We start from the raw sequence: 288358 nt of genomic DNA, 5'->3' as shown, positions 1-288358 counted from the left end.
AGCTATTGTAATACTGCTGCAATGCAGATATGCCTGCCTGTGTCTTTCCAATTCTGTCTTCTTAGGTTATAGGTCCAAGAATGGGCCTGCTGGATCATGAGGTAGCTCAATGTTTACCTTTTCAAAGCATCTCCACTGTGTTTCTATTAGTGGGTCTTACCACATCGGACTCAGCACCGAGGGTACGCATTTCTCCACATCCCCTTGAACATTTTATGTTTACAAAATTTTTCCACATGTCCATTCTGCCTGGTGTGAGCTGATAGGCCTTTGTGATTCTGATTTACATGTCTTTAATAATTCTTAATGTTCAGCATTTTTCCACGAGTTTTTCCTTTCTGTTAAAACAAAAAAGAAAAAATGTATGAGTACAATATACCTCCTGAAATTGTCTTCTTGGAAGGTTGCCCTCTTTTGAATTTTTTGGTCAATTTTTGACCCCCAGATATTCTTTGAGGGCAGGTGTCATTTACAGGCCTGCAATGATTGTGAATATTTAGTGGCTTTTAGCACTCGGTTTAAATCTGCTGTTGTAGGAAACGGCCACAAGGCGGCAGCATTTGTCCATTTACCAAATCTGGTTACTAAGGCAGCAGAGCCTTTCTGGAAGTCGTATACCGAGGTTGCAAATTAGAATGGAATGTGCCAGGAAAAAGCCCCTTGAGTTTATGGCTCATTACTTCTTGTTCGTTTTTTAAATTAAATTTTTATTTTTTATCAGAGCAATTTGATTACACTATTCTCTTTGTTCGAGGTGAGCAAGATGTGGTTCTTTTACACAAATACATATATGTATTCTTCTTCGGATCCTTTTCCCATGTAGGTTAGGACACAATGTTGAGTAGTCTTCTCTTGGTATTCCGTAGGTCTTTGGTGATTACGTATTTCACCTGTGTTTGTACATCTCTATTAACCTCAATATCGTAATGTAGCCAATCCTCACACTTTTCCATTTGGTGAACCATAGTTTGTGTAATGAATCTGTGTTTGCCTTTCTCTGTGGAAATATCTTCATTGGTATCAATTGTTAGGTAACACCTATAAGTGATATCATAGGATAGGTGTCTTTCGCTTTCTGACTCACTACAAGTTGCGTGATTACTTCTAGACTCATCTATGGTGCTGCAAATGGCATTGTTTCATTTTTTTCCCCAAGCAAATATTCTATCTGTACAGGTACCAGTTCTTCTTTGTCCACCCATCTGTTGATGGACGTTTTCGTTGCTTCCATATCTTGGCTATTGTAATACTGCTGCAATGCAGATATGCCTGCCTGTGTCTTGCCATTTCTGTCTTCTTAGGTTATAAGTCCAGGAATGGGCCTGCTGGATCATATGGTAGCTCAATATATACCTTTTAAAGGCGCCTCCATTCTGTTCTCATTAGTGGCTCTTTCCAGGTTTTGTCCCAGTTAATGTTGAGGGTATGCATTTCTCCACAACACCTTCAGCATTTCGTGTTTGTAGTTTTCTTGCTGATGGTTATTCTGACTGGTGTGAGCTGATACCTCTTTGTGGTTGGATATGCATGCGTATAATAATCCGTTGAAATTGTGCCTTAAGGCATATCCTTTTTAATTTTTTTCAAACTGTGATTCCAGCTTACTTCTTCAAATTGTTTTCTTAAAATATGTGCCACATTTTGAAATTTTTTGGCCATTACCACCCTCAAGACTTTTTGAGGGCACGTTTCATTTACAGCCCTGCAGTACTTTTCCATATGAAGTGACCATTAGCGCAGGTTTTAAAGCTGCTGTTGCAGGTAACGGCCAGAGGGTGGCAGCATTTCTACATTCCCCATGCTGGTACTAGGGAAACGGACCTTCCTGCCAGTGGTGTTCCTCGGTTATAAGTTAGAGTGGACGGTGCCCGGATAAACCCACAGAAGGAGATGTCTCCTTACTTATGTTTGTTTTTAAATTTTAATTTCTATTTTTTAGTGGAGGAATATTCTATTGTGTACATGGGCACCTTCTTCTTTGTGCATTCCTCTGTAGAAGGACATTTTCGTTGCTTCCAAGTGTTGGCTATGGTAAATATTGCTGGAGTACAGGTTTGCCAGCCTGTGACTTTTTGATTCTCATTTTCTCAGGTGATAGGCAAAGCAGTGGGTATGCTTGATTGACTGGTAGCTCAATGTTTACCTTTTCAAGGCACCTCCATTGTGTTTCCATTAGTGTCTCTTCCCTCGTCCCACTTAGCACCGGGCGTACGCATTTCTCCACATCCCCTTGAACTTTTTTTCTTTACAGAATTTTTGCACATGGCCATTCTGACTGGTGTGAGCTGATAGGTTTTTGTAATTTGGATTTGCATGTCCTTAACAATTCCTAATGTTCAGCATTTTTCCACACCAGTTTCTTTTCTATAAAAAAAAGAAAAAAGTGTGAGTACAATATACTTCTTGAAATTTTCTTATTGGAAGATTGACCTTTTTTGAATTTTTGGTCGATTTTTGACCTCAGAATTGTTTTCAAGGCATGTGTCATTTACAGGCCTGCAATGATTGTGAATATGTAATGACCTTTAGCACTGGGTTTAAAGCTGCTGTTGTGGGAAACGACCACAAGGCGGCAGCATTTGTCCATTACCAAATCTGGTTACTAAGGCAGCAGAGCCTTTCTGGAAGTCGTATACCAAGGTTGTAAATTAGAATGGAATGTGCCAGGAAAAAGTCCCTTGAGTTTATGGCTCATTACTTCTTGTTCAATTTTTAAATTAAATTTTTATTTTTTATCAGAGCAAATTTGATTACACTATTCTGTTTGTTCTAGGTGAGCAAGATGTGATTCTTTTACACAAATACATACAGGTATTCTCCTTTGGATCCTTTTCCCATGTAGGTTAGGACACAATGTTGAGTAGTCTTCTCTTGGTATTCAGTAGGTCTTTGGTGATTACGTCTTTCACCTGTGTTTGTATGTCTCTGTTAGCCCAAATACCGTAATGTATCCAATCCTCACACGTTTCCATTTGGTGAACCATAAGTTTGTTTAATGGATCTGTGATTGCCTTTCTCTGTGGAAATATCTTCATTGGGATCAATTTTTAGGTAACACTTATAAGTGATATCATAGGATAGGTGCCTTTTGCTCTCTTACTTACTACAATTAGCGTGATTACTTCTAAATTTTTCTATGCTGTTGCAAATGGCATTGTTTCATTTTTCTTCCCTAGCAAATATTCCATCTCTACATGTACCAGTTCTTCTTTATCCACCCATCTGTTGGTGGCCTTTTTGGTTCCTTCCATATCTTGCCTATTGTAATACTGCTGCAGTGCAGATTTGCCTGCCTGTGTCTTTCCAATTCTGTCTTCTTAGGTTATAGGTCTAAGAATGGGCCTGCTGGATCATGAGGTAGCTCAATGTTAACCTTTTCAAAGCACGTCCATTGTGTTTCCATTAGTGGCTCTTACCACATCCCACTTAACACCGAGGGTACGCATTTCTCCACATCCCCTGTAACATTTATTGTTTACAGAATTTTTGCACATGGCCATTCTGACTGGTGTGAGCTGATAGGTTTTTGTAATTTGGATTTGCATGTCCTTAACAATTCCTAATGCTCACCATTTTTCCACGCCTTTTAATTTTCTATTTAAAAAAATATAAAATGTGAATACAATATACCTCTTGAAATTTTCTTCTTGGAAGGTGGCCCTTTTTGAATTTTTTGGTCGATGTTCGACCTCAGGATTTTTTTTGAAGGCAGGTGTCATTTCCAGGCCAGCAACGATTGTGAAAATTTAGTGACCTTTAGCACTGGGTTTAAAGCTGCTGTTGTGGGAAACGGCCACAAGGGGGCAGCATTTTTCCATTAAGAAATCTGGTTACTAAGGCAGCAGAGCCTTTCTGGAAGTCGTGTTCCAAGCTTGTAAATTACAGTGGAAGTGCCAAGAAAAAGCCCCTTCAGTTTATGTCTCATTACTTCTTGTTCGTGTTTTTATTTTAAATTTTATTTTTTATCACAGCAAATTTGATTACACTATTCTGTTTGTTCTAGGTGAGCAAGATGTGCTTCTTTTACACAAATACATATATATTTTCTTCTTCGGATCCATTTCCCATGGAGGTTATGACACAATGTTGAGTAGTCTTCTCTTGGTATTCCGTAGGTCTTTGGTGATTAGGTATGTCACCTGTGTTTGTACATCTCTATTAACCTCAATATCGTAATGTAGCCAATCCTCACACCTTTCCATTTGGTGAACCATAGTTTGTTTAATGAATCTATTATTGCCTTTCTCTGTGGAAATATCTTCATTGGTATCAATTTTTAGGTAACACCTTTAAGTGATTTCATAGGATCGGTGGCTTTCGCTTTCTGACTCACTACAAGTTGCGTGATTACTTCTAGACTCATGTATGGTGTTGCAAATGACATTGTTTCATTTTTTTTCCCTAGCAAATATTCCATCTCTACTTGTACCAGTTCTTCTTTGTCCACCCATCTGTTGGTGGACTTTTTGGTTCCTTCCATATCTTAGCTATTGTAATACTGCTGCAATGCAGATATGCCTGCCTGTGTCTTTCCAATTCTGACTTCTTAGGTTATAGGTTCAAGAATGGGCCAGCTGGATCATATGGTAGCTCAATGTTTACCTTTTCAAAGCACCTCCACTGTGTTTCTATTAGTGGGTCTTACCACATCGGACCTAGCACCGAGGGTACGCATTTCTCCACATCCCCTTGAACATTTTATGTTTACAAAATTTTTCCACATGTCCATTCTGACTGGTGTGAGCTGATAGGCCTTTGTGATTCTGAGTTACATGTCTTTAATAATTCTTAATGTTCAGCATTTTTCCACGAGTTTTTCCTTTCTGTTAAAACAAAAAAGAAAAAATGTATGAGTACAATATACCTCCTGAAATTGTCTTCTTGGAAGGTTGCCCTCTTTTGAAATTTTTTGTCAATTTTTGACCCCCGGATATTCTTTGAGGGCAGGCGTCATTTACAGGCCTGCAATGATTGTGAATATTTAGTGGCTTTTAGCACTCGGTTTAAATCTGCTGTTGTAGGAAACGGCCACAAGGCGGCAGCATTTGTCCATTTACCAAATCTGGTTACTAAGGCAGCAGAGCCTTTCTGGAAGTCGTATACCGAGGTTGTAAATTAGAATGGAATGTGCCAGGAAAAAGCCCCTTGAGTTTATGGCTCATTACTTCTTGTTCGTTTTCTAAATTAAATTTTTATTTTTTATCAGAGCAAATTTGATTACACTATTCTCTTTGTTCTAGGTGAGCAAGATGTGGTTCTTTTACACAAATACATATATGTATTCTTCTTCGGATCCTTTTCCCATGTAGGTTAGGACACAATGTTGAGTAGTCTTCTCTTGGTATTCCGTAGGTCTTTGGTGATTACGTATTTCACCTGTGTTTGTACATCTCTATTAACCTCAATATCGTAATGTAGCCAATCCTCACACTTTTCCATTTGGTGAACCATAGTTTGTGTAATGAATCTGTGTTTGCCTTTCTCTGTGGAAATATCTTCATTGGTATCAATTGTTAGGTAACACCTATAAGTGATATCATAGGATAGGTGTCTTTCGCTTTCTGACTCACTACAAGTTGCGTGATTACTTCTAGACTCATCTATGGTGCTGCAAATGGCATTGTTTCATTTTTTTCCCCAAGCAAATATTCTATCTGTACAGGTACCAGTTCTTCTTTGTCCACCCATCTGTTGATGGACGTTTTCGTTGCTTCCATATCTTGGCTATTGTAATACTGCTGCAATGCAGATATGCCTGCCTGTGTCTTGCCATTTCTGTCTTCTTAGGTTATAAGTCCAGGAATGGGCCTGCTGGATCATATGGTAGCTCAATATATACCTTTTAAAGGCGCCTCCATTCTGTTCTCATTAGTGGCTCTTTCCAGGTTTCGTCCCAGTTAATGTTGAGGGTATGCATTTCTCCACAACACCTTCAGCATTTCGTGTTTGTAGTTTTCTTGCTGATGGTTATTCTGACTGGTGTGAGCTGATACCTCTTTGTGGTTGGATATGCATGCGTATAATAATCCGTTGAAATTGTGCCTTAAGGCATATCCTTTTTAATTTTTTTCAAACTGTGATTCCAGCTTACTTCTTCAAATTGTTTTCTTAAAATATGTGCCACATTTTGAAATTTTTTGGCCATTACCACCCTCAAGACTTTTTGAGGGCACGTTTCATTTACAGCCCTGCAGTACTTTTCCATATGAAGTGACCATTAGCTCAGGTTTTAAAGCTGCTGTTGCAGGTAACGGCCAGAGGGTGGCAGCATTTCTACATTCCCCATGCTGGTACTAGGGAAACGGACCTTCCTGCCAGTGGTGTTCCTCGGTTATAAGTTAGAGTGGACGGTGCCCGGATAAACCCACAGAAGGAGATGTCTCCTTACTTATGTTTGTTTTTAAATTTTAATTTCTATTTTTTAGTGGAGGAATATTCTATTGTGTACATGGGCACCTTCTTCTTTGTGCATTCCTCTGTAGAAGGACATTTTCGTTGCTTCCAAGTGTTGGCTATGGTAAATATTGCTGGAGTACAGGTTTGCCAGCCTGTGACTTTTTGATTCTCATTTTCTCAGGTGATAGGCAAAGCAGTGGGTATGCTTGATTGACTGGTAGCTCAATGTTTACCTTTTCAAGGCACCTCCATTGTGTTTCCATTAGTGTCTCTTCCCTCGTCCCACTTAGCACCGGGCGTACGCATTTCTCCACATCCCCTTGAACTTTTTTTCTTTACAGAATTTTTGCACATGGCCATTCTGACTGGTGTGAGCTGATAGGTTTTTGTAATTTGGATTTGCATGTCCTTAACAATTCCTAATGTTCAGCATTTTTCCACACCAGTTTCTTTTCTATAAAAAAAAGAAAAAAGTGTGAGTACAATATACTTCTTGAAATTTTCTTATTGGAAGTTTGCCCTTTTTTGAATTTTTGGTCGATTTTTGACCTCAGAATTTTTTTCCGGGCATGTGTCATTTACAGGCCTGCAATGATTGTGAATATGTAATGACCTTTAGCACTGGGTTTAAAGCTGCTGTTGTGGGAAACGACCACAAGGCGGCAGCATTTGTCCATTACCAAATCTGGTTACTAAGGCAGCAGAGCCTTTCTGGAAGTCGTATACCAAGGTTGTAAATTAGAATGGAATGTGCCAGGAAAAAGCCCCTTGAGTTTATGGCTCATTACTTCTTGTTCGATTTTTAAATTAAATTTTTATTTTTTATCAGAGCAAATTTGATTACACTATTCTGTTTGTTCTAGGTGAGCAAGATGTGATTCTTTTACACAAATACATATAGGTATTCTCCTTTGGATCCTTTTCCCATGTAGGTTAGGACACAATGTTGAGTAGTCTTCTCTTGGTATTCAGTAGGTCTTTGGTGATTACGTCTTTCACCTGTGTTTGTATGTCTCTGTTAGCCCAAATACCGTAATGTATCCAATCCTCACACGTTTCCATTTGGTGAACCATAAGTTTGTTTAATGGATCTGTGATTGCCTTTCTCTGTGGAAATATCTTCATTGGGATCAATTTTTAGGTAACACTTATAAGTGATATCATAGGATAGGTGCCTTTTGCTCTCTTACTTACTACAATTAGCGTGATTACTTCTAAATTTTTCTATGCTGTTGCAAATGGCATTGTTTCATTTTTCTTCCCTAGCAAATATTCCATCTCTACATGTACCAGTTCTTCTTTATCCACCCATCTGTTGGTGGCCTTTTTGGTTCCTTCCATATCTTGCCTATTGTAATACTGCTGCAGTGCAGATTTGCCTGCCTGTGTCTTTCCAATTCTGTCTTCTTAGGTTATAGGTCTAAGAATGGGCCTGCTGGATCATGAGGTAGCTCAATGTTAACCTTTTCAAAGCACGTCCATTGTGTTTCCATTAGTGGCTCTTACCACATCCCACTTAACACCGAGGGTACGCATTTCTCCACATCCCCTGTAACATTTATTGTTTACAGAATTTTTGCACATGGCCATTCTGACTGGTGTGAGCTGATAGGTTTTTGTAATTTGGATTTGCATGTCCTTAACAATTCCTAATGCTCACCATTTTTCCACGCCTTTTAATTTTCTATTTAAAAAAATATAAAATGTGAATACAATATACCTCTTGAAATTTTCTTCTTGGAAGGTGGCCCTTTTTGAATTTTTTGGTCGATGTTCGACCTCAGGATTTTTTTTGAAGGCAGGTGTCATTTCCAGGCCAGCAACGATTGTGAAAATTTAGTGACCTTTAGCACTGGGTTTAAAGCTGCTGTTGTGGGAAACGGCCACAAGGGGGCAGCATTTTTCCATTAAGAAATCTGGTTACTAAGGCAGCAGAGCCTTTCTGGAAGTCGTGTTCCAAGCTTGTAAATTACAGTGGAAGTGCCAAGAAAAAGCCCCTTCAGTTTATGTCTCATTACTTCTTGTTCGTGTTTTTATTTTAAATTTTATTTTTTATCACAGCAAATTTGATTACACTATTCTGTTTGTTCTAGGTGAGCAAGATGTGCTTCTTTTACACAAATACATATATATTTTCTTCTTCGGATCCATTTCCCATGGAGGTTATGACACAATGTTGAGTAGTCTTCTCTTGGTATTCCGTAGGTCTTTGGTGATTAGGTATGTCACCTGTGTTTGTACATCTCTATTAACCTCAATATCGTAATGTAGCCAATCCTCACACCTTTCCATTTGGTGAACCATAGTTTGTTTAATGAATCTATTATTGCCTTTCTCTGTGGAAATATCTTCATTGGTATCAATTTTTAGGTAACACCTTTAAGTGATTTCATAGGATCGGTGGCTTTCGCTTTCTGACTCACTACAAGTTGCGTGATTACTTCTAGACTCATGTATGGTGTTGCAAATGACATTGTTTCATTTTTTTTCCCTAGTAAATATTCCATCTCTACTTGTACCAGTTCTTCTTTGTCCACCCATCTGTTGGTGGACTTTTTGGTTCCTTCCCTATCTTAGCTATTGTAATACTGCTGCAATGCAGATATGCCTGCCTGTGTCTTTCCAATTCTGTCTTCTTAGGTTATAGGTCCAAGAATGGGCCTGCTGGATCATGAGGTAGCTCAATGTTTACCTTTTCAAAGCACCTCCACTGTGTTTCTATTAGTGGGTCTTACCACATCGGACTCAGCACCGAGGGTACGCATTTCTCCACATCCCCTTGAACATTTTATGTTTACAAAATTTTTCCACATGTCCATTCTGACTGGTGTGAGCTGATAGGCCTTTGTGATTCTGATTTACATGTCTTTAATAATTCTTAATGTTCAGCATTTTTCCACGAGTTTTTCCTTTCTGTTAAAACAAAAAAGAAAAAATGTATGAGTACAATATACCTCCTGAAATTGTCTTCTTGGAAGGTTGCCCTCTTTTGAATTTTTTGGTCAATTTTTGACCCCCGGATATTCTTTGAGGGCAGGTGTCATTTACAGGCCTGCAATGATTGTGAATATTTAGTGGCTTTTAGCACTCGGTTTAAATCTGCTGTTGTAGGAAACGGCCACAAGGCAGCAGCATTTGTCCATTTACCAAATCTGGTTACTAAGGCAGCAGAGCCTTTCTGGAAGTCGTATACCGAGGTTGCAAATTAGAATGGAATGTGCCAGGAAAAAGCCCCTTGAGTTTATGGCTCATTACTTCTTGTTCGTTTTTTAAATTAAATTTTTATTTTTTATCAGAGCAATTTGATTACACTATTCTCTTTGTTCGAGGTGAGCAAGATGTGGTTCTTTTACACAAATACATATATGTATTCTTCTTCGGATCCTTTTCCCATGTAGGTTAGGACACAATGTTGAGTAGTCTTCTCTTGGTATTCCGTAGGTCTTTGGTGATTACGTATTTCACCTGTGTTTGTACATCTCTATTAACCTCAATATCGTAATGTAGCCAATCCTCACACTTTTCCATTTGGTGAACCATAGTTTGTGTAATGAATCTGTGTTTGCCTTTCTCTGTGGAAATATCTTCATTGGTATCAATTGTTAGGTAACACCTATAAGTGATATCATAGGATAGGTGTCTTTCGCTTTCTGACTCACTACAAGTTGCGTGATTACTTCTAGACTCATCTATGGTGCTGCAAATGGCATTGTTTCATTTTTTTCCCCAAGCAAATATTCTATCTGTACAGGTACCAGTTCTTCTTTGTCCACCCATCTGTTGATGGACGTTTTCGTTGCTTCCATATCTTGGCTATTGTAATACTGCTGCAATGCAGATATGCCTGCCTGTGTCTTGCCATTTCTGTCTTCTTAGGTTATAAGTCCAGGAATGGGCCTGCTGGATCATATGGTAGCTCAATATATACCTTTTAAAGGCGCCTCCATTCTGTTCTCATTAGTGGCTCTTTCCAGGTTTCGTCCCAGTTAATGTTGAGGGTATGCATTTCTCCACAACACCTTCAGCATTTCGTGTTTGTAGTTTTCTTGCTGATGGTTATTCTGACTGGTGTGAGCTGATACCTCTTTGTGGTTGGATATGCATGCGTATAATAATCCGTTGAAATTGTGCCTTAAGGCATATCCTTTTTAATTTTTTTCAAACTGTGATTCCAGCTTACTTCTTCAAATTGTTTTCTTAAAATATGTGCCACATTTTGAAATTTTTTGGCCATTACCACCCTCAAGACTTTTTGAGGGCACGTTTCATTTACAGCCCTGCAGTACTTTTCCATATGAAGTGACCATTAGCTCAGGTTTTAAAGCTGCTGTTGCAGGTAACGGCCAGAGGGTGGCAGCATTTCTACATTCCCCATGCTGGTACTAGGGAAACGGACCTTCCTGCCAGTGGTGTTCCTCGGTTATAAGTTAGAGTGGACGGTGCCCGGATAAACCCACAGAAGGAGATGTCTCCTTACTTATGTTTGTTTTTAAATTTTAATTTCTATTTTTTAGTGGAGGAATATTCTATTGTGTACATGGGCACCTTCTTCTTTGTGCATTCCTCTGTAGAAGGACATTTTCGTTGCTTCCAAGTGTTGGCTATGGTAAATATTGCTGGAGTACAGGTTTGCCAGCCTGTGACTTTTTGATTCTCATTTTCTCAGGTGATAGGCAAAGCAGTGGGTATGCTTGATTGACTGGTAGCTCAATGTTTACCTTTTCAAGGCACCTCCATTGTGTTTCCATTAGTGTCTCTTCCCTCGTCCCACTTAGCACCGGGCGTACGCATTTCTCCACATCCCCTTGAACTTTTTTTCTTTACAGAATTTTTGCACATGGCCATTCTGACTGGTGTGAGCTGATAGGTTTTTGTAATTTGGATTTGCATGTCCTTAACAATTCCTAATGTTCAGCATTTTTCCACACCAGTTTCTTTTCTATAAAAAAAAGAAAAAAGTGTGAGTACAATATACTTCTTGAAATTTTCTTATTGGAAGTTTGCCCTTTTTTGAATTTTTGGTCGATTTTTGACCTCAGAATTTTTTTCCGGGCATGTGTCATTTACAGGCCTGCAATGATTGTGAATATGTAATGACCTTTAGCACTGGGTTTAAAGCTGCTGTTGTGGGAAACGACCACAAGGCGGCAGCATTTGTCCATTACCAAATCTGGTTACTAAGGCAGCAGAGCCTTTCTGGAAGTCGTATACCAAGGTTGTAAATTAGAATGGAATGTGCCAGGAAAAAGCCCCTTGAGTTTATGGCTCATTACTTCTTGTTCGATTTTTAAATTAAATTTTTATTTTTTATCAGAGCAAATTTGATTACACTATTCTGTTTGTTCTAGGTGAGCAAGATGTGATTCTTTTACACAAATACATATAGGTATTCTCCTTTGGATCCTTTTCCCATGTAGGTTAGGACACAATGTTGAGTAGTCTTCTCTTGGTATTCAGTAGGTCTTTGGTGATTACGTCTTTCACCTGTGTTTGTATGTCTCTGTTAGCCCAAATACCGTAATGTATCCAATCCTCACACGTTTCCATTTGGTGAACCATAAGTTTGTTTAATGGATCTGTGATTGCCTTTCTCTGTGGAAATATCTTCATTGGGATCAATTTTTAGGTAACACTTATAAGTGATATCATAGGATAGGTGCCTTTTGCTCTCTTACTTACTACAATTAGCGTGATTACTTCTAAATTTTTCTACGCTGTTGCAAATGGCATTGTTTCATTTTTCTTCCCTAGCAAATATTCCATCTCTACATGTACCAGTTCTTCTTTATCCACCCATCTGTTGGTGGCCTTTTTGGTTCCTTCCATATCTTGCCTATTGTAATACTGCTGCAGTGCAGATTTGCCTGCCTGTGTCTTTCCAATTCTGTCTTCTTAGGTTATAGGTCTAAGAATGGGCCTGCTGGATCATGAGGTAGCTCAATGTTAACCTTTTCAAAGCACGTCCATTGTGTTTCCATTAGTGGCTCTTACCACATCCCACTTAACACCGAGGGTACGCATTTCTCCACATCCCCTGTAACATTTATTGTTTACAGAATTTTTGCACATGGCCATTCTGACTGGTGTGAGCTGATAGGTTTTTGTAATTTGGATTTGCATGTCCTTAACAATTCCTAATGCTCACCATTTTTCCACGCCTTTTAATTTTCTATTTAAAAAAATATAAAATGTGAATACAATATACCTCTTGAAATTTTCTTCTTGGAAGGTGGCCCTTTTTGAATTTTTTGGTCGATGTTCGACCTCAGGATTTTTTTTGAAGGCAGGTGTCATTTCCAGGCCAGCAACGATTGTGAAAATTTAGTGACCTTTAGCACTGGGTTTAAAGCTGCTGTTGTGGGAAACGGCCACAAGGGGGCAGCATTTTTCCATTAAGAAATCTGGTTACTAAGGCAGCAGAGCCTTTCTGGAAGTCGTGTTCCAAGCTTGTAAATTACAGTGGAAGTGCCAAGAAAAAGCCCCTTCAGTTTATGTCTCATTACTTCTTGTTCGTGTTTTTATTTTAAATTTTATTTTTTATCACAGCAAATTTGATTACACTATTCTGTTTGTTCTAGGTGAGCAAGATGTGCTTCTTTTACACAAATACATATATATTTTCTTCTTCGGATCCATTTCCCATGGAGGTTATGACACAATGTTGAGTAGTCTTCTCTTGGTATTCCGTAGGTCTTTGGTGATTAGGTATGTCACCTGTGTTTGTACATCTCTATTAACCTCAATATCGTAATGTAGCCAATCCTCACACCTTTCCATTTGGTGAACCATAGTTTGTTTAATGAATCTATTATTGCCTTTCTCTGTGGAAATATCTTCATTGGTATCAATTTTTAGGTAACACCTTTAAGTGATTTCATAGGATCGGTGGCTTTCGCTTTCTGACTCACTACAAGTTGCGTGATTACTTCTAGACTCATGTATGGTGTTGCAAATGACATTGTTTCATTTTTTTTCCCTAGTAAATATTCCATCTCTACTTGTACCAGTTCTTCTTTGTCCACCCATCTGTTGGTGGACTTTTTGGTTCCTTCCCTATCTTAGCTATTGTAATACTGCTGCAATGCAGATATGCCTGCCTGTGTCTTTCCAATTCTGTCTTCTTAGGTTATAGGTCCAAGAATGGGCCTGCTGGATCATGAGGTAGCTCAATGTTTACCTTTTCAAAGCACCTCCACTGTGTTTCTATTAGTGGGTCTTACCACATCGGACTCAGCACCGAGGGTACGCATTTCTCCACATCCCCTTGAACATTTTATGTTTACAAAATTTTTCCACATGTCCATTCTGACTGGTGTGAGCTGATAGGCCTTTGTGATTCTGATTTACATGTCTTTAATAATTCTTAATGTTCAGCATTTTTCCACGAGTTTTTCCTTTCTGTTAAAACAAAAAAGAAAAAATGTATGAGTACAATATACCTCCTGAAATTGTCTTCTTGGAAGGTTGCCCTCTTTTGAATTTTTTGGTCAATTTTTGACCCCCGGATATTCTTTGAGGGCAGGTGTCATTTACAGGCCTGCAATGATTGTGAATATTTAGTGGCTTTTAGCACTCGGTTTAAATCTGCTGTTGTAGGAAACGGCCACAAGGCAGCAGCATTTGTCCATTTACCAAATCTGGTTACTAAGGCAGCAGAGCCTTTCTGGAAGTCGTATACCGAGGTTGCAAATTAGAATGGAATGTGCCAGGAAAAAGCCCCTTGAGTTTATGGCTCATTACTTCTTGTTCGTTTTTTAAATTAAATTTTTATTTTTTATCAGAGCAATTTGATTACACTATTCTCTTTGTTCGAGGTGAGCAAGATGTGGTTCTTTTACACAAATACATATATGTATTCTTCTTCGGATCCTTTTCCCATGTAGGTTAGGACACAATGTTGAGTAGTCTTCTCTTGGTATTCCGTAGGTCTTTGGTGATTACGTATTTCACCTGTGTTTGTACATCTCTATTAACCTCAATATCGTAATGTAGCCAATCCTCACACTTTTCCATTTGGTGAACCATAGTTTGTGTAATGAATCTGTGTTTGCCTTTCTCTGTGGAAATATCTTCATTGGTATCAATTGTTAGGTAACACCTATAAGTGATATCATAGGATAGGTGTCTTTCGCTTTCTGACTCACTACAAGTTGCGTGATTACTTCTAGACTCATCTATGGTGCTGCAAATGGCATTGTTTCATTTTTTTCCCCAAGCAAATATTCTATCTGTACAGGTACCAGTTCTTCTTTGTCCACCCATCTGTTGATGGACGTTTTCGTTGCTTCCATATCTTGGCTATTGTAATACTGCTGCAATGCAGATATGCCTGCCTGTGTCTTGCCATTTCTGTCTTCTTAGGTTATAAGTCCAGGAATGGGCCTGCTGGATCATATGGTAGCTCAATATATACCTTTTAAAGGCGCCTCCATTCTGTTCTCATTAGTGGCTCTTTCCAGGTTTCGTCCCAGTTAATGTTGAGGGTATGCATTTCTCCACAACACCTTCAGCATTTCGTGTTTGTAGTTTTCTTGCTGATGGTTATTCTGACTGGTGTGAGCTGATACCTCTTTGTGGTTGGATATGCATGCGTATAATAATCCGTTGAAATTGTGCCTTAAGGCATATCCTTTTTAATTTTTTTCAAACTGTGATTCCAGCTTACTTCTTCAAATTGTTTTCTTAAAATATGTGCCACATTTTGAAATTTTTTGGCCATTACCACCCTCAAGACTTTTTGAGGGCACGTTTCATTTACAGCCCTGCAGTACTTTTCCATATGAAGTGACCATTAGCGCAGGTTTTAAAGCTGCTGTTGCAGGTAACGGCCAGAGGGTGGCAGCATTTCTACATTCCCCATGCTGGTACTAGGGAAACGGACCTTCCTGCCAGTGGTGTTCCTCGGTTATAAGTTAGAGTGGACGGTGCCCGGATAAACCCACAGAAGGAGATGTCTCCTTACTTATGTTTGTTTTTAAATTTTAATTTCTATTTTTTAGTGGAGGAATATTCTATTGTGTACATGGGCACCTTCTTCTTTGTGCATTCCTCTGTAGAAGGACATTTTCGTTGCTTCCAAGTGTTGGCTATGGTAAATATTGCTGGAGTACAGGTTTGCCAGCCTGTGACTTTTTGATTCTCATTTTCTCAGGTGATAGGCAAAGCAGTGGGTATGCTTGATTGACTGGTAGCTCAATGTTTACCTTTTCAAGGCACCTCCATTGTGTTTCCATTAGTGTCTCTTCCCTCGTCCCACTTAGCACCGGGCGTACGCATTTCTCCACATCCCCTTGAACTTTTTTTCTTTACAGAATTTTTGCACATGGCCATTCTGACTGGTGTGAGCTGATAGGTTTTTGTAATTTGGATTTGCATGTCCTTAACAATTCCTAATGTTCAGCATTTTTCCACACCAGTTTCTTTTCTATAAAAAAAAGAAAAAAGTGTGAGTACAATATACTTCTTGAAATTTTCTTATTGGAAGTTTGCCCTTTTTTGAATTTTTGGTCGATTTTTGACCTCAATTGTTTTCAAGGCATGTGTCATTTACAGGCCTGCAATGATTGTGAATATGTAATGACCTTTAGCACTGGGTTTAAAGCTGCTGTTGTGGGAAACGACCACAAGGCGGCAGCATTTGTCCATTACCAAATCTGGTTACTAAGGCAGCAGAGCCTTTCTGGAAGTCGTATACCAAGGTTGTAAATTAGAATGGAATGTGCCAGGAAAAAGCCCCTTGAGTTTATGGCTCATTACTTCTTGTTCGATTTTTAAATTAAATTTTTATTTTTTATCAGAGCAAATTTGATTACACTATTCTGTTTGTTCTAGGTGAGCAAGATGTGATTCTTTTACACAAATACATACAGGTATTCTCCTTTGGATCCTTTTCCCATGTAGGTTAGGACACAATGTTGAGTAGTCTTCTCTTGGTATTCAGTAGGTCTTTGGTGATTACGTCTTTCACCTGTGTTTGTATGTCTCTGTTAGCCCAAATACCGTAATGTATCCAATCCTCACACGTTTCCATTTGGTGAACCATAAGTTTGTTTAATGGATCTGTGATTGCCTTTCTCTGTGGAAATATCTTCATTGGGATCAATTTTTAGGTAACACTTATAAGTGATATCATAGGATAGGTGCCTTTTGCTCTCTTACTTACTACAATTAGCGTGATTACTTCTAAATTTTTCTATGCTGTTGCAAATGGCATTGTTTCATTTTTCTTCCCTAGCAAATATTCCATCTCTACATGTACCAGTTCTTCTTTATCCACCCATCTGTTGGTGGCCTTTTTGGTTCCTTCCATATCTTGCCTATTGTAATACTGCTGCAGTGCAGATTTGCCTGCCTGTGTCTTTCCAATTCTGTCTTCTTAGGTTATAGGTCTAAGAATGGGCCTGCTGGATCATGAGGTAGCTCAATGTTAACCTTTTCAAAGCACGTCCATTGTGTTTCCATTAGTGGCTCTTACCACATCCCACTTAACACCGAGGGTACGCATTTCTCCACATCCCCTGTAACATTTATTGTTTACAGAATTTTTGCACATGGCCATTCTGACTGGTGTGAGCTGATAGGTTTTTGTAATTTGGATTTGCATGTCCTTAACAATTCCTAATGCTCACCATTTTTCCACGCCTTTTAATTTTCTATTTAAAAAAATATAAAATGTGAATACAATATACCTCTTGCAATTTTCTTCTTGGAAGGTGGCCCTTTTTGAATTTTGTGGTCGATGTTCGACCTCAGGATTTTTTTTGAAGGCAGGTGTCATTTCCAGGCCAGCAACGATTGTGAAAATTTAGTGACCTTTAGCACTGGGTTTAAAGCTGCTGTTGTGGGAAACGGCCACAAGGGGGCAGCATTTTTCCATTAAGAAATCTGGTTACTAAGGCAGCAGAGCCTTTCTGGAAGTCGTGTTCCAAGCTTGTAAATTACAGTGGAAGTGCCAAGAAAAAGCCCCTTCAGTTTATGTCTCATTACTTCTTGTTCGTGTTTTTATTTTAAATTTTATTTTTTATCACAGCAAATTTGATTACACTATTCTGTTTGTTCTAGGTGAGCAAGATGTGCTTCTTTTACACAAATACATATATATTTTCTTCTTCGGATCCATTTCCCATGGAGGTTATGACACAATGTTGAGTAGTCTTCTCTTGGTATTCCGTAGGTCTTTGGTGATTAGGTATGTCACCTGTGTTTGTACATCTCTATTAACCTCAATATCGTAATGTAGCCAATCCTCACACCTTTCCATTTGGTGAACCATAGTTTGTTTAATGAATCTATTATTGCCTTTCTCTGTGGAAATATCTTCATTGGTATCAATTTTTAGGTAACACCTTTAAGTGATTTCATAGGATCGGTGGCTTTCGCTTTCTGACTCACTACAAGTTGCGTGATTACTTCTAGACTCATGTATGGTGTTGCAAATGACATTGTTTCATTTTTTTTCCCTAGCAAATATTCCATCTCTACTTGTACCAGTTCTTCTTTGTCCACCCATCTGTTGGTGGACTTTTTGGTTCCTTCCATATCTTAGCTATTGTAATACTGCTGCAATGCAGATATGCCTGCCTGTGTCTTTCCAATTCTGACTTCTTAGGTTATAGGTTCAAGAATGGGCCAGCTGGATCATATGGTAGCTCAATGTTTACCTTTTCAAAGCACCTCCACTGTGTTTCTATTAGTGGGTCTTACCACATCGGACCTAGCACCGAGGGTACGCATTTCTCCACATCCCCTTGAACATTTTATGTTTACAAAATTTTTCCACATGTCCATTCTGACTGGTGTGAGCTGATAGGCCTTTGTGATTCTGAGTTACATGTCTTTAATAATTCTTAATGTTCAGCATTTTTCCACGAGTTTTTCCTTTCTGTTAAAACAAAAAAGAAAAAATGTATGAGTACAATATACCTCCTGAAATTGTCTTCTTGGAAGGTTGCCCTCTTTTGAAATTTTTTGTCAATTTTTGACCCCCGGATATTCTTTGAGGGCAGGCGTCATTTACAGGCCTGCAATGATTGTGAATATTTAGTGGCTTTTAGCACTCGGTTTAAATCTGCTGTTGTAGGAAACGGCCACAAGGCGGCAGCATTTGTCCATTTACCAAATCTGGTTACTAAGGCAGCAGAGCCTTTCTGGAAGTCGTATACCGAGGTTGTAAATTAGAATGGAATGTGCCAGGAAAAAGCCCCTTGAGTTTATGGCTCATTACTTCTTGTTCGTTTTCTAAATTAAATTTTTATTTTTTATCAGAGCAAATTTGATTACACTATTCTCTTTGTTCTAGGTGAGCAAGATGTGGTTCTTTTACACAAATACATATATGTATTCTTCTTCGGATCCTTTTCCCATGTAGGTTAGGACACAATGTTGAGTAGTCTTCTCTTGGTATTCCGTAGGTCTTTGGTGATTACGTATTTCACCTGTGTTTGTACATCTCTATTAACCTCAATATCGTAATGTAGCCAATCCTCACACTTTTCCATTTGGTGAACCATAGTTTGTGTAATGAATCTGTGTTTGCCTTTCTCTGTGGAAATATCTTCATTGGTATCAATTGTTAGGTAACACCTATAAGTGATATCATAGGATAGGTGTCTTTCGCTTTCTGACTCACTACAAGTTGCGTGATTACTTCTAGACTCATCTATGGTGCTGCAAATGGCATTGTTTCATTTTTTTCCCCAAGCAAATATTCTATCTGTACAGGTACCAGTTCTTCTTTGTCCACCCATCTGTTGATGGACGTTTTCGTTGCTTCCATATCTTGGCTATTGTAATACTGCTGCAATGCAGATATGCCTGCCTGTGTCTTGCCATTTCTGTCTTCTTAGGTTATAAGTCCAGGAATGGGCCTGCTGGATCATATGGTAGCTCAATATATACCTTTTAAAGGCGCCTCCATTCTGTTCTCATTAGTGGCTCTTTCCAGGTTTCGTCCCAGTTAATGTTGAGGGTATGCATTTCTCCACAACACCTTCAGCATTTCGTGTTTGTAGTTTTCTTGCTGATGGTTATTCTGACTGGTGTGAGCTGATACCTCTTTGTGGTTGGATATGCATGCGTATAATAATCCGTTGAAATTGTGCCTTAAGGCATATCCTTTTTAATTTTTTTCAAACTGTGATTCCAGCTTACTTCTTCAAATTGTTTTCTTAAAATATGTGCCACATTTTGAAATTTTTTGGCCATTACCACCCTCAAGACTTTTTGAGGGCACGTTTCATTTACAGCCCTGCAGTACTTTTCCATATGAAGTGACCATTAGCTCAGGTTTTAAAGCTGCTGTTGCAGGTAACGGCCAGAGGGTGGCAGCATTTCTACATTCCCCATGCTGGTACTAGGGAAACGGACCTTCCTGCCAGTGGTGTTCCTCGGTTATAAGTTAGAGTGGACGGTGCCCGGATAAACCCACAGAAGGAGATGTCTCCTTACTTATGTTTGTTTTTAAATTTTAATTTCTATTTTTTAGTGGAGGAATATTCTATTGTGTACATGGGCACCTTCTTCTTTGTGCATTCCTCTGTAGAAGGACATTTTCGTTGCTTCCAAGTGTTGGCTATGGTAAATATTGCTGGAGTACAGGTTTGCCAGCCTGTGACTTTTTGATTCTCATTTTCTCAGGTGATAGGCAAAGCAGTGGGTATGCTTGATTGACTGGTAGCTCAATGTTTACCTTTTCAAGGCACCTCCATTGTGTTTCCATTAGTGTCTCTTCCCTCGTCCCACTTAGCACCGGGCGTACGCATTTCTCCACATCCCCTTGAACTTTTTTTCTTTACAGAATTTTTGCACATGGCCATTCTGACTGGTGTGAGCTGATAGGTTTTTGTAATTTGGATTTGCATGTCCTTAACAATTCCTAATGTTCAGCATTTTTCCACACCAGTTTCTTTTCTATAAAAAAAAGAAAAAAGTGTGAGTACAATATACTTCTTGAAATTTTCTTATTGGAAGTTTGCCCTTTTTTGAATTTTTGGTCGATTTTTGACCTCAGAATTTTTTTCCGGGCATGTGTCATTTACAGGCCTGCAATGATTGTGAATATGTAATGACCTTTAGCACTGGGTTTAAAGCTGCTGTTGTGGGAAACGACCACAAGGCGGCAGCATTTGTCCATTACCAAATCTGGTTACTAAGGCAGCAGAGCCTTTCTGGAAGTCGTATACCAAGGTTGTAAATTAGAATGGAATGTGCCAGGAAAAAGCCCCTTGAGTTTATGGCTCATTACTTCTTGTTCGATTTTTAAATTAAATTTTTATTTTTTATCAGAGCAAATTTGATTACACTATTCTGTTTGTTCTAGGTGAGCAAGATGTGATTCTTTTACACAAATACATATAGGTATTCTCCTTTGGATCCTTTTCCCATGTAGGTTAGGACACAATGTTGAGTAGTCTTCTCTTGGTATTCAGTAGGTCTTTGGTGATTACGTCTTTCACCTGTGTTTGTATGTCTCTGTTAGCCCAAATACCGTAATGTATCCAATCCTCACACGTTTCCATTTGGTGAACCATAAGTTTGTTTAATGGATCTGTGATTGCCTTTCTCTGTGGAAATATCTTCATTGGGATCAATTTTTAGGTAACACTTATAAGTGATATCATAGGATAGGTGCCTTTTGCTCTCTTACTTACTACAATTAGCGTGATTACTTCTAAATTTTTCTATGCTGTTGCAAATGGCATTGTTTCATTTTTCTTCCCTAGCAAATATTCCATCTCTACATGTACCAGTTCTTCTTTATCCACCCATCTGTTGGTGGCCTTTTTGGTTCCTTCCATATCTTGCCTATTGTAATACTGCTGCAGTGCAGATTTGCCTGCCTGTGTCTTTCCAATTCTGTCTTCTTAGGTTATAGGTCTAAGAATGGGCCTGCTGGATCATGAGGTAGCTCAATGTTAACCTTTTCAAAGCACGTCCATTGTGTTTCCATTAGTGGCTCTTACCACATCCCACTTAACACCGAGGGTACGCATTTCTCCACATCCCCTGTAACATTTATTGTTTACAGAATTTTTGCACATGGCCATTCTGACTGGTGTGAGCTGATAGGTTTTTGTAATTTGGATTTGCATGTCCTTAACAATTCCTAATGCTCACCATTTTTCCACGCCTTTTAATTTTCTATTTAAAAAAATATAAAATGTGAATACAATATACCTCTTGAAATTTTCTTCTTGGAAGGTGGCCCTTTTTGAATTTTTTGGTCGATGTTCGACCTCAGGATTTTTTTTGAAGGCAGGTGTCATTTCCAGGCCAGCAACGATTGTGAAAATTTAGTGACCTTTAGCACTGGGTTTAAAGCTGCTGTTGTGGGAAACGGCCACAAGGGGGCAGCATTTTTCCATTAAGAAATCTGGTTACTAAGGCAGCAGAGCCTTTCTGGAAGTCGTGTTCCAAGCTTGTAAATTACAGTGGAAGTGCCAAGAAAAAGCCCCTTCAGTTTATGTCTCATTACTTCTTGTTCGTGTTTTTATTTTAAATTTTATTTTTTATCACAGCAAATTTGATTACACTATTCTGTTTGTTCTAGGTGAGCAAGATGTGCTTCTTTTACACAAATACATATATATTTTCTTCTTCGGATCCATTTCCCATGGAGGTTATGACACAATGTTGAGTAGTCTTCTCTTGGTATTCCGTAGGTCTTTGGTGATTAGGTATGTCACCTGTGTTTGTACATCTCTATTAACCTCAATATCGTAATGTAGCCAATCCTCACACCTTTCCATTTGGTGAACCATAGTTTGTTTAATGAATCTATTATTGCCTTTCTCTGTGGAAATATCTTCATTGGTATCAATTTTTAGGTAACACCTTTAAGTGATTTCATAGGATCGGTGGCTTTCGCTTTCTGACTCACTACAAGTTGCGTGATTACTTCTAGACTCATGTATGGTGTTGCAAATGACATTGTTTCATTTTTTTTCCCTAGTAAATATTCCATCTCTACTTGTACCAGTTCTTCTTTGTCCACCCATCTGTTGGTGGACTTTTTGGTTCCTTCCCTATCTTAGCTATTGTAATACTGCTGCAATGCAGATATGCCTGCCTGTGTCTTTCCAATTCTGTCTTCTTAGGTTATAGGTCCAAGAATGGGCCTGCTGGATCATGAGGTAGCTCAATGTTTACCTTTTCAAAGCACCTCCACTGTGTTTCTATTAGTGGGTCTTACCACATCGGACTCAGCACCGAGGGTACGCATTTCTCCACATCCCCTTGAACATTTTATGTTTACAAAATTTTTCCACATGTCCATTCTGACTGGTGTGAGCTGATAGGCCTTTGTGATTCTGATTTACATGTCTTTAATAATTCTTAATGTTCAGCATTTTTCCACGAGTTTTTCCTTTCTGTTAAAACAAAAAAGAAAAAATGTATGAGTACAATATACCTCCTGAAATTGTCTTCTTGGAAGGTTGCCCTCTTTTGAATTTTTTGGTCAATTTTTGACCCCCGGATATTCTTTGAGGGCAGGTGTCATTTACAGGCCTGCAATGATTGTGAATATTTAGTGGCTTTTAGCACTCGGTTTAAATCTGCTGTTGTAGGAAACGGCCACAAGGCAGCAGCATTTGTCCATTTACCAAATCTGGTTACTAAGGCAGCAGAGCCTTTCTGGAAGTCGTATACCGAGGTTGCAAATTAGAATGGAATGTGCCAGGAAAAAGCCCCTTGAGTTTATGGCTCATTACTTCTTGTTCGTTTTTTAAATTAAATTTTTATTTTTTATCAGAGCAATTTGATTACACTATTCTCTTTGTTCGAGGTGAGCAAGATGTGGTTCTTTTACACAAATACATATATGTATTCTTCTTCGGATCCTTTTCCCATGTAGGTTAGGACACAATGTTGAGTAGTCTTCTCTTGGTATTCCGTAGGTCTTTGGTGATTACGTATTTCACCTGTGTTTGTACATCTCTATTAACCTCAATATCGTAATGTAGCCAATCCTCACACTTTTCCATTTGGTGAACCATAGTTTGTGTAATGAATCTGTGTTTGCCTTTCTCTGTGGAAATATCTTCATTGGTATCAATTGTTAGGTAACACCTATAAGTGATATCATAGGATAGGTGTCTTTCGCTTTCTGACTCACTACAAGTTGCGTGATTACTTCTAGACTCATCTATGGTGCTGCAAATGGCATTGTTTCATTTTTTTCCCCAAGCAAATATTCTATCTGTACAGGTACCAGTTCTTCTTTGTCCACCCATCTGTTGATGGACGTTTTCGTTGCTTCCATATCTTGGCTATTGTAATACTGCTGCAATGCAGATATGCCTGCCTGTGTCTTGCCATTTCTGTCTTCTTAGGTTATAAGTCCAGGAATGGGCCTGCTGGATCATATGGTAGCTCAATATATACCTTTTAAAGGCGCCTCCATTCTGTTCTCATTAGTGGCTCTTTCCAGGTTTCGTCCCAGTTAATGTTGAGGGTATGCATTTCTCCACAACACCTTCAGCATTTCGTGTTTGTAGTTTTCTTGCTGATGGTTATTCTGACTGGTGTGAGCTGATACCTCTTTGTGGTTGGATATGCATGCGTATAATAATCCGTTGAAATTGTGCCTTAAGGCATATCCTTTTTAATTTTTTTCAAACTGTGATTCCAGCTTACTTCTTCAAATTGTTTTCTTAAAATATGTGCCACATTTTGAAATTTTTTGGCCATTACCACCCTCAAGACTTTTTGAGGGCACGTTTCATTTACAGCCCTGCAGTACTTTTCCATATGAAGTGACCATTAGCGCAGGTTTTAAAGCTGCTGTTGCAGGTAACGGCCAGAGGGTGGCAGCATTTCTACATTCCCCATGCTGGTACTAGGGAAACGGACCTTCCTGCCAGTGGTGTTCCTCGGTTATAAGTTAGAGTGGACGGTGCCCGGATAAACCCACAGAAGGAGATGTCTCCTTACTTATGTTTGTTTTTAAATTTTAATTTCTATTTTTTAGTGGAGGAATATTCTATTGTGTACATGGGCACCTTCTTCTTTGTGCATTCCTCTGTAGAAGGACATTTTCGTTGCTTCCAAGTGTTGGCTATGGTAAATATTGCTGGAGTACAGGTTTGCCAGCCTGTGACTTTTTGATTCTCATTTTCTCAGGTGATAGGCAAAGCAGTGGGTATGCTTGATTGACTGGTAGCTCAATGTTTACCTTTTCAAGGCACCTCCATTGTGTTTCCATTAGTGTCTCTTCCCTCGTCCCACTTAGCACCGGGCGTACGCATTTCTCCACATCCCCTTGAACTTTTTTTCTTTACAGAATTTTTGCACATGGCCATTCTGACTGGTGTGAGCTGATAGGTTTTTGTAATTTGGATTTGCATGTCCTTAACAATTCCTAATGTTCAGCATTTTTCCACACCAGTTTCTTTTCTATAAAAAAAAGAAAAAAGTGTGAGTACAATATACTTCTTGAAATTTTCTTATTGGAAGTTTGCCCTTTTTTGAATTTTTGGTCGATTTTTGACCTCAATTGTTTTCAAGGCATGTGTCATTTACAGGCCTGCAATGATTGTGAATATGTAATGACCTTTAGCACTGGGTTTAAAGCTGCTGTTGTGGGAAACGACCACAAGGCGGCAGCATTTGTCCATTACCAAATGTGGTTACTAAGGCAGCAGAGCCTTTCTGGAAGTCGTATACCAAGGTTGTAAATTAGAATGGAATGTGCCAGGAAAAAGCCCCTTGAGTTTATGGCTCATTACTTCTTGTTCGATTTTTAAATTAAATTTTTATTTTTTATCAGAGCAAATTTGATTACACTATTCTGTTTGTTCTAGGTGAGCAAGATGTGATTCTTTTACACAAATACATACAGGTATTCTCCTTTGGATCCTTTTCCCATGTAGGTTAGGACACAATGTTGAGTAGTCTTCTCTTGGTATTCAGTAGGTCTTTGGTGATTACGTCTTTCACCTGTGTTTGTATGTCTCTGTTAGCCCAAATACCGTAATGTATCCAATCCTCACACGTTTCCATTTGGTGAACCATAAGTTTGTTTAATGGATCTGTGATTGCCTTTCTCTGTGGAAATATCTTCATTGGGATCAATTTTTAGGTAACACTTATAAGTGATATCATAGGATAGGTGCCTTTTGCTCTCTTACTTACTACAATTAGCGTGATTACTTCTAAATTTTTCTATGCTGTTGCAAATGGCATTGTTTCATTTTTCTTCCCTAGCAAATATTCCATCTCTACATGTACCAGTTCTTCTTTATCCACCCATCTGTTGGTGGCCTTTTTGGTTCCTTCCATATCTTGCCTATTGTAATACTGCTGCAGTGCAGATTTGCCTGCCTGTGTCTTTCCAATTCTGTCTTCTTAGGTTATAGGTCTAAGAATGGGCCTGCTGGATCATGAGGTAGCTCAATGTTAACCTTTTCAAAGCACGTCCATTGTGTTTCCATTAGTGGCTCTTACCACATCCCACTTAACACCGAGGGTACGCATTTCTCCACATCCCCTGTAACATTTATTGTTTACAGAATTTTTGCACATGGCCATTCTGACTGGTGTGAGCTGATAGGTTTTTGTAATTTGGATTTGCATGTCCTTAACAATTCCTAATGCTCACCATTTTTCCACGCCTTTTAATTTTCTATTTAAAAAAATATAAAATGTGAATACAATATACCTCTTGAAATTTTCTTCTTGGAAGGTGGCCCTTTTTGAATTTTTTGGTCGATGTTCGACCTCAGGATTTTTTTTGAAGGCAGGTGTCATTTCCAGGCCAGCAACGATTGTGAAAATTTAGTGACCTTTAGCACTGGGTTTAAAGCTGCTGTTGTGGGAAACGGCCACAAGGGGGCAGCATTTTTCCATTAAGAAATCTGGTTACTAAGGCAGCAGAGCCTTTCTGGAAGTCGTGTTCCAAGCTTGTAAATTACAGTGGAAGTGCCAAGAAAAAGCCCCTTCAGTTTATGTCTCATTACTTCTTGTTCGTGTTTTTATTTTAAATTTTATTTTTTATCACAGCAAATTTGATTACACTATTCTGTTTGTTCTAGGTGAGCAAGATGTGCTTCTTTTACACAAATACATATATATTTTCTTCTTCGGATCCATTTCCCATGGAGGTTATGACACAATGTTGAGTAGTCTTCTCTTGGTATTCCGTAGGTCTTTGGTGATTAGGTATGTCACCTGTGTTTGTACATCTCTATTAACCTCAATATCGTAATGTAGCCAATCCTCACACCTTTCCATTTGGTGAACCATAGTTTGTTTAATGAATCTATTATTGCCTTTCTCTGTGGAAATATCTTCATTGGTATCAATTTTTAGGTAACACCTTTAAGTGATTTCATAGGATCGGTGGCTTTCGCTTTCTGACTCACTACAAGTTGCGTGATTACTTCTAGACTCATGTATGGTGTTGCAAATGACATTGTTTCATTTTTTTTCCCTAGCAAATATTCCATCTCTACTTGTACCAGTTCTTCTTTGTCCACCCATCTGTTGGTGGACTTTTTGGTTCCTTCCATATCTTAGCTATTGTAATACTGCTGCAATGCAGATATGCCTGCCTGTGTCTTTCCAATTCTGTCTTCTTAGGTTATAGGTTCAAGAATGGGCCAGCTGGATCATATGGTAGCTCAATGTTTACCTTTTCAAAGCACCTCCACTGTGTTTCTATTAGTGGGTCTTACCACATCGGACCTAGCACCGAGGGTACGCATTTCTCCACATCCCCTTGAACATTTTATGTTTACAAAATTTTTCCACATGTCCATTCTGACTGGTGTGAGCTGATAGGCCTTTGTGATTCTGAGTTACATGTCTTTAATAATTCTTAATGTTCAGCATTTTTCCACGAGTTTTTCCTTTCTGTTAAAACAAAAAAGAAAAAATGTATGAGTACAATATACCTCCTGAAATTGTCTTCTTGGAAGGTTGCCCTCTTTTGAAATTTTTTGTCAATTTTTGACCCCCGGATATTCTTTGAGGGCAGGTGTCATTTACAGGCCTGCAATGATTGTGAATATTTAGTGGCTTTTAGCACTCGGTTTAAATCTGCTGTTGTAGGAAACGGCCACAAGGCGGCAGCATTTGTCCATTTACCAAATCTGGTTACTAAGGCAGCAGAGCCTTTCTGGAAGTCGTATACCGAGGTTGTAAATTAGAATGGAATGTGCCAGGAAAAAGCCCCTTGAGTTTATGGCTCATTACTTCTTGTTCGTTTTCTAAATTAAATTTTTATTTTTTATCAGAGCAAATTTGATTACACTATTCTCTTTGTTCTAGGTGAGCAAGATGTGGTTCTTTTACACAAATACATATATGTATTCTTCTTCGGATCCTTTTCCCATGTAGGTTAGGACACAATGTTGAGTAGTCTTCTCTTGGTATTCCGTAGGTCTTTGGTGATTACGTATTTCACCTGTGTTTGTACATCTCTATTAACCTCAATATCGTAATGTAGCCAATCCTCACACTTTTCCATTTGGTGAACCATAGTTTGTGTAATGAATCTGTGTTTGCCTTTCTCTGTGGAAATATCTTCATTGGTATCAATTGTTAGGTAACACCTATAAGTGATATCATAGGATAGGTGTCTTTCGCTTTCTGACTCACTACAAGTTGCGTGATTACTTCTAGACTCATCTATGTTGCTGCAAATGGCATTGTTTCATTTTTTTCCCCAAGCAAATATTCTATCTGTACAGGTACCAGTTCTTCTTTGTCCACCCATCTGTTGATGGACTTTTTGGTTGCTTCCATATCTTGGCTATTGTAATACTGCTGCAATGCAGATTTGCCTGCCTGTGTCTTGCCGTTTCTGTCTTCTTAGGTTATAAGTCCAGGAATGGGCCTGCTGGATCATATGGTAGCTCAATATATACCTTTCAAAGGCGCCTCCATTCTGTTCTCATTAGTGGCTCTTTATCCAGATTTCGTCCCAGTTAATGTTGAGGGTATGCATTTCTCCACAACACCTTCAGCATTTCGTGTTTGTAGTTTTCTTGCTGATGGTTATTCTGACTGGTGTGAGCTGATACCTCTTTGTGGTTGGATATGCATGCGTATAATAATCCATTGAAATTGTGCCTTAAGGCATATCCTTTTTAATTTTTTTCAAACTGTGATTCCAGCTTACTTCTTCAAATTGTTTTCTTAAAATATGTGCCACATTTTGAAATTTTTTGGCCATTACCACCCTCAAGACTTTTTGAGGGCACGTTTCATTTACAGCCCTGCAGTACTTTTCCATATGAAGTGACCATTAGCGCAGGTTTTAAAGCTGCTGTTGCAGGTAACGGCCAGAGGGTGGCAGCATTTCTACATTCCCCATGCTGGTACTAGGGAAACGGACCTTCCTGCCAGTGGTGTTCCTCGGTTATAAGTTAGAGTGGACGGTGCCCGGATAAACCCACAGAAGGAGATGTCTCCTTACTTATGTTTGTTTTTAAATTTTAATTTCTATTTTTTAGTGGAGGAATATTCTATTGTGTACATGGGCACCTTCTTCTTTGTGCATTCCTCTGTAGAAGGACATTTTCGTTGCTTCCAAGTGTTGGCTATGGTAAATATTGCTGGAGTACAGGTTTGCCAGCCTGTGACTTTTTGATTCTCATTTTCTCAGGTGATAGGCAAAGCAGTGGGTATGCTTGATTGACTGGTAGCTCAATGTTTACCTTTTCAAGGCACCTCCATTGTGTTTCCATTAGTGTCTCTTCCCTCGTCCCACTTAGCACCGGGCGTACGCATTTCTCCACATCCCCTTGAACTTTTTTTCTTTACAGAATTTTTGCACATGGCCATTCTGACTGGTGTGAGCTGATAGGTTTTTGTAATTTGGATTTGCATGTCCTTAACAATTCCTAATGTTCAGCATTTTTCCACACCAGTTTCTTTTCTATAAAAAAAAGAAAAAAGTGTGAGTACAATATACTTCTTGAAATTTTCTTATTGGAAGTTTGCCCTTTTTTGAATTTTTGGTCGATTTTTGACCTCAATTGTTTTCAAGGCATGTGTCATTTACAGGCCTGCAATGATTGTGAATATGTAATGACCTTTAGCACTGGGTTTAAAGCTGCTGTTGTGGGAAACGACCACAAGGCGGCAGCATTTGTCCATTACCAAATCTGGTTACTAAGGCAGCAGAGCCTTTCTGGAAGTCGTATACCAAGGTTGTAAATTAGAATGGAATGTGCCAGGAAAAAGCCCCTTCAGTTTATGGCTCATTACTTCTTGTTCGATTTTTAAATTAAATTTTTATTTTTTATCAGAGCAAATTTGATTACACTATTCTGTTTGTTCTAGGTGAGCAAGATGTGATTCTTTTACACAAATACATACAGGTATTCTCCTTTGGATCCTTTTCCCATGTAGGTTAGGACACAATGTTGAGTAGTCTTCTCTTGGTATTCAGTAGGTCTTTGGTGATTACGTCTTTCACCTGTGTTTGTATGTCTCTGTTAGCCCAAATACCGTAATGTATCCAATCCTCACACGTTTCCATTTGGTGAACCATAAGTTTGTTTAATGGATCTGTGATTGCCTTTCTCTGTGGAAATATCTTCATTGGGATCAATTTTTAGGTAACACTTATAAGTGATATCATAGGATAGGTGCCTTTTGCTCTCTTACTTACTACAATTAGCGTGATTACTTCTAAATTTTTCTATGCTGTTGCAAATGGCATTGTTTCATTTTTCTTCCCTAGCAAATATTCCATCTCTACATGTACCAGTTCTTCTTTATCCACCCATCTGTTGGTGGCCTTTTTGGTTCCTTCCATATCTTGCCTATTGTAATACTGCTGCAGTGCAGATTTGCCTGCCTGTGTCTTTCCAATTCTGTCTTCTTAGGTTATAGGTCTAAGAATGGGCCTGCTGGATCATGAGGTAGCTCAATGTTAACCTTTTCAAAGCACGTCCATTGTGTTTCCATTAGTGGCTCTTACCACATCCCACTTAACACCGAGGGTACGCATTTCTCCACATCCCCTGTAACATTTATTGTTTACAGAATTTTTGCACATGGCCATTCTGACTGGTGTGAGCTGATAGGTTTTTGTAATTTGGATTTGCATGTCCTTAACAATTCCTAATGCTCACCATTTTTCCACGCCTTTTAATTTTCTATTTAAAAAAATATAAAATGTGAATACAATATACCTCTTGAAATTTTCTTCTTGGAAGGTGGCCCTTTTTGAATTTTTTGGTCGATGTTCGACCTCAGGATTTTTTTTGAAGGCAGGTGTCATTTCCAGGCCAGCAACGATTGTGAAAATTTAGTGACCTTTAGCACTGGGTTTAAAGCTGCTGTTGTGGGAAACGGCCACAAGGGGGCAGCATTTTTCCATTAAGAAATCTGGTTACTAAGGCAGCAGAGCCTTTCTGGAAGTCGTGTTCCAAGCTTGTAAATTACAGTGGAAGTGCCAAGAAAAAGCCCCTTCAGTTTATGTCTCATTACTTCTTGTTCGTGTTTTTATTTTAAATTTTATTTTTTATCACAGCAAATTTGATTACACTATTCTGTTTGTTCTAGGTGAGCAAGATGTGCTTCTTTTACACAAATACATATATATTTTCTTCTTCGGATCCATTTCCCATGGAGGTTATGACACAATGTTGAGTAGTCTTCTCTTGGTATTCCGTAGGTCTTTGGTGATTAGGTATGTCACCTGTGTTTGTACATCTCTATTAACCTCAATATCGTAATGTAGCCAATCCTCACACCTTTCCATTTGGTGAACCATAGTTTGTTTAATGAATCTATTATTGCCTTTCTCTGTGGAAATATCTTCATTGGTATCAATTTTTAGGTAACACCTTTAAGTGATTTCATAGGATCGGTGGCTTTCGCTTTCTGACTCACTACAAGTTGCGTGATTACTTCTAGACTCATGTATGGTGTTGCAAATGACATTGTTTCATTTTTTTCCCAGGAAATATTCCATCTCTACTTGTACCAGTTCTTTTTGTTGACCCATCTGTTGGTGGACTTTTTGGTTCCTTCCATATCTTAGCTATTGTAATACTGCTGCAATGCAGATATGCCTGCCTGTGTCTTTCCAATTCTGTCTCCTTAAGTTATAGGTGTAAGAATGGGCCTGCTGGATCATATGGTAGCTCAATGTTTACCTTTTCAAAGCACCTCCACTGTGTTTCTATTAGTGGGTCTTACCACATCGGACTTAGCACCGAGGGTACGCATTTCTCCACATCCCCTTGAACATTTTATGTTTACAAAATTTTTCCACATGTCCATTCTGACTGGTGTGAGCTGATAGGCCTTTGTGATTCTGATTTACATGTCTTTAATAATTCTTAATGTTCAGCATTTTTCCACGAGTTTTTCCTTCTGTTAAAACAAAAAAGAAAAAATGTATGCGTACAATATACCTCCTGAAATTGTCTTCTTGGAAGGTTGCCCTCTTTTGAATTTTTTGGTCAATTTTTGACCCCCGGATTTTCTTTGAGGGCAGGTGTCATTTACAGGCCTGCAATGATTGTGAATATTTAGTGGCTTTTAGCACTCGGTTTAAATCTGCTGTTGTAGGAAACGGCCACAAGGCGGCAGCATTTGTCCATTTACCAAATCTGGTTACTAAGGCAGCAGAGCCTTTCTGGAAGTCGTATACCGAGGTTGTACATTAGAATGGAATGTGCCAGGAAAAAGCCCCTTGAGTTTATGGCTCATTACTTCTTGTTCGTTTTTTAAATTAAATTTTTATTTTTTATCAGAGCAAATTTGATTACACTATTCTGTTTGTTCTAGGTGAGCAAGATGTGGTTCTTTTACACAAATACATATATGTATTCTTCTTCGGATCCTTTTCTCATGTAGGTTAGGACACAATGTTGAGTAGTCTTCTCTTGGTATTCCGTAGGTCTTTGGTGATTACGTATTTCACCTTGTTTGTACATCTCTATTAACCTCAATATCGTAATGTAGCCAATCCTCACACTTTTCCATTTGGTGAACCATAGTTTGTGTAATGAATCTGTGTTTGCCTTTCTCTGTGGAAATATCTTCATTGGTATCAATTGTTAGGTAACACCTATAAGTGATATCATAGGATAGGTGTCTTTCGCTTTCTGACTCACTACAAGTTGCGTGATTACTTCTAGACTCATCTATGGTGCTGCAAATGGCATTGTTTCATTTTTTTCCCCAAGCAAATATTCTATCTGTACAGGTACCAGTTCTTCTTTGTCCACCCATCTGTTGATGGACGTTTTCGTTGCTTCCATATCTTGGCTATTGTAATACTGCTGCAATGCAGATATGCCTGCCTGTGTCTTGCCATTTCTGTCTTCTTAGGTTATAAGTCCAGGAATGGGCCTGCTGGATCATATGGTAGCTCAATATATACCTTTTAAAGGCGCCTCCATTCTGTTCTCATTAGTGGCTCTTTCCAGGTTTCGTCCCAGTTAATGTTGAGGGTATGCATTTCTCCACAACACCTTCAGCATTTCGTGTTTGTAGTTTTCTTGCTGATGGTTATTCTGACTGGTGTGAGCTGATACCTCTTTGTGGTTGGATATGCATGCGTATAATAATCCGTTGAAATTGTGCCTTAAGGCATATCCTTTTTAATTTTTTTCAAACTGTGATTCCAGCTTACTTCTTCAAATTGTTTTCTTAAAATATGTGCCACATTTTGAAATTTTTTGGCCATTACCACCCTCAAGACTTTTTGAGGGCACGTTTCATTTACAGCCCTGCAGTACTTTTCCATATGAAGTGACCATTAGCTCAGGTTTTAAAGCTGCTGTTGCAGGTAACGGCCAGAGGGTGGCAGCATTTCTACATTCCCCATGCTGGTACTAGGGAAACGGACCTTCCTGCCAGTGGTGTTCCTCGGTTATAAGTTAGAGTGGACGGTGCCCGGATAAACCCACAGAAGGAGATGTCTCCTTACTTATGTTTGTTTTTAAATTTTAATTTCTATTTTTTAGTGGAGGAATATTCTATTGTGTACATGGGCACCTTCTTCTTTGTGCATTCCTCTGTAGAAGGACATTTTCGTTGCTTCCAAGTGTTGGCTATGGTAAATATTGCTGGAGTACAGGTTTGCCAGCCTGTGACTTTTTGATTCTCATTTTCTCAGGTGATAGGCAAGGCAGTGGGTATGCTTGATTGACTGGTAGCTCAATGTTTACCTTTTCAAGGCACCTCCATTGTGTTTCCATTAGTGTCTCTTCCCTCGTCCCACTTAGCACCGGGCGTACGCATTTCTCCACATCCCCTTGAACTTTTTTTCTTTACAGAATTTTTGCACATGGCCATTCTGACTGGTGTGAGCTGATAGGTTTTTGTAATTTGGATTTGCATGTCCTTAACAATTCCTAATGTTCAGCATTTTTCCACACCAGTTTCTTTTCTATAAAAAAAAGAAAAAAGTGTGAGTACAATATACTTCTTGAAATTTTCTTATTGGAAGTTTGCCCTTTTTTGAATTTTTGGTCGATTTTTGACCTCAATTGTTTTCAAGGCATGTGTCATTTACAGGCCTGCAATGATTGTGAATATGTAATGACCTTTAGCACTGGGTTTAAAGCTGCTGTTGTGGGAAACGACCACAAGGCGGCAGCATTTGTCCATTACCAAATGTGGTTACTAAGGCAGCAGAGCCTTTCTGGAAGTCGTATACCAAGGTTGTAAATTAGAATGGAATGTGCCAGGAAAAAGCCCCTTGAGTTTATGGCTCATTACTTCTTGTTCGATTTTTAAATTAAATTTTTATTTTTTATCAGAGCAAATTTGATTACACTATTCTGTTTGTTCTAGGTGAGCAAGATGTGATTCTTTTACACAAATACATACAGGTATTCTCCTTTGGATCCTTTTCCCATGTAGGTTAGGACACAATGTTGAGTAGTCTTCTCTTGGTATTCAGTAGGTCTTTGGTGATTACGTCTTTCACCTGTGTTTGTATGTCTCTGTTAGCCCAAATACCGTAATGTATCCAATCCTCACACGTTTCCATTTGGTGAACCATAAGTTTGTTTAATGGATCTGTGATTGCCTTTCTCTGTGGAAATATCTTCATTGGGATCAATTTTTAGGTAACACTTATAAGTGATATCATAGGATAGGTGCCTTTTGCTCTCTTACTTACTACAATTAGCGTGATTACTTCTAAATTTTTCTATGCTGTTGCAAATGGCATTGTTTCATTTTTCTTCCCTAGCAAATATTCCATCTCTACATGTACCAGTTCTTCTTTATCCACCCATCTGTTGGTGGCCTTTTTGGTTCCTTCCATATCTTGCCTATTGTAATACTGCTGCAGTGCAGATTTGCCTGCCTGTGTCTTTCCAATTCTGTCTTCTTAGGTTATAGGTCTAAGAATGGGCCTGCTGGATCATGAGGTAGCTCAATGTTAACCTTTTCAAAGCACGTCCATTGTGTTTCCATTAGTGGCTCTTACCACATCCCACTTAACACCGAGGGTACGCATTTCTCCACATCCCCTGTAACATTTATTGTTTACAGAATTTTTGCACATGGCCATTCTGACTGGTGTGAGCTGATAGGTTTTTGTAATTTGGATTTGCATGTCCTTAAGAATTCCTAATGCTCACCATTTTTCCACGCCTTTTAATTTTCTATTTAAAAAAATATAAAATGTGAATACAATATACCTCTTGAAATTTTCTTCTTGGAAGGTGGCCCTTTTTGAATTTTTTGGTCGATGTTCGACCTCAGGATTTTTTTTGAAGGCAGGTGTCATTTCCAGGCCAGCAACGATTGTGAAAATTTAGTGACCTTTAGCACTGGGTTTAAAGCTGCTGTTGTGGGAAACGGCCACAAGGGGGCAGCATTTTTCCATTAAGAAATCTGGTTACTAAGGCAGCAGAGCCTTTCTGGAAGTCGTGTTCCAAGCTTGTAAATTACAGTGGAAGTGCCAAGAAAAAGCCCCTTCAGTTTATGTCTCATTACTTCTTGTTCGTGTTTTTATTTTAAATTTTATTGTTTATCACAGCAAATTTGATTACACTATTCTGTTTGTTCTAGGTGAGCAAGATGTGCTTCTTTTACACAAATACATATATATTTTCTTCTTCGGATCCATTTCCCATGGAGGTTATGACACAATGTTGAGTAGTCTTCTCTTGGTATTCCGTAGGTCTTTGGTGATTAGGTATGTCACCTGTGTTTGTACATCTCTATTAACCTCAATATCGTAATGTAGCCAATCCTCACACCTTTCCATTTGGTGAACCATAGTTTGTTTAATGAATCTATTATTGCCTTTCTCTGTGGAAATATCTTCATTGGTATCAATTTTTAGGTAACACCTTTAAGTGATTTCATAGGATCGGTGGCTTTCGCTTTCTGACTCACTACAAGTTGCGTGATTACTTCTAGACTCATGTATGGTGTTGCAAATGACATTGTTTCATTTTTTTCCCAGGAAATATTCCATCTCTACTTGTACCAGTTCTTTTTGTCGACCCATCTGTTGGTGGACTTTTTGGTTCCTTCCATATCTTAGCTATTGTAATACTGCTGCAATGCAGATATGCCTGCCTGTGTCTTTCCAATTCTGTCTCCTTAAGTTATAGGTGTAAGAATGGGCCTGCTGGATCATATGGTAGCTCAATGTTTACCTTTTCAAAGCACCTCCACTGTGTTTCTATTAGTGGGTCTTACCACATCAGACTTAGCACCGAGGGTACGCATTTCTCCACATCCCCTTGAACATTTTATGTTTACAAAATTTTTCCACATGTCCATTCTGACTGGTGTGAGCTGATAGGCCTTTGTGATTCTGATTTACATGTCTTTAATAATTCTTAATGTTCAGCATTTTTCCACAAGTTTTTCCTTCTGTTAAAACAAAAAAGAAAAAATCTATGCGTACAATATACCTCCTGAAATTGTCTTCTTGGAAGGTTGCCCTCTTTTGAATTTTTTGGTCAATTTTTGACCCCCGGATATTCTTTGAGGGCAGGTGTCATTTACAGGCCTGCAATGATTGTGAATATTTAGTGGCTTTTAGCACTCGGTTTAAATCTGCTGTTGTAGGAAACGGCCACAAGGCGGCAGCATTTGTCCATTTACCAAATCTGGTTACTAAGGCAGCAGAGCCTTTCTGGAAGTCGTATACCGAGGTTGTACATTAGAATGGAATGTGCCAGGAAAAAGCCCCTTGAGTTTATGGCTCATTACTTCTTGTTCGTTTTTTAAATTAAATTTTTATTTTTTATCAGAGCAATTTGATTACACTATTCTCTTTGTTCGAGGTGAGCAAGATGTGGTTCTTTTACACAAATACATATATGTATTCTTCTTCGGATCCTTTTCCCATGTAGGTTAGGACACAATGTTGAGTAGTCTTCTCTTGGTATTCCGTAGGTCTTTGGTGATTACGTATTTCACCTGTGTTTGTACATCTCTATTAACCTCAATATCGTAATGTAGCCAATCCTCACACTTTTCCATTTGGTGAACCATAGTTTGTGTAATGAATCTGTGTTTGCCTTTCTCTGTGGAAATATCTTCATTGGTATCAATTGTTAGGTAACACCTATAAGTGATATCATAGGATAGGTGTCTTTCGCTTTCTGACTCACTACAAGTTGCGTGATTACTTCTAGACTCATCTATGGTGCTGCAAATGGCATTGTTTCATTTTTTTCCCCAAGCAAATATTCTATCTGTACAGGTACCAGTTCTTCTTTGTCCACCCATCTGTTGATGGACGTTTTCGTTGCTTCCATATCTTGGCTATTGTAATACTGCTGCAATGCAGATATGCCTGCCTGTGTCTTGCCATTTCTGTCTTCTTAGGTTATAAGTCCAGGAATGGGCCTGCTGGATCATATGGTAGCTCAATATATACCTTTTAAAGGCGCCTCCATTCTGTTCTCATTAGTGGCTCTTTCCAGGTTTCGTCCCAGTTAATGTTGAGGGTATGCATTTCTCCACAACACCTTCAGCATTTCGTGTTTGTAGTTTTCTTGCTGATGGTTATTCTGACTGGTGTGAGCTGATACCTCTTTGTGGTTGGATATGCATGCGTATAATAATCCGTTGAAATTGTGCCTTAAGGCATATCCTTTTTAATTTTTTTCAAACTGTGATTCCAGCTTACTTCTTCAAATTGTTTTCTTAAAATATGTGCCACATTTTGAAATTTTTTGGCCATTACCACCCTCAAGACTTTTTGAGGGCACGTTTCATTTACAGCCCTGCAGTACTTTTCCATATGAAGTGACCATTAGCTCAGGTTTTAAAGCTGCTGTTGCAGGTAACGGCCAGAGGGTGGCAGCATTTCTACATTCCCCATGCTGGTACTAGGGAAACGGACCTTCCTGCCAGTGGTGTTCCTCGGTTATAAGTTAGAGTGGACGGTGCCCGGATAAACCCACAGAAGGAGATGTCTCCTTACTTATGTTTGTTTTTAAATTTTAATTTCTATTTTTTAGTGGAGGAATATTCTATTGTGTACATGGGCACCTTCTTCTTTGTGCATTCCTCTGTAGAAGGACATTTTCGTTGCTTCCAAGTGTTGGCTATGGTAAATATTGCTGGAGTACAGGTTTGCCAGCCTGTGACTTTTTGATTCTCATTTTCTCAGGTGATAGGCAAAGCAGTGGGTATGCTTGATTGACTGGTAGCTCAATGTTTACCTTTTCAAGGCACCTCCATTGTGTTTCCATTAGTGTCTCTTCCCTCGTCCCACTTAGCACCGGGCGTACGCATTTCTCCACATCCCCTTGAACTTTTTTTCTTTACAGAATTTTTGCACATGGCCATTCTGACTGGTGTGAGCTGATAGGTTTTTGTAATTTGGATTTGCATGTCCTTAACAATTCCTAATGTTCAGCATTTTTCCACACCAGTTTCTTTTCTATAAAAAAAAGAAAAAAGTGTGAGTACAATATACTTCTTGAAATTTTCTTATTGGAAGTTTGCCCTTTTTTGAATTTTTGGTCGATTTTTGACCTCAATTGTTTTCAAGGCATGTGTCATTTACAGGCCTGCAATGATTGTGAATATGTAATGACCTTTAGCACTGGGTTTAAAGCTGCTGTTGTGGGAAACGACCACAAGGCGGCAGCATTTGTCCATTACCAAATCTGGTTACTAAGGCAGCAGAGCCTTTCTGGAAGTCGTATACCAAGGTTGTAAATTAGAATGGAATGTGCCAGGAAAAAGCCCCTTGAGTTTATGGCTCATTACTTCTTGTTCGATTTTTAAATTAAATTTTTATTTTTTATCAGAGCAAATTTGATTACACTATTCTGTTTGTTCTAGGTGAGCAAGATGTGATTCTTTTACACAAATACATACAGGTATTCTCCTTTGGATCCTTTTCCCATGTAGGTTAGGACACAATGTTGAGTAGTCTTCTCTTGGTATTCAGTAGGTCTTTGGTGATTACGTCTTTCACCTGTGTTTGTATGTCTCTGTTAGCCCAAATACCGTAATGTATCCAATCCTCACACGTTTCCATTTGGTGAACCATAAGTTTGTTTAATGGATCTGTGATTGCCTTTCTCTGTGGAAATATCTTCATTGGGATCAATTTTTAGGTAACACTTATAAGTGATATCATAGGATAGGTGCCTTTTGCTCTCTTACTTACTACAATTAGCGTGATTACTTCTAAATTTTTCTATGCTGTTGCAAATGGCATTGTTTCATTTTTCTTCCCTAGCAAATATTCCATCTCTACATGTACCAGTTCTTCTTTATCCACCCATCTGTTGGTGGCCTTTTTGGTTCCTTCCATATCTTGCCTATTGTAATACTGCTGCAGTGCAGATTTGCCTGCCTGTGTCTTTCCAATTCTGTCTTCTTAGGTTATAGGTCTAAGAATGGGCCTGCTGGATCATGAGGTAGCTCAATGTTAACCTTTTCAAAGCACGTCCATTGTGTTTCCATTAGTGGCTCTTACCACATCCCACTTAACACCGAGGGTACGCATTTCTCCACATCCCCTGTAACATTTATTGTTTACAGAATTTTTGCACATGGCCATTCTGACTGGTGTGAGCTGATAGGTTTTTGTAATTTGGATTTGCATGTCCTTAAGAATTCCTAATGCTCACCATTTTTCCACGCCTTTTAATTTTCTATTTAAAAAAATATAAAATGTGAATACAATATACCTCTTGAAATTTTCTTCTTGGAAGGTGGCCCTTTTTGAATTTTTTGGTCGATGTTCGACCTCAGGATTTTTTTTGAAGGCAGGTGTCATTTCCAGGCCAGCAACGATTGTGAAAATTTAGTGACCTTTAGCACTGGGTTTAAAGCTGCTGTTGTGGGAAACGGCCACAAGGGGGCAGCATTTTTCCATTAAGAAATCTGGTTACTAAGGCAGCAGAGCCTTTCTGGAAGTCGTGTTCCAAGCTTGTAAATTACAGTGGAAGTGCCAAGAAAAAGCCCCTTCAGTTTATGTCTCATTACTTCTTGTTCGTGTTTTTATTTTAAATTTTATTTTTTATCACAGCAAATTTGATTACACTATTCTGTTTGTTCTAGGTGAGCAAGATGTGCTTCTTTTACACAAATACATATATATTTTCTTCTTCGGATCCATTTCCCATGGAGGTTATGACACAATGTTGAGTAGTCTTCTCTTGGTATTCCGTAGGTCTTTGGTGATTAGGTATGTCACCTGTGTTTGTACATCTCTATTAACCTCAATATCGTAATGTAGCCAATCCTCACACCTTTCCATTTGGTGAACCATAGTTTGTTTAATGAATCTATTATTGCCTTTCTCTGTGGAAATATCTTCATTGGTATCAATTTTTAGGTAACACCTTTAAGTGATTTCATAGGATCGGTGGCTTTCGCTTTCTGACTCACTACAAGTTGCGTGATTACTTCTAGACTCATGTATGGTGTTGCAAATGACATTGTTTCATTTTTTTCCCAGGAAATATTCCATCTCTACTTGTACCAGTTCTTTTTGTCGACCCATCTGTTGGTGGACTTTTTGGTTCCTTCCATATCTTAGCTATTGTAATACTGCTGCAATGCAGATATGCCTGCCTGTGTCTTTCCAATTCTGTCTCCTTAAGTTATAGGTGTAAGAATGGGCCTGCTGGATCATATGGTAGCTCAATGTTTACCTTTTCAAAGCACCTCCACTGTGTTTCTATTAGTGGGTCTTACCACATCAGACTTAGCACCGAGGGTACGCATTTCTCCACATCCCCTTGAACATTTTATGTTTACAAAATTTTTCCACATGTCCATTCTGACTGGTGTGAGCTGATAGGCCTTTGTGATTCTGATTTACATGTCTTTAATAATTCTTAATGTTCAGCATTTTTCCACAAGTTTTTCCTTCTGTTAAAACAAAAAAGAAAAAATCTATGCGTACAATATACCTCCTGAAATTGTCTTCTTGGAAGGTTGCCCTCTTTTGAATTTTTTGGTCAATTTTTGACCCCCGGATATTCTTTGAGGGCAGGTGTCATTTACAGGCCTGCAATGATTGTGAATATTTAGTGGCTTTTAGCACTCGGTTTAAATCTGCTGTTGTAGGAAACGGCCACAAGGCGGCAGCATTTGTCCATTTACCAAATCTGGTTACTAAGGCAGCAGAGCCTTTCTGGAAGTCGTATACCGAGGTTGTACATTAGAATGGAATGTGCCAGGAAAAAGCCCCTTGAGTTTATGGCTCATTACTTCTTGTTCGTTTTTTAAATTAAATTTTTATTTTTTATCAGAGCAATTTGATTACACTATTCTCTTTGTTCGAGGTGAGCAAGATGTGGTTCTTTTACACAAATACATATATGTATTCTTCTTCGGATCCTTTTCCCATGTAGGTTAGGACACAATGTTGAGTAGTCTTCTCTTGGTATTCCGTAGGTCTTTGGTGATTACGTATTTCACCTGTGTTTGTACATCTCTATTAACCTCAATATCGTAATGTAGCCAATCCTCACACTTTTCCATTTGGTGAACCATAGTTTGTGTAATGAATCTGTGTTTGCCTTTCTCTGTGGAAATATCTTCATTGGTATCAATTGTTAGGTAACACCTATAAGTGATATCATAGGATAGGTGTCTTTCGCTTTCTGACTCACTACAAGTTGCGTGATTACTTCTAGACTCATCTATGGTGCTGCAAATGGCATTGTTTCATTTTTTTCCCCAAGCAAATATTCTATCTGTACAGGTACCAGTTCTTCTTTGTCCACCCATCTGTTGATGGACGTTTTCGTTGCTTCCATATCTTGGCTATTGTAATACTGCTGCAATGCAGATATGCCTGCCTGTGTCTTGCCATTTCTGTCTTCTTAGGTTATAAGTCCAGGAATGGGCCTGCTGGATCATATGGTAGCTCAATATATACCTTTTAAAGGCGCCTCCATTCTGTTCTCATTAGTGGCTCTTTCCAGGTTTCGTCCCAGTTAATGTTGAGGGTATGCATTTCTCCACAACACCTTCAGCATTTCGTGTTTGTAGTTTTCTTGCTGATGGTTATTCTGACTGGTGTGAGCTGATACCTCTTTGTGGTTGGATATGCATGCGTATAATAATCCGTTGAAATTGTGCCTTAAGGCATATCCTTTTTAATTTTTTTCAAACTGTGATTCCAGCTTACTTCTTCAAATTGTTTTCTTAAAATATGTGCCACATTTTGAAATTTTTTGGCCATTACCACCCTCAAGACTTTTTGAGGGCACGTTTCATTTACAGCCCTGCAGTACTTTTCCATATGAAGTGACCATTAGCTCAGGTTTTAAAGCTGCTGTTGCAGGTAACGGCCAGAGGGTGGCAGCATTTCTACATTCCCCATGCTGGTACTAGGGAAACGGACCTTCCTGCCAGTGGTGTTCCTCGGTTATAAGTTAGAGTGGACGGTGCCCGGATAAACCCACAGAAGGAGATGTCTCCTTACTTATGTTTGTTTTTAAATTTTAATTTCTATTTTTTAGTGGAGGAATATTCTATTGTGTACATGGGCACCTTCTTCTTTGTGCATTCCTCTGTAGAAGGACATTTTCGTTGCTTCCAAGTGTTGGCTATGGTAAATATTGCTGGAGTACAGGTTTGCCAGCCTGTGACTTTTTGATTCTCATTTTCTCAGGTGATAGGCAAAGCAGTGGGTATGCTTGATTGACTGGTAGCTCAATGTTTACCTTTTCAAGGCACCTCCATTGTGTTTCCATTAGTGTCTCTTCCCTCGTCCCACTTAGCACCGGGCGTACGCATTTCTCCACATCCCCTTGAACTTTTTTTCTTTACAGAATTTTTGCACATGGCCATTCTGACTGGTGTGAGCTGATAGGTTTTTGTAATTTGGATTTGCATGTCCTTAACAATTCCTAATGTTCAGCATTTTTCCACACCAGTTTCTTTTCTATAAAAAAAAGAAAAAAGTGTGAGTACAATATACTTCTTGAAATTTTCTTATTGGAAGTTTGCCCTTTTTTGAATTTTTGGTCGATTTTTGACCTCAATTGTTTTCAAGGCATGTGTCATTTACAGGCCTGCAATGATTGTGAATATGTAATGACCTTTAGCACTGGGTTTAAAGCTGCTGTTGTGGGAAACGACCACAAGGCGGCAGCATTTGTCCATTACCAAATCTGGTTACTAAGGCAGCAGAGCCTTTCTGGAAGTCGTATACCAAGGTTGTAAATTAGAATGGAATGTGCCAGGAAAAAGCCCCTTGAGTTTATGGCTCATTACTTCTTGTTCGATTTTTAAATTAAATTTTTATTTTTTATCAGAGCAAATTTGATTACACTATTCTGTTTGTTCTAGGTGAGCAAGATGTGATTCTTTTACACAAATACATACAGGTATTCTCCTTTGGATCCTTTTCCCATGTAGGTTAGGACACAATGTTGAGTAGTCTTCTCTTGGTATTCAGTAGGTCTTTGGTGATTACGTCTTTCACCTGTGTTTGTATGTCTCTGTTAGCCCAAATACCGTAATGTATCCAATCCTCACACGTTTCCATTTGGTGAACCATAAGTTTGTTTAATGGATCTGTGATTGCCTTTCTCTGTGGAAATATCTTCATTGGGATCAATTTTTAGGTAACACTTATAAGTGATATCATAGGATAGGTGCCTTTTGCTCTCTTACTTACTACAATTAGCGTGATTACTTCTAAATTTTTCTATGCTGTTGCAAATGGCATTGTTTCATTTTTCTTCCCTAGCAAATATTCCATCTCTACATGTACCAGTTCTTCTTTATCCACCCATCTGTTGGTGGCCTTTTTGGTTCCTTCCATATCTTGCCTATTGTAATACTGCTGCAGTGCAGATTTGCCTGCCTGTGTCTTTCCAATTCTGTCTTCTTAGGTTATAGGTCTAAGAATGGGCCTGCTGGATCATGAGGTAGCTCAATGTTAACCTTTTCAAAGCACGTCCATTGTGTTTCCATTAGTGGCTCTTACCACATCCCACTTAACACCGAGGGTACGCATTTCTCCACATCCCCTGTAACATTTATTGTTTACAGAATTTTTGCACATGGCCATTCTGACTGGTGTGAGCTGATAGGTTTTTGTAATTTGGATTTGCATGTCCTTAACAATTCCTAATGCTCACCATTTTTCCACGCCTTTTAATTTTCTATTTAAAAAAATATAAAATGTGAATACAATATACCTCTTGAAATTTTCTTCTTGGAAGGTGGCCCTTTTTGAATTTTTTGGTCGATGTTCGACCTCAGGATTTTTTTTGAAGGCAGGTGTCATTTCCAGGCCAGCAACGATTGTGAAAATTTAGTGACCTTTAGCACTGGGTTTAAAGCTGCTGTTGTGGGAAACGGCCACAAGGGGGCAGCATTTTTCCATTAAGAAATCTGGTTACTAAGGCAGCAGAGCCTTTCTGGAAGTCGTGTTCCAAGCTTGTAAATTACAGTGGAAGTGCCAAGAAAAAGCCCCTTCAGTTTATGTCTCATTACTTCTTGTTCGTGTTTTTATTTTAAATTTTATTGTTTATCACAGCAAATTTGATTACACTATTCTGTTTGTTCTAGGTGAGCAAGATGTGCTTCTTTTACACAAATACATATATATTTTCTTCTTCGGATCCATTTCCCATGGAGGTTATGACACAATGTTGAGTAGTCTTCTCTTGGTATTCCGTAGGTCTTTGGTGATTAGGTATGTCACCTGTGTTTGTACATCTCTATTAACCTCAATATCGTAATGTAGCCAATCCTCACACCTTTCCATTTGGTGAACCATAGTTTGTTTAATGAATCTATTATTGCCTTTCTCTGTGGAAATATCTTCATTGGTATCAATTTTTAGGTAACACCTTTAAGTGATTTCATAGGATCGGTGGCTTTCGCTTTCTGACTCACTACAAGTTGCGTGATTACTTCTAGACTCATGTATGGTGTTGCAAATGACATTGTTTCATTTTTTTCCCAGGAAATATTCCATCTCTACTTGTACCAGTTCTTTTTGTTGACCCATCTGTTGGTGGACTTTTTGGTTCCTTCCATATCTTAGCTATTGTAATACTGCTGCAATGCAGATATGCCTGCCTGTGTCTTTCCAATTCTGTCTCCTTAAGTTATAGGTGTAAGAATGGGCCTGCTGGATCATATGGTAGCTCAATGTTTACCTTTTCAAAGCACCTCCACTGTGTTTCTATTAGTGGGTCTTACCACATCGGACTTAGCACCGAGGGTACGCATTTCTCCACATCCCCTTGAACATTTTATGTTTACAAAATTTTTCCACATGTCCATTCTGACTGGTGTGAGCTGATAGGCCTTTGTGATTCTGATTTACATGTCTTTAATAATTCTTAATGTTCAGCATTTTTCCACGAGTTTTTCCTTCTGTTAAAACAAAAAAGAAAAAATGTATGCGTACAATATACCTCCTGAAATTGTCTTCTTGGAAGGTTGCCCTCTTTTGAATTTTTTGGTCAATTTTTGACCCCCGGATTTTCTTTGAGGGCAGGTGTCATTTACAGGCCTGCAATGATTGTGAATATTTAGTGGCTTTTAGCACTCGGTTTAAATCTGCTGTTGTAGGAAACGGCCACAAGGCGGCAGCATTTGTCCATTTACCAAATCTGGTTACTAAGGCAGCAGAGCCTTTCTGGAAGTCGTATACCGAGGTTGTACATTAGAATGGAATGTGCCAGGAAAAAGCCCCTTGAGTTTATGGCTCATTAATTCTTGTTCGTTTTTTAAATTAAATTTTTATTTTTTATCAGAGCAAATTTGATTACACTATTCTGTTTGTTCTAGGTGAGCAAGATGTGGTTCTTTTACACAAATACATATATGTATTCTTCTTCGGATCCTTTTCTCATGTAGGTTAGGACACAATGTTGAGTAGTCTTCTCTTGGTATTCCGTAGGTCTTTGGTGATTACGTATTTCACCTTGTTTGTACATCTCTATTAACCTCAATATCGTAATGTAGCCAATCCTCACACTTTTCCATTTGGTGAACCATAGTTTGTGTAATGAATCTGTGTTTGCCTTTCTCTGTGGAAATATCTTCATTGGTATCAATTGTTAGGTAACACCTATAAGTGATATCATAGGATAGGTGTCTTTCGCTTTCTGACTCACTACAAGTTGCGTGATTACTTCTAGACTCATCTATGGTGCTGCAAATGGCATTGTTTCATTTTTTTCCCCAAGCAAATATTCTATCTGTACAGGTACCAGTTCTTCTTTGTCCACCCATCTGTTGATGGACGTTTTCGTTGCTTCCATATCTTGGCTATTGTAATACTGCTGCAATGCAGATATGCCTGCCTGTGTCTTGCCATTTCTGTCTTCTTAGGTTATAAGTCCAGGAATGGGCCTGCTGGATCATATGGTAGCTCAATATATACCTTTTAAAGGCGCCTCCATTCTGTTCTCATTAGTGGCTCTTTCCAGGTTTCGTCCCAGTTAATGTTGAGGGTATGCATTTCTCCACAACACCTTCAGCATTTCGTGTTTGTAGTTTTCTTGCTGATGGTTATTCTGACTGGTGTGAGCTGATACCTCTTTGTGGTTGGATATGCATGCGTATAATAATCCGTTGAAATTGTGCCTTAAGGCATATCCTTTTTAATTTTTTTCAAACTGTGATTCCAGCTTACTTCTTCAAATTGTTTTCTTAAAATATGTGCCACATTTTGAAATTTTTTGGCCATTACCACCCTCAAGACTTTTTGAGGGCACGTTTCATTTACAGCCCTGCAGTACTTTTCCATATGAAGTGACCATTAGCGCAGGTTTTAAAGCTGCTGTTGCAGGTAACGGCCAGAGGGTGGCAGCATTTCTACATTCCCCATGCTGGTACTAGGGAAACGGACCTTCCTGCCAGTGGTGTTCCTCGGTTATAAGTTAGAGTGGACGGTGCCCGGATAAACCCACAGAAGGAGATGTCTCCTTACTTATGTTTGTTTTTAAATTTTAATTTCTATTTTTTAGTGGAGGAATATTCTATTGTGTACATGGGCACCTTCTTCTTTGTGCATTCCTCTGTAGAAGGACATTTTCGTTGCTTCCAAGTGTTGGCTATGGTAAATATTGCTGGAGTACAGGTTTGCCAGCCTGTGACTTTTTGATTCTCATTTTCTCAGGTGATAGGCAAAGCAGTGGGTATGCTTGATTGACTGGTAGCTCAATGTTTACCTTTTCAAGGCACCTCCATTGTGTTTCCATTAGTGTCTCTTCCCTCGTCCCACTTAGCACCGGGCGTACGCATTTCTCCACATCCCCTTGAACTTTTTTTCTTTACAGAATTTTTGCACATGGCCATTCTGACTGGTGTGAGCTGATAGGTTTTTGTAATTTGGATTTGCATGTCCTTAACAATTCCTAATGTTCAGCATTTTTCCACACCAGTTTCTTTTCTATAAAAAAAAGAAAAAAGTGTGAGTACAATATACTTCTTGAAATTTTCTTATTGGAAGTTTGCCCTTTTTTGAATTTTTGGTCGATTTTTGACCTCAATTGTTTTCAAGGCATGTGTCATTTACAGGCCTGCAATGATTGTGAATATGTAATGACCTTTAGCACTGGGTTTAAAGCTGCTGTTGTGGGAAACGACCACAAGGCGGCAGCATTTGTCCATTACCAAATCTGGTTACTAAGGCAGCAGAGCCTTTCTGGAAGTCGTATACCAAGGTTGTAAATTAGAATGGAATGTGCCAGGAAAAAGCCCCTTGAGTTTATGGCTCATTACTTCTTGTTCGATTTTTAAATTAAATTTTTATTTTTTATCAGAGCAAATTTGATTACACTATTCTGTTTGTTCTAGGTGAGCAAGATGTGATTCTTTTACACAAATACATACAGGTATTCTCCTTTGGATCCTTTTCCCATGTAGGTTAGGACACAATGTTGAGTAGTCTTCTCTTGGTATTCAGTAGGTCTTTGGTGATTACGTCTTTCACCTGTGTTTGTATGTCTCTGTTAGCCCAAATACCGTAATGTATCCAATCCTCACACGTTTCCATTTGGTGAACCATAAGTTTGTTTAATGGATCTGTGATTGCCTTTCTCTGTGGAAATATCTTCATTGGGATCAATTTTTAGGTAACACTTATAAGTGATATCATAGGATAGGTGCCTTTTGCTCTCTTACTTACTACAATTAGCGTGATTACTTCTAAATTTTTCTATGCTGTTGCAAATGGCATTGTTTCATTTTTCTTCCCTAGCAAATATTCCATCTCTACATGTACCAGTTCTTCTTTATCCACCCATCTGTTGGTGGCCTTTTTGGTTCCTTCCATATCTTGCCTATTGTAATACTGCTGCAGTGCAGATTTGCCTGCCTGTGTCTTTCCAATTCTGTCTTCTTAGGTTATAGGTCTAAGAATGGGCCTGCTGGATCATGAGGTAGCTCAATGTTAACCTTTTCAAAGCACGTCCATTGTGTTTCCATTAGTGGCTCTTACCACATCCCACTTAACACCGAGGGTACGCATTTCTCCACATCCCCTGTAACATTTATTGTTTACAGAATTTTTGCACATGGCCATTCTGACTGGTGTGAGCTGATAGGTTTTTGTAATTTGGATTTGCATGTCCTTAACAATTCCTAATGCTCACCATTTTTCCACGCCTTTTAATTTTCTATTTAAAAAAATATAAAATGTGAATACAATATACCTCTTGAAATTTTCTTCTTGGAAGGTGGCCCTTTTTGAATTTTTTGGTCGATGTTCGACCTCAGGATTTTTTTTGAAGGCAGGTGTCATTTCCAGGCCAGCAACGATTGTGAAAATTTAGTGACCTTTAGCACTGGGTTTAAAGCTGCTGTTGTGGGAAACGGCCACAAGGGGGCAGCATTTTTCCATTAAGAAATCTGGTTACTAAGGCAGCAGAGCCTTTCTGGAAGTCGTGTTCCAAGCTTGTAAATTACAGTGGAAGTGCCAAGAAAAAGCCCCTTCAGTTTATGTCTCATTACTTCTTGTTCGTGTTTTTATTTTAAATTTTATTGTTTATCACAGCAAATTTGATTACACTATTCTGTTTGTTCTAGGTGAGCAAGATGTGCTTCTTTTACACAAATACATATATATTTTCTTCTTCGGATCCATTTCCCATGGAGGTTATGACACAATGTTGAGTAGTCTTCTCTTGGTATTCCGTAGGTCTTTGGTGATTAGGTATGTCACCTGTGTTTGTACATCTCTATTAACCTCAATATCGTAATGTAGCCAATCCTCACACCTTTCCATTTGGTGAACCATAGTTTGTTTAATGAATCTATTATTGCCTTTCTCTGTGGAAATATCTTCATTGGTATCAATTTTTAGGTAACACCTTTAAGTGATTTCATAGGATCGGTGGCTTTCGCTTTCTGACTCACTACAAGTTGCGTGATTACTTCTAGACTCATGTATGGTGTTGCAAATGACATTGTTTCATTTTTTTTCCCTAGCAAATATTCCATCTCTACTTGTACCAGTTCTTCTTTGTCCACCCATCTGTTGGTGGACTTTTTGGTTCCTTCCATATCTTAGCTATTGTAATACTGCTGCAATGCAGATATGCCTGCCTGTGTCTTTCCAATTCTGTCTTCTTAGGTTATAGGTTCAAGAATGGGCCAGCTGGATCATATGGTAGCTCAATGTTTACCTTTTCAAAGCACCTCCACTGTGTTTCTATTAGTGGGTCTTACCACATCGGACCTAGCACCGAGGGTACGCATTTCTCCACATCCCCTTGAACATTTTATGTTTACAAAATTTTTCCACATGTCCATTCTGACTGGTGTGAGCTGATAGGCCTTTGTGATTCTGATTTACATGTCTTTAATAATTCTTAATGTTCAGCATTTTTCCACGAGTTTTTCCTTTCTGTTAAAACAAAAAAGAAAAAATGTATGAGTACAATATACCTCCTGAAATTGTCTTCTTGGAAGGTTGCCCTCTTTTGAAATTTTTTGTCAATTTTTGACCCCCGGATATTCTTTGAGGGCAGGTGTCATTTACAGGCCTGCAATGATTGTGAATATTTAGTGGCTTTTAGCACTCGGTTTAAATCTGCTGTTGTAGGAAACGGCCACAAGGCGGCAGCATTTGTCCATTTACCAAATCTGGTTACTAAGGCAGCAGAGCCTTTCTGGAAGTCGTATACCGAGGTTGTAAATTAGAATGGAATGTGCCAGGAAAAAGCCCCTTGAGTTTATGGCTCATTACTTCTTGTTCGTTTTCTAAATTAAATTTTTATTTTTTATCAGAGCAAATTTGATTACACTATTCTCTTTGTTCTAGGTGAGCAAGATGTGGTTCTTTTACACAAATACATATATGTATTCTTCTTCGGATCCTTTTCCCATGTAGGTTAGGACACAATGTTGAGTAGTCTTCTCTTGGTATTCCGTAGGTCTTTGGTGATTACGTATTTCACCTGTGTTTGTACATCTCTATTAACTTCAATATCGTAATGTAGCCAATCCTCACACTTTTCCATTTGGTGAACCATAGTTTGTGTAATGAATCTGTGTTTGCCTTTCTCTGTGGAAATATCTTCATTGGTATCAATTGTTAGGTAACACCTATAAGTGATATCATAGGATAGGTGTCTTTCGCTTTCTGACTCACTACAAGTTGCGTGATTACTTCTAGACTCATCTATGGTGCTGCAAATGGCATTGTTTCATTTTTTTCCCCAAGCAAATATTCTATCTGTACAGGTACCAGTTCTTCTTTGTCCACCCATCTGTTGATGGACTTTTTGGTTGCTTCCATATCTTGGCTATTGTAATACTGCTGCAATGCAGATTTGCCTGCCTGTGTCTTGCCGTTTCTGTCTTCTTAGGTTATAAGTCCAGGAATGGGCCTGCTGGATCATATGGTAGCTCAATATATACCTTTCAAAGGCGCCTCCATTCTGTTCTCATTAGTGGCTCTTTATCCAGATTTCGTCCCAGTTAATGTTGAGGGTATGCATTTCTCCACAACACCTTCAGCATTTCGTGTTTGTAGTTTTCTTGCTGATGGTTATTCTGACTGGTGTGAGCTGATACCTCTTTGTGGTTGGATATGCATGCGTATAATAATCCGTTGAAATTGTGCCTTAAGGCATATCCTTTTTAATTTTTTTCAAACTGTGATTCCAGCTTACTTCTTCAAATTGTTTTCTTAAAATATGTGCCACATTTTGAAATTTTTTGGCCATTACCACCCTCAAGACTTTTTGAGGGCACGTTTCATTTACAGCCCTGCAGTACTTTTCCATATGAAGTGACCATTAGCTCAGGTTTTAAAGCTGCTGTTGCAGGTAACGGCCAGAGGGTGGCAGCATTTCTACATTCCCCATGCTGGTACTAGGGAAACGGACCTTCCTGCCAGTGGTGTTCCTCGGTTATAAGTTAGAGTGGACGGTGCCCGGATAAACCCACAGAAGGAGATGTCTCCTTACTTATGTTTGTTTTTAAATTTTAATTTCTATTTTTTAGTGGAGGAATATTCTATTGTGTACATGGGCACCTTCTTCTTTGTGCATTCCTCTGTAGAAGGACATTTTCGTTGCTTCCAAGTGTTGGCTATGGTAAATATTGCTGGAGTACAGGTTTGCCAGCCTGTGACTTTTTGATTCTCATTTTCTCAGGTGATAGGCAAAGCAGTGGGTATGCTTGATTGACTGGTAGCTCAATGTTTACCTTTTCAAGGCACCTCCATTGTGTTTCCATTAGTGTCTCTTCCCTCGTCCCACTTAGCACCGGGCGTACGCATTTCTCCACATCCCCTTGAACTTTTTTTCTTTACAGAATTTTTGCACATGGCCATTCTGACTGGTGTGAGCTGATAGGTTTTTGTAATTTGGATTTGCATGTCCTTAACAATTCCTAATGTTCAGCATTTTTCCACACCAGTTTCTTTTCTATAAAAAAAAGAAAAAAGTGTGAGTACAATATACTTCTTGAAATTTTCTTATTGGAAGTTTGCCCTTTTTTGAATTTTTGGTCGATTTTTGACCTCAATTGTTTTCAAGGCATGTGTCATTTACAGGCCTGCAATGATTGTGAATATGTAATGACCTTTAGCACTGGGTTTAAAGCTGCTGTTGTGGGAAACGACCACAAGGCGGCAGCATTTGTCCATTACCAAATCTGGTTACTAAGGCAGCAGAGCCTTTCTGGAAGTCGTATACCAAGGTTGTAAATTAGAATGGAATGTGCCAGGAAAAAGCCCCTTGAGTTTATGGCTCATTACTTCTTGTTCGATTTTTAAATTAAATTTTTATTTTTTATCAGAGCAAATTTGATTACACTATTCTGTTTGTTCTAGGTGAGCAAGATGTGATTCTTTTACACAAATACATACAGGTATTCTCCTTTGGATCCTTTTCCCATGTAGGTTAGGACACAATGTTGAGTAGTCTTCTCTTGGTATTCAGTAGGTCTTTGGTGATTACGTCTTTCACCTGTGTTTGTATGTCTCTGTTAGCCCAAATACCGTAATGTATCCAATCCTCACACGTTTCCATTTGGTGAACCATAAGTTTGTTTAATGGATCTGTGATTGCCTTTCTCTGTGGAAATATCTTCATTGGGATCAATTTTTAGGTAACACTTATAAGTGATATCATAGGATAGGTGCCTTTTGCTCTCTTACTTACTACAATTAGCGTGATTACTTCTAAATTTTTCTATGCTGTTGCAAATGGCATTGTTTCATTTTTCTTCCCTAGCAAATATTCCATCTCTACATGTACCAGTTCTTCTTTATCCACCCATCTGTTGGTGGCCTTTTTGGTTCCTTCCATATCTTGCCTATTGTAATACTGCTGCAGTGCAGATTTGCCTGCCTGTGTCTTTCCAATTCTGTCTTCTTAGGTTATAGGTCTAAGAATGGGCCTGCTGGATCATGAGGTAGCTCAATGTTAACCTTTTCAAAGCACGTCCATTGTGTTTCCATTAGTGGCTCTTACCACATCCCACTTAACACCGAGGGTACGCATTTCTCCACATCCCCTGTAACATTTATTGTTTACAGAATTTTTGCACATGGCCATTCTGACTGGTGTGAGCTGATAGGTTTTTGTAATTTGGATTTGCATGTCCTTAACAATTCCTAATGCTCACCATTTTTCCACGCCTTTTAATTTTCTATTTAAAAAAATATAAAATGTGAATACAATATACCTCTTGAAATTTTCTTCTTGGAAGGTGGCCCTTTTTGAATTTTTTGGTCGATGTTCGACCTCAGGATTTTTTTTGAAGGCAGGTGTCATTTCCAGGCCAGCAACGATTGTGAAAATTTAGTGACCTTTAGCACTGGGTTTAAAGCTGCTGTTGTGGGAAACGGCCACAAGGGGGCAGCATTTTTCCATTAAGAAATCTGGTTACTAAGGCAGCAGAGCCTTTCTGGAAGTCGTGTTCCAAGCTTGTAAATTACAGTGGAAGTGCCAAGAAAAAGCCCCTTCAGTTTATGTCTCATTACTTCTTGTTCGTGTTTTTATTTTAAATTTTATTGTTTATCACAGCAAATTTGATTACACTATTCTGTTTGTTCTAGGTGAGCAAGATGTGCTTCTTTTACACAAATACATATATATTTTCTTCTTCGGATCCATTTCCCATGGAGGTTATGACACAATGTTGAGTAGTCTTCTCTTGGTATTCCGTAGGTCTTTGGTGATTAGGTATGTCACCTGTGTTTGTACATCTCTATTAACCTCAATATCGTAATGTAGCCAATCCTCACACCTTTCCATTTGGTGAACCATAGTTTGTTTAATGAATCTATTATTGCCTTTCTCTGTGGAAATATCTTCATTGGTATCAATTTTTAGGTAACACCTTTAAGTGATTTCATAGGATCGGTGGCTTTCGCTTTCTGACTCACTACAAGTTGCGTGATTACTTCTAGACTCATGTATGGTGTTGCAAATGACATTGTTTCATTTTTTTTCCCTAGCAAATATTCCATCTCTACTTGTACCAGTTCTTCTTTGTCCACCCATCTGTTGGTGGACTTTTTGGTTCCTTCCATATCTTAGCTATTGTAATACTGCTGCAATGCAGATATGCCTGCCTGTGTCTTTCCAATTCTGTCTTCTTAGGTTATAGGTTCAAGAATGGGCCAGCTGGATCATATGGTAGCTCAATGTTTACCTTTTCAAAGCACCTCCACTGTGTTTCTATTAGTGGGTCTTACCACATCGGACCTAGCACCGAGGGTACGCATTTCTCCACATCCCCTTGAACATTTTATGTTTACAAAATTTTTCCACATGTCCATTCTGACTGGTGTGAGCTGATAGGCCTTTGTGATTCTGATTTACATGTCTTTAATAATTCTTAATGTTCAGCATTTTTCCACGAGTTTTTCCTTTCTGTTAAAACAAAAAAGAAAAAATGTATGAGTACAATATACCTCCTGAAATTGTCTTCTTGGAAGGTTGCCCTCTTTTGAAATTTTTTGTCAATTTTTGACCCCCGGATATTCTTTGAGGGCAGGTGTCATTTACAGGCCTGCAATGATTGTGAATATTTAGTGGCTTTTAGCACTCGGTTTAAATCTGCTGTTGTAGGAAACGGCCACAAGGCGGCAGCATTTGTCCATTTACCAAATCTGGTTACTAAGGCAGCAGAGCCTTTCTGGAAGTCGTATACCGAGGTTGTAAATTAGAATGGAATGTGCCAGGAAAAAGCCCCTTGAGTTTATGGCTCATTACTTCTTGTTCGTTTTCTAAATTAAATTTTTATTTTTTATCAGAGCAAATTTGATTACACTATTCTCTTTGTTCTAGGTGAGCAAGATGTGGTTCTTTTACACAAATACATATATGTATTCTTCTTCGGATCCTTTTCCCATGTAGGTTAGGACACAATGTTGAGTAGTCTTCTCTTGGTATTCCGTAGGTCTTTGGTGATTACGTATTTCACCTGTGTTTGTACATCTCTATTAACTTCAATATCGTAATGTAGCCAATCCTCACACTTTTCCATTTGGTGAACCATAGTTTGTGTAATGAATCTGTGTTTGCCTTTCTCTGTGGAAATATCTTCATTGGTATCAATTGTTAGGTAACACCTATAAGTGATATCATAGGATAGGTGTCTTTCGCTTTCTGACTCACTACAAGTTGCGTGATTACTTCTAGACTCATCTATGGTGCTGCAAATGGCATTGTTTCATTTTTTTCCCCAAGCAAATATTCTATCTGTACAGGTACCAGTTCTTCTTTGTCCACCCATCTGTTGATGGACTTTTTGGTTGCTTCCATATCTTGGCTATTGTAATACTGCTGCAATGCAGATTTGCCTGCCTGTGTCTTGCCGTTTCTGTCTTCTTAGGTTATAAGTCCAGGAATGGGCCTGCTGGATCATATGGTAGCTCAATATATACCTTTCAAAGGCGCCTCCATTCTGTTCTCATTAGTGGCTCTTTATCCAGATTTCGTCCCAGTTAATGTTGAGGGTATGCATTTCTCCACAACACCTTCAGCATTTCGTGTTTGTAGTTTTCTTGCTGATGGTTATTCTGACTGGTGTGAGCTGATACCTCTTTGTGGTTGGATATGCATGCGTATAATAATCCGTTGAAATTGTGCCTTAAGGCATATCCTTTTTAATTTTTTTCAAACTGTGATTCCAGCTTACTTCTTCAAATTGTTTTCTTAAAATATGTGCCACATTTTGAAATTTTTTGGCCATTACCACCCTCAAGACTTTTTGAGGGCACGTTTCATTTACAGCCCTGCAGTACTTTTCCATATGAAGTGACCATTAGCTCAGGTTTTAAAGCTGCTGTTGCAGGTAACGGCCAGAGGGTGGCAGCATTTCTACATTCCCCATGCTGGTACTAGGGAAACGGACCTTCCTGCCAGTGGTGTTCCTCGGTTATAAGTTAGAGTGGACGGTGCCCGGATAAACCCACAGAAGGAGATGTCTCCTTACTTATGTTTGTTTTTAAATTTTAATTTCTATTTTTTAGTGGAGGAATATTCTATTGTGTACATGGGCACCTTCTTCTTTGTGCATTCCTCTGTAGAAGGACATTTTCGTTGCTTCCAAGTGTTGGCTATGGTAAATATTGCTGGAGTACAGGTTTGCCAGCCTGTGACTTTTTGATTCTCATTTTCTCAGGTGATAGGCAAAGCAGTGGGTATGCTTGATTGACTGGTAGCTCAATGTTTACCTTTTCAAGGCACCTCCATTGTGTTTCCATTAGTGTCTCTTCCCTCGTCCCACTTAGCACCGGGCGTACGCATTTCTCCACATCCCCTTGAACTTTTTTTCTTTACAGAATTTTTGCACATGGCCATTCTGACTGGTGTGAGCTGATAGGTTTTTGTAATTTGGATTTGCATGTCCTTAACAATTCCTAATGTTCAGCATTTTTCCACACCAGTTTCTTTTCTATAAAAAAAAGAAAAAAGTGTGAGTACAATATACTTCTTGAAATTTTCTTATTGGAAGTTTGCCCTTTTTTGAATTTTTGGTCGATTTTTGACCTCAATTGTTTTCAAGGCATGTGTCATTTACAGGCCTGCAATGATTGTGAATATGTAATGACCTTTAGCACTGGGTTTAAAGCTGCTGTTGTGGGAAACGACCACAAGGCGGCAGCATTTGTCCATTACCAAATCTGGTTACTAAGGCAGCAGAGCCTTTCTGGAAGTCGTATACCAAGGTTGTAAATTAGAATGGAATGTGCCAGGAAAAAGCCCCTTGAGTTTATGGCTCATTACTTCTTGTTCGATTTTTAAATTAAATTTTTATTTTTTATCAGAGCAAATTTGATTACACTATTCTGTTTGTTCTAGGTGAGCAAGATGTGATTCTTTTACACAAATACATACAGGTATTCTCCTTTGGATCCTTTTCCCATGTAGGTTAGGACACAATGTTGAGTAGTCTTCTCTTGGTATTCAGTAGGTCTTTGGTGATTACGTCTTTCACCTGTGTTTGTATGTCTCTGTTAGCCCAAATACCGTAATGTATCCAATCCTCACACGTTTCCATTTGGTGAACCATAAGTTTGTTTAATGGATCTGTGATTGCCTTTCTCTGTGGAAATATCTTCATTGGGATCAATTTTTAGGTAACACTTATAAGTGATATCATAGGATAGGTGCCTTTTGCTCTCTTACTTACTACAATTAGCGTGATTACTTCTAAATTTTTCTATGCTGTTGCAAATGGCATTGTTTCATTTTTCTTCCCTAGCAAATATTCCATCTCTACATGTACCAGTTCTTCTTTATCCACCCATCTGTTGGTGGCCTTTTTGGTTCCTTCCATATCTTGCCTATTGTAATACTGCTGCAGTGCAGATTTGCCTGCCTGTGTCTTTCCAATTCTGTCTTCTTAGGTTATAGGTCTAAGAATGGGCCTGCTGGATCATGAGGTAGCTCAATGTTAACCTTTTCAAAGCACGTCCATTGTGTTTCCATTAGTGGCTCTTACCACATCCCACTTAACACCGAGGGTACGCATTTCTCCACATCCCCTGTAACATTTATTGTTTACAGAATTTTTGCACATGGCCATTCTGACTGGTGTGAGCTGATAGGTTTTTGTAATTTGGATTTGCATGTCCTTAACAATTCCTAATGCTCACCATTTTTCCACGCCTTTTAATTTTCTATTTAAAAAAATATAAAATGTGAATACAATATACCTCTTGAAATTTTCTTCTTGGAAGGTGGCCCTTTTTGAATTTTTTGGTCGATGTTCGACCTCAGGATTTTTTTTGAAGGCAGGTGTCATTTCCAGGCCAGCAACGATTGTGAAAATTTAGTGACCTTTAGCACTGGGTTTAAAGCTGCTGTTGTGGGAAACGGCCACAAGGGGGCAGCATTTTTCCATTAAGAAATCTGGTTACTAAGGCAGCAGAGCCTTTCTGGAAGTCGTGTTCCAAGCTTGTAAATTACAGTGGAAGTGCCAAGAAAAAGCCCCTTCAGTTTATGTCTCATTACTTCTTGTTCGTGTTTTTATTTTAAATTTTATTGTTTATCACAGCAAATTTGATTACACTATTCTGTTTGTTCTAGGTGAGCAAGATGTGCTTCTTTTACACAAATACATATATATTTTCTTCTTCGGATCCATTTCCCATGGAGGTTATGACACAATGTTGAGTAGTCTTCTCTTGGTATTCCGTAGGTCTTTGGTGATTAGGTATGTCACCTGTGTTTGTACATCTCTATTAACCTCAATATCGTAATGTAGCCAATCCTCACACCTTTCCATTTGGTGAACCATAGTTTGTTTAATGAATCTATTATTGCCTTTCTCTGTGGAAATATCTTCATTGGTATCAATTTTTAGGTAACACCTTTAAGTGATTTCATAGGATCGGTGGCTTTCGCTTTCTGACTCACTACAAGTTGCGTGATTACTTCTAGACTCATGTATGGTGTTGCAAATGACATTGTTTCATTTTTTTTCCCTAGCAAATATTCCATCTCTACTTGTACCAGTTCTTCTTTGTCCACCCATCTGTTGGTGGACTTTTTGGTTCCTTCCATATCTTAGCTATTGTAATACTGCTGCAATGCAGATATGCCTGCCTGTGTCTTTCCAATTCTGTCTTCTTAGGTTATAGGTTCAAGAATGGGCCAGCTGGATCATATGGTAGCTCAATGTTTACCTTTTCAAAGCACCTCCACTGTGTTTCTATTAGTGGGTCTTACCACATCGGACCTAGCACCGAGGGTACGCATTTCTCCACATCCCCTTGAACATTTTATGTTTACAAAATTTTTCCACATGTCCATTCTGACTGGTGTGAGCTGATAGGCCTTTGTGATTCTGATTTACATGTCTTTAATAATTCTTAATGTTCAGCATTTTTCCACGAGTTTTTCCTTTCTGTTAAAACAAAAAAGAAAAAATGTATGAGTACAATATACCTCCTGAAATTGTCTTCTTGGAAGGTTGCCCTCTTTTGAAATTTTTTGTCAATTTTTGACCCCCGGATATTCTTTGAGGGCAGGTGTCATTTACAGGCCTGCAATGATTGTGAATATTTAGTGGCTTTTAGCACTCGGTTTAAATCTGCTGTTGTAGGAAACGGCCACAAGGCGGCAGCATTTGTCCATTTACCAAATCTGGTTACTAAGGCAGCAGAGCCTTTCTGGAAGTCGTATACCGAGGTTGTAAATTAGAATGGAATGTGCCAGGAAAAAGCCCCTTGAGTTTATGGCTCATTACTTCTTGTTCGTTTTCTAAATTAAATTTTTATTTTTTATCAGAGCAAATTTGATTACACTATTCTCTTTGTTCTAGGTGAGCAAGATGTGGTTCTTTTACACAAATACATATATGTATTCTTCTTCGGATCCTTTTCCCATGTAGGTTAGGACACAATGTTGAGTAGTCTTCTCTTGGTATTCCGTAGGTCTTTGGTGATTACGTATTTCACCTGTGTTTGTACATCTCTATTAACTTCAATATCGTAATGTAGCCAATCCTCACACTTTTCCATTTGGTGAACCATAGTTTGTGTAATGAATCTGTGTTTGCCTTTCTCTGTGGAAATATCTTCATTGGTATCAATTGTTAGGTAACACCTATAAGTGATATCATAGGATAGGTGTCTTTCGCTTTCTGACTCACTACAAGTTGCGTGATTACTTCTAGACTCATCTATGGTGCTGCAAATGGCATTGTTTCATTTTTTTCCCCAAGCAAATATTCTATCTGTACAGGTACCAGTTCTTCTTTGTCCACCCATCTGTTGATGGACTTTTTGGTTGCTTCCATATCTTGGCTATTGTAATACTGCTGCAATGCAGATTTGCCTGCCTGTGTCTTGCCGTTTCTGTCTTCTTAGGTTATAAGTCCAGGAATGGGCCTGCTGGATCATATGGTAGCTCAATATATACCTTTCAAAGGCGCCTCCATTCTGTTCTCATTAGTGGCTCTTTATCCAGATTTCGTCCCAGTTAATGTTGAGGGTATGCATTTCTCCACAACACCTTCAGCATTTCGTGTTTGTAGTTTTCTTGCTGATGGTTATTCTGACTGGTGTGAGCTGATACCTCTTTGTGGTTGGATATGCATGCGTATAATAATCCGTTGAAATTGTGCCTTAAGGCATATCCTTTTTAATTTTTTTCAAACTGTGATTCCAGCTTACTTCTTCAAATTGTTTTCTTAAAATATGTGCCACATTTTGAAATTTTTTGGCCATTACCACCCTCAAGACTTTTTGAGGGCACGTTTCATTTACAGCCCTGCAGTACTTTTCCATATGAAGTGACCATTAGCTCAGGTTTTAAAGCTGCTGTTGCAGGTAACGGCCAGAGGGTGGCAGCATTTCTACATTCCCCATGCTGGTACTAGGGAAACGGACCTTCCTGCCAGTGGTGTTCCTCGGTTATAAGTTAGAGTGGACGGTGCCCGGATAAACCCACAGAAGGAGATGTCTCCTTACTTATGTTTGTTTTTAAATTTTAATTTCTATTTTTTAGTGGAGGAATATTCTATTGTGTACATGGGCACCTTCTTCTTTGTGCATTCCTCTGTAGAAGGACATTTTCGTTGCTTCCAAGTGTTGGCTATGGTAAATATTGCTGGAGTACAGGTTTGCCAGCCTGTGACTTTTTGATTCTCATTTTCTCAGGTGATAGGCAAAGCAGTGGGTATGCTTGATTGACTGGTAGCTCAATGTTTACCTTTTCAAGGCACCTCCATTGTGTTTCCATTAGTGTCTCTTCCCTCGTCCCACTTAGCACCGGGCGTACGCATTTCTCCACATCCCCTTGAACTTTTTTTCTTTACAGAATTTTTGCACATGGCCATTCTGACTGGTGTGAGCTGATAGGTTTTTGTAATTTGGATTTGCATGTCCTTAACAATTCCTAATGTTCAGCATTTTTCCACACCAGTTTCTTTTCTATAAAAAAAAGAAAAAAGTGTGAGTACAATATACTTCTTGAAATTTTCTTATTGGAAGTTTGCCCTTTTTTGAATTTTTGGTCGATTTTTGACCTCAATTGTTTTCAAGGCATGTGTCATTTACAGGCCTGCAATGATTGTGAATATGTAATGACCTTTAGCACTGGGTTTAAAGCTGCTGTTGTGGGAAACGACCACAAGGCGGCAGCATTTGTCCATTACCAAATCTGGTTACTAAGGCAGCAGAGCCTTTCTGGAAGTCGTATACCAAGGTTGTAAATTAGAATGGAATGTGCCAGGAAAAAGCCCCTTGAGTTTATGGCTCATTACTTCTTGTTCGATTTTTAAATTAAATTTTTATTTTTTATCAGAGCAAATTTGATTACACTATTCTGTTTGTTCTAGGTGAGCAAGATGTGATTCTTTTACACAAATACATACAGGTATTCTCCTTTGGATCCTTTTCCCATGTAGGTTAGGACACAATGTTGAGTAGTCTTCTCTTGGTATTCAGTAGGTCTTTGGTGATTACGTCTTTCACCTGTGTTTGTATGTCTCTGTTAGCCCAAATACCGTAATGTATCCAATCCTCACACGTTTCCATTTGGTGAACCATAAGTTTGTTTAATGGATCTGTGATTGCCTTTCTCTGTGGAAATATCTTCATTGGGATCAATTTTTAGGTAACACTTATAAGTGATATCATAGGATAGGTGCCTTTTGCTCTCTTACTTACTACAATTAGCGTGATTACTTCTAAATTTTTCTATGCTGTTGCAAATGGCATTGTTTCATTTTTCTTCCCTAGCAAATATTCCATCTCTACATGTACCAGTTCTTCTTTATCCACCCATCTGTTGGTGGCCTTTTTGGTTCCTTCCATATCTTGCCTATTGTAATACTGCTGCAGTGCAGATTTGCCTGCCTGTGTCTTTCCAATTCTGTCTTCTTAGGTTATAGGTCTAAGAATGGGCCTGCTGGATCATGAGGTAGCTCAATGTTAACCTTTTCAAAGCACGTCCATTGTGTTTCCATTAGTGGCTCTTACCACATCCCACTTAACACCGAGGGTACGCATTTCTCCACATCCCCTGTAACATTTATTGTTTACAGAATTTTTGCACATGGCCATTCTGACTGGTGTGAGCTGATAGGTTTTTGTAATTTGGATTTGCATGTCCTTAACAATTCCTAATGCTCACCATTTTTCCACGCCTTTTAATTTTCTATTTAAAAAAATATAAAATGTGAATACAATATACCTCTTGAAATTTTCTTCTTGGAAGGTGGCCCTTTTTGAATTTTTTGGTCGATGTTCGACCTCAGGATTTTTTTTGAAGGCAGGTGTCATTTCCAGGCCAGCAACGATTGTGAAAATTTAGTGACCTTTAGCACTGGGTTTAAAGCTGCTGTTGTGGGAAACGGCCACAAGGGGGCAGCATTTTTCCATTAAGAAATCTGGTTACTAAGGCAGCAGAGCCTTTCTGGAAGTCGTGTTCCAAGCTTGTAAATTACAGTGGAAGTGCCAAGAAAAAGCCCCTTCAGTTTATGTCTCATTACTTCTTGTTCGTGTTTTTATTTTAAATTTTATTGTTTATCACAGCAAATTTGATTACACTATTCTGTTTGTTCTAGGTGAGCAAGATGTGCTTCTTTTACACAAATACATATATATTTTCTTCTTCGGATCCATTTCCCATGGAGGTTATGACACAATGTTGAGTAGTCTTCTCTTGGTATTCCGTAGGTCTTTGGTGATTAGGTATGTCACCTGTGTTTGTACATCTCTATTAACCTCAATATCGTAATGTAGCCAATCCTCACACCTTTCCATTTGGTGAACCATAGTTTGTTTAATGAATCTATTATTGCCTTTCTCTGTGGAAATATCTTCATTGGTATCAATTTTTAGGTAACACCTTTAAGTGATTTCATAGGATCGGTGGCTTTCGCTTTCTGACTCACTACAAGTTGCGTGATTACTTCTAGACTCATGTATGGTGTTGCAAATGACATTGTTTCATTTTTTTTCCCTAGCAAATATTCCATCTCTACTTGTACCAGTTCTTCTTTGTCCACCCATCTGTTGGTGGACTTTTTGGTTCCTTCCATATCTTAGCTATTGTAATACTGCTGCAATGCAGATATGCCTGCCTGTGTCTTTCCAATTCTGTCTTCTTAGGTTATAGGTTCAAGAATGGGCCAGCTGGATCATATGGTAGCTCAATGTTTACCTTTTCAAAGCACCTCCACTGTGTTTCTATTAGTGGGTCTTACCACATCGGACCTAGCACCGAGGGTACGCATTTCTCCACATCCCCTTGAACATTTTATGTTTACAAAATTTTTCCACATGTCCATTCTGACTCGTGTGAGCTGATAGGCCTTTGTGATTCTGAGTTACATGTCTTTAATAATTCTTAATGTTCAGCATTTTTCCACGAGTTTTTCCTTTCTGTTAAAACAAAAAAGAAAAAATGTATGAGTACAATATACCTCCTGAAATTGTCTTCTTGGAAGGTTGTCCTCTTTTGAAATTTTTTGTCAATTTTTGACCCCCGGATATTCTTTGAGGGCAGGTGTCATTTACAGACCTGCAATGATTGTGAATATTTAGTGGCTTTTAGCACTCGGTTTAAATCTGCTGTTGTAGGAAACGGCCACAAGGCGGCAGCATTTGTCCATTTACCAAATCTGGTTACTAAGGCAGCAGAGCCTTTCTGGAAGTCGTATACCGAGGTTGTAAATTAGAATGGAATGTGCCAGGAAAAAGCCCCTTGAGTTTATGGCTCATTACTTCTTGTTCGTTTTCTAAATTAAATTTTTATTTTTTATCAGAGCAAATTTGATTACACTATTCTCTTTGTTCGAGGTGAGCAAGATGTGGTTCTTTTACACAAATACATATATGTATTCTTCTTCGGATCCTTTTCCCATGTAGGTTAGGACACAATGTTGAGTAGTCTTCTCTTGGTATTCCGTAGGTCTTTGGTGATTACGTATTTCACCTGTGTTTGTACATCTCTATTAACCTCAATATCGTAATGTAGCCAATCCTCACACTTTTCCATTTGGTGAACCATAGTTTGTGTAATGAATCTGTGTTTGCCTTTCTCTGTGGAAATATCTTCATTGGTATCAATTGTTAGGTAACACCTATAAGTGATATCATAGGATAGGTGTCTTTCGCTTTCTGACTCACTACAAGTTGCGTGATTACTTCTAGACTCATCTATGGTGCTGCAAATGGCATTGTTTCATTTTTTTCCCCAAGCAAATATTCTATCTGTACAGGTACCAGTTCTTCTTTGTCCACCCATCTGTTGATGGACGTTTTCGTTGCTTCCATATCTTGGCTATTGTAATACTGCTGCAATGCAGATATGCCTGCCTGTGTCTTGCCATTTCTGTCTTCTTAGGTTATAAGTCCAGGAATGGGCCTGCTGGATCATATGGTAGCTCAATATATACCTTTTAAAGGCGCCTCCATTCTGTTCTCATTAGTGGCTCTTTCCAGGTTTCGTCCCAGTTAATGTTGAGGGTATGCATTTCTCCACAACACCTTCAGCATTTCGTGTTTGTAGTTTTCTTGCTGATGGTTATTCTGACTGGTGTGAGCTGATACCTCTTTGTGGTTGGATATGCATGCGTATAATAATCCGTTGAAATTGTGCCTTAAGGCATATCCTTTTTAATTTTTTTCAAACTGTGATTCCAGCTTACTTCTTCAAATTGTTTTCTTAAAATATGTGCCACATTTTGAAATTTTTTGGCCATTACCACCCTCAAGACTTTTTGAGGGCACGTTTCATTTACAGCCCTGCAGTACTTTTCCATATGAAGTGACCATTAGCTCAGGTTTTAAAGCTGCTGTTGCAGGTAACGGCCAGAGGGTGGCAGCATTTCTACATTCCCCATGCTGGTACTAGGGAAACGGACCTTCCTGCCAGTGGTGTTCCTCGGTTATAAGTTAGAGTGGACGGTGCCCGGATAAACCCACAGAAGGAGATGTCTCCTTACTTATGTTTGTTTTTAAATTTTAATTTCTATTTTTTAGTGGAGGAATATTCTATTGTGTACATGGGCACCTTCTTCTTTGTGCATTCCTCTGTAGAAGGACATTTTCGTTGCTTCCAAGTGTTGGCTATGGTAAATATTGCTGGAGTACAGGTTTGCCAGCCTGTGACTTTTTGATTCTCATTTTCTCAGGTGATAGGCAAAGCAGTGGGTATGCTTGATTGACTGGTAGCTCAATGTTTACCTTTTCAAGGCACCTCCATTGTGTTTCCATTAGTGTCTCTTCCCTCGTCCCACTTAGCACCGGGCGTACGCATTTCTCCACATCCCCTTGAACTTTTTTTCTTTACAGAATTTTTGCACATGGCCATTCTGACTGGTGTGAGCTGATAGGTTTTTGTAATTTGGATTTGCATGTCCTTAACAATTCCTAATGTTCAGCATTTTTCCACACCAGTTTCTTTTCTATAAAAAAAAGAAAAAAGTGTGAGTACAATATACTTCTTGAAATTTTCTTATTGGAAGTTTGCCCTTTTTTGAATTTTTGGTCGATTTTTGACCTCAATTGTTTTCAAGGCATGTGTCATTTACAGGCCTGCAATGATTGTGAATATGTAATGACCTTTAGCACTGGGTTTAAAGCTGCTGTTGTGGGAAACGACCACAAGGCGGCAGCATTTGTCCATTACCAAATCTGGTTACTAAGGCAGCAGAGCCTTTCTGGAAGTCGTATACCAAGGTTGTAAATTAGAATGGAATGTGCCAGGAAAAAGCCCCTTGAGTTTATGGCTCATTACTTCTTGTTCGATTTTTAAATTAAATTTTTATTTTTTATCAGAGCAAATTTGATTACACTATTCTGTTTGTTCTAGGTGAGCAAGATGTGATTCTTTTACACAAATACATACAGGTATTCTCCTTTGGATCCTTTTCCCATGTAGGTTAGGACACAATGTTGAGTAGTCTTCTCTTGGTATTCAGTAGGTCTTTGGTGATTACGTCTTTCACCTGTGTTTGTATGTCTCTGTTAGCCCAAATACCGTAATGTATCCAATCCTCACACGTTTCCATTTGGTGAACCATAAGTTTGTTTAATGGATCTGTGATTGCCTTTCTCTGTGGAAATATCTTCATTGGGATCAATTTTTAGGTAACACTTATAAGTGATATCATAGGATAGGTGCCTTTTGCTCTCTTACTTACTACAATTAGCGTGATTACTTCTAAATTTTTCTATGCTGTTGCAAATGGCATTGTTTCATTTTTCTTCCCTAGCAAATATTCCATCTCTACATGTACCAGTTCTTCTTTATCCACCCATCTGTTGGTGGCCTTTTTGGTTCCTTCCATATCTTGCCTATTGTAATACTGCTGCAGTGCAGATTTGCCTGCCTGTGTCTTTCCAATTCTGTCTTCTTAGGTTATAGGTCTAAGAATGGGCCTGCTGGATCATGAGGTAGCTCAATGTTAACCTTTTCAAAGCACGTCCATTGTGTTTCCATTAGTGGCTCTTACCACATCCCACTTAACACCGAGGGTACGCATTTCTCCACATCCCCTGTAACATTTATTGTTTACAGAATTTTTGCACATGGCCATTCTGACTGGTGTGAGCTGATAGGTTTTTGTAATTTGGATTTGCATGTCCTTAACAATTCCTAATGCTCACCATTTTTCCACGCCTTTTAATTTTCTATTTAAAAAAATATAAAATGTGAATACAATATACCTCTTGAAATTTTCTTCTTGGAAGGTGGCCCTTTTTGAATTTTTTGGTCGATGTTCGACCTCAGGATTTTTTTTGAAGGCAGGTGTCATTTCCAGGCCAGCAACGATTGTGAAAATTTAGTGACCTTTAGCACTGGGTTTAAAGCTGCTGTTGTGGGAAACGGCCACAAGGGGGCAGCATTTTTCCATTAAGAAATCTGGTTACTAAGGCAGCAGAGCCTTTCTGGAAGTCGTGTTCCAAGCTTGTAAATTACAGTGGAAGTGCCAAGAAAAAGCCCCTTCAGTTTATGTCTCATTACTTCTTGTTCGTGTTTTTATTTTAAATTTTATTTTTTATCACAGCAAATTTGATTACACTATTCTGTTTGTTCTAGGTGAGCAAGATGTGCTTCTTTTACACAAATACATATATATTTTCTTCTTCGGATCCATTTCCCATGGAGGTTATGACACAATGTTGAGTAGTCTTCTCTTGGTATTCCGTAGGTCTTTGGTGATTAGGTATGTCACCTGTGTTTGTACATCTCTATTAACCTCAATATCGTAATGTAGCCAATCCTCACACCTTTCCATTTGGTGAACCATAGTTTGTTTAATGAATCTATTATTGCCTTTCTCTGTGGAAATATCTTCATTGGTATCAATTTTTAGGTAACACCTTTAAGTGATTTCATAGGATCGGTGGCTTTCGCTTTCTGACTCACTACAAGTTGCGTGATTACTTCTAGACTCATGTATGGTGTTGCAAATGACATTGTTTCATTTTTTTTCCCTAGCAAATATTCCATCTCTACTTGTACCAGTTCTTCTTTGTCCACCCATCTGTTGGTGGACTTTTTGGTTCCTTCCATATCTTAGCTATTGTAATACTGCTGCAATGCAGATATGCCTGCCTGTGTCTTTCCAATTCTGTCTTCTTAGGTTATAGGTTCAAGAATGGGCCAGCTGGATCATATGGTAGCTCAATGTTTACCTTTTCAAAGCACCTCCACTGTGTTTCTATTAGTGGGTCTTACCACATCGGACCTAGCACCGAGGGTACGCATTTCTCCACATCCCCTTGAACATTTTATGTTTACAAAATTTTTCCACATGTCCATTCTGACTCGTGTGAGCTGATAGGCCTTTGTGATTCTGAGTTACATGTCTTTAATAATTCTTAATGTTCAGCATTTTTCCACGAGTTTTTCCTTTCTGTTAAAACAAAAAAGAAAAAATGTATGAGTACAATATACCTCCTGAAATTGTCTTCTTGGAAGGTTGCCCTCTTTTGAAATTTTTTGTCAATTTTTGACCCCCGGATATTCTTTGAGGGCAGGTGTCATTTACAGGCCTGCAATGATTGTGAATATTTAGTGGCTTTTAGCACTCGGTTTAAATCTGCTGTTGTAGGAAACGGCCACAAGGCGGCAGCATTTGTCCATTTACCAAATCTGGTTACTAAGGCAGCAGAGCCTTTCTGGAAGTCGTATACCGAGGTTGTAAATTAGAATGGAATGTGCCAGGAAAAAGCCCCTTGAGTTTATGGCTCATTACTTCTTGTTCGTTTTCTAAATTAAATTTTTATTTTTTATCAGAGCAAATTTGATTACACTATTCTCTTTGTTCTAGGTGAGCAAGATGTGGTTCTTTTACACAAATACATATATGTATTCTTCTTCGGATCCTTTTCCCATGTAGGTTAGGACACAATGTTGAGTAGTCTTCTCTTGGTATTCCGTAGGTCTTTGGTGATTACGTATTTCACCTGTGTTTGTACATCTCTATTAACCTCAATATCGTAATGTAGCCAATCCTCACACTTTTCCATTTGGTGAACCATAGTTTGTGTAATGAATCTGTGTTTGCCTTTCTCTGTGGAAATATCTTCATTGGTATCAATTGTTAGGTAACACCTATAAGTGATATCATAGGATAGGTGTCTTTCGCTTTCTGACTCACTACAAGTTGCGTGATTACTTCTAGACTCATCTATGGTGCTGCAAATGGCATTGTTTCATTTTTTTCCCCAAGCAAATATTCTATCTGTACAGGTACCAGTTCTTCTTTGTCCACCCATCTGTTGATGGACTTTTTGGTTGCTTCCATATCTTGGCTATTGTAATACTGCTGCAATGCAGATTTGCCTGCCTGTGTCTTGCCGTTTCTGTCTTCTTAGGTTATAAGTCCAGGAATGGGCCTGCTGGATCATATGGTAGCTCAATATATACCTTTCAAAGGCGCCTCCATTCTGTTCTCATTAGTGGCTCTTTCCAGGTTTCGTCCCAGTTAATGTTGAGGGTATGCATTTCTCCACAACACCTTCAGCATTTCGTGTTTGTAGTTTTCTTGCTGATGGTTATTCTGACTGGTGTGAGCTGATACCTCTTTGTGGTTGGATATGCATGCGTATAATAATCCGTTGAAATTGTGCCTTAAGGCATATCCTTTTTAATTTTTTTCAAACTGTGATTCCAGCTTACTTCTTCAAATTGTTTTCTTAAAATATGTGCCACATTTTGAAATTTTTTGGCCATTACCACCCTCAAGACTTTTTGAGGGCACGTTTCATTTACAGCCCTGCAGTACTTTTCCATATGAAGTGACCATTAGCGCAGGTTTTAAAGCTGCTGTTGCAGGTAATGGCCAGAGGGTGGCAGCATTTCTACATTCCCCATGCTGGTACTAGGGAAACGGACCTTCCTGCCAGTGGTGTTCCTCGGTTATAAGTTAGAGTGGACGGTGCCCGGATAAACCCACAGAAGGAGATGTCTCCTTACTTATGTTTGTTTTTAAATTTTAATTTCTATTTTTTAGTGGAGGAATATTCTATTGTGTACATGGGCACCTTCTTCTTTGTGCATTCCTCTGTAGAAGGACATTTTCGTTGCTTCCAAGTGTTGGCTATGGTAAATATTGCTGGAGTACAGGTTTGCCAGCCTGTGACTTTTTGATTCTCATTTTCTCAGGTGATAGGCAAAGCAGTGGGTATGCTTGATTGACTGGTAGCTCAATGTTTACCTTTTCAAGGCACCTCCATTGTGTTTCCATTAGTGTCTCTTCCCTCGTCCCACTTAGCACCGGGCTTACGCATTTCTCCACATCCCCTTGAACTTTTTTTCTTTACAGAATTTTTGAATATGGCCATTCTGACTGGTGTGAGCTGATAGGTTTTTGTAATTTGGATTTGCATGTCCATAACAATTCCTAATGTTCAGCATGTTTCCACACCAGTTTCTTTTCTATAAAAAAAAAAGAAAAAAGTGTGAGTACAATATACTTCTTGAAATTTTCTTATTGGAAGTTTGCCCTTTTTTGAATTTTTGGTCGATTTTTGACCTCAATTGTTTTCAAGGCATGTGTCATTTACAGGCCTGCAATGATTGTGAATATGTAATGACCTTTAGCACTGGGTTTAAAGCTGCTGTTGTGGGAAACGACCACAAGGCGGCAGCATTTGTCCATTACCAAATCTGGTTACTAAGGCAGCAGAGCCTTTCTGGAAGTCGTATACCAAGGTTGTAAATTAGAATGGAATGTGCCAGGAAAAAGCCCCTTGAGTTTATGGCTCATTACTTCTTGTTCGATTTTTAAATTAAATTTTTATTTTTTATCAGAGCAAATTTGATTACACTATTCTGTTTGTTCTAGGTGAGCAAGATGTGATTCTTTTACACAAATACATACAGGTATTCTCCTTTGGATCCTTTTCCCATGTAGGTTAGGACACAATGTTGAGTAGTCTTCTCTTGGTATTCAGTAGGTCTTTGGTGATTACGTCTTTCACCTGTGTTTGTATGTCTCTGTTAGCCCAAATACCGTAATGTATCCAATCCTCACACGTTTCCATTTGGTGAACCATAAGTTTGTTTAATGGATCTGTGATTGCCTTTCTCTGTGGAAATATCTTCATTGGGATCAATTTTTAGGTAACACTTATAAGTGATATCATAGGATAGGTGCCTTTTGCTCTCTTACTTACTACAATTAGCGTGATTACTTCTAAATTTTTCTATGCTGTTGCAAATGGCATTGTTTCATTTTTCTTCCCTAGCAAATATTCCATCTCTACATGTACCAGTTCTTCTTTATCCACCCATCTGTTGGTGGCCTTTTTGGTTCCTTCCATATCTTGCCTATTGTAATACTGCTGCAGTGCAGATTTGCCTGCCTGTGTCTTTCCAATTCTGTCTTCTTAGGTTATAGGTCTAAGAATGGGCCTGCTGGATCATGAGGTAGCTCAATGTTAACCTTTTCAAAGCACGTCCATTGTGTTTCCATTAGTGGCTCTTACCACATCCCACTTAACACCGAGGGTACGCATTTCTCCACATCCCCTGTAACATTTATTGTTTACAGAATTTTTGCACATGGCCATTCTGACTGGTGTGAGCTGATAGGTTTTTGTAATTTGGATTTGCATGTCCTTAACAATTCCTAATGCTCACCATTTTTCCACGCCTTTTAATTTTCTATTTAAAAAAATATAAAATGTGAATACAATATACCTCTTGAAATTTTCTTCTTGGAAGGTGGCCCTTTTTGAATTTTGTGGTCGATGTTCGACCTCAGGATTTTTTTTGAAGGCAGGTGTCATTTCCAGGCCAGCAACGATTGTGAAAATTTAGTGACCTTTAGCACTGGGTTTAAAGCTGCTGTTGTGGGAAACGGCCACAAGGGGGCAGCATTTTTCCATTAAGAAATCTGGTTACTAAGGCAGCAGAGCCTTTCTGGAAGTCGTGTTCCAAGCTTGTAAATTACAGTGGAAGTGCCAAGAAAAAGCCCCTTCAGTTTATGTCTCATTACTTCTTGTTCGTGTTTTTATTTTAAATTTTATTTTTTATCACAGCAAATTTGATTACACTATTCTGTTTGTTCTAGGTGAGCAAGATGTGCTTCTTTTACACAAATACATATATATTTTCTTCTTCGGATCCATTTCCCATGGAGGTTATGACACAATGTTGAGTAGTCTTCTCTTGGTATTCCGTAGGTCTTTGGTGATTAGGTATGTCACCTGTGTTTGTACATCTCTATTAACCTCAATATCGTAATGTAGCCAATCCTCACACCTTTCCATTTGGTGAACCATAGTTTGTTTAATGAATCTATTATTGCCTTTCTCTGTGGAAATATCTTCATTGGTATCAATTTTTAGGTAACACCTTTAAGTGATTTCATAGGATCGGTGGCTTTCGCTTTCTGACTCACTACAAGTTGCGTGATTACTTCTAGACTCATGTATGGTGTTGCAAATGACATTGTTTGATTTTTTTCCCAGGAAATATTCCATCTCTACTTGTACCAGTTCTTTTTGTTGACCCATCTGTTGGTGGACTTTTTGGTTCCTTCCATATCTTAGCTATTGTAATACTGCTGCAATGCAGATATGCCTGCCTGTGTCTTTCCAATTCTGTCTCCTTAAGTTATAGGTGTAAGAATGGGCCTGCTGGATCATATGGTAGCTCAATGTTTACCTTTTCAAAGCACCTCCACTGTGTTTCTATTAGTGGGTCTTACCACATCGGACTTAGCACCGAGGGTACGCATTTCTCCACATCCCCTTGAACATTTTATGTTTACAAAATTTTTCCACATGTCCATTCTGACTGGTGTGAGCTGATAGGCCTTTGTGATTCTGATTTACATGTCTTTAATAATTCTTAATGTTCAGCATTTTTCCACGAGTTTTTCCTTCTGTTAAAACAAAAAAGAAAAAATGTATGCGTACAATATACCTCCTGAAATTGTCTTCTTGGAAGGTTGCCCTCTTTTGAATTTTTTGGTCAATTTTTGACCCCCGGATATTCTTTGAGGGCAGGTGTCATTTACAGGCCTGCAATGATTGTGAATATTTAGTGGCTTTTAGCACTCGGTTTAAATCTGCTGTTGTAGGAAATGGCCACAAGGCGGCAGCATTTGTCCATTTACCAAATCTGGTTACTAAGGCAGCAGAGCCTTTCTGGAAGTCGTATACCGAGGTTGTACATTAGAATGGAATGTGCCAGGAAAAAGCCCCTTGAGTTTATGGCTCATTACTTCTTGTTCGTTTTTTAAATTAAATTTTTATTTTTTATCAGAGCAAATTTGATTACACTATTCTCTTTGTTCTAGGTGAGCAAGATGTGGTTCTTTTACACAAATACATATATGTATTCTTCTTCGGATCCTTTTCTCATGTAGGTTAGGACACAATGTTGAGTAGTCTTCTCTTGGTATTCCGTAGGTCTTTGGTGATTACGTATTTCACCTTGTTTGTACATCTCTATTAACCTCAATATCGTAATGTAGCCAATCCTCACACTTTTCCATTTGGTGAACCATAGTTTGTGTAATGAATCTGTGTTTGCCTTTCTCTGTGGAAATATCTTCATTGGTATCAATTGTTAGGTAACACCTATAAGTGATATCATAGGATAGGTGTCTTTCGCTTTCTGACTCACTACAAGTTGCGTGATTACTTCTAGACTCATCTATGGTGCTGCAAATGGCATTGTTTCATTTTTTTCCCCAAGCAAATATTCTATCTGTACAGGTACCAGTTCTTCTTTGTCCACCCATCTGTTGATGGACGTTTTCGTTGCTTCCATATCTTGGCTATTGTAATACTGCTGCAATGCAGATATGCCTGCCTGTGTCTTGCCATTTCTGTCTTCTTAGGTTATAAGTCCAGGAATGGGCCTGCTGGATCATATGGTAGCTCAATATATACCTTTTAAAGGCGCCTCCATTCTGTTCTCATTAGTGGCTCTTTCCAGGTTTCGTCCCAGTTAATGTTGAGGGTATGCATTTCTCCACAACACCTTCAGCATTTCGTGTTTGTAGTTTTCTTGCTGATGGTTATTCTGACTGGTGTGAGCTGATACCTCTTTGTGGTTGGATATGCATGCGTATAATAATCCGTTGAAATTGTGCCTTAAGGCATATCCTTTTTAATTTTTTTCAAACTGTGATTCCAGCTTACTTCTTCAAATTGTTTTCTTAAAATATGTGCCACATTTTGAAATTTTTTGGCCATTACCACCCTCAAGACTTTTTGAGGGCACGTTTCATTTACAGCCCTGCAGTACTTTTCCATATGAAGTGACCATTAGCGCAGGTTTTAAAGCTGCTGTTGCAGGTAACGGCCAGAGGGTGGCAGCATTTCTACATTCCCCATGCTGGTACTAGGGAAACGGACCTTCCTGCCAGTGGTGTTCCTCGGTTATAAGTTAGAGTGGACGGTGCCCGGATAAACCCACAGAAGGAGATGTCTCCTTACTTATGTTTGTTTTTAAATTTTAATTTCTATTTTTTAGTGGAGGAATATTCTATTGTGTACATGGGCACCTTCTTCTTTGCGTATTCCTCTGTAGAAGGACATTTTCGTTGCTTCCAAGTGTTGGCTATGGTAAATATTGCTGGAGTACAGGTTTGCCAGCCTGTGACTTTTTGATTCTCATTTTCTCAGGTGATAGGCAAAGCAGTGGGTATGCTTGATTGACTGGTAGCTCAATGTTTACCTTTTCAAGGCACCTCCATTGTGTTTCCATTAGTGTCTCTTCCCTCGTCCCACTTAGCACCGGGCTTACGCATTTCTCCACATCCCCTTGAACTTTTTTTCTTTACAGAATTTTTGCACATGGCCATTCTGACTAGTGTGAGCTGATAGGTTTTTGTAATTTGGATTTGCATGTCCTTAACAATTCCTAATGTTCAGCATTTTTCCACACCAGTTTCTTTTCTATAAAAAAAAGAAAAAAGTGTGAGCACAATATACTTCTTGAAATTTTCTTATTGGAAGATTGACCTTTTTTGAATTTTTGGTCGATTTTTGACCTCAGAATTATTTTCAAGGCATGTGTCATTTACAGGCCTGCAATGATTGTGAATATGTAATGACCTTTAGCACTGGGTTTAAAGCTGCTGTTGTGGGAAACGACCACAAGGCGGCAGCATTTGTCCATTACCAAATGTGGTTACTAAGGCAGCAGAGCCTTTCTGGAAGTCGTATACCAAGGTTGTAAATTAGAATGGAATGTGCCAGGAAAAAGCCCCTTGAGTTTATGGCTCATTACTTCTTGTTCGATTTTTAAATTAAATTTTTATTTTTTATCAGAGCAAATTTGATTACACTATTCTGTTTGTTCTAGGTGAGCAAGATGTGATTCTTTTACACAAATACATATAGGTATTCTCCTTTGGATCCTTTTCCCATGTAGGTTAGGACACAATGTTGAGTAGTCTTCTCTTGGTATTCAGTAGGTCTTTGGTGATTACGTCTTTCACCTGTGTTTGTATGTCTCTGTTAGCCCAAATACCGTAATGTATCCAATCCTCACACGTTTCCATTTGGTGAACCATAAGTTTGTTTAATGGATCTGTGATTGCCTTTCTCTGTGGAAATATCTTCATTGGGATCAATTTTTAGGTAACACTTATAAGTGATATCATAGGATAGGTGCCTTTTGCTCTCTTACTTACTACAATTAGCGTGATTACTTCTAAATTTTTCTATGCTGTTGCAAATGGCATTGTTTCAGTTTTCTTCCCTAGCAAATATTCCATCTCTACATGTACCAGTTCTTCTTTATCCACCCATCTGTTGGTGGCCTTTTTGGTTCCTTCCATATCTTGCCTATTGTAATACTGCTGCAGTGCAGATTTGCCTGCCTGTGTCTTTCCAATTCTGTCTTCTTAGGTTATAGGTCTAAGAATGGGCCTGCTGGATCATGAGGTAGCTCAATGTTAACCTTTTCAAAGCACGTCCATTGTGTTTCCATTAGTGGCTCTTACCACATCCCACTTAACACCGAGGGTACGCATTTCTCCACATCCCCTGTAACATTTATTGTTTACAGAATTTTTGCACATGGCCATTCTGACTGGTGTGAGCTGATAGGTTTTTGTAATTTGGATTTGCATGTCCTTAACAATTCCTAATGCTCACCATTTTTCCACGCCTTTTAATTTTCTATTTAAAAAAATATAAAATGTGAATACAATATACCTCTTGCAAATTTCTTCTTGGAAGGTGGCCCTTTTTGAATTTTGTGGTCGATGTTCGACCTCAGGATTTTTTTTGAAGGCAGGTGTCATTTCCAGGCCAGCAACGATTGTGAAAATTTAGTGACCTTTAGCACTGGGTTTAAAGCTGCTGTTGTGGGAAACGGCCACAAGGGGGCAGCATTTTTCCATTACGAAATCTGGTTACTAAGGCAGCAGAGCCTTTCTGGAAGTCGTGTTCCAAGCTTGTAAATTACAGTGGAAGTGCCAAGAAAAAGCCCCTTCAGTTTATGTCTCATTACTTCTTGTTCGTGTTTTTATTTTAAATTTTATTTTTTATCACAGCAAATTTGATTACACTATTCTGTTTGTTCTAGGTGAGCAAGATGTGCTTCTTTTACACAAATACATATATATTTTCTTCTTCGGATCCATTTCCCATGGAGGTTATGACACAATGTTGAGTAGTCTTCTCTTGGTATTCCGTAGGTCTTTGGTGATTAGGTATGTCACCTGTGTTTGTACATCTCTATTAACCTCAATATCGTAATGTAGCCAATCCTCACACCTTTCCATTTGGTGAACCATAGTTTGTTTAATGAATCTATTATTGCCTTTCTCTGTGGAAATATCTTCATTGGTATCAATTTTTAGGTAACACCTTTAAGTGATTTCATAGGATCGGTGGCTTTCGCTTTCTGACTCACTACAAGTTGCGTGATTACTTCTAGACTCATGTATGGTGTTGCAAATGACATTGTTTCATTTTTTTCCCAGGAAATATTCCATCTCTACTTGTACCAGTTCTTTTTGTCGACCCATCTGTTGGTGGACTTTTTGGTTCCTTCCATATCTTAGCTATTGTAATACTGCTGCAATGCAGATATGCCTGCCTGTGTCTTTCCAATTCTGTCTCCTTAAGTTATAGGTGTAAGAATGGGCCTGCTGGATCATATGGTAGCTCAATGTTTACCTTTTCAAAGCACCTCCACTGTGTTTCTATTAGTGGGTCTTACCACATCAGACTTAGCACCGAGGGTACGCATTTCTCCACATCCCCTTGAACATTTTATGTTTACAAAATTTTTCCACATGTCCATTCTGACTGGTGTGAGCTGATAGGCCTTTGTGATTCTGATTTACATGTCTTTAATAATTCTTAATGTTCAGCATTTTTCCACAAGTTTTTCCTTCTGTTAAAACAAAAAAGAAAAAATCTATGCGTACAATATACCTCCTGAAATTGTCTTCTTGGAAGGTTGCCCTCTTTTGAATTTTTTGGTCAATTTTTGACCCCCGGATATTCTTTGAGGGCAGGTGTCATTTACAGGCCTGCAATGATTGTGAATATTTAGTGGCTTTTAGCACTCGGTTTAAATCTGCTGTTGTAGGAAACGGCCACAAGGCGGCAGCATTTGTCCATTTACCAAATCTGGTTACTAAGGCAGCAGAGCCTTTCTGGAAGTCGTATACCGAGGTTGTACATTAGAATGGAATGTGCCAGGAAAAAGCCCCTTGAGTTTATGGCTCATTACTTCTTGTTCGTTTTTTAAATTAAATTTTTATTTTTTATCAGAGCAAATTTGATTACACTATTCTCTTTGTTCTAGGTGAGCAAGATGTGGTTCTTTTACACAAATACATATATGTATTCTTCTTCGGATCCTTTTCTCATGTAGGTTAGGACACAATGTTGAGTAGTCTTCTCTTGGTATTCCGTAGGTCTTTGGTGATTACGTATTTCACCTTGTTTGTACATCTCTATTAACCTCAATATCGTAATGTAGCCAATCCTCACACTTTTCCATTTGGTGAACCATAGTTTGTGTAATGAATCTGTGTTTGCCTTTCTCTGTGGAAATATCTTCATTGGTATCAATTGTTAGGTAACACCTATAAGTGATATCATAGGATAGGTGTCTTTCGCTTTCTGACTCACTACAAGTTGCGTGATTACTTCTAGACTCATCTATGGTGCTGCAAATGGCATTGTTTCATTTTTTTCCCCAAGCAAATATTCTATCTGTACAGGTACCAGTTCTTCTTTGTCCACCCATCTGTTGATGGACGTTTTCGTTGCTTCCATATCTTGGCTATTGTAATACTGCTGCAATGCAGATATGCCTGCCTGTGTCTTGCCATTTCTGTCTTCTTAGGTTATAAGTCCAGGAATGGGCCTGCTGGATCATATGGTAGCTCAATATATACCTTTTAAAGGCGCCTCCATTCTGTTCTCATTAGTGGCTCTTTCCAGGTTTCGTCCCAGTTAATGTTGAGGGTATGCATTTCTCCACAACACCTTCAGCATTTCGTGTTTGTAGTTTTCTTGCTGATGGTTATTCTGACTGGTGTGAGCTGATACCTCTTTGTGGTTGGATATGCATGCGTATAATAATCCGTTGAAATTGTGCCTTAAGGCATATCCTTTTTAATTTTTTTCAAACTGTGATTCCAGCTTACTTCTTCAAATTGTTTTCTTAAAATATGTGCCACATTTTGAAATTTTTTGGCCATTACCACCCTCAAGACTTTTTGAGGGCACGTTTCATTTACAGCCCTGCAGTACTTTTCCATATGAAGTGACCATTAGCTCAGGTTTTAAAGCTGCTGTTGCAGGTAACGGCCAGAGGGTGGCAGCATTTCTACATTCCCCATGCTGGTACTAGGGAAACGGACCTTCCTGCCAGTGGTGTTCCTCGGTTATAAGTTAGAGTGGACGGTGCCCGGATAAACCCACAGAAGGAGATGTCTCCTTACTTATGTTTGTTTTTAAATTTTAATTTCTATTTTTTAGTGGAGGAATATTCTATTGTGTACATGGGCACCTTCTTTGTGCATTCCTCTGTAGAAGGACATTTTCGTTGCTGCCAAGTGTTGGCTATGGTAAATATTGCTGGAGTACAGGTTTGCCAGCCTGTGACTTTTTGATTCTCATTTTCTCAGGTGATAGGCAAAGCAGTGGGTATGCTTGATTGACTGGTAGCTCAATGTTTACCTTTTCAAGGCACCTCCATTGTGTTTCCATTAGTGTCTCTTCCCTCGTCCCACTTAGCACCGGGCGTACGCATTTCTCCACATCCCCTTGAACTTTTTTTCTTTACAGAATTTTTGCACATGGCCATTCTGACTGGTGTGAGCTGATAGGTTTTTGTAATTTGGATTTGCATGTCCTTAACAATTCCTAATGTTCAGCATTTTTCCACACCAGTTTCTTTTCTATAAAAAAAAAGAAAAAAGTGTGAGTACAATATACTTCTTGAAATTTTCTTATTGGAAGTTTGCCCTTTTTTGAATTTTTGGTCGATTTTTGACCTCAATTGTTTTCAAGGCATGTGTCATTTACAGGCCTGCAATGATTGTGAATATGTAATGACCTTTAGCACTGGGTTTAAAGCTGCTGTTGTGGGAAACGACCACAAGGTGGCAGCATTTGTCCATTACCAAATCTGGTTACTAAGGCAGCAGAGCCTTTCTGGAAGTCGTATACCAAGGTTGTAAATTAGAATGGAATGTGCCAGGAAAAAGCCCCTTGAGTTTATGGCTCATTACTTCTTGTTCGATTTTTAAATTAAATTTTTATTTTCTATCAGAGCAATTTGATTACACTATTCTCTTTGTTCTAGGTGAGCAAGATGTGGTTCTTTTACACAAATACATATATGTATTCTTCTTCGGATCCTTTTCCCATGTAGGTTAGGACACAATGTTGAGTAGTCTTCTCTTGGTATTCCGTAGGTCTTTGGTGATTACGTATTTCACCTGTGTTTGTACATCTCTATTAACCTCAATATCGTAATGTAGCCAATCCTCACACTTTTCCATTTGGTGAACCATAGTTTGTTTAATGAATCTATTATTGCGTTTCTCTGTGGAAATATCTTCATTGGTATCAATTTTTAGGTAACACCTTTAAGTGATTTCATAGGATCGGTGGCTTTCGCTTTCTGACTCACTACAAGTTGCGTGATTACTTCTAGACTCATGTATGGTGTTGCAAATGACATTGTTTCATTTTTTTTTCCTAGCAAATATTCCATCTCTACTTGTACCAGTTCTTCTTTGTCCACCCATCTGTTGGTGGACTTTTTGGTTCCTTCCATATCTTAGCTATTGTAATACTGCTGCAATGCAGATATGCCTGCCTGTGTCTTTCCAATTCTGTCTCCTTAAGTTATAGGTGCAAGAATGGGCCTGCTGGATCATATGGTACCTCAATGTTTACCTTTTCAAAGCACCTCCACTGTGTTTCTATTAGTGGGTCTTACCACATCAGACTTAGAACCGAGGGTACGCATTTTTCCAAATCCACTTGAACATTTTATGTTTACAAAATTTTTCCACATGTCCATTCTGACTGGTGTGAGCTGATAGGCCTTTGTGATTCTGATTTACATGTCTTTAATAATTCTTAATGTTCAGCATTTTTCCACAAGTTTTTCCTTCTGTTAAAACAAAAAAGAAAAAATGTATGAGTACAATATACCTCTTGAAATTGTCTTCTTGGAAGGTTGCCCTCTTTTGAATTTTTTGGTCAATTTTTGACCCCCGGATATTCTTTGAGGGCAGGTGTCATTTACAGGCCTGCAATGATTGTGAATATTTAGTGGCTTTTAGCACTCGGTTTAAATCTGCTGTTGTAGGAAACGGCCACAAGGCGGCAGCATTTGTCCATTTACCAAATCTGGTTACTAAGGCAGCAGAGCCTTTCTGGAAGTCGTATACCGAGGTTGTAAATTAGAATGGAATGTGCCAGCAAAAACCCCCTTGAGTTTATGGCTCATTACTTCTTGTTCGTTTTTTAAATTAAATTTTTATTTTTTATCAGAGCAAATTTGATTACACTATTCTCTTTGTTCTAGGTGAGCAAGATGTGGTTCTTTTACACAAATACATATATGTATTCTTCTTCGGATACTTTTCCCATGTAGGTTAGGACACAATGTTGAGTAGTCTTCTCTTTGTATTCCGTAGGTCTTTGGTGATTACGTATTTCACCTGTGTTTGTACATCTCTATTAACCTCAATATCGTAATGTAGCCAATCCTCACACTTTTCCATTTGGTGAACCATAGTTTGTGTAATGAATCTGTGTTTGCCTTTCTCTGTGGAAATATCTTCATTGGTATCAATTGTTAGGTAACACCTATAAGTGATATCATAGGATAGGTGTCTTTCGCTTTCTGACTCACTACAAGTTGCGTGATTACTTCTAGACTCATCTATGGTGCTGCAAATGGCATTGTTTCATTTTTTTCCCCAAGCAAATATTCTATCTGTACAGGTACCAGTTCTTCTTTGTCCACCCATCTGTTGGTGGCCTTTTTGGTTGCTTCCATATCTTGGCTATTTTAATACTGCTGCAATGCAGATTTGCCTGCCTGTGTCTTGCCATTTCTGTCTTCTTAGGTTATAAGTCCAGGAATGGGCCTGCTGGATCATATGGTAGCTCAATATATACCTTTTAAAGGCGCCTCCATTCTGTTCTCATTAGTGGCTCTTTCCAGGTTTCGTCCCAGTTAATGTTGAGGGTATGCATTTCTCCACAACACCTTCAGCATTTCGTGTTTGTAGTTTTCTTGCTGATGGTTATTCTGACTGGTGTGAGCTGATACCTCTTTGTGGTTGGATATGCATGCGTATAATAATCCGTTGAAATTGTGCCTTAAGGCATATCCTTTTTAATTTTTTTCAAACTGTGATTCCAGCTTACTTCTTCAAATTGTTTTCTTAAAATATGTGCCACATTTTGAAATTTTTTGGCCATTACCACCCTCAAGACTTTTTGGGGGCACGTTTCATTTACAGCCCTGCAGTACTTTTCCATATGAAGTGACCATTAGCGCAGGTTTTAAAGCTGCTGTTGCAGGTAACGGCCAGAGGGTGGCAGCATTTCTACATTCCCCATGCTGGTACTAGGGAAACGGACCTTCCTGCCAGTGGTGTTCCTCGGTTATAAGTTAGAGTGGACGGTGCCCGGATAAACCCACAGAAGGAGATGTCTCCTTACTTATGTTTGTTTTTAAATTTTAATTTCTATGTTTTAGTGGAGGAATATTCTATTGTGTACATGGGCACCTTCTTCTTTGTGCATTCCTCTGTAGAAGGACATTTTCGTTGCTTCCAAGTGTTGGCTATGGTAAATATTGCTGGAGTACAGGTTTGCCAGCCTGTGACTTTTTGATTCTCATTTTCTCAGGTGATAGGCAAAGCAGTGGGTATGCTTGATTGACTGGTAGCTCAATGTTTACCTTTTCAAGGCACCTCCATTGTGTTTCCATTAGTGTCTCTTCCCTCGTCCCACTTAGCACCGGGCTTACGCATTTCTCCACATCCCCTTGAACTTTTTTTCTTTACAGAATTTTTGCACATGGCCATTCTGACTGGTGTGAGCTGATAGGTTTTTGTAATTTGGATTTGCATGTCCTTAACAATTCCTAATGTTCAGCATTTTTCCACACCATTTTCTTTTCTATAAAAAAAAAAGTGTGAGCACAATATACTTCTTGAAATTTTCTTATTGGAAGATTGCCCTTTTTTGAGTTTTTGGTCGATTTTTGACCTCAGAATTGTTTTCAAGGCATGTGTCATTTACAGGCCTGCAATGATTGTGAATATGTAATGACCTTTAGCACTGGGTTTAAAGCTGCTGTTGTGGGAAACGACCACAAGGCGGCAGCATTTGTCTATTTACCAAATCTGGTTACTAAGGCAGCAGAGCCTTTCTGGAAGTCGTATACCAAGGTTGAAAATTAGAATGGAATGTGCCAGGAAAAAGCCCCTTGAGTTTATGGCTCATTACTTCTTGTTCGATTTTTAAATTAAATTTTTATTTTTTATCAGAGCAAATTTGATTACACTATTCTCTTTGTTCTAGGTGAGCAAGATGTGGTTCTTTTACACAAATACATATATGTATTCTTCTTCGGATCCTTTTCCCATGTAGGTTAGGACACAATGTTGAGTAGTCTTCTCTTTGTATTCCGTAGGTCTTTGGTGATTACGTATTTCACCTGTGTTTGTACATCTCTATTAACTTCAATATCGTAATGTAGCCAATCCTCACACTTTTCCATTTGGTGAACCATAGTTTGTGTAATGAATCTGTGTTTGCCTTTCTCTGTGGAAATATCTTCATTGGTATCAATTGTTAGGTTACACCTATAAGTGATATCATAGGATAGGTGTCTTTCGCTTTCAGACTCACTACAAGTTGCGTGATTACTTCTAGACTCATCTATGGTGCTGCAAATGGCATTGTTTCATTTTTTTCCCCAAGCAAATATTCTATCTGTACAGGTACCAGTTCTTCTTTGTCCACCCATCTGTGGTGGCCTTTTTGGTTGCTTCCATATCTTGGCTATTGTAATACTGCTGCAATGCAGATTTGCCTGCCTGTGTCTTGCCATTTCTGTCTTCTTAGGTTATAAGTCCAGGAATGGGCCTGCTGGATCATATGGTAGCTCAATATATACCTTTTAAGGCGCCTCCATTCTGTTCTCATTAGTGGCTCTTTCCAGGTTTCGTCCCAGTTAATGTTGAGGGTATGCATTTCTCCACAACACCTTCAGCATTTCGTGTTTGTAGTTTTCTTGCTGATGGTTATTCTGACTGGTGTGAGCTGATACCTCTTTGTGGTTGGATATGCATGCGTATAATAATCCGTTGAAATTGTGCCTTAAGGCATATCCTTTTTAATTTTTTTCAAACTGTGATTCCAGCTTACTTCTTCAAATTGTTTTCTTAAAATATGTGCCACATTTTGAAATTTTTTGGCCATTACCACCCTCAAGACTTTTTGAGGGCACGTTTCATTTACAGCCCTGCAGTACTTTTCCATATGAAGTGACCATTAGCACAGGTTTTAAAGCTGCTGTTGCAGGTAACGGCCAGAGGGTGGCAGCATTTCTACATTCCCCATGCTGGTACTAGGGAAACGGACCTTCCTGCCAGTGGTGTTCCTCGGTTATAAGTTAGAGTGGACGGTGCCCGGATAAACCCACAGAAGGAGATGTCTCCTTACTTATGTTTGTTTTTAAATTTTAATTTCTATTTTTTAGTGGAGGAATATTCTATTGTGTACATGGGCACCTTCTTCTTTGTGCATTCCTCTGTAGAAGGACATTTTCGTTGCTTCCAAGTGTTGGCTATGGTAAATATTGCTGGAGTACAGGTTTGCCAGCCTGTGACTTTTTGATTCTCATTTTCTCAGGTGATAGGCAAAGCAGTGGGTATGCTTGATTGACTGGTAGCTCAATGTTTACCTTTTCAAGGCACCTCCATTGTGTTTCCATTAGTGTCTCTTCCCTCGTCCCACTTAGCACCGGGCTTACGCATTTCTCCACATCCCCTTGAACTTTTTTTCTTTACAGAATTTTTGCACATGGCCATTCTGACTGGTGTGAGCTGATAGGTTTTTGTAATTTGGATTTGCATGTCCTTAACAATTCCTAATGTTCAGCATTTTTCCACACCAGTTTCTTTTCTATAAAAAAAAAAGTGTGAGCACAATATACTTCTTGAAATTTTCTTATTGGAAGATTGCCCTTTTTTGAATTTTTGGTCGATTTTTGACCTCAGAATTTTTTTTCAGGGCATGTGTCATTTACTGGCCTGCAATGATTGTGAATATGTAATGACCTTTAGCACTGGGTTTAAAGCTGCTGTTGTGGGAAACGACCACAAGGCGGCAGCATTTGTCCATTACCAAATCTGGTTACTAAGGCAGCAGAGCCTTTCTGGAAGTCGTATACCAAGGTTGTAAATTAGAATGGAATGTGCCAGGAAAAAGCCCCTTGAGTTTATGGCTCATTACTTCTTGTTCGATTTTTAAATTAAATTTTTATTTTTTATCAGAGCAAATTTGATTACACTATTCTGTTTGTTCTAGGTGAGCAAGATGTGATTCTTTTACACAAATACATACAGGTATTCTCCTTTGGATCCTTTTCCCATGTAGGTTAGGACACAATGTTGAGTAGTCTTCTCTTGGTATTCAGTAGGTCTTTGGTGATTACGTCTTTCACCTGTGTTTGTATGTCTCTGTTAGCCCAAATACCGTAATGTATCCAATCCTCACACGTTTCCATTTGGTGAACCATAAGTTTGTTTAATGGATCTGTGATTGCCTTTCTCTGTGGAAATATCTTCATTGGGATCAATTTTTAGGTAACACTTATAAGTGATATCATAGGATAGGTGCCTTTTGCTCTCTTACTTACTACAATTAGCGTGATTACTTCTAAATTTTTCTATGCTGTTGCAAATGGCATTGTTTCATTTTTCTTCCCTAGCAAATATTCCATCTCTACATGTACCAGTTCTTCTTTATCCACCCATCTGTTGGTGGCCTTTTTGGTTCCTTCCATATCTTGCCTATTGTAATACTGCTGCAGTGCAGATTTGCCTGCCTGTGTCTTTCCAATTCTGTCTTCTTAGGTTATAGGTCTAAGAATGGGCCTGCTGGATCATGAGGTAGCTCAATGTTAACCTTTTCAAAGCACGTCCATTGTGTTTCCATTAGTGGCTCTTACCACATCCCACTTAACACCGAGGGTACGCATTTCTCCACATCCCCTGTAACATTTATTGTTTACAGAATTTTTGCACATGGCCATTCTGACTGGTGTGAGCTGATAGGTTTTTGTAATTTGGATTTGCATGTCCTTAACAATTCCTAATGCTCACCATTTTTCCACGCCTTTTAATTTTCTATTTAAAAAAATATAAAATGTGAATACAATATACCTCTTGAAATTTTCTTCTTGGAAGGTGGCCCTTTTTGAATTTTTTGGTCGATGTTCGACCTCAGGATTTTTTTTGAAGGCAGGTGTCATTTCCAGGCCAGCAACGATTGTGAAAATTTAGTGACCTTTAGCACTGGGTTTAAAGCTGCTGTTGTGGGAAACGGCCACAAGGGGGCAGCATTTTTCCATTAAGAAATCTGGTTACTAAGGCAGCAGAGCCTTTCTGGAAGTCGTGTTCCAAGCTTGTAAATTACAGTGGAAGTGCCAAGAAAAAGCCCCTTCAGTTTATGTCTCATTACTTCTTGTTCGTGTTTTTATTTTAAATTTTATTGTTTATCACAGCAAATTTGATTACACTATTCTGTTTGTTCTAGGTGAGCAAGATGTGCTTCTTTTACACAAATACATATATATTTTCTTCTTCGGATCCATTTCCCATGGAGGTTATGACACAATGTTGAGTAGTCTTCTCTTGGTATTCCGTAGGTCTTTGGTGATTAGGTATGTCACCTGTGTTTGTACATCTCTATTAACCTCAATATCGTAATGTAGCCAATCCTCACACCTTTCCATTTGGTGAACCATAGTTTGTTTAATGAATCTATTATTGCCTTTCTCTGTGGAAATATCTTCATTGGTATCAATTTTTAGGTAACACCTTTAAGTGATTTCATAGGATCGGTGGCTTTCGCTTTCTGACTCACTACAAGTTGCGTGATTACTTCTAGACTCATGTATGGTGTTGCAAATGACATTGTTTCATTTTTTTCCCAGGAAATATTCCATCTCTACTTGTACCAGTTCTTTTTGTTGACCCATCTGTTGGTGGACTTTTTGGTTCCTTCCATATCTTAGCTATTGTAATACTGCTGCAATGCAGATATGCCTGCCTGTGTCTTTCCAATTCTGTCTCCTTAAGTTATAGGTGTAAGAATGGGCCTGCTGGATCATATGGTAGCTCAATGTTTACCTTTTCAAAGCACCTCCACTGTGTTTCTATTAGTGGGTCTTACCACATCGGACTTAGCACCGAGGGTACGCATTTCTCCACATCCCCTTGAACATTTTATGTTTACAAAATTTTTCCACATGTCCATTCTGACTGGTGTGAGCTGATAGGCCTTTGTGATTCTGATTTACATGTCTTTAATAATTCTTAATGTTCAGCATTTTTCCACGAGTTTTTCCTTCTGTTAAAACAAAAAAGAAAAAATGTATGCGTACAATATACCTCCTGAAATTGTCTTCTTGGAAGGTTGCCCTCTTTTGAATTTTTTGGTCAATTTTTGACCCCCGGATTTTCTTTGAGGGCAGGTGTCATTTACAGGCCTGCAATGATTGTGAATATTTAGTGGCTTTTAGCACTCGGTTTAAATCTGCTGTTGTAGGAAACGGCCACAAGGCGGCAGCATTTGTCCATTTACCAAATCTGGTTACTAAGGCAGCAGAGCCTTTCTGGAAGTCGTATACCGAGGTTGTACATTAGAATGGAATGTGCCAGGAAAAAGCCCCTTGAGTTTATGGCTCATTAATTCTTGTTCGTTTTTTAAATTAAATTTTTATTTTTTATCAGAGCAAATTTGATTACACTATTCTGTTTGTTCTAGGTGAGCAAGATGTGGTTCTTTTACACAAATACATATATGTATTCTTCTTCGGATCCTTTTCTCATGTAGGTTAGGACACAATGTTGAGTAGTCTTCTCTTGGTATTCCGTAGGTCTTTGGTGATTACGTATTTCACCTTGTTTGTACATCTCTATTAACCTCAATATCGTAATGTAGCCAATCCTCACACTTTTCCATTTGGTGAACCATAGTTTGTGTAATGAATCTGTGTTTGCCTTTCTCTGTGGAAATATCTTCATTGGTATCAATTGTTAGGTAACACCTCTAAGTGATATCATAGGATAGGTGCCTTTTGCTCTCTTACTTACTACAATTTGCGTGATTACTTCTAAATTTTTCTATGCTGTTGCAAATGGCATTGTTTCATTTTTCTTCCCTAGCAAATATTCCATCTCTACATGTACCAGTTCTTCTTTATCCACCCATCTGTTGGTGGCCTTTTTGGTTACTTCCATATCTTGGCTACTGTAATACTGCTGCAGTGCAGATTTGCCTGCCTGTGTCTTTCCAATTCTGTCTTCTTAGGTTATAGGTCTAAGAATGGGCCTGCTGGATCATGAGGTAGCTCAATGTTTACCTTTTCAAAGCACGTCCATTGTGTTTCCATTAGTGGCTCTTACCACATCGCACTTAGCACCGAGGGTACGCATTTCTCCACATCCCCTGTAACATTTATTGTTTACAGAATTTTTGCACATGGCCATTCTTACTGGTGTGAGCTGATAGGTTTTTGTAATTTGGATTTGCATGTCCTTAAGAATTCCTAATGCTCACCATTTTTCCACGCCTTATAATTTTCTATTTAAAAAAATATAAAGTGTGAATACAATATACCTCTTGAAATTTTCTTCTTGGAAGGTGGCCCTTTTTGAATTTTTTGGTCGATGTTCGACCTCAGGATTTTTTTTGAAGGCAGGTGTCATTTACAGGCCAGCAACGATTGTGAATATTTAGTGACCTTTAGCACTGGGTTTAAAGCTGCTGTTGTTGGAAACGGCCACAAGGGGGCAGCATTTTTCCATTACGAAATCTGGTTACTAAGGCAGCAGAGCCTTTCTGGAAGTCGTGTTTCAAGCTTGTAAATTACAGTGGAAGTGCCAAGAAAAAGCCCCTTCAGTTTATGTCTCATTACTTCTTGTTCGTGTTTTTATTTTAAATTTTATTTTTTATCACAGCAAATTTGATTACACTATTCTGTTTGTTCTAGGTGAGCAAGATGTGCTTCTTTTACACAAATACATATATATTTTCTTCTTCAGATCCATTTCCCATGGAGGTTACGACACAATATTGAGTAGTCTTCTCTTGGTATTCCGTAGGTCTTTGGTGATTACGTATTTCACCTGTGTTTGTACATCTCTATTAACCTCAATATCGTAATGTAGCCAATCCTCACACTTTTCCATTTGGTGAACCATAGTTTGTGTAATGAATCTGTGTTTTCCTTTCTCTGTGGAAATATCTTCATTGGTATCAATTGTTAGGTTACACCTATAAGTGATATCATAGGATAGGTGTCTTTCGCTTTCTGACTCACTACAAGTTGCGTGATTACTTCTAGACTCATCTATGGTGCTGCAAATGGCATTGTTTCATTTTTTTCCCCAAGCAAATATTCTATCTGTACAGGTACCAGTTCTTCTTTGTCCACCCATCTGTTGATGGACTTTTTGGTTGCTTCCATATCTTGGCTATTGTAATACTGCTGCAATGCAGATTTGCCTGCCTGTGTCTTGCCATTTCTGTCTTCTTAGGTTATAAGTCCAGGAATGGGCCTGCTGGATCATATGGTAGCTCAATATATACCTTTTAAGGCGCCTCCATTCTGTTCTCATTAGTGGCTCTTTCCAGGTTTCGTCCCAGTTAATGTTGAGGGTATGCATTTCTCCACAACACCTTCAGCATTTCGTGTTTGTAGTTTTCTTGCTGATGGTTATTCTGACTGGTGTGAGCTGATACCTCTTTGTGGTTGGATATGCATGCGTATAATAATCCGTTGAAATTGTGCCTTAAGGCATATCCTTTTTAATTTTTTTCAAACTGTGATTCCAGCTTACTTCTTCAAATTGTTTTCTTAAAATATGTGCCACATTTTGAAATTTTTTGGCCATTACCACCCTCAAGACTTTTTGAGGGCACGTTTCATTTACAGCCCTGCAGTACTTTTCCATATGAAGTGACCATTAGCGCAGGTTTTAAAGCTGCTGTTGCAGGTAACGGCCAGAGTGTGGCAGCATTTCTACATTCCCCATGCTGGTACTAGGGAAACGGACCTTCCTGCCAGTGGTGTTCCTCGGTTATAAGTTAGAGTGGACGGTGCCCGGATAAACCCACAGAAGGAGATGTCTCCTTACTTATGTTTGTTTTTAAATTTTAATTTCTATTTTTTAGTGGAGGAATATTCTATTGTGTACATGGGCACCTTCTTCTTTGTGCATTCCTCTGTAGAAGGACATTTTCGTTACTTCCAAGTGTTGGCTATGGTAAATATTGCTGGAGTACAGGTTTGCCAGCCTGTGACTTTTTGATTCTCATTTTCTCAGGTGATAGGCAAAGCAGTGGGTATGCTTGATTGACTGGTAGCTCAATGTTTACCTTTTCAAGGCACCTCCATTGTGTTTCCATTAGTGTCTCTTCCCTCGTCCCACTTAGCACCGGGCTTACGCATTTCTCCACATCCCCTTGAACTTTTTTTCTTTACAGAATTTTTGCACATGGCCATTCTGACTAGTGTGAGCTGATAGGTTTTTGTAATTTGGATTTGCATGTCCTTAACAATTCCTAATGTTCAGCATTTTTCCACACCATTTTCTTTTCTATAAAAAAAAAGTGTGAGCACAATATACTTCTTGAAATTTTCTTATTGGAAGATTGACCTTTTTTGAATTTTTGGTCGATTTTTGACCTCAGAATTATTTTCAAGGCATGTGTCATTTACAGGCCTGCAATGATTGTGAATATGTAATGACCTTTAGCACTGGGTTTAAAGCTGCTGTTGTGGGAAACGACCACAAGGCGGCAGCATTTGTCCATTACCAAATCTGGTTACCAAGGCAGCAGAACCTTTCTGGAAGTCGTATACCAAGGTTGTATATTAGAATGGAATGTGCCAGGAAAAAGCCCCTTCAGTTTATGGCTCATTACTTCTTGTTCGTTTTTTAAATTAAATTTTTATTTTTTATCAGAGCAAATTTGATTACACTATTCTGTTTGTTCTAGGTGAGCAAGATGTGCTTCTTTTACACAAATACATATAGGTATTCTTCTTTGGATCCTTTTCCCATGTAGTTTAGGACACAATGTTGAGTAGTCTTCTCTTGGTATTCAGTAGGTCTTTGGTGATTACGTATTTCACCTGTGTTTGTATGTCTCTGTTAGCCCAAATATCGTAATGTATCCAATCCTCACACGTTTCCATTTGGTGAACCATAAGTTTGTTTAATGGATCTGTGATTGCCTTTCCCTGTGGAAATATCTTCATTGGTATCAATTGTTAGGTAACACCTATAAGTGATATCATAGGATAGGTGCCTTTTGCTCTCTTACTTACTACAATTAGCGTGATTACTTCTAAATTTTTCTATGCTGTTGCAAATGGCATTGTTTCATTTTTCTTCCCTAGCAAATATTCCATCTCTACATGTACCAGTTCTTCTTTATCCACCCATCTGTTGGTGGCCTTTTTGGTTACTTCCATATCTTGGCTATTGTAATACTGCTGCAGTGCAGATTTGCCTGCCTGTGTCTTTCCAATTCTGTCTTCTTAAGTTATAGGTCTAAGAATGAGCCTGCTGGATCATGAGGTAGCTCAATGTTTACCTTTTCAAAGCACGTCCATTGTGTTTCCATTAGTGGCTCTTACCACATCCCACTTAGCACCGAGGGTACACATTTCTCCACATCCCCTTTAACATTTATTGTTTACAGAATTTTTGCACATGGCCATTCTAACTGGTGTGAGCTGATAGGTTTTTGTAATTTGGATTTGCATATCCTTAAGAATTCCTAATGCTCACCATTTTTCCACGCCTTTTAATTTTCTATTTAAAAATATATATAAAATGTGAATACAATATACCTCTTGAAATTTTCTTCTTAGAAGGTGGCCCTTTTTGAATTTTTTGGTCGATGTTCGACCTCAGGATTTTTTTTGAAGGCAGGTGTCATTTCCAGGCCAGCAACGATTGTGAAAATTTAGTGACCTTTAGCACTGGGTTTAAAGCTGCTGTTGTGGGAAACGGCCACATGGGGGCAGCATTTTTCCATTAAGAAATCTGGTTACTAAGGCAGCAGAGCCTTTCTGGAAGTCGTGTTCCAAGCTTGTAAATTACAGTGGAAGTGCCAAGAAAAAGCCCCTTCAGTTTATGTCTCATTACTTCTTGTTCGTGTTTTTATTTTAAATTTTATTTTTTATCACAGCAAATTTGATTACACTATTCTGTTTGTTCTAGGTGAGCAAGATGTGCTTCTTTTACACAAATACGTATATATTTTCTTCTTCGGATCCATTTCCCATGGAGGTTATGACACAATGTTGAGTAGTCTTCTCTTGGTATTCCGTAGGTCTTTGGTGATTAGGTATGTCACCTGTGTTTGTACATCTCTATTAACCTCAATATCGTAATGTAGCTAATCCTCACACCTTTCCATTTGGTGAACCATAGTTTGTTTAATGAATCTATTATTGCCTTTCTCTGTGGAAATATCTTCATTGGTATCAATTTTTAGGTAACACCTTTAAGTGATTTCATAGGATCGGTGGCTTTCGCTTTCTGACTCACTACAAGTTGCGTGATTACTTCTAGACTCATGTATGGTGTTGCAAATGACATTGTTTCATTTTTTTCCCAGGAAATATTCCATCTCTACTTGTACCAGTTCTTCTTTGTCGACCCATCTATTGGTGGACTTTTTGGTTCCTTCCATATCTTAGCTATTGTAATACTGCTGCAATGCAGATATGCCTGCCTGTGTCTTTCCAATTCTGTCTCCTTAAGTTATAGGTGCAAGAATGGGCCTGCTGGATCATATGGTAGCTCAATGTTTACCTTTTCAAAGCACCTCCACTGTGTTTCTATTAGTGGGTCTTACCACATCGGACTTAGCACCGAGGGTACGCATTTCTCCACATCCACTTGAACATTTTATGTTTACAAAATTTTTCCACATGTCCATTCTGACTGGTGTGAGCTGATAGGCCTTTGTGATTCTGATTTACATGTCTTTAATAATTCTTAATGTTCATTTTTCCACAAGTTTTTCCTTCTGTTAAAACAAAAAAGAAAAAATGTATGAGTACAATATACCTCCTGAAATTGTCTTCTTGGAAGGTTGCCCTCTTTTGAATTTTTTGGTCAATTTTTGACCCCCGGATATTCTTTGAGGGCAGGTGTCATTTACAGGCCTGCAATGATTGTGAATATTTAGTGGCTTTTAGCACTCGGTTTAAATCTGCTGTTGTAGGAAACGGCCACAAGGCGGCAGCATTTGTCCATTTACCAAATCTGGTTACTAAGGCAGCAGAGCCTTTCTGGAAGTCGTATACCGAGGTTGTAAATTAGAATGGAATGTGTCAGGAAAAAGCCCCTTGAGTTTATGGCTCATTACTTCTTGTTCGTTTTTTAAATTAAATTTTTATTTTTTATCAGAGCAAATTTGATTACACTATTCTCTTTGTTCTAGGTGAGCAAGATGTGGTTCTTTTACACAAATACATATATGTATTCTTCTTCGGATCCTTTTCCCATGTAGGTTAGGACACAATGTTGAGTAGTCTTCTCTTTGTATTCCATAGGTCTTTGGTGATTACGTATTTCACCTGTGTTTGTACATCTCTATTAACCTCAATATCGTAATGTAGCCAATCCTCACACTTTTCCATTTGGTGAACCATAGTTTGTGTAATGAATCTGTGTTTGCCTTTCTCTGTGGAAATATCTTCATTGGTATCAATTGTTAGGTAACACCTATAAGTGATATCATAGGATAGGTGCCTTTGCTCTCTTACTTACTACAATTTGCGTGATTACTTCTAAATTTTTCTATGCTGTTGCAAATGGCATTGTTTCATTTTTCTTCCCTAGCAAATATTCCATCTCTACATGTATCAGTTCTTCTTTATCCACCCATCTGTTGGTGGCCTTTTTGGTTCCTTCCATATCTTGGCTATTGTAATACTGCTGCAGTGCAGATTTCCCTGCCTGTGTCTTTCCAATTCTGTCTTCTTAAGTTATAGGTCTAAGAATGGGCCTGCTGGATCATGAGGTAGCTCAATGTTTACCTTTTCAAAGCACGTCCATTGTGTTTCCATTAGTGGCTCTTACCACATCCCACTTAGCACCGAGGGTACGCATTTCTCCACATCCCCTTTAACATTTATTGTTTACAGAATTTTTGCACATGGCCATTCTGACTGTGCGAGCTGATAGGTTTTTGTAATTTGGATTTGCATGTCCTTAAGAATTCCTAATGCTCACCATTTTTCCACGCCTTTTAATTTTCTATTTAAAAATATATATAAAATGTGAATACAATATACCTCTTGAAATTTTCTTCTTAGAAGGTGGCCCTTTTTGAATTTTTTGGTCGATGTTCGACCTCAGGATTTTTTTTGAAGGCAGGTGTCATTTCCAGGCCAGCAACGATTGTGAATATTTAGTGACCTTTAGCACTGGGTTTAAAGCTGCTGTTGTGGGAAACGGCCACAAGGGGGCAGCATTTTTCCATTACGAAATCTGGTTACTAAGGCAGCAGAGCCTTTCTGGAAGTCGTGTTCCAAGCTTGTAAATTACAGTGGAAGTGCCAAGAAAAAGCCCCTTCAGTTTATGTCTCATTACTTCTCGTTCGTGTTTTTATTTTAAATTTTATTGTTTATCACAGCAAATTTGATTACACTATTCTGTTTGTTCTAGGTGAGCAAGATGTGCTTCTTTTACACAAATACATATATATTTTCTTCTTCGGATCCATTTCCCATGGAGGTTATGACACAATGTTGAGTAGTCTTCTCTTGGTATTCCATAAGTCTTTGGTGATTACGTATTTCACCTGTGTTTGTACATCTCTATTAACCTCAATATCGTAATGTAGCCAATCCTCACACTTTTCCATTTGGTGAACCATAGTTTGTTTAATGAATCTATTATTGCCTTTCTCTGTGGAAATATCTTCATTGGTATCAATTTTTAGGTGACACCTTTAAGTGATTTCATAAGATCGGTGGCTTTCGCTTTCTGACTCACTACAAGTTGCGTGATTACTTCTAGACTCATGTATGGTGTTGCAAATGACATTGTTTCATTTTTTTTCCCTAGCAAATATTCCATCTCTACTTGTACCAGTTCTTCTTTGTCCACCCATCTGTTGGTGGACTTTTTGGTTCCTTCCCTATCTTAGCTATTGTAATACTGCTGCAATGCAGATATGCCTGCCTGTGTCTTTCCAATTCTGTCTTCTTAGGTTATAGGTCCAAGAATGGGCCTGCTGGATCATGAGGTAGCTCAATGTTTACCTTTTCAAAGCACCTCCACTGTGTTTCTATTAGTGGGTCTTACCACATCGGACTCAGCACCGAGGGTACGCATTTCTCCACATCCCCTTGAACATTTTATGTTTACAAAATTTTTCCACATGTCCATTCTGACTGGTGTGAGCTGATAGGCCTTTGTGATTCTGATTTACATGTCTTTAATAATTCTTAATGTTCAGCATTTTTCCACGAGTTTTTCCTTTCTGTTAAAACAAAAAAGAAAAAATGTATGAGTACAATATACCTCCTGAAATTGTCTTCTTGGAAGGTTGCCCTCTTTTGAATTTTTTGGTCAATTTTTGACCCCCGGATATTCTTTGAGGGCAGGTGTCATTTACAGGCCTGCAATGATTGTGAATATTTAGTGGCTTTTAGCACTCGGTTTAAATCTGCTGTTGTAGGAAACGGCCACAAGGCGGCAGCATTTCTCCATTTACCAAATCTGGTTACTAAGGCAGCAGAGCCTTTCTGGAAGTCGTATACCGAGGTTGTAAATTAGAATGGAATGTGCCAGGAAAAAGCCGCTTGAGTTTATGGCTCATTACTTCTTGTTCGTTTTTTAAATTAAATTTTTATTTTTTATCAGAGCAATTTGATTACACTATTCTGTTTGTTCTAGGTGAGCAAGATGTGGTTCTTTTACACAAATACATATATGTATTCTTCTTCGGATCCTTTTCCCATGTAGGTTAGGACACAATGTTGAGTAGTCTTCTCTTGGTATTCCGTAGGTCTTTGGTTATTACGTATTTCACCTGTGTTTGTACATCTCTATTAACCTCAATATCGTAATGTAGCCAATCCTCACACTTTTCCATTTGGTGAACCATAGTTTGTGTAATGAATCTGTGTTTGCCTTTCTCTGTGGAAATATCTTCATTGGTATCAATTGTTAGGTAATACCTTTAAGTGATTTCATAGGATCGGTGTCTTTCGCTTTCTGACTCACTACAAGTTGCGTGATTACTTCTAGACTCACCTATTGTGTTGCAAATGGCATTTTTTCATTTTTTTCCCCAAGCAAATATTCCATCTGTACAGGTACCAGTTCTTTTTTGTCCACCCATCTGTTGATGGACTTTTTCGTTGCTTCCATATCTTGGCTATTGTAATACTGCTGCAATGCAGATTTGCCTGCCTGTGTCTTGCCGTTTCTGTCTTCTTAGGTTATAAGTCCAGGAATGGGCCTGCTGGATCATATGGTAGCTCAATATATACCTTTCAAAGGCGCCTCCATTCTGTTCTCATTAGTGGCTCTTTATCCAGATTTCGTCCCAGTTAATGTTGAGGGTATGCATTTCTCCACAACACCTTCAGCATTTCGTGTTTGTAGTTTTCTTGCTGATGGTTATTCTGACTGGTGTGAGCTGATACCTCTTTGTGGTTGGATATGCATGCGTATAATAATCCATTGAAATTGTGCCTTAAGGCATATCCTTTTTAATTTTTTTCAAACTGTGATTCCAGCTTACTTCTTCAAATTGTTTTCTTAAAATATGTGCCACATTTTGAAATTTTTTGGCCATTACCACCCTCAAGACTTTTTGAGGGCACGTTTCATTTACAGCCCTGCAGTACTTTTCCATACGAAGTGACCATTAGCGCAGGTTTTAAAGCTGCTGTTGCAGGTAACGGCCAGAGGGTGGCAGCATTTCTACATTCCCCATGCTGGTACTAGGGAAACGGACCTTCCTGCCAGTGGTGTTCCTCGGTTATAAGTTAGAGTGGACGGTGCCCGGATAAACCCACAAAAGGAGATGTCTCCTTACTTATGTTTGTTTTTAAATTTTAATTTCTATTTTTTAGTGGAGTAATAATCTATTGTGTACATGGGCACCTTCTTCTTTGTGCATTCCTCTGTAGAAGGACATTTTCGTTGCTTCCAAGTGTTGGCTGTGGTAAATATTGCTGGAGTACAGGTTTGCCAGCCTGTGACTTTTTGATTCTCATTTTCTCAGGTGATAGGCAAAGCAGTGGGTATGCTTGATTGACTGGTAGCTCAATGTTTACCTTTTCAAGGCACCTCCATTGTGTTTGCATTAGTGTCTCTTCCCTCGTCCCACTTAGCACCGGGCGTACGCATTTCTCCACATCCCCTTGAACTTTTTTTCTCTACAGAACTTTTGCACATGGCCATTCTGACTGGTGTGAGCTGATAGGTTTTTGTAATTTGGATTTGCATGTCCTTAACAATTCCTAATGTTCAGCATTTTTCCACACCAGTTTCTTTTCTATAAAAAAAAAAGAAAAAAGTGTGAGTACAATATACTTCTTGAAATTTTCTTATTGGAAGATCGCCCTTTTTTGAATTTTTGGTCGATTTTTGACCTCAGAATTTTTTTCCGGGCATGTGTCATTTACAGGCCTGCAATGATTGTGAATATGTAATGACCTTTAGCACTGGGTTTAAAGCTGCTGTTGTGGGAAACGGCCACAAGGCGGCAGCATTTGTCCATTACCAAATCTGGTTACTAAGGCAGCAGAGCCTTTCTGGAAGTCGTATACCAAGGTTGTAAATTAGAATGGAATGTGCCAGGAAAAAGCCCCTTGAGTTTATGGCTCATTACTTCTTGTTCGTTTTTTAAATTAAATTTTTATTTTTTATCAGAGCAAATTTGATTACACTATTCTGTTTGTTCTAGGTGAGCAAGATGTGCTTCTTTTACACAAATACATATAGGTATTCTTCTTTGGATCCTTTTCCCATGTAGTTTAGGACACAATGTTGAGTAGTCTTCTCTTGGTATTCAGTAGGTCTTTGGTGATTACGTCTTTCACCTGTGTTTGTATGTCTCTGTTAGCCCAAATATCGTAATGTATCCAATCCTCACACGTTTCCATTTGGTGAACCATAAGTTTGTTTAATGGATGTGTGATTGCCTTTCCCTGTGGAAATATCTTCATTGGTATCAATTGTTAGGTAACACCTATAAGTGATATCATAGGATAGGTGCCTTTTGCTCTCTTACTTACTACAATTTGCGTGATTACTTCTAAATTTTTCTATGCTGTTGCAAATGGCATTGTTTCATTTTTCTTCCCTAGCAAATATTCCATCTCTACATGTACCAGTTCTTCTTTATCCACCCATCTGTTGGTGGCCTTTTTGGTTACTTCCATATCTTGGCTATTGTAATACTGCTGCAGTGCAGATTTGCCTGCCTGTGTCTTTCCAATTCTGTCTTCTTAAGTTATAGGTCTAAGAATGAGCCTGCTGGATCATGAGGTAGCTCAATGTTTACCTTTTCAAAGCACGTCCATTGTGTTTCCATTAGTGGCTCTTACCACATCCCACTTAGCACCGAGGGTACACATTTCTCCACATCCCCTTTAACATTTATTGTTTACAGAATTTTTGCACATGGCCATTCTAACTGGTGTGAGCTGATAGGTTTTTGTAATTTGGATTTGCATATCCTTAAGAATTCCTAATGCTCACCATTTTTCCACGCCTTTTAATTTTCTATTTAAAAATATATATAAAATGTGAATACAATATACCTCTTGAAATTTTCTTCTTAGAAGGTGGCCCTTTTTGAATTTTTTGGTCGATGTTCGACCTCAGGATTTTTTTTGAAGGCAGGTGTCATTTCCAGGCCAGCAACGATTGTGAAAATTTAGTGACCTTTAGCACTGGGTTTAAAGCTGCTGTTGTGGGAAACGGCCACATGGGGGCAGCATTTTTCCATTAAGAAATCTGGTTACTAAGGCAGCAGAGCCTTTCTGGAAGTCGTGTTCCAAGCTTGTAAATTACAGTGGAAGTGCCAAGAAAAAGCCCCTTCAGTTTATGTCTCATTACTTCTTGTTCGTGTTTTTATTTTAAATTTTATTTTTTATCACAGCAAATTTGATTACACTATTCTGTTTGTTCTAGGTGAGCAAGATGTGCTTCTTTTACACAAATACGTATATATTTTCTTCTTCGGATCCATTTCCCATGGAGGTTATGACACAATGTTGAGTAGTCTTCTCTTGGTATTCCGTAGGTCTTTGGTGATTAGGTATGTCACCTGTGTTTGTACATCTCTATTAACCTCAATATCGTAATGTAGCTAATCCTCACACCTTTCCATTTGGTGAACCATAGTTTGTTTAATGAATCTATTATTGCCTTTCTCTGTGGAAATATCTTCATTGGTATCAATTTTTAGGTAACACCTTTAAGTGATTTCATAGGATCGGTGGCTTTCGCTTTCTGACTCACTACAAGTTGCGTGATTACTTCTAGACTCATGTATGGTGTTGCAAATGACATTGTTTCATTTTTTTCCCAGGAAATATTCCATCTCTACTTGTACCAGTTCTTCTTTGTCGACCCATCTATTGGTGGACTTTTTGGTTCCTTCCATATCTTAGCTATTGTAATACTGCTGCAATGCAGATATGCCTGCCTGTGTCTTTCCAATTCTGTCTCCTTAAGTTATAGGTGCAAGAATGGGCCTGCTGGATCATATGGTAGCTCAATGTTTACCTTTTCAAAGCACCTCCACTGTGTTTCTATTAGTGGGTCTTACCACATCGGACTTAGCACCGAGGGTACGCATTTCTCCACATCCACTTGAACATTTTATGTTTACAAAATTTTTCCACATGTCCATTCTGACTGGTGTGAGCTGATAGGCCTTTGTGATTCTGATTTACATGTCTTTAATAATTCTTAATGTTCATTTTTCCACAAGTTTTTCCTTCTGTTAAAACAAAAAAGAAAAAATGTATGAGTACAATATACCTCCTGAAATTGTCTTCTTGGAAGGTTGCCCTCTTTTGAATTTTTTGGTCAATTTTTGACCCCCGGATATTCTTTGAGGGCAGGTGTCATTTACAGGCCTGCAATGATTGTGAATATTTAGTGGCTTTTAGCACTCGGTTTAAATCTGCTGTTGTAGGAAACGGCCACAAGGCGGCAGCATTTGTCCATTTACCAAATCTGGTTACTAAGGCAGCAGAGCCTTTCTGGAAGTCGTATACCGAGGTTGTAAATTAGAATGGAATGTGTCAGGAAAAAGCCCCTTGAGTTTATGGCTCATTACTTCTTGTTCGTTTTTTAAATTAAATTTTTATTTTTTATCAGAGCAAATTTGATTACACTATTCTCTTTGTTCTAGGTGAGCAAGATGTGGTTCTTTTACACAAATACATATATGTATTCTTCTTCGGATCCTTTTCCCATGTAGGTTAGGACACAATGTTGAGTAGTCTTCTCTTTGTATTCCATAGGTCTTTGGTGATTACGTATTTCACCTGTGTTTGTACATCTCTATTAACCTCAATATCGTAATGTAGCCAATCCTCACACTTTTCCATTTGGTGAACCATAGTTTGTGTAATGAATCTGTGTTTGCCTTTCTCTGTGGAAATATCTTCATTGGTATCAATTGTTAGGTAACACCTATAAGTGATATCATAGGATAGGTGCCTTTGCTCTCTTACTTACTACAATTTGCGTGATTACTTCTAAATTTTTCTATGCTGTTGCAAATGGCATTGTTTCATTTTTCTTCCCTAGCAAATATTCCATCTCTACATGTATCAGTTCTTCTTTATCCACCCATCTGTTGGTGGCCTTTTTGGTTCCTTCCATATCTTGGCTATTGTAATACTGCTGCAGTGCAGATTTGCCTGCCTGTGTCTTTCCAATTCTGTCTTCTTAAGTTATAGGTCTAAGAATGGGCCTGCTGGATCATGAGGTAGCTCAATGTTTACCTTTTCAAAGCACGTCCATTGTGTTTCCATTAGTGGCTCTTACCACATCCCACTTAGCACCGAGGGTACGCATTTCTCCACATCCCCTTTAACATTTATTGTTTACAGAATTTTTGCACATGGCCATTCTGACTGTGCGAGCTGATAGGTTTTTGTAATTTGGATTTGCATGTCCTTAAGAATTCCTAATGCTCACCATTTTTCCACGCCTTTTAATTTTCTATTTAAAAATATATATAAAATGTGAATACAATATACCTCTTGAAATTTTCTTCTTAGAAGGTGGCCCTTTTTGAATTTTTTGGTCGATGTTCGACCTCAGGATTTTTTTTGAAGGCAGGTGTCATTTCCAGGCCAGCAACGATTGTGAATATTTAGTGACCTTTAGCACTGGGTTTAAAGCTGCTGTTGTGGGAAACGGCCACAAGGGGGCAGCATTTTTCCATTACGAAATCTGGTTACTAAGGCAGCAGAGCCTTTCTGGAAGTCGTGTTCCAAGCTTGTAAATTACAGTGGAAGTGCCAAGAAAAAGCCCCTTCAGTTTATGTCTCATTACTTCTCGTTCGTGTTTTTATTTTAAATTTTATTGTTTATCACAGCAAATTTGATTACACTATTCTGTTTGTTCTAGGTGAGCAAGATGTGCTTCTTTTACACAAATACATATATATTTTCTTCTTCGGATCCATTTCCCATGGAGGTTATGACACAATGTTGAGTAGTCTTCTCTTGGTATTCCATAAGTCTTTGGTGATTACGTATTTCACCTGTGTTTGTACATCTCTATTAACCTCAATATCGTAATGTAGCCAATCCTCACACTTTTCCATTTGGTGAACCATAGTTTGTTTAATGAATCTATTATTGCCTTTCTCTGTGGAAATATCTTCATTGGTATCAATTTTTAGGTGACACCTTTAAGTGATTTCATAAGATCGGTGGCTTTCGCTTTCTGACTCACTACAAGTTGCGTGATTACTTCTAGACTCATGTATGGTGTTGCAAATGACATTGTTTCATTTTTTTTCCCTAGCAAATATTCCATCTCTACTTGTACCAGTTCTTCTTTGTCCACCCATCTGTTGGTGGACTTTTTGGTTCCTTCCCTATCTTAGCTATTGTAATACTGCTGCAATGCAGATATGCCTGCCTGTGTCTTTCCAATTCTGTCTTCTTAGGTTATAGGTCCAAGAATGGGCCTGCTGGATCATGAGGTAGCTCAATGTTTACCTTTTCAAAGCACCTCCACTGTGTTTCTATTAGTGGGTCTTACCACATCGGACTCAGCACCGAGGGTACGCATTTCTCCACATCCCCTTGAACATTTTATGTTTACAAAATTTTTCCACATGTCCATTCTGACTGGTGTGAGCTGATAGGCCTTTGTGATTCTGATTTACATGTCTTTAATAATTCTTAATGTTCAGCATTTTTCCACGAGTTTTTCCTTTCTGTTAAAACAAAAAAGAAAAAATGTATGAGTACAATATACCTCCTGAAATTGTCTTCTTGGAAGGTTGCCCTCTTTTGAATTTTTTGGTCAATTTTTGACCCCCGGATATTCTTTGAGGGCAGGTGTCATTTACAGGCCTGCAATGATTGTGAATATTTAGTGGCTTTTAGCACTCGGTTTAAATCTGCTGTTGTAGGAAACGGCCACAAGGCGGCAGCATTTCTCCATTTACCAAATCTGGTTACTAAGGCAGCAGAGCCTTTCTGGAAGTCGTATACCGAGGTTGTAAATTAGAATGGAATGTGCCAGGAAAAAGCCGCTTGAGTTTATGGCTCATTACTTCTTGTTCGTTTTTTAAATTAAATTTTTATTTTTTATCAGAGCAATTTGATTACACTATTCTGTTTGTTCTAGGTGAGCAAGATGTGGTTCTTTTACACAAATACATATATGTATTCTTCTTCGGATCCTTTTCCCATGTAGGTTAGGACACAATGTTGAGTAGTCTTCTCTTGGTATTCCGTAGGTCTTTGGTTATTACGTATTTCACCTGTGTTTGTACATCTCTATTAACCTCAATATCGTAATGTAGCCAATCCTCACACTTTTCCATTTGGTGAACCATAGTTTGTGTAATGAATCTGTGTTTGCCTTTCTCTGTGGAAATATCTTCATTGGTATCAATTGTTAGGTAATACCTTTAAGTGATTTCATAGGATCGGTGTCTTTCGCTTTCTGACTCACTACAAGTTGCGTGATTACTTCTAGACTCACCTATTGTGTTGCAAATGGCATTTTTTCATTTTTTTCCCCAAGCAAATATTCCATCTGTACAGGTACCAGTTCTTTTTTGTCCACCCATCTGTTGATGGACTTTTTCGTTGCTTCCATATCTTGGCTATTGTAATACTGCTGCAATGCAGATTTGCCTGCCTGTGTCTTGCCGTTTCTGTCTTCTTAGGTTATAAGTCCAGGAATGGGCCTGCTGGATCATATGGTAGCTCAATATATACCTTTCAAAGGCGCCTCCATTCTGTTCTCATTAGTGGCTCTTTATCCAGATTTCGTCCCAGTTAATGTTGAGGGTATGCATTTCTCCACAACACCTTCAGCATTTCGTGTTTGTAGTTTTCTTGCTGATGGTTATTCTGACTGGTGTGAGCTGATACCTCTTTGTGGTTGGATATGCATGCGTATAATAATCCATTGAAATTGTGCCTTAAGGCATATCCTTTTTAATTTTTTTCAAACTGTGATTCCAGCTTACTTCTTCAAATTGTTTTCTTAAAATATGTGCCACATTTTGAAATTTTTTGGCCATTACCACCCTCAAGACTTTTTGAGGGCACGTTTCATTTACAGCCCTGCAGTACTTTTCCATACGAAGTGACCATTAGCGCAGGTTTTAAAGCTGCTGTTGCAGGTAACGGCCAGAGGGTGGCAGCATTTCTACATTCCCCATGCTGGTACTAGGGAAACGGACCTTCCTGCCAGTGGTGTTCCTCGGTTATAAGTTAGAGTGGACGGTGCCCGGATAAACCCACAAAAGGAGATGTCTCCTTACTTATGTTTGTTTTTAAATTTTAATTTCTATTTTTTAGTGGAGTAATAATCTATTGTGTACATGGGCACCTTCTTCTTTGTGCATTCCTCTGTAGAAGGACATTTTCGTTGCTTCCAAGTGTTGGCTGTGGTAAATATTGCTGGAGTACAGGTTTGCCAGCCTGTGACTTTTTGATTCTCATTTTCTCAGGTGATAGGCAAAGCAGTGGGTATGCTTGATTGACTGGTAGCTCAATGTTTACCTTTTCAAGGCACCTCCATTGTGTTTGCATTAGTGTCTCTTCCCTCGTCCCACTTAGCACCGGGCGTACGCATTTCTCCACATCCCCTTGAACTTTTTTTCTCTACAGAACTTTTGCACATGGCCATTCTGACTGGTGTGAGCTGATAGGTTTTTGTAATTTGGATTTGCATGTCCTTAACAATTCCTAATGTTCAGCATTTTTCCACACCAGTTTCTTTTCTATAAAAAAAAAAGAAAAAAGTGTGAGTACAATATACTTCTTGAAATTTTCTTATTGGAAGATCGCCCTTTTTTGAATTTTTGGTCGATTTTTGACCTCAGAATTTTTTTCCGGGCATGTGTCATTTACAGGCCTGCAATGATTGTGAATATGTAATGACCTTTAGCACTGGGTTTAAAGCTGCTGTTGTGGGAAACGGCCACAAGGCGGCAGCATTTGTCCATTACCAAATCTGGTTACTAAGGCAGCAGAGCCTTTCTGGAAGTCGTATACCAAGGTTGTAAATTAGAATGGAATGTGCCAGGAAAAAGCCCCTTGAGTTTATGGCTCATTACTTCTTGTTCGTTTTTTAAATTAAATTTTTATTTTTTATCAGAGCAAATTTGATTACACTATTCTGTTTGTTCTAGGTGAGCAAGATGTGCTTCTTTTACACAAATACATATAGGTATTCTTCTTTGGATCCTTTTCCCATGTAGTTTAGGACACAATGTTGAGTAGTCTTCTCTTGGTATTCAGTAGGTCTTTGGTGATTACGTCTTTCACCTGTGTTTGTATGTCTCTGTTAGCCCAAATATCGTAATGTATCCAATCCTCACACGTTTCCATTTGGTGAACCATAAGTTTGTTTAATGGATGTGTGATTGCCTTTCCCTGTGGAAATATCTTCATTGGTATCAATTGTTAGGTAACACCTATAAGTGATATCATAGGATAGGTGCCTTTTGCTCTCTTACTTACTACAATTTGCGTGATTACTTCTAAATTTTTCTATGCTGTTGCAAATGGCATTGTTTCATTTTTCTTCCCTAGCAAATATTCCATCTCTACATGTACCAGTTCTTCTTTATCCACCCATCTGTTGGTGTCCTTTTTGGTTACTTCCATATCTTGGCTATTGTAATACTGCTGCAGTGCAGATTTGCCTGCCTGTGTCTTTCCAATTCTGTCTTCTTAAGTTATAGGTCTAAGAATGGGCCTGCTGGATCATGAGGTAGCTCAGTGTTTACCTTTTCAAAGCACGTCCATTGTGTTTCCATTAGTGGCTCTTACCACATCCCACTTAGCACCGAGGGTACGCATTTCTCCACATCCCCTTTAACATTTATTGTTTACAGAATTTTTGCACATGGCCATTCTGACTGGTGTGAGCTGATAGGTTTTTGTAATTTGGATTTGCATGTCCTTAAGAATTCCTAATGCTCACCATTTTTCCACGCCTTTTAATTTTCTATTTAAAAAATATATAAAATGTGAATACAATATACCTCTTGAAATTTTCTTCTTAGAAGGTGGCCCTTTTTGAATTTTTTGGTCGATGTTCGACCTCAGGATTTTTTTTGAAGGCAGGTGTCATTTCCAGGCCAGCAACGATTGTGAATATTTAGTGACCTTTAGCACTGGGTTTAAAGCTGCTGTTGTGGGAAACGGCCACAAGGGGGCAGCATTTTTCCATTAAGAAATCTGGTTACTAAGGCAGCAGAGCCTTTCTGGAAGTCGTGTTCCAAGCTTGTAAATTACACTGGAAGTGCCAAGAAAAATCCCCTACAGTTTATGTCTCATTACTTCTTGTTCGTGTTTTTATTTTAAATTTTATTGTTTATCACAGCAAATTTGATTACACTATTCTGTTTGTTCTAGGTGAGCAAGATGTGCTTCTTTTACACAAATACATATATATTTTCTTCTTCGGATCCATTTCCCATGGAGGTTATGACACAATGTTGAGTAGTCTTCTCTTGGTATTCCGTAGGTCTTTGGTGATTACGTATTTCACCTGTGTTTGTACATCTCTATTAACCTCAATATCGTAATGTAGCTAATCCTCACACCTTTCCATTTGGTGAACCATAGTTTGTTTAATGAATCTATTATTGCCTTTCTCTGTGGAAATATCTTCATTGGTATCAATTTTTAGGTAACACCTTTAAGTGATTTCATAGGATCGGTGGCTTTCGCTTTCTGACTCACTACAAGTTGCGTGATTACTTCTAGACTCATGTATGGTGTTGCAAATGACATTGTTTCATTTTTTTCCCAGGAAATATTCCATCTCTACTTGTACCAGTTCTTCTTTGTCGACCCATCTATTGGTGGACTTTTTGGTTCCTTCCATATCTTAGCTATTGTAATACTGCTGCAATGCAGATATGCCTGCCTGTGTCTTTCCAATTCTGTCTCCTTAAGTTATAGGTGCAAGAATGGGCCTGCTGGATCATATGGTAGCTCAATGTTTACCTTTTCAAAGCACCTCCACTGTGTTTCTATTAGTGGGTCTTACCACATCGGACTTAGCACCGAGGGTACGCATTTCTCCACATCCACTTGAACATTTTATGTTTACAAAATTTTTCCACATGTCCATTCTGACTGGTGTGAGCTGATAGGCCTTTGTGATTCTGATTTACATGTCTTTAATAATTCTTAATGTTCATTTTTCCACAAGTTTTTCCTTCTGTTAAAACAAAAAAGAAAAAATGTATGAGTACAATATACCTCCTGAAATTGTCTTCTTGGAAGGTTGCCCTCTTTTGAATTTTTTGGTCAATTTTTGACCCCCGGATATTCTTTGAGGGCAGGTGTCATTTACAGGCCTGCAATGATTGTGAATATTTAGTGGCTTTTAGCACTCGGTTTAAATCTGCTGTTGTAGGAAACGGCCACAAGGCGGCAGCATTTGTCCATTTACGAAATCTGGTTACTAAGGCAGCAGAGCCTTTCTGGAAGTCGTATACCGAGGTTGTAAATTAGAATGGAATGTGCCAGGAAAAAGCCCCCTGAGTTTATGGCTCATTACTTCTTGTTCGTTTTTTAAATTAAATTTTTATTTTTTATCAGAGCAAATTTGATTACACTAGTCTCTTTGTTCTAGGTGAGCAAGATGTGGTTCTTTTACACAAATACATATATGTATTCTTCTTCGGATCCTTTTCCCATGTAGGTTAGGACACAATGTTGAGTAGTCTTCTCTTTGTATTCCGTAGGTCTTTGGTGATTACGTATTTCACCTGTGTTTGTACATCTCTATTAACCTCAATATCGTAATGTAGCCAATCCTCACACTTTTCCATTTGGTGAACCATAGTTTGTGTAATGAATCTGTGTTTGCCTTTCTCTGTGGAAATATCTTCATTGGTATCAATTGTTAGGTAACACCTATAAGTGATATCATAGGATAGGTGCCTTTTGCTCTCTTACTTACTACAATTTGCGTGATTACTTCTAAATTTTTCTATGCTGTTGCAAATGGCATTGTTTCATTTTTCTTCCCTAGCAAATATTCCATCTCTAGATGTACCAGTTCTTCTTTATCCACCCATCTGTTGGTGGCCTTTTTGGTTCCTTCCATATCTTGGCTATTGTAATACTGCTGCAGTGCAGATTTGCCTGCCTGTGTCTTTCCAATTCTGTTTTCTTAAGTTATAGGTCTAAGAATGGGCCTGCTGGATCATGAGGTAGCTCAATGTTTACCTTTTCAAAGCACGTCCATTGTGTTTCCATTAGTGGCTCTTACCACATCCCACTTAGCACCGAGGGTACGCATTTCTCCACATCCCCTTTAACATTTATTGTTTACAGAATTTTTGCACATGGCCATTCTGACTGTGTGAGCTGATAGGTTTTTGTAATTTGGATTTGCATGTCCTTAACAATTCCTAATGCTCACCATTTTTCCACGCCTTTTAATTTTCTATTTAAAAATATATAAAATGTGAATACAATATACCTCTTGAAATTTTCTTCTTAGAAGGTGGCCCTTTTTGAATTTTTTGGTCGATGTTCGACCTCAGGATTTTTTTTGAAGGCAGGTGTCATTTCCAGGCCAGCAACTATTGTGAATATTTAGTGACCTTTAGCACTGGGTTTAAAGCTGCTCTTGTGGGAAACGGCCACAAGGGGGCAGCATTTTTCCATTAAGAAATCTGGTTACTAAGGCAGCAGAGCCTTTCTGGAAGTCGTGTTCCAAGCTTGTAAATTACAGTGGAAGTGCCAAGAAAAAGCCCCTTCAGTTTATGTCTCATTACTTCTCGTTCGTGTTTTTATTTTAAATTTTATTGTTTATCACAGCAAATTTGATTACACTATTCTGTTTGTTCTAGGTGAGCAAGATGTGCTTCTTTTACACAAATACATATATATTTTCTTCTTCGGATCCATTTCCCATGGAGGTTATGACACAATGTTGAGTAGTCTTCTCTTGGTATTCCATAAGTCTTTGGTGATTACGTATTTCACCTGTGTTTGTACATCTCTATTAACCTCAATATCGTAATGTAGCCAATCCTCACACTTTTCCATTTGGTGAACCATAGTTTGTTTAATGAATCTATTATTGCCTTTCTCTGTGGAAATATCTTCATTGGTATCAATTTTTAGGTGACACCTTTAAGTGATTTCATAAGATCGGTGGCTTTCGCTTTCTGACTCACTACAAGTTGCGTGATTACTTCTAGACTCATGTATGGTGTTGCAAATGACATTGTTTCATTTTTTTTCCCTAGCAAATATTCCATCTCTACTTGTACCAGTTCTTCTTTGTCCACCCATCTGTTGGTGGACTTTTTGGTTCCTTCCCTATCTTAGCTATTGTAATACTGCTGCAGTGCAGATTTGCCTGCCTGTGTCTTTCCAATTCTGTCTTCTTAGGTTATAGGTCCAAGAATGGGCCTGCTGGATCATGAGGTAGCTCAATGTTTACCTTTTCAAAGCACCTCCACTGTGTTTCTATTAGTGGGTCTTACCACATCGGACTCAGCACCGAGGGTACGCATTTCTCCACATCCCCTTGAACATTTTATGTTTACAAAATTTTTCCACATGTCCATTCTGACTGGTGTGAGCTGATAGGCCTTTGTGATTCTGATTTACATGTCTTTAATAATTCTTAATGTTCAGCATTTTTCCACGAGTTTTTCCTTTCTGTTAAAACAAAAAAGAAAAAATGTATGAGTACAATATACCTCCTGAAATTGTCTTCTTGGAAGGTTGCCCTCTTTTGAATTTTTTGGTCAATTTTTGACCCCCGGATATTCTTTGAGGGCAGGTGTCATTTACAGGCCTGCAATGATTGTGAATATTTAGTGGCTTTTAGCACTCGGTTTAAATCTGCTGTTGTAGGAAACGGCCACAAGGCGGCAGCATTTGTCCATTTACCAAATCTGGTTACTAAGGCAGCAGAGCCTTTCTGGAAGTCGTATACCGAGGTTGTAAATTAGAATGGAATGTGCCAGGAAAAAGCCGCTTGAGTTTATGGCTCATTACTTCTTGTTCGTTTTTTAAATTAAATTTTTATTTTTTATCAGAGCAATTTGATTACACTATTCTCTTTGTTCTAGGTGAGCAAGATGTGGTTCTTTTACACAAATACATATATGTATTCTTCTTCGGATCCTTTTCCCATGTAGGTTAGGACACAATGTTGAGTAGTCTTCTCTTGGTATTCCGTAGGTCTTTGGTGATTACGTATTTCACCTGTGTTTGTACATCTCTATTAACCTCAATATCGTAATGTAGCCAATCCTCACACTTTTCCATTTGGTGAACCATAGTTTGTGTAATGAATCTATTATTGCCTTTCTCTGTGGAAATATCTTCATTGGTATCAATTTTTAGGTGACACCTTTAAGTGATTTCATAAGATCGGTGGCTTTCGCTTTCTGACTCACTACAAGTTGCGTGATTACTTCTAGACTCACCTATTGTGTTGCAAATGGCATTTTTTCATTTTTTTCCCCAAGCAAATATTCCATCTGTACAGGTACCAGTTCTTTTTTGTCCACCCATCTGTTGATGGACTTTTTCGTTGCTTCCATATCTTGGCTATTGTAATACTGCTGCAATGCAGATTTGCCTGCCTGTGTCTTGCCGTTTCTGTCTTCTTAGGTTATAAGTCCAGGAATGGGCCTGCTGGATCATATGGTAGCTCAATATATACCTTTCAAAGGCGCCTCCATTCTGTTCTCATTAGTGGCTCTTTATCCAGATTTCGTCCCAGTTAATGTTGAGGGTATGCATTTCTCCACAACACCTTCAGCATTTCGTGTTTGTAGTTTTCTTGCTGATGGTTATTCTGACTGGTGTGAGCTGATACCTCTTTGTGGTTGGATATGCATGCGTATAATAATCCGTTGAAATTGTGCCTTAAGGCATATCCTTTTTAATTTTTTTCAAACTGTGATTCCAGCTTACTTCTTCAAATTGTTTTCTTAAAATATGTGCCACATTTTGAAATTTTTTGGCCATTACCACCCTCAAGACTTTTTGAGGGCACGTTTCATTTACAGCCCTGCAGTACTTTTCCATACGAAGTGACCATTAGCGCAGGTTTTAAAGCTGCTGTTGCAGGTAACGGCCAGAGGGTGGCAGCATTTCTACATTCCCCATGCTGGTACTAGGGAAACGGACCTTCCTGCCAGTGGTGTTCCTCGGTTATAAGTTAGAGTGGACGGTGCCCGGATAAACCCACAAAAGGAGATGTCTCCTTACTTATGTTTGTTTTTAAATTTTAATTTCTATTTTTTAGTGGAGTAATAATCTATTGTGTACATGGGCACCTTCTTCTTTGTGCATTCCTCTGTAGAAGGACATTTTCGTTGCTTCCAAGTGTTGGCTGTGGTAAATATTGCTGGAGTACAGGTTTGCCAGCCTGTGACTTTTTGATTCTCATTTTCTCAGGTGATAGGCAAAGCAGTGGGTATGCTTGATTGACTGGTAGCTCAATGTTTACCTTTTCAAGGCACCTCCATTGTGTTTGCATTAGTGTCTCTTCCCTCGTCCCACTTAGCACCGGGCGTACGCATTTCTCCACATCCCCTTGAACTTTTTTTCTCTACAGAACTTTTGCACATGGCCATTCTGACTGGTGTGAGCTGATAGGTTTTTGTAATTTGGATTTGCATGTCCTTAACAATTCCTAATGTTCAGCATTTTTCCACACCAGTTTCTTTTCTATAAAAAAAAAAGAAAAAAGTGTGAGTACAATATACTTCTTGAAATTTTCTTATTGGAAGATCGCCCTTTTTTGAATTTTTGGTCGATTTTTGACCTCAGAATTTTTTTCCGGGCATGTGTCATTTACAGGCCTGCAATGATTGTGAATATGTAATGACCTTTAGCACTGGGTTTAAAGCTGCTGTTGTGGGAAACGGCCACAAGGCGGCAGCATTTGTCCATTACCAAATCTGGTTACTAAGGCAGCAGAGCCTTTCTGGAAGTCGTATACCAAGGTTGTAAATTAGAATGGAATGTGCCAGGAAAAAGCCCCTTGAGTTTATGGCTCATTACTTCTTGTTCGTTTTTTAAATTAAATTTTTATTTTTTATCAGAGCAAATTTGATTACACTATTCTGTTTGTTCTAGGTGAGCAAGATGTGCTTCTTTTACACAAATACATATAGGTATTCTTCTTTGGATCCTTTTCCCATGTAGTTTAGGACACAATGTTGAGTAGTCTTCTCTTGGTATTCAGTAGGTCTTTGGTGATTACGTCTTTCACCTGTGTTTGTATGTCTCTGTTAGCCCAAATATCGTAATGTATCCAATCCTCACACGTTTCCATTTGGTGAACCATAAGTTTGTTTAATGGATGTGTGATTGCCTTTCCCTGTGGAAATATCTTCATTGGTATCAATTGTTAGGTAACACCTATAAGTGATATCATAGGATAGGTGCCTTTTGCTCTCTTACTTACTACAATTTGCGTGATTACTTCTAAATTTTTCTATGCTGTTGCAAATGGCATTGTTTCATTTTTCTTCCCTAGCAAATATTCCATCTCTACATGTACCAGTTCTTCTTTATCCACCCATCTGTTGGTGTCCTTTTTGGTTACTTCCATATCTTGGCTATTGTAATACTGCTGCAGTGCAGATTTGCCTGCCTGTGTCTTTCCAATTCTGTCTTCTTAAGTTATAGGTCTAAGAATGGGCCTGCTGGATCATGAGGTAGCTCAGTGTTTACCTTTTCAAAGCACGTCCATTGTGTTTCCATTAGTGGCTCTTACCACATCCCACTTAGCACCGAGGGTACGCATTTCTCCACATCCCCTTTAACATTTATTGTTTACAGAATTTTTGCACATGGCCATTCTGACTGGTGTGAGCTGATAGGTTTTTGTAATTTGGATTTGCATGTCCTTAAGAATTCCTAATGCTCACCATTTTTCCACGCCTTTTAATTTTCTATTTAAAAAATATATAAAATGTGAATACAATATACCTCTTGAAATTTTCTTCTTAGAAGGTGGCCCTTTTTGAATTTTTTGGTCGATGTTCGACCTCAGGATTTTTTTTGAAGGCAGGTGTCATTTCCAGGCCAGCAACGATTGTGAATATTTAGTGACCTTTAGCACTGGGTTTAAAGCTGCTGTTGTGGGAAACGGCCACAAGGGGGCAGCATTTTTCCATTAAGAAATCTGGTTACTAAGGCAGCAGAGCCTTTCTGGAAGTCGTGTTCCAAGCTTGTAAATTACACTGGAAGTGCCAAGAAAAATCCCCTACAGTTTATGTCTCATTACTTCTTGTTCGTGTTTTTATTTTAAATTTTATTGTTTATCACAGCAAATTTGATTACACTATTCTGTTTGTTCTAGGTGAGCAAGATGTGCTTCTTTTACACAAATACATATATATTTTCTTCTTCGGATCCATTTCCCATGGAGGTTATGACACAATGTTGAGTAGTCTTCTCTTGGTATTCCGTAGGTCTTTGGTGATTACGTATTTCACCTGTGTTTGTACATCTCTATTAACCTCAATATCGTAATGTAGCTAATCCTCACACCTTTCCATTTGGTGAACCATAGTTTGTTTAATGAATCTATTATTGCCTTTCTCTGTGGAAATATCTTCATTGGTATCAATTTTTAGGTAACACCTTTAAGTGATTTCATAGGATCGGTGGCTTTCGCTTTCTGACTCACTACAAGTTGCGTGATTACTTCTAGACTCATGTATGGTGTTGCAAATGACATTGTTTCATTTTTTTCCCAGGAAATATTCCATCTCTACTTGTACCAGTTCTTCTTTGTCGACCCATCTATTGGTGGACTTTTTGGTTCCTTCCATATCTTAGCTATTGTAATACTGCTGCAATGCAGATATGCCTGCCTGTGTCTTTCCAATTCTGTCTCCTTAAGTTATAGGTGCAAGAATGGGCCTGCTGGATCATATGGTAGCTCAATGTTTACCTTTTCAAAGCACCTCCACTGTGTTTCTATTAGTGGGTCTTACCACATCGGACTTAGCACCGAGGGTACGCATTTCTCCACATCCACTTGAACATTTTATGTTTACAAAATTTTTCCACATGTCCATTCTGACTGGTGTGAGCTGATAGGCCTTTGTGATTCTGATTTACATGTCTTTAATAATTCTTAATGTTCATTTTTCCACAAGTTTTTCCTTCTGTTAAAACAAAAAAGAAAAAATGTATGAGTACAATATACCTCCTGAAATTGTCTTCTTGGAAGGTTGCCCTCTTTTGAATTTTTTGGTCAATTTTTGACCCCCGGATATTCTTTGAGGGCAGGTGTCATTTACAGGCCTGCAATGATTGTGAATATTTAGTGGCTTTTAGCACTCGGTTTAAATCTGCTGTTGTAGGAAACGGCCACAAGGCGGCAGCATTTGTCCATTTACGAAATCTGGTTACTAAGGCAGCAGAGCCTTTCTGGAAGTCGTATACCGAGGTTGTAAATTAGAATGGAATGTGCCAGGAAAAAGCCCCCTGAGTTTATGGCTCATTACTTCTTGTTCGTTTTTTAAATTAAATTTTTATTTTTTATCAGAGCAAATTTGATTACACTAGTCTCTTTGTTCTAGGTGAGCAAGATGTGGTTCTTTTACACAAATACATATATGTATTCTTCTTCGGATCCTTTTCCCATGTAGGTTAGGACACAATGTTGAGTAGTCTTCTCTTTGTATTCCGTAGGTCTTTGGTGATTACGTATTTCACCTGTGTTTGTACATCTCTATTAACCTCAATATCGTAATGTAGCCAATCCTCACACTTTTCCATTTGGTGAACCATAGTTTGTGTAATGAATCTGTGTTTGCCTTTCTCTGTGGAAATATCTTCATTGGTATCAATTGTTAGGTAACACCTATAAGTGATATCATAGGATAGGTGCCTTTTGCTCTCTTACTTACTACAATTTGCGTGATTACTTCTAAATTTTTCTATGCTGTTGCAAATGGCATTGTTTCATTTTTCTTCCCTAGCAAATATTCCATCTCTAGATGTACCAGTTCTTCTTTATCCACCCATCTGTTGGTGGCCTTTTTGGTTCCTTCCATATCTTGGCTATTGTAATACTGCTGCAGTGCAGATTTGCCTGCCTGTGTCTTTCCAATTCTGTTTTCTTAAGTTATAGGTCTAAGAATGGGCCTGCTGGATCATGAGGTAGCTCAATGTTTACCTTTTCAAAGCACGTCCATTGTGTTTCCATTAGTGGCTCTTACCACATCCCACTTAGCACCGAGGGTACGCATTTCTCCACATCCCCTTTAACATTTATTGTTTACAGAATTTTTGCACATGGCCATTCTGACTGTGTGAGCTGATAGGTTTTTGTAATTTGGATTTGCATGTCCTTAACAATTCCTAATGCTCACCATTTTTCCACGCCTTTTAATTTTCTATTTAAAAATATATAAAATGTGAATACAATATACCTCTTGAAATTTTCTTCTTAGAAGGTGGCCCTTTTTGAATTTTTTGGTCGATGTTCGACCTCAGGATTTTTTTTGAAGGCAGGTGTCATTTCCAGGCCAGCAACTATTGTGAATATTTAGTGACCTTTAGCACTGGGTTTAAAGCTGCTCTTGTGGGAAACGGCCACAAGGGGGCAGCATTTTTCCATTAAGAAATCTGGTTACTAAGGCAGCAGAGCCTTTCTGGAAGTCGTGTTCCAAGCTTGTAAATTACAGTGGAAGTGCCAAGAAAAAGCCCCTTCAGTTTATGTCTCATTACTTCTCGTTCGTGTTTTTATTTTAAATTTTATTGTTTATCACAGCAAATTTGATTACACTATTCTGTTTGTTCTAGGTGAGCAAGATGTGCTTCTTTTACACAAATACATATATATTTTCTTCTTCGGATCCATTTCCCATGGAGGTTATGACACAATGTTGAGTAGTCTTCTCTTGGTATTCCATAAGTCTTTGGTGATTACGTATTTCACCTGTGTTTGTACATCTCTATTAACCTCAATATCGTAATGTAGCCAATCCTCACACTTTTCCATTTGGTGAACCATAGTTTGTTTAATGAATCTATTATTGCCTTTCTCTGTGGAAATATCTTCATTGGTATCAATTTTTAGGTGACACCTTTAAGTGATTTCATAAGATCGGTGGCTTTCGCTTTCTGACTCACTACAAGTTGCGTGATTACTTCTAGACTCATGTATGGTGTTGCAAATGACATTGTTTCATTTTTTTTCCCTAGCAAATATTCCATCTCTACTTGTACCAGTTCTTCTTTGTCCACCCATCTGTTGGTGGACTTTTTGGTTCCTTCCCTATCTTAGCTATTGTAATACTGCTGCAGTGCAGATTTGCCTGCCTGTGTCTTTCCAATTCTGTCTTCTTAGGTTATAGGTCCAAGAATGGGCCTGCTGGATCATGAGGTAGCTCAATGTTTACCTTTTCAAAGCACCTCCACTGTGTTTCTATTAGTGGGTCTTACCACATCGGACTCAGCACCGAGGGTACGCATTTCTCCACATCCCCTTGAACATTTTATGTTTACAAAATTTTTCCACATGTCCATTCTGACTGGTGTGAGCTGATAGGCCTTTGTGATTCTGATTTACATGTCTTTAATAATTCTTAATGTTCAGCATTTTTCCACGAGTTTTTCCTTTCTGTTAAAACAAAAAAGAAAAAATGTATGAGTACAATATACCTCCTGAAATTGTCTTCTTGGAAGGTTGCCCTCTTTTGAATTTTTTGGTCAATTTTTGACCCCCGGATATTCTTTGAGGGCAGGTGTCATTTACAGGCCTGCAATGATTGTGAATATTTAGTGGCTTTTAGCACTCGGTTTAAATCTGCTGTTGTAGGAAACGGCCACAAGGCGGCAGCATTTGTCCATTTACCAAATCTGGTTACTAAGGCAGCAGAGCCTTTCTGGAAGTCGTATACCGAGGTTGTAAATTAGAATGGAATGTGCCAGGAAAAAGCCGCTTGAGTTTATGGCTCATTACTTCTTGTTCGTTTTTTAAATTAAATTTTTATTTTTTATCAGAGCAATTTGATTACACTATTCTCTTTGTTCTAGGTGAGCAAGATGTGGTTCTTTTACACAAATACATATATGTATTCTTCTTCGGATCCTTTTCCCATGTAGGTTAGGACACAATGTTGAGTAGTCTTCTCTTGGTATTCCGTAGGTCTTTGGTGATTACGTATTTCACCTGTGTTTGTACATCTCTATTAACCTCAATATCGTAATGTAGCCAATCCTCACACTTTTCCATTTGGTGAACCATAGTTTGTGTAATGAATCTATTATTGCCTTTCTCTGTGGAAATATCTTCATTGGTATCAATTTTTAGGTGACACCTTTAAGTGATTTCATAAGATCGGTGGCTTTCGCTTTCTGACTCACTACAAGTTGCGTGATTACTTCTAGACTCACCTATTGTGTTGCAAATGGCATTTTTTCATTTTTTTCCCCAAGCAAATATTCCATCTGTACAGGTACCAGTTCTTTTTTGTCCACCCATCTGTTGATGGACTTTTTCGTTGCTTCCATATCTTGGCTATTGTAATACTGCTGCAATGCAGATTTGCCTGCCTGTGTCTTGCCGTTTCTGTCTTCTTAGGTTATAAGTCCAGGAATGGGCCTGCTGGATCATATGGTAGCTCAATATATACCTTTCAAAGGCGCCTCCATTCTGTTCTCATTAGTGGCTCTTTATCCAGATTTCGTCCCAGTTAATGTTGAGGGTATGCATTTCTCCACAACACCTTCAGCATTTCGTGTTTGTAGTTTTCTTGCTGATGGTTATTCTGACTGGTGTGAGCTGATACCTCTTTGTGGTTGGATATGCATGCGTATAATAATCCGTTGAAATTGTGCCTTAAGGCATATCCTTTTTAATTTTTTTCAAACTGTGATTCCAGCTTACTTCTTCAAATTGTTTTCTTAAAATATGTGCCACATTTTGAAATTTTTTGGCCATTACCACCCTCAAGACTTTTTGAGGGCACGTTTCATTTACAGCCCTGCAGTACTTTTCCATACGAAGTGACCATTAGCGCAGGTTTTAAAGCTGCTGTTGCAGGTAACGGCCAGAGGGTGGCAGCATTTCTACATTCCCCATGCTGGTACTAGGGAAACGGACCTTCCTGCCAGTGGTGTTCCTCGGTTATAAGTTAGAGTGGACGGTGCCCGGATAAACCCACAAAAGGAGATGTCTCCTTACTTATGTTTGTTTTTAAATTTTAATTTCTATTTTTTAGTGGAGTAATATTCTATTGTGTACATGGGCACCTTCTTCTTTGTGCATTCCTCTGTAGAAGGACATTTTCGTTGCTTCCAAGTGTTGGCTGTGGTAAATATTGCTGGAGTACAGGTTTGCCAGCCTGTGACTTTTTGATTCTCATTTTCTCAGGTGATAGGCAAAGCAGTGGGTATGCTTGATTGACTGGTAGCTCAATGTTTACCTTTTCAAGGCACCTCCATTGTGTTTGCATTAGTGTCTCTTCCCTCGTCCCACTTAGCACCGGGCGTACGCATTTCTCCACATCCCCTTGAACTTTTTTTCTCTACAGAACTTTTGCACATGGCCATTCTGACTGGTGTGAGCTGATAGGTTTTTGTAATTTGGATTTGCATGTCCTTAACAATTCCTAATGTTCAGCATTTTTCCACACCAGTTTCTTTTCTATAAAAAAAAAAAGAAAAAAGTGTGAGTACAATATACTTCTTGAAATTTTCTTATTGGAAGATCGCCCTTTTTTGAATTTTTGGTCGATTTTTGACCTCAGAATTTTTTTCCGGGCATGTGTCATTTACAGGCCTGCAATGATTGTGAATATGTAATGACCTTTAGCACTGGGTTTAAAGCTGCTGTTGTGGGAAACGGCCACAAGGCGGCAGCATTTGTCCATTACCAAATCTGGTTACTAAGGCAGCAGAGCCTTTCTGGAAGTCGTATACCAAGGTTGTAAATTAGAATGGAATGTGCCAGGAAAAAGCCCCTTGAGTTTATGGCTCATTACTTCTTGTTCGTTTTTTAAATTAAATTTTTATTTTTTATCAGAGCAAATTTGATTACACTATTCTGTTTGTTCTAGGTGAGCAAGATGTGCTTCTTTTACACAAATACATATAGGTATTCTTCTTTGGATCCTTTTCCCATGTAGTTTAGGACACAATGTTGAGTAGTCTTCTCTTGGTATTCAGTAGGTCTTTGGTGATTACGTATTTCACCTGTGTTTGTATGTCTCTGTTAGCCCAAATATCGTAATGTATCCAATCCTCACACGTTTCCATTTGGTGAACCATAAGTTTGTTTAATGGATGTGTGATTGCCTTTCCCTGTGGAAATATCTTCATTGGTATCAATTGTTAGGTAACACCTATAAGTGATATCATAGGATAGGTGCCTTTTGCTCTCTTACTTACTACAATTTGCGTGATTACTTCTAAATTTTTCTATGCTGTTGCAAATGGCATTGTTTCATTTTTCTTCCCTAGCAAATATTCCATCTCTACATGTACCAGTTCTTCTTTATCCACCCATCTGTTGGTGGCCTTTTTGGTTACTTCCATATCTTGGCTATTGTAATACTGCTGCAGTGCAGATTTGCCTGCCTGTGTCTTTCCAATTCTGTCTTCTTAAGTTATAGGTCTAAGAATGGGCCTGCTGGATCATGAGGTAGCTCAGTGTTTACCTTTTCAAAGCACGTCCATTGTGTTTCCATTAGTGGCTCTTACCACATCCCACTTAGCACCGAGGGTACGCATTTCTCCACATCCCCTTTAACATTTATTGTTTACAGAATTTTTGCACATGGCCATTCTGACTGGTGTGAGCTGATAGGTTTTTGTAATTTGGATTTGCATGTCCTTAAGAATTCCTAATGCTCACCATTTTTCCACGCCTTTTAATTTTCTATTTAAAAAATATATAAAATGTGAATACAATATACCTCTTGAAATTTTCTTCTTAGAAGGTGGCCCTTTTTGAATTTTTTGGTCGATGTTCGACCTCAGGATTTTTTTTGAAGGCAGGTGTCATTTCCAGGCCAGCAACGATTGTGAATATTTAGTGACCTTTAGCACTGGGTTTAAAGCTGCTGTTGTGGGAAACGGCCACAAGGGGGCAGCATTTTTCCATTACGAAATCTGGTTACTAAGGCAGCAGAGCCTTTCTGGAAGTCGTGTTCCAAGCTTGTAAATTACAGTGGAAGTGCCAAGAAAAAGCCCCTACAGTTTATGTCTCATTACTTCTTGTTCGTGTTTTTATTTTAAATTTTATTGTTTATCACAGCAAATTTGATTACACTATTCTGTTTGTTCTAGGTGAGCAAGATGTGCTTCTTTTACACAAATACATATATATTTTCTTCTTCGGATCCATTTCCCATGGAGGTTATGACACAATGTTGAGTAGTCTTCTCTTGGTATTCCATAAGTCTTTGGTGATTACGTATTTCACCTGTGTTTGTACATCTCTATTAACCTCAATATCGTAATGTAGCCAATCCTCACACTTTTCCATCTGGTGAACCATAGTTTGTTTAATGAATCTATTATTGCCTTTCTCTGTGGAAATATCTTCTTTGGTATCAATTTTTAGGTAACACCTTTAAGTGATTTCATAGGATCGGTGGCTTTCGCTTTCTGACTCACTACAAGTTGCGTGATTACTTCTAGACTCATGTATGGTGTTGCAAATGACATTGTTTCATTTTTTTTCCCTAGCAAATATTCCATCTCTACTTGTACCAGTTCTTCTTTGTCCACCCATCTGTTGGTGGACTTTTTGGTTCCTTCCCTATCTTAGCTATTGTAATACTGCTGCAATGCAGATATGCCTGCCTGTGTCTTTCCAATTCTGTCTTCTTAGGTTATAGGTCCAAGAATGGGCCTGCTGGATCATGAGGTAGCTCAATGTTTACCTTTTCAAAGCACCTCCACTGTGTTTCTATTAGTGGGTCTTACCACATCGGACTCAGCACCGAGGGTACGCATTTCTCCACATCCCCTTGAACATTTTATGTTTACAAAATTTTTCCACATGTCCATTCTGACTGGTGTGAGCTGATAGGCCTTTGTGATTCTGATTTACATGTCTTTAATAATTCTTAATGTTCAGCATTTTTCCACGAGTTTTTCCTTTCTGTTAAAACAAAAAAGAAAAAATGTATGAGTACAATATACCTCCTGAAATTGTCTTCTTGGAAGGTTGCCCTCTTTTGAATTTTTTGGTCAATTTTTGACCCCCGGATATTCTTTGAGGGCAGGTGTCATTTACAGGCCTGCAATGATTGTGAATATTTAGTGGCTTTTAGCACTCGGTTTAAATCTGCTGTTGTAGGAAACGGCCACAAGGCGGCAGCATTTGTCCATTTACCAAATCTGGTTACTAAGGCAGCAGAGCCTTTCTGGAAGTCGTATACCGAGGTTGTAAATTAGAATGGAATGTGCCAGGAAAAAGCCGCTTGAGTTTATGGCTCATTACTTCTTGTTCGTTTTTTAAATTAAATTTTTATTTTTTATCAGAGCAATTTGATTACACTATTCTCTTTGTTCTAGGTGAGCAAGATGTGGTTCTTTTACACAAATACATATATGTATTCTTCTTCGGATCCTTTTCCCATGTAGGTTAGGACACAATGTTGAGTAGTCTTCTCTTGGTATTCCGTAGGTCTTTGGTGATTACGTATTTCACCTGTGTTTGTACATCTCTATTAACCTCAATATCGTAATGTAGCCAATCCTCACACTTTTCCATTTGGTGAACCATAGTTTGTGTAATGAATCTGTGTTTGCCTTTCTCTGTGGAAATATCTTCATTGGTATCAATTGTTAGGTAACACCTTTAAGTGATTTCATAGGATAGGTGTCTTTCGCTTTCTGACTCACTACAAGTTGCGTGATTACTTCTAGACTCACCTATTGTGTTGCAAATGGCATTTTTTCATTTTTTTCCCCAAGCAAATATTCCATCTGTACAGGTACCAGTTCTTTTTTGTCCACCCATCTGTTGATGGACTTTTTCGTTGCTTCCATATCTTGGCTATTGTAATACTGCTGCAATGCAGATTTGCCTGCCTGTGTCTTGCCGTTTCTGTCTTCTTAGGTTATAAGTCCAGGAATGGGCCTGCTGGATCATATGGTAGCTCAATATATACCTTTCAAAGGCGCCTCCATTCTGTTCTCATTAGTGGCTCTTTATCCAGATTTCGTCCCAGTTAATGTTGAGGGTATGCATTTCTCCACAACACCTTCAGCATTTCGTGTTTGTAGTTTTCTTGCTGATGGTTATTCTGACTGGTGTGAGCTGATACCTCTTTGTGGTTGGATATGCATGCGTATAATAGTCCGTTGAAATTGTGCCTTAAGGCATATCCTTTTTAATTTTTTTCAAACTGTGATTCCAGCTTACTTCTTCAAATTGTTTTCTTAAAATATGTGCCACATTTTGAAATTTTTTGGCCATTACCACCCTCAAGACTTTTTGAGGGCACGTTTCATTTACAGCCCTGCAGTACTTTTCCATACGAAGTGACCATTAGCGCAGGTTTTAAAGCTGCTGTTGCAGGTAACGGCCAGAGGGTGGCAGCATTTCTACATTCCCCATGCTGGTACTAGGGAAACGGACCATCCTGCCAGTGGTGTTCCTCGGTTATAAGTTAGAGTGGACGGTGCCCGGATAAACCCACAAAAGGAGATGTCTCCTTACTTATGTTTGTTTTTAAATTTTAATTTCTATTTTTTAGTGGAGTAATATTCTATTGTGTACATGGGCACCTTCTTCTTTGTGCATTCCTCTGTAGAAGGACATTTTCGTTGCTTCCAAGTGTTGGCTGTGGTAAATATTGCTGGAGTACAGGTTTGCCAGCCTGTGACTTTTTGATTCTCATTTTCTCAGGTGATAGGCAAAGCAGTGGGTATGCTTGATTGACTGGTAGCTCAATGTTTACCTTTTCAAGGCACCTCCATTGTGTTTGCATTAGTGTCTCTTCCCTCGTCCCACTTAGCACCGGGCGTACGCATTTCTCCACATCCCCTTGAACTTTTTTTCTCTACAGAACTTTTGCACATGGCCATTCTGACTGGTGTGAGCTGATAGGTTTTTGTAATTTGGATTTGCATGTCCTTAACAATTCCTAATGTTCAGCATTTTTCCACACCAGTTTCTTTTCTATAAAAAAAAAAGAAAAAAGTGTGAGTACAATATACTTCTTGAAATTTTCTTATTGGAAGATCGCCCTTTTTTGAATTTTTGGTCGATTTTTGACCTCAGAATTTTTTTCCGGGCATGTGTCATTTACAGGCCTGCAATGATTGTGAATATGTAATGACCTTTAGCACTGGGTTTAAAGCTGCTGTTGTGGGAAACGGCCACAAGGCGGCAGCATTTGTCCATTACCAAATCTGGTTACTAAGGCAGCAGAGCCTTTCTGGAAGTCGTATACCAAGGTTGTAAATTAGAATGGAATGTGCCAGGAAAAAGCCCCTTGAGTTTATGGCTCATTACTTCTTGTTCGTTTTTTAAATTAAATTTTTATTTTTTATCAGAGCAAATTTGATTACACTATTCTGTTTGTTCTAGGTGAGCAAGATGTGCTTCTTTTACACAAATACATATAGGTATTCTTCTTTGGATCCTTTTCCCATGTAGTTTAGGACACAATGTTGAGTAGTCTTCTCTTGGTATTCAGTAGGTCTTTGGTGATTACGTATTTCACCTGTGTTTGTATGTCTCTGTTAGCCCAAATATCGTAATGTATCCAATCCTCACACGTTTCCATTTGGTGAACCATAAGTTTGTTTAATGGATGTGTGATTGCCTTTCCCTGTGGAAATATCTTCATTGGTATCAATTGTTAGGTAACACCTATAAGTGATATCATAGGATAGGTGCCTTTTGCTCTCTTACTTACTACAATTTGCGTGATTACTTCTAAATTTTTCTATGCTGTTGCAAATGGCATTGTTTCATTTTTCTTCCCTAGCAAATATTCCATCTCTACATGTACCAGTTCTTCTTTATCCACCCATCTGTTGGTGGCCTTTTTGGTTACTTCCATATCTTGGCTATTGTAATACTGCTGCAGTGCAGATTTGCCTGCCTGTGTCTTTCCAATTCTGTCTTCTTAAGTTATAGGTCTAAGAATGGGCCTGCTGGATCATGAGGTAGCTCAGTGTTTACCTTTTCAAAGCACGTCCATTGTGTTTCCATTAGTGGCTCTTACCACATCCCACTTAGCACCGAGGGTACGCATTTCTCCACATCCCCTGTAACATTTATTGTTTACAGAATTTTTGCACATGGCCATTCTGACTGGTGTGAGCTGATAGGTTTTTGTAATTTGGATTTGCATGTCCTTAAGAATTCCTAATGCTCACCATTTTTCCACGCCTTTTAATTTTCTATTTAAAAAATACATAAAATGTGAATACAATATACCTCTTGAAATTTTCTTCTTAGAAGGTGGCCCTTTTTGAATTTTTTGGTCGATGTTCGACCTCAGGATTTTTTTTGAAGGCAGGTGTCATTTCCAGGCCAGCAACGATTGTGAATATTTAGTGACCTTTAGCACTGGGTTTAAAGCTGCTGTTGTGGGAAACGGCCACAAGGGGGCAGCATTTTTCCATTAAGAAATCTGGTTACTAAGGCAGCAGAGCCTTTCTGGAAGTCGTGTTCCAAGCTTGTAAATTACAGTGGAGGTGCCAAGAAAAAGCCCCTTCAGTTTATGTCTCATTACTTCTTGTTCGTGTTTTTATTTTAAATTTTATTGTTTATCACAGCAAATTTGATTACACTATTCTGTTTGTTCTAGGTGAGCAAGATGTGCTTCTTTTACACAAATACATATATATTTTCTTCTTCGGATCCATTTCCCATGGAGGTTATGACACAATGTTGAGTAGTCTTCTCTTGGTATTCCATAAGTCTTTGGTGATTACGTATTTCACCTGTGTTTGTACATCTCTATTAACCTCAATATCGTAATGTAGCCAATCCTCACACTTTTCCATTTGGTGAACCATAGTTTGTTTAATGAATCTATTATTGCCTTTCTCTGTGGAAATATCTTCATTGGTATCAATTTTTAGGTAACACCTTTAAGTGATTTCATAGGATCGGTGGCTTTCGCTTTCTGACTCACTACAAGTTGCGTGATTACTTCTAGACTCATGTATGGTGTTGCAAATGACATTGTTTCATTTTTTTTCCCTAGCAAATATTCCATCTCTACTTGTACCAGTTCTTCTTTGTCCACCCATCTGTTGGTGGACTTTTTGGTTCCTTCCCTATCTTAGCTATTGTAATACTGCTGCAGTGCAGATTTGCCTGCCTGTGTCTTTCCAATTCTGTCTTCTTAGGTTATAGGTCCAAGAATGGGCCTGCTGGATCATATGGTAGCTCAATGTTTACCTTTTCAAAGCACCTCCACTGTGTTTCTATTAGTGGGTCTTACCACATCGGACCTAGCACCGAGGGTACGCATTTCTCCACATCCCCTTGAACATTTTATGTTTACAAAATTTTTCCACATGTCCATTCTGACTGGTGTGAGCTGATAGGCCTTTGTGATTCTGATTTACATGTCTTTAATAATTCTTAATGTTCAGCATTTTTCCACGAGTTTTTCCTTTCTGTTAAAACAAAAAAGAAAAAATGTATGAGTACAATATACCTCTTGAAATTGTCTTCTTGGAAGGTTGCCCTCTTTTGAATTTTTTGGTCAATTTTTGACCCCCGGATATTCTTTGAGGGCAGGTGTCATTTACAGGCCTGCAATGATTGTGAATATTTAGTGGCTTTTAGCACTCGGTTTAAATCTGCTGTTGTAGGAAACGGCCACAAGGCGGCAGCATTTGTCCATTTACCAAATCTGGTTACTAAGGCAGCAGAGCCTTTCTGGAAGTCGTATACCGAGGTTGTAAATTAGAATGGAATGTGCCAGGTAAAAGCCCCTTGAGTTTATGGCTCATTACTTCTTGTTCGTTTTTTAAATTAAATTTTTATTTTTTATGAGAGCAAATTTGATTACACTATTCTCTTTGTTCGAGGTGAGCAAGATGTGGTTCTTTTACACAAATACATATATGTATTCTTCTTCGGATCCTTTTCCCATGTAGGTTAGGACACAATGTTGAGTAGTCTTCTCTTGGTATTCCGTAGGTCTTTGGTGATTACGTATTTCACCTGTGTTTGTACATCTCTATTAACCTCAATATCGTAATGTAGGCAATCCTCACACTTTTCCATTTGGTGAACCATAGTTTGTGTAATGAATCTGTGTTTGCCTTTCTCTGTGGAAATATCTTCATTGGTATCAATTGTTAGGTAACACCTATAAGTGATATCATAGGATAGGTGTCTTTCGCTTTCTGACTCACTACAAGTTGCGTGATTACTTCTAGACTCACCTATGGTGCTGCAACTGACATTGTTTCATTTTTTTCCCCAAGCAAATATTCTATCTGTACAGGTACCAGTTCTTCTTTGTCCACCCATCTGTTGATGGACTTTTTGGTTGCTTCCATATCTTGGCTATTGTAATACTGCTGCAATGCAGATTTGCCTGCCTGTGTCTTGCCGTTTCTGTCTTCTTAGGTTATAAGTCCAGAAATGGGCCTGCTGGATCATATGGTAGCTCAATATGTACCTTTCAAAGGCGCCTCCATTCTGTTCTCATTAGTGGCTCTTTCCAGGTTTCGTCCCAGTTAATGTTGAGGGTATGCATTTCTCCACAACACCTTCAGCATTTCGTGTTTGTAGTTTTCTTGCTGATGGTTATTCTGACTGGTGTGAGCTGATACCTCTTTGTGGTTGGATATGCATGCGTATAATAATCCGTTGAAATTGTGCCTTAAGGCATATCCTTTTTAATTTTTTTCAAACTGTGATTCCAGCTTACTTCTTCAAATTGTTTTCTTAAAATATGTGCCACATTTTGAAATTTTTTGGCCATTACCACCCTCAAGACTTTTTGAGGGCACGTTTCATTTACAGCCCTGCAGTACTTTTCCATATGAAGTGACCATTAGCTCAGGTTTTAAAGCTGCTGTTGCAGGTAACGGCCAGAGGGTGGCAGCATTTCTACATTCCCCATGCTGGTACTAGGGAAACGGACCTTCCTGCCAGTGGTGTTCCTCGGTTATAAGTTAGAGTGGACGGTGCCCGGATAAACCCACAGAAGGAGATGTCTCCTTACTTATGTTTGTTTTTAAATTTTAATTTCTATTTTTTAGTGGAGGAATATTCTATTGTGTACATGGGCACCTTCTTCTTTGTGCATTCCTCTGTAGAAGGACATTTTCGTTGCTTCCAAGTGTTGGCTATGGTAAATATTGCTGGAGTACAGGTTTGCCAGCCTGTGACTTTTTGATTCTCATTTTCTCAGGTGATAGGCAAAGCAGTGGGTATGCTTGATTGACTGGTAGCTCAATGTTTACCTTTTCAAGGCACCTCCATTGTGTTTCCATTAGTGTCTCTTCCCTCGTCCCACTTAGCACCGGGCTTACGCATTTCTCCACATCCCCTTGAACTTTTTTTCTTTACAGAATTTTTGCACATGGCCATTCTGACTGGTGTGAGCTGATAGGTTTTGTAATTTGGATTTGCATGTCCTTAACAATTCCTAATGTTCAGCATTTTTCCACACCAGTTTCTTTTCTATAAAAAAAAAGAAAAAAGTGTGAGTACAATATACTTCTTGAAATTTTCTTATTGGAAGTTTGCCCTTTTTTGAATTTTTGGTCGATTTTTGACCTCAGAATTGTTTTCAAGGCATGTGTCATTTACAGGCCTGCAATGATTGTGAATATGTAATGACCTTTAGCACTGGGTTTAAAGCTGCTGTTGTGGGAAACGACCACAAGGCGGCAGCATTTGTCCATTACCAAATCTGGTTACTAAGGCAGCAGAGCCTTTCTGGAAGTCGTATACCAAGGTTGTAAATTAGAATGGAATGTGCCAGGAAAAAGCCCCTTCAGTTTATGGCTCATTACTTCTTGTTCGATTTTTAAATTAAATTTTTATTTTTTATCAGAGCAAATTTGATTACACTATTCTGTTTGTTCTAGGTGAGCAAGATGTGATTCTTTTACACAAATACATATAGGTATTCTCCTTTGGATCCTTTTCCCATGTAGGTTAGGACACAATGTTGAGTAGTCTTCTCTTGGTATTCAGTAGGTCTTTGGTGATTACGTCTTTCACCTGTGTTTGTATGTCTCTGTTAGCCCAAATACCGTAATGTATCCAATCCTCACACGTTTCCATTTGGTGAACCATAAGTTTGTTTAATGGATCTGTGATTGCCTTTCTCTGTGGAAATATCTTCATTGGGATCAATTTTTAGGTAACACTTATAAGTGATATCATAGGATAGGTGCCTTTTGCTCTCTTACTTACTACAATTAGCGTGATTACTTCTAAATTTTTCTATGCTGTTGCAAATGGCATTGTTTCATTTTTCTTCCCTAGCAAATATTCCATCTCTACATGTACCAGTTCTTCTTTATCCACCCATCTGTTGGTGGCCTTTTTGGTTCCTTCCATATCTTGCCTATTGTAATACTGCTGCAGTGCAGATTTGCCTGCCTGTGTCTTTCCAATTCTGTCTTCTTAGGTTATAGGTCTAAGAATGGGCCTGCTGGATCATGAGGTAGCTCAATGTTAACCTTTTCAAAGCACGTCCATTGTGTTTCCATTAGTGGCTCTTACCACATCCCACTTAACACCGAGGGTACGCATTTCTCCACATCCCCTGTAACATTTATTGTTTACAGAATTTTTGCACATGGCCATTCTGACTGGTGTGAGCTGATAGGTTTTTGTAATTTGGATTTGCATGTCCTTAACAATTCCTAATGCTCACCATTTTTCCACGCCTTTTAATTTTCTATTTAAAAAAATATAAAATGTGAATACAATATACCTCTTGAAATTTTCTTCTTGGAAGGTGGCCCTTTTTGAATTTTTTGGTCGATGTTCGACCTCAGGATTTTTTTTGAAGGCAGGTGTCATTTCCAGGCCAGCAACGATTGTGAAAATTTAGTGACCTTTAGCACTGGGTTTAAAGCTGCTGTTGTGGGAAACGGCCACAAGGGGGCAGCATTTTTCCATTACGAAATCTGGTTACTAAGGCAGCAGAGCCTTTCTGGAAGTCGTGTTCCAAGCTTGTAAATTACAGTGGAAGTGCCAAGAAAAAGCCCCTTCAGTTTATGTCTCATTACTTCTTGTTCGTGTTTTTATTTTAAATTTTATTTTTTATCACAGCAAATTTGATTACACTATTCTGTTTGTTCTAGGTGAGCAAGATGTGCTTCTTTTACACAAATACATATATATTTTCTTCTTCGGATCCATTTCCCATGGAGGTTATGACACAATGTTGAGTAGTCTTCTCTTGGTATTCCGTAGGTCTTTGGTGATTAGGTATGTCACCTGTGTTTGTACATCTCTACTAACCTCAATATCGTAATGTAGCCAATCCTCACACCTTTCCATTTGGTGAACCATAGTTTGTTTAATGAATCTATTATTGCCTTTCTCTGTGGAAATATCTTCATTGGTATCAATTTTTAGGTAACACCTTTAAGTGATTTCATAGGATCGGTGGCTTTCGCTTTCTGACTCACTACAAGTTGCGTGATTACTTCTAGACTCATGTATGGTGTTGCAAATGACATTGTTTCATTTTTTTTCCCTAGCAAATATTCCATCTCTACTTGTACCAGTTCTTCTTTGTCCACCCATCTGTTGGTGGACTTTTTGGTTCCTTCCATATCTTAGCTATTGTAATACTGCTGCAATGCAGATATGCCTGCCTGTGTCTTTCCAATTCTGTCTTCTTAGGTTATAGGTTCAAGAATGGGCCAGCTGGATCATATGGTAGCTCAATGTTTACCTTTTCAAAGCACCTCCACTGTGTTTCTATTAGTGGGTCTTACCACATCGGACCTAGCACCGAGGGTACGCATTTCTCCACATCCCCTTGAACATTTTATGTTTACAAAATTTTTCCACATGTCCATTCTGACTGGTGTGAGCTGATAGGCCTTTGTGATTCTGATTTACATGTCTTTAATAATTCTTAATGTTCAGCATTTTTCCACGAGTTTTTCCTTTCTGTTAAAACAAAAAAGAAAAAATGTATGAGTACAATATACCTCCTGAAATTGTCTTCTTGGAAGGTTGCCCTCTTTTGAAATTTTTTGTCAATTTTTGACCCCCGGATATTCTTTGAGGGCAGGTGTCATTTACAGGCCTGCAATGATTGTGAATATTTAGTGGCTTTTAGCACTCGGTTTAAATCTGCTGTTGTAGGAAACGGCCACAAGGCGGCAGCATTTGTCCATTTACCAAATCTGGTTACTAAGGCAGCAGAGCCTTTCTGGAAGTCGTATACCGAGGTTGTAAATTAGAATGGAATGTGCCAGGAAAAAGCCCCTTGAGTTTATGGCTCATTACTTCTTGTTCGTTTTCTAAATTAAATTTTTATTTTTTATCAGAGCAAATTTGATTACACTATTCTCTTTGTTCGAGGTGAGCAAGATGTGCTTCTTTTACACAAATACATATAGGTATTCTCCTTTGGATCCTTTTCCCATGTAGGTTAGGACACAATGTTGAGTAGTCTTCTCTTGGTATTCCGTAGGTCTTTGGTGATTATGTATTTCACCTGTGTTTGTACATCTCTATTAACCTCAATATCGTAATGTAGCCAATCCTCACACTTTTCCATTTGGTGAACCATAGTTTGTGTAATGAATCTGTGTTTGCCTTTCTCTGTGGAAATATCTTCATTGGTATCAATTGTTAGGTAACACCTTTAAGTGATTTCATAGGATAGGTGTCTTTCGCTTTCTGACTCACTACAAGTTGCGTGATTACTTCTAGACTCACCTATTGTGTTGCAAATGGCATTTTTTCATTTTTTTCCCCAAGCAAATATTCTATCTGTACAGGTACCAGTTCTTCTTTGTCCACCCATCTGTTGATGGACTTTTTGGTTGCTTCCATATCTTGGCTATTGTAATACTGCTGCAATGCAGATTTGCCTGCCTGTGTCTTGCCGTTTCTGTCTTCTTAGGTTATAAGTCCAGAAATGGGCCTGCTGGATCATATGGTAGCTCAATATGTACCTTTCAAAGGCGCCTCCATTCTGTTCTCATTAGTGGCTCTTTCCAGGTTTCGTCCCAGTTAATGTTGAGGGTATGCATTTCTCCACAACACCTTCAGCATTTCGTGTTTGTAGTTTTCTTGCTGATGGTTATTCTGACTGGTGTGAGCTGATACCTCTTTGTGGTTGGATATGCATGCGTATAATAATCCGTTGAAATTGTGCCTTAAGGCATATCCTTTTTAATTTTTTTCAAACTGTGATTCCAGCTTACTTCTTCAAATTGTTTTCTTAAAATATGTGCCACATTTTGAAATTTTTTGGCCATTACCACCCTCAAGACTTTTTGAGGGCACGTTTCATTTACAGCCCTGCAGTACTTTTCCATACGAAGTGACCATTAGCGCAGGTTTTAAAGCTGCTGTTGCAGGTAACGGCCAGAGGGTGGCAGCATTTCTACATTCCCCATGCTGGTACTAGGGAAACGGACCTTCCTGCCAGTGGTGTTCCTCGGTTATAAGTTAGAGTGGACGGTGCCCGGATAAACCCACAGAAGGAGATGTCTCCTTACTTATGTTTGTTTTTAAATTTTAATTTCTATTTTTTAGTGGAGGAATATTCTATTGTGTACATGGGCACCTTCTTCTTTGTGCATTCCTCTGTAGAAGGACATTTTCGTTGCTTCCAAGTGTTGGCTATGGTAAATATTGCTGGAGTACAGGTTTGCCAGCCTGTGACTTTTTGATTCTCATTTTCTCAGGTGATAGGCAAAGCAGTGGGTATGCTTGATTGACTGGTAGCTCAATGTTTACCTTTTCAAGGCACCTCCATTGTGTTTCCATTAGTGTCTCTTCCCTCGTCCCACTTAGCACCGGGCGTACGCATTTCTCCACATCCCCTTGAACTTTTTTTCTCTACAGAACTTTTGCACATGGCCATTCTGACTGGTGTGAGCTGATAGGTTTTTGTAATTTGGATTTGCATGTCCTTAACAATTCCTAATGTTCAGCATTTTTCCACACCAGTTTCTTTTCTATAAAAAAAAAAGAAAAAAGTGTGAGTACAATATACTTCTTGAAATTTTCTTATTGGAAGATCGCCCTTTTTTGAATTTTTGGTCGATTTTTGACCTCAGAATTTTTTTCCGGGCATGTGTCATTTACAGGCCTGCAATGATTGTGAATATGTAATGACCTTTAGCACTTGGTTTAAAGCTGCTGTTGTGGGAAACGGCCACAAGGCGGCAGCATTTGTCCATTACCAAATGTGGTTACTAAGGCAGCAGAGCCTTTCTGGAAGTCGTATACCAAGGTTGTAAATTAGAATGGAATGTGCCAGGAAAAAGCCCCTTCAGTTTATGGCTCATTACTTCTTGTTTGATTTTTAAATTAAATTTTTATTTTTTATCAGAGCAAATTTGATTACACTATTCTGTTTGTTCTAGGTGAGCAAGATGTGATTCTTTTACACAAATACATATAGGTATTCTCCTTTGGATCCTTTTCCCATGTAGGTTAGGACACAATGTTGAGTAGTCTTCTCTTGGTATTCAGTAGGTCTTTGGTGATTACGTCTTTCACCTGTGTTTGTATGTCTCTGTTAGCCCAAATACCGTAATGTATCCAATCCTCACACGTTTCCATTTGGTGAACCATAAGTTTGTTTAATGGATCTGTGATTGCCTTTCTCTGTGGAAATATCTTCATTGGGATCAATTTTTAGGTAACACTTATAAGTGATATCATAGGATAGGTGCCTTTTGCTCTCTTACTTACTACAATTAGCGTGATTACTTCTAAATTTTTCTATGCTGTTGCAAATGGCATTGTTTCATTTTTCTTCCCTAGCAAATATTCCATCTCTACATGTACCAGTTCTTCTTTATCCACCCATCTGTTGGTGGCCTTTTTGGTTCCTTCCATATCTTGCCTATTGTAATACTGCTGCAGTGCAGATTTGCCTGCCTGTGTCTTTCCAATTCTGTCTTCTTAGGTTATAGGTCTAAGAATGGGCCTGCTGGATCATGAGGTAGCTCAATGTTAACCTTTTCAAAGCACGTCCATTGTGTTTCCATTAGTGGCTCTTACCACATCCCACTTAGCACCGAGGGTACACATTTCTCCACATCCCCTGTAACATTTATTGTTTACAGAATTTTTGCACATGGCCATTCTGACTGGTGTGAGCTGATAGGTTTTTGTAATTTGGATTTGCATGTCCTTAACAATTCCTAATGCTCACCATTTTTCCACGCCTTTTAATTTTCTATTTAAAAAAATATAAAATGTGAATACAATATACCTCTTGAAATTTTCTTCTTGGAAGGTGGCCCTTTTTGAATTTTTTGGTCGATGTTCGACCTCAGGATTTTTTTTGAAGGCAGGTGTCATTTCCAGGCCAGCAACGATTGTGAAAATTTAGTGACCTTTAGCACTGGGTTTAAAGCTGCTGTTGTGGGAAACGGCCACAAGGGGGCAGCATTTTTCCATTACGAAATCTGGTTACTAAGGCAGCAGAGCCTTTCTGGAAGTCGTGTTCCAAGCTTGTAAATTACAGTGGAAGTGCCAAGAAAAAGCCCCTTCAGTTTATGTCTCATTACTTCTTGTTCGTGTTTTTATTTTAAATTTTATTGTTTATCACAGCAAATTTGATTACACTATTCTGTTTGTTCTAGGTGAGCAAGATGTGCTTCTTTTACACAAATACATATATATTTTCTTCTTCGGATCCATTTCCCATGGAGGTTATGACACAATGTTGAGTAGTCTTCTCTTGGTATTCCGTAGGTCTTTGGTGATTAGGTATGTCACCTGTGTTTGTACATCTCTATTAACCTCAATATCGTAATGTAGCCAATCCTCACACCTTTCCATTTGGTGAACCATAGTTTGTTTAATGAATCTATTATTGCCTTTCTCTGTGGAAATATCTTCATTGGTATCAATTTTTAGGTAACACCTTTAAGTGATTTCATAGGATCGGTGGCTTTCGCTTTCTGACTCACTACAAGTTGCGTGATTACTTCTAGACTCATGTATGGTGTTGCAAATGACATTGTTTCATTTTTTTTCCCTAGCAAATATTCCATCTCTACTTGTACCAGTTCTTCTTTGTCCACCCATCTGTTGGTGGACTTTTTGGTTCCTTCCATATCTTAGCTATTGTAATACTGCTGCAATGCAGATATGCCTGCCTGTGTCTTTCCAATTCTGTCTTCTTAGGTTATAGGTTCAAGAATGGGCCAGCTGGATCATATGGTAGCTCAATGTTTACCTTTTCAAAGCACCTCCACTGTGTTTCTATTAGTGGGTCTTACCACATCGGACCTAGCACCGAGGGTACGCATTTCTCCACATCCCCTTGAACATTTTATGTTTACAAAATTTTTCCACATGTCCATTCTGACTGGTGTGAGCTGATAGGCCTTTGTGATTCTGAGTTACATGTCTTTAATAATTCTTAATGTTCAGCATTTTTCCACGAGTTTTTCCTTTCTGTTAAAACAAAAAAGAAAAAATGTATGAGTACAATATACCTCCTGAAATTGTCTTCTTGGAAGGTTGCCCTCTTTTGAAATTTTTTGTCAATTTTTGACCCCCGGATATTCTTTGAGGGCAGGTGTCATTTACAGGCCTGCAATGATTGTGAATATTTAGTGGCTTTTAGCACTCGGTTTAAATCTGCTGTTGTAGGAAACGGCCACAAGGCGGCAGCATTTGTCCATTTACCAAATCTGGTTACTAAGGCAGCAGAGCCTTTCTGGAAGTCGTATACCGAGGTTGTAAATTAGAATGGAATGTGCCAGGAAAAAGCCCCTTGAGTTTATGGCTCATTACTTCTTGTTCGTTTTCTAAATTAAATTTTTATTTTTTATCAGAGCAAATTTGATTACACTATTCTCTTTGTTCTAGGTGAGCAAGATGTGGTTCTTTTACACAAATACATATATGTATTCTTCTTCGGATCCTTTTCCCATGTAGGTTAGGACACAATGTTGAGTAGTCTTCTCTTGGTATTCCGTAGGTCTTTGGTGATTACGTATTTCACCTGTGTTTGTACATCTCTATTAACCTCAATATCGTAATGTAGCCAATCCTCACACTTTTCCATTTGGTGAACCATAGTTTGTGTAATGAATCTGTGTTTGCCTTTCTCTGTGGAAATATCTTCATTGGTATCAATTGTTAGGTAACACCTATAAGTGATATCATAGGATAGGTGTCTTTCGCTTTCTGACTCACTACAAGTTGCGTGATTACTTCTAGACTCATCTATGGTGCTGCAAATGGCATTGTTTCATTTTTTTCCCCAAGCAAATATTCTATCTGTACAGGTACCAGTTCTTCTTTGTCCACCCATCTGTTGATGGACGTTTTCGTTGCTTCCATATCTTGGCTATTGTAATACTGCTGCAATGCAGATATGCCTGCCTGTGTCTTGCCATTTCTGTCTTCTTAGGTTATAAGTCCAGGAATGGGCCTGCTGGATCATATGGTAGCTCAATATATACCTTTTAAAGGCGCCTCCATTCTGTTCTCATTAGTGGCTCTTTCCAGGTTTCGTCCCAGTTAATGTTGAGGGTATGCATTTCTCCACAACACCTTCAGCATTTCGTGTTTGTAGTTTTCTTGCTGATGGTTATTCTGACTGGTGTGAGCTGATACCTCTTTGTGGTTGGATATGCATGCGTATAATAATCCGTTGAAATTGTGCCTTAAGGCATATCCTTTTTAATTTTTTTCAAACTGTGATTCCAGCTTACTTCTTCAAATTGTTTTCTTAAAATATGTGCCACATTTTGAAATTTTTTGGCCATTACCACCCTCAAGACTTTTTGAGGGCACGTTTCATTTACAGCCCTGCAGTACTTTTCCATATGAAGTGACCATTAGCTCAGGTTTTAAAGCTGCTGTTGCAGGTAACGGCCAGAGGGTGGCAGCATTTCTACATTCCCCATGCTGGTACTAGGGAAACGGACCTTCCTGCCAGTGGTGTTCCTCGGTTATAAGTTAGAGTGGACGGTGCCCGGATAAACCCACAGAAGGAGATGTCTCCTTACTTATGTTTGTTTTTAAATTTTAATTTCTATTTTTTAGTGGAGGAATATTCTATTGTGTACATGGGCACCTTCTTCTTTGTGCATTCCTCTGTAGAAGGACATTTTCGTTGCTTCCAAGTGTTGGCTATGGTAAATATTGCTGGAGTACAGGTTTGCCAGCCTGTGACTTTTTGATTCTCATTTTCTCAGGTGATAGGCAAAGCAGTGGGTATGCTTGATTGACTGGTAGCTCAATGTTTACCTTTTCAAGGCACCTCCATTGTGTTTCCATTAGTGTCTCTTCCCTCGTCCCACTTAGCACCGGGCTTACGCATTTCTCCACATCCCCTTGAACTTTTTTTCTTTACAGAATTTTTGCACATGGCCATTCTGACTGGTGTGAGCTGATAGGTTTTGTAATTTGGATTTGCATGTCCTTAACAATTCCTAATGTTCAGCATTTTTCCACACCAGTTTCTTTTCTATAAAAAAAAAGAAAAAAGTGTGAGTACAATATACTTCTTGAAATTTTCTTATTGGAAGTTTGCCCTTTTTTGAATTTTTGGTCGATTTTTGACCTCAGAATTGTTTTCAAGGCATGTGTCATTTACAGGCCTGCAATGATTGTGAATATGTAATGACCTTTAGCACTGGGTTTAAAGCTGCTGTTGTGGGAAACGACCACAAGGCGGCAGCATTTGTCCATTACCAAATCTGGTTACTAAGGCAGCAGAGCCTTTCTGGAAGTCGTATACCAAGGTTGTAAATTAGAATGGAATGTGCCAGGAAAAAGCCCCTTCAGTTTATGGCTCATTACTTCTTGTTCGATTTTTAAATTAAATTTTTATTTTTTATCAGAGCAAATTTGATTACACTATTCTGTTTGTTCTAGGTGAGCAAGATGTGCTTCTTTTACACAAATACATATAGGTATTCTCCTTTGGATCCTTTTCCCATGTAGGTTAGGACACAATGTTGAGTAGTCTTCTCTTGGTATTCAGTAGGTCTTTGGTGATTACGTCTTTCACCTGTGTTTGTATGTCTCTGTTAGCCCAAATACCGTAATGTATCCAATCCTCACACGTTTCCATTTGGTGAACCATAAGTTTGTTTAATGGATCTGTGATTGCCTTTCTCTGTGGAAATATCTTCATTGGGATCAATTTTTAGGTAACACTTATAAGTGATATCATAGGATAGGTGCCTTTTGCTCTCTTACTTACTACAATTAGCGTGATTACTTCTAAATTTTTCTATGCTGTTGCAAATGGCATTGTTTCATTTTTCTTCCCTAGCAAATATTCCATCTCTACATGTACCAGTTCTTCTTTATCCACCCATCTGTTGGTGGCCTTTTTGGTTCCTTCCATATCTTGCCTATTGTAATACTGCTGCAGTGCAGATTTGCCTGCCTGTGTCTTTCCAATTCTGTCTTCTTAGGTTATAGGTCTAAGAATGGGCCTGCTGGATCATGAGGTAGCTCAATGTTAACCTTTTCAAAGCACGTCCATTGTGTTTCCATTAGTGGCTCTTACCACATCCCACTTAACACCGAGGGTACGCATTTCTCCACATCCCCTGTAACATTTATTGTTTACAGAATTTTTGCACATGGCCATTCTGACTGGTGTGAGCTGATAGGTTTTTGTAATTTGGATTTGCATGTCGTTAACAATTCCTAATGCTCACCATTTTTCCACGCCTTTTAATTTTCTATTTAAAAAAATATAAAATGTGAATACAATATACCTCTTGAAATTTTCTTCTTGGAAGGTGGCCCTTTTTGAATTTTTTGGTCGATGTTCGACCTCAGGATTTTTTTTGAAGGCAGGTGTCATTTCCAGGCCAGCAACGATTGTGAAAATTTAGTGACCTTTAGCACTGGGTTTAAAGCTGCTGTTGTGGGAAACGGCCACAAGGGGGCAGCATTTTTCCATTACGAAATCTGGTTACTAAGGCAGCAGAGCCTTTCTGGAAGTCGTGTTCCAAGCTTGTAAATTACAGTGGAAGTGCCAAGAAAAAGCCCCTTCAGTTTATGTCTCATTACTTCTTGTTCGTGTTTTTATTTTAAATTTTATTGTTTATCACAGCAAATTTGATTACACTATTCTGTTTGTTCTAGGTGAGCAAGATGTGCTTCTTTTACACAAATACATATATATTTTCTTCTTCGGATCCATTTCCCATGGAGGTTATGACACAATGTTGAGTAGTCTTCTCTTGGTATTCCGTAGGTCTTTGGTGATTAGGTATGTCACCTGTGTTTGTACATCTCTATTAACCTCAATATCGTAATGTAGCCAATCCTCACACCTTTCCATTTGGTGAACCATAGTTTGTTTAATGAATCTATTATTGCCTTTCTCTGTGGAAATATCTTCATTGGTATCAATTTTTAGGTAACACCTTTAAGTGATTTCATAGGATCGGTGGCTTTCGCTTTCTGACTCACTACAAGTTGCGTGATTACTTCTAGACTCATGTATGGTGTTGCAAATGACATTGTTTCATTTTTTTTTCCCTAGCAAATATTCCATCTCTACTTGTACCAGTTCTTCTTTGTCCACCCATCTGTTGGTGGACTTTTTGGTTCCTTCCATATCTTAGCTATTGTAATACTGCTGCAATGCAGATATGCCTGCCTGTGTCTTTCCAATTCTGTCTTCTTAGGTTATAGGTTCAAGAATGGGCCAGCTGGATCATATGGTAGCTCAATGTTTACCTTTTCAAAGCACCTCCACTGTGTTTCTATTAGTGGGTCTTACCACATCGGACCTAGCACCGAGGGTACGCATTTCTCCACATCCCCTTGAACATTTTATGTTTACAAAATTTTTCCACATGTCCATTCTGACTGGTGTGAGCTGATAGGCCTTTGTGATTCTGAGTTACATGTCTTTAATAATTCTTAATGTTCAGCATTTTTCCACGAGTTTTTCCTTTCTGTTAAAACAAAAAAGAAAAAATGTATGAGTACAATATACCTCCTGAAATTGTCTTCTTGGAAGGTTGCCCTCTTTTGAAATTTTTTGTCAATTTTTGACCCCCGGATATTCTTTGAGGGCAGGTGTCATTTACAGGCCTGCAATGATTGTGAATATTTAGTGGCTTTTAGCACTCGGTTTAAATCTGCTGTTGTAGGAAACGGCCACAAGGCGGCAGCATTTGTCCATTTACCAAATCTGGTTACTAAGGCAGCAGAGCCTTTCTGGAAGTCGTATACCGAGGTTGTAAATTAGAATGGAATGTGCCAGGAAAAAGCCCCTTGAGTTTATGGCTCATTACTTCTTGTTCGTTTTCTAAATTAAATTTTTATTTTTTATCAGAGCAAATTTGATTACACTATTCTCTTTGTTCTAGGTGAGCAAGATGTGGTTCTTTTACACAAATACATATATGTATTCTTCTTCGGATCCTTTTCCCATGTAGGTTAGGACACAATGTTGAGTAGTCTTCTCTTGGTATTCCGTAGGTCTTTGGTGATTACGTATTTCACCTGTGTTTGTACATCTCTATTAACCTCAATATCGTAATGTAGCCAATCCTCACACTTTTCCATTTGGTGAACCATAGTTTGTGTAATGAATCTGTGTTTGCCTTTCTCTGTGGAAATATCTTCATTGGTATCAATTGTTAGGTAACACCTATAAGTGATATCATAGGATAGGTGTCTTTCGCTTTCTGACTCACTACAAGTTGCGTGATTACTTCTAGACTCATCTATGGTGCTGCAAATGGCATTGTTTCATTTTTTTCCCCAAGCAAATATTCTATCTGTACAGGTACCAGTTCTTCTTTGTCCACCCATCTGTTGATGGACGTTTTCGTTGCTTCCATATCTTGGCTATTGTAATACTGCTGCAATGCAGATATGCCTGCCTGTGTCTTGCCATTTCTGTCTTCTTAGGTTATAAGTCCAGGAATGGGCCTGCTGGATCATATGGTAGCTCAATATATACCTTTTAAAGGCGCCTCCATTCTGTTCTCATTAGTGGCTCTTTCCAGGTTTCGTCCCAGTTAATGTTGAGGGTATGCATTTCTCCACAACACCTTCAGCATTTCGTGTTTGTAGTTTTCTTGCTGATGGTTATTCTGACTGGTGTGAGCTGATACCTCTTTGTGGTTGGATATGCATGCGTATAATAATCCGTTGAAATTGTGCCTTAAGGCATATCCTTTTTAATTTTTTTCAAACTGTGATTCCAGCTTACTTCTTCAAATTGTTTTCTTAAAATATGTGCCACATTTTGAAATTTTTTGGCCATTACCACCCTCAAGACTTTTTGAGGGCACGTTTCATTTACAGCCCTGCAGTACTTTTCCATATGAAGTGACCATTAGCTCAGGTTTTAAAGCTGCTGTTGCAGGTAACGGCCAGAGGGTGGCAGCATTTCTACATTCCCCATGCTGGTACTAGGGAAACGGACCTTCCTGCCAGTGGTGTTCCTCGGTTATAAGTTAGAGTGGACGGTGCCCGGATAAACCCACAGAAGGAGATGTCTCCTTACTTATGTTTGTTTTTAAATTTTAATTTCTATTTTTTAGTGGAGGAATATTCTATTGTGTACATGGGCACCTTCTTCTTTGTGCATTCCTCTGTAGAAGGACATTTTCGTTGCTTCCAAGTGTTGGCTATGGTAAATATTGCTGGAGTACAGGTTTGCCAGCCTGTGACTTTTTGATTCTCATTTTCTCAGGTGATAGGCAAAGCAGTGGGTATGCTTGATTGACTGGTAGCTCAATGTTTACCTTTTCAAGGCACCTCCATTGTGTTTCCATTAGTGTCTCTTCCCTCGTCCCACTTAGCACCGGGCTTACGCATTTCTCCACATCCCCTTGAACTTTTTTTCTTTACAGAATTTTTGCACATGGCCATTCTGACTGGTGTGAGCTGATAGGTTTTGTAATTTGGATTTGCATGTCCTTAACAATTCCTAATGTTCAGCATTTTTCCACACCAGTTTCTTTTCTATAAAAAAAAAGAAAAAAGTGTGAGTACAATATACTTCTTGAAATTTTCTTATTGGAAGTTTGCCCTTTTTTGAATTTTTGGTCGATTTTTGACCTCAGAATTGTTTTCAAGGCATGTGTCATTTACAGGCCTGCAATGATTGTGAATATGTAATGACCTTTAGCACTGGGTTTAAAGCTGCTGTTGTGGGAAACGACCACAAGGCGGCAGCATTTGTCCATTACCAAATCTGGTTACTAAGGCAGCAGAGCCTTTCTGGAAGTCGTATACCAAGGTTGTAAATTAGAATGGAATGTGCCAGGAAAAAGCCCCTTCAGTTTATGGCTCATTACTTCTTGTTCGATTTTTAAATTAAATTTTTATTTTTTATCAGAGCAAATTTGATTACACTATTCTGTTTGTTCTAGGTGAGCAAGATGTGCTTCTTTTACACAAATACATATAGGTATTCTCCTTTGGATCCTTTTCCCATGTAGGTTAGGACACAATGTTGAGTAGTCTTCTCTTGGTATTCAGTAGGTCTTTGGTGATTACGTCTTTCACCTGTGTTTGTATGTCTCTGTTAGCCCAAATACCGTAATGTATCCAATCCTCACACGTTTCCATTTGGTGAACCATAAGTTTGTTTAATGGATCTGTGATTGCCTTTCTCTGTGGAAATATCTTCATTGGGATCAATTTTTAGGTAACACTTATAAGTGATATCATAGGATAGGTGCCTTTTGCTCTCTTACTTACTACAATTAGCGTGATTACTTCTAAATTTTTCTATGCTGTTGCAAATGGCATTGTTTCATTTTTCTTCCCTAGCAAATATTCCATCTCTACATGTACCAGTTCTTCTTTATCCACCCATCTGTTGGTGGCCTTTTTGGTTCCTTCCATATCTTGCCTATTGTAATACTGCTGCAGTGCAGATTTGCCTGCCTGTGTCTTTCCAATTCTGTCTTCTTAGGTTATAGGTCTAAGAATGGGCCTGCTGGATCATGAGGTAGCTCAATGTTAACCTTTTCAAAGCACGTCCATTGTGTTTCCATTAGTGGCTCTTACCACATCCCACTTAACACCGAGGGTACGCATTTCTCCACATCCCCTGTAACATTTATTGTTTACAGAATTTTTGCACATGGCCATTCTGACTGGTGTGAGCTGATAGGTTTTTGTAATTTGGATTTGCATGTCCTTAACAATTCCTAATGCTCACCATTTTTCCACGCCTTTTAATTTTCTATTTAAAAAAATATAAAATGTGAATACAATATACCTCTTGAAATTTTCTTCTTAGAAGGTGGCCCTTTTTGAATTTTTTGGTCGATGTTCGACCTCAGGATTTTTTTTGAAGGCAGGTGTCATTTCCAGGCCAGCAACGATTGTGAAAATTTAGTGACCTTTAGCACTGGGTTTAAAGCTGCTGTTGTGGGAAACGGCCACAAGGGGGCAGCATTTTTCCATTACGAAATCTGGTTACTAAGGCAGCAGAGCCTTTCTGGAAGTCGTGTTCCAAGCTTGTAAATTACAGTGGAAGTGCCAAGAAAAAGCCCCTTCAGTTTATGTCTCATTACTTCTTGTTCGTGTTTTTATTTTAAATTTTATTTTTTATCACAGCAAATTTGATTACACTATTCTGTTTGTTCTAGGTGAGCAAGATGTGCTTCTTTTACACAAATACATATATATTTTCTTCTTCGGATCCATTTCCCATGGAGGTTATGACACAATGTTGAGTAGTCTTCTCTTGGTATTCCGTAGGTCTTTGGTGATTAGGTATGTCACCTGTGTTTGTACATCTCTACTAACCTCAATATCGTAATGTAGCCAATCCTCACACCTTTCCATTTGGTGAACCATAGTTTGTTTAATGAATCTATTATTGCCTTTCTCTGTGGAAATATCTTCATTGGTATCAATTTTTAGGTAACACCTTTAAGTGATTTCATAGGATCGGTGGCTTTCGCTTTCTGACTCACTACAAGTTGCGTGATTACTTCTAGACTCATGTATGGTGTTGCAAATGACATTGTTTCATTTTTTTTCCCTAGCAAATATTCCATCTCTACTTGTACCAGTTCTTCTTTGTCCACCCATCTGTTGGTGGACTTTTTGGTTCCTTCCATATCTTAGCTATTGTAATACTGCTGCAATGCAGATATGCCTGCCTGTGTCTTTCCAATTCTGTCTTCTTAGGTTATAGGTTCAAGAATGGGCCAGCTGGATCATATGGTAGCTCAATGTTTACCTTTTCAAAGCACCTCCACTGTGTTTCTATTAGTGGGTCTTACCACATCGGACCTAGCACCGAGGGTACGCATTTCTCCACATCCCCTTGAACATTTTATGTTTACAAAATTTTTCCACATGTCCATTCTGACTGGTGTGAGCTGATAGGCCTTTGTGATTCTGATTTACATGTCTTTAATAATTCTTAATGTTCAGCATTTTTCCACGAGTTTTTCCTTTCTGTTAAAACAAAAAAGAAAAAATGTATGAGTACAATATACCTCCTGAAATTGTCTTCTTGGAAGGTTGCCCTCTTTTGAAATTTTTTGTCAATTTTTGACCCCCGGATATTCTTTGAGGGCAGGTGTCATTTACAGGCCTGCAATGATTGTGAATATTTAGTGGCTTTTAGCACTCGGTTTAAATCTGCTGTTGTAGGAAACGGCCACAAGGCGGCAGCATTTGTCCATTTACCAAATCTGGTTACTAAGGCAGCAGAGCCTTTCTGGAAGTCGTATACCGAGGTTGTAAATTAGAATGGAATGTGCCAGGAAAAAGCCCCTTGAGTTTATGGCTCATTACTTCTTGTTCGTTTTCTAAATTAAATTTTTATTTTTTATCAGAGCAAATTTGATTACACTATTCTCTTTGTTCTAGGTGAGCAAGATGTGGTTCTTTTACACAAATACATATATGTATTCTTCTTCGGATCCTTTTCCCATGTAGGTTAGGACACAATGTTGAGTAGTCTTCTCTTGGTATTCCGTAGGTCTTTGGTGATTACGTATTTCACCTGTGTTTGTACATCTCTATTAACCTCAATATCGTAATGTAGGCAATCCTCACACTTTTCCATTTGGTGAACCATAGTTTGTGTAATGAATCTGTGTTTGCCTTTCTCTGTGGAAATATCTTCATTGGTATCAATTGTTAGGTAACACCTATAAGTGATATCATAGGATAGGTGTCTTTCGCTTTCTGACTCACTACAAGTTGCGTGATTACTTCTAGACTCATCTATGGTGCTGCAAATGGCATTGTTTCATTTTTTTCCCCAAGCAAATATTCTATCTGTACAGGTACCAGTTCTTCTTTGTCCACCCATCTGTTGATGGACGTTTTCGTTGCTTCCATATCTTGGCTATTGTAATACTGCTGCAATGCAGATATGCCTGCCTGTGTCTTGCCATTTCTGTCTTCTTAGGTTATAAGTCCAGGAATGGGCCTGCTGGATCATATGGTAGCTCAATATATACCTTTTAAAGGCGCCTCCATTCTGTTCTCATTAGTGGCTCTTTCCAGGTTTCGTCCCAGTTAATGTTGAGGGTATGCATTTCTCCACAACACCTTCAGCATTTCGTGTTTGTAGTTTTCTTGCTGATGGTTATTCTGACTGGTGTGAGCTGATACCTCTTTGTGGTTGGATATGCATGCGTATATAATCCGTTGAAATTGTGCCTTAAGGCATATCCTTTTTAATTTTTTTCAAACTGTGATTCCAGCTTACTTCTTCAAATTGTTTTCGTAAAATATGTGCCACATTTTGAAATTTTTTGGCCATTACCACCCTCAAGACTTTTTGAGGGCACGTTTCATTTACAGCCCTGCAGTACTTTTCCATATGAAGTGACCATTAGCTCAGGTTTTAAAGCTGCTGTTGCAGGTAACGGCCAGAGGGTGGCAGCATTTCTACATTCCCCATGCTGGTACTAGGGAAACGGACCTTCCTGCCAGTGGTGTTCCTCGGTTATAAGTTAGAGTGGACGGTGCCCGGATAAACCCACAGAAGGAGATGTCTCCTTACTTATGTTTGTTTTTAAATTTTAATTTCTATTTTTTAGTGGAGGAATATTCTATTGTGTACATGGGCACCTTCTTCTTTGTGCATTCCTCTGTAGAAGGACATTTTCGTTGCTTCCAAGTGTTGGCTATGGTAAATATTGCTGGAGTACAGGTTTGCCAGCCTGTGACTTTTTGATTCTCATTTTCTCAGGTGATAGGCAAAGCAGTGGGTATGCTTGATTGACTGGTAGCTCAATGTTTACCTTTTCAAGGCACCTCCATTGTGTTTCCATTAGTGTCTCTTCCCTCGTCCCACTTAGCACCGGGCTTACGCATTTCTCCACATCCCCTTGAACTTTTTTTCTTTACAGAATTTTTGCACATGGCCATTCTGACTGGTGTGAGCTGATAGGTTTTGTAATTTGGATTTGCATGTCCTTAACAATTCCTAATGTTCAGCATTTTTCCACACCAGTTTCTTTTCTATAAAAAAAAAGAAAAAAGTGTGAGTACAATATACTTCTTGAAATTTTCTTATTGGAAGTTTGCCCTTTTTTGAATTTTTGGTCGATTTTTGACCTCAGAATTGTTTTCAAGGCATGTGTCATTTACAGGCCTGCAATGATTGTGAATATGTAATGACCTTTAGCACTGGGTTTAAAGCTGCTGTTGTGGGAAACGACCACAAGGCGGCAGCATTTGTCCATTACCAAATCTGGTTACTAAGGCAGCAGAGCCTTTCTGGAAGTCGTATACCAAGGTTGTAAATTAGAATGGAATGTGCCAGGAAAAAGCCCCTTCAGTTTATGGCTCATTACTTCTTGTTCGATTTTTAAATTAAATTTTTATTTTTTATCAGAGCAAATTTGATTACACTATTCTGTTTGTTCTAGGTGAGCAAGATGTGATTCTTTTACACAAATACATATAGGTATTCTCCTTTGGATCCTTTTCCCATGTAGATTAGGACACAATGTTGAGTAGTCTTCTCTTGGTATTCAGTAGGTCTTTGGTGATTACGTCTTTCACCTGTGTTTGTATGTCTCTGTTAGCCCAAATACCGTAATGTATCCAATCCTCACACGTTTCCATTTGGTGAACCATAAGTTTGTTTAATGGATCTGTGATTGCCTTTCTCTGTGGAAATATCTTCATTGGGATCAATTTTTAGGTAACACTTATAAGTGATATCATAGGATAGGTGCCTTTTGCTCTCTTACTTACTACAATTAGCGTGATTACTTCTAAATTTTTCTATGCTGTTGCAAATGGCATTGTTTCATTTTTCTTCCCTAGCAAATCTTGCATCTCTACATGTACCAGTTCTTCTTTATCCACCCATCTGTTGGTGGCCTTTTTGGTTCCTTCCATATCTTGGCTATTGTAATACTGCTGCAGTGCAGATTTGCCTGCCTGTGTCTTTCCAATTCTGTCTTCTTAAGTTATAGGTCTAAGAATGGGCCTGCTGGATCATGAGGTAGCTCAATGTTTACCTTTTCAAAGCACGTCCATTGTGTTTCCAATAGTGGCTCTTACCACATCCCACTTAGCACCGAGGGTACGCATTTCTCCACATCCCCTGTAACATTTATTGTTTACAGAATTTTTGCACATGGCCATTCTGACTGGTGTGAGCTGATAGGTTTTTGTAATTTGGATTTGCATGTCCTTAAGAATTCCTAATGCTCACCATTTTTCCACGCCTTTTAATTTTCTATTTAAAAAATATATAAAATGTGAATACAATATACCTCTTGAAATTTTCTTCTTAGAAGGTGGCCCTTTTTGAATTTTTTGGTCGATGTTCGACCTCAGGATTTTTTTTGAAGGCAGGTGTCATTTCCAGGCCAGCAACGATTGTGAATATTTAGTGACCTTTAGCACTGGGTTTAAAGCTGCTGTTGTGGGAAACGGCCACAAGGGGGCAGCATTTTTCCATTAAGAAATCTGGTTACTAAGGCAGCAGAGCCTTTCTGGAAGTCGTGTTCCAAGCTTGTAAATTACAGTGGAAGTGCCAAGAAAAAGCCCCTTCAGTTTATGTCTCATTACTTCTTGTTCGTGTTTTTATTTTAAATTTTATTGTTTATCACAGCAAATTTGATTACACTATTCTGTTTGTTCTAGGTGAGCAAGATGTGCTTCTTTTACACAAATACATATATATTTTCTTCTTCGGATCCATTTCCCATGGAGGTTATGACACAATGTTGAGTAGTCTTCTCTTGGTATTCCATAAGTCTTTGGTGATTACGTATTTCACCTGTGTTTGTACATCTCTATTAACCTCAATATCGTAATGTAGCCAATCCTCACACTTTTCCATTTGGTGAACCATAGTTTGTTTAATGAATCTATTATTGCCTTTCTCTGTGGAAATATCTTCATTGGTATCAATTTTTAGGTAACACCTTTAAGTGATTTCATAGGATCGGTGGCTTTCGCTTTCTGACTCACTACAAGTTGCGTGATTACTTCTAGACTCATGTATGGTGTTGAAAATGACATTGTTTCATTTTTTTTCCCTAGCAAATATTCCATCTCTACTTGTACCAGTTCTTCTTTGTCCACCCATCTGTTGGTGGACTTTTTGGTTCCTTCCCTATCTTAGCTATTGTAATACTGCTGCAGTGCAGATTTGCCTGCCTGTGTCTTTCCAATTCTGTCTTCTTAGGTTATAGGTCCAAGAATGGGCCTGCTGGATCATATGGTAGCTCAATGTTTACCTTTTCAAAGCACCTACACTGTGTTTCTATTAGTGGGTCTTACCACATCGGACCTAGCACCGAGGGTACGCATTTCTCCACATCCCCTTGAACATTTTATGTTTACAAAATTTTTCCACATGTCCATTCTGACCGGTGTGAGCTGATAGGCCTTTGTGATTCTGATTTACATGTCTTTAATAATTCTTAATGTTCAGCATTTTTCCACGAGTTTTTCCTTTCTGTTAAAACAAAAAAGAAAAAATGTATGAGTACAATATACCTCCTGAAATTGTCTTCTTGGAAGGTTGCCCTCTTTTGAATTTTTTGGTCAATTTTTGACCCCCGGATATTCTTTGAGGGCAGGTGTCATTTACAGGCCTGCAATGATTGTGAATATTTAGTGGCTTTTAGCACTCGGTTTAAATCTGCTGTTGTAGGAAACGGCCACAAGGCAGCAGCATTTGTCCATTTACCAAATCTGGTTACTAAGGCAGCAGAGCCTTTCTGGAAGTCGTATACCGAGGTTGTAAATTAGAATGGAATGTGCCAGGAAAAAGCCCCTTGAGTTTATGGCTCATTACTTCTTGTTCGTTTTTTAAATTAAATTTTTATTTTTTATCAGAGCAAATTTGATTACACTATTCTCTTTGTTCGAGGTGAGCAAGATGTGGTTCTTTTACACAAATACATATATGTATTCTTCTTCGGATCCTTTTCCCATGTAGGTTAGGACACAATGTTGAGTAGTCTTCTCTTAGTATTCCGTAGGTCTTTGGTGATTACGTATTTCACCTGTGTTTGTACATCTCTATTAACCTCAATATTGTAATGTAGCCAATCCTCACACTTTTCCATTTGGTGAACCATAGTTTGTGTAATGAATCTGTGTTTGCCTTTCTCTGTGGAAATATCTTCATTGGTATCAATTCTTAGGTAACACCTATAAGTGATATCATAGGATAGGTGTCTTTCGCTTTCTGACTCACTACAAGTTGTGTGATTACTTCTAGACTCACCTATGGGGCTGCAAATGGCATTGTTTCATTTTTTTCCCCAAGCAAATATTCTATCTGTACAGGTACCAGTTCTTCTTTGTCCACCCATCTGTTGATGGACTTTTTGGTTGCTTCCATATCTTGGCTATTGTAATACTGCTGCAATGCAGATTTGCCTGCCTGTGTCTTGCCGTTTCTGTCTTCTTAGGTTATAAGTCCAGGAATGGGCCTGCTGGATCATATGGTAGCTCAATATATACCTTTCAAAGGCGCCTCCATTCTGTTCTCATTAGTGGCTCTTTATCCAGATTTCGTCCCAGTTAATGTTGAGGGTATGCATTTCTCCACAACACCTTCAGCATTTCGTGTTTGTAGTTTTCTTGCTGATGGTTATTCTGACTGGTGTGAGCTGATACCTCTTTGTGGTTGGATATGCTTGCGTATAATAATCCGTTGAAATTGTGCCTTAAGGCATATCCTTTTTAATTTTTTTCAAACTGTGATTCCAGCTTACTTCTTCAAATTGTTTTCTTAAAATATGTGCCACATTTTGAAATTTTTTGGCCATTACCACCCTCAAGACTTTTTGAGGGCACGTTTCATTTACAGCCCTGCAGTACTTTTCCATACGAAGTGACCATTAGCGCAGGTTTTAAAGCTGCTGTTGCAGGTAACGGCCAGAGGGTGGCAGCATTTCTACATTCCCCATGCTGGTACTAGGGAAACGGACCTTCCTGCCAGTGGTGTTCCTCGGTTATAAGTTAGAGTGGACGGTGCCCGGATAAACCCACAGAAGGAGATGTCTCCTTACTTATGTTTGTTTTTAAATTTTAATTTCTATTTTTTAGTGGAGGAATATTCTATTGTGTACATGGGCACCTTCTTCTTTGTGCATTCCTCTGTAGAAGGACATTTTCGTTGCTTCCAAGTGTTGGCTATGGTAAATATTGCTGGAGTACAGGTTTGCCAGCCTGTGACTTTTTGATTCTCATTTTCTCAGGTGATAGGCAAAGCAGTGGGTATGCTTGATTGACTGGTAGCTCAATGTTTACCTTTTCAAGGCACCTCCATTGTGTTTCCATTAGTGTCTCTTCCCTCGTCCCACTTAGCACCGGGCGTACGCATTTCTCCACATCCCCTTGAACTTTTTTCTTTACAGAATTTTTGCACATGGCCATTCTGACTGGTGTGAGCTGATAGGTTTTTGTAATTTGGATTTGCATGTCCTTAACAATTCCTAATGTTCAGCATGTTTTCACACCAGTTTCTTTTCTATAAAAAAAAAGAAAAAAGTGTGAGTACAATATACTTCTTGAAATTTTCTTATTGGAAGTTTGCCCTTTTTTGAATTTTTGGTCGATTTTTGACCTCAGAATTGTTTTCAAGGCATGTGTCATTTACAGGCCTGCAATGATTGTGAATATGTAATGACCTTTAGCACTGGATTTAAAGCTGCTGTTGTGGGAAACGGCCACAAGGCGGCAGCATTTGTCCATTACCAAATCTGGTTACTAAGGCAGCAGAGCCTTTCTGGAAGTCGTATACCAAGGTTGTAAATTAGAATGGAATGTGCCAGGAAAAAGCCCCTTGAGTTTATGGCTCATTACTTCTTGTTCGATTTTTAAATTAAATTTTTATTTTTTATCAGAGCAAATTTGATTACACTATTCTGTTTGTTCTAGGTGAGCAAGATGTGATTCTTTTACACAAATACATATAGGTATTCTCCTTTGGATCCTTTTCCCATGTAGGTTAGGACACAATGTTGAGTAGTCTTCTCTTGGTATTCAGTAGGTCTTTGGTGATTACGTCTTTCACCTGTGTTTGTATGTCTCTGTTAGCCCAAATACCGTAATGTATCCAATCCTCACACGTTTCCATTTGGTGAACCATAAGTTTGTTTAATGGATCTGTGATGGCCTTTCTCTGTGGAAATATCTTCATTGGGATCAATTTTTAGGTAACACTTATAAGTGATATCATAGGATAGGTGCCTTTTGCTCTCTTACTTACTACAATTAGCGTGATTACTTCTAAATTTTTCTATGCTGTTGCAAATGGCATTGTTTCATTTTTCTTCCCTAGCAAATATTCCATCTCTACATGTACCAGTTCTTCTTTATCCACCCATCTGTTGGTGGCCTTTTTGGTTCCTTCCATATCTTGCCTATTGTAATACTGCTGCAGTGCAGATTTGCCTGCCTGTGTCTTTCCAATTCTGTCTTCTTAGGTTATAGGTCTAAGAATGGGCCTGCTGGATCATGAGGTAGCTCAATTTTAACCTTTTCAAAGCACGTCCACTGTGTTTCCATTAGTGGCTCTTACCACATCCCACTTAACACCGAGGGTACGCATTTCTCCACATCTCCTGTTACATTTATTCTTTACAGAATTTTTGCACATGGCCATTCTGACTGGTGTGAGCTGATAGGTTTTTGTAATTTGGATTTGCATGTCCTTAACAATTCCTAATGCTCACCATTTTTCCACGCCTTTTAATTTTCTATTTAAAAAAATATAAAATGTGAATACAATATACCTCTTGCAATTTTCTTCTTGGAAGGTGGCCCTTTTTGAATTTTGTGGTCGATGTTCGACCTCAGGATTTTTTTTGAAGGCAGGTGTCATTTCCAGGCCAGCAACGATTGTGAAAATTTAGTGACCTTTAGCACTTGGTTTAAAGCTGCTGTTGTGGGAAACGGCCACAAGGGGGCAGCATTTTTCCATTAAGAAATCTGGTTACTAAGGCAGCAGAGCCTTTCTGGAAGTCGTGTTCCAAGCTTGTAAATTACAGTGGAAGTGCCAAGAAAAAGCCCCTTCAGTTTATGTCTCATTACTTCTTGTTCGTGTTTTTATTTTAAATTTTATTTTTTATCACAGCAAATTTGATTACACTATTCTGTTTGTTCTAGGTGAGCAAGATGTGCTTCTTTTACACAAATACATATATATTTTCTTCTTCGGATCCATTTCCCATGGAGGTTATGACACAATGTTGAGTAGTCTTCTCTTGGTATTCCGTAGGTCTTTGGTGATTAGGTATGTCACCTGTGTTTGTACATCTCTATTAACCTCAATATCGTAATGTAGCCAATCCTCACACCTTTCCATTTGGTGAAGCATAGTTTGTTTAATGAATCTATTATTGCCTTTCTCTGTGGAAATATCTTCATTGGTATCAATTTTTAGGTAACACCTTTAAGTGATTTCATAGGATCGGTGGCTTTCGCTTTCTGACTCACTACAAGTTGCGTGATTACTTCTAGACTCATGTATGGTGTTGCAAATGACATTGTTTCATTTTTTTCCCAGGAAATATTCCATCTCTACTTGTACCAGTTCTTTTTGTCGACCCATCTGTTGGTGGACTTTTTGGTTCCTTCCATATCTTAGCTATTGTAATACTGCTGCAATGCAGATATGCCTGCCTGTGTCTTTCCAATTCTGTCTTCTTAGGTTATAGGTTCAAGAATGGGCCAGCTGGATCATATGGTAGCTCAATGTTTACCTTTTCAAAGCACCTCCACTGTGTTTCTATTAGTGGGTCTTACCACATCAGACTTAGCACCGAGGGTACGCATTTCTCCACATCCACTTGAACATTTTATGTTTACAAAATTTTTCCACATGTCCATTCTGACTGGTGTGAGCTGATAGGCCTTTGTGATTCTGATTTACATGTCTTTAATAATTCTTAATGTTCAGCATTTTTCCACAAGTTTTTCCTTCTGTTAAAACAAAAAAGAAAAAATGTATGCGTACAATATACCTCCTGAAATTGTCTTCTTGGAAGGTTGCCCTCTTTTGAATTTTTTGGTCAATTTTTGACCCCCGGATATTCTTTGAGGGCAGGTGTCATTTACAGGCCTGCAATGATTGTGAATATTTAGTGGCTTTTAGCACTCGGTTTAAATCTGCTGTTGTAGGAAACGGCCACAAGGCGGCAGCATTTGTCCATTTACCAAATCTGGTTACTAAGGCAGCAGAGCCTTTCTGGAAGTCGTATACCGAGGTTGTACATTAGAATGGAATGTGCCAGGAAAAAGCCACTTGAGTTTATGTCTCATTACTTCTTGTTCGTTTTTTAAATTAAATTTTTATTTTTTATCAGAGCAAATTTGATTACACTATTCTCTTTGTTCTAGGTGAGCAAGATGTGGTTCTTTTACACAAATACATATATGTATTCTTCTTCGGATCCTTTTCTCATGTAGGTTAGGACACAATGTTGAGTAGTCTTCTCTTGGTATTCCGTAGGTCTTTGGTGATTACGTATTTCACCTTGTTTGTACATCTCTATTAACCTCAATATCGTAATGTAGCCAATCCTCACACTTTTCCATTTGGTGAACCATAGTTTGTGTAATGAATCTGTGTTTGCCTTTCTCTGTGGAAATATCTTCATTGGTATCAATTGTTAGGTAACACCTATAAGTGATATCATAGGATAGGTGTCTTTCGCTTTCTGACTCACTACAAGTTGCGTGATTACTTCTAGACTCATCTATGGTGCTGCAAATGGCCTTGTTTCATTTTTTTCCCCAAGCAAATATTCTATCTGTACAGGTACCAGTTCTTCTTTGTCCACCCATCTGTTGGTGGCCTTTTTGGTTGCTTCCATATCTTGGCTATTGTAATACTGCTGCAATGCAGATATGCCTGCCTGTGTCTTGCCATTTCTGTCTTCTTAGGTTATAAGTCCAGGAATGGGCCTGCTGGATCATATGGTAGCTCAATATATACCTTTTAAAGGCGCCTCCATTCTGTTCTCATTAGTGGCTCTTTCCAGGTTTCATCCCAGTTAATGTTGAGGGTATGCATTTCTCCACAACACCTTCAGCATTTCGTGTTTGTAGTTTTCTTGCTGATGGTTATTCTGACTGGTGTGAGCTGATACCTCTTTGTGGTTGGATATGCATGCGTATAATAATCCGTTGAAATTGTGCCTTAAGGCATATCCTTTTTAATTTTTTTCAAACTGTGATTCCAGCTTACTTCTTCAAATTGTTTTCTTAAAATATGTGCCACATTTTGAAATTTTTTGGCCATTACCACCCTCAAGACTTTTTGAGGGCACGTTTCATTTACAGCCCTGCAGTACTTTTCCATATGAAGTGACCATTAGCTCAGGTTTTAAAGCTGCTGTTGCAGGTAACGGCCAGAGGGTGGCAGCATTTCTACATTCCCCATGCTGGTACTAGGGAAACGGACCTTCCTGCCAGTGGTGTTCCTCGGTTATAATTTAGAGTGGACGGTGCCCGGATAAACCCACAGAAGGAGATGTCTCCTTACTTATGTTTGTTTTTAAATTTTAATTTCTATTTTTTAGTGGAGGAATATTCTATTGTGTACATGGGCACCTTCTTTGTGCATTCCTCTGTAGAAGGACATTTTCGTTGCTTCCAAGTGTTGGCTATGGTAAATATTGCTGGAGTACAGGTTTGCCAGCCTGTGACTTTTTGATTCTCATTTTCTCAGGTGATAGGCAAAGCAGTGGGTATGCTTGATTGACTGGTAGCTCAATGTTTACCTTTTCAAGGCACCTCCATTGTGTTTCCATTAGTGTCTCTTCCCTCGTCCCACTTAGCACCGGGCGTACGCATTTCTCCACATCCCCTTGAACTTTTTTTCTTTACAGAATTTTTGCACATGGCCATTCTGACTGGTGTGAGCTGATAGGTTTTTGTAATTTGGATTTGCATGTCCTTACCAATTCTTAATGTTCAGCATTTTTCCACACCAGTTTCTTTTCTATAAAAAAAAAGAAAAAAGTGTGAGTACAATATACTTCTTGAAATTTTCTTATTGGAAGTTTGCCCTTTTTTGAATTTTTGGTCGATTTTTGACCTCAGAATTGTTTTCAAGGCATGTGTCATTTACAGGCCTGCAATGATTGTGAATATGTAATGACCTTTAGCACTGGGTTTAAAGCTGCTGTTGTGGGAAACGACCACAAGGCGGCAGCATTTGTCCATTACCAAATCTGGTTACTAAGGCAGCAGAGCCTTTCTGGAAGTCGTATACCAAGGTTGTAAATTAGAATGGAATGTGCCAGGAAAAAGCCCCTTGAGTTTATGGCTCATTACTTCTTGTTCGATTTTTAAATTAAATTTTTATTTTTTATCAGAGCAAATTTGATTACACTATTCTGTTTGTTCTAGGTGAGCAAGATGTGATTCTTTTACACAAATACATATAGGTATTCTCCTTTGGATCCTTTTCCCATGTAGGTTAGGACACAATGTTGAGTAGTCTTCTCTTGGTATTCAGTAGGTCTTTGGTGATTACGTCTTTCACCTGTGTTTGTATGTCTCTGTTAGCCCAAATACCGTAATGTATCCAATCCTCACACGTTTCCATTTGGTGAACCATAAGTTTGTTTAATGGATCTGTGATTGCCTTTCTCTGTGGAAATATCTTCATTGGGATCAATTTTTAGGTAACACTTATAAGTGATATCATAGGATAGGTGCCTTTTGCTCTCTTACTTACTACAATTAGCGTGATTACTTCTAAATTTTTCTATGCTGTTGCAAATGGCATTGTTTCATTTTTCTTCCCTAGCAAATATTCCATCTCTACATGTACCAGTTCTTCTTTATCCACCCATCTGTTGGTGGCCTTTTTGGTTCCTTCCATATCTTGCCTATTGTAATACTGCTGCAGTGCAGATTTGCCTGCCTGTGTCTTTCCAATTCTGTCTTCTTAGGTTATAGGTCTAAGAATGGGCCTGCTGGATCATGAGGTAGCTCAATGTTAACCTTTTCAAAGCACGTCCATTGTGTTTCCATTAGTGGCTCTTACCACATCCCACTTAACACCGAGGGGACGCATTTCTCCACATCCCCTGTAACATTTATTGTTTACAGAATTTTTGCACATGGCCATTCTGACTGGTGTGAGCTGATAGGTTTTTGTAATTTGGATTTGCATGTCCTTAACAATTCCTAATGCTCACCATTTTTCCACGCCTTTTAATTTTCTATTTAAAAAAATATAAAATGTGAATACAATATACCTCTTGAAATTTTCTTCTTGGAAGGTGACCCTTTTTGAATTTTGTGGTCGATGTTCGACCTCAGGATTTTTTTTGAAGGCAGGTGTCATTTCCAGGCCAGCAACGATTGTGAAAATTTAGTGACCTTTAGCACTGGGTTTAAAGCTGCTGTTGTGGGAAACGGCCACAAGGGGGCAGCATTTTTCCATTAAGAAATCTGGTTACTAAGGCAGCAGAGTCTTTCTGGAAGTCGTGTTCCAAGCTTGTAAATTACAGTGGAAGTGCCAAGAAAAAGCCCCTTCAGTTTATGTCTCATTACTTCTTGTTCGTGTTTTTATTTTAAATTTTATTTTTTATCACAGCAAATTTGATTACACTATTCTGTTTGTTCTAGGTGAGCAAGATGTGCTTCTTTTACACAAATACATATATATTTTCTTCTTCGGATCCATTTCCCATGGAGGTTATGACACAATGTTGAGTAGTCTTCTCTTGGTATTCCGTAGGTCTTTGGTGATTACGTATTTCACCTGTGTTTGTACATCTCTATTAACCTCAATATCGTAATGTAGCCAATCCTCACACTTTTCCATTTGGTGAACCATAGTTTGTGTAATGAATCTGTGTTTGCCTTTCTCTGTGGAAATATCTTCATTGGTATCAATTGTTAGGTAACACCTATAAGTGATATCATAGGATAGGTGTCTTTCGCTTTCTGACTCACTACAAGTTGCGTGATTACTTCTAGACTCATCTATGGTGCTGCAAATGGCATTGTTTCATTTTTTTCCCCAAGCAAATATTCTATCTGTACAGGTACCAGTTCTTCTTTGTCCACCCATCTGTTGGTGGCCTTTTTGGTTGCTTCCATATCTTGGCTATTGTAATACTGCTGCAATGCAGATATGCCTGCCTGTGTCTTGCCATTTCTGTCTTCTTAGGTTATAAGTCCAGGAATGGGCCTGCTGGATCATATGGTAGCTCAATATATACCTTTTAAGGCGCCTCCATTCTGTTCTCATTAGTGGCTCTTTCCAGGTTTCGTCCCAGTTAATGTTGAGGGTATGCATTTCTCCACAACACCTTCAGCATTTCGTGTTTGTAGTTTTCTTGCTGATGGTTATTCTGACTGGTGTGAGCTGATACCTCTTTGTGGTTGGATATGCATGTGTATAATAATCCGTTGAAATTGTGCCTTAAGGCATATCCTTTTTAATTTTTTTCAAACTGTGATTCCAGCTTACTTCTTCAAATTGTTTTCTTAAAATATGTGCCACATTTTGAAATTTTTTGGCCATTACCACCCTCAAGACTTTTTGAGGGCACGTTTCATTTACAGCCCTGCAGTACTTTTCCATATGAAGTGACCATTAGCGCAGGTTTTTAAGCTGCTGTTGCAGGTAACGGCCAGAGTGTGGCAGCATTTCTACATTCCCCATGCTGGTACTAGGGAAACGGACCTTCCTGCCAGTGGTGTTCCTCGGTTATAAGTTAGAGTGGACGGTACCCGGATAAACCCACAGAAGGAGATGTCTCCTTACTTATGTTTGTTTTTAAATTTTAATTTCTATTTTTTAGTGGAGGAATATTCTATTGTGTACATGGGCACCTTCTTCTTTGTGCATTCCTCTGTAGAAGGACATTTTCGTTGCTTCCAAGTGTTGGCTATGGTAAATATTGCTGGAGTACAGGTTTGCCAGCCTGTGACTTTTTGATTCTCATTTTCTCAGGTGATAGGCAAAGCAGTGGGTATGCTTGATTGACTGGTAGCTCAATGTTTACCTTTTCAAGGCACCTCCATTGTGTTTCCATTAGTGTCTCTTCCCTCGTCCCACTTAGCACCGGGCTTACGCATTTCACCACATCCCCTTGAACTTTTTTTCTTTACAGAATTTTTGCACATGGCCATTCTGACTAGTGTGAGCTGATAGGTTTTTGTAATTTGGATTTGCATGTCCATAACAATTCCTAATGTTCAGCATTTTTCCACACCATTTTCTTTTCTATAAAAAAAAAGTGTGAGCACAATATACTTCTTGAAATTTTCTTATTGGAAGATTGACCTTTTTTGAATTTTTGGTCGATTTTTGACCTCAGAATTATTTTCAAGGCATGTGTCATTTACAGGCCTGCAATGATTGTGAATATGTATTGACCTTTAGCACTGGGTTTAAAGCTGCTGTTGTGGGAAACGACCACAAGGCGGCAGCATTTGTCCGATACCAAATCTGGTTACTAAGGCAGCAGAGCCTTTCTGGAAGTCGTGTTCCAAGCTTGTAAATTACAGTGGAAGTGCCAAGAAAAAGCCCCTTCAGTTTATGTCTCATTACTTCTTGTTCGTGTTTTTATTTTAAATTTTATTTTTTATCACAGCAAATTTGATTACACTATTCTGTTTGTTCTAGGTGAGCAAGATGTGCTTCTTTTACACAAATACATATATATTTTCTTCTTTGGATCCATTTCCCATGGAGGTTATGACACAATGTTGAGTAGTCTTCTCTTGGTATTCCGTAGGTCTTTGGTGATTAGGTATGTCACCTGTGTTTGTACATCTCTATTAACCTCAATATCGTAATGTAGCCAATCCTCACACCTTTCCATTTGGTGAACCATAGTTTGTTTAATGAATCTATTATTGCCTTTCTCTGTGGAAATATCTTCATTGGTATCAATTTTTAGGTAACACCTTTAAGTGATTTCATAGGATCGGTGGCTTTCGCTTTCTGACTCACTACAAGTTGCGTGATTACTTCTAGACTCATGTATGGTGTTGCAAATGACATTGTTTCATTTTTTTTCCCTAGCAAATATTCCATCTCTACTTGTACCAGTTCTTCTTTGTCCACCCATCTGTTGGTGGACTTTTTGGTTCCTTCCATATCTTAGCTATTGTAATACTGCTGCAATGCAGATATGCCTGCCTGTGTCTTTCCAATTCTGTCTTCTTAGGTTATAGGTTCAAGAATGGGCCAGCTGGATCATATGGTAGCTCAATGTTTACCTTTTCAAAGCACCTCCACTGTGTTTCTATTAGTAGGTCTTACCACATCGGACTTAGCACCGAGGGTACCCATTTCTCCACCTCCCCTTGAACATTTTATGTTTACAAAATTTTTCCACATGTCCATTCTGACTGGTGTGAGCTGATAGGCCTTAGTGATTCTGATTTACTTGTCTTGAATAATTCTTAATGTTCAGCATTTTTCCACGAGTTTTTCCTTTCTGTTAAAACAAAAAAGAAAAAATGTATGAGTATAATATACCTCCTGAAATTGTCTTCTTGGAAGGTTGCCCTCTTTTGAAATTTTTTGTCAATTTTTGACCCCCGGATATTCTTTGAGGGCAGGTGTCATTTACAGGCCTGCAATGATTGTGAATATTTAGTGGCTTTTAGCACTCGGTTTAAATCTGCTGTTGTAGGAAACGGCCACAAGGCGGCAGCATTTGTCCATTTACCAAATCTGGTTACTAAGGCAGCAGAGCCTTTCTGGAAGTCGTATACCGAGGTTGTAAATTAGAATGGAATGTGCCAGGAAAAAGCCCCTTGAGTTTATGGCTCATTACTTCTTGTTCGTTTTTTAAATTAAATTTTTATTTTTTATCAGAGCAAATTTGATTACACTATTCTCTTTGTTCTAGGTGAGCAAGATGTGGTTCTTTTACACAAATACATATATGTATTCTTCTTCGGATCCTTTTCCCATGTAGGTTAGGACACAATGTTGAGTAGTCTACTCTTGGTATTCCGTAGGTCTTTGGTGATTACGTATTTCACCTGTGTTTGTACATCTCTATTAACCTCAATATCGTAATGTAGCCAATCCTCACACTTTTCCATTTGGTGAACCATAGTTTGTGTAATGAATCTGTGTTTGCCTTTCTCTGTGGAAATATCTTCATTGGTATCAATTGTTAGGTAACACCTATAAGTGATATCATAGGATAGGTGTCTTTCGCTTTCTGACTCACTACAAGTTGCGTGATTACTTCTAGACTCATCTATGGTGCTGCAAATGGCATTGTTTCATTTTTTTCCCCAAGCAAATATTCTATCTGTACAGGTACCAGTTCTTCTTTGTCCACCCATCTGTTGATGGACGTTTTCGTTGCTTCCATATCTTGGCTATTGTAATACTGCTGCAATGCAGATATGCCTGCCTGTGTCTTGCCATTTCTGTCTTCTTAGGTTATAAGTCCAGAAATGGGCCTGCTGGATCATATGGTAGCTCAATATATACCTTTTAAAGGCGCCTCCATTCTGTTCTCATTAGTGGCTCTTTCCAGGTTTCGTCCCAGTTAATGTTGAGGGTATGCATTTCTCCACAACACCTTCAGCATTTCGTGTTTGTAGTTTTCTTGCTGATGGTTATTCTGACTGGTGTGAGCTGATACCTCTTTGTGGTTGGATATGCATGCGTATAATAATCCGTTGAAATTGTGCCTTAAGGCATATCCTTTTTAATTTTTTTCAAACTGTGATTCCAGCTTACTTCTTCAAATTGTTTTCTTAAAATATGTGCCACATTTTGAAATTTTTTGGCCATTACCACCCTCAAGACTTTTTGAGGGCACGTTTCATTTACAGCCCTGCAGTACTTTTCCATATGAAGTGACCATTAGCGCAGGTTTTAAAGCTGCTGTTGCAGGTAACGGCCAGAGGGTGGCAGCATTTCTACATTCCCCATGCTGGTACTAGGGAAACGGACCTTCCTGCCAGTGGTGTTCCTCGGTTATAAGTTAGAGTGGACGGTGCCCGGATAAACCCACAGAAGGAGATGTCTCCTTACTTATGTTTGTTTTTAAATTTTAATTTCTATTTTTTAGTGGAGGAATATTCTATTGTGTACATGGGCACCTTCTTCTTTGTGCATTCCTCTGTAGAAGGACATTTTCGTTGCTTCCAAGTGTTGGCTATGGTAAATATTGCTGGAGTACAGGTTTGCCAGCCTGTGACTTTTTGATTCTCATTTTCTCAGGTGATAGGCAAAGCAGTGGGTATGCTTGATTGACTGGTAGCTCAATGTTTACCTTTTCAAGGCACCTCCATTGTGTTTCCATTAGTGTCTCTTCCCTCGTCCCACTTAGCACCGGGCTTACGCATTTCTCCACATCCCCTTGAACTTTTTTTCTTTACAGAATTTTTGCACATGGCCATTCTGACTAGTGTGAGCTGATAGGTTTTTGTAATTTGGATTTGCATGTCCTTAACAATTCCTAATGTTCAGCATTTTTCCACACCATTTTCTTTTCTATAAAAAAAAAGTGTGAGCACAATATACTTCTTGAAATTTTCTTATTGGAAGATTGACCTTTTTTGAATTTTTGGTCGATTTTTGACCTCAGAATTATTTTCAAGGCATTTGTCATTTACAGGCCTGCAATGATTGTGAATATGTAATGACCTTTAGCACTGGGTTTAAAGCTGCTGTTGTGGGAAACGACCACAAGGCGGCAGCATTTGTCCATTACCAAATCTGGTTACTAAGGCAGCAGAGCCTTTCTGGAAGTCGTATACCAAGGTTGTAAATTAGAATGGAATGTGCCAGGAAAAAGCCCCTTGAGTTTATGGCTCATTACTTCTTGTTCGTTTTTTAAAATAATTTTTATTTTTTATCAGAGCAAATTTGATTACACTATTCTCTTTGTTCTAGGTGAGCAAGATGTGGTTTTTTACACAAATACATATATGTATTCTTCTTCGGATCCTTTTCTCATGTAGGTTAGGACACAATGTTGAGTAGTCTTCTCTTGGTATTCAGTAGGTCTTTGGTGATTACGTATTTCACCTGTGTTTGTATGTCTCTGTTAGCCCAAATATCGTAATGTATCCAATCCTCACACGTTTCCATTTGGTGAACCATAAGTTTGTTTAATGGATCTGTGATTGCCTTTCCCTGTGGAAATATCTTCATTGGTATCAATTGTTAGGTAACACCTATAAGTGATATCATAGGATAGGTGCCTTTTGCTCTCTTACTTACTACAATTTGCGTGATTACTTCTAAATTTTTCTATGCTGTTGCAAATGGCATTGTTTCATTTTTCTTCCCTAGCAAATATTCCATCTCTACATGTACCAGTTCTTCTTTATCCACCCATCTGTTGGTGGCCTTTTTGGTTACTTCCATATCTTGGCTATTGTAATACTGCTGCAGTGCAGATTTGCCTGACTGTGTCTTTCCAATTCTGTCTTCTTAAGTTATAGGTCTAAGAATGGGCCTGCTGGATCATGAGGTAGCTCAATGTTTACCTTTTCAAAGCACGTCCATTGTGTTTCCATTAGCGGCTCTTACCACATCCCACTTAGCACCGAGGGTACACATTTCTCCACATCCCCTTTAACATTTATTGTTTACAGAATTTTTGCACATGGCCATTCTGACTGGTGTGAGCTGATAGGTTTTTGTAATTTGGATTTGCATATCCTTAAGAATTCCTAATGCTCACCATTTTTCCACGCCTTTTAATTTTCTATTTAAAAATATATATAAAATGTGAATACAATATACCTCTTGAAATTTTCTTCTTAGAAGGTGGCCCTTTTTGAATTTTTTGGTCGATGTTCGACCTCAGGATTTTTTTTGAAAGCAGGTGTCATTTCCAGGCCAGCAACGATTGTGAAAATTTAGTGACCTTTAGCACTGGGTTTAAAGCTGCTGTTGTGGGAAACGGCCACAAGGGGGCAGCATTTTTCCATTACGAAATCTGGTTACTAAGGCAGCAGAGCCTTTCTGGATGTCGTGTTCCAAGCTTGTAAATTACAGTGGAAGTGCCAAGAAAAAGCCCCTTCAGTTTATGTCTCATTACTTCTTGTTCGTGTTTTTATTTTAAATTTTATTTTTTATCACAGCAAATTTGATTACACTATTCTGTTTGTTCTAGGTGAGCAAGATGTGCTTCTTTTACACAAATACATATATATTTTCTTCTTCAGATCCATTTCCCATGGAGGTTATGACACAATGTTGAGTAGTCTTCTCTTGGTATTCCATAAGTCTTTGGTGATTACGTATTTCACCTGTGTTTGTACATCTCTATTAACCTCAATATCGTAATGTAGCCAATCCTCACACTTTTCCATTTGGTGAACCATAGTTTGTTTAATGAATCTATTATTGCCTTTCTCTGTGGAAATATCTTCATTGGTATCAATTTTTAGGTAACACCTTTAAGTGATTTCATAGGATCGGTGGCTTTCGCTTTCTGACTCACTACAAGTTGCGTGATTACTTCTAGACTCATGTATGGTGTTGCAAATGACATTGTTTCATTTTTTTCCCAGGAAATATTCCATCTCTACTTGTACCAGTTCTTCTTTGTCGATCCATCTGTTGGTGGACTTTTTGGTTCCTTCCATATCTTAGCTATTGTAATACTGCTGCAATGCAGATATGCCTGCCTGTGTCTTTCCAATTCTGTCTCCTTAAGTTATAGGTGCAAGAATGGGCCTGCTGGATCATATGGTAGCTCAATGTTTACCTTTTCAAAGCACCTCCACTGTGTTTCTATTAGTGGGTCTTACCACATCGGACTTAGCACCGAGGGTACGCATTTCTCCACATCCACTTGAACATTTTATGTTTACAAAATTTTTCCACATGTCCATTCTGACTGGTGTGAGCTGATAGGCCTTTGTGATTCTGATTTACATGTCTTTAATAATTCTTAATGTTCAGCATTTTTCCACAAGTTTTTCCTTCTGTTAAAACAAAAAAGAAAAAATGTATGAGTACAATATACCTCCTGAAATTGTCTTCTTGGAAGGTTGCCCTCTTTTGAATTTTTTGGTCAATTTTTGACCCCCGGATATTCTTTGAGGGCAGGTGTCATTTACAGGCCTGCAATGATTGTGAATATTTAGTGGCTTTTAGCACTCGGTTTAAATCTGCTGTTGTAGGAAACGGCCACAAGGCGGCAGCATTTGTCCATTTACCAAATCTGGTTACTAAGGCAGCAGAGCCTTTCTGGAAGTCGTATACCGAGGTTGTAAATTAGAATGGAATGTGCCAGGAAAAAGCCCCTTGAGTTTATGGCTCATTACTTCTTGTTCGTTTTTTAAATTAAATTTTTATTTTTTATCAGAGCAAATTTGATTACACTATTCTCTTTGTTCTAGGTGAGCAAGATGTGGTTCTTTTACACAAATACATATATGTATTCTTCTTCGGATCCTTTTCCCATGTAGGTTAGGACACAATGTTGAGTAGTCTTCTCTTGGTATTCCGTAGGTCTTTGGTGATTACGTATTTCACCTGTGTTTGTACATCTCTATTAACCTCAATATCGTAATGTAGCCAATCCTCACACTTTTCCATTTGGTGAACCATAGTTTGTGTAATGAATCTGTGTTTGCCTTTCTCTGTGGAAATATCTTCATTGGTATCAATTGTTAGGTAACACCTATAAGTGATATCATAGGATAGGTGTCTTTCGCTTTCTGACTCACTACAAGTTGCGTGATTACTTCTAGACTCATCTATGGTGCTGCAAATGGCATTGTTTCATTTTTTTCCCCAAGCAAATATTCTATCTGTACAGGTACCAGTTCTTCTTTGTCCACCCATCTGTTGGTGGCCTTTTTGGTTGCTTCCATATCTTGGCTATTGTAATACTGCTGCAATGCAGATTTGCCTGCCTGTGTCTTGCCATTTCTGTCTTCTTAGGTTATAAGTCCAGGAATGGGCCTGCTGGATCATATGGTAGCTCAATATATACCTTTTAAGGCGCCTCCATTCTGTTCTCATTAGTGGCTCTTTCCAGGTTTCGTCCCAGTTAATGTTGAGGGTATGCATTTCTCCACAACACCTTCAGCATTTCGTGTTTGTAGTTTTCTTGCTGATGGTTATTCTGACTGGTGTGAGCTGATACCTCTTTGTGGTTGGATATGCATGCGTATAATAATCCGTTGAAATTGTGCCTTAAGGCATATCCTTTTTAATTTTTTTCAAACTGTGATTCCAGCTTACTTCTTCAAATTGTTTTCTTAAAATATGTGCCACATTTTGAAATTTTTTGGCCATTACCACCCTCAAGACTTTTTGAGGGCACGTTTCATTTACAGCCCTGCAGTACTTTTCCATATGAAGTGACCATTAGCGCAGGTTTTAAAGCTGCTGTTGCAGGTAACGGCCAGAGGGTGGCAGCATTTCTACATTCCCCATGCTGGTACTAGGGAAACGGACCTTCCTGCCAGTGGTGTTCCTCGGTTATAAGTTAGAGTGGACGGTGCCCGGATAAACCCACAGAAGGAGATGTCTCCTTACTTATGTTTGTTTTTAAATTTTAATTTCTATTTTTTAGTGGAGGAATATTCTATTGTGTACATGGGCACCTTCTTCTTTGTGCATTCCTCTGTAGAAGGACATTTTCGTTGCTTCCAAGTGTTGGCTATGGTAAATATTGCTGGAGTACAGGTTTGCCAGCCTGTGACTTTTTGATTCTCATTTTCTCAGGTGATAGGCAAAGCAGTGGGTATGCTTGATTGACTGGTAGCTCAATGTTTACCTTTTCAAGGCACCTCCATTGTGTTTCCATTAGTGTCTCTTCCCTCGTCCCACTTAGCACCGGGCTTACGCATTTCTCCACATCCCCTTGAACTTTTTTTCTTTACAGAATTTTTGCACATGGCCATTCTGACTGGTGTGAGCTGATAGGTTTTTGTAATTTGGATTTGCATGTCCTTAACAATTCCTAATGTTCAGCATTTTTCCACACCATTTTCTTTTCTATAAAAAAAAAGTGTGAGCACAATATACTTCTTGAAATTTTCTTATTGGAAGATTGCCCTTTTTTGAATTTTTGGTCGATTTTTGACCTCAGAATTTTTTTTCAGGGCATGTGTCATTTACTGGCCTGCAATGATTGTGAATATGTAATGACCTTTAGCACTGGGTTTAAAGCTGCTGTTGTGGGAAACGACCACAAGGCGGCAGCATTTGTCCATTACCAAATCTGGTTACTAAGGCAGCAGAGCCTTTCTGGAAGTCGTATACCAAGGTTGTAAATTAGAATGGAATGTGCCAGGAAAAAGCCCCTTGAGTTTATGGCTCATTACTTCTTGTTCGATTTTTAAATTAAATTTTTATTTTTTATTAGAGCAAATTTGATTACACTATTCTGTTTGTTCTAGGTGAGCAAGATGTGATTCTTTTACACAAATACATATAGGTATTCTTCTTTGGATCTTTTCCCATGTAGGTTAGGACACAATGTTGAGTAGTCTTCTCTTGTTATTCAGTAGGTCTTTGGTGATTACGTCTTTCACCTGTGTTTGTATGTCTCTGTTAGCCCAAATATCGTAATGTATCCAATCCTCACACTTTTCCATTTGGTGAACCATAAGTTTGTTTAATGAATCTGTGATTGCCTTTCTCTGTGGAAATATCTTCATTGGTATCAATTGTTAGGTAACACCTCTAAGTGATATCATAGGATAGGTGCCTTTTGCTCTCTTACTTACTACAATTTGCGTGATTACTTCTAAATTTTTCTATGCTGTTGCAAATGGCATTGTTTCATTTTTCTTCCCTAGCAAATATTCCATCTCTACATGTACCAGTTCTTCTTTATCCACCCATCTGTTGGTGGCCTTTTTGGTTACTTCCATATATTGGCTACTGTAATACTGCTGCAGTGCAGATTTGCCTGCCTGTGTCTTTCCAATTCTGTCTTCTTAGGTTATAGGTCTAAGAATGGGCCTGCTGGATCATGAGGTAGCTCAATGTTTACCTTTTCAAAGCACGTCCATTGTGTTTCCATTAGTGGCTCTTACCACATCCCACTTAGCACCGAGGGTACGCATTTCTCCACATCCCCTGTAACATTTATTGTTTACAGAATTTTTGCACATGGCCATTCTGACTGGTGTGAGCTGATAGGTTTTTGTAATTTGGATTTGCATGTCCTTAACAATTCCTAATGCTCACCATTTTTCCACGCCTTTTAATTTTCTATTTAAAAAAATATGAAGTGTGAATACAATATACCTCTTGAAATTTTCTTCTTGGAAGGTGGCGCTTTTTGAATTTTTTGGTCGATGTTCGACCTCAGGATTTTTTTTGAAGGCAGGTGTCATTTCCAGGCCAGCACTGATTGTGAATATTTAGTGACCTTTAGCACTGGGTTTAAAGCTGCTGTTGTTGGAAACGGCCACAAGGGGGCAGCATTTTTCCATTACGAAATCTGGTTACTAAGGCAGCAGAGCCTTTCTGGAAGTCGTGTTTCAAGCTTGTAACTTACAGTGGAAGTGCCAAGAAAAAGCCCCTTCAGTTTATGTCTCATTACTTCTTGTTCGTGTTTTTATTTTAAATTTTATTTTTTATCACAGCAAATTTGATTACACTATTCTGTTTGTTCTAGGCGAGCAAGATGTGCTTCTTTTACACAAATACATATATATTTTCTTCTTCGGATCCATTTCCCATGGAGGTTACGACACAATTTTGAGTAGTCTTCTCTTGGTATTCCGTAGGTCTTTGGTGATTACGTATTTCACCTGTGTTTGTACATCTCTATTAACCTCAATATCGTAATGTAGCCAATCCTCACACTTTTCCATTTGGTGAACCATAGTTTGTGTAATGAATCTGTGTTTGCCTTTCTCTGTGGAAATATCTTCATTGGTATCAATTGTTAGGTAACACCTATAAGTGATATCATAGGATAGGTGTCTTTCGCTTTCTGACTCACTACAAGTTGCGTGATTACTTCTAGACTCATCTATGGTGCTGCAAATGGCATTGTTTCATTTTTTTCCCCAAGCAAATATTCTATCTGTACAGGTACCAGTTCTTCTTTGTCCACCCATCTGTTGATGGACTTTTTGGTTGCTTCCATATCTTGGCTATTGTAATACTGCTGCAATGCAGATATGCCTGCCTGTGTCTTGCCATTTCTGTCTTCTTAGGTTATAAGTCCAGGAATGGGCCTGCTGGATCATATGGTAGCTCAATATATACCTTTTAAGGCGCCTCCATTCTGTTCTCATTAGTGGCTCTTTCCAGGTTTCGTCCCAGTTAATGTTGAGGGTATGCATTTCTCCACAACACCTTCAGCATTTCGTGTTTGTAGTTTTCTTGCTGATGGTTATTCTGACTGGTGTGAGCTGATACCTCTTTGTGGTTGGATATGCATGCGTATAATAATCCGTTGAAATTGTGCCTTAAGGCATATCCTTTTTAATTTTTTTCAAACTGTGATTCCAGCTTACTTCTTCAAATTGTTTTCTTAAAATATGTGCCACATTTTGAAATTTTTTGGCCATTACCACCCTCAAGACTTTTTGAGGGCACGTTTCATTTACAGCCCTGCAGTACTTTTCCATATGAAGTGACCATTAGTGCAGGTTTTAAAGCTGCTGTTGCAGGTAACGGCCAGAGGGTGGCAGCATTTCTACATTCCCCATGCTGGTACTAGGGAAACGGACCTTCCTGCCAGTGGTGTTCCTCGGTTATAAGTTAGAGTGGACGGTGCCCGGATAAACCCACAGAAGGAGATGTCTCCTTACTTATGTTTGTTTTTAAATTTTAATTTCTATTTTTTAGTGGAGGAATATTCTATTGTGTACATGGGCACCTTCTTCTTTGTGCATTCCTCTGTAGAAGGACATTTTCGTTGCTTCCAAGTGTTGGCTATGGTAAATATTGCTGGAGTACAGGTTTGCCAGCCTGTGACTTTTTGATTCTCATTTTCTCAGGTGATAGGCAAAGCAGTGGGTATGCTTGATTGACTGGTAGCTCAATGTTTACCTTTTCAAGGCACCTCCATTGTGTTTCCATTAGTGTCTCTTCCCTCGTCCCACTTAGCACCGGGCTTACGCATTTCTCCACATCCCCTTGAACTTTTTTTCTTTACAGAATTTTTGCACATGGCCATTCTGACTGGTGTGAGCTGATAGGTTTTTGTAATTTGGATTTGCATGTCCTTAACAATTCCTAATGTTCAGCATTTTTCCACACCATTTTCTTTTCTATAAAAAAAAAGTGTGAGCACAATATACTTCTTGAAATTTTCTTATTGGAAGATTGCCCTTTTTTGAATTTTTGGTCGATTTTTGACCTCAGAATTTTTTTTCAGGGCATGTGTCATTTACTGGCCTGCAATGATTGTGAATATGTAATGACCTTTAGCACTGGGTTTAAAGCTGCTGTTGTGGGAAACGACCACAAGGCGGCAGCATTTGTCCATTACCAAATCTGGTTACTAAGGCAGCAGAGCCTTTCTGGAAGTCGTATACCAAGGTTGTAAATTAGAATGGAATGTGCCAGGAAAAAGCCCCTTGAGTTTATGGCTCATTACTTCTTGTTCGATTTTTAAATTAAATTTTTATTTTTTATTAGAGCAAATTTGATTACACTATTCTGTTTGTTCTAGGTGAGCAAGATGTGATTCTTTTACACAAATACATATAGGTATTCTTCTTTGGATCTTTTCCCATGTAGGTTAGGACACAATGTTGAGTAGTCTTCTCTTGTTATTCAGTAGGTCTTTGGTGATTACGTCTTTCACCTGTGTTTGTATGTCTCTGTTAGCCCAAATATCGTAATGTATCCAATCCTCACACTTTTCCATTTGGTGAACCATAAGTTTGTTTAATGAATCTGTGATTGCCTTTCTCTGTGGAAATATCTTCATTGGTATCAATTGTTAGGTAACACCTCTAAGTGATATCATAGGATAGGTGCCTTTTGCTCTCTTACTTACTACAATTTGCGTGATTACTTCTAAATTTTTCTATGCTGTTGCAAATGGCATTGTTTCATTTTTCTTCCCTAGCAAATATTCCATCTCTACATGTACCAGTTCTTCTTTATCCACCCATCTGTTGGTGGCCTTTTTGGTTACTTCCATATATTGGCTACTGTAATACTGCTGCAGTGCAGATTTGCCTGCCTGTGTCTTTCCAATTCTGTCTTCTTAGGTTATAGGTCTAAGAATGGGCCTGCTGGATCATGAGGTAGCTCAATGTTTACCTTTTCAAAGCACGTCCATTGTGTTTCCATTAGTGGCTCTTACCACATCCCACTTAGCACCGAGGGTACGCATTTCTCCACATCCCCTGTAACATTTATTGTTTACAGAATTTTTGCACATGGCCATTCTGACTGGTGTGAGCTGATAGGTTTTTGTAATTTGGATTTGCATGTCCTTAACAATTCCTAATGCTCACCATTTTTCCACGCCTTTTAATTTTCTATTTAAAAAAATATGAAGTGTGAATACAATATACCTCTTGAAATTTTCTTCTTGGAAGGTGGCGCTTTTTGAATTTTTTGGTCGATGTTCGACCTCAGGATTTTTTTTGAAGGCAGGTGTCATTTCCAGGCCAGCACTGATTGTGAATATTTAGTGACCTTTAGCACTGGGTTTAAAGCTGCTGTTGTTGGAAACGGCCACAAGGGGGCAGCATTTTTCCATTACGAAATCTGGTTACTAAGGCAGCAGAGCCTTTCTGGAAGTCGTGTTTCAAGCTTGTAACTTACAGTGGAAGTGCCAAGAAAAAGCCCCTTCAGTTTATGTCTCATTACTTCTTGTTCGTGTTTTTATTTTAAATTTTATTTTTTATCACAGCAAATTTGATTACACTATTCTGTTTGTTCTAGGCGAGCAAGATGTGCTTCTTTTACACAAATACATATATATTTTCTTCTTCGGATCCATTTCCCATGGAGGTTACGACACAATTTTGAGTAGTCTTCTCTTGGTATTCCGTAGGTCTTTGGTGATTACGTATTTCACCTGTGTTTGTACATCTCTATTAACCTCAATATCGTAATGTAGCCAATCCTCACACTTTTCCATTTGGTGAACCATAGTTTGTGTAATGAATCTGTGTTTGCCTTTCTCTGTGGAAATATCTTCATTGGTATCAATTGTTAGGTAACACCTATAAGTGATATCATAGGATAGGTGTCTTTCGCTTTCTGACTCACTACAAGTTGCGTGATTACTTCTAGACTCATCTATGGTGCTGCAAATGGCATTGTTTCATTTTTTTCCCCAAGCAAATATTCTATCTGTACAGGTACCAGTTCTTCTTTGTCCACCCATCTGTTGATGGACTTTTTGGTTGCTTCCATATCTTGGCTATTGTAATACTGCTGCAATGCAGATATGCCTGCCTGTGTCTTGCCATTTCTGTCTTCTTAGGTTATAAGTCCAGGAATGGGCCTGCTGGATCATATGGTAGCTCAATATATACCTTTTAAGGCGCCTCCATTCTGTTCTCATTAGTGGCTCTTTCCAGGTTTCGTCCCAGTTAATGTTGAGGGTATGCATTTCTCCACAACACCTTCAGCATTTCGTGTTTGTAGTTTTCTTGCTGATGGTTATTCTGACTGGTGTGAGCTGATACCTCTTTGTGGTTGGATATGCATGCGTATAATAATCCGTTGAAATTGTGCCTTAAGGCATATCCTTTTTAATTTTTTTCAAACTGTGATTCCAGCTTACTTCTTCAAATTGTTTTCTTAAAATATGTGCCACATTTTGAAATTTTTTGGCCATTACCACCCTCAAGACTTTTTGAGGGCACGTTTCATTTACAGCCCTGCAGTACTTTTCCATATGAAGTGACCATTAGTGCAGGTTTTAAAGCTGCTGTTGCAGGTAACGGCCAGAGGGTGGCAGCATTTCTACATTCCCCATGCTGGTACTAGGGAAACGGACCTTCCTGCCAGTGGTGTTCCTCGGTTATAAGTTAGAGTGGACGGTGCCCGGATAAACCCACAGAAGGAGATGTCTCCTTACTTATGTTTGTTTTTAAATTTTAATTTCTATTTTTTAGTGGAGGAATATTCTATTGTGTACATGGGCACCTTCTTCTTTGTGCATTCCTCTGTAGAAGGACATTTTCGTTGCTTCCAAGTGTTGGCTATGGTAAATATTGCTGGAGTACAGGTTTGCCAGCCTGTGACTTTTTGATTCTCATTTTCTCAGGTGATAGGCAAAGCAGTGGGTATGCTTGATTGACTGGTAGCTCAATGTTTACCTTTTCAAGGCACCTCCATTGTGTTTCCATTAGTGTCTCTTCCCTCGTCCCACTTAGCACCGGGCTTACGCATTTCTCCACATCCCCTTGAACTTTTTTTCTTTACAGAATTTTTGCACATGGCCATTCTGACTAGTGTGAGCTGATAGGTTTTTGTAATTTGGATTTGCATGTCCTTAACAATTCCTAATGCTCACCATTTTTCCACGCCTTTTAATTTTCTATCTAAAAAAATATAAAATGTGAATACAATATACCTCTTGAAATTTTCTTCTTAGAAGGTGGCCCTTTTTGAATTTTTTGGTCGATGTTCGACCTCAGGATTTTTTTTGAAGGCAGGTGTCATTTCCAGGCCAGCAACGATTGTGAAAATTTAGTGACCTTTAGCACTGGGTTTAAAGCTGCTGTTGTGGGAAACGGCCACAAGGGGGCAGCATTTTTCCATTAAGAAATCTGGTTACTAAGGCAGCAGAGCCTTTCTGGAAGTCGTGTTCCAAGCTTGTAAATTACAGTGGAAGTGCCAAGAAAAAGCCCCTTCAGTTTATGTCTCATTACTTCTTGTTCGTGTTTTTATTTTAAATTTTATTTTTTATCACAGCAAATTTGATTACACTATTCTGTTTGTTCTAGGTGAGCAAGATGTGCTTCTTTTACACAAATACATATATATTTTCTTCTTCGGATCCATTTCCCATGGAGGTTATGACACAATGTTGAGTAGTCTTCTCTTGGTATTCCGTAGGTCTTTGGTGATTAGGTATGTCACCTGTGTTTGTACATCTCTATTAACCTCAATATCGTAATGTAGCCAATCCTCACACCTTTCCATTTGGTGAACCATAGTTTGTTTAATGAATCTATTATTGCCTTTCTCTGTGGAAATATCTTCATTGGTATCAATTTTTAGGTAACACCTTTAAGTGATTTCATAGGATCGGTGGCTTTCGCTTTCTGACTCACTACAAGTTGCGTGATTACTTCTAGACTCATGTATGGTGTTGCAAATGACATTGTTTCATTTTTTTCCCAGGAAATATTCCATCTCTACTTGTACCAGTTCTTCTTTGTCCACCCATCTGTTGGTGGACTTTTTGGTTCCTTCCATATCTTAGCTATTGTAATACTGCTGCAATGCAGATATGCCTGCCTGTGTCTTTCCAATTCTGTCTTCTTAGGTTATAGGTTCAAGAATGGGCCAGCTGGATCATATGGTAGCTCAATGTTTACCTTTTCAAAGCACCTCCACTGTGTTTCTATTAGTGGGTATTACCACATCGGACTTAGCACCGAGGGTACGCATTTCTCCACCTCCCCTTGAACATTTTATGTTTACAAAATTTTTCCACATGTCCATTCTGACTGGTGTGAGCTGATAGGCCTTAGTGATTCTGATTTACTTGTCTTGAATAATTCTTAATGTTCAGCATTATTCCACAAGTTTTTCCTTTCTGTTAAAACAAAAAAGAAAATATGTATGAGTATAATATACCTCCTGAAATTGTCTTCTTGGAAGGTTGCCCTCTTTTGAACTTTTTTGTCAATTTTTGACCCCCGGATATTCTTTGAGGGCAGGTGTCATTTACAGGCCTGCAATGATTGTGAATATTTAGTGGCTTTTAGCACTCGGTTTAAATCTGCTGTTGTAGGAAACGGCCACAAGGCGGCAGCATTTGTCCATTTACCAAATCTGGTTACTAAGGCAGCAGAGCCTTTCTGGAAGTCGTATACCGAGGTTGTAAATTAGAATGGAATGTGCCAGGAAAAAGCCCCTTGAGTTTATGGCTCATTACTTCATGTTCGTTTTTTAAATTAAATTTTTATTTTTTATCAGAGCAAATTTGATTACACTAGTCTCTTTGTTCTAGGTGAGCAAGATGTGGTTCTTTTACACAAATACATATATGTATTCTTCTTCGGATCCTTTTCCCATGTAGGTTAGGACACAATGTTGAGTAGTCTTCTCTTGGTATTCCGTAGGTCTTTGGTGATTACGTATTTCACCTGTGTTTGTACATCTCTATTAACCTCAATATCGTAATGTAGCCAATCCTCACACTTTTCCATTTGGTGAACCATAGTTTGTGTAATGAATCTGTGTTTGCCTTTCTCTGTGGAAATATCTTCATTGGTATCAATTGTTAGGTAACACCTATAAGTGATATCATAGGATAGGTGTCTTTCGCTTTCTGACTCACTACAAGTTGCGTGATTACTTCTAGACTCATCTATGGTGCTGCAAATGGCATTGTTTCATTTTTTTCCCCAAGCAAATATTCTATCTGTACAGGTACCAGTTCTTCTTTGTCCACCCATCTGTTGATGGACGTTTTCGTTGCTTCCATATCTTGGCTATTGTAATACTGCTGCAATGCAGATATGCCTGCCTGTGTCTTGCCATTTCTGTCTTCTTAGGTTATAAGTCCAGAAATGGGCCTGCTGGATCATATGGTAGCTCAATATATACCTTTTAAAGGCGCCTCCATTCTGTTCTCATTAGTGGCTCTTTCCAGGTTTCGTCCCAGTTAATGTTGAGGGTATGCATTTCTCTACAACACCTTCAGCATTTCGTGTTTGTAGTTTTCTTGCTGATGGTTATTCTGACTGGTGTGAGCTGATACCTCTTTGTGGTTGGATATGCATGCGTATAATAATCCGTTGAAATTGTGCCTTAAGGCATATCCTTTTTAATTTTTTTCAAACTGTGATTCCAGCTTACTTCTTCAAATTGTTTTCTTAAAATATGTGCCACATTTTGAAATTTTTTGGCCATTACCACCCTCAAGACTTTTTGAGGGCACGTTTCATTTACAGCCCTGCAGTACTTTTCCATATGAAGTGACCATTAGCGCAGGTTTTAAAGCTGCTGTTGCAGGTAACGGCCAGAGGGTGGCAGCATTTCTACATTCCCCATGCTGGTACTAGGGAAACGGACCTTCCTGCCAGTGGTGTTCCTTGGTTATAAGTTAGAGTGGACGGTGCCCGGATAAACCCACAGAAGGAGATGTCTCTTTACTTATGTTTGTTTTTAAATTTTAATTTCTATTTTTTAGTGGAATAATATTCTATTGTGTACATGGGCACCTTCTTCTTTGTGCATTCCTCTGTAGAAGGACATTTTCGTTGCTTTCAAGTGTTGGTTATGGTAAATATTGCTGGAGTACAGGTTTGCCAGCCTGTGACTTTTTGATTCTCATTTTCTCAGGTGATAGGCAAAGCAGTGGGTATGCTTGATTGACTGGTAGCTCAATGTTTACCTTTTCAAGGCACCTCCATTGTGTTTCCATTAGTGTCTCTTCCCTCGTCCCACTTAGCACCGGGCTTACGCATTTCTCCACATCCCCTTGAACTTTTTTTCTTTACAGAATTTTTGCACATGGCCATTCTGACTGGTGTGAGCTGATAGGTTTTTGTAATTTGGATTTGCATGTCCTTAACAATTCCTAATGTTCAGCATTTTTCCACACCATTTTCTTTTCTATAAAAAAAAAAGTGTGAGCACAATATACTTCTTGAAATTTTCTTATTGGAAGATTGCGCTTTTTTGAATTTTTGGTCGATTTTTGACCTCAGAATTGTTTTCAAGGCATGTGTCATTTACAGGCCTGCAATGATTGTGAATACGTAATGACCTTTAGCACTGGGTTTAAAGCTGCTGTTGTGGGAAACGACCACAAGGCGGCAGCATTTGTCCATTACCAAATCTGGTTACTAAGGCAGCAGAGCCTTTCTGGAAGTCATATACCAAGGTTGAAAATTAGAATGGAATGTGCCAGGAAAAAGCCCCTTGAGTTTATGGCTCATTACTTCTTGTTCGTTTTTTAAATTAAATTTTTATTTTTTATCAGAGCAAATTTGATTACACTATTCTCTTCGTTCTAGGTGAGCAAGATGTGCTTCTTTTACTCAAATACATATATGTATTCTTCTTTGGATCCTTTTCCCATGTAGGTTAGGACACAATGTTGAGTAGTCTTCTCTTGGTATTCAGTAGGTCTTTGGTGATTACGTCTTTCACCTGTGTTTGTATGTCTCTGTTAGCCCAAATACCGTAATGTATCCAATCCTCACACGTTTCCATTTGGTGAACCATAAGTTTGTTTAATGAATCTGTGATTGCCTTTCTCTGTGGAAATATCTTCATTGGTATCAATTGTTAGGTAACACCTATAAGTGATATCATAGGATAGGTGCCTTTTGCTCTCTTACTTACTACAATTTGCGTGATTACTTCTAAATTTTTCTATGCTGTTGCAAATGGCATTGTTTCATTTTTCTTCCCTAGCAAATATTCCATCTCTACATGTACCAGTTCTTCTTTATCCACCCATCTGTTGGTGGCCTTTTTGGTTACTTCCATATCTTGGCTACTGTAATACTGCTGCAGTGCAGATTTGCCTGCCTGTGTCTTTCCAATTCTGTCTTCTTAGGTTATAGGTCTAAGAATGGGCCTGCTGGATCATGAGGTAGCTCAGTGTTTACCTTTTCAAAGCACGTCCATTGTGTTTCCATTAGTGGCTCTTACCACATCCCACTTAGCACCGAGGGTACGCATTTCTCCACATCCCCTGTAACATTTATTGTTTACAGAATTTTTGCACATGGCCATTCTGACTGGTGTGAGCTGATAGGTTTTTGTAATTTGGATTTGCATGTCCTTAAGAATTCCTAATGCTCACCATTTTTCCACGCCTTTTAATTTTCTATTTAAAAAAAATATAAAGTGTGAATACAATATACCTCTTGAAATTTTCTTCTTGGAAGGTGGCCCTTTTTGAATTTTTTCGTCGATGTTCGACCTCAGGATTTTTTTTGAAGGCAGGTGTCATTTCCAGGCCAGCAACGATTGTGAATATTTAGTGACCTTTAGCACTCGGTTTAAAGCTGCTGTTGTTGGAAATGGCCACAAGGGGGCAGCATTTTTCCATTACGAAATCTGGTTACTAAGGCAGCAGAGCCTTTCTGGAAGTCGTGTTTCAAGCTTGTAAATTACAGTGGAAGTGCCAAGAAAAAGCCCCTTCAGTATATGTCTCATTACTTCTTGTTCATGTTTTTATTTTAAATTTTATTTTTTATCACAGCAAATTTGATTACACTATTCTGTTTGTTCTAGGTGAGCAAGATGTGCTTCTTTTACACAAATACATATATATTTTCTTCTTCGGATCCATTTCCCATGGAGGTTATGACACAATGTTGAGTAGTCTTCTCTTGGTATTCCGTAGGTCTTTGGTGATTACGTATTTCACCTGTGTTTGTACATCTCTATTAACCTCAATATCGTAATGTAGCCAATCCTCACACTTTTCCATTTGGTGAACCATAGTTTGTTTAATGAATCTATTATTGCGTTTCTCTGTGGAAATATCTTCATTGGTATCAATTTTTAGGTAACACCTTTAAGTGATTTCATAGGATCGGTGGCTTTCGCTTTCTGACTCACTACAAGTTGCGTGATTACTTCTAGACTCATGTATGGTGTTGCAAATGACATTGTTTCATTTTTTTCCCAGGAAATATTCCATCTCTACTTGTACCAGTTCTTCTTTGTCCACCCATCTGTTGGTGGACTTTTTGGTTCCTTCCATATCTTAGCTATTGTAATACTGCTGCAATGCAGATATGCCTGCCTGTGTCTTTCCAATTCTGTCTTCTTAGGTTATAGGTTCAAGAATGGGCCAGCTGGATCATATGGTAGCTCAATGTTTACCTTTTCAAAGCACCTACACTGTGTTTCTATTAGTGGGTCTTACCACATCGGACTTAGCACCGAGGGTACCCATTTCTCCACCTCCCCTTGAACATTTTATGTTTACAAAATTTTTCCACATGTCCATTCTGACTGGTGTGAGCTGATAGGCCTTTGTGATTCTGATTTACATGTTTTTAATAATTCTTAATGTTCAGCATTTTTCCACAAGTTTTTCTCTCTGTTAAAACAAAAAAGAAAAAATGTATGAGTTCAATATACCTCTTGAAATTGTCTTCTTGGAAGGTTGCCCTCTTTTGAATTTTTTGGTCAATTTTTGACCCCCGGATATCCTTTGAGGGCAGGTGTCATTTACAGGCCTGCAATGATTGTGAATATTTAGTGGCTTTTAGCACTCGGTTTAAATCTGCTGTTGTAGGAAACGGCCACAAGGCGGCAGCATTTGTCCATTTACCAAATCTGGTTACTAAGGCAGCAGAGCCTTTCTGGATGTCCTATACCAAGGTTGTAAATTAGAATGGAATGTGCCAGGAAAAAGCCCCTTGAGTTTATGGCTCATTACTTCTTGTTCGTTTTTTAAATTAAATTTTTATTTTTTATCAGAGCAAATTTGATTACGCTATTCTCTTTGTTCTAGGTGAGCAAGATGTGGTTCTTTTACACAAATACATATATGTATTCTTCTTCGGATCCTTTTCCCATGTAGGTTAGGACACAATGTTGAGTAGTCTACTCTTGGTATTCCGTAGGTCTTTGGTGATTACGTATTTCACCTGTGTTTGTACATCTCTATTAACCTCAATATCGTAATGTAGCCAATCCTCACACTTTTCCATTTGGTGAACCATAGTTTGTGTAATGAATCTGTGTTTGCCTTTCTCTGTGGAAATATCTTCATTGGTATCAATTGTTAGGTAACACCTATAAGTGATATCATAGGATAGGTGTCTTTCGCTTTCTGACTCACTACAAGTTGCGTGATTACTTCTAGACTCATCTATGGTGCTGCAAATGGCATTGTTTCATTTTTTTCCCCAAGCAAATATTCTATCTGTACAGGTACCAGTTCTTCTTTGTCCACCCATCTGTTGGTGGCCTTTTTGGTTGCTTCCATATCTTGGCTATTGTAATACTGCTGCAATGCAGATTTGCCTGCCTGTGTCTTGCCATTTCTGTCTTCTTAGGTTATAAGTCCAGGAATGGGCCTGCTGGATCATATGGTAGCTCAATATATACCTTTTAAGGCGCCTCCATTCTGTTCTCATTAGTGGCTCTTTCCAGGTTTCGTCCCATTTAATGTTGAGGGTATGCATTTCTCCACAACACCTTCAGCATTTCGTGTTTGTAGTTTTCTTGCTGATGGTTATTCTGACTGGTGTGAGCTGATACCTCTTTGTGGTTGGATATGCATGCGTATAATAATCCGTTGAAATTGTGCCTTAAGGCATATCCTTTTTAATTTTTTTCAAACTGTGATTCCATCTTACTTCTTCAAATTGTTTTCTTAAAATATGTGCCACATTTTGAAATTTTTTGGCCATTACCACCCTCAAGACTTTTTGAGGGCACGTTTCATTTACAGCCCTGCAGTACTTTTCCATATGAAGTGACCATTAGCGCAGGTTTTAAAGCTGCTGTTGCAGGTAACGGCCAGAGAGTGGCAGCATTTCTACATTCCCCATATCTTGGCTATTGTAATACTGCTGCAATGCATATATGCCTGTCTTTCCAATTTACTGGACTGCAGATGAGCCTAGAAACAATCATATTAGGTTAAGTAAGTCAACAGGGAATGACAAATATCCTATGATATCATTTATACATGTTATCCTAAGATTGCTACCAATGAACATATTTCCACAGAAAAAGACACTCACAGACTTATAAAACAAACTAATGGTAACCCAAAATGAAAGGTGGGAGGATGGATAAATTTGGACAATGGGGCTAACATACATATAGTGATGTATGCTAAATGTATATAAACATATAACATATAAAGTATATGAATTATATAATCACCAATATATATACAATATATAATGACAAAACACCTACCAAATACCAAGGGAGGCCTACACAACATTCTGCAATAACATACATGGTAACAGGATCTGATGATAAACAGACATATGTATGAAATATTAAGCAGATTCTTTACAGCCAGACAATCACAACACTGTATTCAAATTTACTCCTATAAGAAATAGAAATTAAATTTAAAAACAAACATAAGTAAGGAGACTTAAACTTCTGGGGGCTTGTCCCAGCATATTGCACTCTAATTACAACCTCGGAACACTACCTCCAGGAAGACTCTGTTGCCCTAGTAACAAGATATGAGAACGTAATAATGCTGCCGCCTTGTGGCTGTTTCCCACAACAGCAGATTTAGACCCAGTGCTAATGGTTGCCCAATAGACACAAGGACTTCAGGGCAGTAAATGACACCTGCCCTGAAAAAATGCCCTGGGGTAGGGAATAGACAAGGAAATTCAACACATGACACATTTTTCAAGAAGTCAATATGAAGAGGGAAGTTGTAGTCACTCTTTAAAAAAAAAGGAAAAGAAAAAAAAGGACATGCCTAAAGCTCGTTATAAGGAATTATTAGCCACATGCAAATCCAACCTCCAAAAAGGTTTCAGCTCACACCAGTCAAATGACCATCAGCAAAAAGTCAACAAACTATAAATGCTGAATGGGTTTTAGAGAACTGTGTACCTTCTAGCTGCTGCTGGGATGTAAAGAGGTAACAGAACAAACGAAAACTGGATGGAGCTGCTTTAAAGGTAAAAACTGAGCTACCATATGATGCGGCAGGGCACCTTTTGGACCTATAACCTAAGACCACCAGAATCGGAAAGACAGAGACAGGCAAATGTGCACTGGAGCAATATTGAAATAGCCGAGACATGGAAGCAAAACAAAGGTCTATAAACAGATGGATGGACAAAGAGGAAATGGTATACGTAACGAATGGAATAGTAGCCTCTTGAGAAAAATGAACCATGCCGTTTTCAGTATTACAGTTGAGCCTAGAAATAATCATATTAGTTTAAGTAATTCAAAAGGGAATGACAAATATCCTATTATATCATTTATACATGTGATCCTAAGAGTGCTAACAATGAACATATTTCCACAGAAAAAGACACTCACAGAGTTATAAAACAAACTAATGGTTAGCCAAAATGAAAGGTGGGAGGATGGATTTAGGTCTATGGGGCTAACATACATATATAAATATATGTTAAATGTATATTAACATATAAACTATATGAATCATATAATCACCAATACATATAAAATATATAATGACAGAACACCTACCAAATATCAAGGGAGGATTACACAACATTCTACAATAACATACATAGTACAGGATCCAAAGGTGAACAGACATATGTAAGAATCATTAAGCAGTTTCTGTACAGACAGACAATCACAACACTCTAATCAAATTTACTCCGATAAGAAATAGAAATAAAATTTAAATAACAAACATAAGTAAGGAGACATAAACTTCTGGGGGCTTGTCCCAGCACATTCCACTCTAATTTACAACCTCGGAACACTACCACCAGGAAGACTCTGTTGCCCGAATAACAAGAGTTGAGAACGTAATAATGCTGCTGCCTTGTGGCTGTTTCCAACAACAGCAGCTTTAAACACAGTGCTAATGGTTGCTTAATAGTTCCAAGGACGGCAGGGCTGTAAATAACACCTGCCCTCAAAAAAAGCCCTGGGGTAGGGAATAGACAAGAAAATTCAACACATGACAAATTTTTCAAGAAGTCAATATGAAGAGAGGAGTTATAGTCACACTTTTAAAAAAAAGGAAAAGGAAAAAAAGGACATGCCTAAAGCTCGCTATGAGGAATTATTAGCCACATGCAAATCCAACCTCCAAAATGGTTTCAGCTCACACCAGTCAAATGACCATCAGCAAAAAGTCTACAAACTATAAATGATGAAGGGGTTTTAGAGAACTATGGACCTTCCAGCTGCTGGTGGGTTATAAAGTGGTAACAGCACTAACGAAAACTGGATGGAGCTTCTTTAAAGTTAACAATTGACCTACCATATGATGCGGAAGGGCACCTTTTGGGCCTATAACCTAAGACCACCAGAATCGGAAAGACAGAGGCAGTCAAATGTAAACTGCAGCAATGTTGAAATAACCAAGACATGGAAGCAAAACAAAGGTCCATAAGCAGATGAATGGACAAAGAAGAAGTGGTATACGTAAAGAATGGAAGAGTAGCCTCGGGAAGAAATTAACAATGCTGTTTTCAGGACTACAGATGAGCCTAGAAATAATCATATTAAGTAATTCAAAAGGGAATGACAAATATCCTATTATATCATTTATACATGTTATCCTAAGATGGCTACCAATGAACATATTTCCACAGAAAAAGACACATACAGACTTATAAAACAAACTAATGGTTAACCAAAATGAAAGGTGGGAGGATGGAGAAATTAGGATTCTGGGGGTAGCATACATATACTTATGTATGTTAAATGTATATAAACATATAACATATAAACTATATGAATTATATAATCACCAATACATATAAAATATATAATGACAAATCACCTACCAAATACCAAGGGAGGTCTACTCAATATTCTGCAAAAACATACATGGTAACAAAATCCGAAGATGAACAGACATATGTATGTATCATTGAGTAGATTCTGTACAACCAGGCAATCACAACACTCTAATCAAATCTACTCCGATAAGAAATAGAAATTAAATTCAAAAAACAAACATAAGTAAGGAGACATAAACTTCTGGAGGCTTGTCCCAGCACATTCCACTCTAATTTAATACCTAGGAACACTACCTCCAGGAAGACTCTGTTGCCCGAATAACAAGAGTTGAGAACGTAATAATGCTGCTGCCTTGTGGCTGTTTCCAACAACAGCAGCTTTAAACACAGTGCTAATGGTTGCTTAATAGTTCCAAGGACTGCAGGGCTGTAAATGACACCTGCCCTCAAAAAATGCCCTGCGGTAGGGAATAGACAAGAAAATTCAACACATGACAAATTTTTCAAGAAGTCAATATGAAGAGGGAAGTTGTAGTCAGACATTAAAAAAAAAAAGTAAAAGAAAAAAAAGGACATGCCTAAAGCTCGGTATAAGGAATTATTAGCCACATGCAAATCCAACCTCCAAAAAGGTTTCAGCTCACACCAGTCAAATGACCATCAGCAAAAACTCTACAAACTATTAATGCTGAAGGAGGTTTAGAGAACTGTGTACCTTCTACCTGCTGGTGGGATGTAAATTGGTAACAGCACTAACGAAAACTGGATGGAGCTGCTTTAAAGGTAAAAATTGAGCTACCATATGATGCGGCAGGGCACCTTTTGGGCCTATAACCTAAGACCACCAGAATCGGAAAGACAGAGACAGGCAAATGTGCACTGGAGCAATATTGAAATAGCCGAGACATGGAAGCAAAACAAAGGTCTATAAACAGATGGATGGACAAAGAGGAAATGGTATACGTAACGAATGGAATAGTAGCCTCTTGAGAAAAATGAACCATGCCGTTTTCAGTATTACAGTTGAGCCTAGAAATAATCATATTAGTTTAAGTAAGTCAAAAGGGAATGACAAATATCCTATTATATCATTTATACATGTGATCCTAAGAGTGCTAACAATGAACATATTTCCACAGAAAAAGACACTCACAGACTTATAAAACAAACTAATGGTTAGCCAAAATGAAAGGTGGGAGGATGGATAATTTAGGTCTATGCGTCTAACATACATATATAAATGTATGTTAAATGTATATAAACATATAACATATAAACTATATGAATTATATAATCACCAATACATATAAAATATATAATGACAGAACACCTACCAAATATCAAGGGAGGTTTACACAACATCCTACAATAACACACATGGTACAGGATCCAAAGGTTGACAGACATATGTAAGAATCATTAAGCAGTTTCTGTAGAGACAGACAATCACAACACTCTAATCAAATTTACTCCTATAAGAAATAGAAATTAAATTTAAAAAACAAACATAAGTAAGGAGACATAAACTTCTGGGGGCTTGTGTGAGCACATTCCACTCTAATTTACAACCTCGGAACACTACCTCCAGTAAGACTCTGTTGCCCTAGTAACAAGAGTTGAGAACTTAATAATGCTGCTGCCTTGTGGCTGCTTCCCACAACAGCAGTTTTAGACCCAGTGCTAAAGGTTGCTTAATAGTCACAAGGACTACAGGCCTGTAAATGACACCTGCCTTCAAAAAATGCCCTGGGGAAGGAATAGACAAGAAAATTCAGCACATGACAAATTTTTCAAGAAGTCAATATGAAGAGGGAAGTTGTAGTCACTTTTTTAAAAAAAAGGAAAAGAAAGAAAGGGACATGCCTTAAGCTTGGTATAAGGAATTATTAGCCACATGCAAATCCAACCTCCAAAAAGGTTTCAGCTCACACCAGTCAAATGACCATCAGCAAAAAGTCTACAAACTATAAATGCTGAAGGGGTTTTAGAGAACTGTGTACCTTCTAGCTGCTGGTGGGATGTAAATTGGTAACAGCACTAACGAAAACTGGATGGAGCTGCTTTAAAGGTAAAAATTGAGCTACCATAGGATGCGGCAGGGTACCTTTTGGGCCTATAACCTAAGAGCACCAGAATCGGAAAGACAGAGACAGGCAAATGTGCACTGGAGCAATATTGAAATAGCCGAGACATGGAAGCAAAACAAAGGTCTATAAACAGATGGATGGACAAAGAAGAAATGGTATACATAACGAATGGAATAGTAGCCTCTTGAAAAAAATGAACCATGCCGTTTTCAGTATTACAGTTGAGCCTAGAAATAATCATATTAGTTTAAGTAAGTCAAAAGGGAATGACAAATATTCTATGATATCATTTATACATGCTATCCTAAGATTGCTCCCAATGAACATATTTCCACAGAAAAAGACACTCACAGACTTATAAAACAAACTAAAGGTTGGCCAAAATGAAAGGTGGGAGGATGGATAAATTAGGACTATGGGGCAAACATACATATACTAATGTATGTTAAATGTATATAAACATATGACATATAAACAATATGAATTACATCATCCCAATACATATAAAATATATAATGACAAAACACTTACCAAATACCAAGGGAGGTTTACTCAACATTCTGCAATACCATACATGGTAACAGGATCCGAAGATGAACAGACATATGTATGAATCATTGAGCAGATTCTGTACAGCCAAACAATCACAACACTCTAATCAAATTTACTCTGATAAGAAATAGAAATTAAATTTTAAAAACAAACATAAGTAAGGAGACATAAAGTTCTGGGGGCTTGTCCCAGCATATTCCACTGTAATTTACAACTTCGGAACACTACCGCCAGGAAGACTCTGTTGCCCTAGTAACAAGAGTTGAGAACGTAATAATGCTGCCGCCTTGAGGCTGTTTCCCACAACAGCAGCTTTAAACACAGTGCTAGTGGTTGCTTAATAGTCACAAGGACTGCAGGGCTGTAAATGACACCTGCCCTCAAAAAATGCCCTGGGGTAGGGAATAGACAAGAAAATTCAAACCATGACAAATTTTTCAAGACTTCAATATGAAGAGGGAAGTTGTAGTCACTCTTTAAAAAAAAAAGGAAAAGAAAAAAAAGGACACGCGTAAAGCTCGGTATAAGGAATTATTAGCCACATGCAAATCCAACCTCCAAAAATGTTTCAGCTCACACCAGTCAAATGACCATCAGCAAAAACTCTACAAACTATAAATGCTGAAGGAGTTTTAGAGAACTGAGTACCTTCTACCTGTTGGTGGGAGGTAAAGTGGTAACAGCACTAAGGAAAACTGGATGGAGCTGATTTAAAGGCACAAATTGAGCTAACATATGATGCAGCAGGGCACCTTTTGGGCCTGTAACCTAAGACCACCAGAATTGGAAAAATAAAGGCACGCAAATGTGCACTGCAGAAATATTGAAATAGCCAAGACACAGAAACAAAAAGAATGTCCATCAACAGATGAATGGACAAAGAAGAAGTGGTATACGGACAGAATGGAATAGCAGCCTCGGGGAAAAAATGAACAATGCCGTTTTCAGGACCACAGATGAGCCTAGAAATAATCATATTAGGTTAAGTAAGTCAAAAGGGAATGACAAATATCCTATGATATCATTTATACACGTTATCCTAAGATTGCTACCAATGAACATATTTCCACAGAAAAAGACACTCACAAACTTATAAAACAAACTAATGGTTAGCCAAAATGAAAGGTGGGAGGATGGATAAATTAGAACTATGGGGCCAACATACATATACTAATGTATGTTAAATGTATAAAAACGCATAACATTGAAACAATATGGATTATATTATCCAATACATATAAAATATATAATGACAAAACACCTACCAAAAACCAAGAGAAGTCTACTCAACATTCTGCAATAACATACATGTTAACAGGATCCAAAGATGAACAGACATATGTATGAATCATTGAGCAGATTCTGTACAGCCAGACAATCCCAACACTCTAATCAAATTTACTCCGATAAGAAAGAGAAATTAAATTTTAAAAACAAACATAAGTAAGGAGACATAAACTTCTGAGGGCTTGTCCCAGCACATTCCACTCTAATTTACAACCTCGGAACAGGACCACCAAGAAGACTATGTTGCCCTAGTAACAAGAGTTGAGAACGTAATAATGCTGCCGCCTTGTGGCTGTTTCCCACAACAGCAGCTTTAGACTCAGTGCTAATGGTTGCTTAATAGTTCCAAGGACTGCAGGGCTGTAAATGACACCAGCCCTCAAAAAATGCCCTGGAGTAGGGAATAGACAAGAAAATTCAACACATGACAAATTTTTCAAGAAGTCAATATGAAGAGGGAAGATGTAGTCACCCTTGAAAAAAAAAGGAAAAAAAAGACATGCCTAAAGCTCTGTATAAGGAATTATTAGCCACATGCCAATCCAACCTCCGATCAAATGACCATCAGCAAAAACTCTACAAACTATAAATGCTGAAGGAGTTTTAGAGAACTGTGTACCTTCTACCTGCTGGTGGGAGGTAAAGTGGTAACAGCACTAAGGAAAACTGGATGGAGATGCTTTAAAGGTAAAAATTGAGCTACCATATGATGCAGCAGGGCACCTTTTGGGCCTGTAACCTAAGACCACCAGAATTGGAAAGACAAAGGCACGCAAATGTGCACTGCAGAAATATTGAAATAGCAAAGACACGGAAACAAAAAAAAGTCCATAAACATATGAATGGACAAAGAAGAAGTGGTATACGGACAGAATGGAATAGCAGCCTCGGGAAAAAAATGAACAATGCTGTTTTCAGGACGACAGATGAGCCTAGAAATAATCATATTAGGTTAAGTAAGTCAAAAGGGAATGACAAATATCCTATGATATCATTTATACACGTTATCCAAAGATTGCTACCAATGAACATATTTCCACAGAAAAAGACACAGAGTTATAAAACAAACTAATGGTTAGCCAAAATGAAAGGTGGGAGGATGGATAATTTAGGTCTATGCGTCTAACATACATATATTAATGTATGTTAAATGTATATAAACATATAACATATAAACTATATGAATTACATAATCACCAATACATATAAAATATATAATGACAGAACACCTACCAAATACCAAGGGAGGTCTACTGAATATTCTGCAAAAACATACATGGTAACAAAATCCGAAGATGAACAGACATATGTATGAATTATTGAGCAGATTCTGTACAGCCAGACAATCACAACACTCTAATCAAATCTACTCCGATAAGAAATAGAAATTAAATTTAAAAAACAAACATATGTTAGGAGACATAAACTTCTGGAGGCTTGTCCCAGCACATTCTACTCTAATTTACTACCTGGGAACACTACCTCCAGGAAGATTCTGTTGCCCTAATAACAAGAGTTGAGAACGTAATAATGCTGCTGCCTTGTGGCTGTTTCCAACAACAGCAGCTTTAAACACAGTGCTAATGGTTGCTTAATAGTTCCAAGGACTGCAGGGCTGTAAATGACACCTGCCCTCAAAAAATGCCCTGGGGGAGGGAATAGACAAGAAAATTCAACACATGACAAATTTTTCAAGAACTCAATATGAAGAGGGAAGTTGTAGTCACACTTTAAAAAAAAAAGTAAAAGAAAAAAAAGGACATGCCTAAAGCTCGGTATAAGGAATTATTAGCCACATGCAAATCCAACCTCGAAAAAGGTTTCAGCTCACACCAGTCAAATGACCATCAGCAAAAAGTCTACAAACTATAAATGCTGAAGGGGTTTTAGACAACTGTGTACCTTCTAGCTGCCGGAGGAATGTAAAGTGGTAACAGCACTAACGAAAACTGGATGGAGCTGATTTAAAGGCAAAAATTGAGCTACCATATGATGCGGCAGGGCACCTTTTGGGCCTATAACCTACGACCACCAGAATCGGAAAGACAGAGACAGGCAAATCTGCACTGCAGCAATACTGAAATAGCCAAGACATGGAAGCAAAACAAAGGTCCATAAACAGATGAATGGACAAAGAAGAAGTGTATACGTACCGAATGGAATAGTAGCCTCGGGAAAAAATGAACAATGCCATTTTCAGGACTACAGATGAGCCTAGAAATAATCATATTAAGTTAAGTAATTCAAAAGGGAATGACAAATATTCTATTATATCATTTATACATGTTATACTAAGATTGCTACCAATGAACATATTTCCACAGAAAAAGACACTCACTGACTTATAAAATAAACTAAAGGATAGCCAAAATGAAAGGTGGGAGGATGGATAAATTAAGACTATGGGGCAAAGATACATATACTAATGTATGTTAAATGTATATAAACATATAACATATAAACTATATGAATTATATAATCATCAATACATATAAAATATATAATGACAAAACACCTACCAAATACCAAGGGAGGTCTACTCAACATTCTGCAATAACATACATGGTAAGACGATCTGAAGATGAACAGACATATGTATGAATCATTGAGCAGATTCTGTACAGCCAGACAATCACAACACTGTAATCAAATTTATTCCGATAAGAAATAGAAATTAAATTTAAAAAACAAACTTAAGTAGGGAGACATAAACTTCTGGGGGCTTGTCCCAGCACATTCAACTCTGATTTACAACCATGGAATAATATCTCAAGGAAGACTCTGTTGCCCTAGTAACAAGAGTTGAGAACGCAATAATGCTGCCGCCTTGTGGCTGTTTCCCACAACAGCAGTTTTAGACCCAGTGTTAATGGTTGCTTAATAGTCACGAGGACTGCAGGGCTGTAAATGACACCTGCCTTCAAAAAATGCCCTGGGGTAAGGAATAGACAAGAAAATTCAACACATGACAAATTTTTCAAGAAGTCAATATGAAGAGGGAAGTTGTAGTCACACTTTAAAAAAATGGAAAAGAAAAAAAAGGACATGCCTAAAGCTCTGTATAAGGAATTATTAGCCACATGCAAATCCAACCTCCAAGAAGGTTTCAGCTCACACCAGTCAAATCACCATCAGCAAAAAGTCTACAAACTATAAATGCTGAATGGGTTTTAGAGAACTGTGTACTTTCTAGCTGCTGGTGGGATGTAAAGTGGTAACAGCACTAACGAAAACTGGTTGGAGCTGCTTTAAAGGCAAAAATTGAGCTACCATATGATGCGGCAGGGCACCTTTAGGGCCTATAACTTAAGACCACCAGAATCGGAAAGACAGAGGCAGGCAAATGTGCACTGCAGCAATATTGAAATAGCCAAGACATGGAAGCAAAAAAAAGGTCCATAAACAGATGAATGGACAAAGAAGAAGTGTATACGTACCGAATAGAATAGTAGCCTCTGGAAAAAAATGAACAATGCCGTTTTCAGGACTACAGATGAGCCTAGAAATATTCATATTAGGTTAAGTAATTCAAAAGGGAATGACAAATATCCTATGATATCATTTATACATGTTATTCTAAGATTGCTACCAATGAACATATTTCCACAGAAAAAGACACTCACTGACTTATAAAACAAACTAAAGGATAGCCAAAATGAAAGTTGGGAGGATGGACAAATTAGGACTATGGGGCAAACATACATATACTAATGTATGTTAAATGTATATAAACATATAACATATAAACTATATGAATTATATAATCACCAATACATATAAAATATATAATGACAAAAAACTTACCAAGTGCCAAGGGAGTTCTACTCAACATTCTGCAATAACATACATGGTAAGAAGATCCGAAGATGAACAGACATATGTATGAATCATTGAGTAGTTTCTGTACAACCAGGCAATCCCAACACTGTAATCAAATTTATTCCGATAAGAAATAGAAATTAAGGTTAAAAAACAAACATAAGTAAGGAGACATAAACTTCTGGGGGCTTGTCCCAGCACATTCCACTCTAATTTACTACCTGGGAACACTACCTCCAGGAAGACTCTGTTGCCCTAATAACAAGAGTTGAGAACGTAATAATGCTGCTGCCTTGTGGCTGTTTCCAACAACAGCAGCTTTAAACACAGTGCTAATGGTTGCTTAATAGTCACAAGGACTGCAGGGCTGTAAATGACACCTGCTCTCAAAAAATGCCCTGGGGTAGGGAATAGACAAGAAAATTCAACACATGACAAATTTTTCAAGAAGTCAATATGAAAAGGGAAGTTGTAGTCACTCTTTAAAAAAAAAAAGTAAAAGAAAAAAAAAGGACATGCCTAAAGCTCGGTATAAGGAATTATTAGCCACATGCAAATCCAACCTCGAAAAAGGTTTCAGCTCACACCAGTCAAATGACCATCAGCAAAAAGTCTACAAACTATAAATGCTGAATGGGTTTTAGAGAACTGTGTACCTTCTAGCTGCCGGAGGGATGTAAAGTGGTAACAGCACTAACGAAAACTGGATGGAGCTGCTTTAAAGGCAAAAATTGAGCTACCATAAGATGCGGCAGGGCACCTTTTGGGCCTATAACCTAAGACCGCCAGAATCGTAAAGAAAAAGGCAGGAAAATGTGCACTGCAGCAATATTGATATAGCCAAGACGTGGAAGCGAAAAATAGGTCCATAAACAGATGAATGGACAAAGAAGAAGTGGTATACGGACTGAATGGAATAGTAGCCTCGGGAAAATAATGAACAATGCAGTTTTCAGGACTACAGATGAGCCGAGAAATAATCATATTAGGTTAAGTATGTCAAAAGGGAATGATAAATATACTATGATATCATTTATACATGTTATCCCAAGATTGCAACCAATGAACATATTTCCTCAGAAAAAGACACTCACTGACTTATAAAACAAGCTAATTGTTAAACAAAATGAAAGGTGGGAGTATGGATAAATTAGGACTATGGGGCTAACATACTTATACTAATGTATGTTAAATGTATATAAACATATAACATATAAACTATATGAATTATATCATCCCAATACATATAAAATATATAATGACAAAACACCTACCAAATACCAAGGGAGGCCTACTCAACATTCTGCAATAACATATATGGTAACAGGATCCGAAGATGAACAGACATATGTATGAATCATTGAGTAGATTCTGTACAACCAGGCAATCACAACACTATAATCAAATTTATTCCGATAAGAAATAGAAATTAAATTAAAAAAACAAACATAAGTAAGGAGACATAAACTTTTGGGGGCTTGTCCCAGCACATTCCACTCTAATTTACAACCTCGGAACACTACCTCCAGGAAGACTCTGTTGCCCTAGTAACAAGAGTTGAGAACGTAATAATGCTGCTGCCTTGTGGCTGTTTCCCACGAAAGCAGCTTTAAAACCAGTGCTAATGGTTGCTTAATAGTCACAAGGACTGCAGGGCTGTAAATGACCCCTGCCTTCAAAAAATGCCCTGGGGTAGGGAATAGACAAGAAAATTCAACACATGACAAACTTTTCAAGAAGTCAATATGAAGAGGGAAGTTGTAGTCACTTTTTTTAAAAAAAGGAAAAGAAAAAAAGGGACATGCCTAAAGCTTGCTATAAGGAATTATTAGCCACATGCAAATCCAACCTCCAAAAAGGTTTCAGCTCACACCAGTCAAATGACTATCAGCAAAAAGTCTACAAACTATAAATGCTGAAGGGGTTTTAGAGAACTGTGTACCTTCTAGCTGCTGGTGGGATGTAAATTGGTAACAGCACTAACGAAAACTGGATGGAGCTGCTTTAAAGGTAAAAATTGAGCTACCATAGGATGCGGCAGGGCACCTTTTGGGCCTATAACCTAAGAGCACCAGAATCGGAAAGACAGAGACAGGCAAATGTGCACTGGAGCAATATTGAAATAGCCGAGACATGGAAGCAAAACAAAGGTCTATAAACAGATGGATGGACAAAGAAGAAATGGTATACGTAACGAATGGAATAGTAGCCTCTTGAAAAAAATGAACCATGCCGTTTTCAGTATTACAGTTGAGCCTAGAAATAATCATATTAGTTTAAGTAAGTCAAAAGGGAATGACAAATATCCTATGATATCATTTATACATGCTATCCTAAGATTGCTACCAATGAACATATTTCCACAGAAAAAGACACTCACAGACTTATAAAATAAACTAAAGGTTGGCCAAAATGAAAGGTGGGAGGATGGATAAATTAGGACTATGGGGCAAACATACATATACTAATGTATGTTAAATGTATATAAACATATAACATATAAACTATATGAATTATATAATCACCAATACATATAAAATATATAATGACAGAACACCTACCAAATATCAAGGGAGGATTACACAACATTCTACAACAACATACATGGTACAGGCTCCAAAAGTGAACAGACATATGTAAGAATCATTAAGCAGTTTCAGTACAGACAGACAATCACAACACTCTAATCAAATTTACTCTGATAAGAAATAGAAATTAAATTTAAATAACAAACATAAGTAAGGAGACATAAACTTCTGGGGGCTTGTGCCAGCACATTCCACTCTAATTTACAACCTCGGAACACTACCACCAGGAAGACTCTGTTGCCCTAGTAACAAGAGTTGAGAACGTAATAATGCTTCCGCCTTGTGGCTGTTTCCCACCACAGCAGATTTAGACCCAGTGCAAATGGTTGCTTAATTGTTCCAAGGACGGCAGGGCTGTAAATAACACCTGCCCTCAAAAAAAGCCCTGGGGTAGGGAATAGACAAGAAAATTCAAACCATGACAAATTTTTCAAGAAGTCAATATGAAGAGAGGAGTTATAGTCACACTTAACAAAAAAAGGAAAAGAAAAAAAAGGACATGCCTAAAGCTCGGTATGAGGAATTATTAGCCACATGCAAATCCAACCTCCAAAATGGTTTCAGCTCACACCATTCAAATGACCATCAGCAAAAAGTCTACAAACTATAAATGATGAATGGGTTTTAGAGATCTATGGACCTTCCAGCTGCTGGTGGGGTATAAAGTGGTAACAGGACTAATGAAAACTGGATGGAGCTTCTTTAAAGATAACAATTGACCTACCATATGATGCGGAAGGGCACCTTTTGGGCCTATAACCTAAGACCACCAGAATCGGAAAGACAGAGGCAGTCAAATGTAAACTGCAGCAATATTGAAATAACCAAGACATGGAAGCAAAACAAAGGTCCATAAGCAGATGAATGGACAAAGACGAAGTGGTATACGTAAAGAATGGAAGAGTAGCCTCGGGAAAAAAACGAACAATGCCGTTTTCAGGACTACAGTTGAGCCTAGAAATAATCATATTAGGTTAAGTAAGGCAAAAGGGAATGACAAATATCCTATGATATCATTTATACCTGTTATCCCAAGATTGCTACCAATAAACATATTTCCTCAGAAAAAGACACTCACAGACTTATAAAACAATCTAATGGTTAGCCAAAATGAAAGGTGGGAGGATGGATAAATTAGGACTATGGGGCTAAAATACATATACTAATGTATGTTAAATGTATATAAACATATAACATATAAACTATATGAATTGTATAATCACCAATACATATAAAATATATAATGACAAAACACCTACCAAATACCAAGGGAGGTCTACTCAATATTCTGCAAAAACATACATGGTAACAAAATCCGAAGATGAACAGACATATGTATGAATTATTGAGCAGATTCTGTACAGCCAGATAATCACAACACTCTAATCAAATCTACTCCGATAAGAAATAGAAATTAAATTTAAAAAACAAACATATGTAAGGAGACATAAACTTCTGGAGGCTTGTCCCAGCACATTCTACTCTAATTTACTACCTGGGAACACTACCTCCAGGAAGACTCTGTTGCCCTAATAACAAGAGTTGAGAACGTAATAATGCTGCTGCCTTGTGGCTGTTTCCAACAACAGCAGATTTAAACACAGCTCGGTATAAGGAATTATTAGCCACATGCAAATCCAACCTCGAAAAAGGTTTCAGCTCACACCAGTCAAATGACCATCAGCAAAAAGTCTACAAACTATAAATGCTGAAGGGGTTTTAGAGAACTGTGTACCTTCTAGCTGCCGGAGGAATGTAAAGTGGTAACAGCACTAACGAAAACTGGATGGAGCTGATTTAAAGGCAAAAATTGAGCTACCATATGATGCGGCAGGGCACCTTTTGGGCCTATAACCTAAGACCACCAGAATCGGAAAGACAGAGACAGGCAAATCTGCACTGCAGCAATACTGAAATAGCCAAGACATGGAAGCAAAACAAAGGTCCATAAAGAGATGAATGGACAAAGAAGAAGTGTATACGTACCGAATGGAATAGTAGCCTTGGGAAAAAAATGAACAATGCCATTTTCAGGACTACAGATGAGCCTAGAAATAATCATATTAAGTTAAGTAATTCAAAAGGGAATGACAAATATCCTATTATATCATTTATACATGTTATCCTAAGATTGCTACCAATGAACATATTTCCACAGAAAAAGACACTCACTGACTTATAAAATAAACTAAAGGATAGCCAAAATGAAAGGTGGGAGGATGGATAAATTAAGACTATGGGGCAAAGATACATATACTAATGTATGTTAAATGTATATAAACATATAACATATAAACTATATGAATTATATAATCACCAATACATATAAAATACATAATGACAAAACACCTACCAAGTGCCAAGGGAGGTCTACTCAACATTCTGCAATAACATACATGGTAAGACGATCTGAAGATGAACAGACATATGTATGAATCATTGAGCAGATTCTGTACAGCCAGACAATCACAACACTGTAATCAAATTTATTCCGATAAGAAATAGAAATTAAATTTAAAAAACAAACATAAGTAGGGAGACATAAACTTCTGGGGGCTTGTCCCAGCACATTCAACTCTGATTTACAACCATGGAATAATATCTCAAGGAAGACTCTGTTGCCCTAGTAACAAGAGTTGAGAACGTAATAATGCTGCCGCCTTGTGGCTGTTTCCCACAACAGCAGTTTTAGACCCAGTGTTAATGGTTGCTTAATAGTCACGAGGACTGCAGGGCTGTAAATGACACCTGCCTTCAAAAAATGCCCTGGGGTAAGGAATAGACAAGAAAATTCAACACATGACAAATTTTTCAAGAAGTCAATATGAAGAGGGAAGTTGTAGTCACACTTTAAAAAAATGGAAAAGAAAAAAAAGGACATGCCTAAAGCTCTGTATAAGGAATTATTAGCCACATGCAAATCCAACCTCCAAGAAGTTTTCAGCTCACACCAGTCAAATCACCATCAGCAAAAAGTCTACAAACTATAAATGCTGAATGGGTTTTAGAGAACTGTGTACTTTCTAGCTGCTGGTGGGATGTAAAGTGGTAACAGCACTAACGAAAACTGGATGGAGCTGCTTTAAAGGCAAAAATTGAGCTACCATATGATGCGGCAGGGCACCTTTAGGGCCTATAACTTAAGACCACCAGAATCGGAAAGACAGAGGCAGGCAAATGTGCACTGCAGCAATATTGAAATAGCCAAGACATGGAAGCAAAAAAAAGGTCCATAAACAGATGAATGGACAAAGAAGAAGTGATATACGCACAGAATGGAATAGTAGCCTCGGGAAGAAATTAACAATGCTGTTTTCAGGAATACAGAGGAGCCTAGAAATAATCATATTAGATTAAGTATGTCAAAAGGGAATGACAAATATCCTATGATATCATTTATACAAATTATCCTAAGATTGCTACCAATGAACATATTACCACAGAAAAAGACACACACTGACTTATACAACAAGCTAATGGTTAACCAAAATGAAAGGTGGGAGGATGGATAATTTAGGACTATGGGGCTAACATACATATAGTAATGTGTGCTAAATGTATATAAACATATAACATATAAAGTATATGAATTATATAATCACCAATACATATAAAACATATAATGACAAAACACCTACCAAATACCAAGGGAGGTCTACACAACATTCTGCAATAACATACATGGTAACAGGATCCGAAGATGAACAGACATATGTATGAATCATTGAGCAGATTCTGTACAGCCAGACAATCACAGCACTCTATTCAAATTTACTCCTATAAGAAATAGAAATTAAATTTAAAAAACAAACATAAGTAAGGAGACATAAACTTCTGGGGTTTTGTTTGAGCACATTCCACTCTAATTTACAACCTCAGAACACTACCTCCAGGAAGACTCTGTTACCCTAGTAACAAGAGTTGAGAACGTAATAATGCTGCCGCCTTGTGGCTGTTTCCCACAACAGCAGCTTTAGACTCAGTGCTAATGGTTGCCCAATAGTCACAAGGACTGCAGGGCTGTAAATGACACCTGCCCTCAAAAAATGCCCTGGGGTAGGGAATAGACAGGAAAACTCAACACATGACAAATATTTCAAGAAGTCAATATGAAGAGGGTAGGTGTAGTCACTTTTTAAAAAAAAAGGAAAAGAAAAAATAGGACATGCCTAAAGCTCGGTGTAAGGAATTATTAGCCACATGCAAATCCAACCTCCAAAAAGTTTTCAGCTCACACCAGTCAAAGGACCACCAGCAAAAAGTCAACAAACTATAAATGCTGAAGGGGTTTTAGAGAACTGTGTACTTTCTAGCTGCTGCTGGGATGTAAATTGGTAACAGCACTAACGAAAACTGGATGGAGCTGCTTTAAAGGTAAAAATTGAGCTACCATATGATGCGGCAGGGCACCTTTTGGGCCTATAACCTAAGAGCACCAGAATCGGAAAGACAGAGACAGGCAAATGTGCACTGGAGCAATATTGCAATAGCCGAGGCATGGAAGCAAAACAAAGGTGTATAAACAGATGGATGGACAAAAAAGAAATTGTATACGTAACAAATGGAATAGTAGCCTCTTGAAAAAAATGAATAATGCCGTTTTCAGTATTACAGTTGAGCCTAGAAATAATCATATTAGTTTAAGTAAGTCAAAAGGGAATGACAAATATCCTATGATATCATTTATACATGCTATCCTAAGATTGCTACGAATGAACATATTTCCACAGAAAAAGACACTCACAGACTTATAAAACAAACTAAAGGTTGGCCAAAATGAAAGGTGGAAGGATGGATAAATTAGGACTATGGGGCAAACATACATATACTAATGTATGTTAAATGTATATAAACATATAACATATAAACTATATGAATTACATAATCCCAATATATATAAAATATATAATGACAAAACACTTACCAAATACCAAGGGAGGTCTACTCAACATTCTGCAATACCATACATGGTAACAGGATCCGAAGATGAACAGACATATGTATGAATCATTGAGCAGATTCTGTACAGCCAGACAATCACAACACTCTAATCAAATTTACTCCAATAAGAAATAGAAATTAAATTTCAAAAACAAACATAAGTAGGGAGATATAAACTTCTGGGGGCTTTTCCCAGCACATTCAACTCTAATTTACAACCGAGGAACACGACGTCCAGGAAGACTCTGTTGCCCTAGTAACAAGAGTTGAGAACGTAATAATGCTGCCGCCTTGAGGCTGTTTCCCACAACAGCAGCTTTAAACACAGTGCTAGTGGTTGCTTAATAGTCACAAGGACTGCAGGGCTGTAAATGACACCTGACCTCAAAAAATGCCCTGCGGTAGGGAATAGACAAGAAAATTCAAACCATGACAAATTTTTTAAGACGTCAATATGAAGAGGGAAGTTGTAGTCACTCTTTAAAAAAATAGGAAAAGAAAAAAAAGGACATGCCTAAAGCTCGGTATAAGGAATTATTAGCCACATGCAAATCCAACCTCCAAGAAGGTTTCAGCTCACACCAGTCAAATGACCATCAGCAAAAACTCTACAAACTATAAATGCTGAAGGAGTTTTAGAGAACTGTGTACCTTCTACCTGCTGGTGGGATGTAAAGTGGTAACAGCACTAAGGAGAAGTGGATGGAGCTGCTTTAAAGTAAAAATTGAGCTACCATATGATGCAGCAGGGCACCGTTTGGGCCTGTAACCTAAGACCACCAGAATTGGAAAGAGAAAGGCACGCAAATGTGCACTGCAGAAATATTGAAATAGCCAAGACAAGGAAGCGAGAAAAAGGTCCATAAACAGATGAATGGACAAAGAAGAAGTGGTATACGAACAGAATGGAATAGCAGCCTCGGGAAAAAAATGAACAATGCCGTTTTCAGGACGACAGCTGAGCCTAGAAATAATCATATTAGGTTAAGTAAGTCAAAAGGGAATGACAAATATCCTATGATATCATTTATACATGTGATCCTAAGATTGTTAACAATGAACATATTTCCACAGAAAAAGACACTCATAGAGTTATAAAACAAACTAATGGTTAGCCAAAATGAAAGGTGGGAGTATGGATAATTTAGGTGTATGGGGCTAACATACATATATAAATGTATGTTAAATGTATATAAACATATAACATATAAACTATATGAATTATATAATCACCAATAAATATAAAATATATAATGACAGAACACCTACCAAATATCAAGGGAGGATTACACAACATTCTACAATAACATACATGGTACAGGATCCAAAGGTGAACAGACATATGTAAGAATCATTAAGCAGTTTCTGTACAGACAGACAATCACAACACTCTAATCAAATTTACTCTGATAAGAAATAGAAATAAAATTTAAATAACAAACATAAGTAAGGAGACATAAACTTCTGGGGGCTTGTGCCAGCACATTCCACTCTAATTTACAACTTCGGAACACTACCACCAGGAAGACTCTGTTGCCCTAGTAACAAGAGTTGAGAACGTAATAATGCTGCCGCCTTGTGGCTGTTTCCCACAACAGCAGCTTTAGACTCAGTGCTCATGGTTGCTTAATAGTTCCAAGGACTGCAGGGCTGTAAATGACACCAGCCCTCAAAAAATGCCCTGGAGTAGTGAATAGACAGGAAAACTCAACACATGACAAATATTTCAAGAAGTCAATATGAAGAGGGAAGTTGTAGTCACACTTTAAAAAAAAGGAAAAGAAAAAAAAGACATGCCTAAAGCTCGGTATAAGGAATTATTAGCCACATGCAAATCCAACCTCCAAGAAGGTTTCAGCTCACACCAGTCAAATGACCATCAGCAAAAAGTCTACAAACTATAAATGCTGAATGGGTTTTAGAGAACTGTGTACTTTCTAGCTGCTGGTGAGATGTAAAGTGGTAACAGCACTAATGAAAACTGGATGGAGCTGCTTTAAAGGCAAAAATTGAGCTACCATAAGATGCGGCAGGGCACCTTTTGGGCCTATAACTTAAGACCACCAGAATCGGAAAGACAGAGGCAGGCAAATGTGCACTGCAGCAATATTGAAATAGCCAAGACATGGAAGCAAAAAAAAGGTCCATAAACAGATGAATGGACAAAGAAGAAGTGATATACGCACAGAATGGAACAGTAGCCTCGGGAAGAAATTAACAATGCTGTTTTCAGGAATACAGAGGAGCCTAGAAATAATCATATTAGATTAAGTATGTCAAAAGGGAATGACAGGGCCTCCCTGGTGGCGCAGTGGTTGGGAGTCCACCTGCCAATGCAGTGGACACGGGTTCAAGCCCTGGTCTGGGAAGATCCCACATGCCGCGGAGCAGCTAAGCCCGTGCGCCAAATGCACTGAGCCTGCGCTCTGGAGCCCAAGAGCCACAACTACTGAAGCCCATGTTCCTAGAGCCCGTGCTCTGCAACAAGAGAAGCCACCACAATGAGAAGCCTGCACACTGCAACAAAGAGTAGACCCCGCACGCTGCAACTAGAGAAAACCCGCGCGCAGCAACAAAGACCCAACACAGCCAAAAATAAATAAATTAAAAAAAAAAAAAAAAGGGAATGACAAATATCCTATGATATCATTTGTACAAATTATCCTAAGATTGCTACCAATGAACATATTACCACAGAAAAAGACACACACTGACTTATACAACAAGCTAATGGTTAACCAAAATGAAAGGTGGGAGGATGGATAATTTAGGACTATGGGGCTAACATACATATAGTAATGTGTGCTAAATGTATATAAACATATAACATATAAACTAAATGAATTATATAATCACCAATACATATAAAATATATAATGACAAAACACCTACCAAATACCAAGGGAGGTCTACACAACATTCTGCAATAACATACATGGTAACAGGATCCGAAGATGAACAGACATATGTATGAATCATTGAGCAGATTCTGTACAGCCAGACAATCACAGCACTCTATTCAAATTTACTCCTATAAGAAATAGAAATTAAATTTAAAAAACAAACATAAGTAAGGAGACATAAACTTCTGGGGTTTTGTTTGAGCACATTCCACTCTAATTTACAACCTCGGAACACTACCTCCAGGAAGACTCTGTTACCCTAGTAACAAGAGTTGAGAACGTAATAATGCTGCCGCCTTGTGGCTGTTTCCCACAACAGCAGCTTTAGACTCAGTGCTAATGGTTGCCCAATAGTCACAAGGACTGCAGGGCTGTAAATGACACCTGCCCTCAAAAAATGCCCTGGGGTAGGGAATAGACAGGAAAACTCAACACATGACAAATATTTCAAGAAGTCAATATGAAGAGGGTAGGTGTAGTCACTTTCAAAAAAAAAGGAAAAGAAAAAAAAGGACATGCCTAAAGCTCGGTATAAGGAATTATTAGCCACATGCAAATCCAACCTCCAAAAAGGTTTCAGCTCACACCAGTCAAATGACCATCAGCAAAAAGTCTACAAACTATAAATGCTGAAGGGGTTTTAGAGAACTTTGTACGTTCTAGCTGCTGGTGGGATGTAAATTGGTAACAGCACTAACGAAAACTAGATGGAGCTGCTTTAAAGGAAAAACTTGAGCTACCATATGATGCAGCAGGGCACCTTTTGGGCCTGTAACCTAAGACCACCAGAATTGGAAAGACAAAGGCATGCAAATGAGCACTGCAGAAATATTGAAATAGCCAAGACACGGAAGCAAAAAAAAAGGTCCATCAGCAGATGAATTGACAAAGAAGAAGTCGTATACGGACAGAATGGAATAGTAGCCTCGGAAGAAAAACGAACAATGCCGTTTTCAGGACTACAGATGAGCCCAGAAATAATCATATTACGTTAAGTAAATCAAAAGGGAATGACAAATATCCTATGATATCATTTATACATGTTATCCTAAGATGGCTACCAATGAACATATTTCCACAGAAAAAGACACACACAGACTTATAAAACAAACTAATGGTTAACCAAAATGAAAGGTGGGAGGATGGATAAATTCGCATTCTAGGGGTAGAATACATATACTTATGTATGTTAAATGTATATAAACATATAACATATAAACTATATGAATTATATAATCACCAATACATATAAAATATAATGAAAAAACACCAACCAAATACCAAGGGAGGTCTACTCAACATTCTGTAATAACATACATGGTAACAGGATCCAAAGATGAACAGACATATGTATGAATCATTGAGCAGATTCTGTAGAGCCAGACAATCACAACACTCTAATCAAATTTGCTCCAATAAGAAATAGAAATTAAATTTAAAAAACAAACATAAGTAGCGAGACATAAACTTCTGGGGGCTTGTCCCAGCACATTCAACTCTAATTTACAACCGAGGAACACGATGTCCAGGAAGACTCTGTTGCCCTAGTAACAAGAGCTGAGAACGTAATAATGCAGATGCCTTGTGGCTGTTTCCCACAAAAGCAGCTTTAAACCCAGTGCTAATGGTTGCTTAAAAGTCACAAGGACTACAGGGCTGTAAATGACACCTGCCCTCAAAAATACCCAGGGGTAGAGCATAGGAAAGAAAATTCAACACATGACAAATTTATCAAGAAGTCAATATGAAGAGGGATGTTTTACTCACTCTTTAAAAAAAAAAGAAAAGAAAAAAACGGACATGCCTAAAGCACAGAATAAGGAATTATTAACCACATGCAAATCCAACCTCCAAGAAGGTTTCAGCTCACACCAGTCAAATGACAATCAGCAAAAGGTCTACAAACTATTAATGCTGAAAGGGTTTTAGAGAACTGTGTACCTTCTAGCTGTTGGTGGGATGTAAAGTGGTAACAGCACTAATGAAAACTGAATGGAGCTGCTTTAAAAGGTAAAAATTCAGCTACCATATGATGCGGCAGGGCACCTTCTGGGTCTATAACCTAACACCACCAGAATCGGAAAGACAGAGGCAGGCAAATGTGCACTGCAGCAATATTTAAATAGCCAAGACATGGAAGCAAAAAAAGGTCCATAAACAGATGAATGGACAAAGAAGAAGTGGTAAATGTACAGAATGGAATATTAGCCAGGAAAAAAATAAAACAATGGCATATACAGCACCACTTAATTACACAATGTGAAGTACGTCAGAATGTTAAAGACAAATATCCTATGATATCACTTACGTTATCTGAAAATTCATAAAAAGGAACATATTTCCATAGAGAAAGACAATCTCAGATTGAGAAGACAAACTTATGGTTAAGCCAAAGAAAAGGTGTGAGGAATGGATAAATTAGGATATTGGGGTTAACAAACATATACAAATACATATAACATATATCATGCCCAAACACCTATGGAATACCATGAGTGGTCTACTCAACACTCTGTAATAACCTACATGGAAAAGGACAAAAAGGTCAATAGATATATGTATATGCGTAAATGAACAAGATTCTTTACACCTAGAACAAAAGACATTTTTTAATCCCATTGGCTCTGATAAAAACTACAATTTAAAGACACAAAGAAGAATTAAGGAGGCTAAAACTTATGGGGGTTTGTCCTGGCACATTCCACTCTAATCTGCAACCTAAAAGCACACCTTGCAGCAAGGTTCTGTTTCCCTAGCAAGCAGAGTTGGCAACGTAGAAATGCTGCCACCCTAAGGCCGTTTCCTCAAACAGCACCTTTAAAATCACTGCTAATGGTCACTAAGATTCACAAGGACTGTAGGGCTGTAAATGACTCATGCCCTCAAAAAATGTCCTGGGGTAGGGAATGGCCAAAAAAATCCAAACGCGCCAAATTTTTCAAGAAGGCAATTTGAAGTTGTAAGTTTAGCTCAATCTTAAAAAAAATGAAAAGGAAATTGATAAACGCAAAACATCAGGAACTATTAGACGCATGCAAATCCAATCTACACAAAGGCATCAGCTCACAGCAGTCAGAATGACCATCAACAAAAAGTCAACAAACAATAGATGTTGAAGAAGCTGTGGAGAATAGCATAAACTCTCGGTCTAAGTGGGATGTAAACTGGTAACAGCCAATAATAGGAAAAGAATGGCAGTGCGTTTCAAGGTAAATATTGAGTCACCATATGATCCGGAAGGCCCACTATTGGGCCTGTCACCTGTGAAAGCCAGAACCAAAAAGACACAGGATGGAAAATCGTGTATTGCAGCAGTATTTACAATAGCCAAGATATGGAAGCAACAAAAATGTCCATCATCAGATGAATGGATGAAAAAGTGGTCCATGTACACAATGCAATATTAGACACAGAAAAGAATGAAACAATGCCGTTTGCAGCACCATAGATGAGGCTACAGATAATCACACAACTTGAAGTCAGTCAGAAAGCGAGAGACACAGATCCTATGATATCACGTATAGGTGTTATCTAAAAATTGATAGGAATGAACCTATTTCCACAGAGAAGGACACTCACGTGTTCAGAAAACAAGCCTGTGGTTCACCAAATGGAAAGGTGTGAGGAATGTATAACGGAGGATATTGGGTTTAACAGACATATGCTAATACTTATAAAATATATATTCATCAAAGACATACCGAATACCAAGAGAGGTCTACACGACATTCTGTAATAACCTATATGGAACGGGATCCAAACATGAAAAGATATATGTATCAATGAAAGAGATTCTGTACACCTAGGACAAACACAACATTGCAATCAAATTTGCTCTGAGAAAAATGAAAATTAAACTAAGAATACCAACAACAAATCAGTAGACATAGTTTTTGGGGGTTTGTCCTGGCACATTCCACTCTACTGTACAACCTACAAACAGGACTTCCAGGAAGGCTCTGTTGCCCTAGTAACCAGAGTTGGGAATATAGAAATGCTGCCTCCTTGTGGCCGTTTCCTGCAACAGCAGCTTTAAACCCAGAGCTAATGGTCATGTAATATTCACAATTACTACAGGGCTGTAAATGACACCTGCCCTCAAAAAATGTCCTGGTGCAGGTAATGGCCACAGGAATCCAGAACATGGCAAATTTTCAAGGAAACAATTTGAAGAGGCAAGTCTCTCTGTTTCACTTCAAGAAAAAAGAAAAGAAAACGGACGTAGATAAAAGCTCAATATCGGGAATTATTAGACGCATGCAAATCCAAACTACAAAAAGGTATCACCACCCAACACTCAAAATGCCATCAGTAAAAAGTCTACAAACAATAAATGCTGAAGGGCTTTGAGAGATCTGTGTACCCTCTGGTTGCTGGTCGGATGTAAACTGGAAACAGCCAGTAGTGAGAATAGAATGGAGGTGCGTTGAAAGGTTAAAATGGAACTACCGTATGATCTAGTAGGCCCACTGCTGGGCCTAACCCCTGAGAAGACCAGAATCCAAAAGACACAGGCTGGCAATCCTGCACTGCACCAATCTTTAGCATAGCCAAGACTTGGAAGTAACCAAAATGTCCATCAACAGATGAATGTAAAAAGAAGAAGTGGTCCATGTACACAATGGAATATTCGCTATGGAAAAGTATGCAACACTGCTCTTTGCAGCACCATAGATGAGCCTAGAGATAATCACAGAACATGAGGTAAGTCGGAAAGCAGACGACAAATAACCTGTGATATCACTCCTAGGTGTTACCTAACCACTGACACATACGAACATATTTCCACAGAGAAAGACTCTCACAGACTTAGAAAACAAACTATGGTTATCTAAAGGGAAAGGTGGGAGGAATGGTTACATTAAGATTAGGGTTACCATACGTATACAAATACATATTAAACACATGTATCAAAAAGACCGACCATATACCAAGGGAGGTCTACTGAACGCTCTGTAATAATTCACACAGGGGTTTACCAGGTGGCACCGTGGTTAAGAAACCACCTGCCAATGCAGGGGACACAGGTTCGATCCCTGGTTCTGGAAGATCCCACATGCTGCAGAGCACCTAAGCCCGTGCACCACAACTAAAGAGCCTATGCTCTGGAGCCCATGAGCTATAACTACTGAGCCCATGCACCACAACTACTGAAGCCCGCAGGCCAAGAGCCCGTGCTCCACAACAAGAGAAGCCACTGCATTGAGAAGCCCGTGCAGCGCAACGGAGAGTAGCCCCCGCTCACCGCAACTAGAGAAAGCCCACATGCAGCAACGAAGATCCAACTCAGCCAAACATAAATAAATAAATAAATAATATTTATAAAAGAAAATAATAGTAATTTAAATGGGAAGAGGATCTGTACGTGAATAGATATATATATACGATGTTCAATTGAACCTGATTGTGTACACCCAGAACAAACACTATTCTACTCATTACCCCAATTTAAAAAATTAAAACCACAAACAACAATTAATGAGACAAAAAGTTATTGGGGTTTTCCCTCTCACATTGCTTTCTTATTTACAATCTAGGAACACAACTTTCAGGAAGGCTCTGCTGCCCTAGTAACCAGATTTGGGAATGGAGAAATGCTGCCGCCTTGTGGCCGTTTCCCACAACAGTAGCTTTGAACACAGGGCTACCGGTCACTTGAGATTCACAGTAATTGTAGGGCTGTAAATGACACGTGTCCTCAAAAAATGTCCTGGGGTAGGTAATGGCCAAAAAAGTTCACAACACGGAAAATTTTTCAAGAAAACATTTTGAAGAGTTAAGTGTTACTCACTCTGTTGTTTGAAAAAAAGAACATGGATAAAAGCTCAATATCAGGAACTATTGGTTGGATGCAAATCCAAACTACAAAAAGATTTCGCCACCCAATATTCAAAATGCCATCCGTAAAGACTCTACAAACAATGAATGCTGATGGGTTGGTGCAGAAATGCATACCCACTATGCAGTTGGCTGTATGTAAAGTGGTAAGAGCTAATCATGAGAACAGAATGGAGCTGCGTTTAAAACGTAAAAACTGAGCTACCATATGATGCGGCCGATCCCTTAATGGACCTATACCCTAAGAAGACCAGAATCGCAAAGGCACAGACAGGCAAACATGCACTGCAGCAATATTTACAAGAGCCAAGACATGCAAAGCAAACAAAATGTCCATCAACAGATAAATGGACAAAGAAGAAGTGGTATACGGACAGAATGGAATAGTAGCCTCGGAAGAAAAACGAACAATGCCGTTTTCAGGACTACAGATGCGCCTAGAAATAATCATATTACGTTAAGTAAATCAAAAGGGAATGACAAATATCCTATGATATCATTTATACATGTTATCCTAAGATGGCTACCAATGAACATATTTCCACAGAAAAAGACACACACAGACTTATAAAACAAACTAATGGTTAACCAAAATGAAAGGTGGGACGATGGAGAAATTAGGATTCTTGGAGTAGCATACATATACTTATGTATGTTAAATGTATATAAACATATAACATATAAACTATATGAATTATATAATCACCAATACATATAAAATATATAATGACAAAACACCTACCAAATACCAAGGGAGGTCTACTCAACATTCTGTAATAACATACATGGTAACAGGATCCGAAGATGAACAGACATATGGATGAATCATTGAGCAGATTCTGTAGAGCCAGACAATCACAACACTCTAATCAAATTTACTCCAATAAGAAATAGAAATTAAATTTCAAAAAGAAACATAAGTAGGGAGACATAAACTTCTGGGGGCTTGTCCCAGCACATTCAACTCTAATTTACAACCGAGGAACACGACGTCCAGGAAGACTCTGTTGCCCTAGTAACAAGAGTTGAGAACGTAATAATGCTGCCGCCTTGGGGCTGTTTCCCACAACAGCAGCTTTAAACCCAGTGCTAGTGGTTGCTTAAGAGTCACAAGGACTGCAGGGCTGTAAATGACACCTGCCCTCAAAAAATGCCCTGGGGTAGGGAATAGGCAAGAATATTCGACACATGACAAATTTTTCAAGAAGTCAATATGAAGAGGGAAGTTGTACTCACTCTTTAAAAAAAAGGAAAAGGAAACAAAGACATGCCTAAAGCTCAGTATAAGGAATTATTAGCCACATGCACATCCAACCTCCAAAAAGGGTTCCGCTCACACCAGTCAAATGACCATCAGCAAAAAGTCTACAATCTATTAATGCTGAAGGGGTTTTAGAGAACTGTGTACCGTCTAGCTGCTGGTGGGATGTAAAGTGGTAACAGCACTAATGAAAACTGAATGGAGCTGCTTTAAAAGGTAAAAATTCAGCTACCATATGATGCGGCAGGGCACCTTCTGGGTCTATAACCTAAAACCACCAGAATCGGAAAGACAGAGGCAGGCAAATGTGCACTGCAGCAATATTTAAATAGCCAAGACATGGAAGCAAAAAAAGGTCTATAAACAGATGAATGGACAAAGAAGAAGTGGTATATGTACAGAATGGAATATTAGCCAGGAAAACAATAAAAGAATGGCATATACAGCACCACTTAATCACACAACGTGAAGTAAGTCAGAATGCGAAAGACAAATGTCCTATGATATCACTTACGTTATCTGAAAATTCATAAAAAGGAACATATTTCCACAGAGAAAGACAATCTCAGATTGAGAAGACAAACTTATGGTTAAGCCAAAGAAAAGGTGTGAGGAATGGATAAATTAGGATATTGGGGTTAACAAACATATACTAATACATATAAAATATATCATCCCCAAACACCTATGGAATACCATGAGTGGTCTACTCAACACTCTGTAATAACCTACATGGAAAAGGACACAAAGGTCAATAGATATATGTATATGCGTAAATGAACAAGATTCTTTACACCTAGAACAAAAGACATTTTTAAATCCAATTGGCTCTGGGAAAAACTACAACTTAAAGACACAAACAAGAATTAAGGAGGCTAAAACTTATGGGGGTTTGTCCTGGCACATTCCACTCTAATCTGCAACCTCAAAGCACACCTTGCAGCAAGGTTCTCTTTCCATAGCAAGCAGAGTTGGCAACGTAGAAATGCTGCCACACTAAGGCCGTTTCCTCAAACAGCACCTTTAAATCCACTGCTAATGGTCACTAAGATTCACAAGGACTGCAGGGCTGTAAATGACTCATGCCCTCAAAAAATGTCCTGGGGTAGGGAATGGCCAAAAAAATCCAAACGCGCCAAATTTTTCAAGAAGGCAATTTGAAGTTGTAAGTTTAGCTCAATCTTAAAAAAAAATGAAAAGGACATTGATAAACGCAAAACATCAGGAATTATTAGACGCATGCAAATCCAATCTACACAAAGGTGTCACCTCACACCAGTCAGAATGACCATCAGCAAAAAGTCAACAAACAATAGATGTCGAAGAAGCTGTGGAGAAGAGCGTAACCTCTCGGTCTAAGTGGGATGTAAACTGGTAACAGCCAATAATAGGAACAGAATGGCAGTGCGTTTCAAAGTAAAAATTGAGTCACCATATGATCCGGAAGGCCCACTATTGGGCCTGTCACCTGTGAAAGCCAGAATCAAAAAGACACAGGATGGAAAATCGTGTATTGCAGCAGTGTTTACAATAACCAAGACATGGAAGCAACAAAAATGTCCATCATCATATGAATGGACGAAAAAGTGGTCCATGTACACAATGCAATATTAGACACAGAAAAGAATGAAACAATGCCGTTTGCAGCACCATAGATGAGGCTACAGATAATCACACAACTTGAAGTCAGTCAGAAAGCGAGAGACACAGATCCTATGATATCACGTATAGGTGTTATCTAAAAATTGATAGGAATGAACCTATTTCCACAGAGAAGGACACTCACGTGTTCAGAAAACAAGCCTGTGGTTCACCAAATGGAAAGGTGTGAGGAATGTATAACGGAGGATATTGGGTTTAACAGACATATGCTAATACTTATAAAATATATATTCATCAAAGACATACCGAATACCAAGAGAGGTCTACACGACATTCTGTAATAACCTATATGGAACGGGATCCAAACATGAAAAGATATATGTATCAATGAAAGAGATTCTGTACACCTAGGACAAACACAACATTGCAATCAAATTTGCTCTGAGAAAAATGAAAATTAAACTAAGAATACCAACAACAAATCAGTAGACATAGTTTTTGGGGGTTTGTCCTGGCACATTCCACTCTACTGTACAACCTACAAACAGGACTTCCAGGAAGGCTCTGTTGCCCTAGTAACCAGAGTTCGGAATATAGAAGTGCTGCCTCCTTGTGGCCGTTTCCTGCAACAGCAGCTTTAAACCCAGAGCTAATGGTCATGTAATATTCACAATTACTACAGGGCTGTAAATCACACCTGCCCTCAAAAAATGTCCTGGTGCAGGTAATGGCCACAGGATTCCAGAACATGGCAAATTTTCAAGGAAACAATTTGAAGAGGTAAGTCTCTCTGTTTTACTTCAAGAAAAAAGAAAAGAAAACGGACGTAGATAAAAGCTCAATATCGGGAATTATTAGACGCATGCAAATCCAAACTACAAAAAGGTATCACCACCCAACACTCAAAATGCCATCAGTAAAAAGTCTACAAACAATAAATGCTGAAGGGCTTTGAGAGATCTGTGTACCCTCTGGTTGCTGGTCGGATGTAAACTGGAAACAGCCAGTAGTGAGAATAGAATGGAGGTGCGTTGAAAGGTAAAAATGGAACTACCATATGATCTAGTAGGCCCACTGCTGGGCCTAACCCCTCAGAAGACCAGAATCCAAAAGACACAGGCTGGCAATCCTGCACTGCACCAATATTTAGCATAGCCAAGACTTGGAAGTAACCAAAATGTCCATCAACAGATGAATGTAAAAAGAAGAAGTGGTCCATGTACACAATGGAGTATTCGCTATGGAAAAGTATGCAACACTGCTCTTTGCAGCACCATAGATGAGCCTAGAGATAATCACAGAACATGAGGTAAGTCGGAAAGCAGACGACAAATAACCTGTGATATCACTCCTAGGTGTTACCTAACCACTGACACATACGAACATACTTCCACAGAGAAAGACTCTCACAGACTTAGAAAACAAACTATGGTTATCTAAAGGGAAAGGTGGGAGGAATGGTTACATTAAGATTAGGGTTACCATACGTATGCAAATACATAGTAAACACATGTATCAAAAAGACCGACCATATACCAAGGGAGGTCTACTGAACGCTCTGTAATAATTCACACGGGGGTTTACCAGGTGGCACCGTGGTTAAGAAACCACCTGCCAATGCAGGGGACACAGGTTCGATCCCTGGTTCGGGAAGATCCCACATGCTGCAGAGCACCTAAGCCCGTGCACCACAACTAACGAGCCTATGCTCTGGAGCCCATGAGCCATAACTACTGAGCCCATGCACCACAACTACTGAAGCCCGCAGGCCAAGAGCCCGTGCTCCACAACAAGAGAAACCACTGCATTGAGAAGCCCGTGCACCGCAACGGAGAGTAGCCCCCGCTCACCGCAAGTAGAGAAAGCCCACATGCAGCAACGAAGATCCAACTCAGCCAAACATAAATAAATAAATAAAATAAATTTATAAAAGAAAATAATAGTAATTTAAATGGGAAGAGGATCTGTACGTGAATAGATATATATATATAATGTTCAATTGAACCTGATTGTGTACACCCAGAACAAACACTATTCTACTCATTACCCCAATTTAAAAAATTAAAACCACAAACAACAATTAATGAGACAAAAAGTTATTGGGGTTTTCCCTGGCACATTGCTTTCTAATTTACAACCTAGGAACACAACTTTCAGGAAGGCTCTGCTGCCCTAGTGACCAGATTTGGGAGTGGAGAAATGCTGCCGCCTTGTGGCCGTTTCCCACAACAGCAGCTTTGAACACAGGGCTAGCGGTCACTTGAGATTCACAGTAATTGTAGGGCTGTAAATTACACGTGTCCTCAAAAAATGTCCTGGGGTAGGTAATGGCCAAAAAAGTTCACAACACGGAAAATTTTTCAAGAAAACAGTTTGAAGAGGTAAGTGTTACCCACTCTGTTATTTGAAAAAAAGAACATGGATAAATGCTCAATATCAGGAACTATTGGTTGGATGCAAATCCAAACTACAAAAAGATTTCGCCACCCAATATTCAAAATGCCATCCGTAAAGACTCTACAAACAATGAATGCTGATGGTTTGGTGCAGAAATGCATACCCACTATGCAGTTGGCTGTATGTAAAGTGGTAAGAGCTAATCATGAGAACAGAATGGAGCTGCGTTTAAAACGTAAAAACTGAGCTACTATATGATGCGGCCGATCCCTTAATGGAGCTATACCCTAAGAAGACCAGAATTGGAAAGGCACAGACAGGCAAACATGCACTGCAGCAATATTTACAAGAGCCAAGACATGCAAGCAAACAAAATGTCCATCAACAGATAAATGGACAAAGAAGAAGTGCTATACGGACAGAATGGAATACTAGCCTCGGAAGAAAAACGAACAATGCCGTTTTCAGGACTACAGATGAGCCTAGAAATAATCATATTACGTTAACTAAATCAAAAGGGAATGACAAATATCCTATGATATCATTTATACATGTTATCCTAAGATGGCTACCAATGAACATATTTCCACAGAAAAAGACACACACAGACTTATGAAACAAACTAATGGTTAACCAAAATGAAAGGTGGGACGATGGATAAATTAGGATTCTGGGGGTAGCATACATATACTTATGTATGTTAAATGTATATAAACATATAACATATAAACTATATGAATTATATAATCACCAATACATATAAAATATATAATGACAAGACACCTACCAAATACCAAGGGAGGTCTACTCAACATTCTGTAATAACATACATGGTAACAGGATCCGAAGATGAACAGACATATGGATGAATCATTGAGCAGATTCTGTAGAGCCAGACAATCACAACACTCTAATCAAATTTACTCCAATAAGAAATAGAAATTAAATTTAGGAAACAAACATAAGTAGGGAGACATAAACTTCTGGGGGCTTGTCCCAGCACATTCAACTCTAATTTACAACCGAGGAACACGACGTCCAGGAAGACTCTGTTGCCCTAGTAACAAGAGTTGAGAACGTAATAATGCTGCCGCCTTGGGGCTGTTTCCCACAACAGCAGCTTTAAACCCAGTGCTAGTGGTTGCTTAAGAGTCACAAGGACTGCAGGGCTGTAAATGACACCTGCCCTCAAAAAATGCCCTGGGGTAGGGAATAGGCAAGAATATTCGACACATGACAAATTTTTCAAGAAGTCAATATGAAGAGGGAAGTTGTACTCACTCTTTAAAAAAAAGGAAAAGGAAACAAAGACATGCCTAAAGCTCAGTATAAGGAATTATTAGCCACATGCACATCCAACCTCCAAAAAGGGTTCCGCTCACACCAGTCAAATGACCATCAGCAAAAAGTCTACAATCTATTAATGCTGAAGGGGTTTTAGAGAACTGTGTACCGTCTAGCTGCTGGTGGGATGTAAAGTGGTAACAGCACTAATGAAAACTGAATGGAGCTGCTTTAAAAGGTAAAAATTCAGCTACCATATGATGCGGCAGGGCACCTTCTGGGTCTATAACCTAAAACCACCAGAATCGGAAAGACAGAGGCAGGCAAATGTGCACTGCAGCAATATTTAAATAGCCAAGACATGGAAGCAAAAAAAGGTCTATAAACAGATGAATGGACAAAGAAGAAGTGGTATATGTACAGAATGGAATATTAGCCAGGAAAACAATAAAAGAATGGCATATACAGCACCACTTAATCACACAACGTGAAGTAAGTCAGAATGCGAAAGACAAATGTCCTATGATATCACTTACGTTATCTGAAAATTCATAAAAAGGAACATATTTCCACAGAGAAAGACAATCTCAGATCGAGAAGACAAACTTATGGTTAAGCCAAAGAAAAGGTGTGAGGAATGGATAAATTAGGATATTGGGGTTAACAAACATATACTAATACATATAAAATATATCATCCCCAAACACCTATGGAATACCATGAGTGGTCTACTCAACACTCTGTAATAACCTACATGGAAAAGGACACAAAGGTCAATAGATATATGTATATGCGTAAATGAACAAGATTCTTTACACCTAGAACAAAAGACATTTTTAAATCCAATTGGCTCTGGGAAAAACTACAACTTAAAGACACAAACAAGAATTAAGGAGGCTAAAACTTATGGGGGTTTGTCCTGGCACATTCCACTCTAATCTGCAACCTCAAAGCACACCTTGCAGCAAGGTTCTCTTTCCATAGCAAGCAGAGTTGGAAACGTAGAAATGCTGCCACACTAAGGCCGTTTCCTCAAACAGCACCTTTAAATCCACTGCTAATGGTCACTAAGATTCACAAGGACTGCAGGGCTGTAAATGACTCATGCCCTCAAAAAATGTCCTGGGGTAGGGAATGGCCAAAAAAATCCAAACGCGCCAAATTTTTCAAGAAGGCAATTTGAAGTTGTAAGTTTAGCTCAATCTTAAAAAAAAATGAAAAGGACATTGATAAACGCAAAACATCAGGAATTATTAGACGCATGCAAATCCAATCTACACAAAGGTGTCACCTCACACCAGTCAGAATGACCATCAGCAAAAAGTCAACAAACAATAGATGTCGAAGAAGCTGTGGAGAAGAGCGTAACCTCTCGGTCTAAGTGGGATGTAAACTGGTAACAGCCAATAATAGGAACAGAATGGCAGTGCGTTTCAAAGTAAAAATTGAGTCACCATATGATCCGGAAGGCCCACTATTGGGCCTGTCACCTGTGAAAGCCAGAATCAAAAAGACACAGGATGGAAAATCGTGTATTGTAGCAGTATTTACAATAACCAAGACATGGAAGCAACAAAAATGTCCATCATCATATGAATGGACGAAAAAGTGGTCCATGTACACAATGCAATATTAGACACAGAAAAGAATGAAACAATGCCGTTTGCAGCACCATAGATGAGGCTACAGATAATCACACAACTTGAAGTCAGTCAGAAAGCGAGAGACACAGATCCTATGATATCACGTATAGGTGTTATCTAAAAATTGATAGGAATGAACCTATTTCCACAGAGAAGGACACTCACGTGTTCAGAAAACAAGCCTGTGGTTCACCAAATGGAAAGGTGTGAGGAATGTATAACGGAGGATATTGGGTTTAACAGACATATGCTCATACTTATAAAATATATATTCATCAAAGACATACCGAACACCAAGAGAGGTCTACACAACATTCTGTAATAACCTATATGGAACGGGATCCAAACATGAAAAGATATATGTATCAATGAAAGAGATTCTGTACACCTAGGACAAACACAACATTGCAATCAAATTTGCTCTGAGAAAAATGAAAATTAAACTAAGAATACCAACAACAAATCAGTAGACATAGTTTTTGGGGGTTTGTCCTGGCACATTCCACTCTACTGTACAACCTACAAACAGGACTTCCAGGAAGGCTCTGTTGCCCTAGTAACCAGAGTTGGGAATATAGAAATGCTGCCTCCTTGTGGCCGTTTCCTGCAACAGCAGCTTTAAACCCAGAGCTAATGGTCATGTAATATTCACAATTACTACAGGGCTGTAAATGACACCTGCCCTCAAAAAATGTCCTGGTGCAGGTAATGGCCACAGGAATCCAGAACATGGCAAATTTTCAAGGAAACAATTTGAAGAGGTAAGTCTCTCTGTTTTACTTCAAGAAAAAAGAAAAGAAAACGGACGTAGATAAAAGCTCAATATCGGGAATTATTAGACGCATGCAAATCCAAACTACAAAAAGGTATCACCACACAACACTCAAAATGCCATCAGTAAAAAGTCTACAAACAATAAATGCTGAAGGGCTTTGAGAGATCTGTGTACCCTCTGGTTGCTGGTCGGATGTAAACTGGAAACAGCCAGTAGTGAGAATAGAATGGAGGTGCGTTGAAAGGTAAAAATGGAACTACCATATGATCTAGTAGGCCCACTGCTGGGCCTAACCCCTCAGAAGACCAGAATCCAAAAGACACAGGCTGGCAATCCTGCACTGCACCAATATTTAGCATAGCCAAGACTTGGAAGTAACCAAAATGTCCATCAACACATGAATGTAAAAAGAAGAAGTGGTCCATGTACACAATGGAGTATTCGCTATGGAAAAGTATGCAACACTGCTCTTTGCAGCACCATAGATGAGCCTAGAGATAATCACAGAACATGAGGTAAGTCGGAAAGCAGACGACAAATAACCTGTGATATCACTCCTAGGTGTTACCTAACCACTGACACATACGAACATATTTCCACAGAGAAAGACTCTCACAGACTTAGAAAACAAACTATGGTTATCTAAAGGGAAAGGTGGGAGGAATGGTTACATTAAGATTAGGGTTACCATACGTATGCAAATACATATTAAACACATGTATCAAAAAGACCGACCATATACCAAGGGAGGTCTACTGAACGCTCTGTAATAATTCACACGGGGGTTTACCAGGTGGCACCGTGGTTAAGAAACCACCTGCCAATGCAGGGGACACAGGTTCGATCCCTGGTTTGGGAAGATCCCACATGCTGCAGAGCACCTAAGCCCGTGCACCACAACTAACGAGCCTATGCTCTGGAGCCCATAAGCCATAACTACTGAGCCCATGCACCACAACTACTGAAGCCCGCAGGCCAAGAGCCCGTGCTCCACAACAAGAGAAACCACTGCATTGAGAAGCCCGTGCACCGCAACGGAGAGTAGCCCCCGCTCACCGCAACTAGAGAAAGCCCACATGCAGCAACGAAGATCCAACTCAGCCAAACATAAATAAATAAATAAAATAAATTTATAAAAGAAAATAATAGTAATTTAAATGGGAAGAGGATCTGTACGTGAATATATATATATATATAATGTTCAATTGAACCTGATTGTGTACACCCAGAACAAACACTATTCTACTCATTACCCCAATTTAAAAAATTAAAACCACAAACAACAATTAATGAGACAAAAAGTTATTGGGGTTTTCCCTGGCACATTGCTTTCTAATTTACAACCTAGGAACACAACTTTCAGGAAGGCTCTGCTGCCCTAGTGACCAGATTTGGGAGTGGAGAAATGCTGCCGCCTTGTGGCCGTTTCCCACAACAGCAGCTTTGAACACAGGGCTAGCGGTCACTTAAGATTCACAGTAATTGTAGGGCTGTAAATGACACGTGTCCTCAAAAAATGTCCTGGGGTAGGTAATGGCCAAAAAAGTTCACAACATGGAAAATTTTTCAAGAAAACAGTTTGAAGAGGTAAGTGTTACCCACTCTGTTATTTGAAAAAAAGAACATGGATAAATGCTCAATATCAGGAACTATTGGTTGGATGCAAATCCAAACTACAAAAAGATTTCGCCACCCAATATTCAAAATGCCATCCGTAAAGACTCTACAAACAATGAATGCTGATGGTTTGGTGCAGAAATGCATACCCACTATGCAGTTGGCTGTATGTAAAGTGGTAAGAGCTAATCATGAGAACAGAATGGAGCTGCGTTTAAAACGTAAAAACTGAGCTACCATATGATGCGGCCGATCCCTTAATGGAGCTATACCCTAAGAAGACCAGAATTGGAAAGGCACAGACAGGCAAACATGCACTGCAGCAATATTTACAAGAGCCAAGACATGCAAGCAAACAAAATGTCCATCAACAGATAAATGGACAAAGAAGAAGTGCTATACGGACAGAATGGAATACTAGCCTCGGAAGAAAAACGAACAATGCCGTTTTCAGGACTACAGATGAGCCTAGAAATAATCATATTACGTTAACTAAATCAAAAGGGAATGACAAATATCCTATGATATCATTTATACATGTTATCCTAAGATGGCTACCAATGAACATATTTCCACAGAAAAAGACACACACAGACTTATGAAACAAACTAATGGTTAACCAAAATGAAAGGTGGGACGATGGATAAATTAGGATTCTGGGGGTAGCATACATATACTTATGTATGTTAAATGTATATAAACATATAACATATAAACTATATGAATTATATAATCACCAATACATATAAAATATATAATGACAAGACACCTACCAAATACCAAGGGAGGTCTACTCAACATTCTGTAATAACATACATGGTAACAGGATCCGAAGATGAACAGACATATGGATGAATCATTGAGCAGATTCTGTAGAGCCAGACAATCACAACACTCTAATCAAATTTACTCCAATAAGAAATAGAAATTAAATTTAGGAAACAAACATAAGTAGGGAGACATAAACTTCTGGGGGCTTGTCCCAGCACATTCAACTCTAATTTACAACCGAGGAACACGACGTCCAGGAAGACTCTGTTGCCCTAGTAACAAGAGTTGAGAACGTAATAATGCTGCCGCCTTGGGGCTGTTTCCCACAACAGCAGCTTTAAACCCAGTGCTAGTGGTTGCTTAAGAGTCACAAGGACTGCAGGGCTGTAAATGACACCTGCCCTCAAAAAATGCCCTGGGGTAGGGAATAGGCAAGAATATTCGACACATGACAAATTTTTCAAGAAGTCAATATGAAGAGGGAAGTTGTACTCACTCTTTAAAAAAAAGGAAAAGGAAACAAAGACATGCCTAAAGCTCAGTATAAGGAATTATTAGCCACATGCACATCCAACCTCCAAAAAGGGTTCCGCTCACACCAGTCAAATGACCATCAGCAAAAAGTCTACAATCTATTAATGCTGAAGGGGTTTTAGAGAACTGTGTACCGTCTAGCTGCTGGTGGGATGTAAAGTGGTAACAGTACTAATGAAAACTGAATGGAGCTGCTTTAAAAGGTAAAAATTCAGCTACCATATGATGCGGCAGGGCACCTTCTGGGTCTATAACCTAAAACCACCAGAATCGGAAAGACAGAGGCAGGCAAATGTGCACTGCAGCAATATTTAAATAGCCAAGACATGGAAGCAAAAAAAGGTCTATAAACAGATGAATGGACAAAGAAGAAGTGGTATATGTACAGAATGGAATATTAGCCAGGAAAACAATAAAAGAATGGCATATACAGCACCACTTAATCACACAACGTGAAGTAAGTCAGAATGCGAAAGACAAATGTCCTATGATATCACTTACGTTATCTGAAAATTCATAAAAAGGAACATATTTCCACAGAGAAAGACAATCTCAGATCGAGAAGACAAACTTATGGTTAAGCCAAAGAAAAGGTGTGAGGAATGGATAAATTAGGATATTGGGGTTAACAAACATATACTAATACATATAAAATATATCATCCCCAAACACCTATGGAATACCATGAGTGGTCTACTCAACACTCTGTAATAACCTACATGGAAAAGGACACAAAGGTCAATAGATATATGTATATGCGTAAATGAACAAGATTCTTTACACCTAGAACAAAAGACATTTTTAAATCCAATTGGCTCTGGGAAAAACTACAACTTAAAGACACAAACAAGAATTAAGGAGGCTAAAACTTATGGGGGTTTGTCCTGGCACATTCCACTCTAATCTGCAACCTCAAAGCACACCTTGCAGCAAGGTTCTCTTTCCATAGCAAGCAGAGTTGGCAACGTAGAAATGCTGCCACACTAAGGCCGTTTCCTCAAACAGCACCTTTAAATCCACTGCTAATGGTCACTAAGATTCACAAGGACTGCAGGGCTGTAAATGACTCATGCCCTCAAAAAATGTCCTGGGGTAGGGAATGGCCAAAAAAATCCAAACGCGCCAAATTTTTCAAGAAGGCAATTTGAAGTTGTAAGTTTAGCTCAATCTTAAAAAAAAATGAAAAGGACATTGATAAACGCAAAACATCAGGAATTATTAGACGCATGCAAATCCAATCTACACAAAGGTGTCACCTCACACCAGTCAGAATGACCATCAGCAAAAAGTCAACAAACAATAGATGTCGAAGAAGCTGTGGAGAAGAGCGTAACCTCTCGGTCTAAGTGGGATGTAAACTGGTAACAGCCAATAATAGGAACAGAATGGCAGTGCGTTTCAAAGTAAAAATTGAGTCACCATATGATCCGGAAGGCCCACTATTGGGCCTGTCACCTGTGAAAGCCAGAATCAAAAAGACACAGGATGGAAAATCGTGTATTGTAGCAGTATTTACAATAACAAAGACATGGAAGCAACAAAAATGTCCATCATCATATGAATGGACGAAAAAGTGGTCCATGTACACAATGCAATATTAGACACAGAAAAGAATGAAACAATGCCGTTTGCAGCACCATAGATGAGGCTACAGATAATCACACAACTTGAAGTCAGTCAGAAAGCGAGAGACACAGATCCTATGATATCACGTATAGGTGTTATCTAAAAATTGATAGGAATGAACCTATTTCCACAGAGAAGGACACTCACGTGTTCAGAAAACAAGCCTGTGGTTCAGCAAATGGAAAGGTGTGAGGAATGTATAACGGAGGATATTGGGTTTAACAGACATATGCTCATACTTATAAAATATATATTCATCAAAGACATACCGAACACCAAGAGAGGTCTACACAACATTCTGTAATAACCTATATGGAACGGGATCCAAACATGAAAAGATATATGTATCAATGAAAGAGATTCTGTACACCTAGGACAAACACAACATTGCAATCAAATTTGCTCTGAGAAAAATGAAAATTAAACTAAGAATACCAACAACAAATCAGTAGACATAGTTTTTGGGGGTTTGTCCTGGCACATTCCACTCTACTGTACAACCTACAAACAGGACTTCCAGGAAGGCTCTGTTGCCCTAGTAACCAGAGTTGGGAATATAGAAATGCTGCCTCCTTGTGGCCGTTTCCTGCAACAGCAGCTTTAAACCCAGAGCTAATGGTCATGTAATATTCACAATTACTACAGGGCTGTAAATGACACCTGCCCTCAAAAAATGTCCTGGTGCAGGTAATGGCCACAGGATTCCAGAACATGGCAAATTTTCAAGGAAACAATTTGAAGAGGCAAGTCTCTCTGTTTTACTTCAAGAAAAAAGAAAAGAAAACGGACGTAGATAAAAGCTCAATATCGGGAATTATTAGACGCATGCAAATCCAAACTACAAAAAGGTATCACCACCCAACACTCAAAACGCCATCAGTAAAAAGTCTACAAACAATAAATGCTGAAGGGCTTTGAGAGATCTGTGTACCCTCTGGTTGCTGGTCGGATGTAAACTGGAAACAGCCAGTAGTGAGAATAGAATGGAGGTGCGTTGAAAGGTAAAAATGGAACTACCATATGATCTAGTAGGCCCACTGCTGGGCCTAACCCCTCAGAAGACCAGAATCCAAAAGACACAGGCTGGCAATCCTGCACTGCACCAATATTTAGCATAGCCAAGACTTGGAAGTAACCAAAATGTCCATCAACAGATGAATGTAAAAAGAAGAAGTGGTCCATGTACACAATGGAGTATTCGCTATGGAAAAGTATGCAACACTGCTCTTTGCAGCACCATAGATGAGCCTAGAGATAATCACAGAACATGAGGTAAGTCGGAAAGCAGACGACAAATAACCTGTGATATCACTCCTAGGTGTTACCTAACCACTGACACATACGAACATACTTCCACAGAGAAAGACTCTCACAGACTTAGAAAACAAACTATGGTTATCTAAAGGGAAAGGTGGGAGGAATGGATACATTAAGATTAGGGTTACCATACGTATGCAAATACATAGTAAACACATGTATCAAAAAGACCGACCATATACCAAGGGAGGTCTACTGAACGCTCTGTAATAATTCACACGGGGGTTTACCAGGTGGCACCGTGGTTAAGAAACCACCTGCCAATGCAGGGGACACAGGTTCGATCCCTGGTTCGGGAAGATCCCACATGCTGCAGAGCACCTAAGCCCGTGCACCACAACTAACGAGCCTATGCTCTGGAGCCCATGAGCCATAACTACTGAGCCCATGCACCACAACTACTGAAGCCCGCAGGCCAAGAGCCCGTGCTCCACAACAAGAGAAACCACTGCATTGAGAAGCCCGTGCACCGCAACGGAGAGTAGCCCCCGCTCACCGCAACTAGAGAAAGCCCACATGCAGCAACGAAGATCCAACTCAGCCAAACATAAATAAATAAATAAAATAAATTTATAAAAGAAAATAATAGTAATTTAAATGGGAAGAGGATCTGTACGTGAATAGATATATATATATAATGTTCAATTGAACCTGATTGTGTACACCCAGAACAAACACTATTCTACTCATTACCCCAATTTAAAAAATTAAAACCACAAACAACAATTAATGAGACAAAAAGTTATTGGGGTTTTCCCTGGCACATTGCTTTCTAATTTACAACCTAGGAACACAACTTTCAGGAAGGCTCTGCTGCCCTAGTGACCAGATTTGGGAATGGAGAAATGCTGCCGCCTTGTGGCCGTTTCCCACAACAGCAGCTTTGAACACAGGGCTAGCGGTCACTTAAGATTCACAGTAATTGTAGGGCTGTAAATGACACGTGTCCTCAAAAAATGTCCTGGGGTAGGTAATGGCCAAAAAAGTTCACAACACGGAAAATTTTTCAAGAAAACAGTTTGAAGAGGTAAGTGTTACTCACTCTGTTATTTGAAAAAAAGAACATGGATAAATGCTCAATATCAGGAACTATTGGTTGGATGCAAATCCAAACTACAAAAAGATTTCGCCACCCAATATTCAAAATGCCATCCGTAAAGACTCTACAAACAATGAATGCTGATGGTTTGGTGCAGAAATGCATACCCACTATGCAGTTGGCTGTATGTAAAGTGGTAAGAGCTAATCATGAACACAGAATGGAGCTGCGTTTAAAACGTAAAAACTGAGCTACCATATGATGCGGCCGATCCCTTAATGGACCTATACCTTAAGAAGACCAGAATCGGAAAGGCACAGACAGGCAAACATGCACTGCAGCAATATTTACAAGAGCCAAGACATGCAAGCAAACAAAATGTCCATCAACAGATAAATGGACAAAGAAGAAGTGGTATACGGACAGAATGGAATAGTAGCCTCGGAAGAAAAACGAACAATGCCGTTTTCAGGACTACAGATGAGCCTAGAAATAATCATATTACGTTAAGTAAATCAAAAGGGAATGACAAATATCCTATGATATCATTTATACATGTTATCCTAAGATTGCTACCAATGAACATATTTCCACAGAAAAAGACACACACAGACTTATAAAACAAACTAATGGTTAACCAAAATGAAAGGTGGGAGGATGGAGAAATTAGGATTCTGGGGGTAGCATACATATACTTATGTATGTTAAATGTATATAAACATATAACATATAAACTATATGAATTATATAATCACCAATACATATAAAATATATAATGACAAAACACCTACCAAATACCAAGGGAGGTCTACTCAACATTCTGTAATAACATACATGGTAACAGGATCCGAAGATGAACACACATATGGATGAATCATTGAGCAGATTCTGTAGAGCCAGACAATCACAACACTATAATCAAATTTACTCCAATAAGAAATAGAAATTAAATTTCAAAAAGAAACATAAGTAGGGAGACATAAACTTCTGGGGGCTTGTCCCAGCACATTCAACTCTAATTTACAACCGAGGAACACGACGTCCAGGAAGACTCTGTTGCCCTAGTAACAAGAGTTGAGAACGTAATAATGCTGCCGCCTTGGGGCTGTTTCCCACAACAGCAGCTTTAAACCCAGTGCTAGTGGTTGCTTAAGAGTCACAAGGACTGCAGGGCTGTAAATGACACCTGCCCTCAAAAAATGCCCTGGGGTAGGGAATAGGCAAGAATATTCGACACATGACAAATTTTTCAAGAAGTCAATATGAAGAGGGAAGTTGTACTCACTCTTTAAAAAAAAGGAAAAGAAAACAAAGACATGCCTAAAGCTCAGTATAAGGAATTATTAGCCACATGCACATCCAACCTCCAAAAAGGGTTCCGCTCACACCAGTCAAATGACCATCAGCAAAAAGTCTACAATCTATTAATGCTGAAGGGGTTTTAGAGAACTGTGTACCGTCTAGCTGCTGGTGGGACGTAAAGTGGTAACAGCACTAATGAAAACTGAATGGAGCTGCTTTAAAAGGTAAAAATTCAGCTACCATATGATGCGGCAGGGCACCTTCTGGGTCTATAACCTAAAACCACCAGAATCGGAAAGACAGAGGCAGGCAAATGTGCACTGCAGCAATATTTAAATAGCCAAGACATGGAAGCAAAAAAAGGTCTATAAACAGATGAATGGACAAAGAAGAAGTGGTATATGTACAGAATGGAATATTAGCCAGGAAAACAATAAAAGAATGGCATATACAGCACCACTTAATCACACAACGTGAAGTAAGTCAGAATGCGAAAGACAAATGTCCTATGATATCACTTACGTTATCTGAAAATTCATAAAAAGGAACATATTTCCACAGAGAAAGACAATCTCAGATTGAGAAGACAAACTTATGGTTAAGCCAAAGAAAAGGTGTGAGGAATGGATAAATTAGGATATTGGGGTTAACAAACATATACTAATACATATAAAATATATCATCCCCAAACACCTATGGAATACCATGAGTGGTCTACTCAACACTCTGTAATAACCTACATGGAAAAGGACACAAAGGTCAATAGATATATGTATATGCGTAAATGAACAAGATTCTTTACACCTAGAACAAAAGACATTTTTAAATCCAATTGGCTCTGGGAAAAACTACAACTTAAAGACACAAACAAGAATTAAGGAGGCTAAAACTTATGGGGGTTTGTCCTGGCACATTCCACTCTAATCTGCAACCTCAAAGCACACCTTGCAGCAAGGTTCTCTTTCCATAGCAAGCAGAGTTGGCAACGTAGAAATGCTGCCACACTAAGGCCGTTTCCTCAAACAGCACCTTTAAATCCACTGCTAATGGTCACTAAGATTCACAAGGACTGCAGGGCTGTAAATGACTCATGCCCTCAAAAAATGTCCTGGGGTAGGGAATGGCCAAAAAAATCCAAACGCGCCAAATTTTTCAAGAAGGCAATTTGAAGTTGTAAGTTTAGCTCAATCTTAAAAAAAAATGAAAAGGACATTGATAAACGCAAAACATCAGGAATTATTAGACGCATGCAAATCCAATCTACACAAAGGTGTCACCTCACACCAGTCAGAATGACCATCAGCAAAAAGTCAACAAACAATAGATGTCGAAGAAGCTGTGGAGAAGAGCGTAACCTCTCGGTCTAAGTGGGATGTAAACTGGTAACAGCCAATAATAGGAACAGAATGGCAGTGCGTTTCAAAGTAAAAATTGAGTCACCATATGATCCGGAAGGCCCACTATTGGGCCTGTCACCTGTGAAAGCCAGAATCAAAAAGACACAGGATGGAAAATCGTGTATTGTAGCAGTATTTACAATAACCAAGACATGGAAGCAACAAAAATGTCCATCATCATATGAATGGACGAAAAAGTGGTCCATGTACACAATGCAATATTAGACACAGAAAAGAATGAAACAATGCCGTTTGCAGCACCATAGATGAGGCTACAGATAATCACACAACTTGAAGTCAATCAGAAAGCGAGAGACACAGATCCTATGATATCACGTATAGGTGTTATCTAAAAATTGATAGGAATGAACCTATTTCCACAGAGAAGGACACTCACGTGTTCAGAAAACAAGCCTGTGGTTCAGCAAATGGAAAGGTGTGAGGAATGTATAACGGAGGATATTGGGTTTAACAGACATATGCTCATACTTATAAAATATATATTCATCAAAGACATACCGAACACCAAGAGAGGTCTACACAACATTCTGTAATAACCTATATGGAACGGGATCCAAACATGAAAAGATATATGTATCAATGAAAGAGATTCTGTACACCTAGGACAAACACAACATTGCAATCAAATTTGCTCTGAGAAAAATGAAAATTAAACTAAGAATACCAACAACAAATCAGTAGACATAGTTATTGGGGGTTTGTCCTGGCACATTCCACTCTACTGTACAACCTACAAACAGGACTTCCAGGAAGGCTCTGTTGCCCTAGTAACCAGAGTTGGGAATATAGAAGTGCTGCCTCCTTGTGGCCGTTTCCTGCAACAGCAGCTTTAAACCCAGAGCTAATGGTCATGTAATATTCACAATTACTACAGGGCTGTAAATGACACCTGCCCTCAAAAAATGTCCTGGTGCAGGTAATGGCCACAGGAATCCAGAACATGGCAAATTTTCAAGGAAACAATTTGAAGAGGTAAGTCTCTCTGTTTTACTTCAAGAAAAAAGAAAAGAAAACGGACGTAGATAAAAGCTCAATATCGGGAATTATTAGACGCATGCAAATCCAAACTACAAAAAGGTATCACCACACAACACTCAAAATGCCATCAGTAAAAAGTCTACAAACAATAAATGCTGAAGGGCTTTGAGAGATCTGTGTACCCTCTGGTTGCTGGTCGGATGTAAACTGGAAACAGCCAGTAGTGAGAATAGAATGGAGGTGCGTTGAAAGGTAAAAATGGAACTACCATATGATCTAGTAGGCCCACTGCTGGGCCTAACCCCTCAGAAGACCAGAATCCAAAAGACACAGGCTGGCAATCCTGCACTGCACCAATATTTAGCATAGCCAAGACTTGGAAGTAACCAAAATGTCCATCAACAGATGAATGTAAAAAGAAGAAGTGGTCCATGTACACAATGGAGTATTCGCTATGGAAAAGTATGCAACACTGCTCTTTGCAGCACCATAGATGAGCCTAGAGATAATCACAGAACATGAGGTAAGTCGGAAAGCAGGCGACAAATAACCTGTGATATCACTCCTAGGTGTTACCTAACCACTGACACATACGAACATATTTCCACAGAGAAAGACTCTCACAGACTTAGAAAACAAACTATGGTTATCTAAAGGGAAAGGTGGGAGGAATGGTTACATTAAGATTAGGGTTACCATACGTATGCAAATACATATTAAACACATGTATCAAAAAGACCGACCATATACCAAGGGAGGTCTACTGAACGCTCTGTAATAATTCACACGGGGGTTTACCAGGTGGCACCGTGGTTAAGAAACCACCTGCCAATGCAGGGGACACAGTTTCGATCCCTGGTTCGGGAAGATCCCACATGCTGCAGAGCACCTAAGCCCGTGCACCACAACTAACGAGCCTATGCTCTGGAGCCAATAAGCCATAACTACTGAGCCCATGCACCACAACTACTGAAGCCCGCAGGCCAAGAGCCCGTGCTCCACAACAAGAGAAACCACTGCATTGAGAAGCCCGTGCACCGCAACGGAGAGTAGCCCCCGCTCACCGCAAGTAGAGAAAGCCCACATGCAGCAACGAAGATCCAACTCAGCCAAACATAAATAAATAAATAAAATAAATTTATAAAAGAAAATAATAGTAATTTAAATGGGAAGAGGATCTGTACGTGAATAGATATATATATATAATGTTCAATTCAACCTGATTGTGTACACCCAGAACAAACACTATTCTACTCATTACCCCAATTTAAAAAATTAAAACCACAAACAACAATTAATGAGACAAAAAGTTATTGGGGTTTTCCCTGGCACATTGCTTTCTAATTTACAACCTAGGAACACAACTTTCAGGAAGGCTCTGCTGCCCTAGTGACCAGATTTGGGAATGGAGAAATGCTGCCGCCTTGTGGCCGTTTCCCACAACAGCAGCTTTGAACACAGGGCTAGCGGTCACTTGAGATTCACAGTAATTGTAGGGCTGTAAATGACACGTGTCCTCAAAAAATGTCCTGGGGTAGGTAAAGGCCAAAAAAGTTCACAACACGGAAAATTTTTCAAGGAAACAGTTTGAAGAGGTAAGTGTTACTCACTCTGTTATTTGAAAAAAAGAACATGGATAAAAGCTCAATATCAGGAACTATTGGTTGGATGCAAATCCAAACTACAAAAAGATTTCGCCACCCAATATTCAAAATGCCATCCGTAAAGACTCTACAAACAATGAATGCTGATGTGTTGGTGAAGAAATGCATACCCACTATGCAGTTGGCTGTATGTAAAGTGGTAAGAGCTAATCATGAGAACAGAATGGAGCTGCGTTTAAAACGTAAAAACTGAGCTACCATATGATGCGGCCGATCCCTTAATGGACCTATACCCTAAGAAGATCAGAATCGGAAAGGCACAGACAGGCAAACATGCACTGCAGCAATATTTACAAGAGCCAAGACATGCAAGCAAACAAAATGTCCATCAACAGATAAATGGACAAAGAAGAAGTGGTATACAGACAGAATGGAATAGTAGCCTCGGAAGAAAAACGAACAATGCCGTTTTCAGGACTACAGATGAGCCTAGAAATAATCATATTACGTTAAGTAAATCAAAAGGGAATGACAAATATCCTATGATATCATTTATACATGTTATCCTAAGATTGCTCCCAATGAACATATTTCCACAGAAAAAGACACACACAGACATAAAACAAACTAATGGTTAACCAAAATGAAAGGTGGGACGATGGATAAATTAGGATTCTGGGGGTAGCATACATATACTTATGTATGTTAAATGTATATAAACATATAACATATAAACTATATGAATTATATAATCACCAATACATATAAAATATATAATGACAAAACACCTACCAAATACCAAGGGAGGTCTACTCAACATTCTGTAATAACATACATGGTAACAGGATCCGAAGATGAACAGACATATGGATGAATCATTGAGCAGATTCTGTAGAGCCAGACAATCACAACACTCTAATCAAATTTACTCCAATAAGAAATAGAAATTAAATTTAGGAAACAAACATAAGTAGGGAGACATAAACTTCTGGGGGCTTGTCCCAGCACATTCAACTCTAATTTACAACCGAGGAACACGACGTCCAGGAAGACTCTGTTGCCCTAGTAACAAGAGTTGAGAACGTAATAATGCTGCCGCCTTGGGGCTGTTTCCCACAACAGCAGCTTTAAACCCAGTGCTAGTGGTTGCTTAAGAGTCACAAGGACTGCAGGGCTGTAAATGACACCTGCCCTCAAAAAATGCCCTGGGGTAGGGAATAGGCAAGAATATTCGACACATGACAAATTTTTCAAGAAGTCAATATGAAGAGGGAAGTTGTACTCACTCTTTAAAAAAAAGGAAAAGGAAACAAAGACATGCCTAAAGCTCAGTATAAGGAATTATTAGCCACATGCACATCCAACCTCCAAAAAGGGTTCCGCTCACACCAGTCAAATGACCATCAGCAAAAAGTCTACAATCTATTAATGCTGAAGGGGTTTTAGAGAACTGTGTACCGTCTAGCTGCTGGTGGGATGTAAAGTGGTAACAGCACTAATGAAAACTGAATGGAGCTGCTTTAAAAGGTAAAAATTCAGCTACCATATGATGCGGCAGGGCACCTTCTGGGTCTATAACCTAAAACCACCAGAATCGGAAAGACAGAGGCAGGCAAATGTGCACTGCAGCAATATTTAAATAGCCAAGACATGGAAGCAAAAAAAGGTCTATAAACAGATGAATGGACAAAGAAGAAGTGGTATATGTACAGAATGGAATATTAGCCAGGAAAACAATAAAAGAATGGCATATACAGCACCACTTAATCACACAACGTGAAGTAAGTCAGAATGCGAAAGACAAATGTCCTATGATATCACTTACGTTATCTGAAAATTCATAAAAAGGAACATATTTCCACAGAGAAAGACAATCTCAGATTGAGAAGACAAACTTATGGTTAAGCCAAAGAAAAGGTGTGAGGAATGCATAAATTAGGATATTGGGGTTAACAAACATATACTAATACATATAAAATATATCATCCCCAAACACCTATGGAATACCATGAGTGGTCTACTCAACACTCTGTAATAACCTACATGGAAAAGGACACAAAGGTCAATAGATATATGTATATGCGTAAATGAACAAGATTCTTTACACCTAGAACAAAAGACATTTTTAAATCCAATTGGCTCTGGGAAAAACTACAACTTAAAGACACAAACAAGAATTAAGGAGGCTAAAACTTATGGGGGTTTGTCCTGGCACATTCCACTCTAATCTGCAACCTAAAAGCACACCTTGCAGCAAGGTTCTGTTTCCCTAGCAAGCAGAGTTGGCAACGTAGAAATGCTGCCACCCTAAGGCCGTTTCCTCAAACAGCACCTTTAAATCCACTGCTAATGGTCACTAAGATTCACAAGGACTGCAGGGCTGTAAATGACTCATGCCCTCAAAAAATGTCCTGGGGTAGGGAATGGCCAAAAAAATCCAAACGCGCCAAATTTTTCAAGAAGGCAATTTGAAGTTGTAAGTTTAGCTCAATCTTAAAAAAAAATGAAAAGGACATTGATAAACGCAAAACATCAGGAATTATTAGACGCATGCAAGTCCAATCTACACAAAGGTATCACCTCACACCAGTCACAATGACCATCAGCAAAAAGTCAACAAACAATAGATGTCGAAGAAGCTGTGGAGAAGAGCGTAACCTCTCGGTCTAAGTGGGATGTAAACTGGTAACAGCCAATAATACGAACAGAAAATGACAGTGCTTTTCAAGGTAAAAATAGAGTCACCATATGATCCGGAAGGCCCACTATTGGGCCTGTCACCTGTGAAAGCCAGAATCAAAAAGACACAGGATGGAAAATCGTGTATTGCAGCAGTATTTACAATAGCCAAGACATGGAAGCAACAAAAATGTCCATCATCATATGAATGGACGAAAAAGTGGTCCATGTACACAATGCAATATTAGACACAGAAAAGAATGAAACAATGCCGTTTGCAGCACCATAGATGAGGCTACAGATAATCACACAACTTGAAGTCAGTCAGAAAGCGAGAGACACAGATCCTATGATATCACGTATAGGTGTTATCTAAAAATTGATAGGAATGAACCTATTTCCACAGAGAAGGACACTCACGTGTTCAGAAAACAAGCTTGTGGTTCACCAAATGGAAAGGTGTGAGGAATGTATAACGGAGGATATTGGCTTTAACAAACATATGCTAATACTTATAAAATATATATACATCAAAGACATACCGAATACCAAGAGAGGTCTACACAACATTCTGTAATAACCTATATGGAACGGGATCCAAACATGAAAAGATATATGTATCAATGAAAGAGATTCTGTACACCTAGGACAAACACAACATTGCAATCAAATTTGCTCTGAGAAAAATGAAAATTAAACTAAGAATACCAACAACAAATCAGTAGACATAGTTTTTGGGGGTTTGTCCTGGCACATTCCACTCTACTGTACAACCTACAAACAGGACTTCCAGGAAGGCTCTGTTGCCCTAGTAACCAGAGTTGGGAATATAGAAATGCTGCCTCCTTGTGGCCGTTTCCTGCAACAGCAGCTTTAAACCCAGAGCTAATGGTCATGTAATATTCACAATTACTACAGGGCTGTAAATGACACCTGCCCTCAAAAAATGTCCTGGTGCAGGTAATGGCCACAGGAATCCAGAACATGGCAAATTTTCAAGGAAACAATTTGAAGAGGCAAGTATCTCTGTTTTACTTCAAGAAAAAAGAAAAGAAAATAGACGTAGATAAAAGCTCAATATCGGGAATTATTAGACGCATGCAAATCCAAACTACAAAAAGGTATCACCACCCAACACTCAAAATGCCATCAGTAAAAAGTCTACAAACAATAAATGCTGAAGGGCTTTGAGAGATCTGTGTACCCTCTGGTTGCTGGTCGGATGTAAACTGGAAACAGCCAGTAGTGAGAATAGAATGGAGGTGCGTTGAAAGGTAAAAATGGAACTACCATATGTTCTAGTAGGCCCACTGCTGGGCCTAACCCCTCAGAAGACCAGAATCCAAAAGACACTGGCTTGCAATCCTGCACTGCACCAATATTTAGCATAGCCAAGACTTGGAAGTAACCAAAATGTCCATCAACAAATGAATGTAAAAAGAAGAAGTGGTCCATGTACACAATGGAATATTCGCTATGGAAAAGTATGCAACACTGCTCTTTGCAGCACCATAGATGAGCCTAGAGATAATCACAGAACATGAGGTAAGTCGGAAAGCAGACGACAAATAACCTGTGATATCACTCCTAGGTGTTACCTAACCACTGACACATACGAACATATTTCCACAGAGAAAGACTCTCACAGACTTAGAAAACAAACTATGGTTATCTAAAGGGAAAGGTGGGAGGAATGGTTACATTAAGATTAGGGTTACCACATGTATGCAAATACATATTAAACACATGTATCAAAAAGACCGACCATATACCAAGGGAGGTCTACTGAACGCTCTGTAATAATTCACACGGGGGTTTACCAGGTGGCACCGTGGTTAAGAAACCACCTGCCAATGCAGGGGACACAGGTTCGATCCCTGGTTCGGGAAGATCCCACATGCTGCAGAGCACCTAAGCCCGTGCACCACAACTAACGAGCCTATGCACTGGAGCCCATGAGCCATAACTACTGAGCCCATGCACCACAACTACTGAAGCCCGCAGGCCAAGAGCCCGTGCTCCACAACAAGAGGAACCACTGCATTGAGAAGCCCGTGCATCGCAACGGAGAGTAGCCCCCGCTCACCGCAACTAGAGAAAGCCCACATGCAGCAACGAAGATCCAACTCAGCCAAACATAAATAAATAAATAAAATAAATTTATAAAAGAAAATAATAGTAATTTAAATGGGAAGAGGATCTGTACGTGAATAGATATATATATATAATGTTCAATTGAACCTGATTGTGTACACCCAGAACAAACACTATTCTACTCATTACCCCAATTTAAAAAATTAAAACCACAAACAACAATTAATGAGACAAAAAGTTATTGGGGTTTTCCCTGGCACATTGCTTTCTAATTTACAACCTAGGAACACAACTTTCAGGAAGGCTCTGCTGCCCTAGTGACCAGATTTGGGAATGGAGAAATGCTGCCGCCTTGTGGCCGTTTCCCACAACAGCAGCTTTGAACACAGGGCTAGCGGTCACTTGAGATTCACAGTAATTGTAGGGCTGTAAATGACACGTGTCCTCAAAAAATGTCCTGGGGTAGGTAAAGGCCAAAAAAGTTCACAACACGGAAAATTTTTCAAGGAAACAGTTTGAAGAGGTAAGTGTTACTCACTCTGTTATTTGAAAAAAAGAACATGGATAAAAGCTCAATATCAGGAACTATTGGTTGGATGCAAATCCAAACTACAAAAAGATTTCGCCACCCAATATTCAAAATGCCATCCGTAAAGACTCTACAAACAATGAATGCTGATGTGTTGGTGAAGAAATGCATACCCACTATGCAGTTGGCTGTATGTAAAGTGGTAAGAGCTAATCATGAGAACAGAATGGAGCTGCGTTTAAAACGTAAAAACTGAGCTACCATATGATGCGGCCGATCCCTTAATGGACCTATACCCTAAGAAGACCAGAATCGGAAAGGCACAGACAGGCAAACATGCACTGCAGCAATATTTACAAGAGCCAAGACATGCAAGCAAACAAAATGTCCATCAACAGATAAATGGACAAAGAAGAAGTGGTATACAGACAGAATGGAATAGTAGCCTCGGAAGAAAAACGAACAATGCCGTTTTCAGGACTACAGATGAGCCTAGAAATAATCATATTACGTTAAGTAAATCAAAAGGGAATGACAAATATCCTATGATATCATTTATACATGTTATCCTAAGATTGCTCCCAATGAACATATTTCCACAGAAAAAGACACACACAGACATAAAACAAACTAATGGTTAACCAAAATGAAAGGTGGGACGATGGATAAATTAGGATTCTGGGGGTAGCATACATATACTTATGTATGTTAAATGTATATAAACATATAACATATAAACTATATGAATTATATAATCACCAATACATATAAAATATATAATGACAAAACACCTACCAAATACCAAGGGAGGTCTACTCAACATTCTGTAATAACATACATGGTAACAGGATCCGAAGATGAACAGACATATGGATGAATCATTGAGCAGATTCTGTAGAGCCAGACAATCACAACACTCTAATCAAATTTACTCCAATAAGAAATAGAAATTAAATTTAGGAAACAAACATAAGTAGGGAGACATAAACTTCTGGGGGCTTGTCCCAGCACATTCAACTCTAATTTACAACCGAGGAACACAACGTCCAGGAAGACTCTGTTGCCCTAGTAACAAGAGTTGAGAACGTAATAATGCTGCCGCCTTGGGGCTGTTTCCCACAACAGCAGCTTTAAACCCAGTGCTAGTGGTTGCTTAAGAGTCACAAGGACTGCAGGGCTGTAAATGACACCTGCCCTCAAAAAATGCCCTGGGGTAGGGAATAGGCAAGAATATTCGACACATGACAAATTTTTCAAGAAGTCAATATGAAGAGGGAAGTTGTACTCACTCTTTAAAAAAAAGGAAAAGGAAACAAAGACATGCCTAAAGCTCAGTATAAGGAATTATTAGCCACATGCACATCCAACCTCCAAAAAGGGTTCCGCTCACACCAGTCAAATGACCATCAGCAAAAAGTCTACAATCTATTAATGCTGAAGGGGTTTTAGAGAACTGTGTACCGTCTAGCTGCTGGTGGGATGTAAAGTGGTAACAGCACTAATGAAAACTGAATGGAGCTGCTTTAAAAGGTAAAAATTCAGCTACCATATGATGCGGCAGGGCACCTTCTGGGTCTATAACCTAAAACCACCAGAATCGGAAAGACAGAGGCAGGCAAATGTGCACTGCAGCAATATTTAAATAGCCAAGACATGGAAGCAAAAAAAGGTCTATAAACAGATGAATGGACAAAGAAGAAGTGGTATATGTACAGAATGGAATATTAGCCAGGAAAACAATAAAAGAATGGCATATACAGCACCACTTAATCACACAACGTGAAGTAAGTCAGAATGCGAAAGACAAATGTCCTATGATATCACTTACGTTATCTGAAAATTCATAAAAAGGAACATATTTCCACAGAGAAAGACAATCTCAGATTGAGAAGACAAACTTATGGTTAAGCCAAAGAAAAGGTGTGAGGAATGGATAAATTAGGATATTGGGGTTAACAAACATATACTAATACATATAAAATATATCATCCCCAAACACCTATGGAATACCATGAGTGGTCTACTCAACACTCTGTAATAACCTACATGGAAAAGGACACAAAGGTCAATAGATATATGTATATGCGTAAATGAACAAGATTCTTTACACCTAGAACAAAAGACATTTTTAAATCCAATTGGCTCTGGGAAAAACTACAACTTAAAGACACAAACAAGAATTAAGGAGGCTAAAACTTATGGGGGTTTGTCCTGGCACATTCCACTCTAATCTGCAACCTCAAAGCACACCTTGCAGCAAGGTTCTCTTTCCATAGCAAGCAGAGTTGGCAACGTAGAAATGCTGCCACACTAAGGCCGTTTCCTCAAACAGCACCTTTAAATCCACTGCTAATGGTCACTAAGATTCACAAGGACTGCAGGGCTGTAAATGACTCATGCCCTCAAAAAATGTCCTGGGGTAGGGAATGGCCAAAAAAATCCAAACGCGCCAAATTTTTCAAGAAGGCAATTTGAAGTTGTAAGTTTAGCTCAATCTTAAAAAAAAATGAAAAGGACATTGATAAACGCAAAACATCAGGAATTATTAGACGCATGCAAATCCAATCTACACAAAGGTGTCACCTCACACCAGTCAGAATGACCATCAGCAAAAAGTCAACAAACAATAGATGTCGAAGAAGCTGTGGAGAAGAGCGTAACCTCTCGGTCTAAGTGGGATGTAAACTGGTAACAGCCAATAATAGGAACAGAATGGCAGTGCGTTTCAAAGTAAAAATTGAGTCACCATATGATCCGGAAGGCCCACTATTGGGCCTGTCACCTGTGAAAGCCAGAATCAAAAAGACACAGGATGGAAAATCGTGTATTGCAGCAGTGTTTACAATAACCAAGACATGGAAGCAACAAAAATGTCCATCATCACATGAATGGACGAAAAAGTGGTCCATGTACACAATGCAATATTAGACACAGAAAAGAATGAAACAATGCCGTTTGCAGCACCATAGATGAGGCTACAGATAATCACACAACTTGAAGTCAGTCAGAAAGCGAGAGACACAGATCCTATGATATCACGTATAGGTGTTATCTAAAAATTGATAGGAATGAACCTATTTCCACAGAGAAGGACACTCACGTGTTCAGAAAACAAGCCTGTGGTTCACCAAATGGAAAGGTGTGAGGAATGTATAACGGAGGATATTGGGTTTAACAGACATATGCTAATACTTATAAAATATATATTCATCAAAGACATACCGAATACCAAGAGAGGTCTACACGACATTCTGTAATAACCTATATGGAACGGGATCCAAACATGAAAAGATATATGTATCAATGAAAGAGATTCTGTACACCTAGGACAAACACAACATTGCAATCAAATTTGCTCTGAGAAAAATGAAAATTAAACTAAGAATACCAACAACAAATCAGTAGACATAGTTTTTGGGGGTTTGTACTGGCACATTCCACTCTACTGTACAACCTACAAACAGGACTTCCAGGAAGGCTCTGTTGCCCTAGTAACCAGAGTTCGGAATATAGAAGTGCTGCCTCCTTGTGGCCGTTTCCTGCAACAGCAGCTTTAAACCCAGAGCTAATGGTCATGTAATATTCACAATTACTACAGGGCTGTAAATGACACCTGCCCTCAAAAAATGTCCTGGTGCAGGTAATGGCCACAGGATTCCAGAACATGGCAAATTTTCAAGGAAACAATTTGAAGAGGCAAGTCTCTCTGTTTTACTTCAAGAAAAAAGAAAAGAAAACGGACGTAGATAAAAGCTCAATATCGGGAATTATTAGACGCATGCAAATCCAAACTACAAAAAGGTATCACCACCCAACACTCAAAACGCCATCAGTAAAAAGTCTACAAACAATAAATGCTGAAGGGCTTTGAGAGATCTGTGTACCCTCTGGTTGCTGGTCGGATGTAAACTGGAAACAGCCAGTAGTGAGAATAGAATGGAGGTGCGTTGAAAGGTAAAAATGGAACTACCATATGATCTAGTAGGCCCACTGCTGGGCCTAACCCCTCAGAAGACCAGAATCCAAAAGACACAGGCTGGCAATCCTGCACTGCACCAATATTTAGCATAGCCAAGACTTGGAAGTAACCAAAATGTCCATCAACAGATGAATGTAAAAAGAAGAAGTGGTCCATGTACACAATGGAGTATTCGCTATGGAAAAGTATGCAACACTGCTCTTTGCAGCACCATAGATGAGCCTAGAGATAATCACAGAACATGAGGTAAGTCGGAAAGCAGACGACAAATAACCTGTGATATCACTCCTAGGTGTTACCTAACCACTGACACATACGAACATACTTCCACAGAGAAAGACTCTCACAGACTTAGAAAACAAACTATGGTTATCTAAAGGGAAAGGTGGGAGGAATGGATACATTAAGATTAGGGTTACCATACGTATGCAAATACATAGTAAACACATGTATCAAAAAGACCGACCATATACCAAGGGAGGTCTACTGAACGCTCTGTAATAATTCACACGGGGGTTTACCAGGTGGCACCGTGGTTAAGAAACCACCTGCCAATGCAGGGGACACAGGTTCGATCCCTGGTTCGGGAAGATCCCACATGCTGCAGAGCACCTAAGCCCGTGCACCACAACTAACGAGCCTATGCTCTGGAGCCCATGAGCCATAACTACTGAGCCCATGCACCACAACTACTGAAGCCCGCAGGCCAAGAGCCCGTGCTCCACAACAAGAGAAACCACTGCATTGAGAAGCCCGTGCACCGCAACGGAGAGTAGCCCCCGCTCACCGCAACTAGAGAAAGCCCACATGCAGCAACGAAGATCCAACTCAGCCAAACATAAATAAATAAATAAAATAAATTTATAAAAGAAAATAATAGTAATTTAAATGGGAAGAGGATCTGTACGTGAATAGATATATATATATAATGTTCAATTGAACCTGATTGTGTACACCCAGAACAAACACTATTCTACTCATTACCCCAATTTAAAAAATTAAAACCACAAACAACAATTAATGAGACAAAAAGTTATTGGGGTTTTCCCTGGCACATTGCTTTCTAATTTACAACCTAGGAACACAACTTTCAGGAAGGCTCTGCTGCCCTAGTGACCAGATTTGGGAATGGAGAAATGCTGCCGCCTTGTGGCCGTTTCCCACAACAGCAGCTTTGAACACAGGGCTAGCGGTCACTTAAGATTCACAGTAATTGTAGGGCTGTAAATGACACGTGTCCTCAAAAAATGTCCTGGGGTAGGTAATGGCCAAAAAAGTTCACAACACGGAAAATTTTTCAAGAAAACAGTTTGAAGAGGTAAGTGTTACTCACTCTGTTATTTGAAAAAAAGAACATGGATAAATGCTCAATATCAGGAACTATTGGTTGGATGCAAATCCAAACTACAAAAAGATTTCGCCACCCAATATTCAAAATGCCATCCGTAAAGACTCTACAAACAATGAATGCTGATGGTTTGGTGCAGAAATGCATACCCACTATGCAGTTGGCTGTATGTAAAGTGGTAAGAGCTAATCATGAACACAGAATGGAGCTGCGTTTAAAACGTAAAAACTGAGCTACCATATGATGCGGCCGATCCCTTAATGGACCTATACCTTAAGAAGACCAGAATCGGAAAGGCACAGACAGGCAAACATGCACTGCAGCAATATTTACAAGAGCCAAGACATGCAAGCAAACAAAATGTCCATCAACAGATAAATGGACAAAGAAGAAGTGGTATACGGACAGAATGGAATAGTAGCCTCGGAAGAAAAACGAACAATGCCGTTTTCAGGACTACAGATGAGCCTAGAAATAATCATATTACGTTAAGTAAATCAAAAGGGAATGACAAATATCCTATGATATCATTTATACATGTTATCCTAAGATGGCTACCAATGAACATATTTCCACAGAAAAAGACACACACAGACTTATGAAACAAACTAATGGTTAACCAAAATGAAAGGTGGGACGATGGATAAATTAGGATTCTGGGGGTAGCATACATATACTTATGTATGTTAAATGTATATAAACATATAACATATAAACTATATGAATTATATAATCACCAATACATATAAAATATATAATGACAAAACACCTACCAAATACCAAGGGAGGTCTACTCAACATTCTGTAATAACATACATGGTAACAGGATCCGAAGATGAACACACATATCGATGAATCATTGAGCAGATTCTGTAGAGCCAGACAATCACAACACTATAATCAAATTTACTCCAATAAGAAATAGAAATTAAATTTCAAAAAGAAACATAAGTAGGGAGACATAAACTTCTGGGGGCTTGTCCCAGCACATTCAACTCTAATTTACAACCGAGGAACACGACGTCCAGGAAGACTCTGTTGCCCTAGTAACAAGAGTTGAGAACGTAATAATGCTGCCGCCTTGGGGCTGTTTCCCACAACAGCAGCTTTAAACCCAGTGCTAGTGGTTGCTTAAGAGTCACAAGGACTGCAGGGCTGTAAATGACACCTGCCCTCAAAAAATGCCCTGGGGTAGGGAATAGGCAAGAATATTCGACACATGACAAATTTTTCAAGAAGTCAATATGAAGAGGGAAGTTGTACTCACTCTTTAAAAAAAAGGAAAAGAAAACAAAGACATGCCTAAAGCTCAGTATAAGGAATTATTAGCCACATGCACATCCAACCTCCAAAAAGGGTTCCGCTCACACCAGTCAAATGACCATCAGCAAAAAGTCTACAATCTATTAATGCTGAAGGGGTTTAGAGAACTGTGTACCGTCTAGCTGCTGGTGGGACGTAAAGTGGTAACAGCACTAATGAAAACTGAATGGAGCTGCTTTAAAAGGTAAAAATTCAGCTACCATATGATGCGGCAGGGCACCTTCTGGGTCTATAACCTAAAACCACCAGAATCGGAAAGACAGAGGCAGGCAAATGTGCACTGCAGCAATATTTAAATAGCCAAGACATGGAAGCAAAAAAAGGTCTATAAACAGATGAATGGACAAAGAAGAAGTGGTATATGTACAGAATGGAATATTAGCCAGGAAAACAATAAAAGAATGGCATATACAGCACCACTTAATCACACAACGTGAAGTAAGTCAGAATGCGAAAGACAAATGTCCTATGATATCACTTACGTTATCTGAAAATTCATAAAAAGGAACATATTTCCACAGAGAAAGACAATCTCAGATTGAGAAGACAAACTTATGGTTAAGCCAAAGAAAAGGTGTGAGGAATGGATAAATTAGGATATTGGGGTTAACAAACATATACTAATACATATAAAATATATCATCCCCAAACACCTATGGAATACCATGAGTGGTCTACTCAACACTCTGTAATAACCTACATGGAAAAGGACACAAAGGTCAATAGATATATGTATATGCGTAAATGAACAAGATTCTTTACACCTAGAACAAAAGACATTTTTAAATCCAATTGGCTCTGGGAAAAACTACAACTTAAAGACACAAACAAGAATTAAGGAGGCTAAAACTTATGGGGGTTTGTCCTGGCACATTCCACTCTAATCTGCAACCTCAAAGCACACCTTGCAGCAAGGTTCTCTTTCCATAGCAAGCAGAGTTGGCAACGTAGAAATGCTGCCACACTAAGGCCGTTTCCTCAAACAGCACCTTTAAATCCACTGCTAATGGTCACTAAGATTCACAAGGACTGCAGGGCTGTAAATGACTCATGCCCTCAAAAAATGTCCTGGGGTAGGGAATGGCCAAAAAAATCCAAACGCGCCAAATTTTTCAAGAAGGCAATTTGAAGTTGTAAGTTTAGCTCAATCTTAAAAAAAAATGAAAAGGACATTGATAAACGCAAAACATCAGGAATTATTAGACGCATGCAAATCCAATCTACACAAAGGTGTCACCTCACACCAGTCAGAATGACCATCAGCAAAAAGTCAACAAACAATAGATGTCGAAGAAGCTGTGGAGAAGAGCGTAACCTCTCGGTCTAAGTGGGATGTAAACTGGTAACAGCCAATAATAGGAACAGAATGGCAGTGCGTTTCAAAGTAAAAATTGAGTCACCATATGATCCGGAAGGCCCACTATTGGGCCTGTCACCTGTGAAAGCCAGAATCAAAAAGACACAGGATGGAAAATCGTGTATTGCAGCAGTGTTTACAATAACCAAGACATGGAAGCAACAAAAATGTCCATCATCATATGAATGGACGAAAAAGTGGTCCATGTACACAATGCAATATTAGACACAGAAAAGAATGAAACAATGCCGTTTGCAGCACCATAGATGAGGCTACAGATAATCACACAACTTGAAGTCAGTCAGAAAGCGAGAGACACAGATCCTATGATATCACGTATAGGTGTTATCTAAAAATTGATAGGAATGAACCTATTTCCACAGAGAAGGACACTCACGTGTTCAGAAAACAAGCCTGTGGTTCACCAAATGGAAAGGTGTGAGGAATGTATAACGGAGGATATTGGGTTTAACAGACATATGCTAATTCTTATAAAATATATATTCATCAAAGACATACCGAATACCAAGAGAGGTCTACACGACATTCTGTAATAACCTATATGGAACGGGATCCAAACATGAAAAGATATATGTATCAATGAAAGAGATTCTGTACACCTAGGACAAACACAACATTGCAATCAAATTTGCTCTGAGAAAAATGAAAATTAAACTAAGAATACCAACAACAAATCAGTAGACATAGTTTTTGGGGGTTTGTCCTGGCACATTCCACTCTACTGTACAACCTACAAACAGGACTTCCAGGAAGGCTCTGTTGCCCTAGTAACCAGAGTTGGGAATATAGAAATGCTGCCTCCTTGTGGCCGTTTCCTGCAACAGCAGCTTTAAACCCAGAGCTAATGGTCATGTAATATTCACAATTACTACAGGGCTGTAAATGACACCTGCCCTCAAAAAATGTCCTGGTGCAGGTAATGGCCACAGGAATCCAGAACATGGCAAATTTTCAAGGAAACAATTTGAAGAGGCAAGTCTCTCTGTTTTACTTCAAGAAAAAAGAAAAGAAAACGGACGTAGATAAAAGCTCAATATCGGGAATTATTAGACGCATGCAAATCCAAACTACAAAAAGGTATCACCACACAACACTCAAAATGCCATCAGTAAAAAGTCTACAAACAATAAATGCTGAAGGGCTTTGAGAGATCTGTGTACCCTCTGGTTGCTGGTCGGATGTAAACTGGAAACAGCCAGTAGTGAGAATAGAATGGAGGTGCGTTGAAAGGTAAAAATGGAACTACCATATGATCTAGTAGGCCCACTGCTGGGCCTAACCCCTGAGAAGACCAGAATCCAAAAGACACAGGCTGGCAATCCTGCACTGCACCAATATTTAGCATAGCCAAGACTTGGAAGTAACCAAAATGTCCATCAACAGATGAATGTAAAAAGAAGAAGTGGTCCATGTACACAATGGAGTATTCGCTATGGAAAAGTATGCAACACTGCTCTTTGCAGCACCATAGATGAGCCTAGAGATAATCACAGAACATGAGGTAAGTCGGAAAGCAGACGACAAATAACCTGTGATATCACTCCTAGGTGTTACCTAACCACTGACACATACGAACATACTTCCACAGAGAAAGACTCTCACAGACTTAGAAAACAAACTATGGTTATCTAAAGGGAAAGGTGGGAGGAATGGATACATTAAGATTAGGGTTACCATACGTATGCAAATACATAGTAAACACATGTATCAAAAAGACCGACCATATACCAAGGGAGGTCTACTGAACGCTCTGTAATAATTCACACGGGGGTTTACCAGGTGGCACCGTGGTTAAGAAACCACCTGCCAATGCAGGGGACACAGTTTCGATCCCTGGTTCGGGAAGATCCCACATGCTGCAGAGCACCTAAGCCCGTGCACCACAACTAACGAGCCTATGCTCTGGAGCCCATAAGCCATAACTACTGAGCCCATGCACCACAACTACTGAAGCCCGCAGGCCAAGAGCCCGTGCTCCACAACAAGAGAAACCACTGCATTGAGAAGCCCGTGCACCGCAACGGAGAGTAGCCCCCGCTCACCGCAAGTAGAGAAAGCCCACATGCAGCAACGAAGATCCAACTCAGCCAAACATAAATAAATAAATAAAATAAATTTATAAAAGAAAATAATAGTAATTTAAATGGGAAGAGGATCTGTACGTGAATAGATATATATATATAATGTTCAATTCAACCTGATTGTGTACACCCAGAACAAACACTATTCTACTCATTACCCCAATTTAAAAAATTAAAACCACAAACAACAATTAATGAGACAAAAAGTTATTGGGGTTTTCCCTGGCACATTGCTTTCTAATTTACAACCTAGGAACACAACTTTCAGGAAGGCTCTGCTGCCCTAGTGACCAGATTTGGGAATGGAGAAATGCTGCCGCCTTGTGGCCGTTTCCCACAACAGCAGCTTTGAACACAGGGCTAGCGGTCACTTGAGATTCACAGTAATTGTAGGGCTGTAAATGACACGTGTCCTCAAAAAATGTCCTGGGGTAGGTAATGGCCAAAAAAGTTCACAACACGGAAAATTTTTCAAGAAAACAGTTTGAAGAGGTAAGTGTTACCCACTCTGTTATTTGAAAAAAAGAACATGGATAAATGCTCAATATCAGGAACTATTGGTTGGATGCAAATCCAAACTACAAAAAGATTTCGCCACCCAATATTCAAAATGCCATCCGTAAAGACTCTACAAACAATGAATGCTGATGGTTTGGTGCTGAAATGCATACCCACTATGCAGTTGGCTGTATGTAAAGTGGTAAGAGCTAATCATGAGAACAGAATGGAGCTGCGTTTAAAACGTAAAAACTGAGCTACTATATGATGCGGCCGATCCCTTAATGGAGCCATACCCTAAGAAGACCAGAATTGGAAAGGCACAGACAGGCAAACATGCACTGCAGCAATATTTACAAGAGCCAAGACATGCAAGCAAACAAAATGTCCATCAACAGATAAATGGACAAAGAAGAAGTGCTATACGGACAGAATGGAATACTAGCCTCGGAAGAAAAACGAACAATGCCGTTTTCAGGACTACAGATGAGCCTAGAAATAATCATATTACGTTAACTAAATCAAAAGGGAATGACAAATATCCTATGATATCATTTATACATGTTATCCTAAGATGGCTACCAATGAACATATTTCCACAGAAAAAGACACACACAGACTTATGAAACAAACTAATGGTTAACCAAAATGAAAGGTGGGACGATGGATAAATTAGGATTCTGGGGGTAGCATACATATACTTATGTATGTTAAATGTATATAAACATATAACATATAAACTATATGAATTATATAATCACCAATACATATAAAATATATAATGACAAGACACCTACCAAATACCAAGGGAGGTCTACTCAACATTCTGTAATAACATACATGGTAACAGGATCCGAAGATGAACAGACATATGGATGAATCATTGAGCAGATTCTGTAGAGCCAGACAATCACAACACTCTAATCAAATTTACTCCAATAAGAAATAGAAATTAAATTTAGGAAACAAACATAAGTAGGGAGACATAAACTTCTGGGGGCTTGTCCCAGCACATTCAACTCTAATTTACAACCGAGGAACACGACGTCCAGGAAGACTCTGTTGCCCTAGTAACAAGAGTTGAGAACGTAATAATGCTGCCGCCTTGGGGCTGTTTCCCACAACAGCAGCTTTAAACCCAGTGCTAGTGGTTGCTTAAGAGTCACAAGGACTGCAGGGCTGTAAATGACACCTGCCCTCAAAAAATGCCCTGGGGTAGGGAATAGGCAAGAATATTCGACACATGACAAATTTTTCAAGAAGTCAATATGAAGAGGGAAGTTGTACTCACTCTTTAAAAAAAAGGAAAAGGAAACAAAGACATGCCTAAAGCTCAGTATAAGGAATTATTAGCCACATGCACATCCAACCTCCAAAAAGGGTTCCGCTCACACCAGTCAAATGACCATCAGCAAAAAGTCTACAATCTATTAATGCTGAAGGGGTTTTAGAGAACTGTGTACCGTCTAGCTGCTGGTGGGATGTAAAGTGGTAACAGTACTAATGAAAACTGAATGGAGCTGCTTTAAAAGGTAAAAATTCAGCTACCATATGATGCGGCAGGGCACCTTCTGGGTCTATAACCTAAAACCACCAGAATCGGAAAGACAGAGGCAGGCAAATGTGCACTGCAGCAATATTTAAATAGCCAAGACATGGAAGCAAAAAAAGGTCTATAAACAGATGAATGGACAAAGAAGAAGTGGTATATGTACAGAATGGAATATTAGCCAGGAAAACAATAAAAGAATGGCATATACAGCACCACTTAATCACACAACGTGAAGTAAGTCAGAATGCGAAAGACAAATGTCCTATGATATCACTTACGTTATCTGAAAATTCATAAAAAGGAACATATTTCCACAGAGAAAGACAATCTCAGATCGAGAAGACAAACTTATGGTTAAGCCAAAGAAAAGGTGTGAGGAATGGATAAATTAGGATATTGGGGTTAACAAACATATACTAATACATATAAAATATATCATCCCCAAACACCTATGGAATACCATGAGTGGTCTACTCAACACTCTGTAATAACCTACATGGAAAAGGACACAAAGGTCAATAGATATATGTATATGCGTAAATGAACAAGATTCTTTACACCTAGAACAAAAGACATTTTTAAATCCAATTGGCTCTGGGAAAAACTACAACTTAAAGACACAAACAAGAATTAAGGAGGCTAAAACTTATGGGGGTTTGTCCTGGCACATTCCACTCTAATCTGCAACCTCAAAGCACACCTTGCAGCAAGGTTCTCTTTCCATAGCAAGCAGAGTTGGCAACGTAGAAATGCTGCCACACTAAGGCCGTTTCCTCAAACAGCACCTTTAAATCCACTGCTAATGGTCACTAAGATTCACAAGGACTGCAGGGCTGTAAATGACTCATGCCCTCAAAAAATGTCCTGGGGTAGGGAATGGCCAAAAAAATCCAAACGCGCCAAATTTTTCAAGAAGGCAATTTGAAGTTGTAAGTTTAGCTCAATCTTAAAAAAAAATGAAAAGGACATTGATAAACGCAAAACATCAGGAATTATTAGACGCATGCAAATCCAATCTACACAAAGGTGTCACCTCACACCAGTCAGAATGACCATCAGCAAAAAGTCAACAAACAATAGATGTCGAAGAAGCTGTGGAGAAGAGCGTAACCTCTCGGTCTAAGTGGGATGTAAACTGGTAACAGCCAATAATAGGAACAGAATGGCAGTGCGTTTCAAAGTAAAAATTGAGTCACCATATGATCCGGAAGGCCCACTATTGGGCCTGTCACCTGTGAAAGCCAGAATCAAAAAGACACAGGATGGAAAATCGTGTATTGTAGCAGTATTTACAATAACCAAGACATGGAAGCAACAAAAATGTCCATCATCATATGAATGGACGAAAAAGTGGTCCATGTACACAATGCAATATTAGACACAGAAAAGAATGAAACAATGCCGTTTGCAGCACCATAGATGAGGCTACAGATAATCACACAACTTGAAGTCAGTCAGAAAGTGAGAGACACAGATCCTATGATATCACGTATAGGTGTTATCTAAAAATTGATAGGAATGAACCTATTTCCACAGAGAAGGACACTCACGTGTTCAGAAAACAAGCCTGTGGTTCAGCAAATGGAAAGGTGTGAGGAATGTATAACGGAGGATTTTGGGTTTAACAGACATATGCTCATACTTATAAAATATATATTCATCAAAGACATACTGAACACCAAGAGAGGTCTACACAACATTCTGTAATAACCTATATGGAACGGGATCCAAACATGAAAAGATATATGTATCAATGAAAGAGATTCTGTACACCTAGGACAAACACAACATTGCAATCAAATTTGCTCTGAGAAAAATGAAAATTAAACTAAGAATACCAACAAAAAATAAGTAGACATAGTTTTTGGGGGTTTGTCCTGGCACATTCCACTCTACTGTACAACCTACAAACAGGACTTCCAGGAAGGCTCTGTTGCCCTAGTAACCAGAGTTCGGAATATAGAAATGCTGCCTCCTTGTGGCCGTTTCCTGCAACAGCAGCTTTAAACCCAGAGCTAATGGTCATGTAATATTCACAATTACTACAGGGCTGTAAATGACACCTGCCCTCAAAAAATGTCCTGGTGCAGGTAATGGCCACAGGAATCCAGAACATGGCAAATTTTCAAGGAAACAATTTGAAGAGGTAAGTCTCTCTGTTTTACTTCAAGAAAAAAGAAAACGGACGTAGATAAAAGCTCAATATCGGGAATTATTAGACGCATGCAAATCCAAACTACAAAAAGGTATCACCACACAACACTCAAAATGCCATCAGTAAAAAGTCTACAAACAATAAATGCTGAAGGGCTTTGAGAGATCTGTGTACCCTCTGGTTGCTGGTCGGATGTAAACTGGAAACAGCCAGTAGTGAGAATAGAATGGAGGTGCGTTGAAAGGTAAAAATGGAACTACCATATGATCTAGTAGGCCCACTGCTGGGCCTAACCCCTGAGAAGACCAGAATCCAAAAGACACAGGCTGGCAATCCTGCACTGCACCAATATTTAGCATAGCCAAGACTTGGAAGTAACCAAAATGTCCATCAACAGATGAATGTAAAAAGAAGAAGTGGTCCATGTACACAATGGAATATTCGCTATGGAAAAGTATGCAACACTGCTCTTTGCAGCACCATAGATGAGCCTAGAGATAATCACAGAACATGAGGTAAGTCGGAAAGCAGACGACAAATAACCTGTGATATCACCCCTAGGTGTTACCTAACCACTGACACATACGAACATATTTCCACAGAGAAAGACTCTCACAGACTTAGAAAACAAACTATGGTTATCTAAAGGGAAAGGTGGGAGGAATGGTTACATTAAGATTAGGGTTACCATACGTATGCAAATACACAGTAAACACATGTATCAAAAAGACCGACCATATACCAAGGGAGGTCTACTGAACGCTCTGTAATAATTCACACGGGGGTTTACCAGGTCGCACCGTGGTTAAGAAACCACCTGCCAATGCAGGGGACACAGGTTCGATCCCTGGTTCGGGAAGATCCCACATGCTGCAGAGCACCTAAGCCCGTGCACCACAACTAACGAGCCTATGCTCTGGAGCCCATGAGCCATAACTACTGAGCCCATGCACCACAACTACTGAAGCCCGCAGGCCAAGAGCCCGTGCTCCACAACAAGAGAAACCACTGCATTGAGAAGCCCGTGCACCGCAACGGAGAGTAGCCCCCGCTCACCGCAACTAGAGAAAGCCCACATGCAGCAACGAAGATCCAACTCAGCCAAACATAAATAAATAAATAAAATAAATTTATAAAAGAAAATAATAGTAATTTAAATGGGAAGAGGATCTGTACGTGAATAGATATATATATATATATAATGTTCAATTGAACCTGATTGTGTACACCCAGAACAAACACTATTCTACTCATTATCCCAATTTAAAAAATTAAAACCACAAACAACAATTAATGAGACAAAAAGTTATTGGGGTTTTCCCTGGCACATTGCTTTCTAATTTACAACCTAGGAACACAACTTTCAGGAAGGCTCTGCTGCCCTAGTGACCAGATTTGGGAATGGAGAAATGCTGCCGCCTTGTGGCCGTTTCCCACAACAGCAGCTTTGAACACAGGGCTAGCGGTCACTTAAGATTCACAGTAATTGTAGGGCTGTAAATGACACGTGTCCTCAAAAAATGTCCTGGGGTAGGTAATGGCCAAAAAAGTTCACAACACGGAAAATTTTTCAAGAAAACAGTTTGAAGAGGTAAGTGTTACTCACTCTGTTATTTGAAAAAAAGAACATGGATAAATGCTCAATATCAGGAACTATTGGTTGGATGCAAATCCAAACTACAAAAAGATTTCGCCACCCAATATTCAAAATGCCATCCGTAAAGACACTACAAACAATGAATGCTGATGGTTTGGTGCAGAAATGCATACCCACTATGCAGTTGGCTGTATGTAAAGTGGTAAGAGCTAATCATGAGAACAGAATGGAGCTGCGTTTAAAACGTAAAACCTGAGCTACCATATGATGCGGCCGATCCCTTAATGGACCTATACCCTAAGAAGACCAGAATCGGAAAGGCACAGACAGGCAAACATGCACTGCAGCAATATTTACAAGAGCCAAGACATGCAAGCAAACAAAATGTCCATCAACAGATAAATGGACAAAGAAGAAGTGGTATACGGACAGAATGGAATAGTAGCCTCGGAAGAAAAACGAACAATGCCGTTTTCAGGACTACAGATGAGCCTAGAAATAATCATATTACGTTAAGTAAATCAAAAGGGAATGACAAATATCCTATGATATCATTTATACATGTTATCCTAAGATGGCTACCAATGAACATATTTCCACAGAAAAAGACACACACAGACTTATGAAACAAACTAATGGTTAACCAAAATGAAAGGTGGGACGATGGATAAATTAGGATTCTGGGGGTAGCATACATATACTTATGTATGTTAAATGTATATAAACATATAACATATAAACTATATGAATTATATAATCACCAATACATATAAAATATATAATGACAAAACACCTACCAAATACCAAGGGAGGTCTACTCAACATTCTGTAATAACATACATGGTAACAGGATCCGAAGATGAACACACATATCGATGAATCATTGAGCAGATTCTGTAGAGCCAGACAATCACAACACTATAATCAAATTTACTCCAATAAGAAATAGAAATTAAATTTCAAAAAGAAACATAAGTAGGGAGACATAAACTTCTGGGGGCTTGTCCCAGCACATTCAACTCTAATTTACAACCGAGGAACACGACGTCCAGGAAGACTCTGTTGCCCTAGTAACAAGAGTTGAGAACGTAATAATGCTGCCGCCTTGGGGCTGTTTCCCACAACAGCAGCTTTAAACCCAGTGCTAGTGGTTGCTTAAGAGTCACAAGGACTGCAGGGCTGTAAATGACACCTGCCCTCAAAAAATGCCCTGGGGTAGGGAATAGGCAAGAATATTCGACACATGACAAATTTTTCAAGAAGTCAATATGAAGAGGGAAGTTGTACTCACTCTTTAAAAAAAAGGAAAAGAAAACAAAGACATGCCTAAAGCTCAGTATAAGGAATTATTAGCCACATGCACATCCAACCTCCAAAAAGGGTTCCGCTCACACCAGTCAAATGACCATCAGCAAAAAGTCTACAATCTATTAATGCTGAAGGGGTTTTAGAGAACTGTGTACCGTCTAGCTGCTGGTGGGATGTAAAGTGGTAACAGCACTAATGAAAACTGAATGGAGCTGCTTTAAAAGGTAAAAATTCAGCTACCATATGATGCGGCAGGGCACCTTCTGGGTCTATAACCTAAAACCACCAGAATCGGAAAGACAGAGGCAGGCAAATGTGCACTGCAGCAATATTTAAATAGCCAAGACATGGAAGCAAAAAAAGGTCTATAAACAGATGAATGGACAAAGAAGAAGTGGTATATGTACAGAATGGAATATTAGCCAGGAAAACAATAAAAGAATGGCATATACAGCACCACTTAATCACACAACGTGAAGTAAGTCAGAATGCGAAAGACAAATGTCCTATGATATCACTTACGTTATCTGAAAATTCATAAAAAGGAACATATTTCCACAGAGAAAGACAATCTCAGATTGAGAAGACAAACTTATGGTTAAGCCAAAGAAAAGGTGTGAGGAATGCATAAATTAGGATATTGGGGTTAACAAACATATACTAATACATATAAAATATATCATCCCCAAACACCTATGGAATACCATGAGTGGTCTACTCAACACTCTGTAATAACCTACATGGAAAAGGACACAAAGGTCAATAGATATATGTATATGCGTAAATGAACAAGATTCTTTACACCTAGAACAAAAGACATTTTTAAATCCAATTGGCTCTGGGAAAAACTACAACTTAAAGACACAAACAAGAATTAAGGAGGCTAAAACTTATGGGGGTTTGTCCTGGCACATTCCACTCTAATCTGCAACCTCAAAGCACACCTTGCAGCAAGGTTCTCTTTCCATAGCAAGCAGAGTTGGCAACGTAGAAATGCTGCCACACTAAGGCCGTTTCCTCAAACAGCACCTTTAAATCCACTGCTAATGGTCACTAAGATTCACAAGGACTGCAGGGCTGTAAATGACTCATGCCCTCAAAAAATGTCCTGGGGTAGGGAATGGCCAAAAAAATCCAAACGCGCCAAATTTTTCAAGAAGGCAATTTGAAGTTGTAAGTTTAGCTCAATCTTAAAAAAAAATGAAAAGGACATTGATAAACGCAAAACATCAGGAATTATTAGACGCATGCAAATCCAATCTACACAAAGGTGTCACCTCACACCAGTCAGAATGACCATCAGCAAAAAGTCAACAAACAATAGATGTCGAAGAAGCTGTGGAGAAGAGCGTAACCTCTCGGTCTAAGTGGGATGTAAACTGGTAACAGCCAATAATAGGAACAGAATGGCAGTGCGTTTCAAAGTAAAAATTGAGTCACCATATGATCCGGAAGGCCCACTATTGGGCCTGTCACCTGTGAAAGCCAGAATCAAAAAGACACAGGATGGAAAATCGTGTATTGCAGCAGTGTTTACAATAACCAAGACATGGAAGCAACAAAAATGTCCATCATCATATGAATGGACGAAAAAGTGGTCCATGTACACAATGCAATATTAGACACAGAAAAGAATGAAACAATGCCGTTTGCAGCACCATAGATGAGGCTACAGATAATCACACAACTTGAAGTCAGTCAGAAAGCGAGAGACACAGATCCTATGATATCACGTATAGGTGTTATCTAAAAATTGATAGGAATGAACCTATTTCCACAGAGAAGGACACTCACGTGTTCAGAAAACAAGCCTGTGGTTCACCAAATGGAAAGGTGTGAGGAATGTATAACGGAGGATATTGGGTTTAACAGACATATGCTAATTCTTATAAAATATATATTCATCAAAGACATACCGAATACCAAGAGAGGTCTACACGACATTCTGTAATAACCTATATGGAACGGGATCCAAACATGAAAAGATATATGTATCAATGAAAGAGATTCTGTACACCTAGGACAAACACAACATTGCAATCAAATTTGCTCTGAGAAAAATGAAAATTAAACTAAGAATACCAACAACAAATCAGTAGACATAGTTTTTGGGGGTTTGTCCTGGCACATTCCACTCTACTGTACAACCTACAAACAGGACTTCCAGGAAGGCTCTGTTGCCCTAGTAACCAGAGTTGGGAATATAGAAATGCTGCCTCCTTGTGGCCGTTTCCTGCAACAGCAGCTTTAAACCCAGAGCTAATGGTCATGTAATATTCACAATTACTACAGGGCTGTAAATGACACCTGCCCTCAAAAAATATCCTGGTGCAGGTAATGGCCACAGGAATCCAGAACATGGCAAATTTTCAAGGAAACAATTTGAAGAGGCAAGTCTCTCTGTTTTACTTCAAGAAAAAAGAAAAGAAAACGGACGTAGATAAAAGCTCAATATCGGGAATTATTAGACGCATGCAAATCCAAACTACAAAAAGGTATCACCACCCAACACTCAAAATGCCATCAGTAAAAAGTCTACAAACAATAAATGCTGAAGGGCTTTGAGAGATCTGTGTACCCTCTGGTTGCTGGTCGGATGTAAACTGGAAACAGCCAGTAGTGAGAATAGAATGGAGGTGCGTTGAAAGGTAAAAATGGAACTACCATATGATCTAGTAGGCCCACTGCTGGGCCTAACCCCTCAGAAGACCAGAATCCAAAAGACACAGGCTGGCAATCCTGCACTGCACCAATATTTAGCATAGCCAAGACTTGGAAGTAACCAAAATGTCCATCAACAGATGAATGTAAAAAGAAGAAGTGGTCCATGTACACAATGGAGTATTCGCTATGGAAAAGTATGCAACACTGCTCTTTGCAGCACCATAGATGAGCCTAGAGATAATCACAGAACATGAGGTAAGTCGGAAAGCAGACGACAAATAACCTGTGATATCACTCCTAGGTGTTACCTAACCACTGACACATACGAACATACTTCCACAGAGAAAGACTCTCACAGACTTAGAAAACAAACTATGGTTATCTAAAGGGAAAGGTGGGAGGAATGGATACATTAAGATTAGGGTTACCATACGTATGCAAATACATAGTAAACACATGTATCAAAAAGACCGACCATATACCAAGGGAGGTCTACTGAACGCTCTGTAATAATTCACACGGGGGTTTACCAGGTGGCACCGTGGTTAAGAAACCACCTGCCAATGCAGGGGACACAGTTTCGATCCCTGGTTCGGGAAGATCCCACATGCTGCAGAGCACCTAAGCCCGTGCACCACAACTAACGAGCCTATGCTCTGGAGCCCATAAGCCATAACTACTGAGCCCATGCACCACAACTACTGAAGCCCGCAGGCCAAGAGCCCGTGCTCCACAACAAGAGAAACCACTGCATTGAGAAGCCCGTGCACCGCAACGGAGAGTAGCCCCCGCTCACCGCAAGTAGAGAAAGCCCACATGCAGCAACGAAGATCCAACTCAGCCAAACATAAATAAATAAATAAAATAAATTTATAAAAGAAAATAATAGTAATTTAAATGGGAAGAGGATCTGTACGTGAATAGATATATATATATAATGTTCAATTCAACCTGATTGTGTACACCCAGAACAAACACTATTCTACTCATTACCCCAATTTAAAAAATTAAAACCACAAACAACAATTAATGAGACAAAAAGTTATTGGGGTTTTCCCTGGCACATTGCTTTCTAATTTACAACCTAGGAACACAACTTTCAGGAAGGCTCTGCTGCCCTAGTGACCAGATTTGGGAATGGAGAAATGCTGCCGCCTTGTGGCCGTTTCCCACAACAGCAGCTTTGAACACAGGGCTAGCGGTCACTTGAGATTCACAGTAATTGTAGGGCTGTAAATGACACGTGTCCTCAAAAAATGTCCTGGGGTAGGTAATGGCCAAAAAAGTTCACAACACGGAAAATTTTTCAAGAAAACAGTTTGAAGAGGTAAGTGTTACCCACTCTGTTATTTGAAAAAAAGAACATGGATAAATGCTCAATATCAGGAACTATTGGTTGGATGCAAATCCAAACTACAAAAAGATTTCGCCACCCAATATTCAAAATGCCATCCGTAAAGACTCTACAAACAATGAATGCTGATGGTTTGGTGCTGAAATGCATACCCACTATGCAGTTGGCTGTATGTAAAGTGGTAAGAGCTAATCATGAGAACAGAATGGAGCTGCGTTTAAAACGTAAAAACTGAGCTACTATATGATGCGGCCGATCCCTTAATGGAGCCATACCCTAAGAAGACCAGAATTGGAAAGGCACAGACAGGCAAACATGCACTGCAGCAATATTTACAAGAGCCAAGACATGCAAGCAAACAAAATGTCCATCAACAGATAAATGGACAAAGAAGAAGTGCTATACGGACAGAATGGAATACTAGCCTCGGAAGAAAAACGAACAATGCCGTTTTCAGGACTACAGATGAGCCTAGAAATAATCATATTACGTTAACTAAATCAAAAGGGAATGACAAATATCCTATGATATCATTTATACATGTTATCCTAAGATGGCTACCAATGAACATATTTCCACAGAAAAAGACACACACAGACTTATGAAACAAACTAATGGTTAACCAAAATGAAAGGTGGGACGATGGATAAATTAGGATTCTGGGGGTAGCATACATATACTTATGTATGTTAAATGTATATAAACATATAACATATAAACTATATGAATTATATAATCACCAATACATATAAAATATATAATGACAAGACACCTACCAAATACCAAGGGAGGTCTACTCAACATTCTGTAATAACATACATGGTAACAGGATCCGAAGATGAACAGACATATGGATGAATCATTGAGCAGATTCTGTAGAGCCAGACAATCACAACACTCTAATCAAATTTACTCCAATAAGAAATAGAAATTAAATTTAGGAAACAAACATAAGTAGGGAGACATAAACTTCTGGGGGCTTGTCCCAGCACATTCAACTCTAATTTACAACCGAGGAACACGACGTCCAGGAAGACTCTGTTGCCCTAGTAACAAGAGTTGAGAACGTAATAATGCTGCCGCCTTGGGGCTGTTTCCCACAACAGCAGCTTTAAACCCAGTGCTAGTGGTTGCTTAAGAGTCACAAGGACTGCAGGGCTGTAAATGACACCTGCCCTCAAAAAATGCCCTGGGGTAGGGAATAGGCAAGAATATTCGACACATGACAAATTTTTCAAGAAGTCAATATGAAGAGGGAAGTTGTACTCACTCTTTAAAAAAAAGGAAAAGGAAACAAAGACATGCCTAAAGCTCAGTATAAGGAATTATTAGCCACATGCACATCCAACCTCCAAAAAGGGTTCCGCTCACACCAGTCAAATGACCATCAGCAAAAAGTCTACAATCTATTAATGCTGAAGGGGTTTTAGAGAACTGTGTACCGTCTAGCTGCTGGTGGGATGTAAAGTGGTAACAGTACTAATGAAAACTGAATGGAGCTGCTTTAAAAGGTAAAAATTCAGCTACCATATGATGCGGCAGGGCACCTTCTGGGTCTATAACCTAAAACCACCAGAATCGGAAAGACAGAGGCAGGCAAATGTGCACTGCAGCAATATTTAAATAGCCAAGACATGGAAGCAAAAAAAGGTCTATAAACAGATGAATGGACAAAGAAGAAGTGGTATATGTACAGAATGGAATATTAGCCAGGAAAACAATAAAAGAATGGCATATACAGCACCACTTAATCACACAACGTGAAGTAAGTCAGAATGCGAAAGACAAATGTCCTATGATATCACTTACGTTATCTGAAAATTCATAAAAAGGAACATATTTCCACAGAGAAAGACAATCTCAGATCGAGAAGACAAACTTATGGTTAAGCCAAAGAAAAGGTGTGAGGAATGGATAAATTAGGATATTGGGGTTAACAAACATATACTAATACATATAAAATATATCATCCCCAAACACCTATGGAATACCATGAGTGGTCTACTCAACACTCTGTAATAACCTACATGGAAAAGGACACAAAGGTCAATAGATATATGTATATGCGTAAATGAACAAGATTCTTTACACCTAGAACAAAAGACATTTTTAAATCCAATTGGCTCTGGGAAAAACTACAACTTAAAGACACAAACAAGAATTAAGGAGGCTAAAACTTATGGGGGTTTGTCCTGGCACATTCCACTCTAATCTGCAACCTCAAAGCACACCTTGCAGCAAGGTTCTCTTTCCATAGCAAGCAGAGTTGGCAACGTAGAAATGCTGCCACACTAAGGCCGTTTCCTCAAACAGCACCTTTAAATCCACTGCTAATGGTCACTAAGATTCACAAGGACTGCAGGGCTGTAAATGACTCATGCCCTCAAAAAATGTCCTGGGGTAGGGAATGGCCAAAAAAATCCAAACGCGCCAAATTTTTCAAGAAGGCAATTTGAAGTTGTAAGTTTAGCTCAATCTTAAAAAAAAATGAAAAGGACATTGATAAACGCAAAACATCAGGAATTATTAGACGCATGCAAATCCAATCTACACAAAGGTGTCACCTCACACCAGTCAGAATGACCATCAGCAAAAAGTCAACAAACAATAGATGTCGAAGAAGCTGTGGAGAAGAGCGTAACCTCTCGGTCTAAGTGGGATGTAAACTGGTAACAGCCAATAATAGGAACAGAATGGCAGTGCGTTTCAAAGTAAAAATTGAGTCACCATATGATCCGGAAGGCCCACTATTGGGCCTGTCACCTGTGAAAGCCAGAATCAAAAAGACACAGGATGGAAAATCGTGTATTGCAGCAGTGTTTACAATAACCAAGACATGGAAGCAACAAAAATGTCCATCATCATATGAATGGACGAAAAAGTGGTCCATGTACACAATGCAATATTAGACACAGAAAAGAATGAAACAATGCCGTTTGCAGCACCATAGATGAGGCTACAGATAATCACACAACTTGAAGTCAGTCAGAAAGCGAGAGACACAGATCCTATGATATCACGTATAGGTGTTATCTAAAAATTGATAGGAATGAACCTATTTCCACAGAGAAGGACACTCACGTGTTCAGAAAACAAGCCTGTGGTTCACCAAATGGAAAGGTGTGAGGAATGTATAACGGAGGATATTGGGTTTAACAGACATATGCTAATTCTTATAAAATATATATTCATCAAAGACATACCGAATACCAAGAGAGGTCTACACGACATTCTGTAATAACCTATATGGAACGGGATCCAAACATGAAAAGATATATGTATCAATGAAAGAGATTCTGTACACCTAGGACAAACACAACATTGCAATCAAATTTGCTCTGAGAAAAATGAAAATTAAACTAAGAATACCAACAACAAATCAGTAGACATAGTTTTTGGGGGTTTGTCCTGGCACATTCCACTCTACTGTACAACCTACAAACAGGACTTCCAGGAAGGCTCTGTTGCCCTAGTAACCAGAGTTGGGAATATAGAAATGCTGCCTCCTTGTGGCCGTTTCCTGCAACAGCAGCTTTAAACCCAGAGCTAATGGTCATGTAATATTCACAATTACTACAGGGCTGTAAATGACACCTGCCCTCAAAAAATGTCCTGGTGCAGGTAATGGCCACAGGAATCCAGAACATGGCAAATTTTCAAGGAAACAATTTGAAGAGGCAAGTCTCTCTGTTTTACTTCAAGAAAAAAGAAAAGAAAACGGACGTAGATAAAAGCTCAATATCGGGAATTATTAGACGCATGCAAATCCAAACTACAAAAAGGTATCACCACCCAACACTCAAAATGCCATCAGTAAAAAGTCTACAAACAATAAATGCTGAAGGGCTTTGAGAGATCTGTGTACCCTCTGGTTGCTGGTCGGATGTAAACTGGAAACAGCCAGTAGTGAGAATAGAATGGAGGTGCGTTGAAAGGTAAAAATGGAACTACCATATGATCTAGTAGGCCCACTGCTGGGCCTAACCCCTCAGAAGACCAGAATCCAAAAGACACAGGCTGGCAATCCTGCACTGCACCAATATTTAGCATAGCCAAGACTTGGAAGTAACCAAAATGTCCATCAACAGATGAATGTAAAAAGAAGAAGTGGTCCATGTACACAATGGAGTATTCGCTATGGAAAAGTATGCAACACTGCTCTTTGCAGCACCATAGATGAGCCTAGAGATAATCACAGAACATGAGGTAAGTCGGAAAGCAGACGACAAATAACCTGTGATATCACTCCTAGGTGTTACCTAACCACTGACACATACGAACATACTTCCACAGAGAAAGACTCTCACAGACTTAGAAAACAAACTATGGTTATCTAAAGGGAAAGGTGGGAGGAATGGATACATTAAGATTAGGGTTACCATACGTATGCAAATACATAGTAAACACATGTATCAAAAAGACCGACCATATACCAAGGGAGGTCTACTGAACGCTCTGTAATAATTCACACGGGGGTTTACCAGGTGGCACCGTGGTTAAGAAACCACCTGCCAATGCAGGGGACACAGTTTCGATCCCTGGTTCGGGAAGATCCCACATGCTGCAGAGCACCTAAGCCCGTGCACCACAACTAACGAGCCTATGCTCTGGAGCCCATAAGCCATAACTACTGAGCCCATGCACCACAACTACTGAAGCCCGCAGGCCAAGAGCCCGTGCTCCACAACAAGAGAAACCACTGCATTGAGAAGCCCGTGCACCGCAATGGAGAGTAGCCCCCGCTCACCGCAAGTAGAGAAAGCCCACATGCAGCAACGAAGATCCAACTCAGCCAAACATAAATAAATAAATAAAATAAATTTATAAAAGAAAATAATAGTAATTTAAATGGGAAGAGGATCTGTACGTGAATAGATATATATATATAATGTTCAATTCAACCTGATTGTGTACACCCAGAACAAACACTATTCTACTCATTACCCCAATTTAAAAAATTAAAACCACAAACAACAATTAATGAGACAAAAAGTTATTGGGGTTTTCCCTGGCACATTGCTTTCTAATTTACAACCTAGGAACACAACTTTCAGGAAGGCTCTGCTGCCCTAGTGACCAGATTTGGGAATGGAGAAATGCTGCCGCCTTGTGGCCGTTTCCCACAACAGCAGCTTTGAACACAGGGCTAGCGGTCACTTGAGATTCACAGTAATTGTAGGGCTGTAAATGACACGTGTCCTCAAAAAATGTCCTGGGGTAGGTAATGGCCAAAAAAGTTCACAACACGGAAAATTTTTCAAGAAAACAGTTTGAAGAGGTAAGTGTTACCCACTCTGTTATTTGAAAAAAAGAACATGGATAAATGCTCAATATCAGGAACTATTGGTTGGATGCAAATCCAAACTACAAAAAGATTTCGCCACCCAATATTCAAAATGCCATCCGTAAAGACTCTACAAACAATGAATGCTGATGGTTTGGTGCTGAAATGCATACCCACTATGCAGTTGGCTGTATGTAAAGTGGTAAGAGCTAATCATGAGAACAGAATGGAGCTGCGTTTAAAACGTAAAAACTGAGCTACTATATGATGCGGCCGATCCCTTAATGGAGCCATACCCTAAGAAGACCAGAATTGGAAAGGCACAGACAGGCAAACATGCACTGCAGCAATATTTACAAGAGCCAAGACATGCAAGCAAACAAAATGTCCATCAACAGATAAATGGACAAAGAAGAAGTGCTATACGGACAGAATGGAATACTAGCCTCGGAAGAAAAACGAACAATGCCGTTTTCAGGACTACAGATGAGCCTAGAAATAATCATATTACGTTAACTAAATCAAAAGGGAATGACAAATATCCTATGATATCATTTATACATGTTATCCTAAGATGGCTACCAATGAACATATTTCCACAGAAAAAGACACACACAGACTTATGAAACAAACTAATGGTTAACCAAAATGAAAGGTGGGACGATGGATAAATTAGGATTCTGGGGGTAGCATACATATACTTATGTATGTTAAATGTATATAAACATATAACATATAAACTATATGAATTATATAATCACCAATACATATAAAATATATAATGACAAGACACCTACCAAATACCAAGGGAGGTCTACTCAACATTCTGTAATAACATACATGGTAACAGGATCCGAAGATGAACAGACATATGGATGAATCATTGAGCAGATTCTGTAGAGCCAGACAATCACAACACTCTAATCAAATTTACTCCAATAAGAAATAGAAATTAAATTTAGGAAACAAACATAAGTAGGGAGACATAAACTTCTGGGGGCTTGTCCCAGCACATTCAACTCTAATTTACAACCGAGGAACACGACGTCCAGGAAGACTCTGTTGCCCTAGTAACAAGAGTTGAGAACGTAATAATGCTGCCGCCTTGGGGCTGTTTCCCACAACAGCAGCTTTAAACCCAGTGCTAGTGGTTGCTTAAGAGTCACAAGGACTGCAGGGCTGTAAATGACACCTGCCCTCAAAAAATGCCCTGGGGTAGGGAATAGGCAAGAATATTCGACACATGACAAATTTTTCAAGAAGTCAATATGAAGAGGGAAGTTGTACTCACTCTTTAAAAAAAAGGAAAAGGAAACAAAGACATGCCTAAAGCTCAGTATAAGGAATTATTAGCCACATGCACATCCAACCTCCAAAAAGGGTTCCGCTCACACCAGTCAAATGACCATCAGCAAAAAGTCTACAATCTATTAATGCTGAAGGGGTTTTAGAGAACTGTGTACCGTCTAGCTGCTGGTGGGATGTAAAGTGGTAACAGTACTAATGAAAACTGAATGGAGCTGCTTTAAAAGGTAAAAATTCAGCTACCATATGATGCGGCAGGGCACCTTCTGGGTCTATAACCTAAAACCACCAGAATCGGAAAGACAGAGGCAGGCAAATGTGCACTGCAGCAATATTTAAATAGCCAAGACATGGAAGCAAAAAAAGGTCTATAAACAGATGAATGGACAAAGAAGAAGTGGTATATGTACAGAATGGAATATTAGCCAGGAAAACAATAAAAGAATGGCATATACAGCACCACTTAATCACACAACGTGAAGTAAGTCAGAATGCGAAAGACAAATGTCCTATGATATCACTTACGTTATCTGAAAATTCATAAAAAGGAACATATTTCCACAGAGAAAGACAATCTCAGATCGAGAAGACAAACTTATGGTTAAGCCAAAGAAAAGGTGTGAGGAATGGATAAATTAGGATATTGGGGTTAACAAACATATACTAATACATATAAAATATATCATCCCCAAACACCTATGGAATACCATGAGTGGTCTACTCAACACTCTGTAATAACCTACATGGAAAAGGACACAAAGGTCAATAGATATATGTATATGCGTAAATGAACAAGATTCTTTACACCTAGAACAAAAGACATTTTTAAATCCAATTGGCTCTGGGAAAAACTACAACTTAAAGACACAAACAAGAATTAAGGAGGCTAAAACTTATGGGGGTTTGTCCTGGCACATTCCACTCTAATCTGCAACCTCAAAGCACACCTTGCAGCAAGGTTCTCTTTCCATAGCAAGCAGAGTTGGCAACGTAGAAATGCTGCCACACTAAGGCCGTTTCCTCAAACAGCACCTTTAAATCCACTGCTAATGGTCACTAAGATTCACAAGGACTGCAGGGCTGTAAATGACTCATGCCCTCAAAAAATGTCCTGGGGTAGGGAATGGCCAAAAAAATCCAAACGCGCCAAATTTTTCAAGAAGGCAATTTGAAGTTGTAAGTTTAGCTCAATCTTAAAAAAAAATGAAAAGGACATTGATAAACGCAAAACATCAGGAATTATTAGACGCATGCAAATCCAATCTACACAAAGGTGTCACCTCACACCAGTCAGAATGACCATCAGCAAAAAGTCAACAAACAATAGATGTCGAAGAAGCTGTGGAGAAGAGCGTAACCTCTCGGTCTAAGTGGGATGTAAACTGGTAACAGCCAATAATAGGAACAGAATGGCAGTGCGTTTCAAAGTAAAAATTGAGTCACCATATGATCCGGAAGGCCCACTATTGGGCCTGTCACCTGTGAAAGCCAGAATCAAAAAGACACAGGATGGAAAATCGTGTATTGTAGCAGTATTTACAATAACCAAGACATGGAAGCAACAAAAATGTCCATCATCATATGAATGGACGAAAAAGTGGTCCATGTACACAATGCAATATTAGACACAGAAAAGAATGAAACAATGCCGTTTGCAGCACCATAGATGAGGCTACAGATAATCACACAACTTGAAGTCAGTCAGAAAGTGAGAGACACAGATCCTATGATATCACGTATAGGTGTTATCTAAAAATTGATAGGAATGAACCTATTTCCACAGAGAAGGACACTCACGTGTTCAGAAAACAAGCCTGTGGTTCAGCAAATGGAAAGGTGTGAGGAATGTATAACGGAGGATATTGGGTTTAACAGACATATGCTCATACTTATAAAATATATATTCATCAAAGACATACTGAACACCAAGAGAGGTCTACACAACATTCTGTAATAACCTATATGGAACGGGATCCAAACATGAAAAGATATATGTATCAATGAAAGAGATTCTGTACACCTAGGACAAACACAACATTGCAATCAAATTTGCTCTGAGAAAAATGAAAATTAAACTAAGAATACCAACAAAAAATAAGTAGACATAGTTTTTGGGGGTTTGTCCTGGCACATTCCACTCTACTGTACAACCTACAAACAGGACTTCCAGGAAGGCTCTGTTGCCCTAGTAACCAGAGTTCGGAATATAGAAATGCTGCCTCCTTGTGGCCGTTTCCTGCAACAGCAGCTTTAAACCCAGAGCTAATGGTCATGTAATATTCACAATTACTACAGGGCTGTAAATGACACCTGCCCTCAAAAAATGTCCTGGTGCAGGTAATGGCCACAGGAATCCAGAACATGGCAAATTTTCAAGGAAACAATTTGAAGAGGTAAGTCTCTCTGTTTTACTTCAAGAAAAAAGAAAACGGACGTAGATAAAAGCTCAATATCGGGAATTATTAGACGCATGCAAATCCAAACTACAAAAAGGTATCACCACACAACACTCAAAATGCCATCAGTAAAAAGTCTACAAACAATAAATGCTGAAGGGCTTTGAGAGATCTGTGTACCCTCTGGTTGCTGGTCGGATGTAAACTGGAAACAGCCAGTAGTGAGAATAGAATGGAGGTGCGTTGAAAGGTAAAAATGGAACTACCATATGATCTAGTAGGCCCACTGCTGGGCCTAACCCCTGAGAAGACCAGAATCCAAAAGACACAGGCTGGCAATCCTGCACTGCACCAATATTTAGCATAGCCAAGACTTGGAAGTAACCAAAATGTCCATCAACAGATGAATGTAAAAAGAAGAAGTGGTCCATGTACACAATGGAATATTCGCTATGGAAAAGTATGCAACACTGCTCTTTGCAGCACCATAGATGAGCCTAGAGATAATCACAGAACATGAGGTAAGTCGGAAAGCAGACGACAAATAACCTGTGATATCACCCCTAGGTGTTACCTAACCACTGACACATACGAACATATTTCCACAGAGAAAGACTCTCACAGACTTAGAAAACAAACTATGGTTATCTAAAGGGAAAGGTGGGAGGAATGGTTACATTAAGATTAGGGTTACCATACGTATGCAAATACACAGTAAACACATGTATCAAAAAGACCGACCATATACCAAGGGAGGTCTACTGAACGCTCTGTAATAATTCACACGGGGGTTTACCAGGTCGCACCGTGGTTAAGAAACCACCTGCCAATGCAGGGGACACAGGTTCGATCCCTGGTTCGGGAAGATCCCACATGCTGCAGAGCACCTAAGCCCGTGCACCACAACTAACGAGCCTATGCTCTGGAGCCCATGAGCCATAACTACTGAGCCCATGCACCACAACTACTGAAGCCCGCAGGCCAAGAGCCCGTGCTCCACAACAAGAGAAACCACTGCATTGAGAAGCCCGTGCACCGCAACGGAGAGTAGCCCCCGCTCACCGCAACTAGAGAAAGCCCACATGCAGCAACGAAGATCCAACTCAGCCAAACATAAATAAATAAATAAAATAAATTTATAAAAGAAAATAATAGTAATTTAAATGGGAAGAGGATCTGTACGTGAATAGATATATATATATATAATGTTCAATTGAACCTGATTGTGTACACCCAGAACAAACACTATTCTACTCATTATCCCAATTTAAAAAATTAAAACCACAAACAACAATTAATGAGACAAAAAGTTATTGGGGTTTTCCCTGGCACATTGCTTTCTAATTTACAACCTAGGAACACAACTTTCAGGAAGGCTCTGCTGCCCTAGTGACCAGATTTGGGAATGGAGAAATGCTGCCGCCTTGTGGCCGTTTCCCACAACAGCAGCTTTGAACACAGGGCTAGCGGTCACTTAAGATTCACAGTAATTGTAGGGCTGTAAATGACACGTGTCCTCAAAAAATGTCCTGGGGTAGGTAATGGCCAAAAAAGTTCACAACACGGAAAATTTTTCAAGAAAACAGTTTGAAGAGGTAAGTGTTACTCACTCTGTTATTTGAAAAAAAGAACATGGATAAATGCTCAATATCAGGAACTATTGGTTGGATGCAAATCCAAACTACAAAAAGATTTCGCCACCCAATATTCAAAATGCCATCCGTAAAGACACTACAAACAATGAATGCTGATGGTTTGGTGCAGAAATGCATACCCACTATGCAGTTGGCTGTATGTAAAGTGGTAAGAGCTAATCATGAGAACAGAATGGAGCTGCGTTTAAAACGTAAAACCTGAGCTACCATATTATGCGGCCGATCCCTTAATGGACCTATACCCTAAGAAGACCAGAATCGGAAAGGCACAGACAGGCAAACATGCACTGCAGCAATATTTACAAGAGCCAAGACATGCAAGCAAACAAAATGTCCATCAACAGATAAATGGACAAAGAAGAAGTGGTATACGGACAGAATGGAATAGTAGCCTCGGAAGAAAAACGAACAATGCCGTTTTCAGGACTACAGATGAGCCTAGAAATAATCATATTACGTTAAGTAAATCAAAAGGGAATGACAAATATCCTATGATATCATTTATACATGTTATCCTAAGATGGCTACCAATGAACATATTTCCACAGAAAAAGACACACACAGACTTATGAAACAAACTAATGGTTAACCAAAATGAAAGGTGGGACGATGGATAAATTAGGATTCTGGGGGTAGCATACATATACTTATGTATGTTAAATGTATATAAACATATAACATATAAACTATATGAATTATATAATCACCAATACATATAAAATATATAATGACAAAACACCTACCAAATACCAAGGGAGGTCTACTCAACATTCTGTAATAACATACATGGTAACAGGATCCGAAGATGAACACACATATCGATGAATCATTGAGCAGATTCTGTAGAGCCAGACAATCACAACACTATAATCAAATTTACTCCAATAAGAAATAGAAATTAAATTTAGGAAACAAACATAAGTAGGGAGACATAAACTTCTGGGGGCTTGTCCCAGCACATTCAACTCTAATTTACAACCGAGGAACACGACGTCCAGGAAGACTCTGTTGCCCTAGTAACAAGAGTTGAGAACGTAATAATGCTGCCGCCTTGGGGCTGTTTCCCACAACAGCAGCTTTAAACCCAGTGCTAGTGGTTGCTTAAGAGTCACAAGGACTGCAGGGCTGTAAATGACACCTGCCCTCAAAAAATGCCCTGGGGTAGGGAATAGGCAAGAATATTCGACACATGACAAATTTTTCAAGAAGTCAATATGAAGAGGGAAGTTGTACTCACTCTTTAAAAAAAAGGAAAAGAAAACAAAGACATGCCTAAAGCTCAGTATAAGGAATTATTAGCCACATGCACATCCAACCTCCAAAAAGGGTTCCGCTCACACCAGTCAAATGACCATCAGCAAAAAGTCTACAATCTATTAATGCTGAAGGGGTTTTAGAGAACTGTGTACCGTCTAGCTGCTGGTGGGATGTAAAGTGGTAACAGCACTAATGAAAACTGAATGGAGCTGCTTTAAAAGGTAAAAATTCAGCTACCATATGATGCGGCAGGGCACCTTCTGGGTCTATAACCTAAAACCACCAGAATCGGAAAGACAGAGGCAGGCAAATGTGCACTGCAGCAATATTTAAATAGCCAAGACATGGAAGCAAAAAAAGGTCTATAAACAGATGAATGGACAAAGAAGAAGTGGTATATGTACAGAATGGAATATTAGCCAGGAAAACAATAAAAGAATGGCATATACAGCACCACTTAATCACACAACGTGAAGTAAGTCAGAATGCGAAAGACAAATGTCCTATGATATCACTTACGTTATCTGAAAATTCATAAAAAGGAACATATTTCCACAGAGAAAGACAATCTCAGATTGAGAAGACAAACTTATGGTTAAGCCAAAGAAAAGGTGTGAGGAATGCATAAATTAGGATATTGGGGTTAACAAACATATACTAATACATATAAAATATATCATCCCCAAACACCTATGGAATACCATGAGTGGTCTACTCAACACTCTGTAATAACCTACATGGAAAAGGACACAAAGGTCAATAGATATATGTATATGCGTAAATGAACAAGATTCTTTACACCTAGAACAAAAGACATTTTAAAATCCAATTGGCTCTGGGAAAAACTACAACTTAAAGACACAAACAAGAATTAAGGAGGCTAAAACTTATGGGGGTTTGTCCTGGCACATTCCACTCTAATCTGCAACCTCAAAGCACACCTTGCAGCAAGGTTCTCTTTCCATAGCAAGCAGAGTTGGCAACGTAGAAATGCTGCCACACTAAGGCCGTTTCCTCAAACAGCACCTTTAAATCCACTGCTAATGGTCACTAAGATTCACAAGGACTGCAGGGCTGTAAATAACTCATGCCCTCAAAAAATGTCCTGGGGTAGGGAATGGCCAAAAAAATCCAAACGCGCCAAATTTTTCAAGAAGGCAATTTGAAGTTGTAAGTTTAGCTCAATCTTAAAAAAAAATGAAAAGGACATTGATAAACGCAAAACATCAGGAATTATTAGACGCATGCAAATCCAATCTACACAAAGGTGTCACCTCACACCAGTCAGAATGACCATCAGCAAAAAGTCAACAAACAATAGATGTCGAAGAAGCTGTGGAGAAGAGCGTAACCTCTCGGTCTAAGTGGGATGTAAACTGGTAACAGCCAATAATAGGAACAGAATGGCAGTGCGTTTCAAAGTAAAAATTGAGTCACCATATGATCCGGAAGGCCCACTATTGGGCCTGTCACCTGTGAAAGCCAGAATCAAAAAGACACAGGATGGAAAATCGTGTATTGCAGCAGTGTTTACAATAACCAAGACCTGGAAGCAACAAAAATGTCCATCATCATATGAATGGACGAAAAAGTGGTCCATGTACACAATGCAATATTAGACACAGAAAAGAATGAAACAATGCCGTTTGCAGCACCATAGATGAGGCTACAGATAATCACACAACTTGAAGTCAGTCAGAAAGCGAGAGACACAGATCCTATGATATCACGTATAGGTGTTATCTAAAAATTGATAGGAATGAACCTATTTCCACAGAGAAGGACACTCACGTGTTCAGAAAACAAGCCTGTGGTTCACCAAATGGAAAGGTGTGAGGAATGTATAACGGAGGATATTGGGTTTAACAGACATATGCTAATTCTTATAAAATATATATTCATCAAAGACATACCGAATACCAAGAGAGGTCTACACGACATTCTGTAATAACCTATATGGAACGGGATCCAAACATGAAAAGATATATGTATCAATGAAAGAGATTCTGTACACCTAGGACAAACACAACATTGCAATCAAATTTGCTCTGAGAAAAATGAAAATTAAACTAAGAATACCAACAACAAATCAGTAGACATAGTTTTTGGGGGTTTGTCCTGGCACATTCCACTCTACTGTACAACCTACAAACAGGACTTCCAGGAAGGCTCTGTTGCCCTAGTAACCAGAGTTGGGAATATAGAAATGCTGCCTCCTTGTGGCCGTTTCCTGCAACAGCAGCTTTAAACCCAGAGCTAATGGTCATGTAATATTCACAATTACTACAGGGCTGTAAATGACACCTGCCCTCAAAAAATGTCCTGGTGCAGGTAATGGCCACAGGAATCCAGAACATGGCAAATTTTCAAGGAAACAATTTGAAGAGGCAAGTCTCTCTGTTTTACTTCAAGAAAAAAGAAAAGAAAACGGACGTAGATAAAAGCTCAATATCGGGAATTATTAGACGCATGCAAATCCAAACTACAAAAAGGTATCACCACCCAACACTCAAAATGCCATCAGTAAAAAGTCTACAAACAATAAATGCTGAAGGGCTTTGAGAGATCTGTGTACCCTCTGGTTGCTGGTCGGATGTAAACTGGAAACAGCCAGTAGTGAGAATAGAATGGAGGTGCGTTGAAAGGTAAAAATGGAACTACCATATGATCTAGTAGGCCCACTGCTGGGCCTAACCCCTCAGAAGACCAGAATCCAAAAGACACAGGCTGGCAATCCTGCACTGCACCAATATTTAGCATAGCCAAGACTTGGAAGTAACCAAAATGTCCATCAACAGATGAATGTAAAAAGAAGAAGTGGTCCATGTACACAATGGAGTATTCGCTATGGAAAAGTATGCAACACTGCTCTTTGCAGCACCATAGATGAGCCTAGAGATAATCACAGAACATGAGGTAAGTCGGAAAGCAGACGACAAATAACCTGTGATATCACTCCTAGGTGTTACCTAACCACTGACACATACGAACATACTTCCACAGAGAAAGACTCTCACAGACTTAGAAAACAAACTATGGTTATCTAAAGGGAAAGGTGGGAGGAATGGATACATTAAGATTAGGGTTACCATACGTATGCAAATACATAGTAAACACATGTATCAAAAAGACCGACCATATACCAAGGGAGGTCTACTGAACGCTCTGTAATAATTCACACGGGGGTTTACCAGGTGGCACCGTGGTTAAGAAACCACCTGCCAATGCAGGGGACACAGGTTCGATCCCTGGTTTGGGAAGATCCCACATGCTGCAGAGCACCTAAGCCCGTGCACCACAACTAACGAGCCTATGCTCTGGAGCCCATGAGCCATAACTACTGAGCCCATGCACCACAACTACTGAAGCCCGCAGGCCAAGAGCCCGTGCTCCACAACAAGAGAAACCACTGCATTGAGAAGCCCGTGCACCGCAACGGAGAGTAGCCCCCGCTCACCGCAAGTAGAGAAAGCCCACATGCAGCAACGAAGATCCAACTCAGCCAAACATAAATAAATAAATAAAATAAATTTATAAAAGAAAATAATAGTAATTTAAATGGGAAGAGGATCTGTACGTGAATAGATATATATATATAATGTTCAATTCAACCTGATTGTGTACACCCAGAACAAACACTATTCTACTCATTACCCCAATTTAAAAAATTAAAACCACAAACAACAATTAATGAGACAAAAAGTTATTGGGGTTTTCCCTGGCACATTGCTTTCTAATTTACAACCTAGGAACACAACTTTCAGGAAGGCTCTGCTGCCCTAGTGACCAGATTTGGGAGTGGAGAAATGCTGCCGCCTTGTGGCCGTTTCCCACAACAGCAGCTTTGAACACAGGGCTAGCGGTCACTTAAGATTCACAGTAATTGTAGGGCTGTAAATGACACGTGTCCTCAAAAAATGTCCTGGGGTAGGTAATGGCCAAAAAAGTTCACAACACGGAAAATTTTTCAAGAAAACAGTTTGAAGAGGTAAGTGTTACTCACTCTGTTATTTGAAAAAAAGAACATGGATAAATGCTCAATATCAGGAAATATTGGTTGGATGCAAATCCAAACTACAAAAAGATTTCGCCACCCAATATTCAAAATGCCATCCGTAAAGACTCTACAAACAATGAATGCTGATGGTTTGGTGCAGAAATGCATACCCACTATGCAGTTGGCTGTATGTAAAGTGGTAAGAGCTAATCATGAACACAGAATGGAGCTGCGTTTAAAACGTAAAAACTGAGCTACCATATGATGCGGCCGATCCCTTAATGGACCTATACCTTAAGAAGACCAGAATCGGAAAGGCACAGACAGGCAAACATGCACTGCAGCAATATTTACAAGAGCCAAGACATGCAAGCAAACAAAATGTCCATCAACAGATAAATGGACAAAGAAGAAGTGGTATACGGACAGAATGGAATAGTAGCCTCGGAAGAAAAACGAACAATGCCGTTTTCAGGACTACAGATGAGCCTAGAAATAATCATATTACGTTAAGTAAATCAAAAGGGAATGACAAATATCCTATGATATCATTTATACATGTTATCCTAAGATTGCTACCAATGAACATATTTCCACAGAAAAAGACACACACAGACTTATAAAACAAACTAATGGTTAACCAAAATGAAAGGTGGGAGGATGGAGAAATTAGGATTCTGGGGGTAGCATACATATACTTATGTATGTTAAATGTATATAAACATATAACATATAAACTATATGAATTATATAATCACCAATACATATAAAATATATAATGACAAAACACCTACCAAATACCAAGGGAGGTCTACTCAACATTCTGTAATAACATACATGGTAACAGGATCCGAAGATGAACAGACATATGTATGAATCATTGAGCAGATTCTGTAGAGCCAGACAATCACAACACTCTAATCAAATTTACTCCAATAAGAAATAGAAATTAAATTTAGGAAACAAACATAAGTAGGGAGACATAAACTTCTGGGGGCTTGTCCCAGCACATTCAACTCTAATTTACAACCGAGGAACACGACGTCCAGGAAGACTCTGTTGCCCTAGTAACAAGAGTTGAGAACGTAATAATGCTGCCGCCTTGGGGCTGTTTCCCACAACAGCAGCTTTAAACCCAGTGCTAGTGGTTGCTTAAGAGTCACAAGGACTGCAGGGCTGTAAATGACACCTGCCCTCAAAAAATGCCCTGGGGTAGGGAATAGGCAAGAATATTCGACACATGACAAATTTTTCAAGAAGTCAATATGAAGAGGGAAGTTGTACTCACTCTTTAAAAAAAAGGAAAAGAAAACAAAGACATGCCTAAAGCTCAGTATAAGGAATTATTAGCCACATGCACATCCAACCTCCAAAAAGGGTTCCGCTCACACCAGTCAAATGACCATCAGCAAAAAGTCTACAATCTATTAATGCTGAAGGGGTTTTAGAGAACTGTGTACCGTCTAGCTGCTGGTGGGATGTAAAGTGGTAACAGCACTAATGAAAACTGAATGGAGCTGCTTTAAAAGGTAAAAATTCAGCTACCATATGATGCGGCAGGGCACCTTCTGGGTCTATAACCTAAAACCACCAGAATCGGAAAGACAGAGGCAGGCAAATGTGCACTGCAGCAATATTTAAATAGCCAAGACATGGAAGCAAAAAAAGGTCTATAAACAGATGAATGGACAAAGAAGAAGTGGTATATGTACAGAATGGAATATTAGCCAGGAAAACAATAAAAGAATGGCATATACAGCACCACTTAATCACACAACGTGAAGTAAGTCAGAATGCGAAAGACAAATGTCCTATGATATCACTTACGTTATCTGAAAATTCATAAAAAGGAACATATTTCCACAGAGAAAGACAATCTCAGATTGAGAAGACAAACTTATGGTTAAGCCAAAGAAAAGGTGTGAGGAATGGATAAATTAGGATATTGGGGTTAACAAACATATACTAATACATATAAAATATATCATCCCCAAACACCTATGGAATACCATGAGTGGTCTACTCAACACTCTGTAATAACCTACGTGGAAAAGGACACAAAGGTCAATAGATATATGTATATGCGTAAATGAACAAGATTCTTTACACCTAGAACAAAAGACATTTTTAAATCCAATTGGCTCTGGGAAAAACTACAACTTAAAGACACAAACAAGAATTAAGGAGGCTAAAACTTATGGGGGTTTGTCCTGGCACATTCCACTCTAATCTGCAACCTCAAAGCACACCTTGCAGCAAGGTTCTCTTTCCATAGCAAGCAGAGTTGGCAACGTAGAAATGCTGCCACACTAAGGCCGTTTCCTCAAACAGCACCTTTAAATCCACTGCTAATGGTCACTAAGATTCACAAGGACTGCAGGGCTGTAAATGACTCATGCCCTCAAAAAATGTCCTGGGGTAGGGAATGGCCAAAAAAATCCAAACGCGCCAAATTTTTCAAGAAGGCAATTTGAAGTTGTAAGTTTAGCTCAATCTTAAAAAAAAATGAAAAGGACATTGATAAACGCAAAACATCAGGAATTATTAGACGCATGCAAATCCAATCTACACAAAGGTGTCACCTCACACCAGTCAGAATGACCATCAGCAAAAAGTCAACAAACAATAGATGTCGAAGAAGCTGTGGAGAAGAGCGTAACCTCTCGGTCTAAGTGGGATGTAAACTGGTAACAGCCAATAATAGGAACAGAATGGCAGTGCGTTTCAAAGTAAAAATTGAGTCACCATATGATCCGGAAGGCCCACTATTGGGCCTGTCACCTGTGAAAGCCAGAATCAAAAAGACACAGGATGGAAAATCGTGTATTGCAGCAGTGTTTACAATAACCAAGACATGGAAGCAACAAAAATGTCCATCATCATATGAATGGACGAAAAAGTGGTCCATGTACACAATGCAATATTAGACACAGAAAAGAATGAAACAATGCCGTTTGCAGCACCATAGATGAGGCTACAGATAATCACACAACTTGAAGTCAGTCAGAAAGCGAGAGACACAGATCCTATGATATCACGTATAGGTGTTATCTAAAAATTGATAGGAATGAACCTATTTCCACAGAGAAGGACACTCACGTGTTCAGAAAACAAGCCTGTGGTTCACCAAATGGAAAGGTGTGAGGAATGTATAACGGAGGATATTGGGTTTAACAGACATATGCTAATTCTTATAAAATATATATTCATCAAAGACATACCGAATACCAAGAGAGGTCTACACGACATTCTGTAATAACCTATATGGAACGGGATCCAAACATGAAAAGATATATGTATCAATGAAAGAGATTCTGTACACCTAGGACAAACACAACATTGCAATCAAATTTGCTCTGAGAAAAATGAAAATTAAACTAAGAATACCAACAACAAATCAGTAGACATAGTTTTTGGGGGTTTGTCCTGGCACATTCCACTCTACTGTACAACCTACAAACAGGACTTCCAGGAAGGCTCTGTTGCCCTAGTAACCAGAGTTCGGAATATAGAAATGCTGCCTCCTTGTGGCCGTTTCCTGCAACAGCAGCTTTAAACCCAGAGCTAATGGTCATGTAATATTCACAATTACTACAGGGCTGTAAATGACACCTGCCCTCAAAAAATGTCCTGGTGCAGGTAATGGCCACAGGATTCCAGAACATGGCAAATTTTCAAGGAAACAATTTGAAGAGGTAAGTCTCTCTGTTTTACTTCAAGAAAAAAGAAAAGAAAACGGACGTAGATAAAAGCTCAATATCGGGAATTATTAGACGCATGCAAATCCAAACTACAAAAAGGTATCACCACCCAACACTCAAAATGCCATCAGTAAAAAGTCTACAAACAATAAATGCTGAAGGGCTTTGAGAGATCTGTGTACCCTCTGGTTGCTGGTCGGATGTAAACTGGAAACAGCCAGTAGTGAGAATAGAATGGAGGTGCGTTGAAAGGTAAAAATGGAACTACCATATGATCTAGTAGGCCCACTGCTGGGCCTAACCCCTCAGAAGACCAGAATCCAAAAGACACAGGCTGGCAATCCTGCACTGCACCAATATTTAGCATAGCCAAGACTTGGAAGTAACCAAAATGTCCATCAACAGATGAATGTAAAAAGAAGAAGTGGTCCATGTACACAATGGAGTATTCGCTATGGAAAAGTATGCAACACTGCTCTTTGCAGCACCATAGATGAGCCTAGAGATAATCACAGAACATGAGGTAAGTCGGAAAGCAGACGACAAATAACCTGTGATATCACTCCTAGGTGTTACCTAACCACTGACACATACGAACATACTTCCACAGAGAAAGACTCTCACAGACTTAGAAAACAAACTATGGTTATCTAAAGGGAAAGGTGGGAGGAATGGATACATTAAGATTAGGGTTACCATACGTATGCAAATACATAGTAAACACATGTATCAAAAAGACCGACCATATACCAAGGGAGGTCTACTGAACGCTCTGTAATAATTCACACGGGGGTTTACCAGGTGGCACCGTGGTTAAGAAACCACCTGCCAATGCAGGGGACACAGGTTCGATCCCTGGTTCGGGAAGATCCCACATGCTGCAGAGCACCTAAGCCCGTGCACCACAACTAACGAGCCTATGCTCTGGAGCCCATGAGCCATAACTACTGAGCCCATGCACCACAACTACTGAAGCCCGCAGGCCAAGAGCCCGTGCTCCACAACAAGAGAAACCACTGCATTGAGAAGCCCGTGCACCGCAACGGAGAGTAGCCCCCGCTCACCGCAACTAGAGAAAGCCCACATGCAGCAACGAAGATCCAACTCAGCCAAACATAAATAAATAAATAAAATAAATTTATAAAAGAAAATAATAGTAATTTAAATGGGAAGAGGATCTGTACGTGAATAGATATATATATATAATGTTCAATTGAACCTGGTTGTGTACACCCAGAACAAACACTATTCTACTCATTACCCCAATTTAAAAAATTAAAACCACAAACAACAATTAATGAGACAAAAAGTTATTGGGGTTTTCCCTGGCACATTGCTTTCTAATTTACAACCTAGGAACACAACTTTCAGGAAGGCTCTGCTGCCCTAGTGACCAGATTTGGGAATGGAGAAATGCTGCCGCCTTGTGGCCGTTTCCCACAACAGCAGCTTTGAACACAGGGCTAGCGGTCACTTAAGATTCACAGTAATTGTAGGGCTGTAAATGACACGTGTCCTCAAAAAATGTCCTGGGGTAGGTAATGGCCAAAAAAGTTCACAACACGGAAAATTTTTCAAGAAAACAGTTTGAAGAGGTAAGTGTTACTCACTCTGTTATTTGAAAAAAAGAACATGGATAAATGCTCAATATCAGGAACTATTGGTTGGATGCAAATCCAAACTACAAAAAGATTTCGCCACCCAATATTCAAAATGCCATCCGTAAAGACTCTACAAACAATGAATGCTGATGGTTTGGTGCAGAAATGCATACCCACTATGCAGTTGGCTGTATGTAAAGTGGTAAGAGCTAATCATGAACACAGAATGGAGCTGCGTTTAAAACGTAAAAACTGAGCTACCATATGATGCGGCCGATCCCTTAATGGACCTATACCCTAAGAAGACCAGAATCGGAAAGGCACAGACAGGCAAACATGCACTGCAGCAATATTTACAAGAGCCAAGACATGCAAGCAAACAAAATGTCCATCAACAGATAAATGGACAAAGAAGAAGTGGTATACGGACAGAATGGAATAGTAGCCTCGGAAGAAAAACGAACAATGCCGTTTTCAGGACTACAGATGAGCCTAGAAATAATCATATTACGTTAAGTAAATCAAAAGGGAATGACAAATATCCTATGATATCATTTATACATGTTATCCTAAGATTGCTACCAATGAACATATTTCCACACAAAAAGACACACACAGACTTATAAAACAAACTAATGGTTAACCAAAATGAAAGGTGGGAGGATGGAGAAATTAGGATTCTGGGGGTAGCATACATATACTTATGTATGTTAAATGTATATAAACATATAACATATAAACTATATGAATTATATAATCACCAATACATATAAAATATATAATGACAAAACACCTACCAAATACCAAGGGAGGTCTACTCAACATTCTGTAATAACATACATGGTAACAGGATCCGAAGATGAACAGACATACGTATGAATCATTGAGCAGATTCTGTAGAGCCAGACAATCACAACACTCTAATCAAATTTACTCCAATAAGAAATAGAAATTAAATTTAGGAAACAAACATAAGTAGGGAGACATAAACTTCTGGGGGCTTGTCCCAGCACATTCAACTCTAATTTACAACCGAGGAACACGACGTCCAGGAAGACTCTGTTGCCCTAGTAACAAGAGTTGAGAACGTAATAATGCTGCCGCCTTGGGGCTGTTTCCCACAACAGCAGCTTTAAACCCAGTGCTAGTGGTTGCTTAAGAGTCACAAGGACTGCAGGGCTGTAAATGACACCTGCCCTCAAAAAATGCCCTGGGGTAGGGAATAGGCAAGAATATTCGACACATGACAAATTTTTCAAGAAGTCAATATGAAGAGGGAAGTTGTACTCACTCTTTAAAAAAAAGGAAAAGAAAACAAAGACATGCCTAAAGCTCAGTATAAGGAATTATTAGCCACATGCACATCCAACCTCCAAAAAGGGTTCCGCTCACACCAGTCAAATGACCATCAGCAAAAAGTCTACAATCTATTAATGCTGAAGGGGTTTTAGAGAACTGTGTACCGTCTAGCTGCTGGTGGGATGTAAAGTGGTAACAGCACTAATGAAAACTGAATGGAGCTGCTTTAAAAGGTAAAAATTCAGCTACCATATGATGCGGCAGGGCACCTTCTGGGTCTATAACCTAAAACCACCAGAATCGGAAAGACAGAGGCAGGCAAATGTGCACTGCAGCAATATTTAAATAGCCAAGACATGGAAGCAAAAAAAGGTCTATAAACAGATGAATGGACAAAGAAGAAGTGGTATATGTACAGAATGGAATATTAGCCAGGAAAACAATAAAAGAATGGCATATACAGCACCACTTAATCACACAACGTGAAGTAAGTCACAATGCGAAAGACAAATGTCCTATGATATCACTTACGTTATCTGAAAATTCATAAAAAGGAACATATTTCCACAGAGAAAGACAATCTCAGATTGAGAAGACAAACTTATGGTTAAGCCAAAGAAAAGGTGTGAGGAATGGATAAATTAGGATATTGGGGTTAACAAACATATACTAATACATATAAAATATATCATCCCCAAACACCTATGGAATACCATGAGTGGTCTACTCAACACTCTGTAATAACCTACGTGGAAAAGGACACAAAGGTCAATAGATATATGTATATGCGTAAATGAACAAGATTCTTTACACCTAGAACAAAAGACATTTTTAAATCCAATTGGCTCTGGGAAAAACTACAACTTAAAGACACAAACAAGAATTAAGGAGGCTAAAACTTATGGGGGTTTGTCCTGGCACATTCCACTCTAATCTGCAACCTCAAAGCACACCTTGCAGCAAGGTTCTCTTTCCATAGCAAGCAGAGTTGGCAACGTAGAAATGCTGCCACACTAAGGCCGTTTCCTCAAACAGCACCTTTAAATCCACTGCTAATGGTCACTAAGATTCACAAGGACTGCAGGGCTGTAAATGACTCATGCCCTCAAAAAATGTCCTGGGGTAGGGAATGGCCAAAAAAATCCAAACGCGCCAAATTTTTCAAGAAGGCAATTTGAAGTTGTAAGTTTAGCTCAATCTTAAAAAAAAATGAAAAGGACATTGATAAACGCAAAACATCAGGAATTATTAGACGCATGCAAATCCAATCTACACAAAGGTGTCACCTCACACCAGTCAGAATGACCATCAGCAAAAAGTCAACAAACAATAGATGTTGAAGAAGCTGTGGAGAAGAGTGTAACCTCTCGGTCTAAGTGGGATGTAAACTGGTAACAGCCAATAATAGGAACAGAATGGCAGTGCGTTTCAAAGTAAAAATTGAGTCACCATATGATCCGGAAGGCCCACTATTGGGCCTGTCACCTGTGAAAGCCAGAATCAAAAAGACACAGGATGGAAAATCGTGTATTGCAGCAGTGTTTACAATAACCAAGACATGGAAGCAACAAAAATGTCCATCATCATATGAATGGACGAAAAAGTGGTCCATGTACACAATGCAATATTAGACACAGAAAAGAATGAAACAATGCCGTTTGCAGCACCATAGATGAGGCTACAGATAATCACACAACTTGAAGTCAGTCAGAAAGCGAGAGACACAGATCCTATGATATCACGTATAGGTGTTATCTAAAAATTGATAGGAATGAACCTATTTCCACAGAGAAGGACACTCACGTGTTCAGAAAACAAGCCTGTGGTTCACCAAATGGAAAGGTGTGAGGAATGTATAACGGAGGATATTGGGTTTAACAGACATATGCTAATTCTTATAAAATATATATTCATCAAAGACATACCGAATACCAAGAGAGGTCTACACGACATTCTGTAATAACCTATATGGAACGGGATCCAAACATGAAAAGATATATGTATCAATGAAAGAGATTCTGTACACCTAGGACAAACACAACATTGCAATCAAATTTGCTCTGAGAAAAATGAAAATTAAACTAAGAATACCAACAACAAATCAGTAGACATAGTTTTTGGGGGTTTGTCCTGGCACATTCCACTCTACTGTACAACCTACAAACAGGACTTCCAGGAAGGCTCTGTTGCCCTAGTAACCAGAGTTCGGAATATAGAAATGCTGCCTCCTTGTGGCCGTTTCCTGCAACAGCAGCTTTAAACCCAGAGCTAATGGTCATGTAATATTCACAATTACTACAGGGCTGTAAATGACACCTGCCCTCAAAAAATGTCCTGGTGCAGGTAATGGCCACAGGATTCCAGAACATGGCAAATTTTCAAAGAAACAATTTGAAGAGGTAAGTCTCTCTGTTTTACTTCAAGAAAAAAGAAAAGAAAACGGACGTAGATAAAAGCTCAATATCGGGAATTATTAGATGCATGCAAATCCAAACTACAAAAAGGTATCACCACCCAACACTCAAAATGCCATCAGTAAAAAGTCTACAAACAATAAATGCTGAAGGGCTTTGAGAGATCTGTGTACCCTCTGGTTGCTGGTCGGATGTAAACTGGAAACAGCCAGTAGTGAGAATAGAATGGAGGTGCATTGAAAGGTAAAAATGGAACTACCATATGATCTAGTAGGCCCACTGCTGGGCCTAACCCCTCAGAAGACCAGAATCCAAAAGACACAGGCTGGCAATCCTGCACTGCACCAATATTTAGCATAGCCAAGACTTGGAAGTAACCAAAATGTCCATCAACAGATGAATGTAAAAAGAAGAAGTGGTCCATGTACACAATGGAGTATTCGCTATGGAAAAGTATGCAACACTGCTCTTTGCAGCACCATAGATGAGCCTAGAGATAATCACAGAACATGAGGTAAGTCGGAAAGCAGACGACAAATAACCTGTGATATCACTCCTAGGTGTTACCTAACCACTGACACATACGAACATACTTCCACAGAGAAAGACTCTCACAGACTTAGAAAACAAACTATGGTTATCTAAAGGGAAAGGTGGGAGGAATGGATACATTAAGATTAGGGTTACCATACGTATGCAAATACATAGTAAACACATGTATCAAAAAGACCGACCATATACCAAGGGAGGTCTACTGAACGCTCTGTAATAATTCACACGGGGGTTTACCAGGTGGCACCGTGGTTAAGAAACCACCTGCCAATGCAGGGGACACAGGTTCGATCCCTGGTTTGGGAAGATCCCACATGCTGCAGAGCACCTAAGCCCGTGCACCACAACTAACGAGCCTATGCTCTGGAGCCCATGAGCCATAACTACTGAGCCCATGCACCACAACTACTGAAGCCCGCAGGCCAAGAGCCCGTGCTCCACAACAAGAGAAACCACTGCATTGAGAAGCCCGTGCACCGCAACGGAGAGTAGCCCCCGCTCACCGCAACTAGAGAAAGCCCACATGCAGCAACGAAGATCCAACTCAGCCAAACATAAATAAATAAATAAAATAAATTTATAAAAGAAAATAATAGTAATTTAAATGGGAAGAGGATCTGTACGTGAATAGATATATATATATAATGTTCAATTGAACCTGGTTGTGTACACCCAGAACAAACACTATTCTACTCATTACCCCAATTTAAAAAATTAAAACCACAAACAACAATTAATGAGACAAAAAGTTATTGGGGTTTTCCCTGGCACATTGCTTTCTAATTTACAACCTAGGAACACAACTTTCAGGAAGGCTCTGCTGCCCTAGTGACCAGATTTGGGAATGGAGAAATGCTGCCGCCTTGTGGCCGTTTCCCACAACAGCAGCTTTGAACACAGGGCTAGCGGTCACTTAAGATTCACAGTAATTGTAGGGCTGTAAATGACACGTGTCCTCAAAAAATGTCCTGGGGTAGGTAATGGCCAAAAAATTCACAACACGGAAAATTTTTCAAGAAAACAGTTTGAAGAGGTAAGTGTTACTCACTCTGTTATTTGAAAAAAAGAACATGGATAAATGCTCAATATCAGGAACTATTGGTTGGATGCAAATCCAAACTACAAAAAGATTTCGCCACCCAATATTCAAAATGCCATCCGTAAAGACTCTACAAACAATGAATGCTGATGGTTTGGTGCAGAAATGCATACCCACTATGCAGTTGGCTGTATGTAAAGTGGTAAGAGCTAATCATGAACACAGAATGGAGCTGCGTTTAAAACGTAAAAACTGAGCTACCATATGATGCGGCCGATCCCTTAATGGACCTATACCCTAAGAAGACCAGAATCGGAAAGGCACAGACAGGCAAACATGCACTGCAGCAATATTTACAAGAGCCAAGACATGCAAGCAAACAAAATGTCCATCAACAGATAAATGGACAAAGAAGAAGTGGTATACGGACAGAATGGAATAGTAGCCTCGGAAGAAAAACGAACAATGCCGTTTTCAGGACTACAGATGAGCCTAGAAATAATCATATTACGTTAAGTAAATCAAAAGGGAATGACAAATATCCTATGATATCATTTATACATGTTATCCTAAGATTGCTACCAATGAACATATTTCCACACAAAAAGACACACACAGACTTATAAAACAAACTAATGGTTAACCAAAATGAAAGGTGGGAGGATGGAGAAATTAGGATTCTGGGGGTAGCATACATATACTTATGTATGTTAAATGTATATAAACATATAACATATAAACTATATGAATTATATAATCACCAATACATATAAAATATATAATGACAAAACACCTACCAAATACCAAGGGAGGTCTACTCAACATTCTGTAATAACATACATGGTAACAGGATCCGAAGATGAACAGACATACGTATGAATCATTGAGCAGATTCTGTAGAGCCAGACAATCACAACACTCTAATCAAATTTACTCCAATAAGAAATAGAAATTAAATTTAGGAAACAAACATAAGTAGGGAGACATAAACTTCTGGGGGCTTGTCCCAGCACATTCAACTCTAATTTACAACCGAGGAACACGACGTCCAGGAAGACTCTGTTGCCCTAGTAACAAGAGTTGAGAACGTAATAATGCTGCCGCCTTGGGGCTGTTTCCCACAACAGCAGCTTTAAACCCAGTGCTAGTGGTTGCTTAAGAGTCACAAGGACTGCAGGGCTGTAAATGACACCTGCCCTCAAAAAATGCCCTGGGGTAGGGAATAGGCAAGAATATTCGACACATGACAAATTTTTCAAGAAGTCAATATGAAGAGGGAAGTTGTACTCACTCTTTAAAAAAAGGAAAAGAAAACAAAGACATGCCTAAAGCTCAGTATAAGGAATTATTAGCCACATGCACATCCAACCTCCAAAAAGGGTTCCGCTCACACCAGTCAAATGACCATCAGCAAAAAGTCTACAATCTATTAATGCTGAAGGGGTTTTAGAGAACTGTGTACCGTCTAGCTGCTGGTGGGATGTAAAGTGGTAACAGCACTAATGAAAACTGAATGGAGCTGCTTTAAAAGGTAAAAATTCAGCTACCATATGATGCGGCAGGGCACCTTCTGGGTCTATAACATAAAACCACCAGAATCGGAAAGACAGAGGCAGGCAAATGTGCACTGCAGCAATATTTAAATAGCCAAGACATGGAAGCAAAAAAAGGTCCATAAACAGATGAATGGACAAAGAAGAAGTGGTATATGTACAGAATGGAATATTAGCCAGGAAAACAATAAAAGAATGGCATATACAGCACCACTTAATCACACAACGTGAAGTAAGTCAGAATGCGAAAGACAAATGTCCTATGATATCACTTACGTTATCTGAAAATTCATAAAAAGGAACATATTTCCATAGAGAAAGACAATCTCAGATTGAGAAGACAAACTTATGGTTAAGCCAAAGAAAAGGTGTGAGGAATGGATAAATTAGGATATTGGGGTTAACAAACATATACTAATACATATAAAATATATCATCCCCAAACACCTATGGAATACCATGAGTGGTCTACTCAACACTCTGTAATAACCTACGTGGAAAAGGACACAAAGGTCAATAGATATATGTATATGCGTAAATGAACAAGATTCTTTACACCTAGAACAAAAGACATTTTTAAATCCAATTGGCTCTGGGAAAAACTACAACTTAAAGACACAAACAAGAATTAAGGAGGCTAAAACTTATGGGGGTTTGTCCTGGCACATTCCACTCTAATCTGCAACCTCAAAGCACACCTTGCAGCAAGGTTCTCTTTCCATAGCAAGCAGAGTTGGCAACGTAGAAATGCTGCCACCCTAAGGCCGTTTCCTCAAACAGCACCTTTAAATCCACTGCTAATGGTCACTAAGATTCACAAGGACTGCAGGGCTGTAAATGACTCATGCCCTCAAAAAATGTCCTGGGGTAGGGAATGGCCAAAAAAATCCAAACGCGCCAAATTTTTCAAGAAGGCAATTTGAAGTTGTAAGTTTAGCTCAATCTTAAAAAAAAATGAAAAGGACATTGATAAACGCAAAACATCAGGAATTATTAGACGCATGCAAATCCAATCTACACAAAGGTGTCACCTCACACCAGTCAGAATGACCATCAGCAAAAAGTCAACAAACAATAGATGTCGAAGAAGCTGTGGAGAAGAGCGTAACCTCTCGGTCTAAGTGGGATGTAAACTGGTAACAGCCAATAATAGGAACAGAATGGCAGTGCGTTTCAAAGTAAAAATTGAGTCACCATATGATCCGGAAGGCCCACTATTGGGCCTGTCACCTGTGAAAGCCAGAATCAAAAAGACACAGGATGGAAAATCGTGTATTGCAGCAGTATTTACAATAACCAAGACATGGAAGCAACAAAAATGTCCATCATCATATGAATGGACGAAAAAGTGGTCCATGTACACAATGCAATATTAGACACAGAAAAGAATGAAACAATGCCGTTTGCAGCACCATAGATGAGGCTACAGATAATCACACAACTTGAAGTCAGTCAGAAAGCGAGAGACACAGATCCTATGATATCACGTATAGGTGTTATCTAAAAATTGATAGGAATGAACCTATTTCCACAGAGAAGGACACTCACGTGTTCAGAAAACAAGCCTGTGGTTCACCAAATGGAAAGGTGTGAGGAATGTATAACGGAGGATATTGGGTTTAACAGACATATGTTAATACTTATAAAATATATATTCATCAAAGACATACCGAATACCAAGAGAGGTCTACACGACATTCTGTAATAACCTATATGGAACGGGATCCAAACATGAAAAGATATATATATCAATGAAAGAGATTCTGTACACCTAGGACAAACACAACATTGCAATCAAATTTGCTCTGAGAAAAATGAAAATTAAACTAAGAATACCAACAACAAATCAGTAGACATAGTTTTTGGGGGTTTGTCCTGGCACATTCCACTCTACTGTACAACCTACAAACAGGACTTCCAGGAAGGCTCTGTTGCCCTAGTAACCAGAGTTCGGAATATAGAAGTGCTGCCTCCTTGTGGCCGTTTCCTGCAACAGCAGCTTTAAACCCAGAGCTAATGGTCATGTAATATTCACAATTACTACAGGGCTGTAAATGACACCTGCCCTCAAAAAATGTCCTGGTGCAGGTAATGGCCACAGGATTCCAGAACATGGCAAATTTTCAAGGAAACAATTTGAAGAGGTAAGTCTCTCTGTTTTACTTCAAGAAAAAAGAAAAGAAAACGGACGTAGATAAAAGCTCAATATCGGGAATTATTAGACGCATGCAAATCCAAACTACAAAAAGGTATCACCACCCAACACTCAAAATGCCATCAGTAAAAAGTCTACAAACAATAAATGCTGAAGGGCTTTGAGAGATCTGTGTACCCTCTGGTTGCTGGTCGGATGTAAACTGGAAACAGCCAGTAGTGAGAATAGAATGGAGGTGCGTTGAAAGGTAAAAATGGAACTACCATATGATCTAGTAGGCCCACTGCTGGGCCTAACCCCTCAGAAGACCAGAATCCAAAAGACACAGGCTGGCAATCCTGCACTGCACCAATATTTAGCATAGCCAAGACTTGGAAGTAACCAAAATGTCCATCAACACATGAATGTAAAAAGAAGAAGTGGTCCATGTACACAATGGAGTATTCGCTATGGAAAAGTATGCAACACTGCTCTTTGCAGCACCATAGATGAGCCTAGAGATAATCACAGAACATGAGGTAAGTCGGAAAGCAGACGACAAATAACCTGTGATATCACTCCTAGGTGTTACCTAACCACTGACACATACGAACATACTTCCACAGAGAAAGACTCTCACAGACTTAGAAAACAAACTATGGTTATCTAAAGGGAAAGGTGGGAGGAATGGATACATTAAGATTAGGGTTACCATACGTATGCAAATACATAGTAAACACATGTATCAAAAAGACCGACCATATACCAAGGGAGGTCTACTGAACGCTCTGTAATAATTCACACGGGGGTTTACCAGGTGGCACCGTGGTTAAGAAACCACCTGCCAATGCAGGGGACACAGGTTCGATCCCTGGTTCGGGAAGATCCCACATGCTGCAGAGCACCTAAGCCCGTGCACCACAACTAACGAGCCTATGCTCTGGAGCCCATGAGCCATAACTACTGAGCCCATGCACCACAACTACTGAAGCCCGCAGGCCAAGAGCCCGTGCTCCACAACAAGAGAAACCACTGCATTGAGAAGCCCGTGCACCGCAACGGAGAGTAGCCCCCGCTCACCGCAACTAGAGAAAGCCCACATGCAGCAACGAAGATCCAACTCAGCCAAACATAAATAAATAAATAAAATAAATTTATAAAAGAAAATAATAGTAATTTAAATGGGAAGAGGATCTGTACGAGAATAGATATATATATATAATGTTCAATTGAACCTGATTGTGTACACCCAGAACAAACACTATTCTACTCATTACCCCAATTTAAAAAATTAAAACCACAAACAACAATTAATGAGACAAAAAGTTATTGGGGTTTTCCCTGGCACATTGCTTTCTAATTTACAACCTAGGAACACAACTTTCAGGAAGGCTCTGCTGCCCTAGTGACCAGATTTGGGAATGGAGAAATGCTGCCGCCCTGTGGCCGTTTCCCACAACAGCCGCTTTGAACACAGGGCTAGCGGTCACTTAAGATTCACAGTAATTGTAGGGCTGTAAATGACACGTGTCCTCAAAAAATGTCCTGGGGTAGGTAATGGCCAAAAAAGTTCACAACACGGAAAATTTTTCAAGAAAACAGTTTGAAGAGGTAAGTGTTACTCACTCTGTTATTTGAAAAAAGAACATGGATAAATGCTCAATATCAGGAACTATTGGTTGGATGCAAATCCAAACTACAAAAAGATTTCGCCACCCAATATTCAAAATGCCATCCGTAAAGACTCTACAAACAATGAATGCTGATGGTTTGGTGCAGAAATGCATACCCACTATGCAGTTGGCTGTATGTAAAGTGGTAAGAGCTAATCATGAACACAGAATGGAGCTGCGTTTAAAACGTAAAAACTGAGCTACCATATGATGCGGCCGATCCCTTAATGGACCTATACCCTAAGAAGACCAGAATCGGAAAGGCACAGACAGGCAAACATGCACTGCAGCAATATTTACAAGAGCCAAGACATGCAAGCAAACAAAATGTCCATCAACAGATAAATGGACAAAGAAGAAGTGGTATACGGACAGAATGGAATAGTAGCCTCGGAAGAAAAACGAACAATGCCGTTTTCAGGACTACAGATGAGCCTAGAAATAATCATATTACGTTAAGTAAATCAAAAGGGAATGACAAATATCCTATGATATCATTTATACATGTTATCCTAAGATTGCTACCAATGAACATATTTCCACAGAAAAAGACACACACAGACTTATAAAACAAACTAATGGTTAACCAAAATGAAAGGTGGGACGATGGAGAAATTAGGATTCTGGGGGTAGCATACATATACTTATGTATGTTAAATGTATATAAACATATAACATATAAACTATATGAATTATATAATCACCAATACATATAAAATATATAATGACAAAACACCTACCAAATACCAAGGGAGGTCTACTCAACATTCTGTAATAACATACATGGTAACAGGATCCGAAGATGAACAGACATACGTATGAATCATTGAGCAGATTCTGTAGAGCCAGACAATCACAACACTCTAATCAAATTTACTCCAATAAGAAATAGAAATTAAATTTAGGAAACAAACATAAGTAGGGAGACATAAACTTCTGGGGGCTTGTCCCAGCACATTCAACTCTAATTTACAACCGAGGAACACGACGTCCAGGAAGACTCTGTTGCCCTAGTAACAAGAGTTGAGAACGTAATAATGCTGCCGCCTTGGGGCTGTTTCCCACAACAGCAGCTTTAAACCCAGTGCTAGTGGTTGCTTAAGAGTCACAAGGACTGCAGGGCTGTAAATGACACCTGCCCTCAAAAAATGCCCTGGGGTAGGGAATAGGCAAGAATATTCGACACATGACAAATTTTTCAAGAAGTCAATATGAAGAGGGAAGTTGTACTCACTCTTTTAAAAAAAGGAAAAGAAAACAAAGACATGCCTAAAGCTCAGTATAAGGAATTATTAGCCACATGCACATCCAACCTCCAAAAAGGGTTCCGCTCACACCAGTCAAATGACCATCAGCAAAAAGTCTACAATCTATTAATGCTGAAGGGGTTTTAGAGAACTGTGTACCGTCTAGCTGCTGGTGGGATGTAAAGTGGTAACAGCACTAATGAAAACTGAATGGAGCTGCTTTAAAAGGTAAAAATTCAGCTACCATATGATGCGGCAGGGCACCTTCTGGGTCTATAACATAAAACCACCAGAATCGGAAAGACAGAGGCAGGCAAATGTGCACTGCAGCAATATTTAAATAGCCAAGACATGGAAGCAAAAAAAGGTCCATAAACAGATGAATGGACAAAGAAGAAGTGGTATATGTACAGAATGGAATATTAGCCAGGAAAACAATAAAAGAATGGCATATACAGCACCACTTAATCACACAACGTGAAGTAAGTCAGAATGCGAAAGACAAATGTCCTATGATATCACTTACGTTATCTGAAAATTCATAAAAAGGAACATATTTCCATAGAGAAAGACAATCTCAGATTGAGAAGACAAACTTATGGTTAAGCCAAAGAAAAGGTGTGAGGAATGGATAAATTAGGATATTGGGGTTAACAAACATATACTAATACATATAAAATATATCATCCCCAAACACCTATGGAATACCATGAGTGGTCTACTCAACACTCTGTAATAACCTACGTGGAAAAGGACACAAAGGTCAATAGATATATGTATATGCGTAAATGAACAAGATTCTTTACACCTAGAACAAAAGACATTTTTAAATCCAATTGGCTCTGGGAAAAACTACAACTTAAAGACACAAACAAGAATTAAGGAGGCTAAAACTTATGGGGGTTTGTCCTGGCACATTCCACTCTAATCTGCAACCTCAAAGCACACCTTGCAGCAAGGTTCTCTTTCCATAGCAAGCAGAGTTGGCAACGTAGAAATGCTGCCACCCTAAGGCCGTTTCCTCAAACAGCACCTTTAAATCCACTGCTAATGGTCACTAAGATTCACAAGGACTGCAGGGCTGTAAATGACTCATGCCCTCAAAAAATGTCCTGGGGTAGGGAATGGCCAAAAAAATCCAAACGCGCCAAATTTTTCAAGAAGGCAATTTGAAGTTGTAAGTTTAGCTCAATCTTAAAAAAAAATGAAAAGGACATTGATAAACGCAAAACATCAGGAATTATTAGACGCATGCAAATCCAATCTACACAAAGGTGTCACCTCACACCAGTCAGAATGACCATCAGCAAAAAGTCAACAAACAATAGATGTCGAAGAAGCTGTGGAGAAGAGCGTAACCTCTCGGTCTAAGTGGGATGTAAACTGGTAACAGCCAATAATAGGAACAGAATGGCAGTGCGTTTCAAAGTAAAAATTGAGTCACCATATGATCCGGAAGGCCCACTATTGGGCCTGTCACCTGTGAAAGCCAGAATCAAAAAGACACAGGATGGAAAATCGTGTATTGCAGCAGTATTTACAATAACCAAGACATGGAAGCAACAAAAATGTCCATCATCATATGAATGGACGAAAAAGTGGTCCATGTACACAATGCAATATTAGACACAGAAAAGAATGAAACAATGCCGTTTGCAGCACCATAGATGAGGCTACAGATAATCACACAACTTGAAGTCAGTCAGAAAGCGAGAGACACAGATCCTATGATATCACGTATAGGTGTTATCTAAAAATTGATAGGAATGAACCTATTTCCACAGAGAAGGACACTCACGTGTTCAGAAAACAAGCCTGTGGTTCACCAAATGGAAAGGTGTGAGGAATGTATAACGGAGGATATTGGGTTTAACAGACATATGTTAATACTTATAAAATATATATTCATCAAAGACATACCGAATACCAAGAGAGGTCTACACGACATTCTGTAATAACCTATATGGAACGGGATCCAAACATGAAAAGATATATGTATCAATGAAAGAGATTCTGTACACCTAGGACAAACACAACATTGCAATCAAATTTGCTCTGAGAAAAATGAAAATTAAACTAAGAATACCAACAACAAATCAGTAGACATAGTTTTTGGGGGTTTGTCCTGGCACATTCCACTCTACTGTACAACCTACAAACAGGACTTCCAGGAAGGCTCTGTTGCCCTAGTAACCAGAGTTCGGAATATAGAAGTGCTGCCTCCTTGTGGCCGTTTCCTGCAACAGCAGCTTTAAACCCAGAGCTAATGGTCATGTAATATTCACAATTACTACAGGGCTGTAAATGACACCTGCCCTCAAAAAATGTCCTGGTGCAGGTAATGGCCACAGGATTCCAGAACATGGCAAATTTTCAAGGAAACAATTTGAAGAGGTAAGTCTCTCTGTTTTACTTCAAGAAAAAAGAAAAGAAAACGGACGTAGATAAAAGCTCAATATCGGGAATTATTAGACGCATGCAAATCCAAACTACAAAAAGGTATCACCACCCAACACTCAAAATGCCATCAGTAAAAAGTCTACAAACAATAAATGCTGAAGGGCTTTGAGAGATCTGTGTACCCTCTGGTTGCTGGTCGGATGTAAACTGGAAACAGCCAGTAGTGAGAATAGAATGGAGGTGCGTTGAAAGGTAAAAATGGAACTACCATATGATCTAGTAGGCCCACTGCTGGGCCTAACCCCTCAGAAGACCAGAATCCAAAAGACACAGGCTGGCAATCCTGCACTGCACCAATATTTAGCATAGCCAAGACTTGGAAGTA

This window comes from Eubalaena glacialis, chromosome 4 (assembly GCF_028564815.1).
Source record: "Eubalaena glacialis isolate mEubGla1 chromosome 4, mEubGla1.1.hap2.+ XY, whole genome shotgun sequence".
Taxonomy (NCBI): Eukaryota; Metazoa; Chordata; class Mammalia; order Artiodactyla; family Balaenidae; genus Eubalaena; species Eubalaena glacialis.
This window is presented reverse-complemented; position numbering follows the sequence as displayed.